Source organism: Gambusia affinis, linkage group LG17 (assembly GCF_019740435.1).
Source record: "Gambusia affinis linkage group LG17, SWU_Gaff_1.0, whole genome shotgun sequence".
NCBI lineage: Eukaryota > Metazoa > Chordata > Actinopteri > Cyprinodontiformes > Poeciliidae > Gambusia > Gambusia affinis.
Window position 1 is genome coordinate 7,088,751 of NC_057884.1, and position 288,358 is coordinate 7,377,108.

At 39.3% G+C, this 288,358-nt stretch overlaps 8 protein-coding genes and 1 long non-coding RNA gene across 23 annotated transcripts in view; 4 read left to right on the top strand and 5 right to left on the bottom strand.

Moving 5' to 3' along the window:
- Positions 1 to 162, top strand: part of LOC122847147 — a 2,449-nt gene extending 2,287 nt beyond the window's left edge. The window contains exon 4 of the long non-coding RNA XR_006373346.1: positions 27 to 162. This is a non-coding gene — a long non-coding RNA (uncharacterized LOC122847147). The remainder of the gene's footprint in view (positions 1 to 26) is intronic.
- Positions 163 to 1,454: 1,292 nt separating this feature from the next.
- dipk1b (divergent protein kinase domain 1B) lies at positions 1,455 to 6,932 on the top strand. The gene is made up of 6 exons (XM_044144558.1): positions 1,455 to 1,501; positions 1,782 to 1,918; positions 2,914 to 3,048; positions 4,237 to 4,344; positions 4,582 to 4,758; positions 4,885 to 6,932. The coding sequence occupies exons 2-6, from the start codon at positions 1,853 to 1,855 to the stop codon at positions 5,695 to 5,697; spliced, it is 1,299 nt and encodes a 432-aa protein (XP_044000493.1). The 5' UTR covers positions 1,455 to 1,501; positions 1,782 to 1,852; the 3' UTR covers positions 5,698 to 6,932.
- Positions 6,933 to 8,246: 1,314 nt separating this feature from the next.
- Positions 8,247 to 26,343, top strand: si:dkeyp-72a4.1 (uncharacterized protein LOC100148058 homolog). Its single transcript, XM_044096179.1, has 5 exons — positions 8,247 to 8,367; positions 14,231 to 14,445; positions 14,596 to 14,656; positions 14,736 to 14,879; positions 26,156 to 26,343. Exons 3-5 carry the CDS (start codon positions 14,614 to 14,616, stop codon positions 26,341 to 26,343), a joined length of 375 nt encoding a protein of 124 aa, XP_043952114.1. The 5' UTR covers positions 8,247 to 8,367; positions 14,231 to 14,445; positions 14,596 to 14,613.
- Positions 26,344 to 33,300: 6,957 nt separating this feature from the next.
- dab2ipb (DAB2 interacting protein b) lies at positions 33,301 to 189,717 on the top strand. Of its 12 annotated transcripts, none has more exons than XM_044144563.1 (16): positions 33,301 to 33,575; positions 89,605 to 89,723; positions 97,443 to 97,561; positions 136,652 to 136,805; positions 139,993 to 140,091; positions 143,845 to 144,399; positions 160,441 to 160,585; positions 164,009 to 164,153; positions 164,365 to 164,601; positions 164,734 to 164,935; positions 166,696 to 166,883; positions 169,879 to 170,776; positions 172,750 to 172,890; positions 179,915 to 180,117; positions 180,209 to 180,296; positions 181,290 to 189,717. In XM_044144563.1, exons 1-16 carry the CDS (start codon positions 33,536 to 33,538, stop codon positions 181,455 to 181,457), a joined length of 3,501 nt encoding a protein of 1,166 aa, XP_044000498.1. In that variant the 5' UTR covers positions 33,301 to 33,535; the 3' UTR covers positions 181,458 to 189,717. The 12 variants fall into 12 exon arrangements, with proteins under 12 accessions (XP_044000498.1, XP_044000499.1, XP_044000501.1 ...); XM_044144564.1 differs by having other exon boundaries at positions 89,605 to 89,714; XM_044144566.1 differs by lacking the exon at positions 33,301 to 33,575 and adding an exon at positions 45,169 to 45,369.
- On the bottom strand, positions 187,573 to 205,324 carry ttll11 (tubulin tyrosine ligase-like family, member 11). Of its 4 annotated transcripts, XM_044144575.1 has the most exons (11): positions 204,217 to 205,324; positions 200,805 to 200,904; positions 200,050 to 200,183; positions 199,060 to 199,350; positions 198,684 to 198,968; positions 197,866 to 197,961; positions 197,666 to 197,778; positions 193,467 to 193,715; positions 191,411 to 191,517; positions 190,714 to 190,772; positions 190,097 to 190,227 (listed from the first exon to the last, which is right to left on the bottom strand). In XM_044144575.1, exons 1-10 carry the CDS (start codon positions 204,724 to 204,726, stop codon positions 190,717 to 190,719), a joined length of 1,941 nt encoding a protein of 646 aa, XP_044000510.1. In that variant the 5' UTR covers positions 204,727 to 205,324; the 3' UTR covers positions 190,097 to 190,227; positions 190,714 to 190,716. The 4 variants fall into 4 exon arrangements, with proteins under 4 accessions (XP_044000508.1, XP_044000509.1, XP_044000510.1 ...); XM_044144573.1 differs by lacking the exon at positions 190,714 to 190,772 and having other exon boundaries at positions 187,573 to 190,227; XM_044144576.1 differs by lacking the exons at positions 190,097 to 190,227; positions 190,714 to 190,772 and adding an exon at positions 193,307 to 193,382.
- A 1,686-nt stretch (positions 205,325 to 207,010) lies between these two features.
- Positions 207,011 to 208,662, bottom strand: LOC122847151 (basal body-orientation factor 1-like). Its single transcript, XM_044144577.1, has 2 exons — positions 208,531 to 208,662; positions 207,011 to 208,449 (listed from the first exon to the last, which is right to left on the bottom strand). The coding sequence occupies exon 2, from the start codon at positions 208,417 to 208,419 to the stop codon at positions 207,076 to 207,078; it is 1,344 nt and encodes a 447-aa protein (XP_044000512.1). The 5' UTR covers positions 208,420 to 208,449; positions 208,531 to 208,662; the 3' UTR covers positions 207,011 to 207,075.
- A 1,599-nt stretch (positions 208,663 to 210,261) lies between these two features.
- Positions 210,262 to 211,961, bottom strand: LOC122847152 (basal body-orientation factor 1-like). The gene has a single exon (XM_044144578.1). The coding sequence runs from the start codon at positions 211,770 to 211,772 to the stop codon at positions 210,324 to 210,326; it is 1,449 nt and encodes a 482-aa protein (XP_044000513.1). The 5' UTR covers positions 211,773 to 211,961; the 3' UTR covers positions 210,262 to 210,323.
- A 1,116-nt stretch (positions 211,962 to 213,077) lies between these two features.
- On the bottom strand, positions 213,078 to 219,174 carry LOC122847153 (zinc finger protein OZF-like). The gene is made up of 5 exons (XM_044144580.1): positions 218,895 to 219,174; positions 217,941 to 218,075; positions 217,576 to 217,695; positions 216,705 to 216,827; positions 213,078 to 216,257 (listed from the first exon to the last, which is right to left on the bottom strand). Exons 2-5 carry the CDS (start codon positions 218,017 to 218,019, stop codon positions 214,957 to 214,959), a joined length of 1,623 nt encoding a protein of 540 aa, XP_044000515.1. The 5' UTR covers positions 218,020 to 218,075; positions 218,895 to 219,174; the 3' UTR covers positions 213,078 to 214,956.
- Positions 219,175 to 221,533: 2,359 nt separating this feature from the next.
- Positions 221,534 to 233,139, bottom strand: zgc:63972 (protein CutA homolog). The gene is made up of 6 exons (XM_044144581.1): positions 232,975 to 233,139; positions 232,246 to 232,394; positions 223,562 to 223,621; positions 222,582 to 222,627; positions 222,451 to 222,497; positions 221,534 to 221,805 (listed from the first exon to the last, which is right to left on the bottom strand). The coding sequence occupies exons 1-6, from the start codon at positions 233,134 to 233,136 to the stop codon at positions 221,697 to 221,699; spliced, it is 573 nt and encodes a 190-aa protein (XP_044000516.1). The 5' UTR covers positions 233,137 to 233,139; the 3' UTR covers positions 221,534 to 221,696.
- Positions 233,140 to 288,358: the final 55,219 nt, after the last annotated feature.

Here is a 288,358-nt window from a genome sequence, read left to right on the forward strand (position 1 = left end):
TTTCTCTTTTCATTCTGTTTCTGCAGGTGCTCTTCCAAATGGATCCCAGTTCTGACGATAGTCATTTGAAGACAGCAGCAAAGCGGTATTAGTGGAAAATTCACGGAGATAAGGAAAACGGTAGATATTAAATGAGAAAACATCTCCTGATGCTGTGCTGAGATATATATATATATATATATATATATATATATATATATATATATATATATATCCTAAATCAATAAAAAGTTCATTTATCTTTACTCTTGTCATGTTTTCCTTTTGCATAATCAATTTATGCAGTGTTTTCAAACTAATTTAAGAGACAAAATATGTTTTACTGCTGAGCTCACTTTTTTGGTGGATTTAAATCTACTAAACAACAAACTGAAATGTTTGTTCATTCCAATAATGGAATTCAAACTCAAACCTCTTTTGAAGGCAGTGTGATATTTTTCATGCACTTTCTTTCTGTTCAATTTGATTCTCATGGCTTAGAGCTAACAAAAAGCCAAACTTTGCAGCTATTTTGCTGACATGGCAGGTAGCCAGAGCGGTCAGTTCCTCGCTCCCCACAACAAGGTCGTTGCTGAAGGAGACTTTCTGTTCACAGTGCCGCGTGACAATGAGAAAGTCCACACCTAACATGAAAAACCTGGAACGGATTGTAAAAGACATCTCATTCAAAAGAGGGGTGGACGTTCACAATGTGGAGCCGCGGCTATACACAAGCTGCTGTACTTCTTCTGTTGAGCCGATCCTTGGCCTCAGGCGATGCTGAAATCTAAGGAGAAGACGGACGGTAAAATATGCATTTATTTGGGAAATCAAGGCACACCCATCCAAAAGCAAATGTTAGAGGGCTTTCTGCCTCTGCTGACCAGCACGGCACCAGCTCACACTGCTAAAAGCACCAACACTTGTTTTAGTTGGTATTGGTTCACAGCCTGATGAATTTCCTCAAAGGAGCTGTTGTGGCAGAGTGTACTGATAAGACTAAGCTGAAGGGTCACCGTAAACCTGGGCCTACCTGCAGCGCTGCATTGATGCCATAAAGAGCTTCAACTGTACAGAGCAAAACTATATTCAATAGGACTACATTTCTGTTTCAAAAATCACTTTTTATTGATCTTTTGCAATGGGGTTTTTTCTATCCTGAAAAGCCGTAATGATCAAAATTATGAACCAAAAACGCTGGCTATATCGCTCAATGTAATGAATTGGATTTTTTTTTTTTTTTAAAGGTCTGAGATTTTTACTTAATTCAATGTAATCGTGCAGCTGGACAATTTTTTAATATGTACTTGTATATAAGGGTAATACTATTTTTTTTATCCTAAAAACAAAAAACAAAGCCGCTTCCAATAAAAATAAATAAACGGATCTTTCTCCATTATATGTCGGCGGAATAAAAGCACCTCTCGCGATTGGCGCCTGTCCCTTTAAAAGAGCGCAGAGCTGAGCTGAGAATGCGTCGCGCGACACACCGCCTGCATCATTGTTGCTATTTTTCGATGGGGTAAGGAAGAGCTTTAGCTTGTAATGATTTTTTGGAATAGGGGGCATCCCTTTCTTCTGTCTTTATGATTTATTTTTTATATATAAACATATAAAAGCCCTTATGGAGGCTGAAGTTCCTCTATTTCAAGGACGCGCTCCGGATATTGCTGCTTTTTCTCTTGGAGCGAGAGATTAATGCTAAAAAAATAAGTAAAAATTACCCTGACTCAGAAGGCATATTACATGCAAGGGCGACATAAAGTGCGTCATAATTATGAGTGCGACCGCATGGCGTGCAGGCTGCTGTGAGGATGTGATCTGACGGGGATCTCCGCTTTCTCGCTCCGCTGCCTCCTCACTACCGCTCAGGATGCCCAGGGCTCTGCGGCGACTGGTCCATTTGATGCTGTTCTGCCCTCTGTCTAAAGGCCTGCAGGTAGGTACCTGCTAAAAATAATTAAAAAAAAAAGACCGGATAAGCATTGTTTAGATAATCTGCCTGAATGTACGTCCATCGCAACATGTCCTCATCCTACTCAACCTCACAAACACTTGGAGAAAAAAAAAGAAGATGCAAATGCAAGCAAGAGTGAAGACAGCTAGCTTTTGGGCCCCAGCTGAGGAAATGAAGGAGAAGAGGAAGCAGACTATTTGGGGCCCTTATAGAAATTGTTGTGCTAAACATGTTATTTTGAACAGCTTATCTATTTGGAAAGAATGGTGAAATTGTGACTCGTCGTTGCTGCTTTAGTTTGAGCATGGTGCGGTATGAAGTCCTTGAGCCTGCACTGATTTGGCTGGAAATGATGAAGTGGCATTTCAACTGTTTGTGATCCAGACAAGATGATTTTTGAGGCCCCACTTGGGGGGTCAAGTATATGCAAGTCTGGGGTCACGAGGTCATAGATACCAGAAATGACAACGAGAAAGCATGAGAAATTAAAAATTAGCAACTTTGGCCATGCACTAAAAAAAAGAGAAAAGAATGGAGCTCGAACTTTAAAAAAAAGTTACTTTGTTAGATATAGTCGCATTAAGTTTATCCGAGTATTAAGTTTATTGTCATGTTAAAAACCCCCAAAAACAAACACAGTAAGTTTGACAAACTCGATTACATGCCACACTTTCCTTTTCTTTTTTAGGTTGGAGCTCCCTTCTCTTTTACTGTGCGACGTTGGCTGCTGATGTTGATTTTGTTACCATTCTACCACTTTGCAATCAACTCTGTAAAATCTATTAATCTAGAGACTCTGGCGAAAATGTCCAATTTAGCCTAAATTCTATGTTGGCTGTTTCGCAAAGTTACAAGCGCGTGAATGCTGCTGTAAAAATCTATTAAGACATGATATAAGTGAAGCCTTTCAATACATTCTACTTCCCATGAGCCTTTGCAATGACTTTCCAATTAAGTGGACACTCTGCGCTCCACAGAGTCGTCTCCCGGCCATCAAGGTGAAGTACCTTCTCCTCGCCTGGCTGGGCATTCTCATCATCAGCTGGATCGTCTACATGCAGTATGCCTCGTACGCTGAGCTGTGTCGCGGGCACGTGTGTCAAATGGTCATCGTAAGTAAACAAGTACTCGTATTTACTCACAGTGACAAAAAAAAAAAAAAGGAATGTATTTTGCTTTTGTATGTGAAATTTCATTCATGACGCCACTTAGCTGCACCGAATACTCTTAGTCACACTCACACGTATTAAGAATGAACCGGTCTTTTGTCGAGCTAACAAAGGGAACGTTTAGCAGTACTCGGACAATGTGCATGTGATTTTTGAGGCTGTTCGGAGCAAATTAGCAAACTGGCTAACTTTGCCAAAATGTCGCAGAATAGTCTGAAAGAGTGCAAACAGGAGAACACCAGTCAATGCAAGATTCTGTTTTCAAATAGAGGAAAAAAAAATCCAAACCAACTTTTGCAGTTAAATAGTGACTAGAACCTGCTTGACAACACAACTTGGGCTAGAAGGGTCTTAAAAAGTAAGATGGAATTAAAATGGGAGGAACCACAATGTACCTGGATACAGTGGAGTAAATAGGACAAAATGAAAGTTAGTGTTCCTTCATTTTGAGCAAGTGTATCTGTGTCAATCACTGTACCAATCCCCCATTCAACATAACACCCAAAAATAAACTCCATAAATCATTAAATGTTCTGCTTTAAAGGCTTGGCTGGTATGATTTCCTTTTAATCTTGCTCAGAACTAAGCTGTTTCCAATTTGTCTTCTAACAAGGTGACAAATTCCCGCTTTACATAAAAAACCCAGAAATACATCACCAGCGTATTTCTAAATGTTTGCCTTTGTCTGAACTCTAAATGTGTGATGCTGCTGCAGTGAGAAATGACATCGACCTCTCAGAAAACGACAGAATCACTTCCTTTCGGTATGACTCATGTTTGGTTCAGGCTCAACAAACTTCGCTTGCCCTTAATTTGAACTCCATCTGGTCGAGTGTGCAGTTTCTGATGTGTGACGTAACCTCCGCCCTCTGCACCAGCTGGCGGAAATTCCAGCACGTCGGCAGTAATATCATAATCGGACAAGGAGAGAGATAAAAAGTCCCTCTAAAGAGTGATACGTGTCTTATTTACTTGCTTTCAATATCTGCACAGGTTCAGCTTTTGTTTAGTAGACCTTATAGACTACGTAAATATAGAGGTCTTAAAATAGCTAATATTTCTTAGCTCACTTCGTATTGCTTCCTGTTTCCTGTGGCCAGACGTTGGGCATTTCTTTGCTTGTTTTCGCAGTGCGATCACTACCGAAGGGGCATCATTTCAGGCTCGTCATGTAAGGCCTTGTGTGATCAGAAAACTCTGACGCTGCACCGCTGCATGTCCACCTCCTCCACCCATCAGGTAAAACACGAACACACTGGTTTTTTCCCTTTTGAATGCTTTTTTTTAATATGTTAAATTTTATCTTTGTGTATGTCTGTAAAATGATAGTTATAAGCAGCTAAGAAATGCATATGGACTTACAGTTTATGCGGTTTTGGTTGAATCCCGTCAGGGTATATTACACAAATGTGGGCTACCATTTCAAAATATTCTCCATATTTCTAACTAACTCTAATTTTGATTTTACTTTTTCAGGTCTACATTGGACTTTGGAAGGACAGGCCGGTGGTAATCAAATGTGGCATCGAGGATCCAGTGAACATAGATGGAGTCCCAGAGACTTTGCCGAGACCAGAAATGAGCTTATTCGACAAGCCGACTCGTGGAACCTCAATGGACGAATTCAAAGAGATGCTGCACAGTTTCCTTAAGGTCCCATTTACATCAAAATACTTTGTTGAAAATAGAAATCATTCTAATGATGCACAGAAGAAAAGGAGCTCTTAATGTGCTTTTTTTCTTACTTAAAATACCAGAGCGTCTAATTTCTTTTTTTAGGCTAATCTCGGTGAACAACCATCTTTGAGCGCCTTGGTGGACAGAGTCATCACTCTCGCTGACGTCAACCAGGATGGCAAAGTGTCTCTCGCCGAGGCCAAGTCCATCTGGGCTTTGCTTCACATCAACGAGTTCCTCCTGATGGTGGCGCTGCAGGAGAAGGAACACTCCCCGAAGCTTCTGGGCTTTTGTGGAGACCTGTACGTGACAGAACGGGTGAGCCACAGCTCCCTCTACAGGCTGAAGGTCCCTCATTACCTTGAGACGGTCGTCCCGGAAGCCCTCAGCTCTGGTCTGAACCACTGGCTGGCGCCATCCTGGCCCCGCAGGGCCCGCATCACCATCGGCCTGCTGGAGTTCGTGGAGGAGGTCTTCCACGGATCCTACGGGAGCTTCCTAATCTGCGACGCCAGCCCCCACCACGTGGGTTACAACTCCAAGTATGACTGCAAGATGGCCAACCTGCGCAGCGTGGCGTCAGAGGCCGTGGTGCGGGCCTTCCTAAAGGGCCGGCGGTGCGAGAACAACGCGGACTGCACTTACGGCAAAGACTGCACCGCCACATGCGATCGACTGGTGAAGCAGTGCAACACGGAGGTCGTGCAGCCCAACCTCGCCAAGGTGTGCATGCTCCTGCAGGATTACCTGCTGTTTGGGGCCCCGTCAGACCTGCGGGGCGATCTGGAGAAGCAGCTACGCACCTGTGTGACACTCAGTGGGTTAGCCAGCCAGATGGAAGTGCACCACTCGCTGGTTCTTAACAACCTGAAGACGTTACTGTGGAAGAAAATTTCCAACACACAGTACTCCTGAAAGCAGACGTAACCAATCAGCTGTTCTGTCTCACGAATTATACAAAACAAGAGAAAATCTTTAGTTTTGCCAAATAGCGTAACTGTTTCAATCATTTGTGTGATTGTCATCCTACACTGAATGGAGATACAGGATCGTGACAAGGAACATGTCCCCTTTATTTTTGCTTGTTTTGTCATACTTAAAAATGTTTCACATCATCAAACAAATGTTGATGTCATATAAAGATAGCCTTATTGAACATAGTAATAGTTCTCAATGAGGAGTTCATTTAAAAGTTATCCAACCCAACCAGACAATTTGACAAAATATATATATTTTTTATTAAATTATGAATTGACTCATCTCACATTTTTACATGCTTTCACACAAAGGTCTGATTAAAATTGCCGAATAAAAAAAGTCACTTAAGTAAAACCTGTCTGACAACATGAAGTGGGCTAAAAAGTCTTAAAAGTGCAAGTTATCATAAAAACAGCAACGCACCAACAATTAATATTGAAGAAGAGGGCATGGCAATAAATTCCACTGCTTCAACCAATGGTGGTTAAAATGACAAAATTTGTAAATCAAAAATGTACAGGTGCCTATAAGACCAAAAAGGTGAACAATAAATGAACCGATAAAGACTTAATACAGAGACAACAATACAGCACTTGGATCATGCATCATAACAATGATCCAAAACACCAGCAAGTCTATCTCTAAGTGGTTAAAACAATAAAACTAAGGTTTTATTTTCTTATTTGCTAAGAAGAGTGGACCAAAATCTTGCATTCCACCAAAAAGGTTCTTTGTGAGTTATGTCAGAGTGTTGATAGCACTGTTTTCTGCCACTAAAGGTGGCCCAACCAGCCATTAGGTATAGGATGTAATTACTTTTTCACAACACTGTAACTGAAAACTGTGAACCGCAATTTATAATGTGAATCGAGAGAACCAACGAACCCAAATACCTTATGTATGACTCCGTCATGTTTGTTTTTCAACTCGTTAGTTGTGACAGATAATCCGCCCATTTGCACACTATTCTCAGGACTCTGCCTGTAACGCCATCTGTTTGGTTCTACATGTAATTTAGTTTTTAAAATAAAGCAACTTGGATTTATTTTTTTGTTCCTTATGTCTGTGACTGCAGCTTTAAATAAAGCTGCGGTTTTATTTTCTGTAAATGAGGTTGATCACAACACAGGAGATGTACGGTTATGAGAAAATAAACTAAAGTTTGGTTCAAGCGACTTATTTCTGGTACGTCATGGTGAAAATACATTTTACAGTAGAGATAAAGTTTTTTTTTTTTTTTTTTCCGCCGTCTTTCATAAGGAAGTAAATAGAACAGCACATTACAGTTTCATTTAATCAGTGTCACTTCCTCTTGGGATTGTGCTGTTGCTGGTAACGCTTGTGAATTATTACATTTATCTACGGTAACAGTTGTCTGTTTTAAGGATTACATATACATCTAAAAAAAATTAGAATACCATACAAAAAATTTAACTATTTCAGCTTAAAAAATTGAAATAGATGTACTATATTTAGACAAATACAAATGTTAACCCTTTATCCTTGAACATTTTGAATAATATGCCTTACAGATAATAAAAATTCAACATTTAGTTTCGTAAACAAAATTCTGATTTTTGATAACTGTTGGCTTACTAAAAAGAAAGTTCACATATGAACTTATATTTTGAAAACACTCCATAAGTCAGGGTTATTCAACTCCAGGCCTCGAGGGCTGGTGCCCTGCAATCTTTAATAGGAGACAAAAATGAAAATACGTCACCAGCAGGACTCTGTAAAACTTGGCTACTTACTGTGGAGGCAATTGAGCCATTCGATTCAGGTCTGTCAGAGCAGGTAGTCACCTAAAAACTGCAGGAGACCGGGCCTTGAGGACTGGAGTTGAATACCCTTGTCACACATTGTCTATGAGGTTACTGTCAGGAGGATCTTCTGTTCGATGAAGCACAGCGATTACATGGTCACTAAAGCAGGTATAGTATTGGCTCTGTGTGGAGTGTGGACAAGTCAATGGGAAATGAATTCAGTATTTCCATGAAGCTTGTCAGCACAAGGAAAAACAAAGTGTCACAATTGAGTGTCTTGAGTTTTGGCTTTCATCCGTTTTGTTTTGATTATTGTTGTATTGCTCATTTATGGCTATTGCTTAATCAGTTTATCCCTTTGTATTTGGTTTCTTGCTTTATCCTTGCATCAGTCTTTGTGGAGGCTTCTTGGCATAGTAAACCTTCTTCCCATATATTCCCATTTGCTCCCCTCCTCTTTATTCTCCTTCCCACAGCCTGCCTTCTTTCTGATTTTTACTGGCGGGTGACATCTAACGTTGAGGTGTATTATCGCCATTTACTATGCTTGAGTGTGGACCAGAGGATCTCGCTTTAATCTAAATTCTTTTATATTCCTGTTTCCTTCAAAAATTTAATAACTGCTTTATTTATTTTATCCCACAGCCTGTTTGACTCTTCTTCTTCTTCTTCGATGTTTATTGGTGGTTGGCAAACAACGAAAATGTTTGCTTGCTCTCCCAGCTGCGCCAGGTTTGTAATCACCCTCCTGTATTTTGTCAGTAATCAGTCCTCAGTATCAAAGTCTCTCATTCACTGGCATTTCCGCTGGGCCCACGCTATGTTCTCCACTCGCGGTCCTGTAAGTTGTTACTTTTTATTTTTTGCCTTCCTTTTTCTTTTAAAGGCTCGTCTTAATTACAAATGATCTCGGCTCCCGAGTCCTCTACAAAATCTGAATCGTGGCATAAAGGTGCTGCGAAAGTTCAATCAAAACTTTTGGATTAAAAAAAAAAAAAAAAAGTACAAAGGCCAAAGGCAAATTACGTGCAACAATAAAACACACCGCCAGAGGCCGCCATAGATGACATGACAATAAGCCAGCACAGACTGAGTTATTGATGACCCTCATTTTATGACGCCAAAAGAATATACCGGAGGAAATGTACATTTTAGAAAGACTTTGTAAGCAGGGAATTCTATGTTCGGTGTTTGTACAAACATAAAAAAGGGCAAATATGAAGTACTTCCATATTAGGAAAGCTAGTTTCAAATATTTAAATGTAAATTAGGTTTTCTAACGAGAAAGTTAGTCAAATCTGACTTTATTTTTATTTTATAAATATATATATATATATATATATATATATATATATATATATATATATATATATATATATATATATATATATATATATATTCGAATGTCCTTGACCTCAATGTTCTTCTTAATTATATTTCACTGTTTTTATGACAGCTCAAAAGAAGTGTTGATTCTCTCAAGGTACTTTATTTCAAAACCATATGAATTGGGTAAATGCTGCTCTTTAAATTAGCTGGAGTAAAGTCAAATGCAGGGATATATTTATAGTTTTCTCCTCGTACCACAGCAATCACTTATTAATAATCGCAAAATGAACATTAAGCCTAAAACCGTACTGCTGCAACAGACTGAATGTTCTGCTCTTTGTGTTTGAAATATTTCAGTGTTTTTTTAGGGGCGTTGTTGTCAGCTGCTATGGCAACGAGTCTGCGCATACCCTGGCCAATGCAGAGAGCGAGACAGACGTGGTTTTGAGTTGTACTTCCACGGGTTTTCCTTTGCTGTGGAGCACAGCACGAAATTAATAATACCTACATTTCCAAGTTTCATACGGCGGCAGCGCGGCTATGGATGACATGTAGTAGAATAATGTTTTTGCCCACCAGTGTTGTCCACATGCGCGAAATAACCTGCATGTTATTGTTCCCTGATGTAAACAATAACATGCAAGTGGCCTACATATGTAAATATGATTATGATAAGTGACGTGCATTAAGTCAATGCACGTCACTTAAATATATATATATATATATATATATATATATATATATATATATATATATATATATATATATATATATATATATATATATATATATATATATATATCCTGGGAACCGAAGAAAAAAAGTGTGTTCCAATTTCTTTTTTTGTGCGATTTCCTATCTATTCGGGCCTAAAAAACACCTTACAATTAAAAATTTTTTATACATATTTTTATTTTTAATTTCACAGCATGTCCACTGTAGTGGACAACAGGATGATTTTAGTGTGAAAATACAACTGAATTTAGAAAATGAGCAGATTATGGCTTTAGAGTGATATTAACAAAAGAATAAATTTAATTTGATCAAAAAACTAAATTCTTTATCACTCTTGGTTGTTTTCTGTTGCTTGTTGCTTGCAAGGACTATAGTTGCCTGTGTATTTAGTTGAACATTGAACATAAGCAGTTCTACAGTTCTTCTTTTGGATATTTTAGCGTGATTAATCCTGGAAGCACGTTTTCCTTTTGGTGATGCAGAGAAACATCTTGCATTTGGTACACCTCATGTATGTCTTGCCATTGCAGCCCTTATTCCTGCATCTTTCTGCATGCTTGATATCCACCATCTCTGGCATGTGCCTGGCCCCTAGTCTGCGTACAGAGGGCTCTGGTTGAGGGATCCTTGTTTTGGTTGGTGGCTGATACTCTTCTTCACTGTCTTCACTGCTGCCATCAAATGAAGGACTATCCAACAGCTCTTCAGTCAGGTGCAATTTGAAGTCCAGATACTGTTGGGTGTTCTTAGATGATCGATTAATCGCTTTACTGTCAGACTCGTATTGGATCCAAGCGTTTGTAATGGCAACATCAAAGAAATGAGCGATAACACGTGATGTCCATTTCTTGGTCCTGGTTGACATGCGATAAAAGTTCAGCATTCGGTCACACAGGTCTACGCCACCCATGTTGTCATTGTATTCTCTGATTACTGCTGGTCGTCGCACCTGGACATTAGCCTTTTCTTTGTTGGACCATCTGCTACAGATATCTTCTGGATCTTTCCCATACACAGTGGAAGCCATCAACACTGGTTTATTGTCAAACCATTTAGTGATTACCAGCTCAGGCCTCCTCCGGACCACCGTCACTGATGCTCCTCTCCCTTCTTTTTGCAACTGCTTATCTCCTGGTAGCTGGCATGGCTTTGGTACTCGGTTTCTCATTATTGTTCCAGTTGCTGAAAGACCCTTTGCAAGCAAAGCATCCATGAGATCGATTGTTGTGAAGTATCGATGAAAGAATACACAGGTTCCTGTGGGAAGAGATTCAACCAATCGCAAGACTGCTGCAGCTCCAACTCCCAACCTTTGGCCCCTGAACGTATTCTTCCCTTGATACACCTCAAAATCCAGCACCAGACCATTTGGAGAGGCAAGGACAAAGACTTTTAGGCCAGTAGGGTTTGGCTTGCCTGGGACATATTGCCTGACTGGACAGCGGCCTGTGAAAGGGATGATTTGCTCATCAATGCAGACCTTGTTATACCTTGGAAGTCTGAGACAACCTTGCCTCACACGGTCAAGCAATGGTCTGACTCTTCAAAGAATGTCTGACTCCTTTGTCTCTTCTGTTACATCCAGATCATCAACAATCTTGAGTGAGCTTCTCAGCTTGTAGAACCTATCCCTTGTCATTTTCCTGCTAATAACTGGCACTTTAGTTTTTTTAGCCCAAAACATTTTAACTCTGGGATAGCCAAGGCAGGCCATGTGTACTGATATGCCAAAGAAAATCAATAGTATTTAGTGACACTCCTGTAGTTTGCAGCTGTCTTTGATTTGTAAAAGCTGCCAAATCTTCAAAGATTTTGTCGTCGATGTACTGCGAAAAGTATTGGATTGGACTCCAGTGTTCTCGGATTTTAGGGTCATCCTGACAGACAGGAAGCCCAGGTAGCACAGGTGTGAATCTATTATGATGGAAGGAAAAAAACACAAATAAGTACTAAAATACTAAATACTAATACAGCAATAATCTAATATGATAATAGAATTGAATACATTAGCCTAGACATCAATCTATCTATTGATATACATCAATAGATAGATTGATGTAGATATACAAATATCTATATATTTATATCTTTATATATTTATATATATATAGTTTATATGGCAGTTTTCATTTCTATCTATCTATCTATCTATCTATCTATCTATCTATCTATCTATCTATCTATCTGTCTGTCTGTCTGTCTGTCTGTCTGTCTGTCTGTTTTGATAAATTTAGATATATTTATATCTTGCCCAGAAAGATAAATAGTTTTTAAAATTTTTCCCAATTTGTATAGGTTTAGACTTCTGAACTGAAGGACAAACTGAGCACATTTCCTCACTCTGCTACCTAAAATCTCAATGCTGTTTAGAAAATTCAAATGCATCATAGTTATTCATTTCACTAGTAAAATAATTATCTTTAAAGGACACAATGCACCAAATGAAATGAAGAGGAGCGGATAACTTTACATTTGCCTGGAGGTGCTCCACCTGTCCACAGCTGACAAGAGGAAGACAATGTGAAGCAAACGAACACAAAGGCGAAGAACCTGATAGCTGTCCGCACTGCATCCCGTGCTGTTGAGATAGCGGCTGGTTTCATAGAAACGTTGAACATCTCTCTCCAGCACACTTAGAATCACACAAATCTTCTCTGCTTCTTGGCCTCTACCTCCAGCGACGACATCCATCAGGAAGAAATGATTTGAGTGTCTATCGAAAGAACCACACAACGGCCAAACTCCCCGCAGTCAATCACACACATGTCCAGCACAGTCGCATGTTGTACCTGGAGAAAAAAAAAACAAACACAAAACGATGCCAGGCTCCTGCTCTTTTATTATCACACTGTAGCTTATGATGAATTTCCATTTACTCATAATGGAGGCCCTTTTTTTGTGTCTTGATATTGAAAATACAGCGGACATCTGTGAACCATTGTGCTCTGTCAAACCAGACTGACTGAATTCACAAAACCTTTGCAAATGAATCCACTGAGTCCGCAAAAAAAAAAGTAAGCGTGACGGGACTCGCAAACTAATCGCATCCCTTTGCTAAAACAGAATTGGAACAGTTTGTATGCGTGTAGTGACAAGACTGTCAACAAAGCTAATAAACGGACTGAAGAAGGTCAAGGAAGTTCAGAAGAGAGTGAAGGGGGAAAAAATCCTTTGATTTTGTCGAGTCAGTCGATTCCTAGAAGAATGAAATTTGGAGGTGAAACTTCAATACTTGAAGAAAAGTACATATTTTTCTATTATTCTAAGGAAATTTGCTTCAGAATAAACTTTTTTCGGGAACAGCATGACAGGAAAGTAAAATATGATTCGCCATTTCAGATATATTCTTCCAGTATGAGGCTTGTCCAGGCTTTTCTGTAAGTGTGAGCAGCACAGCTTGGAAAAATGTGATCTTGTGCTTTCTTCTTTTACTTTCACACTTTTCTAATCAAGTGTAAGTTTACCAACAAAGCCAGGTTTTGTTTCTGGTTTAATTTTGTTTCTTTTCTTTCTTTCTTATACTTTGCAGTATTGTTACCAAAAGTGAAAGACTTGTTAACTGGATTTCAAAACTCTTGGTACTCCTTAGTTGTTGTTTTTTGTTTCTTAAGTGTTTTCTACCACTCTCTAACCTAAGTTGCTTTGTGTGCATTTTGCAATCTTAATATTAAAAACATCTAAAGCAGGGGTCTCAAACTCCAGTCCTGCAATTTTTAGATGTGCCTCTGCTGCACCACCTGAATAGAATAATTAAGGCTCTGGAGAACTGGTCTACACAAGGAGGAGGAAATTAAGCCATTTCATTCCTTTGTTTTGTACCTGTGGCACATCTAAAAACTGCAGGACTGCAGCCCTCGAGGACTGGAGTTTGAGACCCCTGATCTAAAGCTTGTAATTTGACGATGTAGGTAAACCTCGTTATTGTTATTTGATCTCTTGTTTTTCTATTATACAACTAAAACCAGATATTTGCATACACTGCATTATAATGTGTGTGTGTTTTTAAATTAACTTTACTAACTAAACCAGTCTTGCACCTCTGTCATGCATATGTTGTCAATAAACCCAAGCACGACATCTTCCTTTTGATGAAGTTATTAAAATGTCAAAGTCCAGACAAGTGACCTGTCTACATGCAGTGACATGACCTAAAACAGACAGATTATGCTCAAAAATCCTCCAATACGTCTGAATTACAACAAATCTGCGAAGAAAAGTAGGGCAGATTTTCTCCAAAGAGATGTGAGTGACTTGCTGCCAGCAGAGGCGGGTTAGTACCTGCTTATGCAGTGGAGCCTTTACTGTTCCATAAAGGCTAGATTGGATTTAGCCATTTATTTAATGAGCTTCAAAAATGTGACTAAAAACACAGAAGAAACTATTTAAGGGGACAAACATTCTCATCCATAGCTCTGTGCATCCCAAGATAACTAACTGTCCAGTTCCTGATTTTGACCCTCCGTGACCCACTTTTCTCCCTCCATTACGAATGCAGGTCTCCATTTTCTAGTGTCTTAGGAACACTGCACCCCAGTTGGAACTGAAACCCACATGCAGACTCCTCCTGACCTACTAACCCTGCAGCTGACTGCTTTTGATTCATTTATTTAATTTAATTTTTTTTTTTTTTTTTTTTCCAGAATTTCTGACCAGACACGCTGGCCTGGTGCCGTTCAGCTCCGCAAATTCCCAGAAGATTGGATCTGTCATACACGGACTTAAACTTGATGTAGTGCATGTAAGCTCCGAATTGGTTCAGCGTGCAGCGCCCCGCAAGGTTACCGAGATGAGAGAGGGGAGGAGAGAGGGGAGAGGGACGGCTCAACGCCTGAGTGAGTAAGTCTACACTAAAAAGGTAATTGCTCCGTTCCTTCCTTTCAGCACCTCCCCCGGCTCTCTTCGCTCCTCCCATGCCTCCTGACTCTGTGTGCACGTCAAAAGATCTCCAGCCGCAGTTACATGTGCTTTCACATCTCCCCCCCCTCTCCCTCCCCACACACCCCAGGAGGGAACGAGAACAAGAATGAGAGAAACTGAGAGTGTGGCGGCTGCAGTCACTTTCCAAGGTAGCCTGCGAGGATCGCTTCCCTTCGCGTCTTGTCGCCCTGGTGTTTACGCGCATGCTGCTGTCTCTCTCCCTCCGAGCTGCTCCACCACAGACTCCGTCACCACAACACGCAGCGAGCGCGGCTCTCTGGTCGTGTCACTCCCAGGAGCGAGGACTCAAGATGCAGCAGCAGCAGCAGCAGCAACAAGAACAAGAAATCATGTTTTCGTATTCCCCTTCAGGTAAGCAAACCTGTCATCTTTCCATTAAAAAAAAGTCTTTCATATTTAAGCATCCTGTTATCTATTTTTCTGAAGTGTGAATTTTTTAAATCTTCTATCTGAATCTCTGTTATTTTTTTTCTCCCCCTTTCCTCACACGCATACACACACACACACACACACACCTATGAGAGCATGTGGTGTTCTGCAGGAGGTGATAATGCTTGTTGTTGTTATTGCACCTCCTTCCATATGGTAGTGCTGAAAGTGGAGTAGCTGCTGTTACTACAACTGGCTGGTCCCTTAAAGCCCAGCTGTGAAACTCCATATGGATGGGGGGAGAAGTTGGTTCTCGTGACCTAGATTTAGGAACAATTTCTCCGGGTTTTTCTTTTAACTCAAATCTGCTGCAGTTTGCTGGCGTAAGGTAAAGCTTTAATTCTGAGTATGCATGATGAAGGCACTGGGGCCATCATGAAATAAGGTGCAGGTTGCTTCTTTCTGTAAGCATGCATCTAGGCTGAGCATTGAAGCAGGTTGATTAATGGAAGTGCCCAGCCGCAATACGTGAATTTGCTTCGCTTTTGTTCTTGGAGAAGTACACTGTGCAAATCAATGGCTCTCCATCACCAAATAGACAGCGATGAAGATAATTTATACCCTTCCAACTTCTCCATAGAACACTACAATTACACACGTGATTGAATATTTGTTTTCTAGTCAAAGACCAGCACTAATATTTTCATGACTGTAAAATAGAAAAAACAAGTTTTTTTTTTTTTTACTGATTGAAAATTATTGTTTGCCTTTTGACAGCTAAATATTGACTTTTTGTACGCTGCAGCTCAGTCAAATTGGATGGAGGGCATCTGGTCTCATGCCTGTTTTTTTTTTTTTTTTTTAAAGTTTTCCCTCAGATTCTCTATTTCATTTAAAATGTTACTTTAGCTGGGCCATTTTTTTTCTTTACACATTAACATGCTGCTGTTGTGACCATTTCATTGTAGGCAAGACTGTACATTTAGGGTTACTGTCAGTCTGATTCTTTGTCACTGATGAGACAAAACATCCCCAAAGCATGATGCTGTCACCACTCTGTTTCACTGTGTTTTCAGGATCAGATGCACTTTTAGTTTTTCACCACACACACACACACAAACACACACACACACACACAGCATTTCCAATTTGGGCTAAAAGTTTAAGCTTGTTCTCGTCTGACTGGATTTATTTATTTATTTTCTGTTTATTTCCTCCACGATGTTTGTGGTCGACAATGACTTAATCCACTGGTTTAAATTAAACTGTTATCTGGATTGTGGGTTCAACACACCTACAAGAAGTAGTCACGTTTTGCAGAAATGTAATCGATTCAGATGTGCAAAAGCAGACGTCGATCTAAATGCTGTGGGACATAAATCTCTCTGGAGTTTCATCCCTGACCCGCCTGCTGAGCTCCTTGGTCTTTGTGACGTCACTGGTTCACTGATGTTCTCTGGTAAACCTCAGTAGCCTTGACAGATCGTCTTGGGTAAATTTTTTTTTTTTTTTTTTAAAAAAAACAACTAACAGGATGCAACTTTGTGATGGCCAATTGCATAAAAACTTCAATGAAATAATTCTACTTTATAAAGTCTTACTGAAGGCACATTATAATGTATCACATTTGCCTTGATAGTTTAGAGTATTATAGTAAAATTGAGTTACACAATAGTGGGAAAAAAAAAAAGTAAAAAACCTGAACCAGATTCAAACGTATTGTTTCTGTTTCGATTCTCGGCCTCTAAGAGCACAATTTGTGCTCAGACCAAAAGATACCTGGAGTGGATTTTATGATGTAGCAGGCAGTTTTTTTTTCCACGTCTGACTGACTGACATGTCGGCGCCATTCCGACACGCCGCCCGTTACCCATCAGCACTGTGATTTTTTTGGCTCTTGATTGAGGGGGCGGGGAGTTGAAATCATTACCTGCATGTGTGTTTAGGTTGATTTCCATCACTTTTCCACATGAGCCCTAGAGACTGCAAAGAAAAGCACACCTCAAGATGTGACAGCCCATGAAAAGGTGTGGGCTACACACACCGCGCTTCATGTTGGTTTGTTGTTTGTGTGTCGACGTGCCTGATGCGATGACGGTGATAAACGGGTTATGTCCGGTGAGAGTGCATGGAGCTCAGCAGACAAGAGAGAGGTGTAAACGCTCCTCAGGATGATCAACGCTGACTCACAGTTTCCCTGTGTTAGAAATGTTGCATATAATCCTTTTTTTCTGGGAAGCCCCCCTTTGCCCCCTCCACAAAAAAAAATAAAATAAAATTCAAAGAGCAAGTCTGCAAGTACATACTGAAATGTTCTGAAAACACACAGAGTGTTCTGACCAGGAGCTGTAATATGTAATGAGGCTGTATGTCGTGGAACTATTTCTGAAGGGTGTTGAGATATCAGACAGAAATGGCGTCCTTTTTAGGTAACGCTGTCACAATATCGCACTAATAAAATGGATGTAAATTCTCATTAGAAATCTGACTCTAAAGGCAATAAACTGACTTAAACTCATCCTTGGGTTGGATTTTTAAACTCTTTTTTTTTTTTTTTCCACTGAAGATGTTCTCATGACATCTAAAGTGACACTGCTGTCTAAAAACAGTCAAAAAATGTGATTATCCCACTCCTACAGTTAAAATTTTTATGAGGCGTCATAGAAAGTGCTAATTTTATTTTATTTTTTTGTTCCATAGAGATACGCTGCCCCTCCACCACCTGTTGCTGTGAATATTCAGCCAGCTGGCTGAAAAATAAAAAAAAGGCTTCTGAAACAACAATGTGCCAATTAAAGGATTGCCATCTGTTGCTATTATGGTAAAGATGTTTTAAGCTGACTGCAGATAAATTAACTCTAATACCAGCTCACTATAGTAAAAAAAAACCCCAACAGAATAAGGTATAATAACCATGGTTACTCAAAAACTAATAGTATTTTTTTTCTTATCTGTGTTTGATACGTTTTGACTAAGTCTAAATATCTAAATCACAGTAGATAAATATAGAATCATAATGTTACAAATCAATGTTTTTTTGTCAGTAGGAATAATTGTTAGTTTTATACCATTAGGTCATGATGACTTATTTGCTTTAAATGATTGTGTTATTAGCACAATCATATTATTGTTACTTAAGCTTATTATACATTTTAAATTTCATGCAAATCTGTCTAAGCCAAAAAAAAACAAACAAAAAAAAATAGACACATGCAGAAGTGAGAAACAAGGGTTGTTTTTTTTTTTTTTTAAATAAACCTATCTTCTAATTTACTGACAAGTCTTTTTAATCTGGAATTTAAATGGAAAAATTCTCACTGCTGATGCTCAAGAAATGTAAACGTCCTGTCAGAGTACTATGGAGATGGAAGGTAGATTGCAGAAATTTGTGGTAAATATGTAATCTATTGGAAACTGACTGTAAAATATGATGAATTATCCCAAAATACATTTATATTTCGGGGTAATGAGGAATCATCCTAATGTTAGAGATATTAGGAAAATGACACACTGGGTCAAATCAAGGAAGAAAAAAAAAACAAAAAAACCAGCATCACAGTGTTGTTTGAAGTCTTAAATCAAACTGTATGTAATTTGGTTTCTATGCCAGCAGTTACTGTGCTGTTTCTTTTTTGTTTTTTAACATTGTCTTACAAAGCTTTTGTTGTTCAGTAATTACCCTCTCATTATTTTTCCCTCTGTTTAGTCAGCCTTCATCACATTCGGACAGTCTTGCATGCAGAGTGTCTTTTTGTCCATTGGTTTTCACAGTCCAGTTGTTTTTCAGAGAACTTAACAAGTGGACATGTTGGACCAAAGAGTTCTTTGCAAACTCTCAACGTCTGTGAACTGAAATGCGCTGTAAGAAGAGGGCAGATGATTTATAAATACTATAAAGTAAAGGCTTAATCAGTTTTTTTTTCCCCACCATTTTAAATATGATTGCATTTGTAATTTATAGGAGTGAAAATCATATTTTTTTCCAAAACGAAAGGTTGCTGCAAATGAATTCTTGGGCATAGTCTTTACTTTGGCCATGTTTAAATATTCTAATGAAATGACACAAACGAAACGTCTCGGATGATAGATATGTCAACATTTATTAGCGTGCTTAAAAAAAACCCCATTAGGTTTTAAAAATAAATTCAGCAAATGTTTTGTGTGAGAAATGTTCGGGTCAACAGAATTTTTGTGGCTTGTACAAAACCTCAAAGCTTCCTTGAGGTTTCTGCTTCAGGTGAGCAAGGAGGCTAAAATCCATACTCTGTAGGAGTCTCACTGTGGGTGCGCACGCTTTAATGTGATGGGAAGTCAATGTTAACCTCCAGATTTTCAAATGCAGTGAAAGTAACACCAGTAATATAAAAAAAAGTTTATATTTAAGCCATCGGTTTTCTTTCTTAAGAGTGCCAACTAGGGTTGACTCACCACAGTGGGCATTAAACTGAAATATTTCAAATAAAATGTTAGACAAGCATCTCCACCGAACTTGAAGTATTGACTTAAATTTGTTTTGGCTTTTTGCATAAAGTCAATACCAGATATCAGTGCTCTGTTACACCGGAGCTTATAATTGTATTAGTCACCACTATTGACAGAGGGATAAAACGCTAATATTGTCCAGTTATTGATCCGCTCAGTCAAGAAGTTAAAGGTAAAGAGAGGAGCATAATGGCACAGTTGTTGGTACATGCAAATAAAAATCTGAGTTAGGCTGGGGCACCTAGCTGCAATCTGATTGGATGGCTCAAATGGTGGCAATAATGGTTTTATAACCTTTTGAGACACAATCACGAATAACATGGAACAAATCCACATCAAAACATTCATAAAACTGAAAAATGTGTGACCTTATGTTACCGTTTATTTAAGTAAGTAACTTCATGACAGATTAATATGTAATGATGGTATTTGCTGAATAATTGTACACTTCTTAGCCAGAAACACGAAGAAAAGCTAGCAAAGAAAAATAAAATAACTTCTTTCCCATGAGATTTAAATGTGCCACTACGTTTTGTAATTATTTGAGGGTTAAATTTTGTTAAATTTGTGTGGTATCAGAATTATGAAAGAAAAAATGGGCTCAGAAACTGTAAAAACAATTATATTGAAACAATAGACTGACAAATTAATAAAAATGAATAAAAAAAACAACAACCCTTACCTGCATAGTGAAGTCAGTGGGAACGCACAAACAGTTTTACAAGTGGGCAGCATGCAGGAAACCGAGAGAGAAACACAAAGGCGAGTTGAACGTGTGTGGGTGTGAAAAAGCTTAACACGACTTTAAGGGTTAGCTTGGATATTTTTTGAAGTGAGGTTTTATTATTGCTGCGTTCACTTACCAAGAGTGTAAATCTGTCATCTCGCAGACGGTGGAAGCTAGCAACCTGTACACACTGCATCTGCCGAGTCCCAACAGCAGATTCAGTGAACCAGTTAACCATCCAGATAGTTTTTCAAACAACTTTGAGATCCGGAAAACAAAGGAACACGTTCCTCTGCAGAACTAACGTAAAATAAAAATTGAACAAAAGTCTTCATGTCATTGGGATGCAACAGTATCAAAGTCAGATAACATGGAGGGTAGACGGTATATCTGACTAGAAGTTAGCGTCCACCATTCTGAGGACTTTTTTCAAATTTACAAACGTTCACTTTGATATGTCATCTGTCTTCTTCAGAGAGAATTGTTACCAATAATAACTTCACAAAAAAAAAATCTAAAATAACCACTTCCTATTTCAATGTAAGCATGGTTGTGTGTTTGCCCCACTAATGCCTGTTGGTGCATATTCTACACACATCAAGAGATTGTATTGGAATCACTTTACTGCAATCTAGTAGTCATAGTTGAGCCTCATTATTCCTAATTTTGATCATTTGCATTTGAAATTACAAAATTTATGAATTGTATATGAAATACTCGCATTATACTTAACACCAAAAGCACAAGTAACATTGACTGATTTTAATCTGTCATAATGAAGGATGGACTTATTTGGTTCTCATTGATGATTATTTTGGTCCATCAATCCACATTGGAATTTTCCCCTCTAATTGGCAACACTGGAGAGGCAAACAATTATTACAAGACAATATCTCTAATCAGTAGACTCGAGAGCTGCCCTAACTCTTTGTACTCTGCATCGTGTCAACCTCTGATACGCCAGATAGCTGTTGATGCATCATCAGATACATTTGCAGCATTTCTGGAAATCTCTGTGCAGAGTAAAACACTATGGTGGGGATAGCGTTCCCTTCTTTGGGTTTCTGTCCTCACTCAAGTGGAACAAGAGGACGACTCTCTCTAGAACCTTTGTGTGTAACATCAGAGCAGCTCACCTGCAATTCTGATGGGTAAGTTTTCTTAGGGAGGAAGTCTTCCACAGCGCCGGAACCTTCTCCTGGGTTGGGATGTCCTCCAGATTCTCAAATGGCTCGTCCATCCGGGGCTAACGGGATCTGGGTCTGCTTCCTTGTTTCCGTTCAATCAAGATGCCCGCTGCAACTTACCTCCTAGAGATGGACTAGAAAAGGATGTGAAGGGATCACCATCATCTCCTGAGCCGGCGGTGTGTCAAATAAAAGGAGGATGGTCAAGGTCTGTTTGACCTGATTCTGTTCCTGTATTGTTCTAATGGGACTCGCTCCTCCTTTCTATCTCTACTCCTGACTTTAAATTGCTTTTGTTTACCTCAGTAATTCCTTATCTGGTGATTTATGGATTATTGGGGAGGCATCTCACCGTTTTGGTGGGGGGAGGGTGTCAAAAGCTTTAGATGGTCACACACTCGGTCATGGCATTGATCTCCTCTCTGTGGGGCTCACAGAGCGCATCCCCTGCTGCAACCTCGAAACAACGCCACAGAGCTCGTTGTGTCTTCGAAGCCACCCGTGTTTATGAATCCTAGTTCAAAGAACGCCCCTCGTTTCTCCTGATTAACAAACGCAGCCTTTTCCGCTGAGATGGTACTTTCGTTCAATAATCAATCACCTCTTTAGCGCTTGCTTTAATTGGCTCGTTATACCTGCCATGGCAGCCCTATATTTATTTACAGCTTAAATAAATCTGAAGCAATACATGAAAACACAACGGCATAGCATGCCACATAAATTCTGCCGGCATTTCTTCAGCGTAATATAACAGTAATGTATTCCTCAGGCAAATGGGCAGTACGTGTAAGAACGGTGGCCCGTACAGCTGACAGCTACAGCAGGGGCAGGTTTAAATAAATAATTTAAGCGCTGAGAAATCCTAAAGGTTACATCTTTTCTTAAATTAGGTCTTATTCACAGATGTGTAAAACCCATCACCATCACCGTGTCATTCTACGTCAAATTAATGCACGAACGCACAACACGAGTTTCTCGCAGGTCAGCTTGAAGTCGTGTTCTGAAAAAGACGTGCTGCTTTTTTTTTTTTTTTACCAAGCTTTTGTGGAGACAGGTTCATAATCCCCGTGTTGATTAAATTACGCCATACAGTATCAGCTAAACCTGAAGCTCTAGGATTATGAGAACGAGAGAGATAAACAAGAAAGAGATTAAGCGAATGATGGAAGTCCTTGGACTTGATGGAGCTTTGCTTCGCATTTTTAATTTGATTTCCTTCAATAAAACAACAAAGTCTGCAAAGTCAGACTTCATGTACACTTAATGAGCTCTAAATCTCGAATCACATCGGTGTAAATCTCTCAACAAACGCAGTTGTTGGGGTAATTACTTTTAGAACAAATGCGGACAAAAATAAAGATGGACATCCGTAGAAAACGCCACAGAAAAAGCAAATGAAGCCAAACTTCTGATTTTTACTATTTCTTTTTTCTTTTTTTTTAAGACTTCAAACATATCTTCTATGGAAAGTGGATTTAAATTGTATAGATTTCATTTGTTGGATTTATTGACAGCTCATGTAATGTGGCTGTTTGAGATTAACACCATGCATTTTGAGGATCTTGGTTTGACTTTTATGCAAACAAAATCCAACAACAAGCATTGTTATCATGAACACCCAGCAGGGGTGTTATTTGACCCCACGATGCCTCTCTTCCCAAATGTGCTCATCTTCATTTACTGCAGTAAGTGAAATATACTTGTTTTCCGCCTACGCATTGTGTAACGTACTGCACACGAGTTGGTTTCATTTCTCTAATCAGACTTCTGTGCTTTCTTTATATTGTTATCTGTAACTACGCAAAAACTGAAAAGGTACAGGAAGAAGAGGAAGGTAATCTCTCCAATATTCTGTCAACACTGTTAAGAAATAGAGGAGGAGGTGACAGGGGGATTAGACATTAGCAGATGGTTTGGGGATAAAAATGGATTTGTTTAGATGTAAGATCTTAATAACTTAGCAGAAACTGCTATGGTTGATTTGATTTTACTTTTACTGTGGTAAAAGGTTAGAAAGAAAATTTAATTGGTCTTATTTGAAACAAGCAAGCAACAATTACACCTAATGCAGCCAAGATGTGTTATGGACTATTAATTATGTTAAGCATTTTTTTAACAGATTTATTCTGTAGAGACGTGTCCAAAGATTAGAAAGAACAGCAACTAGAAAAGTCCTAAATTTAGTTTGAAGTGCTTCTTGGTAAATGTTTTGTTTTCTTTTGTTATTAACCTTGGACCTGTGTTGCAGGTTCCTTTCAGGCTTTTCCTTCGCCTGCATTCAGATCCAAATGAATGAAGAAAAGTTACATGTCTTTCATAACTGACATCTACTTGACACTGAAGTTGTTGTCAAAAGATTGTAGTCAAAGATGGAAGTATCTTTTACCAAAGAGAGATGTGGGTTTTATGACCAGGAAAATGAAATATTCTCGCTGACTTGTCTGGTGGCATTCATTAAAATGCATTTTAATTCGGTGGTATGATAATTTGGACAGCCAAAAAGAAAATGGCTGATGCATGTCTGCATAAACACTTTGCACATCACACAGACAATGGTTCTCTTATGGTGCTTGTTTTTCGTCCTCAATTTTGGATTATGTGTATTTATACGTTTGCCTGACTGGAACCTGGATTATTTATTTTTTCTTCAGGAAATGTGAGGAAGAGTGAGAGCAACAGAAACAAGAGCGCTGTATAGTAAGTAGCTCTAACAATAACCAGAGGGAAGAAAAAGTGAGAGCTGCTCTGCTGGTTGCATAAGACAAACTGAAGAGTATTCCTATTAGCAGTTTTTACAGACATGGATTGCAAGAAACCACATCCATGCATAACTCTGGTTATGCTCTTAAATAGGTTGCTGTGTGAAACAATGTTGAGAGGTATTTTTTTAAATTTAATACAGAATTGGGAACAAATCATAATTTGTCACAAATCTTGTAACAAACTGAATCCTCTGCCTGTCATAAACCTGACAGATGAGTTGAGAGCTTTCGTTTTTTTTTTTTTTTTACTATACAAACCATAAAAATAAACTTACCTTTAATTTCATGACCGCTGAAAGCCACTCCAAATGTCTAGTTTTATTTCTAGTCTAGTTTTTGTCTGTTTTTCTTATAGGAACGTTGATTATGGGAAATCTTGCATGAGTGCATATTTTTGCATATCTGTTCAGGTTGGATTTAATTTAGTGGTGCTTGAATCCATGGATCAACAGCAATCAGTTGTTAACACGCAGCTCTTCTAATGCGATGGATCAAAGCTGCGCTAACGTTTGCTAGCTTTCCAATATGCTTCGTTTCCCCTCAAAGGTACATTTCTCTCAGCTAGAAACACAAAACGAAACTAAGACTTTCAGTAAGGTTTCATCTCAGCATTAAATATGCAGTACTAGTTTATTTCTGTTTATTTAAAATGAAAAAAGCTTTTAAAATACTTTTACATATGCAAACTTTGCACAATAATTTGCCACACTATGTGAAAATGTGGATTTTTAGAAGAATCTCTGATCTTAAGCTCAAGCACACCTCATCTATGCAGCAGGACAATAATCTTCTGAAGCACACCAACAGCTTGATCTGAGGAAATTGAAAGCTGGAGTGGACTAGTCAAAGTACTTCAAGGTGACGTTTTGGCGAAAAGGCTGTTCATGGTTGGGGGAAAAATAACCAACAAAAAAAAAAAACAACCCACTTACATTGTGGATGAAATAAAGAGTGGATCCAATTTCTTCCACAGTGGCGCAAAAGATTTGTTGCCGTCGGTGCCAGGGGCTGCACATCATTTTTTACCTTGAGAGCTACAAAGAAGCAAAAAGAGACTAAATCTTTACTGGGGAAAATGCTACTTTCTCAGCACTGCAGCCGAGTCTGTTGTTGCTAATAATAAATAGCCCGTTTCTTGTGTTTATCAATTAGTAAATCCAACAGATGTTCAAACTCGGAACTGCTTTACAGTTTGCTTTGTTCCCAGTTTCAGAGGTAAATGGAGCCCAGAGCTACCAGCTATAGTTCTAGGTTACTTTTCGTAGTCAGTTTAGTCGTTTGTTTTGGTTTAAGATTCCTCATTGTGCTTTACTGTTATGTATTTTTATTCAACTCTGTTGCTGTGGCTCTAGTGTTTGATTTTAAAAAGTCATATTTTCTATCCTTCTTGGGTTTTTACTGCTTTGGTGTTCCCTTCAAGCCTTTTTTTTGGTGACAATTTCTCCTGTTGGCTCTTGTCTGATATATTTACTTTTCTGTTTTGGTTTCCCATGTTCCTTACATGTTCTACCAGCCATTTCTCCCATTTCCTCAGTTCAGCTGCAGTTATTTGCCTTCCCTCAAAGCTGCTCTCAGTTTCTAATCTACAACCTGATCCTTTTTCAGTAATCAACTCTCTTTGCATCAATATCTTTAATCCGGTCGGTTCTTCGTCAAAACGCCCCGTTACACCACCAGCCTTTCTTGTCCGTTACTTCTTAGTATTCAAGAGGACTTTTATTTACTTTCCTGCAGCTTCATTATATTTTGGCTTCTGCACATCATTATGGAACCAGAAAAAAAAAAAAAATGTGTTGGTGGAGAAAAAAAAAGCAAAATGTAGAAATGGATATCTATTTGTAAGACGCCGTCCTCATCAAACAGACTAATATTTTTAGTGAAAGTGACACATAATCAATTAAAATATCAACAATAAAGGGGATACTTCCCTTTATTTACAACTAAATATAACTAAACAAAATCTGGACATTTAGAACCTCTTAGGAACATGCAGAAATTTTGGCTGCGTTCTTTTCTCTCTCTCTCTCTCTCTTTGCTTTTCACAGATGCTGTTATTCTTTGTTGTTACATTTCTTTTCCTCCTCTCTCTCCCCCGTTCAGATCTGCGGCGCCCGCCGCAGCAGCGGATGTCACGCGGACATTCGTACGAAGAGAGAACTTCGTGGAACCCAAAGCGCTCTGCGGTAGCCGACCGTCAGATGCTGCTTCTCGACGAACTGGAGGCGGTGAGAGCAGACAGCACAGCTTCTCATCTGTTGTGTCCCTCTGTGTCTTCTTTTTCTGGGTGAATCTGATGTACTCCTGCACAATAGCACTTTCATCCTGCTCCACTTTGAAATTAAGTTCGGACGCAGACCCAGAATCTCGATGGGAGTTACGATTTAAAAAAAATCTCAGTACTTGTGTGTGGGGGTGCAGGGAAGAAAAAATAAGCTGAAGCTCCGCAGTATTAGAAGGTTTTGTGTTGAAGTTCAAGTGCGGTCTGGAAAGGACTTTCCATAGCAAATTAGTTTTTTTAATATATATTCATAATACTTTTTCGCTTTTCATCAAGTTATTATGAGTTTGTCCATCAGAAAGATCCTTCCAAAAATCCGAAAGGTTTCAGAGCAAGCAGTTTTTATTTCCTCAAGGACAGTTGGATTGTGAAAATCTGTGTGCAGTTCCTGCTGCTTTGTTTTTTTTCAAGGGAACCAAACAAAATGGCTGATATTCTAAAAAGAAAACACTTTGAGCACTCGCTAAGTGAAGAGTAAATTATTATGCCAAATCATGTCTTGCATTAGTTTCTTTTTTTTTTTTTATGCAAAAGTGCTAAAATTATCCCCACAGCTGAACGGCTCCATTTATCTTATGGACAATCTGCCTCTAGTTTCCGTTCTGTTGTATTTCTTGGTAGTTGGAAGCAAGTTTGGGCCAGCTACCAGTGTCAAGGCATAGTAAGGTTTTTGTAGTTTTAACACTATTAGCCTTTTAAAGGAGAAAGAAATTATTGAAGAGATCTGAGTATTTTCTGAACCACAGTTTCAAAATCAGCTATTTGAAACTTCATCCGATGGCTAAAAACAAGGATGGCCATCAGTCTTAATTAGTTAAAATTGTTCTAAAACTGTAGTTGGAACAAAAAGGAGTTATCTCCCAACAGCATCAACATTACTGTGTATTTATCTCTAAACAGCAGAACACATAGGGATCATTGTCAAATTGTGATTAAAACTAACATTTTTAATTCAACCAGAGTTTCATTGTTCGTAAATATTAGGGAGAGTGTGCGCGTTATTTTACATGATTTTATTTCAGTCTGGTTTGCCATATCAATCTGCTCTGGTTTTGGTTTTACATCATTACTCTGCGACGTTTCACGACCCTCTGATGTCTCCTTCTCCGTCTCCAGCAATGCTCTGAGGCGTTCACTGTCCTGAAATTCTCATTCGCTTCTGTCCTTTCTTTAATTAATCTGGAGACGTTTTCATCTTCTCCACTCAGGGTCTGGAATCGTTCTACCGTCTCAGTTATGAATCCGAATCAAGTTATCTCTAACGACGAATGCCACCGTACAGTATCTAATATGTTGTCTTCTATTTTTTTTTTTCCCCTCCTTCAATATTTCAAGCCTGGGAACATAGAGTGCTCTAACACTTCAGATAAATTATTACTCTGTCACCAAGTATAAAAAAATGAATAATGGATTAGAGGATGAATAATAAACTATAAAAATCTCATTACAATAAAGAAAAGTCACAAATTCCAATATCTGGGTAGATTTAGTGCTGGTATAGCCGTAAAGATCCCTGAGCTTGTGTAACAACTTTAGAAAATGTGCTTTATTTTTTTATTATTATAATATTTGAAATTTCACCAAATCCTGATTAACAATGAAGAATCTTATTTCTTTGTCATATTTTAAGAATTTTATTATTTTACTTATTTAGATAAGCACTATTACCTGTACTGTCACTTTAAGAGAGCATCTTATGGCATCAGTACTGTACTACCTTCAGTTGGCGCTAGGCTGCCTGAGAAGAGGTAGGAAGTTTTCTTTGCTTTTGGTTATGCTAGAGTTTTATGAAGTATGTAAAATAATTGTAAATACATGCAGCTGTGATTTGTTTTAATACATACAAAGGAGTATTCTTTTTGACAAGTTAAGAAAATTGTTCTTAAATGTTAGAGAAGATATTGTTATTAGTTAGTCACAGGGTTTCTCCATGTGCTTGTCTGCTAGGGGAATTCCGACTCCTGTGAATGGAAGAGCTGCATGTTAAAGGGCATTTTTATTTCTATTTGTGCAGGTATGTGGATTTGGTTCTGTTCTGTTCTACAATGTTTAAGCTGGTTGTATTTAGGGCACAAAACATCTGATTCAGAGGTTTTATTTTTATTTTACAAGAAATCTACCTTTTTATTGTGGATTTATTTACAAGCAAAATAGCACTGTGCTACTTGAGTTGGCGCTAGGCTGCCTGAGAAGAGGGAATTCGACTCCTGTGAATGGAAGAGCTGCATGTTAAAGGGCATTTTTATTTCTATTTGTGCAGGCCTCTGCAATAAAGAACAACCAGCAACTCCTATGGTCTGACTCCCTTCTTCATCTGAACACAACGCAGAACACATCAAGGTTAACCGACTGTATAAGACTAGGTTATCGGTGAAGAACACTAGTAGTATACACCGGTTACAATGGTGCCGTGACCTTTCTTTTGGATCATATTTGAGAACGAACATCAGCTCGTTCGCCGAGGGAAGCTGTTTAAGCTTTGTTGTTATTTCCTTTTCACACCGTTGAAGTATTTGTGTAAAACTCGCTTTATTATTGCACAAGCATTGGTTTTGTTGTTGGAAGCCTGTTTTTTTTCCCGCCACTTTTTCAGAGTTTATTTTAGATATCCGTTACCATTTGGTGGCAATTGCTGTTTTGGTTGGTTACCATTCTCTTTGCTTTTGTTTAACAATTCAATACTGTGTGTACAGTTTGAGTGTCATGGCTGAGTCTAAAACCTATGTTGTTGAGGGTGGGGACTCAGATCTTGTGGCTCGCCCATACAAATTTGGTGTGGGAGGGGTTTCTTAACCAGACATCAGAACCCAAAACACCAGGACGAGGAGATACTACTTTTGATACCCCACAACTTCAACCCGGTTTTGGGCCGGCCTGAATCCCATCAGGTTGAGCAGAATACAGATCTAGGCTCTCTTATTACTCAGTTGGCTGAGAAACTGGGTGATTCTATTAGAGCTCAGCTCCTTTCTGGTGAGAGCCCATGTAGTGCAGGGGCTTCAAATCTGTCAAGTGAGGAGGTTCCTCCCACTGAGAGTTTTGTTATGCACTCTGGCAAAAGAGCCACCGATGTTCAGAGGTGATGGCTCAGACAAATTCACAGTACATGAATGGGAGAGTCTCATGTCTTTGTACTTAAGAAAGAGAGCTGTACCAGTTCATGAACATTCCCAGGAGATATTAGCAAGGCTAATGGGCAAAGCTGGGGATGTGGTGAGGATCAAACTACGTAATGATAAGACTATTGACCATGTCAAAAACCCTCATTTAGTCTTTGACATCTTGAAACGGCACTTCAGTGAGCTAACTTACTCCAGTATGCTGGCGGATTTCTACAACACATTGCCGATGCCTAGTGAGGATGCCATGGAGTACTGGATACGGCTGAACAAGATGATGGATGTGGCGGATGAATGCTTAAAGAGACAGGGTCGTGGGATCGATGACCCACAACATGAAGTGAGCATGATGTTTATTAAGCACTGCCCTGACCTACCTCTTGCCAGTGTCTTCAAATTTAAGTCTGCAGAGAAGTGGTCGGCGAGCGAGATTCAAGAGAGGCTGGACGAACACATGATGGGGAAGAAATGCAGAATGCTCCACACACTCAGCAGCTCAGTGAGACCGCCACAGTGCACAAGGTACATTCCCAATGTCATGTGCATAAGACTGACAGTCCTGTTTCAGACATTGCTGGTCCAACTAGACAGCCTAGAATCCCTCCACCTGCTATGCCGCTAACTGCCGGCACTGATAGTGACTGTCTAAGAAGCCTAGTGAGCCTGTTGGACAGGTTAGTGCTACAACATGACCAGGTGTCTAGACCCCAGAGTGGCAGAGGTGCTGTGTCTCAGCCTTTACAGAGAGCTTGCAGGGCTTGTGGTTCTCAGGATCATTCTACATTGAGTCACTGTAGACGGGAAAACCGCTGCTTAAAGTGTCTGTCCCCAGGCCACTGGAAGAGAGATTGCCCTCAGCAGACTGCACTTCAACCTGAAAGCAGTTCTGCTGAGCCAAACCAACAGTTAAACTAAAATACCCATGCCTAGGGAGGCGGTATGGGTTTTGCACATGAATCCCTCTCCAACTCCTGTGACTTGGCTGACCTTTATGAAACTAGTTGTGCTGCTGCACCGAAGGGATCCAAAGTCATCATTCAAGCAGCACATAAGATTCAGGCGTTCAGCGAGCTGTTTTATACCCCTGTCATTGTCAGTCACTCTGTGCAGCTTAATGGCATGCTGGACACTGGCTCAATGGCATGCAGTATTAGTGAGCATGCAGTGGAGAAGCTGAGAGTTGCTGGAGTTTTGACAAACATCATCCCCAAGAAAGCATAATTCTTGTGGGCTGTGGGGGTATGCGGACTGAGCCTGAAGGATTTTATCACTTGAACATGCAGCTCTATGGGGTTTCCTGTAGTGTACCTACTTTGGTCATACCTGGGCAACAGGATGATCTCATTTTGGGCTCCAATGTTATTAAACACATCATTCATGTTCTGAAAGGGGGTGAGGACTATTGGGACATTGCATGTCGACATGAATTTGCCTCTAACCCAGAGATTGGGCAGTTTTTGTCGGTGTTCACGAATGTTGAAGGGTGGAGGGGTACTGAGGTTCCAGACAAAATTGGGACTGTGAAGTTGACTCAAGCTGTGACCCTCCTTCCCAGACATGAACATCTAGTTTGGGGCAAGCTTCCTGCCAATATCCCCATGTCCGCCGGAAGTACTGTCCTTGTAGAGCCCACCTGTTCGAAAGCTATACCACGGGGTGTTCTAGTGGGCCGACTCATCACACCACTTTGGGGTGATAGATGGGTGCCTATGACAATAGTAAACCCATCTGACAAAGCTTTAACTCTGAAACGGAACTGCAAGTTGGCTGATGTATCACCATGCTTAGCAGTTGAGGACTTCAATGTCTTCCAGGGACTGCACATGGCTGCAGAGAAACAGACAGGAAGCTCAGAGACGTTGCAAGATAATGATCTGGTTGCTACATGCAACAATGATGGCTCTCTTGAAAGCTTATGTGATGTGGGCTTGGAGGCTATTGATCTGGACCCGTGTCAGGTCAGTGACAATTGCAAGTCCCGTCTCGTTAGGCTGTTGATGGAGTATCAAGATATATTTTCCAGAGATTCTCTGGATTGTGGCAGGGTGCATGGATACTCCCATCGTATTCGGCTGATGGATGATCGGCCATTCCGGCTGCCATACCGGAGAGTTCCCCCTGCTCATTATCAGAAGTTGAGGCTTGCTCTGACTGACATGGAGGAAAAAGGGATCATTAGGAAGTCTTCAAGTGAATATGCCTCCCCTCTGGTGATGGTATGGAAGAAAGATGGTGGGCTTCGCCTTTGCAATGACTTCAGGTGGCTGAATGCCCGCACAATAAAGGATGCCCACCCTTTACCTCACCAGTCTGACTGTCTGGCTGCGCTTGGAGGAAACTGCTTATTTAGTACGATGGACCTCACCTCAGGGTTTTTTAACATCCCCATGCATGACGATGACAAGAAGTACACGGCTTTTACGACTCCCCTTGGACTGTATGAATATAATCGCATGCCGCAAGGTCTTTGCAACAGTCCAGCATCATTCATGCGGATGATGATTGGAATATTTGGAGATATGAACTTCACTAAGCTCTTGTGCTATCTTGATGACTTGCTTGTATTCGCACCATCAGAGGATGAGGCTTTGTCAAGACTACAGGTGGTTTTCCAGAGGTTAAGAGAGAACAAAAAAGAGCAGTCAGAGACATTCAGAAAGAAGATTACTGCAGCTCACAAGTCTGGTAACATATTTAAAATGTTCTGAAATCATTTGAAATCACCATATGAAATGGGGTTTATGACTGGAGGAGTAATTAAAACAGCTCCCAACACGTCAAGCTCTTACCGTCAAAACAAGTTCACCATGAAATCAGACCGCAAGATGCAGAATACACCAATAAATCCATCAAGGACAAAGAACGTTTGAAATTAGCAAAACATATTACGAAAGAATATGGTGTTCTCTTTCCCCATGGCCATCTGAGTCCTCAGACTTGAATGAACCTACAACTTCAGCAGAAGTGCTCCTTGAGAAAACCCAATTTTGGCTTCATCCACATGTTTGTTTTGTTTCCCGCAAGGATTGTAGTAAACTGCTAACTGCACTTCCAGTGGTGCTTAAAGGAGCAATATGACGTATTTTACCAAGCACATAGTGCCATTTCATAGCACAATCAAGTAACTGTTACCCTCCGTTGTTAAAAAACATGCTCTATATATCAAGAATAACTTAAAAGATATGTGATTTTGTAATTTTACACATTGAAATTGGGCCACTGTCTCTTTAAAAACTCCTACTCTTTCTGAAACTCCGCCTTCAGAAAGTGATCACATCGCTCCTTGATAAAGTTGTCACCAGCTTCGCACTGAGATGTAACTCCTATAACGAGCTCAGCAGATGTCCAGCTCTACCAGGTGTTTGCTAATTGCTGCTGGCTAGTCTGGGGGAGCTGAGTGTGGGAGCTGCAGGGCAGCGCTGCTCTGTGAGTCGGAGGCCTGGAAAACACAACTCCAAGGAGGAGCTGAGTCTCGAAGGCGGGGCTAGGCCAACCCTGGCGTTTTGCACAGCCGAACGGTTGCCACGGGAGATTAAAAGATTCCTTAAACGTGCATGAAAGAATCAAAGGAATGTTTCTGATGCCATGATGTAAAGCTCAAATTCAATTTTACACGATACTGCCTCTTTAAGAGTTATGGAAACTACACTGAAATCTCCCTATTATTCAAAAAGAAAGTGGAAAAGTCTGATCGGAGAGGCGACGTTTAGCGCAGCCGCAATTCCCTCCACCCAGATTTCTCTTGCTCCATGTGGAAACTGCCCCTCAGTCTCCTCCCTCCTGTTCCAGGCTCTGCTATGCTCTCGCTGCCTTGCTCTCCACAGAGGGGCTCAGTCAGACAGATGTAACACAGCAGCAGAAGCTGGAGCCGAGCTGAGCTGGCAGGCGGCGAGGGCCCAGACCAGTGCCAGTAGCTCTTACTGGAAAACCGCAACAGGACTAAAGTCGGCAGCGGAAGGACGATACATCACCCTACCTGTATCGGTTGAAGATCAGTTGGCGAGAATTTCTTTTTTTTTTTTTGTCTCAGTCAGGATGTCGGAGTGTTGATGTGAGCGCTCACCATCACCCTGAGAGTTCACCATGGAGCCTGACACGAGCACCAATCAACAAGCACCGAATGGTAAGGAAGGAAAAAAAGAGAAGATGAGAACACTTGAAAGGGAGAGCAGAGAAATAAAAAGTTTTTGAGCATGAGAGTTAGTTAGTTAGTTGGATCACGTATTTTTCCAGTTAGCCTATTTTTATTGCCAGGCTGTTGCCTTGGCCCTCTGTGGCCATCATGAATAGGACTTTAGTCTGGTCTGTTGATTTAGAGCTCGGGGGTGAAGAGGTTAAAAGGGGGGTTACATGACAATACGATGAAATCACGGTGGAAGTATTCAACTTCAGCAGTCGTCTGCTCTGTTTTGTTTTGCAGTTAGAAAGTGCAGAAGTGTGAGAAAAGTGCGTGTGGGATCAGGAGCTCTCTGGTTTCTGATTGCGCTCGAGCCGTTCCCGGTATGAGCCTCGTAAAAAAACTGGAAGCGCTCCTCTCCGCGTTCGACCAGAATAATTAGCATATGTGAGGGCCGTGGGTGTGTGGGATTCCTGCTCCAACGCGGCACGATAATTTGGCGGCCGTGCGAATCCGTACGTTCGCGGTCACCGCGGCGTCAGAAGTACGTGGGTGTTTGTGTGCTTCGAGAAAACCCAAGAGCAGCATGAAAGAATGAAAAGTGGGATTTGGATAAAGTGGGGAGGGGAGATAGAAAGACGGAGAACGAGAGAGAGAGAGTTATGTACACAAATAAATCCAGGGGGATCTGGACTCCGCTGTTAGCCGGTCGCTCTTTTTCCCTTCTCGTCTTCCACCGCTCTGAATGTCAGCGCTTAAACTTGATAGTTTTAACTCTGAAAGAAAAAAGGAGAAGACAGAGCAAAAAGACACTTATTAACTGGGCCAGAGAAGATGTTTTGCCTTCATGGCCGACGGGAAGGACTCTGCTGTGCTGCTGATGAAGAATGCGGTTTAGAGAATGAGTCAACAGAGAGCATATTTCCAGGAGGCCATAGTTTCTCTCTGCCAGCATCTAAGCCACATTGTTTTATGTGCTGGGCCGTCTGCCATGGTGGAGAAGAAGTCCCAGAGAAAAGAGGGAGGTGGGATAGCTGCAGAATAACAGGGTTTTTATCCGTCCTTTCAGATAAGAGACTTCTCCAAACAGTCAAAGTCAGATAAGTAAGAACCCACTTTTCCACACCTGGATGCATCAAGGATCCCTGAAAGAATATGACGTGCATCTAACATCTCTCATTTGGACGTGGGATTTTGGACGTAATGCCATAGATCTGCACAAAGAAACTGAAAAGCTGGGCAGGGAGAATGTGGTGGTGGCTGCATCATGCTGCGGGGACGGTACACTTCATCCGGGACTGTCGGAATGTGGACAGAGGTAAACTTGGAGCAAACTTGGAAGGAAACGGGACAATGATTCTAATCATGCAGCCAGTGGCAACGATCGTCAAGAGTCACGTCAGAGTGATCTTGGTAAAAGTCGAGACTAAATCCAGTTAGGTCGCAGAAAGAAACACTTTCCATTCACTGTGAGCTTGAATTTCTCTGAAGAAAGAAAAGATCGAGCGATTGCTTCAGTCTAGAAAGTTTAGGAGCTTTGGGTTGTTTACCTAAAAATATCTGGAAACTTAAACAAAAATTTTCAAAACGATATAATTTTCCTTTCATTTTAAAAGGAAATGTATTTATTTTTTGCATCAAAAAGAGAAAATGTAATAAAAAAAAAAAGAGTCAATGGGGCATGAATACTTTAACAAGGTAATCTAAATGGAGACGGGTTGGACATAATTTGATATCATTCGATCACGTCCTCCGGGTTCACCGTTTCTCAAACAGGTATCAACTTTCGCTCTCTCTCACACACATTCTAGCACCACTGCTGCTGTTCGCAGCGAACAATCCTGGATTTATCTTTCCGTGTGCATTTTGTTGTCTTATATTACGTATTGCCTTGCACATTTCCCCCCACCCTCCATGCAAAGTAGCTGAATTTAGCTGACTGTTTTAGCAACAAACTGACTGCATCCATTTCCTGCTTCTTTCAAAAGATTGTGCTGATGCTGGGCATCTTTTGTCACTTAATAGTACTTTAAAAAAAAGAAAAGGAAAGAAACTGCATTACCAAGCTAATTCAGAAGTTTTTCAGAAGTACTGAAATTAGAAAATGGATTAAAACATGAGTTAGGATTTGATGCCGGTAACTTGTGTTGGTGGACAGCATGTTTACGGCCTCTCCTTTTTGAAAACAGAGAGAATCGATACCGTAAAGTGTTTTTCCATTTTTGCATTGGTCAAATTGGGTGGGTAACATGTCTGGACTTCAGTCCTCCAATCTACCATCAAGGCTCTTCTTCTTGGTGTAAGCTGCAGCATTTGCTGAATGCAGTTTGATTTTAAAAGGAAATGCAGGGGGGGGGGGGGGTTATAAAATTCCCTCTTTAATACGTAAGGCAACATGGAGTATTTCATAAAAATGCGAATATTTAACAAATTACGTGGAACTGATAAAGGAAACGGATTATTATTATTATTTTATTTTCACATATATGGCCGATTTAAAAAGGGGGCAAAGATCTTCTGCACGTCCAGGTTTTATGGAGCTGGTTAAAGCTGAGGAACCCAAAAACTAAATGCTACCTCCCCTTACTTTCGGCTTACTTTGCGGGAACACCGAGTCCTTGATATATTGAAGGGTGTTGATGGTTTATATCCGACAATTAAGACTTATTTAGGAACTGAAAATGCTTCGTATACCACTCAGTCATTGCCAGTGTAGACACTTGGAAACCTTTTTGGAAATGTTGATTCACAAAGCTCTCTAAAATCTGAACTAGTGTGAGCGTCCAGATGGACCACCTGAGAATTAGCCCGGCCCATTGCCATCCAATGCAGATCCAATTGATTCTCATCTCCCTTCATTGTTACGTCTGAGCTTTCTTCCACTGAAGTGGATTTCTCCGGTTGAATCAGCGACCAGAACAGGTTGTGAACGACGACGTCAATTTTCGAATTTTAGAATTACAGTCCGCCTGCAGGTTTTCAGTGGCAGCAGAGGAAGTCGGCGAAGTCTTTCAGTCCATGTCGGCAGCACTTCCAAATGCTGAGCTGACATTAACAGCCATTTTGTTTGGGTCGGCTCTTCTCTCTTCGCGTCGGAGGGCAGTTGTTTACAGCACAGGCTAGTCCCGATAAGTTTCATCATGTCAAACTAGATGTTGATGAATGGGTCAAATCGTTTTTACCAAGATTCTAAAGAGACATGAAATGGCCACATTTCCAGTGGCTGAAACATGAGTTGCTTGTGTTGTCCTTTTGAATTTTAATTGTTAAAGACACGTGAAGTCACTGTAAGACGGGTCCAATTGAATGTCAGAAGGGACATGGGGGGGGAGTGGTTGGCTGTCAGAAAATAATACATCTTCCTAAATTGTGTTTTTAGCATCATTGTAGTTTTTTTTTATTACTCTTTAAAGCCAGATTGTTTTTTTTTTATTATTATTATTTATTTATTTTTTACATCAAGGTAGAAGATACATTTGATTTAAGTGGGTGTGCAAGCCAGAGATTTGAGCAAAGTCATCTACAACTTTGAAAAACTGGAGAACGTCGCGTCGTCATCCTGACAACGCCGAGCTGACACAGTTAACCAAAATGCAACACAACGATGGGAACATCATGCTTTGCGGCAAGGGGAAAAATAGTAAAAATCCAGATCTAAAATTATCTAAAAATCATATTGACTGCAAAAAGTAAAGATTTTTAATCATAATTGAATTTATTTAATTTCCCTTTGGGATCAATGTAGTAGTTTTTTAAAATTGAATATTTATTCCACATCCAATCTCATAATCTTTAGATTTACAACGCTGACAGAGATAGATATATATTGATAGCAAATATTTCATATAGGGGCTTGAATGCTTCTTCAATGTACTTCTGCAAAGACTTTCACTTTTGTGTAATATCTTTACAACAAAAGAAAAAGTTGAATAATCTGTTTCAGTTTTGTTTTGTTTTCTTCCTACATCCGGTAAAAAAAAAACAAAAACAAGTCCCAGACTGATTCTGATGCGTTTGTAACATCAGCTACAGTATCCATGACTATCGGTTTAGTCTACACAGGGAACTCTGGTACCAAACTGTTTTTCTGCAGGATATGCTGAAAACCTCACAACGCATTTCTTTCTTTCCTTTCCTTTTCTTTCCTTTTTTTAACAAGCAGAACTCCTTTTGTTTGGAATCAAAGTGAAAACATCTTACAGAAACCTGCAGAGATGTGAGGATGTTTCAGAAAGAGAAAAGGAACAAGAAGGGGGGGGAGGGGGAAGGTCCACACCGTGGCCCTCATTGACATGTAAATAGGTCTGCCTGTGTGTGTGTGGTTTTTTCTTTTCTTTTTTTTGTCCTAGATGAGAAAGGTGGAAGGCTTGCTGAAGTAGCAAAGCAGAAGACAGGTGGACATATTTGGTGTGACTGTGTATTTTAACTTGTCAAAGACTCTATTCAGCTGGAGAAGTAAGCCAGCTGGGATACTTGAAGCACTTTTATTGGAGACAAAGGGGGCCTTTCTCCTTTTTTTTTTTTTTCAATTTCTTTTTTCAATTTCTTGTTTGAAGTGTTTCTCGCTACACTTTAAAAAAAATCTCCCAGATGTCGTCAATATAGAACTATGGTCTTGTGCTTAAGACTGCTGCGGGGCTTTGTCACAAAGAATACTCAGTTTTCAGGATAAAGGATTTCTTCTTGGTTGCTTTGTCATGTGGTAAAACTTTTGGGTGGCACGCTCGGCATATATTTAGTAACTGGGCTGTCAGTGTAGAAGTTGTAATCTATTTTACACCAGGCTTTACGGGCAGTTCATCCCAGAGCCATTTCTCTCTCTCTCTCTCTCTCTCTCTCTCTCTCTCTCTCTCTCTCTCTGTCTCTCTCTCTCTGTGAGGGTAACAGCCTGCACAGATGTTTTCAAAGTCAAAATGATACACGTTTAGTCTCTTTCCAGTTGCTACCACGTTCGTGTGCCTCAAACTACAGGATGTGCATACATGTTTGTATATAAGCTTCATTTTTCACATAATTTTCTTGGCTTGCCCTAAAAGGTTAGAGAACAATGTTATTGTTTTTTTAAAAGTGAGACACTAAGTTGCACACATTTCACTTTTTGAACAAGTGAAATGTGTGCGAGGCAGAGTTTGTGCACCTGTAGCCAAAGGAAGATTTACTCTTGAAGTAACGCTACTGAGATGATCCAAGTTTGCCCACAATATATTAAACATTGCTTACTGGAAAATCTGCTTATGATTGTGTATTTTTATGTAAATTCTTAGCCAGGGGAAATGGCAAAATATTCTCCATGAGCAGCAGAACTCTGTGTGATATGCAAAATGCTTTAAATGAATAGCACCTGAAAGCTGGTGGCAATGTTCATGACGTAAAAGGAAAAAGGAGGGAAAAGTGATGGCTAGAATTTAGTTTTTCATAGAATTCATGTGATAACTTTGCAGTTGAATCCAAATGTAGCTCTAATTACACTAAAAAATAAAAAATAATAAAATCTTTACTTTGGTTGCCATCTTTTGCGACTATCACTGCATCATCAGTAAACTTTAAATTTGCTTATTTATTATTTATTGACGTCCTCTGACGACACGTGAAAGTGTTTGAGATAGCCGACACGTGAAAAGTTCATTAAACACTTAAAACTAGTCTGGTGACGGGGGGGGATATAAATAACGCTGCAGAGGCAGAGTTAAGCAGTAACCTCAGGGAGCTTGTCTTGTGGCCAGCGGCGGCGGTGGCACAGCTCCATTTGGCCCCATTTGTTAGAAAGCCTCCCTGATGGGAGACCGTCAGTCACTGTGAAGACCTGCTGTGGAGGGAAGCAAAAACAGACGAGATGTAAATAGAAAGAAACGAAGCATCTGTTACAACACAATATCTTGTTCTAAAAACTAGAACCCACATGGGTCTCCTGGTGGAGATGTTGTAAGACACTAAACATGCTTGCATGGTAACCTAATGTGTGCGTGCACTTGGCGGTTTCTGTCCAACAACACGGCTGCGAGCTCGTTCGCCACCATCAGTGATTTTCGTGTCCCTGTAAATCTTCCTTTAATTTGCTCTTCTCACACTGAGCGGCGAAAACTGGGAAGCTGAGGGCGGCTAATCGTATTCCAATAAGTAGGAGGCAAGAACCAGAAGAAAATCAGATTTTAATCAGGGTTTTGTTTACCCTTCCGTCTTGTTTGTGTGGCTTATCCAGTCACAGATCTGCCATAATCCTCTGGTATTTATTTCACTGCCAGAGTTGGTGGGACAATACAGTAATCTGAGCCTGAAATTAGAGCTTTGTGGAAGTAGCAACATAAAACGCAAGATGGAGTGCTGCTTAGAAACGAACTTAGTTAGTTGTATGAGTTGTATTTGGACAGAAGCTTTTAAATTGAATATTAAAACCAGGTTTCCCCGGCAACATGTGAACAGTTTGACGGACAAATGCAACTTCCTGGATCAAACGTAAATAAACCTGAAAAAAAGAGAATTTTTTTTTGGAAAATGTTACACACGTAAAAGCAATGCAGATTAAAATAGTTCTACACATGTGGCATATTTGTGTTCAACCAAGAAGGTTGTTTCTGGTGGTAAATGAGACTGTCATCGCTAAACAATGATAAAACAGTGCAGCCAATTCAAGTCAAGTCACTTTATTTACTAAGAACCATCAGTTTAGGCTACTTTTAATTTATAAAAGCATCAACTTAGGCAGATTTTTAAAGCCAGAGAACACAAACGGGTTTTAGATCCATCAATTACAGTGGAACCTCTGTGTTTGCTCTGTAAGGACCGCCTATTAAAACACTTATAGCTACCTACTCTAACCACCAAATATGCATTAATATCAACAGTGGAAACCATTGTAGCTCTGCCACAGATGTTACATCTCTATATTCCAGACTCACGGTGGTAGAGCCAATCAGCGCCTAGGAAAAATGAATGGTTCTCACTATATTGTTTGCTTTGCAAATGCTAGCCAAAAACATGTCAAGTAACACCGTACATATGAATTTTTGTTTCCCAATATGCATTTTATTTAAAATCTTTAAAAAATCCGTGAATGGGCAACCTTTCTGCTGATAATTTGGAGTAGCATTCCACAGAAAGATGAGTAAATAGGTGAATTTGCAAATATGGAACCACTAATAGGCAGTAAGGTAGGTGAATAAAGCTGATTCAAATTGCGAGCTTGCGGTTGCAATGCGACAAGAGCCATGAACACTCACACAGAGCTGAAAATTTGTCACTTGGCTGATGGTAAAGGATGTCGGAGATCAGATGGAAAATGAGAAAGAAAGGAAATGTGGTAGAAGTCCTTGAGACTTTTATTCCACCCCTCTTGTATTATGAGTGACTGCAGTTCCTGCAGGACGCCTCTGCTATAGATTTTTCCTGACTTGAATTCCAGTTGGGATCCGTCCACAAAAAGTCACTGGAATGGTAGCAACCTTACCCCTAAGCGCGCCGCAGACAATTCTCTTTGTCTCCAAAATGGTAAATGTAAGTATCCCTCACTGTCCTGAGCCCCTCTGTGTGTCTGGCAAAAGTAAGGCAGACACTGCGATTTAAGTTGGATCTGCTTTATGTGATAATTTTTCTCCGATTCAGCATTCCAAGGCCCGGAGGGTCATTTCCTTATGCATTACATTCAGTTCTAGCGGAGACCTTCTGAATGTTGTTTGCTGGGTTCATTGTAGATTCAAATTAGCCTCGATTTACTTTTATTTTCTCGAGTTTTACCGTGATTCTCCTGCCTCTGTCGCTTGTGTCCCCATGCAACCCGCCTTTCACAAGCAGGTAACAAAAAACAAACAAAAAAAAAGAGGAAAAGAATAGACTGAACAAGCACAACTTAAAATATAGTTGTTACCATCCTTTCTCCATACTTTTCACACGTTCTCCGGCACAAACACACACAAATCGACTCGGGAACGTAAACAGAGCGACAGCGGATGAGGGATTAGGGAGGCAGAAAGGAGGACAAACAAAGAAGGAGATAAAAGAAGAGGTGTGTCCGAGTTGTCAGTAGGAGTGAACTGCGGCGCTTCACTTTGTCGTCCCTTTGTAACTCTATAGCCCACATACCAAAGTCATCACTCACTTGAGCTTCTTCTTCTGTCTTCCTCATCTTCTGATCTTACAATCCCTTTCTTTTTATTCTGTTTTCAGTTCTGAATTATGTGTTGAAATTCAGACCAGCCAACATCCGTCTATACCACCTGCGTTAACTTAAATTGATGTTCTATGAAATACAAGCCAGGCTTTCCACTCCTGTGGACGTCTGTGCTCACCACAGAGGATTCTAGATGGCAAGATCTTCTAAGCTTAGTTTGAAGTCATTTTGAAGCCAATTTATTCATTTTCTGTATCCATCCGTTGCATAAAGAAAACATTTTTCTCAGCTGTCATTGGCTGAGTGGCAGGTTACCACAGAGTATGTCCACAGAAAGTAAACAGAGTCTCAGTTGGTAGTCAGAAACCTCATCAGGATTATGTTTCTGATGCTGATCTGGTTCCTTTGAGTGTCAAAACAAATATGATATTGTACTACTGCCTATACATTCCAATGATAATACTACATTTCATCAGTTTTATAGAAAATATCTCTTTTTTTTTTTGTATGCCAGTAAGAGATTTTTCCCTCAACTCGATCAAATGCACACAATATTCTTAACTCTGCTGCTCCAATAGACGGTTACTTGGGTTATTAAAGCCGATGTGGTGTTCTGACGTCATGTCAACGTCTTCATTTGATTATTTAGAATTGAAAAAGTCATGTACTGCAAAATAGAAGATATGTCTTGTTTTTTCTTCTCTTTTTATTGGTGTGATGCAATATGCTAGTTTTAAATGTCAGGTTTTTAAGTGGAAGAATCATAGTAAACATCTAAGTTATGTGCTTCACGTACTTATGAAGTCCCTAAAATAAATGGGTTTTTCAATAATAATAATGTTTGCATTTATCTATCTGTTGTGCATGTAAATAATTTTTAACATACTAGTTTTGGATAAACTACAAAAGCCTTTTTTTCCCGTAAGCCTTGCTGCGGCTGAAAAAGTCATGGAATCTCACACCGACCATTTAGAAATACCTCAGTCTGATTCTTGCGATTGGATTGGAAAATGTCCACCTCAGGTTTGCACACGTTCAATCTCCAATTCTTAACAACTTCAAAGTCCATGCTTTTTTTTTTTTGCATTCTATTCTTTTTTACTCTGTTGGTCAAGTGTTTAAAAATTAACAATGAAAGAAGCAGACAATTGAGCAATTTTGTGCTAGAAACGTTTAAACTTCATCGCAGTACAAATCCGGTACCACAACTCAGCAGCAGGACTCAGTGGATAAATCGTCATATTTATCTCGCCTTAAACAGTGCAGCAGATTTTATCAGTACCAAAACTTACGGCTGTTGTTCCTTGTGTTTTTCAATTATGTTTCAGTTTATGGGAAATGCTCAGTATAAAGCAACCCTGTCCGACTGTGAGGAAGTGCGGGCAAAATTTGTGATAAGCAATATATATGCTAAACTTGTATAGCATTCAGCAGCACCCAGTAGGCCCTATTATCTTCCTAGATTTCATTCTAGGTGAGTGATTTTTAAAAATATTCTAATTTGTTTTTTTTTACATTGAAACTGGAACCAAGTACCTTTATATATATTTCAAAAATGCATGACTTCATGTAAAATAAATGGAAGTGCGAGGAGTATTCCTCTGAAATATTTACAGCAATTACATGAACATACCAAAATGTGTGCTGCAGCTCTGTTTTCTAGTTAGTCTTAGAGATCTTTTAACATCCTTGCCATCTTTCTCTCTGCGTGCAGAGGCAGAGGCAGAAGACACATGGGTCCTCATCCAACCCTAATAATCATAGTTTGAGTTGCTTTTAATTTTTAAAAAGTGGATAATGTTTTGAAGTGGACAGTAGTCAGATTGTATAGAGCATTTTTAGGTTGCTGAAGGGTTGACAGTTAGTTAGATTAATGAGCATTTTGCAATTTTGAAGATGTTCATGTGTTTGCGTCAGGGTGACTGTATGACCAGCTTATTGTGCATTTTATCTGGATATTTTCCCAACAATTAAGAGACCCGGAAAAATTCCAGTGACTATCACTTTAAGGTTATTTACACATCTTCGCCACTAGGGGCACCAACAAGCATCAAACTTGTTTCTTTGAAACTGGTTTGTAAAAACAGATGATTGGCTAAGTCTTATTGGCCATTTCCATGTTATACTGTTTGAATATAAAACCGCTGATAACATTACATTACATTACAATGTTATTACGGCAAAAGAGCCCTATTTCAGGAGTGTGTGGCTGTCAGTAAAACAGTCAGGAAAATATGTGAACAGCAGGAGGAGGTGTGCGTGGATGGTGAGGCGGGAGTCGGGGGGTTTGGGGGAGGTGATCTGTTGACACTTTTGCGGACAAATGCCTTGCTTGACAAATGTCTGAAAAGAGCAGAAACATGAGAGGACGGTTCTTTAACAAGAGGGGGAGAGTGAACCGGGAGACGATAAGGAAGCACATCTCAACACATAATGTTTTTTTTGTTTTTTTTTTTACTATTTCACATGTAACCTGCTCAGTTTGTGCACTGCTTTCTGTTGTGATCTAAAATCCATGTAAATGCAACTTGGTTATGTTCGCGGAGCACAGTGAATTTTACATAGGCCTTAGTATGTTTATTATAAACCTACAGTGCAAAAATGCAAAACGTTACTCAGTGTTTTTGGTCAACCTTCTACTGCAGATATCATAGCAGAAATACTGCAAAACTAACAAGTAACTTTTCAACACAGTATAGAAGCTTATTTTGAGTCAAGATTTCTCTTAATATTAATAAGTTCTAGTTATGAGTGAAAAAAAATCTGCTAGTGGAACTTGTACTTTTTTTTTTGTCTTGTTTCAAGTGTATTTAGTCTAGAAACATGACCAGAAACACTTTGGTAATGTTTTTGTGTTTTTGCAGTGTGAAAATGAGCAATTACAAGAGTAATTCATTCAACAAAGATGATCAAAGACCTATAAAAGAAGAAGAAGAAGAAGAAGCTCCAGGTCATCCCCATCACTTCTGTAGAAAAGTAGCCAACATGACCAGCAAACTCCAGCTAATGCTTTAAAGCTGGAGTTGAGTAGTGAGGCCCTGGCCTGGCCCCGCGGTTTTCGGTCAGCCGCAGCCAAGCTCCTGATTGGTTAGAAGTGAAGTATAGGAATTCAGCCTGAACTCCACCCCTCCGTCCTCCTCCTCTTCCTCCCAGTCGCTGATGTACGACGGCATTCCCTGAGCGTACACACACATGTCTCACTCGCCTGTTCCTTTGAGAGAGAGAGAGAGAAAAAGAGTGTGAGAGAGAGGGGGCATTTGAAGACACAGAGAGACACAGACAGGAGACAAAGAGAGGACTCTCTGGATGTCTTTTGGTGTGTGTCTTTGCATGTGTGTGTGTGTGTGGGAGAGAGAGAAGGAGAGAGAAGAGAATTTCTCTCTCCTTAGTGATTCTGAGAAGGGGGAGGATCTGAACACTGCTAAGAGTCAGTACCCCTGCAGGAGTCCACAAGACCATACACTCCACACACACCCACACATTTGCTGGAGAAGCACACACTTCTCCAGTCCATCTACAGCTTCTGTAGCCTGGCTGAATCACAGCAACAGATCAGGACGCTGGAAGAGGGGAGGAGAATAATTCGGACTTAGTACTTGTTGCTCTCTGCTTTTTTTTTTTTTTTTTTTTTTGGGTGGATTGTATTGAGGATGATTTTCTTTCTGCTCTCTCAACGACTGTGGGACCTTGTCTGAGGTGAGCCCTTCACTCTGCTTTGTATTTTTTTTCTTTTTCTTTTCTGCCTCTCTCTCTGCTTTCGCAGCCCAATGACTCGGTGAGACGAAGGAATGCACGAGTCACAACTTTTTTTACTTTTAGGTTTTTCCCGTCTCGAGGATCGGAAAGAGCGTTACAGACATTATCGCACTGATCTGTCAGAGAAAGCAGCAGGTTGGAAAGGAGACGTGTCTCCCATGAGGAGAAGACACAAAGAGCTGTAACATGCGATCTTTGCAGAAGAAAAAGAGCATATTTTAAATGCACATTCCTGATGTTTTTTTTTTGTTTGTTTTTCCTCCATGTGTGTTTGTGGGAAAGGCAGAGGCAGTGTTTAAGTGCTTCGGCGGTGTGTAGTCTTCATTTATCAGCTTCGGCATGATTATAGTGTCTTTGCAGATAGCAATTCAGTTGAGTGTGCAGCCCCATAGTAACTCCACCACCAACATGTGTTTACATGCTGCAGCTTATTACCTACTCTCTGGAGGGATTGGATTGTGTCAGCAGTTAGGAAAGTTATTTCTTTGGAGGTAAAAGTCGGTGCTCACAGTCTACTTCAACTGCAATGTGTTGGGATTTATTTTGTCTTGCATCCAAACGGGGCCCAGGCATTCAATTTTCTGAGCTGTATGATTTGTAGAAGTTTAAATATTATATATATTTATTTATTTTTTTTCTCTTATTTTAAGTAACGGTGCAGGGCTTTGTGTCCGGAGAACCAGGGTGGACATTGTTGTCCTATTATTAGCGCAAACCGGGGCCGGCCGGCAGCTGTGGGGAAGGAAGTAGACTCAGAGCAGCCGGAGGAGAGGGATTAGTGGGAATGCCGGGAGGGGAGTTCACGGTCCGACTACCGGACTGGCGTTCTCCTCGCCGGAGGAGACAACGAGTGTGTCCAGGCAGCAGGGATGGGACCATGTGGCTCGTGAGCAGGAAGGGATGTTGTTGGAGGTTAGCAGCGGTCCGGACGAAACACTCTGTTGTTATTGCGGCTAGCAGCTGTTGTTTGGCTGCAGGATGACCTGGTTGTTGATTTGTGTGGGCAGCTGGGGCTCAGAAGAAGTTTGCTGCTTTAAGGCCTTTGATTTAGTCTCAAGGTGTCCTTGGCACGGACGCCTGGACGTCTCTTTGCCCCAAATGTATGCATAAACAGAGTGGAAATGCAATGTCCGAGAAGAAGCACTCATACAAAACAATCAGCAAACTTTGATGGTTGAATTTCACAGCTTACCGTGCCTTCTAAATGTACTTCAAACTCTTAAACTTTTCTACGTTTTTTTTGTGTTTCAACCCTGAACTTTAATGCATTTTACTCCGAAATTATATAAAACATAAACAAAAGGTTGCCCATATTGCTAAATACTGCTAAAATGCATGGTTGTCAAACATCTTTGAATAAGAATTCAAAATAACATCTATTTCTATTTCCAAATTAATACTTTGTGAACTTGTGCTCATCTTTTCTTTTAGGATTGCCCTGTATCCAACTATTTTCTCATCATATTTTCCTGCCAAAAAATCCCCACAGTATAATGCTACCACCGCTATGTTTTGCTATAATGATTGTATGTTTAGCGCCATAAAACTGCTAGTTTGTTCATGAGACTTAGCATTTCCTTGTACATCAAACATTTACAACTTTCTCATGTGATTAGAAGTGCAAACAGGATTTCTTACCATATGTGGAACTCTCAACTATTAGTTGCCAATTCAGTTACCTGTTTCTTTTGAATGCAATATATAAATACAGTAATAATTCAAAATAAGGGTTAATAGATGGCCCTGTACAAAACAAGTTCAAAAAGTATACAATCAGTCCGAACATAAACGGATTCAAAGACAGCTACATACATTTAAAAAGGATCGTTGTTCTGAAACAATGCAGAAAAGTACTGATTATTATGCCAGTTAATAAAAAGTTTATTTTTAAGAAAACTCAACCTGTTGTACTAATCCTCAGATATTCCAGAAAACATTTCCACCATCCTGTTAACAGATTCTTCAGCCTTAGCTGTGGCTCTCTGCAGCTCCTCCAGAGTTGCCATAAGCTAATATGGATGCTGTTATCATTTCAAAAGGACATCCATGTTTTTGTAGGTCCTTATATGCCTGGGAAATGCATAATGCTGGCCCTTTAAGTGTTTTGCTGCAGGAAGGACTGGTGCACTTCACAAAATAGATGGCATCAGGAGGAAAAGTTGTGGAAGTATTGAATCAACATTTTAAGACGTCAGCCAGGAAGTTGAAGCTAGAAAAATAAGTGACAAATTTGTTATTCTGTGGGTTTAAGACGACAAATCATTCTGGCTTTTAGCCAGTGGAAATAGGTTTGGCAGCCCTGACACAAAACAGGACGAATTTAGTTTCACTTAATCTTAAACAGATTGTGTCTTTTGATATGGACACAATGGTTTAAATTGTTATCATTGTCTTTCACATACTTATTTCTGAAACACATTTCTTATACTGTTGTGTTCCATCCATCCATTACGTATAGATGGATACATCAAAAAAAAAAACTTGTGTGATCTTGTTTTGGCAATTGACGGCTCAATCGGTGCGTGAAAAAGCGTAAAACAAAGAAACAATCCATCAACTATCCCAAACTGGATTTTCATTTTTTTATTTATTTATTTTTTTGTCAGTTGACTCTTTTGTGCTTTAATTGCAACCCGAGTGGTCGCATTCATCGTGAACGGCAGCTTGTTGATTTGTGCTTGTAAATTTTAGATGGGGAGGGGGAAACCTGATAAAAACACGAGCTGAAATGGATTGTCATTGAGGTCGCCTGCTTCATTTTTGTAACACCTTTATCTTTCGTTCCCCAGCCACTGGAAGCCGACCAAGTGTTCTTAAGCGGAGAAAGTGGAACGACTTCCTTGCAGATTGTGAATGCTTTGTGATTGACTGCTGTGATAAACTCTTGCCTCACTGGCTTAAGTGATAATAAACTCCCGGTATTACTTACAAAACACTGCTATCTCTCCATCTCTGTCCCCACAAACCTCCGTTGTGCACTCTTGTGAAATACGCCTGCAGTGCTGACGGAAAGTTCTGCAAGCAATACACCGGCTTTGTTGCATAGTTAGCTCAGCTCGGCTATGTCGAGTGCAGCAGGAAATTTGTTTATTTAGCTGATCAAAAAAAAAAAAAGCGGGATTGTGAAACTAGCATGTTTCACAATGTTTCACAAACTTTATCTTTCTCGTCTTGAATGTAGTTGTGAAATCAATTGTTTCACTTCACCTCCATGTTATGTCATTGTTTCATCGGTTTGGTTGGAACTTCCATCCAATCCGTTATCTCCATCTTATCCGTTGTCAGGTCACGGGTGCGGTGAGACACAGACGTCCCTCTCCCCAGCCGCTTGGGTCAGCTCCTCTGGGGGAATCCCAAGGCGTCCGCAGGCTAGCCGAGAAACATAGTCACCTCACCTCTCCATGTGGAGAAGCAGTGACTTCTGGGTGACTTGGAACCTGACCTGAAATACAAATAAAACATGTTATTTATAGAGTGAAGGTACTTGTATTTGAGTATATATCCAGGTACTGTCCGCGCAAACACCCTTTTGTTTCTCTGGCTTATCCCAGAACAGCATCTGCTGCCATTTTCCCCATTCACTTATATATAACCCCAGCCCCTTCCCACCCTTGTCGTACCCCAGCTCTCTGTGCAACGGCTATGTAATTACACAGTCATGAATCACAAACACCAGAAGACATTTTTTGACAGCAGTGCACAGAATTGGATCCGGTATCCACGGCACTTTAGGTGTGGGGGTGCAGAGAAGGTGTTAAGAGAATAGAAGACATTAAACAGGTTTGGCAAGATGTACGTCACGACTCTGTGTGACAGATTTTGGGTGCTCACCTGAGTGTACTAATGTTAGTTTTGATTTGCATTTGTAAAGCTATTGTCAGTGTTTCCCATCTTACCATGCAAGCATATTCAAAAGCATGTTACATGAAGAAAGAAAGGGAGATATCAAATACTTTGATGTCTTTAAAGATCTTTTTTTTTACTTGAAAATATAGTATTTTAAGTTCCTTGAGAGAGAGACTATTTAAAGTCCATTGCATGTATTTGTAGCACTTTGAATGGACAACATATTTAGCATCTTGACAGTTCCAGTTCTAATTGGTTGGATTGTGAAGTGCAAGTACAGCACTTTGGCAGTAACATCAAACTCTTGTTTCATTTTATAATTTTATTTATTTTTTTTAAATTTCCAACTAACCATCAAAGTTTGAAATGTCATTGCTGGATGGGAGCCCTGTGTGGTCAGATTTAAGAGGCATTATAAGGTCAAGCCGTCAGTTTCTGTGTCAGTTTCAAACATCCTTCATGTAATGCTGGTGGAAAACAAACCTTTTTTATATGATACTGAGATAAAAAAAAAAAGATTTTTCTTTTTACAGTGGTGGAGGCGCACCACACAGTTGTAGTTAAAATATGAAGTTTACTTTTTCGTAGTTTCACCGTAAGATGAGGCTTGCACAGAAGGCAACATCTGCAGTAGCCTGAGGCGACTTACTTTACTAACATTCGAACTTTTACAGCTTTTGCAATATGCGTTTCAAACATTATTATCTTTGTCTTCAAGGGAGCGTCACAGACATATCATCACTTTCTGTCTGATAACTGCACACATCGCATACTTGACTGTTACTTCAGTCGGACATCTCATTGTTTTCTGGCCTGATAAAAGCTAATGAAATGCCTGACACACAGGGATGAATTTATCTTCAGGATTTGTAATTGTTAAAAAATATTTGCAAACAAAATGACGTTGGTTATTTTGGCTGGTCCTCATAGTAAGTGCAAAACCCCCCCCTGATCCTCCCATCTCAGTTTTATTCGGAAGGTATTCCAAAGTGGAAGCCACACACTAATGATATGTGTGAGTAATACGTTTTAGATCTAAAACACATTGTGGGATGCAGTTCATCTTCCAAACTAAAACTAAGCTGTCGATGTGTATTAATTAGTATTTTAGCTTTTTCCCACCGTAGCTGCAATCAGGTGTTTCTACAGAGGAAATAAAATCACTTCAAAGCTCTCTCTTTATAAAAAAGACCACAGATACGCTGTGAAATATAGCTTCACATTAATAATGCAGGTGCAATCCATATGCGGTTGATGGGGGGCGATTCCCCTTCAAAGCAGATTTTTGCCCTGAATGAGTTGACAAACGCTCCCCTATAACCGCGGTTAGGCGGGCGTGTGGGCTCGCCGTGCATCTGGTCGTATTCATGCAGGCTTAGAAGCGCACTGAGCGCATTGCCGTGTCAGCAAACACGCTGGGCTGAACCCACCGTGCCGCACACAGAAGTTGACACAGCCGATGCCAGTGCATCCCATATTGGCAGCGTTAGCAATGGCTCAAAAGTCATGACATGAGACTTCTGGCATGTTTTGGATGTTGAGGATTCCAGTTCAGTACAAAGAATCACTCTCTCCTATTTGAGGATGTGTGAGAAACACGCATTGGAAACCAATGTTCCTTTAAAAGCCGTTTGCATTTTTTTTTTCTTTTTGTTTACCTTTTTGGTGTGACAAAGTGGTGTTTGTTCATGAGGATGTGGACCACCCACTGAGTTTTCAGTATATCTAATGATAGTAAGAGAAGAAAGCTGGGCTAACCGGTCTTGAAATGATCTTCACCTGCTGCACCAGAGTTTTTTTTTTTTTTTTTTGGAAAAACATAATAAAAAGACAAAAAAAAGGCCATCTGGGGAAATGTGAGGGGAAACTGGAAAGGATCACGCAGTAATAATAGCATGAGCTTAGATGAAGTATTTGTCTGAGTTTCAACCAGTCGGACTGACAAACTCCTACAAGTGCGTTCGTAGAACACGATACGCCTTTCTAAAAACTCTCGGTGTCAAAACACGTCGACTTTGGTTCTACTTTGTTGAAATTCTCCGAAAGAGCAGGCAGCAGCAGGAAAACAGGGCCCCACCTCCTCTCTGATGTACGGTAAATGTCTACCATAATATAGGGATGAGGAAAAAAAGCTCGACTGATTTTGTTTTCTCAAAATCCAGCACTTCCTGTACCTTCAGCGACATCATCAGCTCATCATCAAAAATAAATAAAGTATGGTGACTGTGAGAGGAAAATTAAAACAGTGAAGATGCAATAAACTGTTTTTATTATGTCCACCTTGAAACTTTGTTTCAAAGGTGTTCAGATTATATATTTAAAAGTAGAGTAAAAAAACAACAAACTCTCATGCCACAGTTGAGGCTTTTGTATCCTGTTGGCTTTGCTGCAGGATTGATTGTGTTTGCTGCTTCCTGCATTAAAGTAAACAAACTAAAGCAGCTCGTTGTAGAAAATAACCATTTATAATTAGCTGTATTTTTAAAGTAGCTAAATCTATTTGTTGCTGTCTACATATTTAGATAATCACATTGTTATGGAGATGTCCAACCATAACTACATACTGCCATGATCCCTGCTGCACCATTAACCAGTCAAAGCTCAACTTAGAGCTTCAACAAATGCATGTTAAACTTGCACCCAAAGGTAAACTGGATTATTACCGCAGTAGGCAGATTTATTTTTTTTTTCCATCAGTTACTAACAGATAACCAAAAGAACTGAATCTGCATTTGAAGCAAATACTGTACATTAGCTTGTTTCAATTTAGCCACTTTCGCAAAGCATTTTTGACATTTTAGTGGTTTATTTGAGATATTTCTACATTTCTTGAATGTAAGACCATTTATAGTTTTTGGATGTGTCTCAGAAAGTTTGTATTTGTCGTTCTGACGGCATGCACAGAAAAGAAGTTGTCAAGACAAATTGCTGACTAATTTAACATCCTCATTTTTGTGGGAAGCTGAAGATGATATTTATTTTATATTTGAATGAGAGAATCTATCTTGATCCGGAAATGCTTTACTGAAAAGCATTTTTTTTTTCTTACAGATGGATGACTTTACTTAGTCTCTTACCCTATGTAGAGTTTGCATTACGTAGACCATAGGTTTATCACATACACACACCGAGGGTGTGAGAGGAATCATGTAGGTGATGTCAGAAGGTGACTCGCATGCTGAGGCAAAACAGGAAAGAGGGGAAAATGAACTCCACTCCCAACGGCTCCCTTTTCCCTCCAGCTTACCTCGTTTCCTGCCACATAACTCTCCACATCCCATTTCTAAAACCGACAGACACACACTCCGACACATTCCAACAAACCCGGCCCACAACTATTTTAATCACACTCTTGCTGCCCTTTCTTTAGTTTGCGTAATTCAAATAAAGACTAAAAGTGTAGCTCAAACGGGACGCCGGGTTAAGGATTTCAGCTTTTCGACTGCAACAACTGCGTCTCTACAACCAAAGGAGTCTGCGCTGTCCCAGTTAGTCGAACTCCTCCTGTGTCCTGCCCTCGATCTCTCCTAATAGCAACACACAAACAGTGACTCTGCTTAGATGAAAGTGGAGTTGTAGGATGGTATCAATGATGCTTTTAAGCAGCAACAAGGATCCAGGGTATGTGTTAAGACGGCTGCAGCTTAATTGCTTGGCTCCGTTATGTTTCTTCTTCCTTTTCTTCACATTTGATTATGTATCCGTCTTCCTTTATGTGTCCATGTTGGTGCTTGTTAGCAGATTTCACTGGCCGGCGATGCCAAGGCAGAAAGCGTCAGAAAGCCAAAACCTTCCCGCCGAGAAAATTAAGACTCCTCTTGTCAGTCTACTTGACTTGCTCCTGTTGGTGTCCCCAAACTAATCATTTGTCTCCGATTTAAGAGCACCATGCTGCTCTCTAATCTTGTTCTCTAAAAAACACGAGCACAAATTTAGAGTGAGATCAACTGCAACGGTGCCAGAGAGGAATTGAATCTGGGTTGCCAGGATGGATATGTAAGCCAGCGGTTCCTGAGCCAACGCTTCCTGCTTTTCATTTCACAGCGCATTATATTTGTCCGATACGAAAGTATGAATCCACTCATTTAGAGTTCTTGAAGTCAAAGTTATCGACGGTGTAAATCTTTTGTGATTGTAGTTTTGCACTCCTTTTACAATCCCCCTGGAAAGATAGAATTCAGCAGTATTTTAGGTGAGAGCACAATAAAGTAGTTAAAAATTAGGAAGATTTTAAATTCTTTTTTTGGACACAAATTAATTAAAATAAGAGTTTTACTGACCTACATTTAGGTCAGCTGATGAGCTGACGACTGTTTTATTTCTAACTATGAACACAGCTTGTGGCTTAATTTTGAGACGTTGATTCAAGGCACGATCATCACAAAAGCCTTATTCATTGAAATGCATCTATTTTCTTGTGAAATCTGAGGTACAATACTGTGCAAAAGTTATGATGCAATGTATATTTTTGCTTTCTGTTTGCCAGACTTTTTTTGTATTCAGCAATCCCTAAGGATTGACTTCTTCATTAAGTGATTTTTGCCAAAACTTAGTGAGTAAATCAGAAACTATCTGACACACAACTGACAAATTTGCAGGTATTTTTATGTAAAGGAATACATAATGTGTACAAAGCAATAATAATCTGCACAATTTCTGTGCAAATTCAGTCATTGGGGTCATGATCAGTCCAAAGAAAATTTTATCTAAGCTGCTTATAAATTGACATTAGATGAATTGATCAGACATTCCTTCCTGAGTCTATTCTTTGGTCTTGAAGTGCAAGCGCGCCCTGCAGGTTCTTTAACTATGAAAATTGAGAAAGAAGGAGCAGTAACGCGTGGAAATTCATTGTTCTTTTAATGGCTGTTTGCCACAGGGATTGTAGTTATTTGAAACTGGCACTGGAGCAAAACATCTGTGCACTTGTAACAATAAAAGTAATTGTACCTTTTCTCCCGTAGGGGAACAAACCCAGCAAACGCTCATAATTTTTCACAAAAGCAGTGAACTTTGAACAGAATATTGGCTAATTTGGTGTGCAAGGCCTTTTTCTGCCACTTTTCAAAGGGAAAACGTTCTCAAGCCACCACATCCTGCATTTTATACAACACCAATCTGCTGAAGTGACAGTCAGATTTCTATGATTTCCAAATTAGAAAGTGTGCTTTAGGCTTTGCCCCCAAATTTGTTTGATATTTTTATTCAGAAGACAGGCAGTAGTTCTTTAGTTGCAATGTTGCACAAGGGAGCCAACAGGGTAATCTGTAAGTAATTTGTCAGTACTAAAAATATATTTAAATGTATACTGCTCCAAACAAGATAAAAAAAAAAAAAGCTGTAGGAACATATTTGTGGTTCAGTGATGGCGTATTCTCAAATTCTGTTGAACGTATTGTTGAGAATAAATAATTCTCTGTTTTTCCTTTATCTCTTTTAGCTAGTTGCTAAGTAGTTTAGCTAAAGCTAAAGGAAATGACATGTTAGGAAACACCCTCAAAGCTAAGGTTAGAGGATATGACATACTAGGGAATGCCCTTAGTAGCTTAGATAGAGGCTGACAAAGCAGATTACATGAATTCAACTCACTGTCTCTTCTTCAACCTCAAACATCAAGAACTTAGCATGGAGAACAGATAATTCTCCACCGTATCTCCAATTTTATTTTCACAGAACATATTTGAGTTATTCAAAATAAAACACACCCTGGAAAGATGAAATACTTAGCCACAACGCCACTTCACATGTTCATGACTGGCAAAATAATATAAAACTTAGCAGTGCCATTCATTTTCCTTGGAGCTCATTGGCTGTACCCTCAAGCTCAAAGAAAAGCTACTAACTATGGATGTTAGCTTCTATAGCATCACAATGTTTTCCACTTTTGTGTAGTGATGCATATTAAGGTATACTTTGTGTTGGAAGATTTGAAATAAGCAGTAATGAATGTTTTTGGAGGATGTCTCAAGTATTTGGGAACTTCAGCTGTTCACAGGTAGCTGTGCTCCACAACCCCTAGCTAGCCATTACCTGCTGACAATGCTAAAGTGAGCATTAGCTTTCCAAGTTCCCAATATAGAATTGACTAGTCAATCTATCTTGCCAAATCTTTCTGATACACAACATGAACATGTTTTGTTCATTGTTGATTTTATTGACTGATGCAATAATTTAGGATCCAGTTAGAGCATAAAAGTTAGGCTTAATTTTCTTTATCCAGAACGTTGTATCAAATATCTCATTCACTACTTCATTCTGCTGGGTGTCATATGAACCAGAGAAGCCAAGTTTTCTAAAAAAAAAAAAAAAATCCAGCCACAGCGGTTGATGGATGGATAACGATTAACAGTAGCCTCCCGTTTCAGCCACTGTCGGATCTGTTGCCTCCGAGTTCCTGCTCTCCTCTGTGTGAGCTCACTCTGCGGCCCACTTACGTTTCACATGGTCCTTTAACAGTTCAGACCTATTGTTTACGTGACAATGGCGTCTCTGTGACTGAATGGAGAGAAACGGTCCTTGTGCATGAGCTGTGACTGAATTCCATAAATTCCTATGTAAATAATGGACTGCAGTTTTGCTCGCTCGCAGATATGAGGGATTTCTCCTTGTTGCGGGGGTCGAACATGAACTTGAGTCACTGACCAGAAAGTGACAATGAAACAATGAATGTGAAATTGGTGTTGACTACTAACAGAAAGGAGGTATAAATATACAGAGCATCAGTTAAACAACTAAAGAATGAACCAAGAGGAGGATAATTGAGGCACTACATCCTCACTTCTCTAATGATATGTTCTGTCACCTATAAACCTACAAACCAGCTTCCTGCCTCCCTTTCTCCTCTAATTTTTTCCTATATAGTTCCAGAATGTCCTCGCACAGCGGGGATAATGACGAATGCTTTACGAGAAACAATTTGTGCACAATAATTAAGCAGATTTTATTGAACTCAAAGTTAGTTAGCCGTGTTTGCCTGTTTAGATGAGTAAATCTCAGGGCAGTCTTCAAACTGCTGAGTTTATTTTGGGTTTGCAGCAGTGGCCTCCCTGTCGTCACTAAGTTTCCTTGAGATCGATGTACGGCAAGCTGTTTTGACATATAATTAACCCACTCTGCTACCTTTCCAGTACAGTACTGTTCAGTTCAGGGAACGCTTCTTTTTATTTACGAAACACAAAGTTACAGTAAAGGTTATCCCACAAGGTTTAAAAAGAAGAAGAAGAAGAAAGAAAACCCAACCCAGATTCAACCGCTTTGATCTATATAGGTCCAATGCAATTTGTGGACACTCAGTATAATGCTGTCAAGTTCCGATTTTAATGCAAGTACATACCAGTACAACCTAATTGTTATTCAGTAAAGTCATATTCAGTGCATAATATATTACCAATGCCCCAAAGATGTCCGTTCAAGTAAATGTTATGTAAAAGCATTTCCTTCAGTTTCTTCTCTCCTGAGCTTTTTTTTTTTTTTTTTTTTTTTTTGGAGCGGTGGGGAACAGTAAAGAGGAAAATTTCACATTCAGCCATGGAAATGTTTCTAACAAAACTAAATTGAGGCTGATTGGCATCTGCCTTGACAGCCTCTCTCTACTTTTTGTCTGCCAATAAAAGAAATCTGCCTGACCAAAATGACACTAATTACACAGAAATTAAATGTACTGTGTCAAGAGAATGTACTGTGTCTAACTTTTGGAAATTTTAAGATTGATGCAACTGGCATTCGAAAAAACCTAGCAGTATTGACAGTTGTCTGGGTTGAACGTAAACAGCAAATACCCATCATTTCATAAATATTACTTCAGATTGATGCCGTCTTCTACAAAAAAAATAAAATAAAAATAGATTCACTGTTACCCTTCAGCAGATTCTTCATATATCTACCATAAAATAAATATTGTGCTTTTCGGAAAAACAGTTTTGACAAAGAGATTCTTACATCTTGCAGATGTGATAAATTATGTTCACCTCTTTTTCAAAGTTAATAGTTGATATTCACAATGTTCAGAGATTGTAACTATCTGCAGTGAATATCCTGGGTGTTGTTGCATGATAAATTGGCCTGCCACAGTCATCCCCAGCTGCTCTTATTCCCACAGGGAGGTGTATGCTAATTCCTCCGCCGCATCCTGTGCTGTCCCTCAGGGCAACAGCCCAGCTGTGTATGCACACTGTACCTTTGGGATAGAAGAAGAAAAAGGACATTTCCCACTGCATCATGCTGAAAAGACAGTTCAGATCACATCTTTCCATAGTCTGTCTTGTTTGTGTCCGGTTTACAGCCAAGAATGTCCCATCATAAAAAAAAAAGAACAAAAAAAAAAACTTGTTCAGATTATCAGTGTCTTGAAAAGCATTCATACACTTTGAGCTGTATTAGTTATTTCTATGTTCTAAACACAAAACTATTATTTGAGTGTGTGTAGGATTTCTGACATTTAAACCAGCACAATGTAGTGCAGAATTTGGAATTAGTACTAAGTTTAGTATTTCTAAACTTAGTACTAGTACTATGTGGTGCGCTTTTTCATTCAAACTCCTTTCATGTAATGTTGAAAGAAAGCCAATAAAAAGTCCAGTTTAAAGCTAGTCAGAAACCAGCATAATGAGAATGCTGAAGAAAATGCTTTGATTAGCTCAGCACAAAACTCTGTTTTATTTATTTATGTTTTTTCACTTACATATTTGATGCTTTTCTTTAGCAGGGACAGTCATACTCATTATATTTACTGGGGAGATTGATAGAGCTGAATGCAAGGTAATGCTAAGCTAATAGAGGAAAACTTGTGTGGGACTCCAAAGGGTAAAATATAATACAATTCTTTTCTTTGCATCGTAGGTGAATATCGACGGTTTCCTGTAGTTATTTGTTGTTTTGTTTTGTACATTTTCCTGCCAGTTGAACAACTAACTATTCATTTCGTTTTCTGGGAACTCCTTGGAGGCGATTTCTCGGCGTAAGCGTCGCTTTAATGTGAACGGCAGATGTGGGCCTTTCAAATTGTAATTCTGATTTTGTCCCTTTGATTCACTGAGCACACGGCCTTGCAGCGCATGTTTGCTCTGTCTCTGCGTGTGTGTGGGTGTGTATGGGTGTGTTGGCGCTGAACAGATCCAGCTGCAGATCCAGCTGATCGGACGTGTTGATTGGTAGATCAACAGGTACGAGGAAAACGAGGCGACGTTATTTTAAACTCGGAGCATTTTGACTGAAACTGACTCCTTAATCGTTGCTTTCCTCACAGTACTGAAAACTGTTGAATGTTCTGCTGTCAAGAAAACGTATTGTTTTTAAGAAACAAAAGAAACTCTTCTGAAACTGAGTGGGACACTAGTGATGTGACAGAGTGTGTGATGACCTTTAAAACTTGGAGTCATAAATACGTTAAGTTTTCCACATCACATTAACATTATTCAATTACATTTCATTACGGCCACACTGCTAAATATAGCTGCAAGCGGCGATGAGCATTCCCAGCAGCTAGGCAGAGCACAGTCGTCATGGTAACTTGATCTTACAACACTGAGAGCGGCTGGGCACTAATAGGAGCGTGATTTTACTTAGTGCTGCACCTTTGAGTGTCGGAAAATAACCTGCTGCTTAATAAACCAATCTTGTAATTTTTGTGTGTGGCTCGTTCCACTGAACTGAGCAGCATTTGAAAGAAACAAACAAAAATTTACCTAGTGATAATTTTTTAAATATGAATCTTATTTTCATAGTTGCGGCATTTTTGTGATAGTGCAGTTTCTGTTTATTTATTAATTCATTTATGTAAAATGTACAGATTTTTTTTATTAAAACAAATGATTTAGATCGAAGCATGTTAATGTGCTGGAATGACCCAGTCAAAGTACAGACCTAAATCAAAGTCAGAATTTGATTTAGGGCCGTATATTTGGCAAGGGGTGATGAATACATATTTCTGCCACACTTTTCAGATCTTATTTGGAACCATTTTTAAAACTATGTAATTTTGATACATATTTTTCACTGGTATGTGCTACTTATTACATAAAATCCCAACATAAAGCATCACATTTTATCGTTGCGTCATGAAAAAGCGAACAAAGAAAAATATCAAGATGTATTAATATACACACCTCTTTTAATTGTGAGATTTAGTCTTTCACCTGAAACTTGTTTGGCTTGGATTTTTGACTGAGAGCAGATCACAACAGAATCTATACATCTATACATCTAGACAAGGATTTTGGTGAGAAATGACATTTGACATGCTTTAAAGCATCATCAGTTATCAATTACCATAGTTCTTTTGCTAAAACAGGATTGTGTGCAGCTTTCTAGCACATTTGGATTCATCATCGCGCTTGGATAAAAAAAACCCCGTCAGACATCTCTCTCTTTGCTCTTCTCATGTGTTTGCTTAGTTAGCGCCATCTCTCTCATCTTCCCCGCTCTCTCGCTTCCTCCTTGTTTGTCCTCCTTATTCCTTTAAAGAAGTTTTGCCCCCACTCCTCTTCTGCCTCCTCCAATTGAAGTGTCTGTTTGTCTCCTGCCAACACTGTCACACTGACTCCTCTGTTCTCATTTTGTCTCCAGCCTTGTATAATGAGCTCTGCTTGGGACAGGACATTCTGCAATTTGGCCTTTAGTCAGGGGAGTGGCTGAGTGAGTGTCCGACGCATGAATTAGAGGACGAAGGCGACACATCATGGATAGATGGCAGCAATTTGGCTCAAGTTTCTAGTTAGTTGTTTTGAGCTTTGTTTTTTAAAGAAAAGGCGGATCTGTCGGCCAGATTAAGCAATTCAACCAATCTGATTTTAGAGATGAAAAACTTTTTATTGTCTTATGATTAACTGGGTTCAGTTTGATGTCGAAAACCAGCAAAAAAAACAACAACAAAAAAAACAACCTAGAAACTTTGAACATGTTTGCGCATTTCCACAACATTTTGAGACTGCATTTGTAAAATTCATTCTACACTTAGTGCTAACTTCTCTATTCAGGTGTGACAGTTTAAAACACTATTTAGCTGTTTTTCAAGAGCAAAAACTGGAATATTTAAGATTTTAGTTGGACAAATATTGGGATATTAGAAAGATATTATTTCACTTAATATGTTTTGAGTTAATGTAAACTATGTGAAATTATGTATTTTTTATATAAACCATCTTTATTTCACTTCATGGATTATTTGTTTGCGAGAAAAAATAAAAAGTTGCAGCTGTTTAATTTCAAATGGTTCTCACAATTGTTGTGGAAAACCTAATGTAGGATGCATTGTACAACTCTATGTTTACCACAAGGGGTCAGTGTTGACACGGCTCTGATTTGGCATTTAAGCTAAGCGTAACAGAAAAATTTAAACACATTTTGTCTTCTCCTATAACATTTCATAAAGGGTCCTTTTCTGTTCCTGTCTAGAACAGAGCTTACCCCTCAGATTTTTTTTGAAGGATTTAAGTATTGTGACAAAGGCAGCTATGGAAACATGTTGATTTTGCATAAAGCATTCAGCCTTTTTTTTTTTTTTTTTTTTTTTTTTTCCCACCAGGGGGTCTTTTGTGGGGTCTAGTGTCCCTTACATGACAGTAGGCTGACAGGAAAGGGGGAGGGAGGGAAGACATGCGGCAATTGTCGGCCGGGTCCGGGAATCGAACCCGCGACGGCCGCGTCGAGGACTGAAGGCCTCCAAATGTGGGTCGCGCTATCCCCTACGCCACCACAGCACACCCAGCATTCAGCCTTTTTAATGTTCAATCATTTTCCTTCTCAACAACAAGGAGATGGTCAATTTTCTGTGTCATGGTGGAGTACATCTCATAATTTCCTGCATTTTAAAAGCTCATGATGCCATTCACTTCCAGGGTCTTATAAGATTATTTATTTAATGTGTCAAGCCATAGTATTTCTAGTTAAAGTCCAACCAGCTCCACAAATTTACACATGTGATTGTAGGACATGAAGTGCTTGCTCCAAACAGCCTGTTGCTGTGCAGATTATGTCTAATACTTTGATAGTTATTTTTGGAGATTTTTTTTTGTTTACATTATTCTGCTCAAAGTTTATGGCAACAAAATCCCCTTAGTTTTGTGGCCATCCTTGTTTGTAACAACTTTAGATATTTGGAACTTTTCAATTACTGTCATGACATTAAATCTGGTCAGTTTAGATGAGAAGCTATTGTCTTTAATATTTTACGCCTGTCTTACTTGAATGTTGTGTTTTTTCCAATTCCAAAGAGTAGCTAAGACAAAAGGACCTGTGGCTGTTCCAGTTATTTACTGGAATCACAGATTGTGGTGCCAGTAATTTTGGTGGCAGTGGGAAACGAAAAAATAAAAATAAAAAATCCAAAACTTCGGCAACGATTTTTATGAAGTTCGTCATGTCCATTGTGTACTCAGCGCTTCATTCAGAAAATGATTGGTCCTGCAATAAGGCTGACTCACAGCTCTATTGACATTTTTATTTGCTACATAAATCTAGTGTCCGATGAGGAGGAGCAGAAAGAAAACACAAACAAAAAAAAACATCCGCTGTACACACATTAACTGAACTTGTATATTCATACTCAGGCCCTGCATGAGAATTTTCCAGAAAACTAACCCCTCGTGCCTTGAAAAGGTTTATTATTTAAAAACCTTCTGGATCTAAGTGAATCTGCTGCTCTTTTTTTTTTCCTTTGCTCTGGTCTACACTTCAGATGTAATTCTATGTGACTACTAACCTGTAGAAAAAAAAAAAAAGAAAAAAAGACAATAGCGTCGGCTGTGTTAGAAATCAATGCGACTCTCTTTGTGCTTTTGTTTGCTCTGAAATAGGAGCCAGCTCCACTTTCAATCAGTTGTGCATCTACGATTATAAACAACTTACAAAAGTTCTGAGTTACTGTAGTTCTATGCTGGGATTCAACCATTTGCCTTGGCATCTATTGTACACCCAACATGTGGAAATATTTGCCAGTGAAACAAAGGGAAAACTGAAAAGGTATTATAATACAACTGCCCTCTGTCTTCTCAGTAGAGCTGTGTCTAAACATGCAGAGTGAAAGGAGATTTTTTTTTGTTTTGTTTTGGTTTTGTTTCATTTCACAGTGCAGTCTGTTTGCTTCATAGATTAAATGTGCCCTAAGTACAACAGTCTTTCATGAAAGGCTTACAGGCAAACATTCGTAATGAATGAAGGTAAATAGGGACACTATACCAGCTGGTCTAATATGTGCCTTTTTCTCTTTTTTTTGTTTGCTGCCATGTGGATTTCACCCTTCTCTCCTCTGTTCTGCTCCAAAGGTAAGACATTTTGTTTTTATGTTTTTATTCACGATTGCTCTCAGCTCTCCTTTTGCTCTCTAAAATCTCTTTTATTTTCTTACTCAAAATGATCTATTTCGCAACTTCAGCCGACTCGTTTCTGTCTCACGTGCTGCGATGCGTCCTTCGGCTCCACGACGGCCCCTAATGTTCCGGTTTTAGTGTTTTTTAATGGCCTGTGTTGATTAGGACAGTTATGTCTTTATACCTTCTTGCAGAACAAAAGCGTATCTGATAGAGCAAATCTACTGGGATCTACTAAATGCTGGCAGAACTACAGGATGATTACCATTTATGGTCTGGGGATTCATTTAAGAACTCCACATCTATAATTTTGTCAGGGAAAACCACATCACTAGGACTTCACTGAGCACCACAAGCCCTTGTTTATGCTGCGGTTGGATCAGTTAAACTCCAAATAGAAGAAAAAAGCAAATAAGCGGGTTGCAAATATAAAATGATTGTTTACAATTTGGTCTTTATTGTCTTTAGCAGCAGATTTTCTCAGAGCCACTGCTAAGATTCCTGCTTCGCTCGTGACATTGCTCATGGTTTTCTTTTTCTGCTATTTATTTGAATTTGAGTTTTAATGCTGCATTTAGTTCCACAATTATTGGCAATCGCTGCTGCTGCTGCACTTAAACTGGATTTGTCCCCGTCTACCCGTGCATGAATCACACTGTAATTTTGATATATTTGTTGGACTCTTTTGAAAGTCCGTATTTATTTATTACCCATGTGAAAAACAACAGTCAACTTTTATGGTTTACATAAGTCACAAGTAACTGCATTATTTTCTAGGCCATTTTTTTGTGTGTGCGCATGTTTCAACTGTCTTGAAAGTCCCTCAACTTTTACTTTCTGAAACCAAATAAGAAACTGCAGGGAAGGGGAAATTTTGTGCAGGGGCTGCACTAAACTTCCCCTTCCCTGCAGTCAGTGGAGATCGCAGGTTTCAGATTGTGAAGGTGGAAGGTGGCCGTGTTTTCTCAGGGGGGGAGACTATCTGGGCACTCTGGGCAGCTGACACAATGCTGAACTTCTTAACTCACCTTTTACGTCTCAGTCTCAGCATCAAGCGAGTTGCCTCCTATTTTGCGATCGCAAAAGCAGTGCACTGAATGAAACTCTCAGTTGAAACAATAAATTTAAACTGTACTCTTCTACTATGTGAGGTAGTGAAAATGAGTCTAGAGGAAATGCATCCTTCATCCTCAACTCTAACTCTGTTACGTTTGGGCAATTTTTCATGTTTATGTTACATTTGACTACATGTATTCCTTCGCATTAACGCATGCATATTCTTGAATAAATTGGTGAGTTTTTAATTCTACTATGCTGTTCTTACAATCTGACAATATAGTAAGAACACAGTGAGTTTACTGCACCATGCACACCGGTCTTGCAAAAGTATGGATGTGACCTTTGGGTTGTAACAACCAAACAAGACTCATAATAACATCATTGAAGGTCTGAGCTGCTGTTTAGGTCCTGAACTACCTTCAGACAAAATTTCAAACTTTGGGCTCCTGCCTCTTTGACTTTGATCTCAGATAAACGACCAATCTCCAATTGCTCTGTGTTGAATATGGATTTGCTAAACTAAGCATTAGCCACTCTTTTTGTCTGTGATTTATCATATTTATGTCTGTAAGAAAAGAAAGCCAGTGGCCTATGGATTCAATTTACAGTTCAAGGACAGCATCCTACTTGGGACATTATGATTTAAATTGAGTAGCCAATAATTTTACAAGTTCAAAATGTTCAGTTGCAAGCAAAAAAAAAAAAAACAAAAAAAAACGTTGCTTTAAATCAGTTTTTACTACCTGTATTATTCCCAACATTCAAAGACACAGGAGCATTTTGTTCTTCCAAGTTCTCATCAGGAAAGTGTTTAATTGTCTATATTTTAGGAAATGACTAAAAAACGGTTTTGCATCTTATACTAGCATAAGTTTTAAGTTTTATCTAGCTTGCAATGTGGTCAACTCTAACTTCGCTTTCATCGTTCCTTTTCTCACTAACTAGCACCTTTGTTTTCAAGCCAGCAGCAGTACGGTATCAACTCTTCGTAACCCTGACACTCTGCTCTGGCTGTCTGTAAACTCTCAGCCTAACAGAAACCCATTGTTGGTAGGAATTCCCACAGACGCCGTCATGCAAATAGTTGGGAAAATGCAGACCAGTCATTTCATTCAAAGCAGCTATAAACAGTCTCATTGTACAAACTTCTCGCGAAATTTCAGGTAAAGGAAACGTAAAAAAAATATATTGAGACCATAACCAATCATCTTTAAACTTTTTTCACCTCCACTGATGCACACCTTGTGCAGTGCAACTGAAAAGCAAACACATTTTCCTGATAGAGTTTAAAAGCTGCATCAAGCTGGTTGATGTCCTAATACTTTGTTTTACATATCCTGACTTAGTCCTGAACTTGGACTATGTCTTTCCAAAATAAATAAATAATAATAAAAAAACATATTCAAAGGTTTTTTTCTATAGAAGAGGTATAGCTTTCTAATAGACACCTGTAGGTTTTGTGGTACAACAACTGACTGGAATTTACTGTTCATGTTTCACCCACATTGACAAAGAGTTTAGTGGCAACTTTAGAAAAGTGAACCCAACCAAACCACCAAAATGTCATTTGGGCATGATGTTTGTTTCTGTGCTATGTTTTTTTTTTCTTTTATTCCATAAGCAGGGGTGAATTTATTATTGTCTTTATTCATACTTGAGTCGCGGACAAGCCTCCAGTCAATAGGTGGCAGCAGTGTTCGAATGAATCAGCAGGCTGCCCGTTCAAGGCAGTAGTACTAGCAGGCTACTCGGACATACCGGTGTAAACAAAGGTGATGGCGGAGGATACAAGCGCGGATGTTTTGAAACGGGACTACCTCTGTAGAGCAGAGATGGAGAAGTTTGTGACTGTGAAAAGCAAATCGGCGGTAGAGGTTGGTAAACAACTGATAGACTACAACAGGTCTTAATCTATTAAGATGCTGAGCCATTCAGTGATTTATAAACCAGAGGTATTTTAAAATCTATTCATTGAGGTACTATTTTCTTGGTTTTAGTGAGAACGTCAGCACTCTGGTCAGCTGCAGATGTTTGATAACCTTTTTTTTTAGGCAGAGCTGCACAGACGCTGTTGCAGTAATCAATGCGACTAAATATAAATGCATGGGAGGGTTTCTCTAGCTCTTGTTTAACCCTGGAAATCGTCTTCAGGTGATAGAAGGCCAACTTTGTATTTGTCTTTATGTGTGTGTGTGTCTGAAGGTTCAGATCTGAGTCCATCACTACACCCAGATTTTGGGCCTGATTGATAGTTTATTGTCTGTAGTAGTTGAAGCTGTATGCTGACTCTTGATTGCTCCTATTTAGATCCAGAGATAATAACTTCCATTTTGTTTCTGTTCAGCTGAAAAAAGTTATAGTCCATGCATTGATTTGTACTAAGCAACTCAGCACTTGGATGGATTTGTGGTCAACTGCTGACATTATAATGCAAATCTGTGTATTACTTGCATAGTTATGGTAAATAAGAGGGATCCAAGGACTGAACCTTGGGTATCCTCAAGTGATTCCTAAAGCTGTGATTGGCTTGATCTTTATGCAAGATTTGAACCAGTCAAGTAATGCACAGAAGAGTCCAGTCGCTTTAACAATATGTCATGGTCAACAGTGTCGAATGCGGCACAAAGGTCCAACAGAACCATCACAGGTCATATTTATGTGGATACCATAAAACAATGCAAACTGTGACAACTTGACAGCTGTGTCCTAACGTTTTTCTTCTCAAAGATGTGTTTGTTTTCAGAAAAATGATAAATGGTAAATGCTACTTTAACCATGGGGAGGAAAAAAATCACACCAATTTGTATTTCTCTAATTTCTAGGCATTTAACAGACCTTTGTACAATTTTGAGACACCGTGCATATCTAGTTTGTTGTCAGCTGACAACATTCCAATATGCATTTTCAGATCAATTCTAAACCTCATTATTTGTATTTATCTGACTTTGCTTTTCTGGTCTTTTTTTCCTTCCCACAAAAAGAACAATAGAAGTATAGCTTCTGGGTGTCTCATGACCCAAGCAGAAAGTTGACACACAAAATGATTCATATTTCATTTGCTTCTCTACACGAGGCTCTTGAGGCAAATTTTGCTGATGCATAACTCTTAATGGACATTGTGACTGCTCTTGGTGGACACTGAGGCAAAGAGCCTAGCCTCCGTTAGAGACTCACAGACACACTATTGTGTTATGTCGCTGGAGGTTTATGGGTTGAGGTAATGTCAGAAACTCTGCACAGAAGGCTGTGTTATGGTTCCCTCTGCGCGCAGTAGCAACAAGCGTCGCGATGAACAATTGAGCAGCCACGGAAGGAAGGAAATCTAATGTCGATGGGAGCAGAGGAGAGGGAGACTTTTTGATTAGGCACAATCACCAGATATATGCATGGTAGGAACTGTGCAAATGTTGATTGCAAAGGTTCAATTTCAGCCTGTTTTTACATATGTATAAAGTGCAGCTGTAGTCACAGGAGAGTCAAGTTGCTTGGAGACCGTCTTGCAGCCTCTACCTTTTATGTGCTTGTCTATAATTTTCTTTCTGATCTTGAGGGACAACTCTTTATTTAGCTTCCTGTGGTCCATGTCCATTGTGGTACCATGTCATCAAAACACAGTGACTACTCGCTACCTTTTAAATAGGCAGATTGACTGTGTGCATGCTTGAAGACACCTGCAATGCTAATTGGAGGACACACCTTAGTTCAACATATCCATGAGGTCAAATAATTATCAAAGGTTTTTGTCCACATCTGTTCCACAAGTTGGGCTTTTCGGTCATTAACCGAGGGGTACCAGCAATTTTGTCCGTGTTTGTATGCTTTCATAATGCAATATTATCAGCCAACCCCTTGAGAGGTCCATGTTGGTCAACCTCATCAACACAACATTGTAACTCAGTTCCTTTCTTACTTCAGAATATGAACTTTAAACCCTGGGAACATGACGTGATGACTTGAAATGATTGTCTGATGCTCTTCTCCTCTTTGGGTTTCATTTGCTGGTGTACTGTCAAAGACCTCTCTTTTTCTCTCTAAAATTTGCATCTTCAGCTTGTTTCAAAAGATCATCTGCAGAGTTGTGTCACTTTTGCTTTTCCCTTGAAAATTTAAGGTAGCAAAAGTGAGAAAAGTGGAAATGTGGTCTCAGAAACAACTAGAATTCATATGTATAAGGATTCAGATTCAAAGCCTGATAAGACAAACACCGCTTAGCCTTTGATGCACAGTGCTTTTCCCTTGTTGGACTATGCTCTGCCTTCCTGACGCTCTTCCTCAGACCTCGCTGTGATTGGCTGTGGGACGCTCTTTACAATACATTTACATATGCTGCTAGAAGGCGGTCACTCCCATTCTTCCTTTCTTGCCCAGGGAGGCAAACTAAAGTGGACAGAATCTAAAACCAGGAGTAGAACTTCAGACTGGATTAAGAGTCACTTAAAGTAGGGTGTGGTGATTCCTCTTAAGAATCCGACTTATATGCTGCACCGGATGATTTCTTCCACCTCCGAGTTTGTTATTGGTCATTTCGGCTGTCGGAGGAAACAACGACGTGCCGGCATCTGGAGCCAGTCACGTTAACTCCGTTCCAGACAAGTCCTTATCTTTTGCGTGTTTTGCAGATGTCCCAAAAGTTTTGTCTGTTGTTCTCAGCCACATAGCATGCTCTCTCCTCCCCTCCTTGTTACACACACTCAGAGTCACAAGAGGTGAAGGGAATAGGGTTTTGGAAGTATAGAAGTTTGCAACAAGTGGATCCTTTACTCCTTAATGAAACTGAGGGACTAGTCTTATAAAATTCCTTCGGAGCCCTCTTGCTCTGGGAACAGGAGCAGCCTTCCTGTCTTTCAGGATACCAGCTCACACAGCATTCCCGGACAGCATGCCTTTGGGATCTCACTGTGGGAAACACTGACGGGGAGAGTGCTCAGAGCCCGTGGGACTGGTCTCAGTGGATGCTTGATGGGTTTTAAATTTTCTCTTTCGGCAGTAGGAAACTGTTTCACAGCGGAGTGGATATCAACATACAACACGACCCATGAGGACTCTGAGTAGACGGGGAAATTCTGCAAGAGGATCCTGAAGTAAAAGTTTGCAATAAAGTCAGCTTGAACTTGGACTTATAAGAACTTGGCTTGGCTTTTATCTGCACTGATTTAAAAAAAAACAACAACAAAAAAACGAACAAGAGAACGTGTTTTCAGCCCAAGTGGTTTCGCTTTGAGATCGACAGCATGGCCGGGGTCACCAGGAAGGGATCCGGGAGACCCTCATACTACTACAGATTCCTGGGCAAATCCCGACTGCAGCGTCAGCGAAGCCGGTCCCGCAGCCGCACCAGGCCGTCTGCCAACAGGGGTAATAAAATACTACTGCTGCTTAAAAAGCCACTGAGGAGCAGTTTGAGCCTCGCATGCAGCTGCTGCCCCCGAAATATGACAGAATACAGCTGCTGTTTGGCCAAAAACAAGATGCTTTGACCTTTCCTGTTTGCTCTTGATTCACATTAGTTTGTTTGTCAGAGTATGAAAGGAGAAAATACCCTGTTGAGACATGGCACTAAATAGAGGCAGTTCTCTTTCTCTTTTCTTTTCTTTTTTTTTTTTAAATATACATTTTTGTACACAGGGCAACTTCTTCGTTTGTTTGTTTGTTTTTTTCTTTTTGGTGTCATTACTTTTAGAAGTCCACAGCAATACTACTTTGTTGTAGATGCCTGACTGTGAGCTCTGGTGAGAGGTAACAGTTTGGTGTCACCGTTCACAAAGTGATGATGTTCTCACGTTGCTGTGCCATTGCTTGACAGCTCTCAGTCTAGCACAGTTCCACCCTGTTCGGGCGCCTTGCCTGCAAGTATTTTTGGTGTCAGCATAAAAAAAAAAAAAAAAAGTCAGTTTTCTGCTCTATATAAATACTTCTTCTCTTTTAAGTCTGGGTCCTCCGGCAATCTGTTTCTTCAACGCTCTGTTTTTCTTCCTTTCGGTGCTGCAGGCTGCATTTGAACTGCTAGATTATAGTGATAAGTCTATCTCCAAGGCTTTGTTGAACTTTTTTATAAGAACAAGAAGTATCTCTGAATCTTCAACCTATTGATTTTTTTCCCCCCTTCAGGCTAGCTGCCATAACTTGCCGATCAGGGAATCGTGTAGACGGAACTGCATGTTTTTCTTGTTTTTCTCAACTGTGGATCCATGCAAACTTTCGGAAGACAAACAGTTCAGACTAATTTCCCTTCAAGATCAAACTGAATATTGAGTTTTATGTAATCAAGATCTCCCAACTGAGTTGAAAGACAGTTTAAGTTCAAATTTGATTCAAAAGGAAATCTTAGTATCTAGAATTAAATTTAGTTGCTGAATAGTAATGTTTTCCTAGTACATCCAGGTCTGAAGAAAGATGCATGTGCATAACGGAGTTCAAATGGACAAGATGAGACAAAGAGTCAACCAACCAACTTGATTTATTCACAATGAAATGCTTTATGAAACATAAACTTTGCTTTATAGAATCTGTCTGTAAATAGTATAAAAATGCTTCTTTTTATGTTTTGACAAATAGAATTCGTGTATGTTCCTGCAAGAATGGAGACATGAGCAAGTCAGCCCTTTGTCCCATCAGTCCTATCTACGACTCTGCATTCAACCAAAGTTACTCAATACCGTCACTGCAAAAACACAAAATTGTACCAAGTATTTTTTTTTTGTCTAGTTTCTAGTGCACAAATATGAACTAAAACAAAACTAACTTACAAGTAACTTTTTGGCAAGATACAGAGACTTGTTTTAAGTAAATAATTTCTTAATATTTATGAAGAGTTCTATTTCCATTGGCAGATTTTTTAACTCATAACAAGACATTTTCCTACGTTATAAGTTAATTTGTCTGTCAGTAGAACAAGTAATTTTTCATCAATATTAAGGAATTGTTTACTACCAAGCCTCTATAACTTGCTGAAAAGTTGCTTTTAAGTTAGTTTTGTCTTATTTCAAGTGTAATGAAATATTTACACTAGAAACCAGACCAAAATTACTTGGCAAGATTTTATATTTTTTGCAGTGCTCTACAAAGCTAGTACAGTAGACCCTTGCCAATTTGTGGATAAGCATTGGTAGATTTTTTTTTTCTCAATGGAACATGACTATTTGCTAAAAATCTACCTATTTGCAGATCTTTATGCACATCCAAAATGTTTGAAAGAAAATTTTGCTTGGAAAGATACTACTTTACAAGTTACTGATTTCTTTTCTTGAGTGCTCCTTCCACCTACCAGTCTATGCCGCCCTGGGTGGTGGGCCATATCGAATAAAGACCTAGTTTATATCCAGCTATGTTTTAATGAATCTCTGTTCAGTCCAGAATTACACAAGTCAGTTTCACTAGTCTCAATTCATTATTTTGTAACTTTTTAAAATTCTTCCAACAATGTTTACAACTCTGTCGCATATTATTTCTCACTCTTTCAAAGTGTTGTATTTCAACAGTACCCAAAATGTTCCCTCACAAACTATTTAAAAGTTCTTTCTCATAACCAAATCTTGTTAGCTGAATGTCAGAGAGCCATAATTATGTGATTCTTTCAACATAAAATAGCAGCTTAAGAGCAGATTCTTTTGTTACTGAAAAGCAGCGCTCGAAATATCACGCTTTAAGCACACACCTTTATGCCCAGGCTTATGAATCCATAAATGTATTTTACCAGATGAAGTCACTCATAAAAATAAAACGCTGAGCTGTTTCAACACCGTCCTGAGAAATAGCCTTATTTAACAAGAATCAATATAAACTTCCAGCATGTGGATCAAATCGATTCTTTGCATGAAGGCTTCGTCACGTTCTTCAAAGTGAAACGGTGGCTGCGCTTCTGTAGCCAGAACCGGACAAAGTCAGGCCCCAGTCATGAGGAGGAGAGCAGAACGTGGTGGTGCCTCTGCTGAGCGTCTTCACTCTGATCAAAGTGGTGCTTTGAAGTCTCCCCGCTCTATCATTCACTGGTCTAAAGAGCACACGCACGTGCACGAGCTCGGACACAAAGACACTCGCAGAGACGCTCTTGCCTTGATCTTTGTGGGTAAGCACAGGCTCCCTCCACGAAAACTTTTAACACAGTGATCAGACGTTAACAGCAACACACAGCAGAGCAGCTCGTATCCAGATGGAGAAGTTTCTTTAGAAAAAAAAAAAAATCTATTTGGTTCCTGTGGTACTGGAAAATGTTTGTAGTAATAAAATTTTACTGTCTCCCTAGACCTCCTTGTAATTTAAAGTAATTCTCGGCAGTACTGTAAAAAAGTTCAAATAAAAGTCTGCTATTTCTTTGAGCTTCTCATCAGTGACGTCATCTGTGAGTTGTCGGCTCAACATGTGCTGGTCATTGTTTTATTTTTTTTTTAACAAAAATGGCAGCATTTATGCCTCTTGAAATTTTCCCTATTTTGCCAAGAAGCAAAATTGTTAGGTTTTCTTTAGGCCTGGATACAAATGCACTCATTTGAGATTTTTATTTGTAACAAATAAAAATTAAAATCTGCTACACTGTGCTGGTCTGTCGCATATAAATCTCAGCAAAATGCATTGAAGTTTGTTGTAATATAATACAATTTGGCAAATATTAACATCTACACATACTTTTTTTACAAGTCATACATATAGGCATATTTGTTTGAATTTACTTTAGAGGTAACCGAGAGACATGCAAAAAATGAAATCCTGTAAACGTAAACCGACTTAAACTCATATTGATGTGTAGTTGCTTTTGATAAAATTAAGAAAATGCATGTATGAAAGTTGACAAAAAATAGAGGTGAACACAACCCAATCGAGTGCTACTTCCATCTCATTTAGTTGAAGTGCTATTAGCATGTTCTTGAAAATACACAGGCCAGTGCAGACCTTCTTGGGAAAACCCAATAATGACTGAATATTTTTTACAGATATATCTGAGAATGTGAATTCATTTAAATAAATGAAATTTATATAATATATACAAAGTTTCCCCCAGAAAACTTGTTAAGCCCGGTGGCTGGGAAACTCAGCAGTCATTGTAAAAATGACTTGAGAATTGAGTATCTTCAATTCTATGAACTCAGTACTTGGTCGGTGCTCCTTCTGCATGAATAACTGCATCACTTATGTCTTATGTGTAACTATGTGTGGACTTTTGAATTCTCTCAATGTTGGTCTAATCTAGTTTCCTCCATGGCTGCAGTACATCATAAACAAAACCTATTGCAGCATGACGTTCCATCCAACTTTGATGTGTTATCTAACCGGTTGAAATAAGTGTGTGGGAAAGAAATTAGAGTTTTTTTTTTTTCCTCTCTAAAGATGTTTTCAGTTCGCCTGAAGCAAGTTGTATAATGCTGAAACCAACATTCATCACAGCAGGACAATATAGAAATGCGCTATAGGCCCGGTTCTCTGTTTCTATCTTGAGAAAGCTGCTGCAGTCTCTTATGAAAGCCTGGCAGCCTGTTTCGCAGATCAGATTGCATGAGCTCATGTGTTTTCGTTTTCATACCATGTGCATACACGCTCATTGTTATCTGTGAATGGAAGATCTTGTGTGCTTTTGGCTCACCCCTGAACACCACTCGGGATCTGTTTCCTCCACTTTGCCGTGGATGGTGACATTGACATGCAAAGACCCTACTTATCTCAAAAAAAGAGAATAGCAGACGCACAGGAGGGAAATGTTCAGTGTGATCCCGTATCTTGCACTCAGGCTCTAACACTGTTGTTTGGATCAGAACATTAGGTCTAAACCTTGACTAGAACAGTGTCATGACAGCATAATGTGGATGTTTATTAACTGTTAGGTGAGGAACCTTTTGTATAAATGGTAATGGATCATGACTAAGTACATCGAGCACAAGATATAATAGAAATGTTCATCACTCTAGATGACCTTGATTTGTTTTTCCTTCTTAAGTTGGTTTGTTATTGACAGGACGTTAACATCCTGTAGGTTCCGCTAACTAAACCTGTCAGTCTCTAGAGAAAAACATTTCTCTCCCCCCATCCCTCAACAATCTCAGCTAACCTTTTTTCCCCAAAGTTTACTTTTAGTTAAATGTTGTCAAAATATCTTCAGAAAACCTGGAAACTGTTTCAGGTCTGTCAGTCGACCTGCTGTTGAGTTTTCTGATGTTTTTTTGTTTTTTTATCTGACAGCAATCCTATGTAACAATTTGCTCCCCAGAGTATTTTTATGTCTTGATGGTACATTTTTGAAAATATAACCCAGTCTTGATTTACCTAGCTTGAAAGCCTTTTGTTGTTTTAGTTTCAAATGGGCGCAGGTCCTTTCTCTGCTTCACCATCTGGTGTGTTTACGGTTTTGGTCATTTCATACATGACTTCTTTTAGGTATACAATAGAAAATCGGCTATGGTACATTTAATACTGATTGTGCTTGATTACTAATTCGCCATGTTAAAAGCAGCTAATTTGATTTAGTTAGTGACCCACAATTAACTGTGATTAGAAGTGATTTTAGGTCTTCATGTCTACAGCAGAAGGTCACCTAGGGTTATTTTGGCTCCTAATGTGTCATGGTTCATAAGGCTTAAGTGGCCAAGATGGACCAAACTAATTAATTACAATGCATTTACATTAAATAAAATTATGTCAGATGTGTTTGTTTTTTCTTTTTGCATTTAATTTTTACATTACACTTTAAAAACCATATGAAAAATGGTTTAATTACATAAGTCCGCAAGGGTTTGCTTGCTAGTAAGAAATGGGAGAAGTGCATAACAGAGTACAATTGGATAATAGGATCATAAGATGTCTAGTGGATGGATGAACAGACGGATGAATGGATTTGGAAAAAAAACAATGACTTCAGTCTTGCCTATATCAAGTTGGAGTAAATTCTGACAATTCCACTTGTGAATAGCTTAGATGCGACTGACCCCTGGTCTTCTCTTGGATTAGAAGCCACAGTGCCTTACAAACAGCTAAAATCCATGAATACACAAAACCCCTATAAATACTCTTGTATCTACCTATTTGAATAGCTCACTCTAAATATACCTAAATATTAATTTAGATGCACACACAGTGGAAACTGTCTTAGCACTACTGCTAGGATATGTAGTCTACCTTTTTTTTTCCATTCTCGAAGGTCCAGCCAAGGAAAATAGAAGATGCTCTTGTATTGACTGCTTTACAAACACCAACCGTGTCAAATAGCTTTGCGTCTAAATGGTTTAAATTCCCAAAATGAATTTTCTTTTGAAGACTTTAACTGCTCTATGCAAAAAACCTGCCATTAGGCAGGATTTTCTACGAGTCACGTTTCACAGAGAAATCAGTGCATGGGTGAATCTGTAAATATTGAACCACAAACAGGTGGTGACCACTGTACACTGACTCAATAGCTGCAGTGGACAAAAGTCACATAGTGACAGAAATATAAATTGGGATGTCCACACTGAAATCTTGGAGGATTACTTGAGTTGTGCTGGGATGTGGGATGTAATAATCAGCTGTATTGAACGCAGCACTGAGTTCCAGTTCAATTATTGCAGAATACAATACTGCTAAAACATAAGTTAAAAATGTACAGCCATTTTATTTCCTCCTCCAAAGCTTTTCATTGCCATGTGGACATGTTTTAAACTTATGACATCTCAGAAGTCAAGGGCTGCCAGCCTCCATTAGCAAAACATGCGCACCTCCATATTATGAGGAATCAGTGAGAATTGTGTGTTGGCATAACAGTTTTAACCTGCTCAAATCCCTCTGAGAGCTTCACCAAAGGAAAACAACAGGAGTTGAAAAGGAAAAACTGAGGTAGAGAAAGCTGTAGTCGCAGTAGTAATTAGAAAGACAATGAGGTGAAACAATACAACATTTGCTAACTCTTTCTGGGTATATTGACTGTTTTATGAGAGTTCAAGTTAGAGCACCAACTATGATCACTCAAAGTTAAACTGGCACAAAACAAATACTTTTCTACAAGATGTCTGCAGCTTGGGGAACACTATTTGATTTTCCCAGTAACGGCTCAATAATGCATCACTGCTGACAGTTATTATGCATAATTATATCCTCAATGTGTCGTTACCAAGAAACACTTGTGATCGATGCTACTTGCACCATGCTTTTGTTCTGTCACATGGAGTGTTTAGACTTTCAGTCAAGTGCGTCTGGGGTTCTGCGAGTGTGTTTATGTTTGGGCTGATGGGAAATAAGGACAGAATTAATGCTGATATGGAGAAGATGGTGAAAACATCACCGATAGTCACTGTGACTCATTCACATTTGCACCCAAACACATAAAGGAAGCAAACAAACAGTCTTGGTTGGACTCCCAAAGTCTTAATCTGCTGTAAAAATTAATACGATGGAGATAAAGGAAGTGATTCATTGGAAGTGGTGCTGTATTCGAATCCTCAACGTCTTCACTGATGGAATCTTTTTTCTTTTTTTTTCTTGTTTGCTTGGAAACAGATAAGTGCCTTTATCTGTTTTTGTGGTTTGTTTTAGAGCAATCGCTCTAAGATTAAGGATGGGTTGGGAAAAGAAAGGCCTCGATTGCCAACGGAGGCAGTTTGACTGGTGGTTTGACTTTGAACCAATAAAAGCACTGAGGAAAGGTGTTTTCTGTCTGCTTTCCAGCTGTGCATAAGTACCCAAAAACCAACAGAAGAATTTCTAATACGAAGGGCAAGGAAAGGTTAGTTCAGCTGTGAAGTGGCTGAAGTGAAACCACCAGAATTTTGTCATCATCTCAGTGTTTAACCAGGGATTACTCTGTGATCGCACTCTCATTTCTGAAATCTGTGCCCTTGCATCCACTCTTTCCCCTCAGCATGAGTCATCAAGAAGGGCCAGATGACACAGTCTGTCTGAGCACCCAGAAGAGTCCAATAACAGAAGGACAGGTGCAGGATAATCCCGCTAATCCATAGAAATCTGTGCGGATTACATTTCAGAGCCGAAGAACAATTTCAGAGAAATGACTGCAGGACTATAGGAATGCTTCAATAACTCGTCATTATTGAATTGCCTTTCAACATGCTGCAGTTACAAAACAGGAGGTGACAGAGAAATCCTGCATTATGTTAAAACAAGGATGCTACTGTGGTACTTTTTACCAGCCTAAAATATTTCTGACACCTAATTACATCCTTCGTGTTGTTTACATTGGCTGACCACTCGAGCCGGTGAAGTCTCTCAGCTTTGGGAACGAAGGATAGAAAACACCATCCCGCATTCACAGTGTAGAGCTGTCCACGCACTTCTGAATCCCCCCAGTCTTCTTAGACGTGCATCTGAATAAATTAAAAAGGTTAAGTTCATGTAGTTTCATAACAGAGTGATATTATTTTATGTTTGATTTGTTCACAATAGAAAAGTTTACAACTAAAGAGTAACCAATATAGTTTCTTGGAAAATTAGAATATTACCTAAGGTTGATTATAATCACCATGTTTGATCCAGAAATATTATCTGATTAAAATGTGCGTGTGCTGTGCAGTATCTGCTTGGTGGAGGCTTGTTTTGAATTACTGCGTCAATGCACAGTGCCATGGAGGCAATTAGCCTTCTTGTGCTTGCTGAGGTGAGGAAGCAGATGATGTTTTAATGTTAGTGTTCCGCTTATCTGCAAAGCTGGCTCTATGGTCCATTAACTTCCGCTTGACAATAGTTCGTAGATTCTCCATTTGGCCAAGGTCAGGTTGGTTTTCTGGTTCAATGAAGCACAGTGAGGCCATGATCATTTGTGATTGTGAGGGTAGGTCCAAAGTCCTACCCTCGCAGGCAAATCTGCTTTTCCATAAAGTGTGTCAGCACAGGGAAGCATGACATGCTCTAAAATTTGCCCATCGCCCCAGAGTGCTGATTTGAGAAAACACATTTGACCAGAACCGCCGGATGAAATGGCTGCTACAAAACTTTGCATTGAAGTTAGGAAGTAGCTTAACACAAGGTACGCAACAGATGTAGTCTGTGCCGTGACTCCTGTTGCTTGTGCAGATTTTTTTTTGTCAGCATTCTTTCTTCTACTAAACTTTCCATTAACACGCAGGCATCAGAAAGTTGTAACCGTGTTAATGAATTACCAGTAGTGTCTTTTTGCAAAAAGACAAAATAATACAAAAAAACCCTTTTTCCTTTTCAGTTTTATTGGTCAGATGTTTTGAAACCAACCAATATAATTCAATTCTGTGTCAATTGGTTAATTTTCTTGCTAAAGATTACAAATTTGAAACACTTAAGTGTACTTTCACTAGACATTAATTAATGTTTATTGTATACTGCAACCACTGTTCATATAAAATTGGTTTTAAACTTGTTTATGGTATATCAAAGCAGAAAATAAACTAATTGAAATTTTAAATTTAATTGCTACCAGCTGTCAAATTTAATAGTTTAGTTACAATAACTGAGATTTAGCCTTAATGTATTTTGATAGCGATAGTAGTTATAATTCCAACAGAAAATGCAAGAATTGCATGCTTTACTTTTTTGTCAACAAAAGCATTCCTTTCTTTTAGCTTTTATTTGATTGTTTTCAACTCAGCAAAGCCTATCAAAGCACAAGCTGTGGGCAGTATAAGCCAGATATGGTGAGATTTTTACTTTTAAAAACAATGTTTTGCTTATAAAAAATCATCAGACGTTGCCAATGGAAATGTCATCCACTGACACCAAGTGTGTTTGTGGTGTTTCCTTCACATTTTCACAAGCTGGTGATGAAGTCCGATGGATCTCTGTACAGCGGCAGCAGAAGGAATGCAGCTTGCTGTGTCGCCCTCTATATAAACAGCAACTTCCTTCTTCTGTGCCCCACTTCTTCTCCCTCTGACTTCCCATAACAAACTGCAGACAAAGGCATGCCTGGGCCAAACAAAACACAAAACAGGGTCCTTCTCGCTAGATGCCACTGGGACAGAATGCAGTTATAAGTGTCAGCTATTAACGTCCAATTTCTGCTCTTTCTGCTTTCGAATCAGTGGCTGTTCAGCGTAAATCTCCTTTACTGTGGCATTTTTTTGGTATTTTATTTTTTATTTTATTTTGAGCCTGTGTGCTCTGTGTTTGCAGAAAGTTAAGTGAATGTTGACTGTGCATGCACTGCTGGTTTTTGTTGGCTCTTTTACTCTTCTGCTCCCTCGTGTTCGTAGAACTACTCCAGGGAGACGGAGGAGCACCTCTTTATCACCCCATCACCTCCACGCTGAGTAAATACCACGTCCCAAAGGTCAAAAGTCCAGCGTTGGCCTTGTAGCTTGGTGCTAACACAATTTAGTCTCCACTCATATGGAAGGACAAACATGCTCTCACATTTTTTTTTTTTTTTACAAATTTGAGTTTAGAACTGGCCTACAGTACTTTGTAAAAGTATTCATATGCAATACAATTGAATGTTTTTACATTTTCTTATGTTAGTCACTCACTTCTATGTATTTTATGTGGATTTTATATGAAAGACATACACAGTGTAGTTCACAGAATGTCAGTGATAATATAATAATTGAAATTTTTGGCTTTAAGCAGAAATAGTAAAAATGTTGCACACATTTGTCCCTCAGCCTGCTGAGCCAGTCCTTGTTGAGTCACTTTGTCCTTAGTGTCTATTTTTATGTCTTGGTCTAAGCCACTGCATTGTTGAGTTGTTGTCCTGCTGGAAGGTGAACTTCCACCCCACTGTCACCGTTTGCAAGTTCAGACAAGTTTTCCCCCAATATTACAGCATATTTATTGCCATCCATCTCCCCATAAGCTTCCCTGCCCCTACTGCACCACACAGTATGATGTTTCCATGACTTTGTGTCATGATAATGTCCAGGGTGACGTATAGATCCAGTTTCTGGCCAAAACATATAATTCTGATCTTGTTTGACAAAAAGCAGCTTTATTCACAAATGATGCTGTTTCCACTACATGGCTTGTAAAAAAAAAACTTCAGCTGGCTTTTTATTTATTTTTAACAACGATCTTCCCCTTCTTCTTTTATAAAGGCTACATTTAGATGTGTTTATGACTAATAAATGTCATTTCAACAAATTCTTCCATCCCCCAGACTTACTGTTGGTCTCAAAGTAGCATTTTCTTTTGTGAGTCACGCTCTCCTTTCAGATTAAGTGAGCAGCAAATCTTGTCCGGTTCTCATCTGTGCCAAACTTAGATGGTGATTATATTTTGGACTGTGCCACTTTTCAGATGTGTTATAGGTAAATCTTAATTCACTCTTGTTCAGTTGTGCAATTATGCGTTCATCTGTGTTGATCAATCACAGGAAATATTAATGAAACGAATGTAAGGTCTGTGGTTGTAACACGCCGAAAAGAGAGAAAAAGGTTCAGCGTTTTTGCAAGTCAGCGCATGCAAAACAGTCTGATCGACTTTCAGAGGATTGCGCGACTGAAATTGATTCGCAGCAGATATTCTTCAGACAGTCTGGATTTTATCACTGCTGCCAGCCGGTTGTTACGTAGCTGAAGAGAGGGGGAACAAAACAAAACAAACAAAAATAAAAATGGAGCTTTACTGTGCAAAGGACTCAGATAAGAGTCAGGACAGATACTCACCCAGGCAGAGAGAACGGGGTAAACACAACCTGACAGCCTGTGATTTTTTATTTTATATATATATATATATATTTTTTTTTTTTTTTTTCTGCACATTTCATTGTTCCAAAGAAACTCTGTGTTGGTTTGCGTGTGGGCGTGTGTGTGTGTGTGTGTTTGAAATCTCCTCTGGTTTTACCCTTCTGTCATAACAAGAGAACAGTCAGCATGCTCTGTGGATGTCGTCTCTCTCTGTCCTGAGGGTTCAGACATCTTGAAATGCAGAGTCTCACAGCTGCTGATAACACAATCCTGTGCTCAAACGTTCAATTTAAGTTTTTTTTTTTCCTGCCGTAGTAATAGATATCGTATTTAATCTACAGCCAAAGCTTAGCATTTCTCAGCTGATGTATTGGTCAATTAGGCTCAGAAGGACTTTGTAGCACTTTTAGCTTTTGTTTGATCTCGCCACATGACAGTAAACTATTAAATACTCTGAAAGATTTCCACTGGCAACCACAAAACAGTTGACAGCTGATGAACACGGTGAATTAATTAGGATTTCAAGTGCCTGAAACTTCCTGTTGGAGTTGATGAGGGACTGCCGGGGGGAAAAAAAAGATATGAACCTTCCAGAACCCCTTAAACTGAAGTATGTCCATGAGTTCATCCTCCCCGAGAGTCTGTTTGAAGGTCGTTTTCTAACAGATTAATGCTGAATAATCCATGCTCATGGTTCGCAACTTAAAAGTTCTGAGCTAAAACAGAATAACTCTGAAATTCTGTAGTTTACTTTCATTTCTCATTTACAATACAAGAGAACATGCCATAGAAATAAATCAAATGTGCTGAGCTGTCTGGTACTTTCTCTAAAAAAATAGACCAATTTACTGGAGTTTTTTCCATATCTGCAGTCAGAGCAATGGTTTAAAATGTAAACAACAAAAATATGTTTATTTTAACACTACACAGTGTGAAGGATACAAAGATCTCCAAAGATACCGTAGTCGACCCTCTGTATTCGCAGAGGTTAGGAACCACAACATATACCTCAAACCTGCAAATACTTGAGACCGCCAGTAAAAATGCTTATTTTACTAGACAAAGCACTAAATATACCTTAATATGCATTAATACGCACACTGTAAGCTGTCTTAGATATTGCAGAAGCTAAAATTGTATCTTCGCTCTTGGGGGGACAGCCAATCAGCACCAAGGGAAATAAATGGCCCTTCTTGATTGGCTGCTTTGTGACCTCGAGCCAATATGGTATCAAGCATCAGTACGCGTAGGTGTTTTGAGCTTCCCAAGATGCCTTTTCTTTTGAATATTTTAGATATATTTAATGAAAACAAAAAAAAAAAACATAATAGAATGGTTTTCCCTGCAGAATTTGGAGTTACACTTTACAGAAAATCTTCAAATAAGGGAGTCTGCTAATAATATTGAACCAGAAGTAAAAAAAGTATGTTTATGTTGTCAGTAAATATGGAGGGCACAAAAACCTTAAGGTAGGGGAAAGGAGAACATTAATTATCTGTGATCCCCACAAAGATAGGAGCTTCTAACAGCTCTACTGTGCCGTGTTCCCTTAAATCCTTTTTCACCAGCGGAAAAATCACGATGGTGTGACTTTTTCTACAGAAAATGACCAGAGTTTAAATAAGTTATTAAATAGGAGAAAACGCCATATTACGTTTTGAGAAACGACACACCTGAATCAGTTTTTGGTTGTAGCAGGATGGTTCTCTCTGCCGTTTCATTTAAAAAAGGTGGTTTGCTGTGGAGAAGTCATGGAAACAACACATCACAACTCTCACCGTGAGTCATCATCTCACCATCACCCCCTTTGTTTTATGTTGTCAAGTTCAGGCTTGTTTGACTTTCTGCCCTTCTATTGTTCCACAAATGGCTCTCTGACAGGATGTCAGTATGTGACACAGGCTGAGTCAGCAGGAATAAAGACGTGGTGTCAGGGTGTCCTACCTGGACTGTTTTTGGTATAACTCCAATTCACTTTTTCTTGTGATCCGGTTGGGTTGGTTGGTTGTACAGTCACTGCAGGTAAACAACATGTAGGTCTTCTTAAGGGTTTAGGTGTATGCGCCTTGGGCGATAATTGCACTTTCTCTGTTGGAGTTCATGACCATTGCAGAGTTATTTTGAAATCCCACTTTTGTGTAATAGTGCTCTTTGGCTGCACTCTGATTCTACAATTATGCGTGTATTTGTGTTTTTAGATGTCTTACAAACTGAAGTTTTGCCAAAGACCAAGGAATTTTAATAAAGATACTGACATGATGGGGTGTGGAGGTGAGGCAGAAACGCAGCTGGACTGGATTGAATGCAAAATAATGAATTTAATGAAATAAACCAGATCACAGGGAACAGGACGACGGAGGGACAGACACAAGACACAGAGACACAGGTGACACTAAATACACAGAGGGTAATCAGAGCAGACACACCTGGGAACTACTCAAGGGGAGACAGGACAACACGGAGACTCAGACACACAGGAAACTTCAAAATAAACACAGGAAAACACAGAACATGACAGTACCCCCCCCTTAAAGGGCGGCTCCTAGACGCCCCAAAAACAAAAAAGTCCAAAATACAACAAGGGTGGGGAGGAGGCGCTGGACGGAGGGCCAGAGTCCAAAACAACAAAAAACACACCCAACCGAGTGGGTGGAGGCCAAGAGTCCAAAACACACAAAACAAACCCAACCCAGTGGGCGGAGGCTCAGGCGGAACAGGTCCGGGGCCGACCTCGGCGCAGGGAAGCGGAGCCACGGAGGTCCGGGGCCACCTCGGCGCAGGAAGCGGAGCCACGGAGGTCCGGGGCCGACCTCGGCGCAGGAAGCGGAGCCACGGAGGGGTCCGGGGCCGACCTCGGCGCAGGAAGCGGAGCCACGGAGTCCGGGGCCGACTCGGCGCAGGAAGCGGAGCCACGGAGGGGGTCCGGGGCCGACTCGGCGCAGGGAAGCGGGAGCCACGGAGGGGGTCCGGGGCCACCTCGGCGCAGGGAAGCGGAGCCACGGAGGTCCGGGGCCACTCGGCGCAGGAAGCGGGAGCCACGGAGGTCCGGGGCCACTCGGCGCTGGTTGCGGGAGCCACGGAGGGGCTCCGGGGGCCGACCTCGGCGCATAGGAGTCGCTGGGGGAGCACTAGGACGGAGCTCGGGACTGGCACTGGGACGGAGCTCGGGACTGGCACTGGGACGGAGCTCGGGACTGGCACTGGGACGGAGCTCGGGACTGGCACTGGGGACGGAGCTCGACTGGCACTGGGACGGAGCTCGGGACTGACTGGGAAGGAGCTCGACTGGCACTGGGAAGGAGCTCGACTGGCACTGGGAAGGAGCTCGACTGGCACTGGGAAGGAGCTCGACTGGCACTGGGAAGGAGCTCGACTGGCACTGGGAAGGAGCTCGGGACTGGCACTGGGAAGGAGCTCGGGACTGGCACTGGGAAGGAGCTCGGGACTGGCACTGGGAAGGAGCTCGACTTACTGGGGCCGGCTGCGGGAAGTCCGGCGAGCCGCCTCGGGCCGGCTGCGGGAAGTCCGAGCCGCCTCGGGGCCGGCTGCGGGAAGTCCGCGAGCCGCCTGAAGTCCGGGCCGGCTGCGGGGAACGGGGCGGAGGAGTGAGCGGAGGAGTGCCGCAGCGGAGGAGTGCCGGGCGTGGCAGGCAGAGGATGTGGTGTTCCCGGAAGGCGCATCCGGGCAGACTGTGGAGGTGGTGTCGCCGAGTCCACCCGGCTCAGGTCGCCTGCTTGAGGTAACGGAGGGACCGTATCCGGTGCCAAGACCAGTCTAGTCCCCCGAAAAACCTCCCGGTCCAGCTGGGCCAAAAATTTAGCGACCTCACCTCGTTTGTGGTTGGATCCTTCTGTCATGATGGGGTGTGGAGGTGAGGCAGAAACGCAGCTGGACTGGATTGAATGCAAAATAATGAATTTAATGAAATAAACCAGATCACAGGGAACAGGACGACGGAGGGACGAGACATAGACGTGACGAATGACGAGGATCCAACAAGACACAGAGACACAGGTGACACTAAATACACAGAGGGTAATCAGGGAACGAGACACACCTGGGAACTAATCAAGGGGAGACAGGACAACACGGAGACTCAGACACACAGGAAACTTCAAAATAAACACAGGAAAACACAGAACATGACAGATACACATTGTTAACCTCTACTGAAGCTAGTGTGTAGTTTTCCGCATCCTAGCATCATAACAAATCCCAAAATACTTATTAACCGGCAAAAGAAAATGTGATACGTTTCCAATTCTGGCTGAACTAAATAATTTTTTTTTTTTCCTTCGACATGCATGAAAAGAAAAATCCAAGAAATCAACCAAGCATGTACTGTAGAGAGTAGCTAGTTAATGTTCTTTTCTACATGAAAGTGTTAAGACTGAACACCAACAACATCTTGGTTACAGCCACCTCTCAATCTCATCCTTTATCTCAAAGCCTTTTAGCATAGCCAGTAGCTTAAGCGAAAACATAATTCTAAGAGACACAACAGCATGTTTTCTCAGCACATTTATGAGCAAAGCACGTAACGTTGGCAGAATCAAAAGGGAAGTCATTATGCAAAATTGTAACGTTTTCACCCTTTAATTTGGGATATTGGAGGTGTGTGGTACATTAGTTTAATACATTGCCACGTATGGGACCGAAGTGATGAATACGAGAGGTTTCTGAATAAGGGGGATATATTCTTTTATCTTTTTAGCAGTCAGAACGAGTGCAAGTCCTGCTCAGGCATAAGAGGAAGAGTTTGATGGTTTTAGTCTCTTGGCGGAGAACATCCTTTCCGGAAGTCCTCAGGACATATACTCTCTGATCTGTAGTATATTACTGAATTTAAATTGAAAATTACAACTTTGGATATATATATATATATATATATATAAAGAAAAATGCTTTACCTTCACTCCAGAGTGGATCACCAGCCTAAACTCTCTTTGAGGCTTTTAGAGAAATGAGAAATGTTCCCACTCACCTCTCTTTAAACAGAATATCAAAACAAGTCATCACATTAAATATGAAGCTGGAAACAGCAGGTGGTGAGCTCAGATTAGCATAAAGATTGTAGCCCCTCCAGCAGTCGGGCTGCTTAGCTATTTTAGCCACCTGCTGCTACCATCTTCATACCTAATGAAGAAATATATAACCCAGCAGGGAGGTGAATATTTTCCTCAGAGAAAGAGTGTCAAATGTTCTTCTTTAAAAGTGAATCCGCACTGGTTTAACTCCCTGGCTTCTCTGCCACCATCTATTTTTTTTTACCAAACGTGATACATGCCCATAACGTTCCATCGACCAAAAGCGCACCAGCCTGCAGGAGGGTGAAGGGTTTTGCAATAGCCGTTTATGAAAGGCAGAGTCTCTAATGTGCAGCATTAAAGAGTAAAAGCGACGCTTTTCGAACACCCAAAATGCCCATGTTTAAAAATCTATGCGCAAGAAAAAGCAGACGTCACAACAGCAATGCTGATATGCCAGTTCAAAGCAATAGGGGGCAATAAAGCTGACGTCACTAACAGATTAAAATGAATGTAATATCTGGTTTCTGAAGAAACGAATCAGGAGGAAATCCCAGACATCTCCCATTGTTTGGAATCCCAAAGTACACACTGAAATTAACTGTTTTTACTTTCCAAAAACGCATAGAGATGAGAGGTAGCTGGACTAGTTTTGTGTGCAGTACGCCTGTGTTTGTGTGGACAGGGGCAAAGGATAGAGGTTATCCTTAAAGCAGGAGGATTTTTTTTTTTAGCTAAAGGAGAATAGCAATTGTAAGATTAGGGAAAAGACGGGAAGGATTGACTGGAAACATCCAGTAAACGATCTCAAGGCTATCACGCTTGGAATTTCCACGACAACAACAGCTGCCTGTGGACACGCTGACCCTTTTAAACTGCAGATATACTCTAAACACACACGCACAAACACGCGCACACACACCATCTGAGATCTGAAGGCCGCACACAACTGCTACACACATACACACACACACACACACCCCTCCATAAACAGGAAATGTTCCCTGAGATCAAACCCCTCGTGTTCGACAAAACAAACTCCTTGATGGTTTTCCCCAGGAGTCACATTAGACGTTGCGTTTTAATTTAGGTTTTATTGAGAACGCGTCTGCTCTCTCTTTCTCTCTCTCTGTCTGTCTCTCTCTCTGTCCCGTCTGTCTGGGTGGCTGTCTGGACCGACATCGGGAGCGCCTCATCACACAGCAGCGGCAACTTTCCGTACATTTGTGGAAATTTACTGCAGTCAGATGGCTGGAGCATGTGGAAACCTGTAGCGCAATTGCACTCAGCAGTCCTTTTTTGAAATTTTTTTACAGCTCCATGATGTGTGCTCATGTGTCTGGTGTGCCTTTGAGTGCCAACGGCAGCCAGCTGTGCACAAGCGGGGAGTTTTCTGTCGCCAAATGAAGCCCCCGGAGGGGCGAATTTGCTGAAGGCTGAGTGTGAGAATTTGCATTGCAGACGTTACTCCGTCAGGGCTGATAATTACCTTAATCAGCCTTATTTGCTCATGAATGAGTTTTTGATTTGAAAGGATTAAAAAGTCTTGTTGTCATGGCAGCGGAGATTTCAGACCCACCGTAGTTGCTGGTTGCGAGGAGGGAAAGCGACAGGAATGCAATCACTGCCTGAGTTGTGCGCCGTGACTGAAGATAAAGATGGATTTTATTTTGATCGGGTACACACTCCTCAGCGCCTGACTTTGGTTTCAAAGGAGACTTCAAAAAATGTAACACCCAAATCCATTGTAATAAACTTGGCTAATTATTATCAACTCCTGAGTTTTTGCCATTCTGCATTAAGTCATAAATGTCCTCTTTCCGACCTCTTACATCGTAAATTCAAATCCTCCATACAGACGCAGAACAAATTAAGATTATTCAGACGCCTCAACATGCCAAGTTAAAATAAATAGGTGAAAAAAACAAATGCCCCAGAGTACCATCTCTCATTTTATCTGTATTTGCTTTGAGAGAAATGTAAGGATTGCTAGCTCTTTAGCTTCACCTGGAGTTAACCAGCCTGTGAGACACCAGATAATACAGCTCCACTGATTAACATGTACACATTTTTGGACTAAGAAATGTTCAATAATGTGATCTGCTCGTACGAAGCTTGTTATACATGAAAATACCATATTAGTTAGACTAAAGTTTAAGATTAGGGCTTTCCCCATGGATTACCCATGCTAGTGAAAAGTTTAGATAGTGATTTTACATGCATTGTCCTGCCAAAAAAAAGTACGGTATTTATTTATTAAAAACTCTAAACATTTTAGCATTTTATTTTGTTAAAACTACAAAACTCAATGTAATTTATTTGGACTTCAAAGAACTTTCTGCACACTTGTTTGCAAACTGGCTCAAACTCTGTCAGATTGTCTGTGAACAACGATGTTCTTGTTTTGGCTCAGTTTATCAGGCGTATTTAGTTCCAGACTTTGTCTAGGACACCTTAACACACAAATTCACATGGATCTAAACCAGGGGTGTCCAACTTCATTCCTTCACAGTGACAGTCCTGCAGCTATTAGTTGCATCCCTTTTCCAACACGCCTGAATCAAACGGTTGAATTACCGCTTCAGCAAGCCGTCAAGTCTGGCAGAGGCCTGGTTACGGACCTACAGGGATGGATTCATTTAATAGCTACAAGACGAGCTGTAATTGTCCCAACTCTTTGCCAGCTCTTTCTTTCTAACAGGTTTTCTTCCTGTTATTTGGTTCCTTTTGTCTTTCAATTTACTCTGCCCAGCTTCCCTGTCTTTGCTAAAGAACACCACCCTCGCAGCAAAAGGTCGCCATCACCATATTTCCTCATCGCCACCGTCCTTTCAGGTTGATTTGTGCTGCTAGCTTTGTGCTACGTTTGCTTTGACAACGTGGTTTATTAAAAAACCTGCAAAATAGTAATATGGTTTCTTTTAACTGGCACCAGCCTGTAGGAGGGGCAGTAAAGCCTCCCCCAATATTGCAGTGCTTGTGTGTGTGTGTTTTTTTTTTCTTTCTATTCTGGAGTCAGAAGGCAGCAGAGATAATTGAAATATGTGAAGACTTGCATTCTGTAGCATTCCTCATTGGCATGTCCAGATCTGTAGCTTCCCTACACACACACACGCACACGCACACGCACACACACATACACGCCATCCCATGAGGAGGACACGCTCAGAACACATTCATAATGGTTAAACACCAGATTGTTTTTTTATTTTTTTTTTTAAAGCCTTTCTCCTATTTTTTTATTTTATTTTCTGAGTATTTCCTTTTTCCTACATCTTGTTGACAGAACCGTTTCAGAAAGAGAATGTGTGACTAACAAACTATAATATAGAAACACATGTTCATCCAGATGGTTTGGAAAAATTTTTTTTATTGTCAAAAAACTGGGACGTCTCATGTCAAACTATTAGACACTAAAATTGCATGAACTTTTTTTGTTGTTTATTACTTTTGTTGTACAAAGACAGGTTTAAGTTGGACTGCAGAAATGAAATAAGACAGCCAGACAAACAATACAATAAAAGTTACCTTTTGAAGCGTTGCCAACTCTTTTTCAATATCTAGGTGTGTAACGCTCAGGCTTCTGGCTTCTACATCTGTCTGTTCGGGTCGCAGCTCGACACCCTCTTCAGGTTCTTTTTCAAATTTCTACGTACTTTTTCCTCACTATTTGTTCATTTCTTTTTGTCTGGCAATGGCAATTCTTCAGATAGTCTTGAAAGGAGGATGTCACATCAGTTGGGAGTTTGAAAAGGTAAAATTCACTCAAGCCAACAAAAGGACAAGCTCTTTGCAGAGTTTCCGCTCAAGCTTAAGAACTATTCCTTCTTCCATTTTATTTTGTGGTGCTTTTAGAGCTTAGTATTCAGACAGAAAATGGACAGAGAGGGAGAGCGAAAGGAGGGGGGTAAAACATGCAGCACGGGTTCCAGGATTAGGCATCAAATCGCGGATGACTGCACACTGTAGTTCGGATTAATAAATTCATACGTTGTTAGGCTGTTCTACAACTACATGACCCATGATGCGCAGCAGGAGTGTAAAACTATGGTTCAATCTTTTGAAAAAGTACACAATCTATTATGTAGTTATGTATATTCCTCTCAATAAATTATTTCTTATGCACACCTGTATGCATGTTGTCCTTTTGAGTGGGTGTCAAATAAATATTTGATCATGCTTAAATGAATCCACTGTCTTTAAAAGATTTGCCGTAGTTTGCTAATTGCCATCTTTTCCTTTTCAGGAGTTTTTCACAGAAATCAAAGAAGTCATTTAAATGTACTTTGAAAGAAATTTTGCTCAAGAGCGAGCTTTAAAAATCGCTAAGGATTAAAAATGAAAAAAAAAGATAACAACACTTCTTTATGTCTTCAGAGTCTCCTCCGGAGAGGACGGGACGCCGCCGCAGCATGCCAGGCTCCTCGGACAAGAACGCCACCGTCATGGAAGCCACGCCCACCTCCGCCACCCCTTTCAGAGTCACCGTGAGTGCTGTGAGTGCTGCTTAGTTTTTAAACTACCAACCGTCCTCTCTCCATCTCTCTGTTATCTGATTTTAAAAAATCTCATAGATTCATATTTTAGAAGGCTGCTTTAATGTCCAGATGAACTAATATCAAAATGGAACTGATTTGCTTTAAGAATCGCAACAGAGTCTTTTGAACTTTGACATCACAGCACACATTTGGTTTGCCTCCAACAGTCAGGTCTCTATTGTTTTTTTTTTTTTCCAGCCTACATGATGAGCTTTATTTAAGCTCAGTCACTTAAACTCCCACACAGCTTCCCATTTTCGCTGTCAAACATAAATGGAGAGCACTCTTTTTCTTTTTTTTCCCCCTCTCTTGCTCTTTGTTTTTTTTGTCGCTGTAACGCTCTGTGTCATGTTTAATTCAGTAGATAAACAGCCAGTTAATGAAGCAAAAAATTCTGCCACGAGTCATCAATTTAAAGATAATTAGCAATTAGCATCGCATATTTCAATTAATATTTAACAAGTGGGGAGATGGCAACCAGGAGGTGAAGTGTGAACCGCTCAAAGTCAGGCCAGCGGAGCGACGACATTTGTTTCTCACAAACATATAAACTCCATGTCATCTCTTTAGTCTTCACAGAATAAACAAACACAAGAATGGACTAAATTGGGAGCTAAAAGATATGATGGTATCCATTACAATAGGAAAAAACAAACAAACAAGTGTTTTAAAGGTTTGTGTGAAAGTCGATATGAATTATAATAGATATGGACTTCTAGGCTAATAGAACATGCAGAATTTTTGCCATTTGTGTTACATTTTGTCTCAGACCTTTCCGGATCTTATTGATCCCCTATAGAGAGACATTTGAGCAGAATCTTTGTTTGATCTTGATTTCAACAGGGATTAACGAGTGCTTATGAAAAGAAACAAAGAACTGCAGGCTTGTAAGAGAGGTAAAGGGTCAGATGGAAGGACTGACTTATTGATTAGCTGCCTCTTAAGCAGCTTCTTGTGCTTCTCAGGGACGAGAAAGTTGGAGGCGATCTGCTGCAAAGTCATCCTCAGTCACATGACCTCTTGACCCCTAACCGTGACCCCTAACCTAATACTGATGAGCTTAAACAACTGATTCCTGCTCTAAGTAAACGTAATTCTCCTGAAGATGGTTCAACTTGCCCTGTGGGCTCCTTTCCCATATGCTTCCCCCTAGTGGTATTTACTGGTATTGCATCAACGATCAAACGGCAACACTTTCAGGTGCCTGCCACATACAGTTCTGGAAAGAAATTAAGATACCACTTAAAATGATCAATTTCTCTGATTTTACTTTTTATAGGCATATGTTTGAATGAAATTTTGCATTTACTTGCAGAAAATGACAAATGGTCAAAATAAGAAAAAATGCAGTGGTTTCAGACCTCAAATGATGCAAAGAAAACAAGTTTACATTCATTTAGAAACAATAAAACTAATGTTTCAACTCAGGAAGAGTTCATAAATCAATATTTGGTGGAATAACCAGGAGGTTTCCAATGGGGTTCAGTGCAGTGGGCTTTGTAGACATTTATATATTTTGTCAAATTAAAACCAGAAACATTAATATAATTTCTTGATGTTATACAATATAGGCCAAAACCACGTCACTCTTAATTATGTGACCAGAAAAACTGTGGTTTTTTTTACAGTTAAAAACACTGTAAAGTATTTCTCTTTATCACAAACCGCGTCATGAAAATCAAGAGACACAGAAGTAATATATTTTTTTTTAAATCCTAAGATACTGTACTTCAGCTTGATTGGGTAGTTACATTTGACTCGTATTGTCAACTTTTGATGTAAGGAGGGACAACACATCACATTAGCTGCATTGCATACTGACGATATGTTTAGTAAGGATGTTGTAAGGGTGTTGAGTGAATGGCTACCGTTCCTCATCATTCCTCTTCATTTCAGAAACAAACTTTCACACTCTGACAACAGGAATTATAATGATCTCTAAAGCACTCCTTCCAAGGCCTCGAGCTAAATCCGTCAAAATCTTTTTCACTCTTGCGTCTGGAGAGACTGGGTTTCATATCTGCAAACACACAGATGTGATACCACACACACGCACACACACCCACACACACACGCCTCTATTATTCTCATGCTTCATTTTTGAATGCTGTTATTTCTTTAGAAGCCACAATAACTGATATCTCTTCAAAGTGTGTTATAATTAAGCAGAAAAAGAGTTAAAATAGAAGTCACAGTTTCTTTTGCTTCACTTATCCTAGGTGACTGAACTGATTCTCCTTCTTTACCTACCTCCCTTTTTCTCTCCGATAAATAGCAGAAAGGTCTAATTGGGAAGGCCCGTCCTCTGGTTTTATCCATTTATGCTAAAGGAGAACATGAGATGTGACAGTAGAAGCAAAGAAAGCCCCGCTGATTGTCCCGGCTCTGATTCTATCGGGCCGCATTAAGGGCGGCCGGGAGCCGGCGAGCCGAGGGAATAGAATTAACTGGTTGCAAAGCATTTGCTTTAATTTCATGACAAAAACGAGGCCCAGCAATAAAGCCAAGCTGAGCTCCTTTAAGTGCTGATTTAATGAAGTCGGACAGGCTGAGATTGCAATCAAGCTTTTGTAACATCCGCGCACACACACGCACGCACCCACCCACACGCACGCACGCAGTCGAGAGGTCAAGCTAGTGCAGTAAAATACTGACACAATATTTCTGGAGCCGTCAGATTCCTTGTTTTGGATTGAGCGCGATAAGAAAAGACAGACAGGCTGTTGAGAAGCAGGTGCCCCTCCATGCGGTATGCTCATGTTGAATTGGTTTATGGCATCCCATCCTGCCTCTTCGCTGTCAGCCACAGAAAAAATTGAATAAATAAACAGCTTGTTGAGATTCATATAAGCATGGGAAACCGCAACCTCAAGTCTAGTTTTGTTTATTTGCAAATTGACAGATCCACATTACACTTTTTATTCCTCATTGTCTTCCATTTTTCTGGTTACATTTACCTCTTCCTGGCTGCCAGTGAAACTCGACACACAGTCGAAAAAGACCCACATGTAGCTCAAATAGTTAAACTAAAGGATAATGTTACCTTTTTCGTTTGTACTTCCTATTATTCCTATTATTCCACATCTCTTATAATGTGACCTAGACCCAATGTAGAGTGTAATATAACATAAGACAGAGTCAGAGGAATTCAACAGTCATTGTACAAAGTTAGTTTTGTTCCCCATTTTTTTCTGCATTTTTGTGTGAAGGGTACTGCTGTTTTTATTTTTGTTTTTTTTTTTACAGGTTTGTTGGTTAGATTGAAGTCCTTTTCAAACAATCAAACAACAAAAAAAAGTGAAACAATGATTGAAACACCCTAGATCCTTGAAAAGCACACAAATCCATAAAATCAAAGCCTGGGCCAATTAAGCGACTTCATATGAAACACTGCAGTACTTGTTATCTTGAACAGATTTTTAGGGTTTGTGAAAAACATGTAGAGTACCGAGTCCAGCTGGGCTCTTCTTTTCTTTTATGTTTGCTGTTGTTTTCTGTTATTCATCCTACGGTGCATGGTGTGATAGGTGTCTTATTCAGAATCCCTAGCTAAATAGGAGGAATAACAGGCCGCATCAGAGTGAAGCCCAAAACTCTATTTTGCCCTATTTGACCATCCTTTGTTTCACTTTGCTCTGTTACCAATTCCATGCTCTGCTGAGCTCCTATCCGCCTCTGACCTTGTCACTCGTTTGCTGTACTTTTCTCCCAGCTTTCCTCGTCGCTTAATTTCATTCTGTTGCTTCTTCTGCTGACTTGTGCTCTGCCACCTCCACATTGTGCTCAAATTATTTCATTTATCCTCCTGCTGCTTGTCATCCCTCACTGTCAGTCATTTTTCTCTCTATTGTTTTTTGTTTTTGGGTTGACTTTGGTTCACTTTATGTCCCTGCTTCTCCTTTTTAATTCATTTTGGTTGTTTTATTAGATTTTTTTTTTAAAGTTCCAATTTGAATTATGCTGAATTAGTTTTTTTTTTTCTTTGTTATTTATTTTAAAGTCAACTTGGCCACAGCTGTCTACACTCTGCTTCATAGCTCTGATTTGTCTTTCATTAATGCCCCTCTCCGTGCTTGAATTGGGAGTTTTATTCATCACGTTGCCTTCATGAAGATGCAACAAGAAACAACATTTCAATTTGTGAGCCGCGAACATGCCGACGACAGCAGGCTAATGCGCTCTCCTGGGGCTGCGGCGAAGAAGTGCGGAATCGCTTTGCCTTTCAAGGAGTTTGGAAGCAGCGATATGCGGAAATGAGAAAAAGGTGTTTGGGCGTTATTAAATTTTCATCTGCACTGTCTTCTGTGTCAAAAAGTCAAACTCAGTGGGTCTTAATCTCGTCATGGTGACGGAGGAGCTGATGCGGTACGGGGAGGTTAATAAATACCTTCTGTTTCACTTGGATTCCTCTGTTTCTTTGTTTAGATAGGACTTTCCTACTAATCAAACCACATGCCTGCACTCCTAAAGAAAGAAACATGTATATATATATATATATATATATTGATGTCGTAAGACAGAGTAAATGTTTTCTTTTGTCCAAGTTTTAAGAATGAAAACGTAAAAGCAACCCTGATCCCGGAGGGTTCAGTGGGATCATTTAATTTCACTTATGAAGAAAAAAGCAGAAGTTCAGCTGTAATCGGAGCTCATCATAGTCGTCCTCCTGCTGTCACAATGTTTATCTCCCCTCATACATTAACATATTTTACATTGCTCTAAATCACTGAAGTATGGGTGTTTCCTATAATAGGAAACACCCATACATGTAAATGCATGTGCATTGGGATGAAGAGTGTGGAATTCCTTGTGTGCTATTGCGTCTTCACTGCATTTTTTTTTTTTTTCATTTCCCACTCTTAATGAGCCTACAGACATATATTAATAGCCATGTAATAGTAGATATGTTACTATGTGATTCTCTAGGGGGGCATCTATTATGCTATTATTTGGTGATTCAATAAGTTGTATTAGGTTATGGCTTTCTTTTGAATTATAAAATAATCATGGTATTTGTTGATGATCCTCAGAATAAAAAAACTAAGTAAAATTATTGCTAATTGCACATTTTCTTACCTAATATTATAAAAGAGACACAAAAGAAAAAGAAAAGCAGTGCAATGGTGGCTGAGACTCCTGTGTTCATGAAATTGTTTAGTTATTATTGTCCGTGTTGCTCTGCATTTCATCTACGAAGTTCAGATGTCAACTCAAGGTATTAAAAACAAACATCATAAACATGTCAGCCTAGATCAACCTCAAATCTATGCAGTTAATTCCACTACATACAATCAAAACCCAATTCTATACAAATTCTAAATAAACACTAGTAAAGCAGCAATGGCTCGACTCCTGCTATCCGGCTGCCAAACCTTTTCTGTGTAAAAACCGCGAATGATGCAACACTAGTAACGCTGCTAATAAATATTCTACAGCTTTAGGTGAAGCTGTTTTTTCATAGATGGAAAATGGGGTTCATATTCTGTTGTATGTTACAGTTTTCCTTGGCATAGAGTTGATCTAAACTGAAACCTCTTTCTGATTTAAAACTGCAATCCTTAGAAATACTCGATTCCCAGATTATTAGAAGCTATCTTAAAGTTTTGGAAAAACTCCCACGGAGTTGCCTCTAAAGTTGCTGAGTAAGCGGAGTACTTCTGTAGCGGTAAATTGAACTTAATGCCAAGTTGACGCCGTGCTTCCTTTGCACTATTTGCTCCGGTCTTGTTTCTTCCACGATCCTCCTCATTTAAAACAAGTTATTATTTCAGGTCCCCGTCGTAGCCACTGCTTTATTTGTGCCCTTCAGCTTTGGACAGGAATGTGCATCAACAGCGAAAAATGTAATAGTGTGAATATTGGTTTATTTGTTCGCAGTAATCCTGCCTTACCAAAAAAAAAAAACAACAGAAGAAAAATCTTTTCCTTCAAAATTATTAGTATTTTTGTGTAGCACTTTGTGTTCTTACACAGCGATGATACACACACTCATTATTGCCGTGAAGCTCGGGGTAACGGCATGACGGCGTCCTTTGTTTTCAGGCCAGAGTGCCTCCTGATGACAGGTATTGTTCATCGGGAGGCTGAGGTTTGCTCTGTGATCAGCTGCCAAGCTGTGAGGAAGTCGCTCTCCAATTATCCCCAGTCCATCGAAGCCTGGGGAGACCTATTCATACTGTAGGTGGTAATTGTTACACAAGTGTGTTAATGGCCTGAACGGGGCAGAGGGAGGTCTCTTTCACTGGGCAATTTGCCCATCACAGCCATGTAGAAAGGGCGACGCATATGAGGACAACGGAAGGTTAAAGCACTTTAGGTAATGCATGTCTGTTAGGGTATGTGATGCGTTTTTGTTTTTTTTGTGTTTTTTTTCCAACTTAGTCTGACTGAAATGTCAACCTGGTGTTCTGCTTTGTGGATTAAACCACTGCAAAAGGTCTTTGCAAAAGCTTTCAGCGAAGTACAGAACTCTTTTACACATTTGCAATTTTTGCAGCCTCGTGGTTAATGGTTTCTGCAATGTGGTCTTCATGAGGGAAACTGAAAAAGCCCACCTGTGGTTAAAACATTAGTGAACAGACAGCCTTGTGAAGAGGAAGCACACTGCACAGGTCGGAGGTTAAGTTGTGGAGAAGTTGTAGAAGTGCTTTACTTTAGCAGAGGCACACAGGGAAGCTAAGCACAAAGTAACTCTTAGCTAAAATCTATCATGGGTGCAAAACATGCGTCAGTCAAAGGCCTGACCTTAAATCCAATTCTTTTCAGATTCATATTTCATTTGCTATATAATTTAGATTATTCTATATCATTTTCCTTCCAATTCACACATATGTCAACTTGAAATGCACATGACAAAATGTGATGTTCAACGGGTATGAATACTTTTGCAAAGGTCTTTGTAATACTTGAGAGCATGGGTTTGAAATCATTATCTTTGCGAGTTTGACATGGCAACCTTAAGAAAAAGACCACTCCACATGCCAGGAAATTGGAGCTGAAAGAAAATGCTTTCAGCTCATAAGAACCCAAAGATGAGCGGTTAGGTTGCAGTGAAGAAGGACTTAAGATGTCCAAGAATCTCCAGTGAGCACCAGGTCTCCTACTGAGGAGTGCACTTCAGAATCCTGTTGGCTGCAGCCCAAAGCTTGATAAGTATGGGTAACAGCTGAGCTGAATGCGTCCAAATGCACAGTGGATGAAATGTTTTGTCTCCCCCCCTCCAAGAAAAGGCAAAAGTTGTGGCATTTCTACATCACTCATTTCATTCACTTTACAGTTACCATAAAGATTGCCAGGGTTGAATTGCAAATGTAAGAAGAAATACGCATACTACATTTCCTTCCACTTCTCCCAGACAAGCCTAGAACCGATTAGCTGGTTTTTACCTGAACTTACATAATTTGTGGTAATTCCACTCCGGCTCTATCTCCACTCCACTCTGAGCTCGGCTTTTATTTAACAGAGTTAAATCTGGGGCTCTGAATGTTCGTATTCTCTAATCTCTGATGTGAGCCACATTTATTCACTACCCTTCAACTATCATTGACACCTCGCCTCACAGATTTTAAAATGCTGAGCATACTTGTTTGTATTCATATTTTACTGTCATGCCATCAAGTTCAACCACATCGCTGAGACTTCGGCGACGCTGTAATGTCGACTGTCTTACTCCATCAGGGCTTTCTGAGTCGACGGCTGAAGGGCTCCATAAAACGCACCAAGAGTCAACCAAAGCTTGATCGGAACTCCAGCTTCAGACACATCCTTCCCGGCTTCAGGAGCGTGGACAACGACAGGTGAGGTTTTGTGCCTTCTAGAAGTTTCTGTAAATGATCGCTCGTTGTGGCACATACATGTGGTTCCTACGTTCTTTTGGGGACGCATAAGCTTTGAACAGTACTTCGCGATGGTCGACAAATTTGAAGACAGTAGTGGAGGGGCCTTCGGGAACATTCAAACACATTACAGAAGCAGAACACTTACTCAGCAATTGCAGGTATTTTAGGAGCGACTGTCATCCCAAAATAGCTACGGCGAAGTTTGGATGATTGAGTAAACTTGTGTCGCACTGTCACATTAAAGAGAAGTGCTATTGGTAAAAAAAAAAAAAAAAAAAAAAGAGGTTGTCACAGCAAAGAACATCACAACCCAACTGTTGGAAATACTCTGCATGTTCTAATGAATAAACAATGTAATAGCATAACTTCACAAAGCATAACTCTTGAGCTCAGAAGTGCCTGACAGACTCCAGGGTGCCGGGAATATATGACGCATTAAACAGCTACATAATTTAAGTAGAAATGCAAGAAGAGTCGGGAGTATTAACATGCATAATCTTTGAAGATGTAAAGTACGAGCTCTACTAAAGGCCGGCTAATTACGTCAGGTTAAGGATTCTGAAATTCCTTCCCGTTATTGTCCTATTTCATGGACAATAAGATATGTCCATAAAAGATTCAAACATATAGTTTTTCTGTTGATTTCAGGTAAATTCAGAGAATTTGAAGCTCATCCGTCTTTATTATTTCATCCACCTGGTGCAGTATACACTACCAGTGGCATCAAAACAGCCACACGTCATTTGATGTCTGTCCAGTTTGTATGCATGGATGTTTAATTTTGGCATTTTCTAGGTAAGACAACATCCACAAAAGTGATAAACCAGTTCATTGAATTCCTATTTTAATAGAAAAAGTTGCGTTTTCTTGTTTAACGTTCAGTTAAGAATAAAAAAACAAGACAAAACAAAACAAAAAACCCTCTGCAACCCCCTAAGAGTATGCTGGTTTTTTTCTGAACTGATCCGCTCCGTTGATCCCTCTGCCATTAGAGCTACCATTTCATAGCCTTTTGCCTCTGACTGTTTACTGGCAGTAGATGCTATCCTTTGCTCATTTTTGCAGGTGTTCAGCTGCTTGGCTAACATTTCCCACTCTCCCCCAGTCTGCATAAGGAGGAAAAAAAAAAGCCAAATTCTAGTCCAAGCGATCGCTGCCCTGTAATCACACTTCCTGCTCACTCTTTTTGAGTGTCTCTGTCTCATGCTTGGCTAACAGCTGATTCTGCCTGCACCTTCCTTCCTTCCTTGCTTCCTTCTTTCCTCCCTCCCCCCTTCCATTCATCCATCCATCTCTGGGAAAAAGCCAAGGTGTCTGTATGTGGGGTTTAATTAAAGAAAGCGCCGTGTTTGAAGGACTCGTTCTATGGCGTTCCATTTAAAAACTTAGAGATGAGTTACCGCCTCGCTTCCCACTTTTAATGAGGCATTAACGTCACTGTCAGGCTATCACAAGGGAACACTAGCCACTGTTAAGTGTGGAATACAGTGGGCTTTTTTTTGTCCTTCAGTCGGACCGAATGAGCTCACCTCATTTGCTTTTCCCATCCTCCTCACCAATGCTTGCTTGTGTGTGTGTTTTTTGGGTTGTTTTTTTGCCGTTCTGTTTCTGATCTGATGTTTTGGACTCATCAACCTCTTGTTTCAACCTTCGTTTTTTTTTTTTTATCTTCTCTCTCTAACGGTTAGTAAAGCGTCCAAAACGATCAGCATTTATGCAGCTCTATGAAAAAAAGCACACAGAGAGGAAGGCAAACACTGGAGCGGAAATTGGAATGTTCTGGAGGTGTCTTATCTCTCCCAACACAGAACGGCGCACAATGTGCACACGCACCTCAACTACAAAAAGCAAAAATTCATTACGATTGGTGTCCTTATAAACAAGTGGTTTTGTGATGTAGGAAAAAAAAAAGCCCTGAAAAAAGCAATTCCATGACGATTGGTTAAATTTGAAGAAGAAGATGCAGAGTTACAGAGAGCAGCGTGAGACAAGGCAGGGATACTCGCTGTGAGCCTGGGAGCAGCCTCGCTGCAGGGCATAAAACACCGCAGAAGGTGACAGACTCTGGAAAAACCTGGAAATTCAGAGATAATGAGATACAGGAGAGGAAGGGAACGCGAGTAGAGAAGGAATCTCTCATCGCGACGGTCTACACGAGTGCAAATGCGCAGGCGTGATTGTCGAGGATGCGTCACTTGTCCTTAAGCCATGTAGCTCACATCATTTTACTTTAATTGCTTTGAAGGAAGCGACGCACACGGCCTCGGGTGTCGACACCAGACACAATTTTGACTGCGTGTGGTGTTCGCCGCAATGATATTCTGAGGCCAGGTAGCCTGAAGGAGGCTCGAAAGCTGGACATGCTGCAGAGAAGCAGCTGCACACTCGGAATGAAAAATTAATCCGTATCAATCAGGGCCTGGACTCTCGGCAGGCGTACGTATCTGCAGCAGAACAAAGCAGCAACACAGGGAAAGGGCGAACTAACACTAATTTGCTCACCCCATTCATTTCGAGTGTTTGCAATCAGACAAATATAGGTCTACGAGATATATTCAGGAAGTTTTGAGGGCGTTTTTGTTGATGTTTTTAATCTGCTCTAAAATTGTTTAAGATCAATTTTCTAAGTGTTTTTTGGTGATAATTTGTGCATTTGTTTTTTATTTTGATAATAGTATCCATTAAAGTGGTAAAAAGCGAGTGTTTATGCATGGACAGAACATCTTTGAAAATTATAAAATAAGGAAGTGGATGTTTATATGGTGCGTCTTACCTGGGAGCAATAGCCTGAAAGAGATGCTTCTTTCTTAAGAGTCACATTTTTATCAACTCTTAGTGTAAGATCCTCTCTCTGAAACTATAATGGTTAGACAATATTCTCATAGTCTTCCCCGATAAGGGAGGGGCGTTTTGTTTCATTTTTTACTTAAGATAATAATCAGCCACTTGGTTTCATCACTTCACTGCGTGGGTAACAGCTCTGCCTCCTCTAAGTAAGCCAAGTCATTGCTAAAGATCAGACCAACCGCTGTAGCATGGTTGGAAAACCTTTTTTATGGTGTTGAGCTGGGTGGAGGTGGAGGTCTAGTACACAGCCCTGTGGTACACCAGTGTTGACTCCCTCATTGTCTGGGATGTATCGGACGGGAGATTCAGACTGCAGTGGCATCCGAATGGTGAGTGGGGTCTATTAGCCTGGAAACCAGACTGTTTGGACGGACGAAAGGCTGAGGCAGAATCCCTACAAGACAGTCTTGTGTATCATACCCTCTGCTTCAGGTGGATAAGTTGGTGGCTATGCTAGCACGCTGATGTTTGTCTAATGACCTTATGCACATGTGTTGACATGATTGCCTTTGACAGAAGAACAACTAATCTAACTAGACAATCTATTGTGTCATGTCGCAGCTAAACACTGTATTTAAAGGTCATACGGTCAGCTTGAGGGAATCCGATAACAGCAGACAGGACATGGGCAGAAACTAAAATGACACTGTTCAACTTTTGCCCTCAACTTGTTCAGACTGATTAAGATTCCCCTTATGAATGCAAAGACATTTGTCTAGACCTTTGCAGTTATAAAATATTATTTTTGGATGGTGCACTAGTGGAGGTTAATGTGTCTGTGTTCGAATCCAATTTATGTGACCCTCATGTGCTGTCGATCTTGCTCCCGCCGTCTGAGTAATCCTTCTTACTGAATCTGAAGCAGCAAGAAGGATTACTGGTTTGCAGCAGCATTGTGCCTGGCCTGGACACTGCAGTGTTACTATCAGTAGGAAAAAGGTGGAATAAATCCTTAGGTTTTCCACACAGTACAAGCAGCATTGTTGCAAGTTATAAATATTAAGTGGGAATTCTCGTTCTGATTTCTCTGATGCTTCCCTCTCATCATGCACCGTATCACTTATTGTTATGCGTGGTAATTAGGCATTGTTCGATTTCATAATTGGAGACTGGGAGATCTTACTCTGTGTGTTTTTCGTGTGTTCTGGTAACAGCGGTTCTCAGAAATGACTTGGGCGTCCTCGTGGAAAGAATGCTGCGGTAAGAAGGAAGACTCTTTTTTTATTTTTTTTTTTTGTCACAGGAAGACATCAGGTCTGGATGTTCAAAGACAGCAACAGGATCTGATTTATGGCCTCATTTAATCAGCTGTGTAAAAGCAGTATCTCTTTAGTGAGCAGCTATAATTTACTGTGGTTGGAAAAACATTGCATTTGTTTGAAAAAAACAAAACAAAACAAAAACGGGGTGGTATGGATGATGGAGGATGATGGTAGAGATCTGTACAATAACATTAAACCAACCCTAACAGTGACACTTAGAAATAGGAGGGTATTATTATTCTGCTGGTATTCATTAAACATGTCACTATATCAGGGAAGACAATTCAAAAACTAAAATGTTTAGCATTTGTTGTTTTTATTTGAAAAATAACAGATATTTTCACTCCTGATAATATCTAATACATAATAGTACATAATAGGAAAGGTTTTAGTGGTTTTAAAGTGTTGGTAACTTGTATTCTAACTTGTTAGTCGGCTGAACCTTACTATATCCATGAAAATGCACTGTTTCTGTATTCCATTGTGCAGTATATTATGTGATGGTGACCACTTGTGGATTCAGTAATTTTAGCAAGCAGTGCGTTTGAGAACTATCATTCAAACAATAGAGCAATTTACAGTATAAATTTTTAACGCTTTGCTGTCTGAGGAAAGAAAGATCACTTCTAATTAATATTTGTCTGTTTTTTTTTGTTTTTTTTTAAGGCGTTAGAGTTGTTTAAATAAAACTCGAGTTTGTGAAATATAATGATTTTTTTTATTGTTTTATATCGAAATTCACCAAATTATTTCCACACATTCGTTCAAAGACTGGGGAAGGAATATGGGCAAATGGCATCCTTGTTGACGTAGGTTTTCTTTTGAAGGGATATCATTAAAACCTCTTGAACTTTTTCACATCTTTCCAGATTACAGTTCCACACCTCAACATGTTTTATAGGGTTTTCATACGACAAAACCACGTGATGCAGTTTACTACTGCTAAGTGAACGAAAAAGCAAAAAGAGGGTTTTCAAATAAAAACATTTTTACTATTCATGAGCCCATATAACGACTTGCAGAGTAAATCTTTACTGTTTCTTGTGACAAAATTTTTTTATATTTTTATTACTTGCATTTTGTAAAGATTGAGTCCTTTAATAAAACCTTCAACAGCAGACACTTTCGTTCAACCTTCAAGATGTGAATCATACAAGAACATAATCAGATAAGTTAGCTTTCCGTGATGAATTCAGTTTATGATCTTGTCGTGCATGAAGAGCCATGCATCAAAACAACATGGTTTGGAATAATAGACTTCAGCCCGAAAAGCGTTAATATGAATTTTGAGGGTTGGGTGATTGTTTCTTCCCCCCATTTCAGCTTTCTGTGGATTGGATGTCGTGCGGTAGTGCGTCTGTGGAAGTAATAAAAAGAGAGAGAGAATGATGGAAAGAGTGCAGCAGTGAGGAAAAGACACATCCATCCATAAATCCAATAAAGTGATGACATTTAGAGTTATTAGATTCTGTAAACATTCCCCAGGTGGTCTCATAACAATATCCCATCTCTTTTGCTCCTTTTTCCCGTCCTTTCCTCTGTTCTCTTAGGCTCCCCCTACGCATCCCGATCAGTCATATCATTATGACCAATCAATCAGTGTGTGGGATCAAGTGTAAAACAGAGATGCAACTTGCAGTTTTTTTTTTCTTTTCAGAAAACCATGCGTCTCTTTTTACTTCCAATTTAAAATGATGCTGCCTTGTGTCTCTTTTTTGCAGTACATCTCAATTAAATAATTCTTGGTTGTGCTATTGGAAAATGTGAAGGCATGATGATAATTTTGCAACACATTGTATTAGTTTTAGTTTTTGCTATCATCCCCCCCGTCATCAATTTGTAGATTGTTATTTAGTGTTTGCTTGTGATCATTTGCTTCATAATCCTCACCAGTGAATAAAGATCAAATCCGGAAATGCTCCAGAAAAGCAAAAAACACCTAAAGCCAGCAATCAGATGCTCAGTTTTCACTATGTCAGTAGGAAACAAAAGCCAAAAAAAAAAAAACACAAAGAAAAATACATCAGCATTTTCATTAGGTTTATTTCAGTGGCATAATTGGAGATGGCGACAGTACTTCTTCCTCCTTCCTCTTTTGGGTGTCGTGTCCCTCTTGCTGTCTCATTTGCCATGCATCGGCATGATTTCGTGTCGATGAAACGTGGCTCTTGGGGTAATAATGGGTTTCACAGAGCAGGTTTTTACCTAACACTGTGCGTTATTAGCCTCTATCCCACACAGACCCAAATGATGAACTCATCAGCAGCCTCTCAGACTCTAATGCCTCTAATTTGGGGATGATTATAATATCATTATTTCTCTCTGTTGGAGATTGTTTGGAGATGAGATTAATTTTTAGCGCAACGTTTTACGGAAGTTCCTCTGGAGACCTCGGTGCTCTTTGAAGCGATGGATATGTCATGTTTTTTTCTTTTTCCTTTCTTGCAGAGCTCTGCATTTTTAATTGTGCTAACTTTCTTAAACGTTCAGTGCAATTTTTTTTCTTTCTTAAAGTTAGATTTATTGATATTATAGGTGAATGTTTATGTTTCAGAGCATTCCTCACAGTCTCTGATCAGTGAATTATAGAGTCAACAAATGGACCGAGTCAGGAAAAGAACAACAGCAGAGGTGGAAAAGCCTTTATTTATTTAATAATAAATTAATTTATATTGCAGCAGCAGAGCCTTACAACGTAACAGTTGGATTAACCCCAGCTTTAATTAGAGTACATTTATTCAAGTAGAGTGAAAAAAAACTCACCTTAATATCTAATTTCTTTTTTTAACAGTATCCCCAGTTTCACATTTGGTCAATTTATTTTGTATGTTTTAAGTTGCTTTGTACCTAACAAGCGTTTACTAGTGAGTCTACAGTAAGAGCAAAAACAAAATAATTAAAGTTTTTTTTTTTTTTTGAGACATCCAGGGATACATTAACCATTTACTTTGCTTCAGCAATATCAGGATTTATGAAGATCCTGCTCTAAATTTGCAATATTTTTGTATCTTGTCCTGCTTTGGAGATGACTCTAGAAACAAAGGGTGACTCTTGTTCTCTGAAAACATTCATCCTTTGTGAACATTAGCATTTTCATGGTGTCAGCACAGTGCACTATATGTCTTAGTACCGCTAAACTGTGTCACAGAACCAAAACAAAGAGTCAGCTTGAAATAAAGGAACTAAACTCCTATAGGGTATAAAAATCCCTTTAGGAATGTTTGCAGATGTAAGAATCCCCTCAAAATATACAAGCATTTTATTTTTCCTCCTTTTAGGACCTTTGCAAAAATCCTGAAAGGGGGACTTTTCACTGACTGATGTGACATTGAGCCGTTAGCCTGTTCTTTCTTTCTTTGGAGCAGCTGGAGAGGAAGATAGCAGCATAACCTTGATAAAATAATATGCGCTGTTCTTTGCTTTCCTCTTGGTGCCGTTGAGATGGAAGACCACCGCCCCAGCCACCATATTCAGTGGCCATCAATCAGGTGTTTCCCCACCGATCTGCGTTGTATTCACTCTTTGTTAACAGCGAAGGAATGAAGTTATTTTAAATGTGATTCCTATCAATGGCTAGAGCAAATGGGCTTTACACTAAAAAGTCTAAACTGCTTGTTGAAGTCAAATAGATCTCATTTAACCCTAAGTGTACTTGTGATACTTTCATCAAACCAAACTTGATATTGGCGTGTTCCTGTAGAGTGTCGCAGTTTATCACCACTGTGATCTTTTTACAAACCACATAATTTGCAACACAATGACCCCCCCGAGGCTATGCTTGTAGTGCTGGCACCTGCACAGCTGGTGAGGTCTTGTGGGTTTGTTGATGTTTAACCCTCATAGGGCTTCTGTGAGCCGGGGCCAAGCGTGCCAAGGGGGTCGTCGCTCTTTCAGTCCCTCCCTGGGTAATGAGCTATAATGGATAGGACCAGGAGCGTGATGAGAATACAGAGGGCCCCATCAAAGCAGCGCTCTGCACATCCTTTTAAAAAAAATAAAAGACTGCTCAGTAGGCATGCAGCTCACTCATTTAGTTGTTAATCCAACCCTAAACTGGTCAAAGGCTCTTTAGATGGCTATTATAAGAAGCTATTACTAATAGTAGAAGCTGTAGCAGCTCATTATCCACAGCTGACTATAACACCCTCTGAGAAAAGCGTGCACACAGAGGTAGAATTGTAATGTATTTTGGAAGTGTTGTTTTCCTCAGGATTCTATAGTACAGCATATGTGTAACAGGAGTTAATTGCACTCCTGTTACAACAGGAGAGTCTGGGGACTGTTCTACATCTGTTTTGTGAAACGGTTTGCAGATGTATGCAGAGAAAAAAGTTGACAACTTTTATCCGTTGACAATACTGCAAATGGAGTTGGAGTAATACCAATTTTGTGATGTTGGTATTACTCTGTGGTGATGAAAAATACAGTACAGATTGGTTGATTTTTTTTTTTTTCTAGAAATCAATAAAATGGAGGAAGGCTAATAGCCTGGCAAAGGGATTCCTCGTTTCAGTCGTTGCAAATAACTCAAGCTGAAAATGTTCATATCTACCCTCTCCAACGGCATGTTAAATATTTACATCTTCACCAGAGATCATTGAACTTCCTGCTTAGTTTTTTTTTTTTCATCAACCAAATGACATCTGAGTCAGAATGCAAACTTATCTTGGTAGAAGATGTCTCTTGTATCAATTCACCTGATCAGCTGGTCATGTGTCTGGCAAAAAAATAAATTAAAATAAAATAAATAAAATGGAACATTAACTTCATACCTGTGAATCAGTCACTGAAGTCAGATTCTAACTACATGTCAGAGCAAGCAGTAACCCTGATATTAGTATCTAATAGGGCCACTCGATATATAAAAAAATGGGTAGACCTATGTTAATCATTTATTAGCACTACTGATAGTTTTAATCTTTTTAAATGGCTGGTATATTTCTGTTTCCATTTGTGTTTTGGCAGATAAACTTTAAATATCTGCTTATAACTCTGACAAAAGTCAGTACCTGCAGAATACATACTAGAGCAGAACACCCAACTGGGCTTTCACTTCCGAGACAAATCAGACCAAGCCCATCAGGTAACCTACTGTCCCTGATGCCATTGCAAAAATAACATCCAGCCTCAATCTTCAACATTCCTAGCCTACTGAGAAGTGTAAAAATGTTGGTAGGCTTTGCCACATTAATCCCACATAGAAACACTTTTTTCCCCAGTTTGAATTGTTTGAAAATAGCTTAAAGCAGCTAAAAACAATGGTCCAGCTCTCCAGCCATTAACCTTTCAAGTCTTTCTTCCCTTTTCTACAAACTCAGTGTGATGTGACATCTATCTTCAACAGGTAAAGGAACTATTACTGACATTAACCTCACATAACCTCTCTAAAAATTGCAAGCCCTTTAATGGCCCACTGGATTGCCATGGTGATGAGCTTAATGCATTATCCCTACAGTCATCTTTGTAAAAGGCCCTTACCGACCATTTTACTCATTTTGGTTCTGCTGAACCTTCTTTTCAGTAACCCACACAGACTTTTATTTAAATTTAAAAAGCTCATGCAGTCTTTAAGCCGTTCTTAGTCGGCCTTAAAGGAGGCGTAGAGACAGCTTCACATTCACAATGTAAGTGGTAATAGAGTCATTAAATATTATTGATTATGACTGACATAGATAAATAGGATGTTTAGCTGAAGTTTTCTTTTGCCTACACGAGTTAGAATTGTGCATGTAAATGTGGTAACCTTACTTAAGTATTTTATTGTTAAATCTGGCTGAGAGAATGAAGCAGAGGTTCGACTCTGCCAGCCACCATCTTCCAATCCATTAAGTTCAGAGGAAAAACTCAGGCCTGAAAATCACTTTTCGAGCTCCAGCAGTGTGGTCAGTAACATTCCTACTTCTATTTGAGGGTGGGTGATAGCCCAGCTCCGGCTTTGGTTGCTAAATTGAGCTTCACGGCCAAACTGGCTCTCAATCAGCGAGCACTTTTAGGTTTTACAGAGACCGATCCAAGTTGCTTCCAGCTTGAAGCCTTTAAAACAACCCTCCCTGTGACTCTACATGCTGTTTAAATATTAGCATGACAGGCCTAAGCCATGAAATGAATGTAAAAGAGTTATATCTTCTTATAAACTTACACCCAATGCTGGTATACATGTTTCCTTTATTTCTCACCTCCAGCTGTGTGTCTTCCAAACATTACTTCATTACGGTCAAACTGTAAGAATGATGTCAGACGTCCTGCATGTTTTAAATATGCCCCTGCTCCAACATAGCTAATTCAAATGTCTAAATCAGCTTCTCTGCGTACTGTTAAGTCCTTATATGGCGTGGTATTCAATGCCAAAATTAAGGCTATTGTACACCCAGCAGTTCTCATATCATTTCTGCAGCCAGCGACTGATCTTATAAATGACAGGCCACTGGTGGATGAATAACGACCACAGGTAACTGAGTGGCTGGTCCTATCAAATGAGAAAGACTCTACTCACTGGAATTAGCTATAGAAAGCCTAACTAGCATGGTTAGATTATTCACCCACTTGATTACCTACTTTCTCTGCTTACCATTAGCATGGATAGGCTAGCAACTAGCATGCTAGGCTGCGACATACATACATTCTTAGACACCTGCGACATACATTTTCTTTTTCTCTAAAGGAAACTTTATCTAGAAAAATGGTTAGTGTACAGTTTGGCCTGTCAGGATAACACATTTTGCTGGATGATTAATTGTTTTATTTTAGTGTTTGTCTTTAAGTCCAGGTTGATAACTCATCTTTATTCACCAGCTTTTAACTGTATGAGTAACTGGCACTGTTATCTGTTGTTCTTATTGTGTTTTTATGTTTTTGCCATGCCCTGTTTTTAAACTACTTCATAAATAAAGTATGGTATGGTATGTTATGGCATATATGTCAGGTATATTTCTCTGTGATAAAAAATTATTTGCGCAAAGCATGCAATTTTTCAGTACTGAGGACTACAACAAGTAAGACACAAATCTTGTTCTCTCCCAGTTTTACAGTGACAGTAATGTGCTGCATCTCTGGAGTGTTTTTTTTTTTTTTTTTTTGTAATAACCTGCAATAAAGTATGAAGTGAAGGAATATCACTATTTTATTATCGGAAATGATTGATCTTCCTTCTAAAATGTTTTAGGAGAATTTTACAGATACTTCTAAATCAGCTGTGTCAAACTCATTTTTATTTTGGGCCAAATCAAGATCATGAATGCTCTTTAAGGGCCAGCAGTGCCAGAGTCCTATTGATAAAATCTGTTCACAAACTGTTAAAATATCAATTAATTCTTAAAATTTAATAATAATACTGAACATCTTTTCAGTTCCTTCGGGATTTTGTGATAGGTTTTGGAATTTCTTGCTATAAAAATCAAAGTGTTTGTGGTACTAATTTGGAAATATTTGTGATATTTATTTATGACCGTAAATGTGACTTTTTAATCTTCGCTGTATAGATCATGAACTATAATCTGACATCAATTAAGACTGAATCAGCTGTTTAGTACAAGTAAAATTTTTGAGAAAAATCTGATTAAAAGCCACCCAATTATTAGTTGGTCCCAATTATTAGTGCAAAAAAGTGCAAGAATTTGTTTCTTTTGCGTGAATTTCCACAGTAATTTTCAAGAAACTGGAGGGACTGGTTGATATAATTTAGCAGTGAACGGATGACAACTGAACAGATTTGATTGAAAACATTAAATTTAATCACACTTAGTGTTTAGACGAGAATCTAGAGGGCCACATAAAAAGCTACAGTGGGCCGAATTTGGCCCACGGGCCTCGAGTTTGACACATTTTAAATAATTCCATATTTAAAAATCATGGCAGGTTTATTGTAGTTAGTTTGTTTTTGGCCCATGTGTAATTAAACTCCAGGCAGCTGGAGTTTAATTACCGTACTTCCATTATTTCTGCTCAGAGGCAAAGTTGATTTGACTTGAAATTAGCAGAATTTCTTGAAAAAGACGGAAAAATGGCAAATGTTCTTAACTCAGAAATGTAGGAGTCAAAGTTTCTTATTTTCGCGTCTCGCTCCACATAGCTTCCCCTCTGGGTTGGTTGAGACGGATTCTGAAGTCGCAGCTACATCTCACCTCACAGACTCCTCTCCTGTCTCCTTCATTTACATAATACAAGATTTACATAAGGAGAGATAAGACTTGCAAAACTTTTATTCCCCCTCCATGACTGACACGGTCTATTAAACTAACTGACATTCTTGTCCCCTATCGGACCAAGAGAGCGCTGAAGTGCCTGTTCGCTGCACTCAGAATTAGAAATGAAAAGATGGATGCTGCCATAAAAGATAGGGAACAAGAGAGACGAGACACTTAAAAAAAAAAAAAAAAAAAGGGATAAAAAAAGACTGTTCTGCCATCGGTGTCATTGAAAGATAGACTGTGTCCTGGTCAGATGCTCACATGTTTAAGTTAAAGAAATCCCAAAGTTAATAAATTATAATTTTGATGGCAATTAGAAAAAAGCACAATGAGAGAATTTATATTTTTAAACAAAATGATGCTCATCAACAGTGGAGCACAGCTGCTGAAGGTTGATATTAAATATGGTAAGATTTTTCTTTTTTTGAAATCAGCTTTTGCTTCAACTTGCTTTAAAAACATAAGTGTTACATCATATATATCCTTTTCCTCTGAATTGAATGCAAGTTGAGCTTGGTGGGTTTAAATCTTGAGATTATTTCACTTATTGCTTCTTTAGATCCTTTCAATGTCAAATCTCAAGAGATGATGATTGAGTTTAGCAGCTGCAGCAGCTTGAATTGGCCTATTCCAGGTGCAGCTAATTTGGCTGATAAAAGTGGGGCGGTGGTATTTAATTGGTTTCAGTGTGGGGAGGGCGTAGCTGTAGGCTTCTGTAATTGGATTAAGGAAACCTGAAAGAATTTTCCGTTCTTGATTCTACACTAATAAGATGACAGAATAGAAGAGAGGGAAACAGCTCAAAATGGTGTGTGTGTGTGTGTCCAGCTGGCTGAAGGATTAAAGACATAGCCACACATTTTTCTTTTTCAGTACTTTCTGTATGTCATTCTTATGGCGCGTTCAAAGCAAACGCGCTTTGTGCGTCTGGTTTATATTCAAAGTCTATGTGGAGGTGCATCGAGGGTTCGTTGCAGCACATCTAGAGCAGCACAATTTGAAACGTTTTGAGAATGACAGGTAGGTCAGCAACGGAAAACAACTAGAGAGATTTTGACGCATCTGATGAGCCCTCGGCGTGCCTACATGTAGGCTTTGGATGTAAAAAAAATTTCATTTTTTTAAAGAAAACATTTTTTTTTGTAAAACATTTTCAAATCCATGTATTCTTTTCCTTTCTATTCACAATTAGACTTCAGTCTCCTATTAGCAGAGTGAAGCTGCTGGTTGTAATGTGATAAAAATGACTTGTGGCTTGAAATGTTGAGGTGTTTTTTTGTTGTTTGAAAAGGAAGCAGGTGTCCATTGCACTTTTGTGGCTTGAAATGTTGAGGTGTTTTTTTGTTGTTTGAAAAGGAAGCAGGTGTCCATTGCACTTTGCACAATTTGTTAATTTCACACCAGAAATGCGTCAGCGACAGCTGCTACTGTTTTAAGAACAAGAACGGTAAAGTCGGTGTTTAGGTCCGAGCATATCCTGTTGTGTGGTCATCCAACTCGCACAGGGTCTGGTGTGTATGTGTCATGTGTTTGTGGGAGGGGAAGAAGAAGAAGAAGTAAGGGTGATGTCATATTTGATGACTTCATTTCAGATGTGCCAGGGAGTATGAGAGCATTGCACTGCCCTTTTCTTATCAGGGTGCCCTGCCCTGTCGTTCATCCTCCCAATGCCAGCCCTGCCAGTCCTGTACTTCCAGAAATAGACTCAAGCTTCCCTCTAACTCCCCTGCCAGCCCACCAATCTGATCTCAAAACCCTCCCACTTACATTCCAGTCTCGCCGATATCAAGCCTGTGGCTGACTTCATTGGCTAAGTTACTTTGCCAGAGCTTGAGACCAAACAGTCTCTCAGCTGACCTGTTCATATTTCGGCATGGTTGGCAACACATGTGCCTCCCTCATCCTCCCACCGACAGCGGTGACAACAGCAAAGAGGAAACACCTCACAGCACAGCCAACAGGACGTGGAACACACACCCTCGCTCCCACTGGAGCCACGCTGGAGGGGGTAAGCTAGGCTGCACTACACACACATGCAATTTCCCCGTCCACAACACACACACACACACACACACACAGACACTGGCTCCTCCCTTTGCGAACAGAAAGAGATGGGAGGTGCAGTCAATCACTGAGAGTAAGTGGAAGGGGCTTTAGCAGAACTTGCTCAGAGGGGGGGCGGGACAAATCCTGTTCATTTTCTCCAAATGAATATTGGAGGCACACATCAGGATTCCTTTATCTGGAGCGAGGGGAAATAAGCAGAGGACAATAAAGGGCGTCCGTCTGATTTCAGAGGCAACACAGGAAGTAGGGCATGCTCGGCGCAGGGGTGAGGAAGGGAGGGTGGGAGAAAGAAAAGGAAGAGTGGGAGAGCTTTGTGGTGCTTTTTCTCCACCCCTCGTCTTAAAGGAGCAGCAAAGAGGAAAGACAGACACAGTCGGTCAGAGGGAGAGGAGAGGACCACAACTAAAGACGCTTGGAAGGAGGTCTGCTTCAACAGCAAAAAAAAAAAACAAAAAAACAAAAAAAAAAGTGGGGGGATGGAGCTCTGAAATTACGTTTTTCCCTCATTTTTCTCTGGCTTTTTCCTCCTCCTCCCTTCCTCCCCCCACCACCACCACCAATTCTGGCTCAGTCTGCTTATTTTCTCAACTCTGCGAGTGTTATAAGACTGACTATGCCTGGTGAGTGTTATCCGGCTCTTCACATGTCATCGTGCCTTGTCATCCTTTGCGAGACGGTCGTTTCATGCGAACGCGCGTGGCCGCAAACCGAGATGCGGATGCTGACGGCTCACTGTAAACTGTTCCCGTGAATTTGTGTGCGGGTGATGCTCCAGCTGCGCTGTGCTCCTCTGTCACCAGCAACGTCCTGACCACACACAGACTCGCAACGCATCTTTTGTACGTCCCGGAGGGCTTTGTTGTTTATGAAACTGCTTTAGTTTGCGTTCATGGTCAGACGGAGCAAGCTATCGTGACAGATTTTTATAGAAGCCATTAAAAAGAAGCCACTGCGTGCTTTTGTTCTGTTTTATTTGCTCATTTGGGAGCGTGGAACTCGAATGTGGGAACGTCACACCGAGCTGGCCTGTGTGACGGAGGGGCAGCCAGCTAACACAAATCAGATGACCGGGCCACATTGTGAGGTCAGCTGCTGGTTCTGGCCAACAGTTTCGGTCCAATTAGATTAGCTATGAAGAAAAAACAAAAAACAAAAAAAAAAACAAGCAATGAGGGAAGTCTATTGTTAGTGGCTTTTAATCATGTTGCAGTGTTTCTTCTTTGATGATGTGAAATCAAAATTGATGCCTTTTCTTCAAACTTTAGAAGGTTAACTCTGAGTTAAATAGAATTAAACATTGCATCAAGGATAATTTTTTGCAATGTATGGCGGAATCGTTATCAGCCTCTCCTGATATTGATTGGAAGTTTCCATGAACCTAAATAGACCAATGAATGCAGGCTACTCAGACGTTCACAACAACGTAAATAGTAAAAGGAGACCCTTTCATGCAGAAAATTTGTAAGCAGCTGTACATCGTATTTGACTAAGTCAATGCAGTTTCACTGGATTTATTTGATCATCAAAAAACTAGAGTAATATTTTTTTTTTGAGGGAAATTTGTATTTTTGTGCTCTAAGAAAAGGATTTCAAGATTTTTTTCAAGATTTTTAATTGCTTTTCTTCAATTTGTATTTTTTTTTTTTCCAGAACTGATGGATTTTATGTTCTATTCAAGTCAGCTTGACAAGTTAATTATTGAATTTCATACATTTTTGCAAATCTATCCTGATTTGCTAAGAGCTAATCTCCTTAAAGTCACCAAAAGTGATTTCATTTGTGTCTATAAATAACCACATTAATTGAATAAAACCACTTACCAAAGTAAGAAAATAAAACCTAAAAGTTACCAACAAAGATCATCTGTCATCTCAAGGTACTTTACAGAACAAGTCCAGCTACGCTGAATCCAGTTTGGTCCAAATGAATTTCAAATCAAAAATTTCAATGCAATACAAGAAATCTAATTCAAAACAAATAACATACAGTTCTGTTTATTCCAAACTTTAACACAATACAATGAAATTTAGCTGATCATTCAAAGCTAGTTATTAAAAACAAACCTTTTTGTTTTGATTGCAGCCTCATTCGGAGCAAGCATGTGGCGACAGGGGAAAGGAACCACCCTGTCCTGGATTAAAATATGCAGTCATCTGTTAGGCCTTTATTTGAGAATACATGTTAAGCTAAGCATACTTTCTAAAAAAAACAAAAAAACAGAAAGTTATTTGTAGTAATACATCATTGGTTTTTCTCCAGGACAGAAACATGGTTAAATACAGACGAATTGAGCTAGTGGTTCCCTCTGTGGAAATGGAGAGGAATCTCGCTTTTTTTTCCTTACTTCTTTAGAACATAGAAAGAAATGTTGCACCAATCGCATAAGTGGGTAAATTTGGTTTCAGTTTTATACAAAAGACTTAAATGAATTAAATTTGGATTTGAAAAACATTCTGACTCCACTGAGAAAGCTGTTTTCTGTTTTGAACAACCAGTAATGGTTGTCTGATGGTTGATAGTTTGTGCGCTTGTTTTCCGCAGCATGCTGTTGATGTGGGTTTCAGAGCTCGTCTGCTGTCTTGTGTTCTTGAGGCTAATAGAAATAATAATAATAATAATAACAGTAAAAAAGAAACAGCTTGAATTGAGCATATTGTGCTACACGCATTTGGAGCACTCAGTGTATGGACTGTATAGCTGTTTGTGCTGTCTACATTATGAGCTTTCATTGTTTTCCTCTCCACTTAGCCAGGGGCGCTATATCAGTTCGTACGCATGAGCTGATGTTACTGTACATACTGAAGCCTGTTCACGTGTTGTATTCTGAAGCCTGGGTTTGTTTGTTTTTTGTGTGTGTGTGCGTGTGTGTGTGTTTACTCATGGCTTGTTAACAAGTAGACAAGAGATGTTGGTCATTTCTGCAGCTTCATGGACATGCAGATGGGGTAAAGGGGTGAGACAGCAAGGCCAAATGTGACTTGAGGATAGAAGAAACTAGTCGCTGTAGGAAGAAGACTGAGACAAAACAACAGTCGCCGATTGTTTATGCTCTAGTATTTTCCGCACTTGTTAATTCTGGTTGGCTAAACCTTTTATGCACCTTCCAGACAGTTTCTTCTCACTTCAAAAAATGACCACAGGGACGTTCGGCTGATGATGTGATTAAGTACTGGCCCATATATTTGGCGCGTTACGTGTTATGCAAGAATGAATACAGCGCTGCTTTGTAATCTGTCCTCCAAATGCTGCTTCCTGTCTGTTCCCCTGTTTTTTTTTTTTTTTTTTTGAGTGTTTTGTCTCTCTGTAAGTACTCTGTCACGCTGTGGATCATCTCTGTGATGTACATTGATTTACTGGGAGCTGATGAAGTGGAGCGGAGCATTTGATCAGACACAGGGACATGGAAAGGAGGGAGGAAGAGAGGGAATGAGTGGCTGGATGGAGGAGTTGGAGGTTGACGGACGTACAGGTCCACTCCTGGTTTCGGAAGGGCACAGTCCCACACTTGGTCTGAACAAAAAAAAAAAAAAATCATATGGTCAACTGGAAACGCAAAGAATATTTTCAGATTGGTGCAATGCAAGTATGAAAAGATCACACAAACCACAACAGTCTTCGTTGTGGAAGTTGGTACTGAGTAAAGAAGCGATAATTGCTTTCTGAGATGTTTGAAAAATGAAAACAAAGTGGTGGAAGCTTAAAGTTAGTTAATTATCAAATGTGAACAGTTTTTATAGAACAAACAGGCTCAATTGAGATATGTCCATTTATAAGCAAAATAGCTGTACAGGTAAAAGTGGATCATTATGAAATAATACGAGTGTTGTTATACATTAATAACAATAATAACAATATAATAATAATTGTATAAAAAGCTAAAAGAGATGGTGTACATTTAGCTGGGTGATCTAGTGTTTTCCTTAACATAGCTAACCATACATGAACATACTTGCATAAAAATAAAAAAATACAATACCATGAATAAAATGGAGGGCTGGTGTATACATGACATGTAAATGACTCAAATTTCAAAACAATTAGTAGAGAGTCACAAACATTCTGGGCAATTTACCACAAAACATTTCCCCATTTAACCCAGGGAGCTGCAATCTACCTGAAAAAGTAATTCTTTCCACCCTAAATAAATCATATTTGATCTGGTTCCAGTCATTCAGAGATTGAGCTGTTATGCTTTGCCATTTGTTCGGCAAAGATTTTACATCTGGAAGTCAGCGCTTTAAGAAAAACACAGAATAAAAATTGTACCTGAATTTCTGATTGGTGCATTTTTATTTTGTCAATTCAGACAAATTTTCTTTCGATTTTTAATATTTTGAACCACACTTACAAGACGAAATACGTTTGCTTTAATCAGTAGATGGGAAGATGGGATTTAGGTTTGTTTGAGGCAAATAATTTGATGAAATATCCACGTCATCAAAAAAAGAAAACAAAAAATCATCAGGCTGTATCTTAAATAACTTTAAGCAAATATAAGCAAGTTGTCAAAAAAAACAACAACTGTTCAGCATGGTTTTCTCCATGAAAGATATTCCACCTAGACCACTTATATACATACAGTACTCAATTAGAAGGTGTGTCCAAACTTTAGGTCTGTACTGTATTTATGTATTATTTCTTTGTGGAAGAGGATGAAATGGGAACAATAGCTGCCTTGGAGGCCGCGTTGTGGATTCAGTTGGATCGGCTGCAGAGAACAGCTCTCTGCACTTCATCCCTGTTCTGGTCACACGTTTCTACCCAAATCAACTCTGTGAAGTTGTTGTCACTGCTTCATCTCTCTATTTATTTGGCTGCCTCGACCAATGACATGAAGGCCGAGCTGTGGCAGAACGAATGACAGGGAGCTCTAATGGCTCCTAAGGTTCCACTTCCACTTGTTTCTCTTCATGTGTGAACTTCTGGAAGAGGAGACCGAACAACAGTTTCTTGCTTATCTTTTCAAAACGCTAAGAAATGATCTGAAAGTCTAGGTTTCTAATTGTTTTGAACTGGATTCGGAAGAATTTTGGTGAATTAAGCACTGTGTCCTGGAATGTGGGGAGTAGAGACTGCTGCGTCATTATCTGTTGTTTACGCAGAATCGGGAGCTGCTGATGCAGATTAAGTCTTACGATGATGACAGTTTGTCTTATTACAGACCATAAAACAATGACGATATTTTCTTCATTGTATTTCCTATCAAAAGATTCTATATAGATATCAACCCTTACAAAAAAATCCGATGAAAATTACATGTGATCACATAATCCACCAAAAAATCACATGTTTTCACATGGAAATGTGTGATTTTACCACGAAACGTTCCAAAATCGCACGTATTCATGTGCTTTCACATGTGATTCACATCATTCACATGTAAAAATTTGTGTGAACCACATGTGATCACATGTGAAAGTCACGTGATTTTCATGGGATTTTTTTGTAAGGGAAATCTAACAATTACTTAAGCCATCCTATTTGTTATAAGTGGTGCTTATGTAGTTAAATCATACATCCCATAGTCTGACCAACAGTTTTTTTTTTAATGTGAAGTATTAGTCATCTAAATTGCACTGTCCTTTCTCTGAGCAGGAATCAATTAACTATAATTAATATTTTATTGTCAAACAGAATAAATTAAAAGTTGGGGTTTACGATTTATGCTGCATTTAGCATTTTGTTGTAGTGATTAGCAAACGTTAGTCTTACTGATTATGAACATTACTCTCTGTAAGTAGAACATGCAGATCCACACATCGTCTTTGAGATTTCCAAAATTCTCAAGATTTCCAAATTTAACTGGTTCCATGGCGGGGAAAGATGAAAGACAGCAAATTTAAAATAATACGTCCGGCATGATGAGAGAGGTTTAGAAGGCGGAACGTCAGAAACAGTAAGAGATTCTTAAAGAGACAAAGGCCCAATTTCAAGGCATCAAGTTACAAAGTCTATTTTCTTGTAAGTTATGTTTGATATATATATAGCATTTTTTTAACAACTAAAGGTAACATAGTTACTTGATTGTGCTGTAAAATGGCACTTAATGCCTAATAAATACATACTGCCTACAGTTGTTCCTCTGTTTTATAAAAACCACATCAGTGTTGAGAATGCTAACTTTGAATATCGTCCCTTCAGTAGCCACTTCCTTCCTAAAGAGAGTGCTAATTTTGCATGCTTTTGTTTGTATATTCACTGATTTTTATGAAAAGGTTTGGACATTTAAAAGCAACTTGTCACCAGTCATTCTGGTGGAGCTGACAAAGGTGAAAGTCACGGTTTTCTGAAGCTGAGATTGGTGGATTTCTAGCCACTTCTCAGCTTTGTCACATAAAAAAGCTGAGGTGGGCTGATTGACTTGCAGGTTGAAAAGTCTCTGTGCTGGTTTCCTTTTAAAAACTTTTGTCTCTTTGTCCTTTTGAACCTTTGTTTCATTTCCTGTTTCATGTGAAAGCCAATAAATGTGAGGTGAAGACTCCAGCAACACTTGAAATTCAAGAAAACAACTTTATAATCAGACAAACTTTTTTGGGGGGCTTGTGTCTTGATGTATTTCAAGCGTTCTCAGAGTCTTCACCTCACCAGATCTTTGACACTTTTCGCACACCTTGGGAGTCGGTGAAGTTGTGCAAGAAACTTTTGGATTTCTGCAAATAGAGGAAGAAAAAGGTCTGATTTATACTTGTGGGGGAATAGATTGTTGAGGTGGTTTATACAGATTGTTGAGGACAACATGATTGATTGTAACATATGCTGTAGCAATGTTATACAAATTTTATATTTTATGAATTTAGTTTGGTCCTATTTCAAACAAATTTGTAGATACAAGTTTGGAAAAAAAAAAGATTAGATCTAAATTGGATATATATACCCAGTGTGCTCTTGCTTCCCAGTGGTGGTGAGCTCTCCGCTTCCTGCCTGATCATTTAGCAATGCCTTTTTAGGGCTGTCATAATTACTTCTGAATCTTAGAATATTGTTTCTCAGGCTACTTTTTAAATTCTTGGTTACCAGATAAGTGCTGGGATACACATTTCTTTTCAGCTTCATGTCTCTTTCTGTCTGTTTCCCTCCTGCTCCCTCCGTCAACATCTCCCGGTCCAAGACGTGTCACGTTTGCTCCGTCCATCTCCCACCCCTGTGCCACGCAGACCTGTGGGAGCTCGTCTGGAATGTTATGAATCCACCCGTCGTGTTTCTTTTGGTCTCTTCCTGTTTTCCTGTGCCTCCGCTTTACGCAGGTGTTGCCATGCTGAGCAGGTTGGTGGTTAGCAAGGGAATAAGATCTTAGCGATGAGGCGGCTCAGATGATGACAGGAGACAAACAAGCCAGCTGAGCTGAATGAGTCTTATCTCACCTCACGGTGCTGCGCTCTTGTTGTTAGCAACTATAGACGGGGGCATTCTCGTATACAAAATGTTATCCATTGACTAATGCACATACATGCCTTGATACTGCAGTGCTTTTGAAGCCACACAACTTGTGTAGCACAGCACAACGTTGCTCAGAAGGGTGTTTTTCCATCCTTTCCTCTCCTTGCATTTTGTGATTACAAACTAGATTGAATAGATACAATAGGTTGACTTACTCCCCAAAACTCCAAACAATCTCATGATGTGGGATATTATCGCAGCCCAGAACAGAGGAATGAGGAAATCACCAACCCGCCCCGTCCCTCCCTCCCTCAGTGTTTAGTCTCTGAGCTTCGCCTTGGCTTTGCAGTTAACCTTTACCCGGCCATTCACTACAGCAGAGTGGCATGTAGGCCTGTTGACTCTAGATAAGAACAAGCAGGACCGCAAATCCAATGCAGTAGGATTTTTTTTTTTTTTTACCTGAAACAGATTTATCTTTTTAATAAGGTTTTTTTTTTTTTTTAATGTATGTGAAATCATAGGATTCTTCTGTAATTTCCAAAGTACGTCAGTCATATAAACTATAAATAGAGCTTCGATCTTTCATCCCCAGACGGTCATGTGATCATGAAGTATGAAAACATGATCACAGCAAGACTTCTGTATACTTTAAACTGCAGCAGACTGCATATTTTCCATCTTTTGCCCCTACATTCATACACTATGCAAGAGAGGATTGCAGATGTGAGAGGATGCGATGTCTCACAAAATATACTTAATTTCTTCATGTGTGGACAGGCCAGTGTCCATTGTCCATCAGGTTTTTATTTTTTATACTCTCATTTCAAAACAAGAGAAAAGTCAGACAGTAGCTTGAGTTGTAAAATTTGATTTTTTGGGGGATTTAAATAATTGTGAAGTGAAAATGAATGATTTTTGCATTCACTTCACTGTTCTTTATGACATATGGTGGTTATCTAAAGCAGCACCATGTTTCACAATGATGGATGTTTCTTATCACAACATGCTAAGGGATTTTGTTCTCAAAATGTAGAACTGGGTAAAAAATTAAAAATAAACATTTCAAGCTACTGATCAAAATAAGTCGAAGTGGTTGAACCAAGGATGATAACATAATTATACCACGATTACTATGAAACAAGCTAAATAAAAAGCTGTCAAAAGATAGATGAGTCCATGCAAAAGGACCACTTTCCATGGGATTATTTCCACTGTATCTTTTTCTGGGTTGGGTTCATTCTGCAGCTCTAATTACATTATTATGACATCACCCCTTCCTGACTGGGAGAGAGCAACCCTCACAATTTTGTCCTTCTCAAACTTGGCTGGCCTTATTTTTCTCTTCTCCTTTCCTCACATCCGAGTTCCTCCCCTGACGCTCTTGTTTTCTTCCATGTTTCTACCCTTATTCCTTCATTTCTTTCTCTTCGGTTAAAGAAGCAACATTTTCCCACAGAGCATGGCACTGAAAAGGGCTGAGCCATTGTTGCCTTGTGAAGTGAGGGGGGGAGGATGGACTGACTTCCTGGCTGCCCATATTGAACCTCTGTCAGCGAAGGAAAGGGAAAGAAAGACGAGTGGATGATGAGGGGGAAAAAAGCGACTCGATTCGACGGATCCAGTGTAGCTAGAAATATTTAGAGGCTAAACAACCTCATCTCCTTTACCTCTTTCACCTTTTGATGTAGTTTCTTGTTTTCTCTTCTGTCACTGCCACGTTTTTGCTTATTATGCAGCAGATCAGCAAAACTATAAGCTAAACATAGAACCGTGGGGAGGTAACACTGCCATGTCTGCAGGCATTTGAATGAAACCACAAAAGACGCAGGTGCCGCGTTGATATGTCGGTGAGCGGGCAAGCTTGCAATTTTTTTAGCTCCTCCACAGGTGACCTAATCTCAGCATATTACCACAGTCTTACAACACCGGGTTGTCCCGAATAACAGCGCTGTCTTTTTAACTGGGATGTGGAGAGAGGGGTGTGTCCGGGGCAGCAGACATCCTTAGGGAGTGCTGTGGTGTAAGTCAGAGGGCAGAGACTCCAGCTCTGTTCCCAGAGATCCAGTAGTTGCTCGGGAAGCCGTGAGACATGCAAATCCAAATTTCGGTCGCGCTTTTTGGAGCTCAGAGAGGATCCGCGGGACCATGTTTCACATTTTCAGTAAATCGTAAGTGTTTTCCCCCGTTTTTTTTTTTTTTTAAATGCCTCTTTCATGCTCGTGTGATAGTCGCTGGCGATTGCTGCAGCTCCAGCTGTTGTGGTTTACGGAAAGGGGAGAGAAAAAAAACTGTGCTTCTGCATCCACCCACGATCGACTCGGGCTGCATCCAGCCTGGTTCTAGCTGCCTAAATGTCACAAAGTAGTTCCTGCATGAATTATACATGCACAGAAATGCCATGATGGTTAATTAAAAAGAGGAAAAGTACAGAAGTCCTCAGGAGCTGGGGACGGATGCAAGAAGAAGCAAAAACAGAGACATGTTTAGACTCGAAGATGAAAAAAGGAAATTCATCGCCAGAGGCGAATCTCAGCTGTTGACTACAAACAAGAGCTCGGTATTGACAATTTAAAGCGGTTTGTCTGCTAAAATCACACCATCTGTTTAGCTCCTGTAATTATATATGCACCGACGAAAACACAAAGAAAGTCGAAGTTTGTTTTCTGATGTTGTTGTATGACTCCTGCCTCGCTGTGTAGGCAGTAGTTCTCTGCACTCCCTTTTCTCCCCGTGAACTCGAGTGCTCGTCTGCTTCTTTGTCCGGTGCCAAAGGGGTGTTTGAATATTCAGGTCAAGAAGTCAAAAACTGCACTTCCTCATCTCCTCCACTCCTGCACATGTTGCCCGTTCACGTCCAAGACTGTTTATGCATAAGCTCAAGAGAAAAGATGTGTAGCTAATTGATGTATTTTCTCAACTTGTTCTAAATGATGTAGCAGCAGTTGTTTTTCTTTTTGTTTTTTTGCCAGGCATAGGTTCCTAAAAATACAATGGTGTCCTCTTAACAGGCAAGCCGGCTCATTAGGACATGGGCACAGATGGACATGCTTTCTTCCTGACGCCGGTGTACTTGGAGCATTCTCAGCCAGAGCTGACTCATACATTCTAATGGGGCGCTGTTTTGCTCCTAATAGTCCTATTATTGTTGCAGTTGCTGGTTTTACTTCTTACTTCTACAGCTAAAGGGGCTACATGGCGAATCGATAATGGCTAATGAGGAAAGACAAAGAGGACCTGCCTAGCTCAGAGGAAAAAATATCTAAATATTCTTCTCTGTGTGTGTGTGTGCGCATCTGTGTGTGATATGAGTTGGCCTGGTGCAGTGTGGGATTTTTATTTATGTATTTACCAAATATTAACCTTAATTAAATATATCCGAGCTGAATGGTAATATTGTATTGACCCCAATTTAAAAACAGATTGTGTATAATAGGATTTTGCTGTTTTTATTGAAAACAGGCACAGAAATTCCTTAATAGGTCCTACTGCTGCTAAATTAATAGGACACGCTGATTAACACTGTTGCAGCAACGAACCTTTTATATATCTGTTTTTATTTTTCAATTAAATTGCGCTACCCCGATTGAATATATAAACTTTTTAGCAAGTAGTTTTAATGTTCTTATTTTAAAAATAGCTTAGCTTCTGGGATTAGCTTTGGCATTTTTTAATGGTGTCTGGTTAGTTAGGGTTCTCTGGTAGCACACCTGCAATTGACTGCCACTCATAATTTCCTGCTTACGCAGGTATTAACATTGTTGCCTTAATGAAAGTGATGGGCGATGGAAAAGTTTTCCAGACAGCAGAAGTTTTCCTTGCTGTGAGTTTGCCTTCCTTCCACCGGCAGAATGGCAGCACCCTTCCACCAAGTGACACGGCCCAAATGTCCAGAGAAGCTCTGCTAAATCTGGCACTTTGTCTGGCATTTAAATAAAGGGACTTGAGACTGTTGGAGCTGTTTTCATATAAAACGTTTGCAGCGTTGAAGCCAGACCTTTATGAATCTGACAGTTTGCTGTGACAGAGATGGATGCTGAGATTTAGGAGATGATCGGCTGTAGAGGACCGTGAAGACAGCAGCTGGCAGAAAATATTTGGATTTATGTCCCAGTAAAATTATACAAAATACCTCCCGAATATTCATGATGTCTCATGCTAACACAGTTATTTATTTTCTGCTGCATTTTATATATATTAAGGTGCTCCTTTAGTTAAGAAAACAGCTTGATGCAAATATATGCTTATATTCTTTGCAAAAACCACAAACAAAACTTTCTTCTGCCTATAAAAAAGTAACTAACTTTTACTTAAAGTAAGATTTTAGTGAGGTACTGCTTCCTTTTCATTTCAGTAAAATATTACAGCGGTAAATTGACTTGTATTTAGGAAAGACTTCGTCAAAGTTACAATATTTTTATACGCGTTTCTACATTACAAGAGAGGGGTAAGTAATGCTAATAGGCTAGTGATGCTAATGCACCACTTCAGCAGTTTATGAGCCATGTAGATGTTTTACTTTTCTCCAACTCCTCAGGTTCTAATGTTACAGGACAGTGTCTCAAACTGCTGACACACACAGACCCTCAGGCTTTTACTGTAAGGATTGCTGAACGGCCCAAAGTCAGTGATAAGTTAGTTAAGTGGACAGTTTTGGCCCTAATTAGGCCAACCTTTCCACCATCCTGTCTCACTTTGTTATAACCATTTCATCTCTGGCCTCATTTTCGACCATTTGTCCTCGTCTTTCGTTCCGGCATGTTTTTTTTCTTTTTTTTCTTTCTGAGCAGAATTTAGGTGCTTCGCAGACAAATTGGTGTCAGAAGCACTTTTGGAGAGATTTTTTTTTTCTTTTTATGATGCAAACAGCATTTTGCTGAAGGAGAGGATAATAAGCTCACCCAATCTATAAAGTTATGAAATGGCTTAATCATTATTTTATTGGCTGTTCAGTATCTCAGTTCTGCTATTTTTGGTCATGAAATAAAAAAGGGCTTCTTAAAATTAGAAATCTGATTTTCTCATTCTGGCTGAATAAAAAGGTTGAAGAGTCTTCTGATATTTTAATCATTTTTGCCATTTTTAGGCCTCAAAAACTAATTTTTTTGGGGGGTTGGGAGTTGCAAATTATTTCACCTTCAAGGATAACAGTTTCTGAAGATTCTTTTGCTGTAATTTTTCTCATCGTTTTCTAAAAACTAGAGAATTTTAATATGAAAAGACAGTGTCCTGTCTGATTCGCACCAGGCCAAACATTTTGCAAAGTAGATGGTTTCATGCTGTATTTGCACCAGACGTCCTCATGCAGACACTGCATTATTTTAAAAAAACAAAAAACGGTAAATGGTTTTTTTTAAGGACTAACACCATAGCAGCCTGTGAAAACTGTTGCTTTTACCAATTTTCCACATGGTAGCACCAAATTTAGGTAGAAACAGACTTATAAAGATGGTTTCCAAAGAAAAAAAATGTTTCTGTAATGACGTATAATTGGATAATGGAAAAATAACAATGTGAAAGCCTCCTTTGCAGAAGCTAACTGTTGCTTTCCATGGTGATAATGTGAAAATTTACATTTAAAAGTCTTTAAGACATAGCAAGGCAAAGTTAAGTTTTCTTTCTCTTTTTTGTTTCTTTCTCGTTTTGGTCTTGTCCTACATACAACCGAATGTGCTGAATATAAACACACCAAAAGCAAAAATATGTCATTTAGTCTATGTCGATGCTGATGTTTATACTCGACTCAGTGTTCAGTTTACTTCACTTCTCTGTTGTAACTTATTAAAGAATAATAAAATGCATTCAGTATTGATTTTTTTTCCTCTGTGCCTAAGCTGAAAAGAAAAAAAAGAAAGGAAAAAAAAAACAAATGTTGAGTTTTAGTAATGAAGCCAAGCGGGACACAGAGAAAAGGAAATATCAATATGTCTTTGTGGTGGTGGAAGCCGTAATGGGTCTTAGTACCTTTATTTGCTTGCCTGGAACGTCTACCAGTGTAATAAATTATTTAATCCCTTACATAAGACAGTATAAGAAGCAATTTTAAAAGTTGATGCTCTAAAGGAGAGTCTGGTTCATTGCTTAATCAGCTTAGTACTCTCTCTAGATATTTTGTATGGCCTTGGATGCTTTAAGTCAACATCTGTGCCTGGAAGAAGTATAATCCCACCAGACCGGAGTGACTATCAACGTGCATTGATCATAATCCATCATTTTTGTTGTCTTCAGGTGGATCAATAATGCTTTGGTGACCCCTAGTGTGACATTTGACCTTAGCTCCCGCTTAAAGAGTCATTCATTAGCGTGACCTGTGACCTCATTATAAACTGTCTGCTGCTGTACTCCTTCCAAATCCCCGAGTTGGATTACGTCTGCCATGAGTGAAACGTCTGGATAAATTCATTAAAGAAAAAAAAAAAAAACAACAACCCTGAAGCAGAACGAGCTGTCGGACAACAACTCAAGGAGAGAAAAATAATGTGGGAGATGATCGCACATGTTTAAGAACTCAACAGCCCTTGCAGATCGTCACTGGGTATTGATGTCCTTTGCAGTTGGCTGGTTTGATCACATTTGCGGCCAGCTGTTCTGTTCTCTCTCAATCAACTCTCAACTTGGGAGCTAAGCCCCAGTCCACCCACACTGGTGCAGCTTCGCGCCACTCTGTATTTCTCTCCAGCAGTGAGCATCCTAGCAGATGTTACACCGAATTAGCTCCCTGCTTAGAAGGGAGTCGGCGCTCTCGCTGTAATCAAGCTGTGTAGGTGTGTGTGTATGCATATATATGTGTTTCTTTTCTCTTTTTTTTTTACACCAGACAGCCTGGCTCGGTGGCTGCGTTGTTCTTCCACCACCTGAGCTCGGCTACTAGCCAGCCTTTCATCCCAGAGCACAGCATGTCGGCCAGTAGTGTGAGTCAGGCGACTCAACGGGCTCCTATCCCGGGGTCTGCAGGGTTGATCATTTAGCATCCTTTTCCCGTGAATGCTTTTTCTCTCTGTGTAGAGGTTTGTCCTTGTTTTTACACGCGTCTCATTCGCTCATTCAAATGCCTCCCTGCTCCCTGCAAATGAAAGGCTGGCTTTGTGCAGAGCCCTGATCTATCTTTAGTTAATGTTTGCCTCTCTCTATAGATCTAACTCCTTTTCATTTATTTATTTATTTTTGTTTGTGAAAGCCGTCAAACCATAGCTTCAGCCTTGCTTGGCACAGCTATTCTTAAAGTAGCACCCATCTTTTCTTTTGTCTCCCTGTAAGCTCTCTTTTGTATAGTGTGCATCAGACTGGTGACAAGTAAACCTAAAAAGAGGACAGATTTCTTGTCTGACTAATGCATTGGACATGCATCAACTTGTGTGTCAGACATTGGTTCCAACATACATTTCTATGCTCCTTTTCCCTCGCAGCCGATCAAAACTCACCGTTTCCAAGGACTGATGAACAGGAAAAAAAAAAAAAAAGCTTTTGATTATGAGCTTTAATCTGCGTGTGGTATATGAGTAAATCCAAAGGGTACCAGATCAGCATCTGGACATTTGGACTCTTGTTTGCTTCTGCATTGGTCTTCATCTCTAGACATCCCCCCTCCACATTCAGTATCAAATGAACTTTGTTCTGCTGGATCCCCCCAGTCTGACCTGATTGGCTACCGAAGCCTGTAGCTACATGTCAGCACAGCTCACACGTCCGCCGTTCTGCACCAGTACCATCTGACAGCAACCCCTTTTGTCCCTCTCCCCTGCCTCCCCTCAAACTTCCATTTTTTTCCTGACTTTTTGCTGCTAGCCAGACGTTTGTGTTTATTGTCTGTATTCTCCTGCCGGCCGTCAGCCAACTGTTTGGATGTCAGTCGACAGATGGGAGGTTGATGCACAAAAAGTGTGCTCCTCCACGGCTTTACCCTGACCGGTCTGCCGTTGGACTGAATGGTTGACGAAGATTGCAATGGGTAAAAAAAATTAACTAAGCAGGATTATTCACCCTACGGACTTAAACAGGCAAACCAAATCTGTTCAGGTCAAGTGAGAAATCAAGTCCCATGACAAGCTAATCTGTAGACACTTAGCTTTTTTAAAGTATTTGCTCATTTCCTCTATGTAGTCATCAAAGCTTTGGAAATAATAGTCATATAATCTTACAAGGCCTGCATGCATGAGTTACTCCTCATTTTATTTACCATACAGTGCTGTTTTTTTAATGGTGAGTCTTATTTTCATCTTTGTTTTTGGAGTTGGGTCCTCTCTTCTTTTTCATTCCTGTAGGATGAATGATTTTTGCTAGGCAGTAAAAGCTGATTGGTTGAGCCACAATCTAACCTTTTATTGCATTTCACAATAAAACAATTTTCAGCATTGTAATATTTTATGAAGACAAAAAAAGAAGATGCAAGACACCAACAAAAAGAATTCAATCATTTGTGAAAGTAGAATCTGAACTTATATACTGAGACTAAGGATGGATTTTATCCCTGGTGCCAGTCCAGGTCTCTCAAGAAGAGGAATTTGCCTAAACAAAGTTTCAGTCAGATGCTTCCTTAAAATCAGTGTTGCGTATATGCTTGAGAACCCATCAGCTTTTCACTTCAGCAAAATTACACAATGTTTTAGGAGCATCACATGGTCCTCATGGGTAATGTGACTACCGCCCTTCAAATTCACTCCCCATTAATGGTCCAGACGCCACAACATGAGTTTTTCTTCACCGACTTTGTTACTAAAGACGCATCTGACTTTGCATATTTAGCAATTGTCTCTAATACCATGTTGCTAAAATGGTACTTATGTGCTGCATTTTGCTAAGCTAAAGCTATCAAGTTTACTCTTGGTTTTTTTAGGACTTGTTGATAGTTTAGCTTGTAGCACATAGGGAAAGCCTGGAATGTGTTTTAATGACAATTCCTGTTTAGTTTTAAACTATTAAAACATTACCACGTCTGAACCACAGTAGACAAATTTAACATTTCTTTTTCTCCTGACATCGCATCTTCTTTAGCTGAACTGCTAAATATGTCCAAGGAAACGTATCAAAGTTTCCTAAATACCACTTGTTTTGACTGGTGTAACATAATTCAGACGCCGCCGCAAAATGTGTGCTTGTTTGTACTCTAATCCGCATCGGGCCTGTTCAGATGAGTGTGTTTGTTTAGTAGAGGGCAATATTAACAAGAAATCGGTCTGCTGCTCTGCAAGCAGAAAGCACATTGATTGTTGCATCAAACCAAAATGATGTGCAAACACCGGCCAAAGGGGTATTCGCAGCAACAGGAAAAAGAAAAAATCAACTCAACACCCGGCCTCCTCCTGCTTTAAACCACCGTTTTCTTGGGGATAAAAAGCATTTGCTACTGAAAGTTTTGTCAGCACATTAAACTTCGGTCATTTGGTTCAAGTTCCTTGTTGTGAGCAGCGCAAAGAGGCCGTTATTTACTGTACGAAGATTAACACAACTGCACACGCACTGCGACGCACCGATGCCTCGCCTGATAAACAGCAGGAGCAGCCCGGTTTGACAGACTTTAGAGCCGCTGTTATTTGGAGCTGCACTACATTAATTCATGTTATCTTGAGCGTTGGGCGACAACACGGTCTGGTGTGGCGCATTCAGTTATCCAGCAAGTCGGGGTATTGAAAGACCCCGGGGGGAATGAAGCCTATATGGGACCTAATGTCTCAGACTGTATTATGTCCCAGACTGGCTATCAGATCGACTCTTTTAACGGCATGCAGAGAGCAGCGCAGACACGCTCACAGTCCATTACTCCTCCACACGTTCCCAAGCTCTCGTTCATAACCGGGTTTCTATCGAACGTCGGCAGGACGCCGTCTGTCCCCGTCTCACTCTGCACTGATAGGACTGGACCTGATGCAGACATAAATTTCTAAGTAGTTACTGTGCATCTATACGGGTAGATCAGCAGTCAACCAGGTACTGAGAGGAAATAAAGTAACTCTGCAAGAAGAGTATAAAAAAATGGAAAGAAGAGACGCTCAGCTTTTCCTTGTTTTTTTGTTTTGTTTTTTTTTTTCCCCCAGCCTGTTATAACTCAGCCGAGACTATGTGATATTGATCTTCATATTTCAGTGAAATTCTGAACAGATACTGAAAAAATGTGCAACTACTGGAGAAGCAAAAAAAAAAAAAAAAAAAAAAAAGAATTTGGATTATGATCTATTTGATAGCCTCCGCATGCAGAGATTTGGTGGTGCATTTAAAATGCTTTTTGACTAAAGAAATGATTATGATACCTATTCAGTAGAGAATAGACCTTTGGCAAGAAGGTGTGTGAAACTTATATAATTGGATACCGTTTTAGGTAATGCTACTTTTGTTGTTTTATGCTTAATGGGAGCATTTTGTTTATATAGATAAGATTTATAAGATAAAGGTAAGAAAAAAACAGTTCTAACTTGAGATAAGTTATGATTATGTAATCATAGTAGTTGGAACGTCTACAAGAGATGACAAATACTGAATTTCATATATTTATGCATCTTATAATATTTAATCCATGTTTGTCTTCAAAGAGAAGTTATGAGACATGTTTTCTGTTGTATGTTTCTTACTTGCCTCACAATGTTTTGATGTAAATCTATAAATGAGGTCTTATTCCCAACTACCAATGTTATTTAAAGACAAATGCTGCCGATAAAATAATTTCATGTCAAAATGCTGAATATATTTACCAAATAGGCTTTACGTAACATTCTCAGCAGAATGTCAGGCTTGCTGGTTGTTTTATCATCATAGCTCTGATTAACGTTGTGCTGTTTATTGTCTTTCTTTGCTGCTGCTTTTGTTTGTGAAATATTTCCCCATCTTGCTTTTTTGCGTGTGCCTTGTTCACACGTGGTGGGTGGGCTACACCACCCTTTTTTTTTTTCCTTTTTTCTTTTCCATGTCTGGTCTCATCTCTATGAAAGCAGGATAGTTGTGGTAAGCAAACAGGGGGAAAAGGGATGTCAGCAGGGAGTTAAAACAGAGCAGTAAGCATACAGTGGCCCTCTGGGGCATCCAGGTGTGCCATATTGGATCCAGCTTCCATGAAAAAAAAAAAAAAAAACAGCAAAACATGAAACGGGCTTGTATAACAGCAGGGTGTCTATATACCACCTCTATGCTGTGCAACTGATCTATGCACTGTTCAAAGTTAAAGAGTAAGAAAAAGAAAGCACACTCCTTGATGTGTTTGTTTATGCTTCTTTGTATTCAGACCGAAATTATTTTAAAATGATTTTCAGCTTAGCTTAAGTGACAGATGATCCCTTCTACAGTTAGTTCCACGCAGGTAGCTCATGGTTTCATTATAGCCTATGAATGTCAACTAAAATAGACTAAAACTTGCAAGATGTTTTGTTAAGTTGAGAGTTGAATTTGATGGATTCTTTGATTTATCCAAATTTATTTATCCTGTAGGCTCTTTTGCACGAAGCAAGAAGGATTGTCAGTGATTTATGAGGAACAACGAGCATTGGCATTATCTGAATGTTCTCTTTTTTTTCCCCATGTTAAAGAGTGGCCAAGAAAAAATGTAAAGATGTTGCCTTTCCATATTTGTACTCACATAAATAGGATATTATGGATTACCAAGTTAAATGCTTTGAACAATTTGATCTGCGTAAATACGTGAAGAGTTATGTTGCAAAATTATCACCACATTTTCTTCAAAAAAAGATGGTAGACCCTCTATCAGATCAATTGATCTTCTAAAACCATTTAAATGTCACCTCATGTGTGGAACCAAACTTTTCCACTTTGTTATTGTTTACTAAACCAAGATAAAGCACATTTTGTTAAATGCGGTGACGCTTACCGAGATCTAGATAAAGACAACTTTTCCAGACAGTGCTGAAGACAAACATAGGACAGAAGCTACGTGGATGTTGTATTTGTAGGAGACTGTCGGCAGTCAAATTTGAACAATTTTTATATAAAGGTTTCTTTTCCTAGAGTGAAATGTAACGAAGATTGCTTTTCTGACGTAAAAAAAAAAAAAGCAGAGGAACGAGAACACATGCAATAATTAAATATCTAAATTAACTGATCAAAACAACAAATGCTTGTGTAGAGCAAGAAGAAAATAAATCTAGTATTGTTGTTAGAATTTTGTCTTTTGTTATGTTTTTGTTTCCTTTACTTAGATTTTGCCTTTATTTTTTCCTCTGTGTCTGCTTATTAGTTTATTATTTATAGTGCATTTAGATTTTAGGTTCCTCTAATTAATTTTGCTTTTTGTGTTAGTTTCAGGGTTTTTCCTCGGTTTACTTCTATTTTCTGCCGTTCTCCAGCTCTTTTTCTGTTACCTTCAGTCAGAACTCTCCCTCAGCTGTTTGCCATTCTTCCCCTGATTAATCCTATTAGTTGCTTGGTCAGTTTTTCCTCTCCCTCAGTGGACGAGCCTGTTTACGCTCATTGCGACTCACCGTTTCCTCCCATACCTACTTCCTTTTTTTTGCCATTGTTTTCCTGTGATAGCAGTTGTATCTCCACCATTTTCTCCTGAATCTTGTGTTAGGTTTTGTTTTTCTCATTCTTTTGTGAAAAAAAAAAGTCTCTGAAACTTCACCTGAATTTGTTGTATCCTGCCTTGATAAATGTTTAAAATCTCCCCCGCCAACTGAGGAAATTCAGTATGTTAAAAACATAAAAATTCTCAAATATTTGACATAAACATACTCGGCCATTGGACTTTCAAAAGTGGTTCTTTTCTAACTTCCTGTAATAGTTGTGCTGCAGTGCCGATACCAGACAAGGAAACTCGAACATTCAGTAAACAAGTTGCATTTTAGTTAATGCAAAATATATTTTACTGTCCCAGTTGTCAGCAACTTCCTGTTCTAAGGCTCTCATGTGATATATTTACAAATCAGAACATGGTGGTTCACGGACACAAGATAAACAGTTTTCATTCGTACATTACATTCCAAAAGAACTGCCTTTCTTTTTCGCAGGAGACACTTGTAGTTACTGAAATTCCACGGTCTGCTATATCGCTAGTAGAACCATCTGAAATATTTAGACGTTTAGCAGAAAATAAAAAAAAAAAACCTAGTAAAAGGGGAAGCAACTTCTTACCGGTGGCTAAGAAAGGAGAAGGTAGAGACAGATAAAATAAAGGACGACAGCTGCCCAATTCCCTCTGACCTCGGGTGAACAGAGTGAGAGAAAACACATTCGGCAGCACAGCATTTGGCGTGTCGAAGGATTTTCAAGGGCATTGCAAGCCGTGTGACGAGGATGGATGATGTTGGGGAGCGGGAGGGAAGGGAAAACAGCAGAGGAATGAGGGGAGGAAGTCAGCAAGCCCTTGCTCTCGCCGCCGCCTGTCACTTTCAGGGGGTCGGCTCGGACGGCGCGTCAGGCGAATTGATGTCGCTTGAAAGGAGCAGGATTCACACGTCTCTCGTTGCCATTTCCGAGAACTCGCATTTGAATAATAAGCGGCAAATTACACTTTGCGGCGCCCATTTAATGTAACGGCGTACAGATGATGGGCAGCGTTATTATTCATCCGTTCACACGCTCACAGCCTCCCACCACTTTCGATGACACTAATGTTCTTAGAATGCGATCCGCAGCGAGACGAAACGTATCCTAGTGTAAGAAGGAATAATGTCCCTTTTTGAGGATGTGTCCCTTTATTTGCTGTGATTTCTATTAATATCAGGCCACATGTTCAAAAAAATACATATATTCCTGAATGTTTGAAATGTGAGTGCTTGCTAATTAAACTGTTCTGTCATATTTACAGCTGCTTCTTGTCAGTCACATAGTTCAAACTGCAGTCTCAACCTTAAGCTGTGATTTTATAAATATGCAGTCTTGACTGTTCAATTCAATGTTCTCGTCAATGCAGTCTGGTCACTGCTGTATTTGACACTGTGGATCAAAAACTAGCGGTTGACAGCCTGATAGAGTTGGTGAAATTATCTGGTTTCTAGCAAAATCGTTTCAGATTCTGTTGGCTGACCTGCTAGAGCAGCTATACAGAAATCTGGTTCAGCAAATATTAAGATTTCATTCTTGGGTCATGTTACTCAACATCTAATTTCATCTACCATCCCAGACAGTGAAATCTCTTACTATAAGTGTTCTGATGACTGATAGCTTTCAGTCACTATGTGACCACGGTCTCTTACAGACGCTGAGTCAGAGTATCCACGATGTCCATGACTGGGATGAGAATTTTCTCTGACATCCTGCTGCAAAGTAAAGAAGTTATTGATTTTAAATCCTAAAATTATGAGCTTAGATACAAGCACTTAGCATGCATGAACAGAAATGTAGTAATATACTTAGACCTAAATTTTGCCAACTAAAAAAAGTGTATTTCTTGATGAGCCTAGTATTAGCCCTAACCCTAGTATTAAGTATACTGCGAAGAAAGGATCTTTGCTCTTATTTAAAGTAGATTGCTGTAGCTGAGTCTGTGAACATGAGAAAAACTGCCTCATAAAGATTGTCCACATCATTTGTATAATATAAACAACTTGCTTAAAATTAGCATTTTACTGGGATACTGCATATCCCTTCATTTTCGGAGTCACCTTCTAAATGAACCGTGCCACACAACTAAACGCCTTTCCTTTCCAGCTCTTCAATACAGTTGCACATACCCTTCCCTTCCTTTTCCTACGTGGTTGACAGGCTCTATGTGCACTTCTGCCCAGCACCCAAGCAGCCAATCATAAAGCAGAGGAAGGTGCAAACACACTTTCCCTGCAGGGGAATTGTCAGGATGTGACTGCGATTTTTTTGTTTGGTTTTGTTTTGGTGTTTTTTTTTTGCTTTTTTCCCCAAATGCTCGATGGCATTGTCCTGTTTGAGACTGCGTGTAGACGTCTGTGTGTGTCCAAGAGATTAGAAGTTAGAGTCATTGTCCACTTTCACATGCGACCTAGGATTTTACAGCAGAGCTGCTGAAATATAGAAAAGAGCTAATCTGCCAGAACATCCACCATGCTTTTCCCGGAATGCGCCTTTCGAAAATCCTCAGAAGAGATGTACATCACACACGGAGGCTCACGCAGACACACTGGCTTACCATGTAATCTGTTCTTAGAGGAACCTGTTAAATGATTGTTCTCACTCATTACTCTTGGAGCTGACCCCTCTGTCTTTATTTCAGTGTCCCCCTAGAGTCATGTAGCAGGCCTGTTGCTGCTTACTTCCCCCTCTAGAATAATAGACATGTGATCCTTGTATCGGCATGAGACTCACCGGGACATGAGTGTTGTCAGCGGCTAATAGGAGGACATGAGTAAACAGTTTGTTGCAAAAGTAATTATTGCACTTCAGCTTTTCCACATTTTGTCAATTTAACTTTTTATTAGGGTGTGATAGGCAAAAACTGTGGATTTGTATCTTTGTCGCACAGCGTTTGTAAATGATGTATTTTGAAAAAGAACACTACACATTAGGCTGAAAACATCATCCCTATGGTAAAACAAAATCAAACATAGTAGTGGCAGTATCATAGTAAGGTGAATGCTTTACTTTAAGCTGCTCAGAGTAATAGGTGGACGAAGGGACGTAAATAAAATCCTGTAGATGCTGCAAAAGACATGAAACTGGGGCGACGGCTCCTTCCAGGAAGACGTCGACACTAAACACGCCACCAGATCCGCAGTATACCGCCACGGATCAAAGAAAACCCACGCGTCGGAGAGGTTCCCTCCAAACTGAATGACCTTGAGCTATCCTATAATGAATAATTAGTTAAATTATAAGGTGTTAGAGACATATCCCCAAAAGATATGCAGCTATAATTACAGCAAAAGGCAGTGCTAGAAAGTATGACTCACGGGGGTTGAGTACGTGCATCCACATATCATTCATGTATCATCTTCCTTTCACTTCCTCAATGCTTTGTGTTGGTCTAGCTCATAAAATGCATAGAAGTTTATGTTTGTAAGGCCACAAAAATGTAGAACAGTCTGTTTGATATAAATAGTGAGTACTGGCATAAAACACATAATCAGTATTGGATGCAAAGCATGAGGACACAATATTCCCCTGCTTCAGCTCCGGAAACTAGGACAGCATCAAACGCCGCAAACAGTCAAGAGCTCTTTACTTTGTTTAGTAATCTTCTTTGGCAAAAATAAACAGGGAAAGAATTGAGCCCTGTGGCTGCATTTGTCAGGGGATTGAAGCACTCGAAGATGCATGTCGGGGTCCTTATCACAGTTCGATGGAGAAAACATTCGCAGAAACTCGCGGAGATGTTGGCACCTCAGCTCGTAATTTCTGCGACTGTGATAAATAAAAATCAGAAACCTGACTAGGAGCAAATGTAATTAACTTTTTTTTTCTTACACTTGGAATAAGATTGATCTGGTGTTTATATATATATATATATATTTACAATCCTAAGTGGAGAGTAGCAGAAGACTTACACTGCCAGAAAGAAATTTCAGCTCTAAAATTGGTTTTTCCAAGGTCATTGAACTCAATTAGCCCTATACAGATAGGGCTTGTTTGCTGTAATCAGTCGGGGAGGCCAGGTGATACCAATTGCAAGCTTTGTAAAAAAGAAAACCTTTACAAAGTTTACATAACCGATCCTCAGAAGGTAACAGAAGTGCATTTTCTCAGTTTTGTGGAGTAATTAAGAAAGGTCAGTAAAGGTAAAGACCCTACAAATCCTTAGCCGATGTGAAATACCCTCAGGAAGACCTAGCAAACTTGGCCTAGCAGTGTACTATTACTGAGAAGGGAACCCTTTAAGTATTCTAATAAAGACTTAGTATGAAACAAACCCTTTAGGCCAACGGTCTTCAACTCCAGACCTCAAGAGCCAATTTCCTACAACTGTTGGATGTATCTCGGCTTCAACACACATTTTGGAGAACATGATTACATGATTATCTGCCGTTTGATTCATGTGTGTTGGACCAGGGATACATCTAAAGGTCGCAGGACAGCTAATAGTTTATTGTTTTTGGACATTGATTCTGTTATTTGCTTCATATTTGTGGATCCATAGCATCGGTTGGCTCTCCAGCTTTTGAACTTACACACTGATACCTAAGATTGAAAATTAGATGTTTCAAAGCCTCCATCAGCATCCACTCTTATGAGTGAGTATGTCAACATGTTCTTCTATACAATAAGTCGCGAGCCCCGTCACGCTGTGAGCTCGTCAGCCTCAAGGCAAGTGGCCTGCCGCTGTCGTCCTCACACTCCGTCTTCACACTCACCATGAATGCTAGCTGCATATGTTCCCTCTCCTGTACTTCCTCTGCTCACAGTCTGCACAGTGACTCAGTTCTCACCATCCCTCTCCTCTCCTCTCCTCCCTCCTCCTGTAGATCGCATTTGATGCCAAGACTGAAGGAGTCTCGCTCCCATGAATCACTGCTCAGCCCCAGTAGCGCCGTGGAAGCCCTGGACTTAAGCATGGAGGACGAGGTCATCATCAAACCTGTGCACAGCAGCATCCTCGGCCAGGACTACTGCTTCGAGGTGAGGCGGCGCTTTTTTTTTCTCCACGCACATCCCTACAGGCGAGATATGCAAAGTAGGTGTGAGAATTAAACCTGCAATGGTTGGAAGCAAAGGTTTAAACCGCCTGTTCTTATTTTAGCCAAATTCCCATTCTCTTTTTGATCAAGTGCAGTTTGTAGAGGCTTTTCCTGTCACTGAGACTCCTGTGTAAGAGATCAGCTAGTCAATATGAAGCTACTGTGAGTGCCAGGGGTCTCCAACTCCTGCTGTCAAGGGCTAATGTTCTGAGACTTTTAGTGTCTCTGCTTCATCACCACCTGAGTTAAATAATAAGGTGATTAGCAGGAGTCTGGAAAAGTTGACTCCAAACAGAGGAGGAGATTCAGCTTAATAAAATTAACAGTTGAAACAGCAGCAAATAATGCACATTTGTTCTGCTTCCTCATACTTTATTTCTGAAATCCTCAAAAGTATAACAAAATTATAAAATGAGCTTTTCCAGCATGATTTAGATACTTTAATGATGAAAATGTGTAGATGGCTAAATGTGTCTTTCATCAAGCTGAACATTCAAGCTAATATTTGCTCATTTTTGGACCAATAGAAAGCATCTTACCCTACAAAGTCACCAATTGATTTCAGTGTGCGTTTTCAATTTTATGTTAAGAGTGTGACTTATTAACAAGTAAATAAATCCACATTTAGACACTGAAATAATGACAGTAGAACTTTTTTTTTAACATATATATCTTTTCAAAATGTGGTTTGAAAACCAGCTTGAAAATGTACTGTACTAAGGTTTTAGTTCATACTAAACCTTAATCTATCAATAAAGGTACATTTAACTAGAAAGTGTGTGGAAAAACTTTGAGATTATCGTGTACAGAGTCCTCTGGTGTGTTTGGAGTTTATTTCTAAGCAGAGGTCTTACATTGGGACTGATTGATTATGGAAATGTATTGATACCAGCACGATTTGGAAACGGTATCAGCAGGAATTGTTGAATCAGTCATGATTCGTTTGTTGTGATACTAGAAATATTTTGAGTTTGAAATAAAATCCTTTGCTGTTTAACTGCAGCCGTTTTTTTTAAGAGTCTTTTTGCCATTCTCCCTGAAACTCCAGCACTTTGAAAACGACCGACAGAGACACACCACAAGGTCATAAAACGTTTTCAAGACTCATGTCTTTTGCCAGTGAAACAAGAGATTTGTATTTTGATAAATTACAGATTTGGGGTTGATTGATTGTAAGCCAAAGCCCAACATAGGAGAGTTCTGTTTTATCCCTGTGACCTAACACAGAAATGATTGGCACTTACAATTTTTTTTCCTCTCCACTGCTACAACCTCTAGCCTCCTGAAATAGTCCTTTTGGTATACTTCCACTAAACGCTCTACCACTACCACTATTTTTTAGTTCATACACCCATGAAGGTTTTAGAAGAAGTCAGTATGTTCTGTTTTCCTCTTTCCAGAATCATTAATTGTGCATTTTGGTTTTAAAAAAGGTCTTAATAAATTGTCCCTGCATCGAGAAAAGGGTTGCCACAATGACTAGCATTCAGAAAATTGTTACCAAGCTGATTTAGGGTCTCTCCACGCTTTGTTTTGGTTTCATTGCCTGGAACTTTACTCATGATGACTCAACGGTCTCATCAGTGTTGTTTACAGGCTCAGCAGGCAGCAGTGGAGCTCCATACCCCTCTGTATGTGCTAGCTGCTAATGATCCAGATTTGATACCCAGCAGAGAGAAGGGGGTTGTGGAGGAGGGAGCGTAAACTCTGTGTTTGTTAATCACTAACACATTCATCTAAACGTTGTTACAGGCTCATAATATGTACTTTAAGTGGTATGTTCACAGCTTACCCTGCTGCTATAACTGCTGCTGTTTCAAATTGTTGTGTTGATTTCCTCTGATGCCTGGGTCAATTGAAATCCTGAATCTGATTGTTTTATGTTGTTTTTTTTTTTTTATTATTTTATTGAATTTTTTTCCATCTCATTTACTGTTCTGACTTCTTTACATCAATCAGAGATTAGAATTAGTTTTCTTGGTCAATGTTTCAGCTGACCAGTTCTTAGAGTCAAAAACCTTTTTTTTTTTTTTTTTGATAGTTTTAAGACCAAATATTTACAAAAATTAAAAGATAAAAAGTAAAACAATAAACAGCTGGAAGTAATGTTTGATATTTCTGGTTGAAAAGTGGTTGATCAAGTACTACATAGCATATGTCAAGAGAAAAAATGAAAGGTTTTAGACTGGTATAACAAAACAACAAAAGACAATCAATAACTAGAAATAAAAAGGCAATAAAATACAGCTGTATTCTTCAGCAAGATCTTTTATTGAACATTTATTAAGAATCTATTTATGATGATGATGACGATGATGATGATTCCATATGCTTTGGATAATTTTCCAGTTGAAAAGTGACAACCTGAGAAACAGAAAACGTCTTAAACTCCTTTGTCCTGTTTTAGATACTAAGTCTGAACTACAAAGCGCATTGCTTATGGTTGCATGAGATCACAGAATATATTATCCCCCCCAAAAAAAATTTAAATTAAATTTTCCTAACAAAGACATCTTAGAAAAGAGACACTGCTGAATATTTCAGATGACTTGAGTAAAAACGCTAAGTACCATTAAATCAGGCTGCTGTCGAGCAAAAAGAGCTTCTCCAATTTGCATAACAGTGAGCTACTCTTTTCTATATGTCTGAATGTTTCCTGGACGTTAAAAGGAAGAAAAGGTCAATGAAGCTGTGACCTTTGGACAGCTTGTTCTTGTCTGATTGGTCATTCTTTGTGGTCTGATTGGAAACTGCCCACAGTACTGTACATACAGTCAGACTGTAGAGTCAGATTTTTAACAATTTCTTTGAAAAAATAATTATGTATATATAGATTTGTGTATATAGCAGAAGATACATCATGTAAACACACAAGCAGTGAAGCTGACTTCACTGAGGCTGTTTCTATCCATCGTGAAACTAGCCAAAATGACAAGTCATTTCCCAACGGTCATTTTCTGTCTCCTGTCATCCGCTTCTGTTTATTTTTCACAAGGTTATTTTTCTCTGGCTGCTAATGTGATGCATTTTAACTGGGTTCACCGTGAAAGCTTCGCCGTTTCCTTTCTTGCGTGAGGCTCGATCATTGAAGCATTTGTTTTCCTCCTGTCTTTCTGCCTCTGCTGTAGGTCACCACCTCCACAGGAAGCAAATGTTTTTCCTGCCGTTCGGCGGCCGAGAGAGACAAATGGATGGAGAATCTGAGGAGAGCCGTGCAGCCGAACAAGGTATGTAAATGCACGCGATGTGCAAGGGGACAGGGGAGCCGTTGGGCAATCAGCCCATATGAGCTCGGGTGTCCCAAATCCGAGACCTCGCTCTGCAACACAGATAAAGACGCATTAAAGTGTCAACAAGGTCAGCTCTTTGTACAGACTTCAACTTAAGGGTTTAGGATTCTCTGGTGAGATGAAAAAACACTTAAATTGCTTTCATCTGTTGTGCAGCAAAGATTTAGGTGGTAAGCATGTCAAGGCAAGAAGATTTCCCGATTCAAAATATGCGATATGTTCATTTCTACATGTGCCATTACTTAGATATTTGGATATTTGCTCTGCCGAGATAGGTGCTCGCTAAACTCCACATGTTTCTTGTGATGATAGGATAGAACTTCAACATGCCTTCAGGTAAAAAAAATAAATAAAAATAAAAATTGAGCTTTGGAGATTCTTTTCTTTTTTTTTTTTTTTTACTTCCTTTACCATGATGATTACTGTGTGGCGTGGAAAGCCATAAATATAAATTTTAATCCAGCAAGGTCAGTGTGTTTAAGGTCTTCATGTCTGGTCATATAAACTCTAATGAACTATAAAGTAAGGAAAGTTATAAAAATAATTCAATGAAATTATTCAGTTCAATTAATTTTTACAGAGATGACTCAGGGTACCAATAAGTGCAAAAAAAAATATAAAAATCAAAAACATGGATATACATTTCCCCTCCTGAATAAATGTATTCAAACTAAAAGTTGATCTTGCAATGTGTTGAACTTATTTTGAGGTCTTTTGCACACTGTTGATAAGAACTGTTGCATTACCGTATTCAATAAATGGACAAACAGATTTTAAACTGTGATACACAAAGTAATATCACATCCCGCAACTGCAGCAGTATTTGAGCACCGCCAGAGCTAGACTGAAACAAGACTGATGTAGAGGTTTACCAATGACACCGGTGGAAAATTAATGTTCAAATGTTCTCTTTTAAAAATGCTTATTTTAATGTTCCTACTCGTAAAAGCCTCTTTCATTTCACTGGAACAGAACAACAAAATAAAAATAAATAAATAAATAAAAGTCAAGTAACTGTAGCAAGACCTAAAAACTGATGTGTACAGATCCAATTAGAGAGAGTTTGGAATAATAGACACACATTGGTGTCTTGAAATGTGCTACAACTGATGGATACATCCCTAAAAAAGCTGCAGATGTAATCCAGTAAAATCATAAAATCATTTTCTTCCCACTTCAACCTACTTCTGTTGCCTTCTGTTGATCTTTCACATAAAATCAAAATAAAGCACCTGGGGCCTTGAGTCTGTAACATGACAAAAAAGCGAAAAGGTTCAAGGGGAACAAATATTTTTCACTTCATAGTGAGATTCATGCAAAGAGTCTAATTCAATTCAGATTCTGACACAGCACATCCAAATACTGTAGATCTTCGGCTGGCAGATGGGAAAGCAACCAGATAGTAGGACCTTTGTACAGGCTGAATGACTCACCACATGAAGCACTTAAGTTCGCTTTGGCAGGGTGAATGTGGTTGGGAAGTGATTGCTTTTTCAATCCCAGTGTGTAGGAGTGATTGTCTCCGGGATTGAGGGTGGATTGACCTGCAAAGCAACAAGAACGCATTCGGTAAAAAAAAAAAAAAAAATTGCTCAATGTCTTCAGACGAAAAATAACTGAATCGAGACACAAAGAGGAACCTGTGAATGTTTGGGTTTTTTTTGTTTTTCTTGGGAAGAAACATTTGGGTCTCTTTTTTTAGTGGAGATGAAAAGTCATGTCTTTAAAGTGGTGACATGGAGGATGTAGTTCGGCTTTTAGAGAGAAAGCTAAATATGATTAGTTTTATCTAGAAAATGTGTAGAAAAGAGTACTTTTCCTGAAAGAGGTCAACAACCAGACATCTCACACCTTGTAACCTATATATCCCCTCTGTGTCAGTCAGTGACAAAAGGAAGTGCAGAATGAGTCAGAAATTGCAAAACCATGACATCAGGAAAAAATAAAAAATAAATAAAATGTTACTGTTTCCCATCTTCTCCGCCTAGCATTCATCAATAACAGTCCTAATAAATATGCCTGCATGAAAATAATAACTATCTTTGCAACACAGGCAAAAAAAAAAAGCCTTCACCTGTTGAAGTGTGTTTTGCTGTGAATGTTAATGCTGCAAGGCATCATGGGACAGCAGCTCTCCTTTCATTCTCTTAAGGACGATCCTTGTATTAAGCGCTGAAGTGGGTAAGAAAGGAATTGCTGCAGCTCAGATTATCGCTGATTTAATAAGCTCTTATCACAGCTGCTGTTGCTTCAAGGTCATTTATCTCAGTTAGGAGCAAATCTTACATTAAAAAACAAACAAACAAAAGAAAACAAACCTGAGTGCACTGATAAGCATTTTAGCGCTCTGACTTTTAGCTCCCTCTTTATGCAGAAGCCGCTTCTCTATCATACAGTCTTTAGAAAAAAGGTGCGCTAGCCACAGCGCTAAGGAATTTTGTGTAGCGGCCCATCATTGTAGAGTAAATGAAAGTGATGCAAAGTTGTCCTTTTATTTTTACTAATAAAAATCAAAACTGTCAAAAATCAAATCCCCCTGATGCCCGTAACCCTAAATAAGACTCAGTGTGATCAACTGCCTTAAGAAATCACTATAACTACTTCAGATCAAAAAAATCATTTATGCTACTCATTCACCGTAGCATAAATGAGTCTGTTCTACGAAGACCTCAGAGGTTCGTCAAATAACATTAGTGAGCAGACAAGATCATGAAGACGAATCAGCAGAGCACCGAGGTGCAAGAGAATGTGGTGGAAAAGATTGAAGCAGGAATAAGTAATACAATAATATCCAGAGCTCGAGAAAAACTCTTGAACCATCTTAAGCGGCTTATTTTTCCTGCATCACACTGAATTATGTATTTATCCATTAATAAATCCTGTTTATTTGTATAGCACATTTCATCAATGTAGCAGTTCAAAGTGGTTTCCGTCATGAAAACATAAAAAAAAAAAAAAAAACAATACAGTCAACAATTTTGAAATCAATAAGAGACAATACATTCTGTCAAGTGCTGTCATTAAAATCATTAATACACATCAAATCTATCGTTCGGTTTTCCATTTATTATGATTCAAAGGCAACTCTAAAACATGTGGGGTTTTAGTCTTGGTTTGTAGGACCTCAGTGTTTCAGCTTCTTTGCAGTTTTCTGGAAGTTTGTTCCAGATTTGTGGTGGATAGAAGCTGAAAGCTGCTTCTCCATGTTTACTTAGACTTAGTTTGATTCAGTATTTGAGGAATCCGAGGGCGTCTTTGTGACTTTTTAGAGGTCTGGTATTTCATTTTCAAAATGTCAATATCAGCTGCTCTCTCTTTCTTTCTCTCTCTCTCTCTTTTTTTTCTTTTTTGCTAGTTTTTCAGTGAAATATGAATGACGTGGCAGACCACCTCAGTCAATGACCTGAAATGCTTCTTGCATTTACAGAAAAACAAGGGAAATTTCTTTGCTTTTACATGAATTGAAATCAAAGGGCATGTTTGAAACCCCCCACCCCCCCCACCCCCCGGTGAAGAGTTGTTTTTAGTCATTTAAAATAGAAACGCAGCTTAATCCGAGATGTTTTAATGTACTGAACATGTTCGCCGCCTGGGAACATCAGTGAATTTGAGGTATTTCTGCAGCTATTTTCTTGTTCCCTCCCACACGCTCTCAAGGTTAACTCAGTTCCTGTTCTCCTCCCTCTTCAGGACAACAGTCGGCGGGTGGAAAACATGCTGAGGCTGTGGATCATCGAGGCCAAGGACCTGCCGGCCAAAAAGAAATACTTCTGCGAGCTGTTCCTCGATGACTCACTGTACGCTCGCACCACCTGCAAGCTCAAGACCGACAACCTGTTCTGGGGGGAGCACTTCGAGTTCAGCAACCTGCCCGGCGTCCGGAGCATCGCGGCGCACCTCTACAAGGACACGGACAAGAAGAAGAAGAAGGACAAAAACAACTACATCGGCCTCGTCAGCATCCCCGTCCTGGCCGTCACCGGGCGGCAGTTTGTGGAGAAGTGGTACCCGGTCAGCACGCCCACCCCGCCCAAGGGTAAGACGTCGGGCCCCATGATCCGGATCAAGGCCCGCTATCAGAGCATGAACATCCTCCCGATGGAGATGTACAAGGAGTTTGCGGAGTACACCACCAACAACTACATGATGCTGTGCTCGGTGCTGGAGCCGGCCATCAGCGTCAAGAACAAGGAGGAGGTGGCGTGCGCGCTGGTGCACATCCTTCAGAGCACTGGCAAGGCGAAGGTTAGTGATCCCCACCTCATTCTCTGTTTTATTGGTTTCCATTCAGCCCTCGCTCCTGTTCTCCGCAGGAACGCCGCAGATAAAAAAAAAAAAAAAGAAAAAGAAAAAAAGGGACGATGTTGGCCCATTATTTCGCCGTGAGCCTCTGACTTCACATTACAAAAGCTCAGAGAGGTTAACAATTCCTCTGCCGCCTGCTCATCCGGTGAACTCCTGACCCCAACCCACCACTTTAAACACAGCCGCAGCGCCAACGGCAGACACACAAGTGATTTCTTCTCGACATAACCACCTGAATTACAGTCAGGACTCGAGCTAATCCCTTACATGCATCTCCTGCAGTGCTTCGCGGCATACCGAAGCACAAAAATATTCACCGCCGGCTGCAGATTAGTTCACTACAGCTGCGGCTAAGTCTCCCATGACAGCAGACCGTTGGACTCAAATAACCCTTTATCCGTCTACCCAAATAAAAGAATCATTGTACTTTGCTGAGCAACACTGTTGAAAGGGTTGAGAGAGAAAAAAAAGTATGTCCTCTTATCTGTCTCTGAAGGAAAAAAAAAAAAAGCTCAATTGCTTCCTTTTTACAAAGCCAACCAGAAACAGCTTGAATCCCAGAAGTTTTAAATTGGCTTGGAAAAAAAAACAAAAAAACACATGCAGTTACATGCATAAAAATCTGCATACAATGCAGACAGAGCTTGTTAATCATCTATATCCAGTGTCATTCCTGCTGAGGCACTTAGTGTGAACATATTTTTAAATGTGGCATATGAACTTTATGAAAAGCACAATTTCAGAAGCTACGCATATTTTATTGACTTTTGCACTCTGTCACTTAGCAGCTAGTTGCTGGTAACAAGCAACACCAAGGTTTTTAAAAGTTAAGAGCTCCCTTTATTCCCCAAAGGTCAGGCAGAGTGCACAGCAGACATGTGGAACAATTCTCTCTGGTCTGATGAAACCAAAACTAAAGTGTCTGACCTAGTTATGAAGCACTACTTTTGGCAGGAAACTAACACCAGACACTACCCTGAACAAAAACACCCTAAAGTGAAACATGATATCAGTGGCATTTAGCTGTAGGGGTAGATGATGGTAATATGGATATACCTGAACGCAGAGGGATTGTGAGTAGATGGTTACGCTAAACATGACGCCAGATCTACAATGGAATAGCATGTTTATGTCTTAGGATGACCTGGTTGAAATCCTTTTTTGTTTGTTTGTTTTTTTATTTAAGCATGTATTGTCCAGTTGTTTGGTACTCAGACAGAATTGTTTTCTGTCAAGTTTGAGGCCCCAAGCAGATTTACCTTCCCAAGTGAAGCATTATGGCTTTCGCCTTGATATACTTACACATATACAGCTCTGGAAAAACTAAAGAGACCTTCTGTATCTCATGGTTCTTCCACCAAATATTGATTTCTGAACTCTTCCCGAGTTAAACCATTAGTATTCTTGTTTCTAAAAGAATATGGACTTGTTTTCTTTGCATTATCTGAGGTCTGAAAGCACTGCATCTTCTTCGTTATTCAGATAAACCCTCACACTCACTTGTATTATTATTTGTACCATGTATTTTCCAATGATGACTGTTGTTATATATATATTATGATGTTTGTTGTTGTGGTTTTGTTTTTTCTCTTTCTGTGGGTTTAGAAGCAGACCTTTTTTCTCTTCTCTCTGCATATATATATATATATATATATATATATATATATATATATATATATATATATATATATATATGTACAAATGTAATGGACATCGAGTTAAAGCAAGGGAGAAAGGCAGTCGAAGAAGAAAGGAGTAGGGGGGAGAAGAAAACCTGCAGATAGAGAAAAAACTAAACTGAGAAATCACAACAACAAACAACATAAGCATATTAACAACAGTCATCATTGGAAAGTACATGCTACATGGTCATCCCAGATGTATTTATTGGCACACTTCTGAAACTCCTGAATTACCCTTAAATAGGCGTACAGCTTTGATTTATTAATAAAGAGAAAGTAACAGTGCTACTTTGGGCAACTTTTGTCTCTTTAGCTTGAACTTTGCTCCTTGTCCTCCATGGTTTACGACTGCAGTTTGTGCGTCGGCTTAGTTTTCACGACAGCTTCTCGGAGTTTTATCGCAGCCTTGCAGATTGATGAATGATTGGCATTTAAGAAAGAACGTCTGTCCACACAGCAGGACCAGCCCGTTGGTTTAGGCTGGTCTCTAATATCCGCTGATTGATTGGAGGACCAGGCCTCTGCTGATCCCCTGAGGGGCGAGGGCTACATCTTTAATTACCAATCAGTTAATCCTGTCCCTCTCACTAAAGCTCTTTTTAGGTCTTTCAGGCCTACTTGTTCACCTTGCGGTCATCTGTCATTTCTGGATTTCAGTTAAACTCTTCCTCTGGCACTGAGAAGTTTGCAAAAATCCCATCAGGAGCGAGTTGAACCGGCTGTGTTTTCCTGCTCGCGTTTGCAGTCTCGTTAGAGAAACTAGCAGGCAGCGGAAAGCTTTTGGACCGTCTTGCAAAGGCAAAATGTGGACTGGTAATTATTACAGCTTTCTTTATACTTGAAAGTATGTGGTGCTTTTTCATGCGGTGCCAAGCAGCACAAAGCAGAACCAACAAACCCCATTTCCGAAAATATTTCAAGCCTAAAATGGATATCTTCCCGCAGCAGCTCGGATGCTGCTCAGTTTTCTAGATCTTGCAGCCAACGTTGGACGGTTTGCTTTTAATACTTTAATGTTGAAGCCTCGTTTCATGTTGCAACAACTTAGTCATGGTGCAAAAATTGCAGAGTTATATTTAGGAATCAAGCTGTTGAAGGTGAGCCATGACAAAATCTTGTAGTGGAGGTACTACTGGTCTGTTTCTGCAAATGTTCAGCAGACATTTTGAATAATTCTGTCCTATACTATGTATGGGTAAGTCTGAAACTGTCAGTCTGATGTTTGTTTTTTTTAAGAATGATGCTTTTTGTTGACTGAACTCTATTTGTGTTTATATTATTTACACATAATCAGACCCTATTCGCTAAACAGGAGAACAGTTTTTATTTGTAAAAACGTTAACCATGTAGAATCGTAAAAAAACAAACAAACAAAAAAACAGATTCTGCTTAAAAAGTAGGCACTATTTTGTGTTTTTTGTGCTTTTTTGGCACAATTTGCCCCATAAATGCTCCTGCAAGGCGCTGTATCTCATCTGTTGCGGCCTGCTGTTTAGCGATGCAAAATTCTGCTTGGAGCAGTCAACGGTTAGCAACCGGGTTGGATTCCTGTTCTCTGTTTTGTCATTTTTTATCACTCATCAGCGTGTAATTACAGCCCTGCTCGGTTGAACACTCGCTCGTCGTCTGTCCACTTTCACCGTCCTTTTCTTCGATCATCTTTCCTTTCATGCTTCGCCGCGTCCCGAGCCCGTCTCTCTCTCTGTTCCCTCTCTGTCTCTGGGGAGATGTCAGTACTGGTGCCCGTATTGATGTCTGGGCACAGCGGTAAGCAGAGACACACCCTGCATCTGTGGCAGCCCGTGCCAGCTCTGCTCACACACAAGAATAAACCCCAACATGTCGCAAAGTCTGACGTTGTTCAAGATGTTTACGACGGAATGTGTTCCAACCTGTTTTATTAAAGTTTTTGAGACAGAGAGACCTAGAACTCTGCGCTCCGAGCCTCCGATCCCGGTGAAATACCGCTACATCCTCAAACCTCAGACAGCGCTATTAGAAGCCCAACATCTGTGCTGGAATTGCCTGCAGAAGTTTGCTCTCCTTTTTATCTGAAAACATCCACTCCCGGCTCAAATTCTTCGGGTTATTGATCTAGTCGTCTCGACGCCTCTGCCCTCAGATAGATTACGTTCTAATTTTGCTGCCGCTTCTCTCGGCTGCACAGACTCTGGGAAGCGACAATGGGAAGGATTTATTCTGGTGATAAATGTCCATGGGAGGGTGATACTCAGGATATTACGCCACTTCACTGCTCCTCGAGGTAAACTGTCAGCCCTGCTTAACAGAGGGGAACTACATGAATCTGTACGCTTTTCATCCCTTACTGTAAACTGCAGCACAGCCATAACTCTTATAAAAAAAATAAAAATAATAGACTGCCGTTAGTATTATGTTTTATGCTACAGTTGTCTGCAAGTATTCTTAATCCCATATTTTAGATGTGTTTCTCATGTTTAGATGCTTTTTTTTATAAACTGTTAATCTCATCGTTTTGATATCAAGGAGGAGAGGGTCTACTCGCGTCTCGGTGAGCTACGTTCACGAACAAAAAGAGAGAGAGAAAGCATATCATATTCCTAAACTGTTCAATAACTACCGCATGATTTATTTTATTTATTTTTTTATTGACCGCTACCTGACAGCGCAGAGTGATGGAGGAGGCGTGGGAATGCATATGAAGCAATTTACGGTGACCTTGCAGGAGGAACGCGTTTTCTCTGGTCGTGAACAATTAGATCCGCAGTTACCAACAGGAGATGACCTTCTGCGAAAATAGGAACGTTTCACAAAACATGAAACCAAGCAAAAAAATATGTATCTCACAAAATCTATTTGTTTCTATAGAAACCAGAAAATCTTAAATTGTTCCTGCTGCTGCTTAAGTTAAAACAATTTCATAAAATTGCAATTTATTTTTGCCAAGTGGGATAAAACTACAGTATAGACTGATCACCTGAAAATGTGTCGGTAAGTTTCAAGTGCTTATTGCACACACAATATACATAGAGCTTGCATTTTGGCCCCAACAGAAGCACGTCTTGTCCATAGGCACATCTTCAGTTGAAAAACTAAGCTGCCTTATTACATAATGTCTGTGGTGAAGACCCTTTGGGACAGTAGTGTCAAACCCATTTTCATTTTGGGCCACATAGAGAAGTCCCCAAACGACGGCTGTGGCAGAATGCATTAATACAGGCCATTAACAAACTGTTAAAATATGAATAAATTGCTGTTTCTTCCTCCAGTGAGTACTTCAGGAAATAGATAATACTGGACATCTTTTCACATTGAAGTAATTTGGCAGTGCACAGATTAAAATCTCTCTGATTTGTTTGGCAAAATAATATTCAAGCTCAAAAATTATTTTAGAAGCTTCTTTTTATGCGCCCCCCTGGAGTTTAAAGGGCCACATGAATTAGCTAAGGTGGTCTGGATTTGGGGCCTTGAGTTTGACACATGAGGTTTAAAACTGTCTCTGAAAAAACACTAGAAATCTTTCACCCAGCTAAAGCAGTTATCAATCGTGATGAAGAAGAAATGTCCTAAAGATGTCTCTAAAGGACCTTGACACACTTTAGGATGAAATCCATGCCAAACCAGCCGGTGACACTGATATTTCTGAGGTGTATGACACTCACTGTAAGGCCCCCTGCAGCCAGACTTGCTTTTCCTAATGATCATCTGTTTCCTGTTTCTGTGGCCAAAGGCGAAGCTCGGCGCCTTCGGCAGGAGGTGCCTTCATTTCCATCAGGCCCTCGGTCCTTGTCGTCAAGCCAATGTGACCCTCACAGGAAATGCTGCAGGCTATCATGCTGTAATACTAGGCACAGATCCCCCAGGTGGAGAGACCCAGGTGGTTGAGGGTGAGGGGGGAAAGTTCTAGCAAGATGAGGAGAGTGAAGGACGGAGCGACTGTCATGGCTCCATTTTTTTTTTCTTTTTACCTTTAAATCTTTACTCAGTTTTTGCCTTTGGAAATATAACCTAGCCCAATTGGTCTCCAGGGCTTGATGTTGATTTTTCGTGGTTTTCTTATTACTAAACACCTACATTCAGTTTTACATTTGTCGTCCAGTTCCTGTTAAGTTACCCATACCGATTTTTGGTCTGTTCTGTTTGTTCTTTAAGAATGATCATATAAGGGCACATAAGGATGTTTCTAGTCTTTCTTACAAGAGCAACCATGAGTTACTTATATTAATGGTGGTTATATGAGAGAGCAGTCCCTATAAAATAAGATTTTACAAATGTTTGTTCCTATTTTATTTCCTATTTTCTTTAGCATCGCTAGCAGCGTTAGCATGGTTCATGTATGTTACTCACATGTACAGTTTTTACATCTGTCTGTTTTCTACATATTGTAGTCGGAGTGTTTTCATCCATCAGACCAGAAACTATAATAAAATATTTTATACATCTTTGTCTAAGCTCATCAAAAATTTTGATACCTGGTCCTTTTTTTCTGTTCAGATTTTGTCGAGTCACTCAGCAGGAGCATCGACACAGAGGAGTGCTGTTGTCAACACCCTTACGTGTGATACATAAGGGTGACTTTTTTTCAAAGTCAATACTTTGAAAAAAAGTTGGATTTTTAAGTATCCACCTGTCCAGTCAATAGTGAGAGCTGATATGGCTGAAAATCTCAGTATCTTGGCGCTTTTCTCTTGTCTCAACAGCTTTTGTGAGTTTTTTTTTCTTCTGATAAATTTTAGCCTTTATACAGCCTAAATTAGCCATTAATAAAATTAATTAATGTAATCCCATGGAAAAGTCTCAATTAGTGCGCTGATGGATGTTGTGCCAATAGCAGCATTTCCAGAAAGAATATTCTGAGCTGGTTTGAACAGCCCAGATTACACAAGATCATAATCATGCAGTGTTACATCATGTTGATCGTTTCACATCTGCCTGATCAGAGTGTTTGGGTTTCACACCCCGAAGTGGGTTGAATTGATCTGTCAGGCAGCATCCCCCCGCTTTCAAACTAATCTTTGTTTTTTTATTCACGTTCAGTTTTTAGCACTATTGCTTTTTATCTCCATAGAAACGCACAGGGCTTTTAAACAGAAGCTGTCAAACTGGGGCCGAAACGGTACTTTTGTTTTCGTTTCTCTCTTTGTCCCAGCGCCACGACGGCCGCGTTCACTTCCAGAACTTGACGGCGCGTCATTTGCTTCAGAATACAGCAGAACAGAGATTTCAACAGACTCCGTTCCATACTCTTTATTAGCCCAGACGAGCCTCACTGCTCTGCTGACCCGTCTCTCGCCCTTATATTCATGGCGCTCCTTCTATCCCTGAACTCTTTGTTGGGATTTTTGAGGCATGGTTTGGTTGATGGGATGTGGCAGCATTTTAGAGAGTGTTCTACTTCTCCTTATTAGCACTGAAGCAGAGGGAAGGAGGCAGGGAGGAAGGGAGGAGGGGGGCTCAGTCTGCAAGACTGAGTGAGTGCTTTAGAAGAAACACTAAAGGATGACACGAGGGAACAGGGCGCCGCTCCAGTCTCTGCTTAAAATGTAATTGCTTTGGCTTTCAGGATGCTTGTGCTTCTGTATGGTAAAGCTAATTAAACCAAATCTTATGCGGCTAGTTTGCGGCCTTTTTATCCATCCTAATGTGGAGGAGGTGATCGCAAACTTTACTTTCATTTAAATCCATAACAAGACGTCTTAAGGATTAAAAAACAAAAATAAGGAGCATGAAGAGCTGCGATTTATCACAGAAGCATCTCCGTCGTCACAAAAAGCCGTCGTATCAAATCCAGCTTTTCGAATGCAGATGCTCGCAAAAGTTTATTTTGTCAGATTATAGCCTCAACTTTTTATGTATCCTTTTTTTTTTTTGTAGGGCACATATGTGAAAAAATATTCAATTAAAATTGTAAAAAAGTGGATTGTGCATTTGCACACAGCGACCTTGAAATCGAGTTGAACCCACTGCCTGCAGGACTCACTGTATTAGTAAATAATGTCCACTCATGTTTAATTTAATCACAGCATAAATACGGTGGAGTACATCATCCACACACAGCTTCACGAAGACCATCAGAAAGGTCAGGTATGATGTTGCACTGGTTCATCCGTCATCTGAAAATGGAAAGAGAAGGGCTCAACTGGAGATCTGGAGATCTGGAGAGCATTAAGTACAGAAACGGGCCCCATGGTGGCGCTACAATAGCAAAAACGTTCCGCATCTCAGGTTGGAGAATCTGTTGACAGACGTTGCTTTATAAAATCCTCTCATCACCAGACTCCTGTTGCCGATCGTCTCCATGGAATTATTTAACAAGCGCCATTTTATACTTGTTAAAATACAGTTCTTCAGTTGGAATAGATGCATCCAATTAGAATCGTTTCACATTAAAACTTTATACATATGTCATTCTTAAAATTTGCACACGGTCAAGTCCAGTTTCTTCAGGAATTTCAGTTTAGTGTGAACAAATCCAACTTTTTTAAATTTTGCCGACAAAACATCCCGTCTGCAGACGCATCATCGTGCCAACTGTAGAGACGTTTGAAATACACTTTTAAAACGACTAGTTGATTTAGAGTGGGAACCTTCGTTGTTGTAATGTGATTTCACACACCTGACAGCCATCCGCTGACTCCAGCAGGCGCTTGCAGTTGGCATGAAGGCTCAAGTGGCAAAATTTACACCAGAGCTCACGCTCACCGCTTACATTTTCAACAGCACTAAGTTAGCATCCAGTTCATCTCTCCCCATTTGTGTTTTTGTTGGTTTCCAATGGATTTTTTCTATTGCTCAAAATCCAAATTGACTAGATACAAACTGAGTTTGTCTTCTACTTCCCTACGCAAGCAAAGGTAACTGCACTGTAAAATGTAATAAGTTCACTTTACTTAAAAAAAGTTAGGAAACCGATTGCCTCAAAATCTTCAAGTAAAGTAGCTAATTCATTTTAAGGTGTTATTGCTAAAAATAACTATGTTTAGACCACTCAGATAAAGGCAGTAAACCTGAGTGCCGTTAACTCAAAATCATTAATTGGGTTAACTGTAAAATATTCATTCAGACAACTCATGCAATGGCAGTAAACTTGAGTGCCGTTAACTCAAAATCATTAGTAAAGTTGACTATAAAATGTCAATTATGACTACTTCAAATTGTGAGTTATGCCAATTAAGCAGTACTCATAAAAATAAGTTATGTTTACACGTTTAAGAGTTCACATTACTTGCAAAATATCAGGAAACCAATTGCCTTGATATGTTCAAGTAAGATGAACCAAAAGTGTTAAGTTATTGGAACGAAGAGCCAACAGACAACAGTTTGAATGGAAAAAAATGTTTAATAATTAAACAAGTTTACCTTAAATACAAGGTTCTCAAGTGTGGTTACATACACACTAACCTGGAAACAAAGTTTTCCATAGACTTTTTTTAGGGAAAAAAAATGACACGACTTTTTTTCTAGGGTAGCCTTCAAACTAATATTGAATCCTTCAAATGGCCCTCAGTCTTTAAAACTTTGAGAATCCCTGCTTAAATGTCTTTGTTGACTGGTGTGAAACAAAAACTCAATTCTCAATACTAGAGCCCAACATTTATCATAACATTGATAAAGTAAATAGTGAAGTAGTGAAGTGAAGTAATGTTTCTCCTCATTAACATAAAACCATTTAGTAGTCTGCAAGTGCAATGATGCTCTCTCCAACAAAAAAAGAATCAAACAAGAAATAAAAATCACTTTTCCAATAAGGGTAAAGGTATCAACGGTATCAATGTCACATCACATTCACTCATTGCATCAGAAGATTTTTGAGTGATTGTATTTTTGGTTTTAGGGATTTATGTCCAAGTGAGAGAAGCACCCTTTGGATGAAGTCAAAGGTGTACTTCAGTTGTTGAGGGTACTCCAAATTCAGAGAATAAATAAGTCCAAAGAGCAAGCACATGGCATGTGGAAGATTCCCAAGATCATTCATGACAAGACTTCCTTCCAAAATGATGGCAGTACTTGAAGACTGGAGGTGCAGTGAGTCAGTGGAGGCCTGCCTGTCCTCAGGAATGATGGTCAGGATCCCAATGGGGGTGTGAGACACATCTGGGTCTTCGCAGTCCTAACAACAATAGAAGCAACACCACAATTACATATCAACATAACACTTCTTTAGGGTGACCAGACGTCCTCTTTTTCCCGGACATGTCCTACTTTTCAGACCTAAAAAAATGTCCGGGGGGAATTTAAAAATCGTTAGGGATTTTGGTCAACTGCCTCAAAACACATTACTGTACATAGCTTACAGTGCATTGTGATTACATTGCCACTCCGTTCCACTACTCCATTCCAGGTTTCTTTGTATGGCAAAGAAATCGGTAGCACATGTACACACATGTGCTACCGATTTCTTGTGCTACCGCTGGTTCTACACCCCCCGTCTCCCCCATCTCCACCCCGTTGGGCGCATGTGTGTCCGATTCTACCCCCCCGCCAACAAAAAAAGAAGTGTCCTCCTTTTCAGAAACCCAAATCTGGTCACCCTACACTTCTTCATCACGGCTGCTTCTCCTACAGTTTACAGCTGTCCCACCTATGGCAGTCTACTCATCATAAGCCTTCTATAACAGTACAGCGGCTTTTTTAACCCGCCAACATCTTTATCCTTATCCCTTTTCCTTTTTTTGTTTTGCGCCCCGGACAGCTTTTTTGCTCTGCCGCTCCATCTTGTTGCCACTAAATAAACATGATATTTTCGACTAACGTTAGTCCCAGGCATCGCTAAATCATTACATATAAAGTTAACCTCAAAACCTGGACTTACGGATGAATTATACGGCCGAGATAATGAATATAAGTTTGCTAAAAAACAGTGGGACTTACCGTGACAAAACTTAGCTGCAGCAACCGCCGTATTGTTGACAGTTTGGCGCTTCTTTCAAACACGTCGTCACTCGTCAGTGTCCAATGCGCATGTGCGTTCAACGAGAGCTGCCGAATGATGCCGAGTTTTTTGCTGGTTATGCAAATGCGTTTTGCTCACTCATAACTCCAAGTTCGGTTTACTTGCTGCTGATGAGTTTGATTACTTGCCTCAGTAGAAAGTTGTCTTTGCTAAGTTTAAGTTAGTATAGTCAACAGACTAGGCTGGAATGAGTTCAGGTCACTTTTCTTTTTGAGTACACTTTACTTTTACATTTTACAGTGTGTGTTGCTGTCTGTGTGAGCTGTGCTAAGAGTTTGCATGTCATTAATATCAACGCATACCCTATCTGTACATCTGTGCTCTGAGACTGTGAAATTTGCAAACGTTAGGAAGAAGGAAAAGCCATGTTTGCATATAGCAGATGTTTTGATTATAATGCACAGTGAAAACCGTCTCTTACAAAGAGATGTGATCTTGCAGACTTGCTGTGAAAAATAGTCATACGTTACTCAGCTGTGCTGGATTTCAGGCCAGTTTATAAAGTGTTTCACTCAATTAGTCCAACATGAGCTATTTTTATACGATTCTCCTGCAGATTTTGAGGGAACTATTAAAATATAGCAAAGAACAGTGTGCTTGCACCAACTGATGGTGAAAGACTCAACGAGGCAACACAAAGTGCAATGCACAGCTTTAATCAACAGTCAAATGTTTGCAATATTAGAACTCATTTGGCAAATGTGTTTCCATCTCCCCTTTAGCGCATTAACTTTGCTTTAGAATAGCTACAAATCACCTCAAGTGAGCGTAATTTATGTATTATTTTTTTTATCAAGCTTGAGGAAGTTTATAGGAATTTCATAATTTCCATCAACCTCTTTTAACATATAGCAAATAAATAAATAAAAGATGTTAATGGAAACTCGGTCATTGCTACATGTGCAGCACACATAACCTGTCACTAATCGTTGCATTTATTGCTTCCCATTCAGATTCCATTATATAAAACTGTTAAAATTAACCTCTTGATTATGATGTTTGAAAGTGGAGAAATAAGTGGACTCACTTAGGTAATTATTGCCTCATTGTGCATTTTAATGCTGCTGGGTTTTTTTTTTTTTTTTTTTTTTTTTTTTTTTTTGCCACTACAGATTTCTCTATCCGCTTTAAATAATTCATTGCTTCGCTCGAATCTTGTAGATGACCTCATCCACTTGACCGAAGTAGGCGGCACGGAGTCGGTCCGTTACCAGTGGAAGAAGAAATAAATGGTGTAATTTAAAGTAGCAGGCACGGAGGCTGAAGAAGAAAATAGTTTGGTTTTTTTGTGTGTTTGTTTTTTTATGCAAAGAACATTTAGTTATCTCTAAATAACTAAATGTTGTCTTTAATTTATCTTGAAAAATTTTGCATATTTCAAGCTAAATTATGCAGTTTTAATTTTATCAACCTGGTAAAATAATTTTCCCAGACTAAAAGCGTTTTGTCAAGGTGTGCTGCATGTCTCGATGTTTTGTTCGAATTTATTGTGATAAACCAATATAAAGTAGTATGTGATTTTATTAATTTTATTTTATCTCAAACATGACAGCAGCATAAAATAACACACATGAACAAGGAATGCAAAAGACACATGTTTTTTGTACTACAGTAATCTTAACACTCTCGAAAAATAGAAGAAAGAATATGCAGAGCAGTTAGAGCTTTGACAAACAGAAATGTATTGTTTTAGCCTCTTTTACTCTAATTCCCTTTAAGAAAATAGACTGCAAACATTTGCTGTAATCACTATAATGAAACTTGGTGTTGGCAGCATCGTGTTGTGGAACTGAGAAGATGGATCCAGCTGTTCCCTTACAAAAAAATCCCATGGAAATCACATGTGACTTTCACATGTGGTTCACACAAATTTTACATGTGAATGGTGTGAATCACATGTGAAAGCACATGAATACATGTGATTTTGGAACGTTTCGTGGTAAAATCACATGTGATTCACACATTTCCACGTGATCACATGTGATTTTCATGGGATTTTTTTTGTAAGGGTTACTGGAGCTACATCCAATAACAGCTGGATCGGGAGGAATCGGGACAAGTACACAACTTATTTTTCCCTAACTTTATAACTTTTTTCCAAAGGCAACATGTAGGACTGGATGTTATTTAGTGGCATCGGAATAAATGGGGTAAATACAACCACATAGTGTTGTTGATTATTACAAACAATAAAAATGATAATTTCCATTGCAGTGTAAACATTTGATTCTTATTCATCATGTCACATCTGCTTTAACTTATTGATATTCGTTTTATTTTATTTTTTTCCTCAGTTTAGTTCTGTGCATGTACACAGATTCTTACACGCTTGTGTTTTTTTTGTGAGGCCAACGGATGCATAACCAAAAAGACTCTCGCCTCAGCACATCAGCAGATGATCGGCTCCCCACGGTGCATCTTTGATTATTCAGCTAACAGGCCTCCGCAGCAAGTGTATGCAAACCTCTCTGCGAGGCGCTCGCCGCCTCCCCGCCTCCCTCTGCGTGCTTTAAAAACCCGTCACTCCGTCTCTTCTTCCTCTCCTTCGCTAATTCTCTGCCTACATCTATCTCTTGTCTCCCTCCCTGCTACACCGACTCCCAAGTTTAACAAGCTGCCAGGGGACTTACATGAGAGTACACCCAGAAATTTGTTAAAGGGACCTAAACAAAGGATGACTCATTCCCAGATGGCTCCATTTCCATCTCTTCAGATCTGACTTCTTGGGTTTTTTTTTTCTTTCCCCACTGGTTTTGAGATCTTTATCAAGTTAGGCAACTTTTTTTTTCTTTCGGGATAGATAAATAAAAGTGGCTTGATCACTGCAGGTGTCTGAGTGATGCAACAGAATGTAACCAAATCTTGTAATAAAGAATAATAACTTTTTTCAGTATGTATTCAGGTTCTGTATAAATCTGTCTCACTAAATATTTCCACATTTTGTTCTTAGCACCACAAACTTTATTGTATTTTATAGATTTTTCATCAGTGGCGCCAAGTTGAGATTAAAGTCCATGTTTATTTTAACTTCTTTTAGAATAAAATTTGCAAAGTTTTAATAGATCCCCCTTTATTCGCTACTTTGCTACTTTAATTGCAATTACAGCCAAAAGTCTTTGAATTGTCTTCATTATTCTATGAAAAATGGCTCAATTGACAGATTTTCAATTGGATTTCCATCTGAACTTTTATTATCCTGTTCTAATGGATGAAAGGTGAACCTCTGGACAGTCTCATAGCTTTGCATTTGGCTTCATCCATCTTCCCATTCACTCTGATCAGTTTCCCTATGCATAGTAAAGAAGAGCCTCCCCTTGTGGCAAAAGGCAAAATAGACATCTTATGGCTTTTCTGAACAAAAGCTGTCCTTTTGCTTCAGTCTTAATTTTGTTGAAATTGCACACTGAATTCAATGTGGGTCTCTTTTGGTTGTTGCTTGCTTTGGATTTTCTCGTTGGCTATCAACGTCAATTAAATCCCTCTTTTGAGGGTTTTGTTTGTAAAAAAAACAATCAAAACCTCTACTGTCTCACTTCCACTGCGTCATTAATGTAAAAATTGAAGGAATCTAAGTAGTACTGTCCATCAGTTGGTGTCCACCATCTTCCTAGATCTTTTTTTTTTCTTTGTGCCTGTGTGCCTTCAGAGTCACGTGACGTAAACTGATGTTCCATGAAAACTGCACAGACGTCCACCTGCAAAACTGCAAGCGCGGACATGTCGACATCGCCGCTAACAAGAAACATCCAAACAGGTTCTTATCCACCTGCAACATGGATGTACCCTGCATTAAGAAGAAGGATTACCAGCTTGTGAGCGTCAGTGGAAACTACACAACCTTAATAAGCAACAACATCGATATCAAAGCCGTTTTCTTGTATGGCAGACAAAAAAAGGTCCTGCAGAGTATAAGTGAGAGGAGGTGAAGGGGTAATTAAAGCAACATTGCCAGAAGCTCCTCGAGTCCTCCCCATGAACTTTCAACCCATTCAAGCTGGAGGTCTGTGAGAACAAAGATGGCAAGGAAGTTGAGGCAAGGTTTTAAGCGGGAAGACTTCATGGTCACTGTGATGACGGCTTTTGGTTGAGGAATGTGCTGTTTGCTAACAAGGCCTCTACTCCCAAGGCAACAGACACACACCCCAAACACTCTGTGTCGTCAGCGTTTCAGCCTTCAACAGTCTGATGTCATTTCTCTCATCAGTCATCTCCTCCCCCCCCACCAGGTCGCTTGTTCCTCGTCTTTTCAACTGCTGCGAAAAATAAAGCTCGCCATCTCTCTGTTGTGCTCGCTGCCTGATTGCTGAGTTTTTGCTCAGGAACAGTTTGCTTCACAGAAAAATTGTCTTTCAACTGTCTGATGAAATGTTTTTTATATTTTTTGTGACGTAGGTTTATTGTGAAAACAAGGTCAAAGCACTTTGCACAATAACTTTATCCTTTGCACTGAGTCTTGCCTTCGGAAACATGTTGTTGCATAAAGACACCACAAGTGGATGTGTGGCAAAGAATCGAGCTTCTGTTCACATTCTTGTCTGGTTACTGGTGCAGATAAAAATCTGTTGGGGTTCAATTCTCCGTTAGCTCACCTGAAATCAAGAGAAGCTTCTGTGCAGCACCGAGTCTGTCGATGTTTGTGTCTATTACATCACATAGACTATTAAAATTCTTCCTTGTGAAGATGTTAATGACTCTCAGGCATGTTCTAAATCCTTAAATAGCTGTAATCTTGTGCGTCTGCAACATTTTTGCTGTTGCAGACCCCATCTGGTAATCAAAAAACAAATGTAAAGTGGTATCCCCATTTTATCACAGTAGCAACACGGTTCGGAATCGTTCAGTCCTCAAATATTTTTAACGGGAAACCCTTCTGTGACTCGCAGATCAGATAAATTAAGATTGCGACTGCTATGTTTCTGAAAGCACGACCTTACAAAGAAGTGGTGTGTTTCCATAACAATGGATCACATAAGACCACTTTTGAGAATCCTACAGAGGATTACCGTCAGACAGCGGCTTCCCAGAGCGCCACAGAGCGTACAACACCACTCAGCTCATTTCCTCTTGTTTCTGCTCTTAAGCTTAACTGTGTCACTCTTGAACTCTCTGCAGGCTCATTATCGCACACTCATCGACTTTGTTTCTATACTCATTTAAGTTTGCAGCAAGTCTTAATTTTTTTTTTTTAAATAACAATAAAACCCCCCACTAATTATAGACTTTTAAAAAATCCTGCTTTGTTTCTGTGAGTGCGTTGGAAGTTCTTGGAAGTGGCCATCGAGTCAGGTTTCTACCTTCATTCCTGTACCCAGCTATTATGTCTCATCTCCTGACCGTGTTAGTTGACTGCTTTCGTTCCCTCTGCAGGATTTCCTCACAGATCTGATGATGTCTGAGGTGGACCGCTGTGGGGAGAACGAGCACCTCATCTTCAGGGAAAACACTCTAGCCACGAAGGCCATCGAGGAGTACCTGAAGCTGGTTGGTCAGAAGTACCTGCAGGACGCCCTCGGTGAGTAATCAGGGGTCATGATGACACACAACGGGGGGCTTAAACTCAAGATTAATCTTGATGTTTGAGCTTAATAGCTATTTGTTCATGTCTTCTTCTGCAGCAAGTACATTGCCAGTTATTGGTGCCTCAAGTAAAGATGTGTGACAAATATTTAAAATACCTTTAATTTATTGGAAAATGCAGAAAAAATAGCAACATCTAAGCTAGTGATTAGGATTTTTTTCACTATTTTTTCTTGCATGCCTCTCAAACAACCAACTGACATAATGATAATACATAGGGGTTGTTATGGTAACGCATTGTCTAAAATAAGGTTTTGATGTGGTTTTCCTGTCAGATTTCCTTCACTTCTTTCCTTAAATTTGGCCAATTTGCAAGAAGATCGCATTCTCACGGTGTAAAATTTTCCTTTTATTTATTTTTTTGCTCTTAGTTGACAGTTGCAGCAAACGTATCTCCGTAATCGTCTCTCCCTGTTTTTATCCGTCTCTGTTCTGTGAAAAGATTTGCCACAACAGCTATTCTCACATTACAAAACCATGATGACGGAAAAATAACCACCTCAACTTTTTTGTCATTTGAAGCCAAAGAAAATGAGGATTTGCCCTCGATTTGTGGTTCGCTTTGTGTTTGTCCTCGTTGCTGATGCAGTCTAGTCCGCCCTCATTAGCTCTCCCCACGGTGCGTCTTAGGGCAAACGATTGTGTTTTGTGAGAGAGTCTTTTCTTTTCAGTCCATGCTCTCGAACATTGAGCCAACAGTTATGTAAATGAAGAGTGAAATTAAGGACGCCAACGTTGAGATTAATTATGCCGTTCAGATGCTGCGGGGTTGGTATTCTGTACTGGAGTGCCATTGCGTATACTGGTTAAGATGAGATCAGCCAAATATAGAGGAACTTTTCTAGAAGACCTGCTGCGGAGTGCTCTGGATCGTAGGCTAATGTGACAATTTACCATCATACGATCTGAAGCACAAAGCCAAGAGCAAGCTTTAAGAGCATTCTGTGGACCTACATCTAATTAAAAATTTCTGAAATACATAAAAATGCCTGTTTACCAAGTGAGATTGACACCTGACACTTTTGATCAGCTTTACTTTAAGTGAACCAGAGCTTTTTTTTTTTCCTCTGTTGGCTCAGATCTTTTGTGCAGGTATGAATGCAAAAGTGAATTCTGACCAAGCAAACTGGACCGAAACCCAGTTTTTTTAAGGTGGTCTCGGCCCGCTTCTGAGCGAACTCTGGTGTGGTTTTCCTCTGCTGTGAATACAGATCGACCTCGATACAAACCGACTACAGCAAATATACGTTGATAGTATTTTTCTTAAACTTCACAAGTCACATTTGCTGACGATTGTGGTAAATATTAGCCCTTCAGCGGTGCTAAAGGTACTCCTGCATGTACCGATTGTGCTGACCTGTCGTTTTCTGCTTAGCATTGCTGCTGGTGGCATGTTAAGAGTCAGGGCACGTGGAGAATCTCGTCTCATTCAGCTTCCAGCAACATTTTGCCAACGCTGGAAGCAAAGTTTGAAATATCACATCGCGAAACCTGCATTGTATGAGTCGTCGTGATGCTCCAAATTGTATCGCAGTTTTAATAACAACGGAAATGCAGCAAGCATTCTGTTGCTCCCAGGTCTGTTCTTTGCTCCGCCCTCGTCATTTCAGATTGTCTCAGGGTTGATCTGCTGGAAAATACCCCACAATGGAGAGCCATACTCAAAAGGCTTGAGGCTACAATTGTTGAAAAATGTCTTGCAATTATGGTCAAACGTAGGGGCCGATTATGCTTAAATTTTTTGTAAACCTGTTTTTATTGCATCATTCTTGAGTATTTTAATGGGTTTTAGAGTGTCTGAAACAACACAAAGAGGTGTAGAGGTGTTAATTGCTTCACGGTGGCCCTGTTTTCTCCCCTCTGCAACATTAGCGACTGCGAGAGCTTTTCATGTCACCGTTTCTTCTGAGCAGATTAATTAACTAACTGCAATGTTCCACGCGATGTTCGCCAAAGGTTGAAACAAGTGTGTTTGTCCATCTGCAGCTCTAAAAATAAGCACTTTACATGCACTGCGTGCTCTTCTGTCTGCTGAATTTAGAAACGTACACAGCAGAGAGTTTAATCTACAAACAGTACACACATCTTCTCAGCGCCCATCACGGTTATCTTCGTACGCTGGCAGCGTCGACGCTTGTTGTGTGCGCTTACGTGCTTCACTGTGTGGCTTGTTTTACTGCTGGAATGTTGTTCTGTTTAACCTTGAGTTTGTCTCAAGGTTGACTTGGAGAAAAGTGGCCAGTTAGAGTCGCTGGAATGTTTTTTTGTCGGAATAAACTGTTGTGAATTGGTGGGGATGAGGAAAAGGGAGACAGAGACAGTTCTATTTCCTGTTCAGCGATTTTGATCTCAGTATCTTAATCTACTGCCAAACTGAAGCTGGTTTCAATTTATGGACTGACTCAGGCACATTTTATGTTGGAATTGGAACACAACATTCTCTTAAAAAAATTAAAATAAAATCAAATGCTCTTTTTGGAGAGCTAACCTTCATCATGGAATAGAACGAAAGTTTCCCCAACTGTTTTGAGCATGGATCGAACTTCCAAGACAAGATTGCAGTGGTTTATGATTATTGTTGCAGCATATTGGGTTTTGGGTGCTACATGAAGAAGACTCGTTGCAGGACTAGTTGTTTGTGAATGAGGTGTGGATTTATCATTAAGGAGAGAGCGCACTGACTTCATGCCGTGGCTGCAACGTCCTCATACCCACACCCTGCTGAAAAAACACTCGGAGGAATTTATTAAATGCTCAACTGCAATGGAAATTGAACAATCTATCACTCTTAGCTGGGGAGAAGCGCACACACTTCCAAAATGTGCATAAACTATCTGACTAAAGAAGCACAAGTCTTTACGGTACTCTGCACTATAAATCCAAACTGTTCCTATCACAATAATAAAAAAACTTAAAAGTCACATTATATAAGAGGAGAAAAATTTAATATAATTTACAATATAATTTACAATATAATTTACAATAAGCTTGTAGCGGTACAGAAATCTCTTTCTTCTCTGCAGGGAGCTTAGAACTTATAGTGGAGGTACAGAAACCACCCACAAACTTCATGGAGAAATTATGTACATTGTAATGAAAAATCTTTGGTGTTTAGCTAGTAGGAGTGCAGTAATAGATTGATTGCTTTCATTGTAGTTCGGTTTCCCAGATTTGTTGCAATACAGCCAAACTTGTTTTAGAAACGTTTGAAACTGTGGAGCGGGCTTAATCCGGCGTGAAACGTTGAAACGTTTTACCATATTTGTTCTTCTTTGCTGTCTTTCGAAAACACGTTAACTTGATATGTTGCCTAAAACTTTTTTTTTGTTTGATTTTTTTATTTTTTATTTTTCTTCAGGTGAATTTATTAAGGCTCTGTACGAGTCGGATGAAAACTGCGAGGTGGATCCATCCAAGTGTTCCTCTGGTGACCTGCCAGAGCACCAGAGCAACCTGAAGATGTGCTGTGAGCTGGCCTTCTGCAAAATCATCAACTCATACTGGTGAGCGCTGCAGTTCCTTCATCGGCCTTCTACATACGTTAGTCCAAGAGTGATTGCACACATTGTTTCACTAATGACGGCCATGCTCCACCACACATTTCGATTCTCAAGTGTTTTATTACAAAATCAAACCCATTTGTGTTTTAAATGAGCCTTAATTATTTAAAACATAAAGGTGCTACTTTTATGTTTCGCTTTGGATTTGCCGCAGTGTTTTTCCACGAGAACTGAAAGAAGTCTTTGCGTCGTGGCGGCAAGAGTGCAGTAGCCGGGGTCGGCCGGACATCAGCGAGCGGCTGATCAGCGCCTCGCTGTTCCTGCGCTTCCTCTGCCCGGCCATCATGTCGCCGTCACTTTTCCACCTCATGCAGGAGTACCCCGACGACCGCACGGCGCGCACGCTCACTCTGATCGCCAAAGTCACGCAAAACCTGGCCAACTTCACCAAGTGAGTTTTGTTGTCGATGCTTTTTCCCTAAACGAAGGCGACACCTTTTGTCCCGTGAAAGCAGCGCAAATCGAGGGCTACTTTTAGAAACTTTCTTCAAGATCCTTCTATGCATTTTCTGTCTGCCTTCAGATTTGGAAACAAGGAGGAGTACATGTCTTTCATGAACCAGTTCCTGGAGCACGAGTGGACCAACATGCAGCGTTTCTTGTTGGAAATCTCCAACCCCGAGACAATCTCAAACACGGCCGGCTTTGAAGGTTACATCGACCTCGGCCGGGAGCTCTCGACCCTGCACTCGCTTCTGTCGGAGGTGGTCTCCCAGATGGACCAGGTACGAAGTTAACTGTGAACTAAGGCTCCACCGTCGACTTGTGGGCAAAATATGTAACCACACAGATAAATGTGAGCATTCAAGTGTGCGTTTGTCAGGATTCATGGCAACACCTGGTTAAATATGTCTTATGAAGTTGCATCTTGATTCTGTCCTGTAATCAGTTGTTGGGAAGCACTGCTAACCAACATCATTTGCTTTTGCCGTTCCTTTTTAAATCAGGGAGATTGTGTGGTTAGAATCAGCATACCTCAATTATCATTTTGAGATTCAACTGTTTTGTTTGGTAAAGAAAGAATTGGTATTTTATCTAAATTGTTTAGTTTGTTTTTATACAGTGACTGCAAATCTTCAATAGAGGGCTGTTCCAAAACAGCCCTCTATTTTGGAATACAGTCCAAAACAGTCCAGTTTTGGACTGTTTTCCAGTCCAAAACTAGTTTTGATTCATTTAGGATCAGAGTTGACTTAAAATGCCCAGCAATGTCCTGATTTCAACCACCTGACCCAAACTTTCACCTCCAGATGAAATGTCAAGCACGGTGGTGGCAGAATCATGGTGTCATTACGGATCGTGGATTATATTGGTTGACTTTGCTGCACATTGTTGTGGTAAAGAGGGAAAGAAGAATCCTTAGGAAGGATCTGCCCAATCTTTAGCTTCAACACATCTCAACAGCTGGACAATAGGAATGTTTGCACAACTAGTGACACAACAACAACACAACAACAAAACATGTTTACGAGTGGATAAAACCGGACGAGATGATGCTTTCGCTCTGACCTCAACTCTTCTGAAAATTGACAATATAAATAAGCAGATCCCAGTTTAACTTTCTTTTGAAGATCATGATATGAGAAATGTTTAAGATGTTGTGAGATACGTGTTGTTTTTATGGGAGGCATCTGACAGAATATGGACCTCAAATTTCATGTTGGATAGTAAAGTTTTCTCTTATCGCAGCTAATTCTGCCAAGAAAAGTGATCAAATAACCACAAACAAATTATGTTGATGGTGACAGGAAGCCTGCGGATCCTCTCAGTTTACTAATGGACATTCATCCAGAGTGTATGCGTAGTTGTTAGTTGTGTAATCATGCTGCAATGGAAAAAAAAAAAAAGCACTGGTCAAAAGAATCAATAGGACACCAAAACTATTACATAAACACTTCCGACCAGAAATCTATGTACTTTTTAATCTACACTTTATCTTCTCAAAACAAGCTTTGATCTATACATTTTAAATAACGGACTCATTTGTGTGTAAATAATTCAGCTCTTTTTTTCTTCTTTTTTTTTTGCAAAGTGCCGGACAAGCTGATCAAAGATTTCCTGTGCGCTTGGCTTTGACTCCTACTTAGGCTTTATCTGCATGTTCATCCCAAATCAGTCAATATTTAATGATTTCATTACATAAGGGGGGCACAAAAGAGGGCCAGTGTAAAGTATTTACAAAGTAATGCACATTAGATCTGGTAGCTGCGGATTGCAGATGGTTATGCTGTTTCTAACACTGTCTTTTAATAATTCAGAGATCACCGTCTGGACGATCCTGCAGTCCACCAGGCTGCCCGTCCTGTTACATTATTAATCATGTTGTCTGAATAAGACGGTTGATTCCAAGGTGTGGGGGATGAGGGGGTGGGAAATAACGCGGTTTAAAAACTATGCAAGTCAAAAATCTAATTAATACCTAATCCCCCCGCGGATCCTGAAGAATCTTCCATCTGGTTCTGATTTTCATTGTGTGTCTTCACAGAGCATGGCCTCAAAGCTGAGTCCTCTGCCCAGGATCCTCCGAGAGGTGAACACGGCTCTTTCTAACCCGTCCTGCGTCCAGATGGCCCCCGGGCCGCCGTCGGAGCCCTCGGGTTCCCCTCCCGCCGAGGCCGGCTGCAGCATTTCCACCGGGCTGCAGAAGATGGTCATAGACAATGAGCTATCGGGGTGAGAGTCATCGGCGTCACGTCGTAGGCGCAAACCGAATTTATTTGTGTATCTATTAGTCCAAGACCCATATGAGGGCGAAACGCTAAAATATCAGCAAATCTGCTGACAGAAAATATTTCTGCGGGTTTTAACTGAAGAGCTCTCTGATTGAACTTCCTACACTATAAATAAACACGACACAGTTCTCAGTTTCTCTTCCAAATCCTTCTGTCAAAGACATTAATATACCCCAGTTCAGGTATTTTTAGAAATTTGACAATGACTGAACCAAACCTCGCCGAGACAGATCAATCTGCCCGCACTCATGGCGGAGAGAGCTCATTACGAGCTGATTGATCTGTGAGTCAGTCTGCAGTTACTGAACGCGTGAATAAAGACCGTGTGGCACACAAGCTCATTTAAGCTTTGCACTGACGTGTTAACTGTTATTTTCACGTCCTGATTTGGGGTCTCGTCACTGTCCTTTTTTCAAAGTCTTGCAGTTTTCACGTTCATTTTTGAAAAAATACGAGGACTAGTTTGAATGTATTCCGTTGGGGTTGTATTTGTTAGACGAACACAAAGTAGCAGATGATCGTAAAATTGAAAGAATACGACGCAACGTCCCGAAGCACACACGGAATGGTCTAGTCAAAGTTCAGGTCAAAATCAAGCAGCGAATCAGACAAGTAGCTCAAGCAGTCTAAACACAGTCACACAAGCTTTCTTCAATGATTTAAGGTTCTGTTACCCTATTTGTATGTTGTTTTTTTTAAACACGACAATCTGTTTCATTTTCACTCTGTAGTTGGACGATTTAGAAAAGGGTTTTAAGTTTGTGAAATTTGAAAGCACTCAATGTGCATATATATATATTGCATAACAGCCCTTCTTGAAAACATCATCATGATGCTGAATTTCCAAGACCTTCCGGATGCTTGAAAGTGGCAAAAGTGACATTTCTGCAAGACATGCAACTATCTACAAAAGAAAAGAAAAAAAAAGTATTTCAATTCCCACTGATCGGATCTATCTTGAAGCGCCTGCATGTCGTTGTTTGTGCATCCTTGGCTAGGCCAACAACAAATTCAGGTTGTTTTCTCTCCCTGTCTGTTTCAGGTCAATGTCTGCCAGTTCTGGCTGTGACAAGCAGCGAGAGTATCGCCTTTACTTGTTTACATCACCTTTGCAAAGCCTCTTTCTTTTTTTTTTCTTTTTTAATCTTTGATGAATACACGCTCACGTCCGCTCATGCTGCTCGTGTCCTCGCAGCACAATGACAAGGAGATGCTTAAAAAGATTAACACGACAGTGTGAGGACTAATAGCGGTGTTCTGCGATCTGCAGCCGCCGTCATTACAGAGCAGATGACAACATGTTGAGGGGAAACAGGAAGTGAGTCAGACAGCTTCTATCATTACGCTCATCAGGCTTGGGGATCAATGGAGCTAATTAACTGCTGCCCCCATTTATAACCTGATGTCACAGCTTCTCATCGTTACTTTATCGTAATAAATGTTTGCGCGCACTGATGCGTGCGCGCGTGCAGCCGCGACCGGAGTTCAAATGAGCTTCAAGATTCTGCGTTAATTGCTTCCCATCCGCTAACCTGTGACATGAAAAGGAGGAGGGGAGATGAGACGGCAGGAAGAAATCAGGCAAGAATGGAGAAGAGAACCAGGTGAAAAGAGAGGAAGGGTAAAGAGACTCGGGGAGAAGGACGAGTCGAGGGAGAAAAGCTGAGCGTGACGTGGTTGATAGGTTCTTGCAGGATGAGTCACAACTGTCAAAGTGGGACGTCTTTTTGGCAATCAGGACTCCATCTGTGAGTGGAGGGGAGGCAGGAAAGGAAAACAGGGCATGAATGAGAAAATGTTTGAGAAAAGGGATCAATGTATTTCTTTTTCCGCATTTAAAAGAGGCTCTGTAATGTTGCTGTGGTTTTTTTGTCCATTTTTTCCTTTTCTTTCAGTCTTTTCAGAGAAACCAGAGTTTCTATATTCACACAGCGGGGAATTATTTAATCCCACAAAGAACGTGGCTCCTTGAATACCTATAACATGAGACTTTTCTCCCTGGACTCTAAGCCTCACATTAGCTGGTTTAAGACAAAAATATTTGACACGATCCAGAATGATCAGCTGCATCCTATTTTTTAATTTTTTTTACTTTGAGTAAATCGGTTTTGTTGGCAAGCAGCTATAATTTACATGGTTTTCCTTAAAATTCTGTTTATTTCTTTCCAAATTAGACCAAAACTTTATTGCAGTAGAATACACACAAGTCAGCACAATGCTTATTAAAAATCTTTACTTTTATAATCTGGGATACAATTGAAGTGGTTGAAGTAAATTTATTAAGTGACATTGTCTACAAAGGTTCAGTCTCATGGAGTTTTATTTATTTCTACACAGGAAAACAAAGATGTTGGTTTAATGAGGTTAATTGAAACAACATTTCTTTTAAGCACCGCTCATGCACTTTGTTTGCTTTTGCTGCCCCTCACTAAATCTTTGTCAGGGCGTAAGGTTAGAAAGTCGGGCAGAAAAACATTGCAGTCGGGGATTTGATCTTTCACTGTTATGATTGATGGAAGAAGTTCAGGAGCAAAGAACAGGTCTCTGTTTTTGCTCCTGTTTTGCATCCATGAAGCCTCCTTTTTAACATTCTGGGATTTGGACTCGTTGTTCAAATCCCAAGGTGTCATTTGAGCTGTAAAGATGTCATTCATCTGCTCCCGGTTGTAAAAACAACACTCTCTTGTCATGGTTTCACATCATAACAACTGTCCAAAAGTGAAAAGTTGCGCAGCATCCACAAACAAGGAGAGTAATTGTCTAAACATGCAACCGGTCGACCAAAGCAAAAATACGAACAAAACTCTTCAAAAACAACAAGTCAGAACTAACAAAACAGAGCCACTCCAGTGTCTGACATGCCATCAGGAATGGTGCATTTCTACAATTACCCAGCTGAACTCTTAAACACGGCTGTTTTCCCCTGTCTATTTCAGATTGGTCGACTTCACCCGGTTACCTTCTCCCACTCCGGAAAATAAGGACATCTTCTTTGTGACGAGGAGCTCGGGTATCCAGCCTTCGCCTGCTCGCAGTTCGAGCTACTCTGAGACTAATGAGCCCGAGCTGGGCATGTCCAACGGCAACAAAAGTTTATCCATGGTGGACCTGCAGGACCCCCGCAATCTGGACGCTGGGACACCTCAAAGCCCTTCGGATGCTCTGGGTGAGAGCCAAGCTTCTGGCGGGGGCTGGCCCGCCAGAGTCTCTCAGGGAAACATCCCAGGCGGTCCTACCATGAGGAGGCCGGGTCAGGCCCCCGTCACCCCAAACACGGACAGCACTCCCGGCCGACCCGCCCAGTTACTTGCCCCGCTGTCCTTCCAGAACCCAGTTTACCAGATGGCGGCTTGCTTGCCAGTGTCTCCTCGAGGAATGACTGATTCGGGGTCAGAGTGCCACAGTTCAGTTAGTTCCCATAGCAACAATGAGGACGGACCAGCAGGAGGGAAGCAAGCCTTTATGAACCATAGTGGTGGCGGCGGCGGCGGAGGAGGAGGAGGCGGGGGAAGCAGCGGCGACGAGTACACCCGGCGTTCTGGGGAGTTCAACCGTCGGCAACTGTCGCTAACGGAGACCCCGCATCAGCCCACCGTCCCGAGACAGAACAGCTCCGGACCCCAGAGGAGGATAGACCAGCCTCCCCCCCAGAGCGTCACGCGGGGCCGTACCCCGCCGAATCTGCTCAGCAGCGGCCCGTACCCTCGCCCCACCTCTGGCGGCATGATGACGTCGTCGCCCGACTGGCCGGCCAGCGGCGCTCGTTTGCGGCAGCAGTCGTCCTCCTCTAAAAGCGACAGTCCCGAGACCAAACAGAGAGCTCAGCACAAACAGGTCAGTGTCAACAAACACAACTGTAACGACGTCAAAATAAATAACATTAAAAACAATAATAGGAAAAATACAACTGAAGAGGTTATTTCATAAATCAACCTTGAACTGTCTCTGGAGGTAAATGCAGGAGATTACGGATATTAAAGAAGAGCTATTTATGAAGGGAAGCCTTGGTGGGTGTAATCGCAGAGACAGCACATTTCACCCTAATGAACTCCAGTCACAGCCTGCGTAATAATAGTTATTTCCATGCAGGCGGCCCCGTTCCCCACAGCACTGCTTTACTGGGTATTAGGGTGCTGCAGAGGCACAGCTGGAATCTTATTAGATAAATGTGTACTGTAGCCTCCACGCAGCTCAGGTCAGAAGTTTACATACACTAATCAGGGCCACGAAAACCATTGATTTTCAGCTTGTGAACTGTTTTGTTTATAGGAAGAAAAAAAAGAAAAGAAAACACTGAATTGGATGTCTCTAATTGACACTGGGTCAAAATTATACATACATGTTTAAATACAAATGCAGATCTTAATAAGCTGGATCTTTACTGCACACCTTGTTTAGCTGTGAACAAGTCTTTAACACAAATCTGTCTGAGTATTTAACGCTTCTTGGCAAAATTCAGTTATATCTGTTGGATTATCAGCTCTTTGAGCATAATCAACAAACATATGTATAGTATAGTTGAGTGTAGTGTAGTCTAGTTCAGTAGCAGGTGTGTAGTCAGTCTAGTGTAGCATAGGATAATATTAGCCACAGTGTTCCTAAATTTAAAAGCTTTACCTTGCTGCTCCAAATGTTTTTCTTGTCATTGTGCCTAAGTAGCTTCAGCTTTTCATTTGTGACCATTAAGCTTGTCCTCAGGAACAGAGTGCGACATATTGGTAACTGTGAAAGTTAATACTTGAAGGTGTTGATTCTTTTCTGGTGGGCACTCTCTCTGTCCATGCTGATGGTAAACCTGCTTTACTCACGTCACCTCTTACAAAAAAGAAAATGAATCATAGAAATTAAACAAGAAATAAAAAAAAAGAAGGCAACTCTTGCTTATGATGAGTGTATGTAAACGTCTGACTAGTGCTATATATGCTCGGTGTGGTTTTAGTATCAGGTAAGTTCTGTTTGATGCTTCCAGAATAAAAATCCTGGACACTAAATACTGTACCATATCATCTGATGTCAAAATATCTGAATGTTGGCTATAATCTTCTCAATCTCTTTTCCTGAAAATGACAATTGGTCACCTTTTTAATGAAAAACAAAAAAGACTCCAGGATTGATGAGAGTATGTACAGTAAATCAACATTTGCAATAATTTATCCCCACATATGAGGTGAAACACGCTGATCAAGAAGTACCTGGATTCACTTTACTGTATTCTATTACTGTAGGCTTTAGCTATCCATTAACTTGCAATTATGTAACTCTATATTAATGTTAAAACGTATACAGAATGAGACTTGAGATGTTTTTGCTGATGTAAACACAGGAAACGTAGCTCCGAACATCATAACAAACATAACTCAGTGCAAAGAGTTCCTCTTTCCTGTAACTCTGAACCTTCCTGGATGAAACGCCTAGCAACGAATCAACCAATCAAAGGTGAGCAGAGAGGGAATCCATCAAATCCAATGAAGCTGGATCACTTTTAAACTAATCAACTCTCTGACAGATTTTTGCTCCCTCTCTTTATCTCAAGTATCCACTTCCCGTGCTGCCATGACGCGAGGTGTTCTCGTATAGATTTGAAAAGTGTGTGTGCTCACGCGCGCTCGCCACAGTGGGAGCTTACAGACCAGTGTGTGCATCCATTCCACCTGCTGCTTTTCAGCCCAGATCAGTTGGTGCATTTCAAGCTTATTTCTGTTGTTCCTGTTGTGTTTTTTTGCAACCTCCCTCCTGCCCCCTTTCCCTGACACTTTTCATTCAGCTCATGTGTGTGTGTGTGTGTGTGTGTGTGTTGGTTTTATTAGGCCCCCTCCCCAGTGAACCCCAGTGCGCTGGACCGCACAGCAGCCTGGCTTTTGAATATGAATGTGCAGTATTTAGACCATGAGGGGATGGAGCCCAATTCATCACTAAGAAACAGAGAGGATCTGACTCAGGTGGAGAAGGTAACCCCCGTCATCCAACCTTTGACCTTTAGCAACCCCACACCCTTAGCTTTGACCCACCCCCCACTCCCTCCACTGAGCTCTTTCTCTCTTCTTTTCCTCACCGTTTGGCACATTCAGTGCTTTGAAAAAGTCTGCTTACCCCTTGCAGTTTTGGGGGGTTTTTTTCCTGCATTTTTCTCAAGTTACGACCACAAACCTTAATATAGTTAACAAGGAATTCATGGGATGATCGAACACAAACAGTGGAGTGGTTTTCAGAACTTTTTTTACGAAAAACATTCCAAGTGTGTCGTTTTGGTTTTGTATTCAGCGTCCTTTTACATAAACATAAACGAAGTTCAATGAAAACAACTTGTCTTAAAAGTCACCTAATAAGGGGAAAAATGTACCTGTGTGTGAAAGTTATTCAAAGATCTGTTGTGTTTTGCCAGAAGTCCTCTAGACAACAGAGGAGAATGTAAAACACTGTTAACTCACCATTTCTATTACAGAACACGGTGGTGGCAGAGTTATGCTATGGAGAACTGATTCTTCTGGCAGCTTAAGGTTCAAAATGATATATTTTGCTTTTACCAACATTTGTAAGTAATATTATCATTTTGGAGAGGCCCAGTCAGAGTTCTAATTTTAATCTCTCAGGAAGTCGGGGGATGATTAGGGTGATGACAAGTAGGCCTTCCAGTTTCAAAGCTCTTATCACTAAAGATAAATCAACAAAATAAAAATGGAAACGTGCAAAAAAATTGGTTGGTAATTGTAGAAAAAATGTAAATAAAAACACAAAAGCAATAATGTTGTAAAGGTGATATTTATGCTCTGGTTAACCTTCAGCTATCATAAACAGACAGCCAGAGCCACAGTCAAAATGTTTTAGGTGAGCATATTCATTGTTAAAACGACGCAGTCTTCGTCCAGCTCTAAATCCTACTGAGAATATTGCAACAGAGAACAGACAAAAATGTCGCCAAATTGGTAAATGTTCCAAAAAAAGACGGCTGAATACAAATATACGACGCATTAATACTTGTATCCTTTTTCAGTCACTCCACAAATATGCACAACTTTGTGTTGCTACATAAAATCCCAATAAAATCATGAAAAATTTGCAATGACATGACAATATATCAATATGTGGAAGCGGTATGGATACTTTTTACAAGGCACTGTATTCAGCTACTGAAAACATCTTTTTTTCCTCCTGTTGTTCTGCTGTACCATTCCCACTTTGCTCTTCACTTTGATTTAGACTTGTGAGAGACTCCTAAATCAGAACTAGATATAATTACGGCCTCCATCAAATCGAACTGCCCCATGTGACCACAATATGTATTTTTGTCGGTATTTCAGACTCCAAATGTTGCAAAAATGTTGTTCATTTCGCTAATTACACAAGAACATAAAGCAACACGTTTTAATCTCCAGGCACCAGGCACTCAATATAAGAACTACTGCTGCAACAACTTCATTAATCTGTTGATTATTTTCTTGCTAAAATAGGTCAATTGTTTGACCTGCAGGCTAGTGGAAAGGCCATTTAAATAGATTAAGATGTCTTTCTCGTTCAGCCAACCGGAACTAATTTAAACACATTCAATGTATATCATTTGTAAGGGAGAACATCTTAATTGTTCTCCTGTAAGCTGAGTGAAGCACTTTCCCACCTGGGTAAAAAAAAAGAAAAAAAAAAAGAAACTGAAATAAAGTTGGATGGATGGATGGAAAATCTGATATTATATAAACACAACCCCCCCCTCCTCCTCACATCACAAAAATCAGATTTCAAACCAAACTTAGCGCCGCATACGTGCGTGTGAGGATTAACACACCGAATATCCACACAGACTGCTTGGAGCCTGTGCGTGCATGTGTGTGATCGAGACAAAAAGTAGTTTTTTGTGCCTCTTTCTCTGCTTCCCAGTGTCTACAGCTGTTCATCGCTGCTCTGCTTCTTATGCTTTGTTTAGTTCCCACATGCTCCCTCTCTTCATTTTTTTTTACCCCCACCCTCCTATCTATAATAAGAAGAAACCTGTCATCCTAACATAGCTCAGACGTTATAGAAGCCAGCAGCCCTGGGAGGGAGAACTGCCAAAGAAGGCAATAACTCGAGTCTTAACAAAGAAACCACAGCCACCCTGGAACAGCAGAACGGACTGGAAGGCAGTACGGCCTGCACAGAGGCGAGCCGCCCTTAACCATCGTATGCAGTGTTACATTCATTTACAATGCACACTGCATGTCATAGGAGCTGTAAAAATGTAGGGCGTGCTTTATCCAATATGGAAAATCTGGCATTTCTTAATTCACACGAGTACAAGAAAAAAAAAAATATATATATATATATATATATATATATATTCAGTTTATATGAATATTTTCTTTTTCCAGCAGCATTTGCATATTCCATCGCAAAAACAAAATTTAGGGTCATGCATAATATTACTTAATCACAGAAACAACATATCAAATATTAAAATTAAGAAGTTTTTTTCTCTCTCTCTCTCTTTTAAAGATAGCTAAATTAAATAAGGCCATCTGAGAAATGCAAAAAAATTATTCATGAACCACTGAGCTAGAGAGTTTAATAAGTACATCTCCGTCATTGAGCAGTAAATATAAGGAGGTGGGATGGACTCTGAGCGTACCACTCAACAAGTTCAGTGAGATGTCTCATGTCGTGAATTTGCAAAAAATGTAGTTTCTTTTTTAACCCCAGTGACTCAAACTTCAGACTAATCTTTTTTTCTTGTTTCCACCTCCTGACTCACTCTGCTCTACCGAAAGAAATGTTGAAACTTCAGACCAGGAGATGGAGAATACGAAATAGGAAAAAATTAAGAAAAATCCATCGTGAGCATGTTCAGCACCCTCTTTGTTTTTTGACAGCCCTGTTGAAGATGTGCAAAATGCTTAAAATGCAAACCTATTTTAAAGTAGTGGCATAATTTTCCTCTGAATAAATCTAACAATGAGATTTACACTTTTTTTTTTTTTTTTAACCGTTCTGACTCTTACCATCCTCCCCATTGTGTACAAGATAAAATTAGGCTTCATGCAGCCTTGTTTGTCACAGTTCCAGTTTTTTCACTTAAGATTTACCTCGGAAATTAAAGTGTTTACTTAATTAAAGACCACCGGGAGGAAAAACATTTATGTTGTCATAACCTACAATCGAGCCCAGCACACAACCTGAATGTTGCCTACTTCTGGATCTACTGTACCTTGCAATATATATATATATATATTTGCACATCTTAAAGTTTTTGACATTAGTCACATTACAACTACAAACCATTATGTACTGTAGCAGTTAAAAGCGGTTTTAGGTTTACAAAAAAATTATACTGACACTGTTCCAACTATAATCCGAACATTGGCATAAATTTGGCACAACTGCAATCCTACCAAGACGTCCACTTCATCAGAGACACACAGCCAAGAGTCGCAGAGACCCACAGGAAAAATGTCACGACACAAAATCCATTCGTTGTGAATTGCATTCATCTGTTCTTTTTTGAAAATTTGTAAGAAGAAAACCATAACTTAAACGCAACTTCATGATCTACATTCAAAACATCATTTGTAGCAACAAAGCTAACACAGCACATCTTCTTGAGAAATACTAGTGGCAGCATGTTTGTGGGTTAGGGTTGGAGGGACAAGGGGAATCCAATGAGAAAACCCCTGAGGTCATACGGGATCGTTATCAGCCATCTTTAAACGTGACAGAAAATCTCTGGTCGTGAGCCGGAAGCAGCGGCCTGCGGTCGTCCAGTGTGACAGGCGCGCCGACAGCCGGTTTTGCACCGACCCAACCACAGACAACAGACAGCCGGCAACAAATATCAAGCGGTGTCAAAATGTTTCTGTGACCGAAACATCCGATTTCTGTCCTCCTCGTCCCGGTCACAAACACGTCTCCTGCTGCTTCCTCTCCCCTTCCTCTTCTCGCCGTCTTGCTCTAATAATAAGTGCATCAACGCCCGTAACTCGCTGTCCGTTCCCCGACTGACTGACGTGTCTGTCGGATCCCTCTGACAAGACTTTGCCGCAGTAACAAGCCGCTCAGTCTGCCATCTTCTATCGCTCGGTGTGACACGACTTGCCGTCATGTCAAGTTCGCAGAGGGTGACAGGTTTAAATTCTCTACCCCTTTGTTAGACCGCACAGTGAGTGCTGCCAAACAGCAGGGCGATGCTACCACACACACAACCTGAGCTACAGGGGCCTGGTTTAGTTACTACATTGGACTAAGCAGAATAGCCTAGTCAAAGTCCATGCCTTAATGAAATCAAACGTCTTTGGCAAGTCCAGCACTTTTGTGCATGAATTATAATCCTTTTTTTTCTAAAGTGTTTTTTGGATTTTCTTAAAACACAAAAAATAGGTAGGATTTTTTTTTATATATATATAAATAAATTCTAGGATTTTTTTCTACATGATCAGTTGTAATTTTCATCAATACATTAGTAGTATTAGTCTTAAGGGTTTAGTTGATAGTTGTCACATAGTTGTCACACTATTTTTTTTTTTTACCTGCAAGACTTCTCCACAGTAGAAGTAGGGACTGGATATTCCTGAGTTGGTCGGCCTGCTTTAACGTCTGACTGCCATATTGGATTTAACAAAAATCTTCTTGGACTTGGCCAGTGGTTGATAGTGTATTGCATGACGCACTAGTGTCCACTGTGCACTGCAGTGACCACTCCGCATGAAAAGGCTTGTGTATTGTTCTACCACATGAAATGCTTGTAGTGAAAATTGAAATGTATGGTGATAAAATGTTAAAAAACAAAGTTCCAGGATTGCCCTGGATCACCAACTGAACTGCAAGAGAAAATAGAGGATTTCCAACATCATTCTGACAAAACTACTAGGCTTGATTTAATTATTTTTGCAAGAAACGCTCTGACACAACAAACTAAAAAGTTGTGTCTGAGTTCTTGAGCATTTCTGGACCTCACTTTATAACCAACAGAGATTTGAAGGCATCTGTAATATGGCTACGATCCAGTTCTGAGGAAGCACAATCCTTTCCAGAGAAAGCTTTTTTTTCTTTCTAATTTTACAGCACAGCTCCTCACTAAAGCAATGTGTGTTCAGTTCCATTTGGCCTCATTTCTAAATTTGATGTCGAGGGCAACCATTTTTGCACAACTGCTCCTTTTGAAAGGTGTTCGCGGTTGGCCCGAACGGAAAAACAACTTTATCTGGAATGTTGTCAGCTGGAGCTTCAGGACAGCAGGCGGGCGGAGGGGACATCTGTTCAAAGCTCCTTTGTTTCCCCATCTATCTTTTGTTCTTCCTCTTATCGATATTCACCCGACGTGTGTTCACTTCACTCTCCATTCTGCGGAGCTTTGTACGCAGGCCACCGTATCAGCCATATCTTCTAATTTTGCACGTAAGCAAATGCAGGCAGGATGGTCGGGTGCTCGAGTATAGCCGAGCGGGTCGGAGATGCGGCTCGATTTGAGGGAGACGGAGAAGCAGGACAGATGTCGCTCGCTCTCGAGGGAATCGGACACAAGAGCGGAGGGATCAGAGACGGAGAAAGGCGAGGACAGCAGACGACAAGACATATCAGTTTGAGGTCACCGTTCTCCCTTGTAGAGATCGCTTGAACAGGAAAACGTCTCGGCGATTTGGCATGCGAGGAAGGTGACGGAGAGAGATAAGGGATCCCAATAGCATTCTCTCTTCGTGCGACAGAATCAGATCATTCGGGGTGCTGGGAAAAGATTACCCGAAACTAAACTCCCTATCAGTTATTGCTGAAGGTTGCAGCCTTTCGTTTTGTTTAAAAAACACAACAAAACAAAAAATCAATCTAGATAGGCAAACAGGTTGTATCAAAAATGAGCTAAGCCGACGAGGTGTACTTTCACCAGCTCTGTGGCAACGAACTGCAAGACGGGAGCTGCAGACACCTCTTCTTATTCTGACACATGCCAGGTGTGAGGTGAGGGAATGCACACAGAGCTGTGTGTGTGTTTTAAAATTCAAGGAACACGGCATGCGGCTCAGGGATGAAGTTGATAAAAGTTTCAAGTAGATTCAGGTTATAGAGAGAGAAAAACAAACAACAACCAGAAGATTTTAATTCCCTTACAGGCAAGTTTTAAATCCTTTATTTGGAAAGGACGAGCGAGCGAAGATCAGGAATGTAGAAATACGGAATTACCTGCGTTTCTATCGGAAACGTGCGCGACATTTTGTTCCGCTAATGTCGTGTTCCTGTTAAATCAGAAATGGAGTTAAAATCACATGTTAATAAGTCTGTTCAATAAAAAACATGCAGCGCCATCTTCCTCCTTCCACTTCCTGTTGTCGTCTTCCTCTTTGCCGCCGGCAGTAACATCTTGTCGGTCATCACGAAAAAAAGTGTTTCCATTGCAAGACAGACTAATTTCGACAAAGCTGAGGAACAACCTCATCCTGGAGGAAAAACGTCCCATCGACAGGCGTGAGTTTTTATTTTAATTCTCAGACTCCGCAGCTACATCGTCGATGGGAACGCAGCGACAGATAGACATTACATCCAAGCTGCTTTATCGTGTCTTATAATGTGAAAGAATAAATAAATAATTTCCGAGTACTTTTGTAAGGCAGCTGAAAACTTTACAATCTTCCAAACTCACCACACAGTTTTTATTTTTATTTTTCTCACCAAAATCACTTTCTACCCTTTACTTTCTCCCTCTGGCATGAAGAGAACTTTCTGAAACCCTCCAATGAGGTTCTGTGATCGGCAGATGGACATTTTCGGGGTTTAGTTTGCAACTCATCTCTTCCTCCTCTTGCTGTCTAACAAAAGCCTCTCAACTTTTCTGTCTCTACTTCTGAAAAGCCACACTGCTCGACAGACCCTTGGATATATTCTCGGAATCCCCGGTGTATTTGCACCTATTTTTTTTTGTGTGTGTGTGTGTCGTCGTGCGGTTAAAGCGGGTACGGCTCCTGATGTGTCCGATGACGACTAGCATCTCCCTGTCTCTCTCCCCGGTGCTTTTGCTCGCAGTACCAGCAGGAGATTGCAGTGCTGCAGGAGAAACTGCGCGCCTCTGTGCAGAAGCTGGAGGAGTACGAAGCCCGTCTGAAGGGTCAGGACGACCAGGCCCAGAAGGTCCTGCTGGAGTACCAGGCCAGGCTGGAGGAGTCAGAGGAGCGTCTGCGCAGGCAGCAGGACGACAAGGACCTCCAGATGAAGAGCATCATCAGCCGGTATGGGAGGAAGAGTCCGGAGTGTGTGCTGCTGCGCGTTTGCTCTGTAACTGTTAACAGTTGTGTCCCCGTTTGTTGTTGTGACACCCAGGTTAATGTCGGTGGAAGAGGAGCTGAAGAAGGACCACTCTGACATGCAAGCAGTCGTGGACTCTAAACAGAAGATCATTGATGCGCAGGTCTGTCGAAATATTCATGCAGGAAGATGTTTAATTCATTTTTACCTCTAATCTGGCTGAGGAAAGCTCCAGTTGTTGAACAGAATATACCTGTTCTGTCTCTCTCTCTCTCTTTTTTTTTTCCCTGAGAAACAACATTTACTTTTATGTCCCCTTTTACGGCGCGAAAATGCATTCCAGATGTTTACGTCTCTCAGGTCAAACCGGAAAACATCCACCCCCGCAGGACGGGGGTTAATGCAAATTCACGCACAGACAAACAAAGGTCATTAATCTCCTTCACGCCCACAGTAATGAGAGTGTGTCTCTGCGAACAGCCGCAGCTCGGCAAGGCAGCCTGTGCTCTCCGTCAACAGGCAGCGGAAAATAAAATATAAAGCGCCCCGCTCTTATGTTTGAGTGAAATGCTTAAATGTATGGTTATGACACCCCTGTATCATATTCTCAACCACTTTTTTATTGTTAGCTTTGCTTAGGCTGCCATCTTGGCTATGTTTTTGGTGGGTTACATTTTGCAGGTCTTCAAGTAAAGTAAGAGTGCTCACTCCAAACTTTAATGCATTATCAAGCGATGACAACCGCATGAGAAACTCCCATCTTATAGGGTTTTATTGTCAAGAAGACAATGAGCTTTCTGTTTTTAACTGGAGGTCGCAGACTGCAGTTCTAGAACATTTTGGAAACTTTAATATTGCGTGGAGGCTGTTCTCCTACGGCTCATTAGTCATAAAAGTGTACTTTAAAAGACAACAGATTTGTCACTTTTCAATTTAAAATAGATTTCCTGTTAATGTAAAGAAGTAGTATGTAATATTTAGAGCTTTTAAATCACCAGTTAATCATGACAAACAGATAAAATCCTCTCGGGAATCTGTTGGAACAAGTTTGGCAAACTCAGATCTCAGCTGCAGAACGGATCGCAGTAGCCTGTCTGAAACGGGGGGTTTTGTTTTCTGAACCGTTCTCCTTCCCGCCATGTTTTTTTTTGTGCAGGAGAAGCGCATAGCGTCGCTGGATGCCGCTAACGCTCGTCTCATGAGCGCGCTCAGCCAGCTGAAGGAGCGCTACAGCATGCAGACCCGCAACGGCATCTCCCCCACCAACCCCACCAAGCTGCAGATCACCGAGAACGGAGAGTTTCGGAACAGCAGCAACTGCTGAGGCGGCTCGGCGCGCGTCTGAGGCTCCCCGGGCGTTGTACGGCGTATTCCTCCCCGCCTCGCCCCGCCGGGGTCGACGAGTGCCTGTTTATAGATGGACTGTGAGAATCGTGTGTGTGTGTGTGTGCGTGGGTGTGCGCGTGCGTGTGTGGGTGCGTTTTAGAAAAGCAGTCGGCGTACTTCCGGAAGACATTTCCACTTTTTCTCAGTTTGGAGACAAATGTTTGGCACGAGGACGTTTTACGCGAGGGGCCACCCAGAAGGAGTGCAGCTCGGAGCGGATCGCCAGATGGCCTTCACCGGGAGGATGGTGGAAGGAGAGAGGAGGCAGGGCAGAGCCTGTACATAAAAAACTCTGAGCCGCGGACGAGTCGAGTCGCTGCGAACACCCGAGCGCCCGTCCACGCCTGGGACAAACCACTATGAAAACCGCACGCATCGACGATCCGCTCCTCCTTTCCCTCCCCCGACAGCGAAGTGGGCCCACTTAAAACCGCACGTTGAGGATTTTCACTTAAGTTTGTCTCCAGAGGTTTACTTTCCAACGCTTTATCTCAAAGTTTATGTTTTTAAAGAACCAAATATGAGCTATAAATAGATATTTTTAAATCCCAAACAATCTTCTCCACGTCCTTTTTAACTCAGAGGTGTGTTCCTGAGCGTCCCGTCTACCCTGTCGCCCCTCCACCCCTCTCCAACCCCCTCTCCATGCCCCTCCCACCCAAAGCAGTGCACTTTGTGAAAAGCTATTGGTACACGAAACGCCTTAATTAGGGAATGCACCTCGACTTTAACCCCGCAGCTCCTCCCGATTCTGCAAAAAATAAAAAAATAAATAAAAAAGCAACCCCATAAAGGCACAACTTGTACTGTGGATTTGTAGAGAATCCGACGTAAAACGAGATGAGATGTATTATAAACACTAAAGTAAATGAATTCTATGTGATTGCTATATTAATGAAATTTAACATAGATGTATGCATTTTTCTTTCTTCTAGAGTATACATACACACATATACCTATATTTGATAATGTCAAATATAAAAGCAGCCCTTTATTTAAGAGGTTTAGTGTTATTTTTCCTTCTCTGATGGTGAGAGACTGTAGTGTGTCAGCTTGCTTTTGGAGCCCTGGAAAGGAAGACCACCCTGAGCAGTGATCAGCACCTCAAAGAGCCTTTGTTGTTCTTTATGTAATTCATGCAAGTGTTAGAAACCCCTCTATTATTGTTTTTGTTGTTTCTAGGGTGTTAGAACGATAATACTGAGTTTTAATATGGAGATTTCACAGTCTCATGGTACAAAAACAAAAGTCCATAATGCAATCTGAGTGTGTTTAAAGCCCAAACTCTTCAAAGATTACTTCAAATATACTACTGCTAAAATATACCATACTGATTATTATTGTAAAGTATTTTTACTCATTTGACAGAACAAATATGCTGCTTGTGACTTGTTGATAATGGACGGAGCTCCATTAGTTTTCACACCATATCTGTTCATGTTGTCACAGTTGAATATATGTCCAAACAGTATGGTTTTTAATTATTAGTTTAGAAACACCAGATATTTTGCGATTTGCGAAACACTAAGAAAATTCCACTATTCGGGCTCCATTCTGGTGTTTTTTTTACCAGAACTTAAAACCCTTGGATGAGTTTTTGCTGTTTTGAAACCTTAATATATATTTTTTTTTAAATCTGGTGTCCAAATCTCACAATATAATAAGGTTGAGGGAAAAAACAAAATACACACTGGGAAATTTTAAAATGCTAACATTTAAAAATGTTTTCTTGCCTTGTCAAAAGTAGAGGTAGCATAGGTGAATTTTTATTTATTTTTTTGTATTTGAACCCAAACGCTGGCTTATGTATAGAACGAGCACAATCAATACGTAGTAGTTGGTTTTTTTTTGTGTTTTTTTTTTTTTTTTTTTTTTTCTGGTGCTCCTCACTGCTCCATCAACAACACATCATTAATTGTTATGGGGATGTTGGTCGATTCTCTCTAGTTGCGCAGGAGCTATAGAGCGAAGCGTCTCGATGCTCTCGCTCATAATATACACTGGACTGGCAGAGCCGTTTGTTTGTCATTGACCTCCATTCAGTCAATTTTCTCTCTCACCGCTTTATTGGTCCGCTGAAATGAAGTATGCTGCATCCAAACTGTGACTCCATCGATCCTCCTTGGCATTAGCGTTCTCTCTCGCCTGCCCCTTTTTCTTGCTTCCTGCCTGACCTCATCTTTTTTTTTTTGTTGTTGTTGTTTTTTGCCTCTGAATGTATAGACAGCGTTGTAAAGTCTCGTGTTGTAACTCACTGTCAGCTCACTCTCATCTGCTTTTTAGCTTTTTTTGTAATCATTTCACATGCAAAAGTCTCAATACATCGACAGCCAGTCGTAGCATCTACACCCATCAGTTTCATTTAGACGCCGGTTGGTCAGTGAGGATGGCTGCTCTTATACATATATATAAATAAATATATATATAATACAATACAATATAATTATTGACTGCATCGTGAGATGGGAGATCATGGGATTGTGTAAATAAAAAATGCCCACACTATTTTTACCTGATGTTAACAGAGCTTTTTGTAAATGTTTTTGGGTTTTTTTGTGCTCCGACTCTGCTGTACCATTATTGATATTGTAAATATAGAAGATAGCCCAGTCAGTCATCTGTCCTCATCGGGCAGAGCTATACAAATCAGTTAATCTGCCAGTGTTCTCTCTGTTGAAAAGCTTTTGTGTTTGTATTTTACCGTGTACTATCTCTAGCCAAAAACAGGAAAAAAAAAGAAAAAAAGAAGAACTGATCACGTAGGGGTTTGACTCTTGAGATGTATGCCTTGCTGGTTTCAAGCCAACTTGAGTCCGATGAGCTGCGCAAGCACAATCCTGTAAATCTCATCAGTCTCACTCAATGCACTTTTACATTTAGTGGTTGGTTTCTATTTAACTTTTTTTTTCTTTTTTTTTTACGCAAAACCCAGTTTCAGGCATTTCAAGGTTCCTAAGTAACTAAAGGTTAAATACCAGACATTTCACACCTGCATACTACACGGCTCTCTGAAGCTGTTTGTCTGCACAGATTAAAGCAAGACTATGATTCATTTGTCAAATTCTTTATTTTTAAATGATAGTACATGATAGCTACATGTACTGACCAAATTGGCTCAACAAACCTCTGTTTACATGCAGTCTAAGTTTACAAGTAACTTTTGTGTCCTAGCAATTTCATTACACCTTTGTGCAGCTAAATGTCTAACTTAATATTTTTTGTTTTTTTTTACAAGTAATGCACATTTAGGTCATATGAATGTGTACTAGATGTGTTTCTTAACTCTCATTTTAAAAAATAAGTTTTTTTGGCATGTGGTTAAGCAGTAAAGCATTTTATAGTTGGCTAATTCTAGCAAAACAGAGTTACTGAATAAGTTCAATTTCAACTCTATGATAACAATGATAAAGCCAGAAAAGCACTAAATAGGATTAGACTTTTTTTCTTTCTTTTACAAATTAAAACTTGTAATCATTGTAACTTATTGAAATAACCCTGAAATGTACTTATCATGCACTTTATAGCCACTGTTTGACTAATTGCTAAATCACCCCGATATTTAGCGATTTGTGAAACTGGGCGAATTTGCAAAGATGGTTGACTGTTGACATTAGCAATTTGATGCTATTTTAGCTGCTGCTTAACTAAATGTTGAAATAGTACGTGCTCCAAATAAGCTCAAGAGTTTCGGTCAACACTGTAGCCCAATGCTAACTCTTACTTAGATACATTTTAGCCAATAATATGTTCCTAAGAAGTTTGTGCATCATACATTTTTCAGATTTTATTTCAGTAAAGCTGCTTTTCACAAATTCTGCCATATTTGACTTTTGCTTTGTTCCATAAACATTTTAGTATTTGTGCTTGGTTAACTTTTTATTATTGGCATAGAGCCAGTTGAGTGTCTTGTAGCTACAATTATGAAATTATAATAGTAGCTTTACTGTCTTACTTACAATCTAAATGCTAAATAAGTCAAATCTATTATGCCCAGAAGCAGATTATCATAACTCCAGTCATAGTCTTGCTTTAAGATCTCAAAGATTAAAATGCATCCTAATAATTATGTTATGTTTTTTCAATCAGTACTTTCACTAACATCAAACAGGCACCAGTCATCAACTTTTGGTTTCCCATTTCATGAATCGGATAAAACAAAAGCTCATTCTTGACATAGTTCGACCAATCAAACAAAGGATTAAATGAAATATAAAGCTATAAGTAAAAGATGTATGTTTTCTATTCTATTGTAGAAAAAAAAATACTTTTGTAATTCTGTTGAAAGTATAAAGTATTTGCTGGATTCTGCTTCCTTTGATGATGGTGACAAAACAATAATGTACAGAAGAACTCGTGTTGACAAAACGTGGCTGTGCAATTTATGTACATTTGCAACTAGACCTATTAAAGTTTTATTTAGCTATTTTAAACTCTCCTCTGTGTGCATCTCTGCTGCACAGCCTCGGCGGTGCAGTTCTCTGTGACGTTTTAAACCGTGGAGGCTAAATGACTGCCTGTGCGATAGATCACGTGTTCATCAAATGCTCAAGGAGACCCAGATTGATTATAGGCATCTAGAGAGAACATATGCTCAGAGTGGGGATCCAAAGGCAGAGCGAAGGATATGATGGAGACATGAATGAGTGGGTTTGAGCACTGCCTATTTTTCACAGCTAGCATGACCTACATACTGCCTGATTGTTATTCCCCACACTTGGTAGGAAAAATCCAGACATGTGAAAGTGAAAAAAGGGGGGGGGGACTTTGGAAACCTTTAAATTGACATGAAATCCTCAAAAAGACAGATGGATTATGATCGTGTGTCGTGGCAGAAAAGCCGTGTAATGTTTTATTGCTGTAACTGGCGCATGTGTATCTTTAACCATATGTATTTTAAAGTGAAGATCTGATGTTGGTAATTACTCCCTGTGAGGCGAACTTGCTTCTTTACCCAAAACTAAACAAGTTTCCTGCATCCAAGACAAATTTAGGCTGCCAGACATATTAACATAAGCACTACTCTTAAATGTTTCAATAATTAAAAGCATGAAACATTGAGGTGTAGAGGCTCGTACTTCTTTTTCCTCCAGGATCCTAAAAAATGTTTTTGTTTTTTTAAATTAAGAAGAAGAAATTAAAACAATGGTCTAGACTGGGCACGTTTTCTAAGGGATGAAAGGTAGAACATAACTCTGCCCGATGACTGTCACACATTTGTTGGACCACTGAACGACAACAACAACAAACGCGCTGTGATGAATACAGACACCGGAGCTCCGGCGTCAGCTGGGACTGCCAGCCTCCACAACAGAAGGTCGAGGAAACACGGGCAGATGGTTGTGCTGTGAAACATATCGAAGATCTTTAAAACACATAAAAATGAGCCGCTGCCGATTCATCCGTCAGCCTCCTTGAGGACGGAGACGTAAATAGCACTGTGGTGTCAACAATAGAGGTTGCCGGTATAAAAGCAATAGAAAATTAAAGCTGCATGCGGCCTCAAACGGCCCTCAAAGCTCAGCGCCGCCTCGGCCTAATGGCGACTGCGGGAGTTCCAGCACCGCCGCCCGCTCACCATCGCTGTACATCTCTGCAGCTCCTCCAGAGTAACCACAGGTCACTTGTAATTTCTATCTCATGAGTTTTTTTTTTTTTAATTAAGTAATTTAGTTAGTTTTAGTGTTCTTCTAACTTCAACATTAATTAACCTATGCAATATTGTGTAAAGCAGTTTGACTAAAATATGGATGCGAGATTGATTTATCAATAAACATTTTATTAGTCCTTCCTGGCTTCTTCTCTAATGCTATTCTTAGGATTTAGGCTTTGGTTGAATAAATAGAAATATGTGAGTATATTTTTTAATAACAGAAAATGTTAATCCTTGCTGTCATTTTTAGGGAATTACTGAGTTAATGACAAACATTGAAGTTTGATGGATGCAATAAAACAAAATGTGGGACAGTTAGAGCTCTGTGGAAGCACTGTGTTTGCCAACCTTCAGTTGCTTGGAAATTTCTGGAACAAAACAAAACAGAGACCACACCTTTAGCTCCATCAGAATGTTTTATTCGTGTTTTCCAGTGTTGTAAGTACATCTCGTTCACAGTTGACACTGCAGGCAACCTTATTCCTCTACTTCAAATGGTGGTAACCACCACACTGCTGTAAGTAAGTATGCAAGACCTAGATTAGTATTCATAGCAAAAAGAAAACAAAAACTTTTAGGTTAATCCACTTTGTGTTTTCACAGCTGCCCACACTGCAGATAGTTAATTCTTCGCTTGCATGTGACAAATCCATTCTTAATAATGGTGCAAAAGGTGAGAAAAAAAACACGTTGCAATGTTTTGATATAAAAGTGACATTTAAACTTGTCATCCATCATGCTATCCTGTGTAACTTTTGGTGCGCAAACGTTCTCCACGTCTCCTTCAGGAGACTATATGGTGTGTTTTTTATTTATTTATTTATTTATTTTTTAAAGTCATGCAGTCATGTTTTATTTTTGAAATATTAACGCCCTGTGGCAGCTACGTCACTAAAAAGTAATCAACCTAAAAAGTCACCGACGGGGAGGTCTGAGGCTGCCGACAGGAATAGCTTGCTGAACCGAAAGAGGATAAGTGAATGCTTATTCACTTAACTCGTCACTAATGGGCTCATGGAGGACTAACAGCTGAGCCACTTGCTGTCAGGAGATTTTTTTTTTTTCACTACTGAGCTGAACTCAAATAAATACATTACAGAGCATAAACACGCACTCGTCCGCAACGTGCGCGGCGCGCAGAAGCCCTGGCGGCGTTTCGTCAACCTCTGTGCAAACACACGTGCACATAGCTGCTGCGCAAATTCATTAAATACAGGTGCGTCTCAATAACTCAGAGTATGACTGAAGATACTTTGAGTATTTCGAACTTGATTAGTTCGATCATCCTGGCTCATAGCTAATGAGAACTCAAATTCAGTTTGTCAGAAAATTAAGAGTATTACAAATGACCAATTAAAAAAACAAACAAACAAAAAAAAACTAAGGATAGATAGATAGATAGATGGAGAGACAGAGAGAATGAAAAAAAAATCCTACATTAATCCCATGTGCCATTTGAAGCATTTGGAAGGATTGTGGCAAATCCTTTCACTGAGAAATTAAGATCTTATAGTAAAAAATGTATAACCATATAGTATTCATCTTATAGTAGTCTAATTTTTTCACTTTTTTTTTTTTTTTAAACAGAATCAGAAACATCCAGTGACTCAAAAGCAGACTCGGGTGACCCGTGTTTCTCTTTTTTTTTTTCTTTGAAGAAAAAGTGAGCCATGACACACTCCTGTTGCTGAAAATAGATTAAAACTCAAAATATCTCAAAATATGCCTCTTGTGTAAAATAGGCAAAATTCCTAGACTAATTTTGTTTTTCGAATGATTCATAAATCCCAATCAATGTTTGAAGTTAGAAATAGCACATTTTGACTTTGGTTTTTCTGTTTTTGTGGCCCACAACACTTTGAACTTGGTGATTTTTCGACACTTCTGACAAAAAGGGTCTGGCTCTATCTAAGTATATTAACACGGAAAGTTCAGTGGGAGGAAAAAGTGCTAAAGCAACAGGGAGGTTGTTAAGCAAAGCCCAGAGGGGTTGAGGTTACTGATGCAAACGGAATCATGAAATAATTGAATACATGTACTGTACAGTAAATGTTTAGCTGAAGTAGCTAGTTCAATACAATTTATTTCCTGACAAACTTCATTTTGGGTTATTGTTAGGTACATGATATTTCAGAGTTAAGTTACTGGAAAACAAAAAGAAATATCAATTTTAAATATCATGATGCAAGTGGATAATACACAGAATGCTCCCTTACACTCACTTGTTTATGTGTGATCTGTGTGAATTAACGTACATAAAAATATCTACTATGATCGCTGGGGAAAAAAAAAAAAAACATACAAAAATCCCCCCAAAAAAACCCTATGAAGGTTTTATTGGAGACGTAGTCAGACAGAAGAGAAGGGAAGCCAGTAGCTGCCCTTTAGAATCAAACGGTACATAAAAAGCAGCCACATCCTCCTCCTGACAGGACCACACTGCTAACGTGTGATCCCACAAGAAGGGGAGGAAGGAATCCACCAGCCTCCATTACCATTTCAGTGCCTTCCCCCCTCGGCTCCGAGGCCATCTTCATCCTCAAAGGGGGAGAAAAAAAAAAAAAAAAAAAAAAAAAGCAATCAGGCAGAGAGCAGTGCGCCGACAAGCCAGCCAGCAGGGGTCGACTAGCCCTTCTCAGACTCTGAGGAGGAGAAATGGACCCTTAATCTCCCCACTCCTTGCTCGCTCCTGTGGAGAGGGTTCAAGGCGATGCATTGGGTTTTGAACAGCCCGTTCCCTCTCATCAGTTCTCCACGTTTGCCCTGAGCGTGCGAGGCTTTGGTCTTTGATGCGGCCGGCAGTCCTGGCTCGTGGCCCTCCGGTGCACGGCCGGAGAGATGGGCCGAGGGTGGGGGAGGTAGAGCGCCCGGGTCCTGCCGCCTCGCGGCAGCACCCTGCTGCAGCTCAGCGAGCGTCTGTCCTCGGCGCCGGACGGCGGCCCCAGGTGAGACTCGCACAGGTCCAGCAGGGACACTACCTGCTCCCTCAGCGCGAGGGATTTGAACCGCCGCCCCGCCAGGTTGAAAAAGGCTTCCACGAATGCCTGCAGTCCCATCCCTGTATGGGAAAAGGAAATGCTGATTTACTAGTGCGGCGACTTTTTAAGTACCCAGTGTAAAGATGAAAAACGAGTAAAATTGTTTAAAGGGGACAAAACCCCCTAGGTAAGATTTATTTTTTTTTTCCATGGGAGGCACAATATATTGGCAGCAACATTTGTGTGCGTTTGATTATTTGTATATAAGGATTCATCTGCAGCTAAAAAGTTAATAATTCAAACATCAAGATGTGAAAAGCTCAGCCTTTTCCGTTTGACGTAACATCAATACAGTGTAAAGCTGCTCTGCTGATTAATTTTTAAATAACTGGATAGCAAAATAATTAAATAAAATGCATCCAGGTTAAGATGATCCCTAATTGTTCTTTGTAATTTGACCTTTTCCGTTTTCTTATTTTGGACCGAATGAAATGTTCATAACTTGGTGTGATCTGAATGGAACGAGCTTTAGATCCTAAAAAAAAAAGAGCCCAAGCAATTTTCACCTTTCAGCTTAGAAAAGCTGAAGGTAACCTTTCAGCTGGCAGTTTCTTTAGAGCTGTGGCTGAAAGGAGAAGGAAAGATTCATTAGTAGTGTACAAGTCCAGCTTTAGAACAAATTACATCATAGATTTCTGCTGAAAGCGGGTTTTTCACCTTAAGAAATAAGTATCCTTCCTACTAGACTTCCTGTGGACCTTATTACTCAGATTAAGAGGTCAGGCTGACTCAAACTCAAGCACAACAGATAAGAAAACAACAAAACTGAGCAGGATTCATACCTCACTAGGTCTGTTGCACCATTTTCTACTTATAACGTCTTTTAAAAGTCATCTTCACTTCTTATCCCCATAAATACACCTGACTAAGCGCGCCCAGACATGACAGCCGACCGATTCCAGTCCTACTGAAAGCTCATCTGAAATTCAGCCTACACTCTTCATGCTGGTCCATGCGATTTCCAACAATCTACTCTATGTCGCAGACATTGCGAAGTGGGACGCTGAATAATTCATATCAGGACGGTCTCTGCGCTGTCATGCTGTGATCTCGCCTCATTTCAATTATGGAAGGAGGGAGTCTGATGGAGAATCACAAGCAATTATGGCGGAGCACATTATTTGCAGAGTCTCCAGGACGTTCAGTTCTCTGGTCTCCATGAACACCATGTGAGGACTTGTTTTTTTTTTTGTTTGCTTTTACCTGCTTCTCGAGAGTCGGGCAGGGCGAAGGACCATCGACGTGTGATGTCAATATACAAGATGTCCACTGAGGCCATGGTGAAGTTGCTGTTGCTCAGTTTACAAGTCCTAGAAACATGAAGGAATACTAATGTCAAAATCAAATACAACCTAATAAGAAAACCAAAAAACTTTTTATGTTCTCTTAAGATGCAATTAAATGTTTTGGTTACGCAAGTGTTCAAGAGTTCTGAATCTCTCTGTTCAGCCTTCCTATTATCTGCTCAAAGTCTTGCTCTCTCTTGCAACCTAAATGAACAACATGTCTTGACAAGCCATGTGAAGTACAGTTTGCTTTTCAATTAGTTTCTTACTGCATTTTGCTTCCTCTGAATTCATTTCATTTGATCAGAAGATCGTATGATTATGTTTTCAACAGGCTGGTCACCACGTCAGAGCCAATCAAGCCAAACAGACGATTCTGGCTGATTTGTCGGTATATTTCTATTCTAAATCAAATGCTGAAAACCGCACATCTTGCAGGGATCCGTATGAATATTTCACTAACCCAGAGCTGTCAAGGTCAGAAATTCTGTGTTGTATTCCAGAGATAGAGACAAAGTAAGCAATGTTTACCTAAAGGGTGAGGACCACTGCACAATCAGGTTATGGCGCTGCTTCTAAAGTGTAAAATATCAGCCTAACACAATGCAGCTACTTGTTAACCCAAATGGTGACAGGAACAGTGAAGGTGGCTGCCGCATCTTTTTATGAGCTTTGCTACAGAACAAGATGAAATATTCACCTTTTTATATAAGATAATAATGAGACTGTGTGCGTGTGTGTGTGTGTGTGTGTGTGTGTGTGTGTGTGGTGTTTTGTGACAGAATCCCAACAATACAGAAAGAACTGATTCTGTGTTTATGCAGAGGTAGACAGAAAAAAAGAATAGGAATTTCGTGTAAAGCAATAAGAAAGCATAGAAAAGGACGATGCTCGTTTTTGAGAAAGTTATTACTTTTAATGAGAAATCCGACATTCTGCAGACCTGTAATTGTTCAGAGGAAAAGTGATGCATTTATTTCTTTCTTTTTGTTGCAGGGCCTTCATTACTTAAACTTTATATGCTTAGTTTCTTTCTTCTTTTTTTTATTACATGCAATAATGATAATATTATGTAAATTGGGTTCCAACAAGCTACAAATACTTTTTTCCCCCCCAGATTCAAATTCCCAGAGCTCTAAGCTTATTTTAGTTCAAATTTTAAGTTCATAGATGAAAATATACCATAATCCTTTTGACAGATGTCGATGGAGGGGTCAGACTTTAGATATGGAACCGTGGAAGGACGGATGGATAAACAGACAGATGGATGACGGGCAAAGACATGGATGGCCGGATAAAGTCTGCAGATGGAATTATTTTCTCAAACTCCATTCCGTACTTGAAGTCTATTCCAGACGGCATAGTAATCCTGTAAATTGAATTTAAGAACTGCATTTGCTCTAATACAGTAACATATGAGGCATTATTTCGTCAAGAGGATTCTGCACGAAAGACAAGCTTTACCGTCAACAGAGATTAAATTATTACATCTTGCATATGGTACCCATTTTTCACACTCTCATTTTAACATAAACATATGGAGTCTTTGAAAGTATTTATAGTGTAATTAAAGTTAGACTATTTCCTGAACTCCCAGCAAGAATATTCTGTCCTAAAAAAAAGGGCCAAAATAAGGTGAGACAGTGTTTTGCTGCAGAATCTAAATTAATAAAAGCCTCTCTGCTCTCAGCACTTTGAAAGGGAATCTCTAAACCACGGCTCAGATGAGACTCTCACTACTTCAGATGGAATCTGTGAATGCACCTGTTTCTTTTACTTTATTAAGTCAGCATGCCGACTCTGTGGTGCTTACATATATGCTAAATCTGGGTAAGCAGAGAGGAGTTTTATCCAGGGAATCAGCGTCCGTCTTAATCCTTTTCGTCTTACTGCAATAAAACGAAGGCTTGCTTTACTGTCGATTTGCAGCTTACATGGCAGAGTGATATCAGGATCAAACAAAACATGTGCACCTGATGAAGGTTCGGAAGGCAGTGGGGCCGAGGCGCATGTTGCCCTTCACCCCGAGGAAGCGTATGAAGAGAGCGGCGATTCGCTCCACCAGCCGCAGGTGGTTGAACTGTTTGGTGTACTTCGGGTAGACCTGCTTCAAGCACAGCGGAGGCAGATTATCTGCGTTATCTGGACTTCTGCCTTGAGAGTCGCCGTCCGCCGGGATCACCTCCACAGGATCAGACCCGCCTCCTTTTGGCTGAGGAGTCCTGATGTAGATACCACAACAAAAAAAAACAGGGTTGGGGGGGGGACGTTTATTAGCAGAGATGGATTTGAATTGCTTTCTTTTAAGCACTCCACACCAAAGTAATGCAAGAATGGCAGGACACACCAGACTTGTAAAGGCTCAAAAATGGTTTCCTGATATGTGAGCGTTTGATTATTCCATAAGGGCAAACAAAGCAGTGTGGTTGAGGTGTTGTCATTAAATAAATCCACCCGTTTGCCTCCAATCAAGTCAAATGACATTTTGTAGACTTTACCAAACTCTTCGAAGACTCTGAAATATTGCTTTACTTTCTCGTAAATTTCAAGAATGAATCAAAAAATCCCATTGTGATGGCCTTTAACATATATATGTAAAAAACTTCAGATAAAATGTTACAGAGTGTGTTGGCTACATTTTCCATGATTTTTTTCTGCTGTTTTGGGGTAGAGAGCTGATTTGGTTTTCTAAGGTTTGTACTGAAGTGCTAGGCTAATCTTAGCACGTTTAGATTACCGTAGATTATAATTTGGACTTCAATGCAATTCTAGTTAATGTAGTTTAGACAAGTCATACATTCTCTCTGCCTTGCACACACATATGCACTGTCTGAGCACTGCACACAGAGCAGATCATGACAGAAAGCCATTAAACTGCAGCTGTCAACAGTTGTTCCCCCCACACTTTAAATGCCAATGTTAAGATTATCAGGTGGGGAAAAAAACATAAATTAATGTGCACGGTCTCTAATTCAGATTTGCAAGCCCTGCACATGAAAACAGGCGGTCATTTTTACACACCGGGCCATTAAAGTTGTGGCCGCGCTGCTCGCAGAGGTCACGGCTGATATATAATCACCGACTCTACCACAACAGCGGGTATCAGGAGTCAAGTATAATCAGGGACTTTATGTCTTGAATGGAAACCTGAGCTGAACAGGATCGAACAAGGACATCTGCACCTGTAACCTTTATGCTGGTTATTTGACCTCTGCTGTCAAGCAAAACAAAACACAGGATTTACATAGCAACAACATCAAAAGATAGGCAGTTGTCTTGCTACTCTTGTCTTGCCTCTTTTTTCTCATTAAATTGAACTTCACTGTGTTAAGTCTATCCTCCAATGTCTCTTTCCTTTTCTCAAGTTCCTACAGTAAGCACAAAATGTTTTGCTCGACTCAACTTCTTATGAGACGCGTGGGCTGAAACCCAGTCTAACTGGCATCCCATCAGTCCCGTCCCAGCCTGCTTGTGGCTTCGCAAAGTCTAGGTTTACCGTTCTTCTAGATACCGGCATGGGTGACACCAATACAGCATTTCTTAATGTTAGACAGAATCAATCGTCCCGGGGGGGATACAGAGGGACGCCACCCACACACAGATTTAGCAGGACAGGCTCCGCTAAAAAAACACAAACCTTGCACAGACACAGACAAACTGGGAGAATTTCCACCCACTGCAGCGAAGAGAGAGAAAAAGAAATGAAGGAAGGAAAGCTAGAAACAAGCTAAGACATTTATTAAGTTTTGGATGTTAAACTAGTTCTAACATGACAACAAGCTGCAATAGAACGTTTTGTAACGAAATATAACCAAGTGTCAGGATGGCCCAGTCAAATCAAGGCTTAAATTCAAATAAACGTCTGTAGCAAGGCACATAAGGACCCCAAAACATTAAATTTGATGTATTTGGTTTTAACCTGTGCCTAAGTACAAAGTGTATGAATACCTACGCAAAGGCACTAAAAGAACAAAAAAAAAAAGAAAAGAATTTCATAACTATGCTCTGTATTTAGTTTGCCTCATTTCCCCTTATGCAGATAATACCTTTATAATGGGATATTTTAGCGCCTCATGCCTGTGAATATAAGCTTTTCACCTCACATGATGGCTCATAAATCACTTCCAAAGACAGAATACTCAGGATTAATGAGCTGGGTGCATACACTACATAACTGAGAGTCACTGATACTGTCACAAACTCGCATATATAATTCCTCGTTTATCTCTTCTCCCTTCAAAGTGGCACTTTTTCCACCTGCTCCCTTTTTTCCGTCATTTGGTTTAGATTTTTTTTATAAAACAGCTGGTGTGCTATCATCCCACCGACTTTTGTGCATGCTGCGTCAGGCTTTCCCTTCTTCTTGAGAAGTAAACGTGAACTTTGAATAAACCTCTTCTAAATGACTGACTTTCATCCATTCCACTGACATTACCTGGGTGTTATTCCTCAATGTAAGTGTGTGTGTTTTTTTTTTTTTTTTTTTGACATCGCGTCTATAGGCCGCTTGTGAAAAACCCAATGAGTCTGAAGTGGGTTTTAAAATATTTCTAGTCTACATCTTTTCTCTCTTTTTACGTGAATTGAAATTCTTAATAAAGCCATTCAGTTATTTCTTTTCTAATCATAAAGAGGTTTGCTCCTCTCAATCAGAGAAGTCTAATTTCACATTACACTGTCACTTTTTATCAGACTGCTCAACAGGTTTCTAATCTAAAAGTTAATTTCTCCTCTTACTTCTAAATGGTTGATTTATATCATTGCTCTAATATTGAAATCATATCACCCTCTCAACTCCTCCGCTCCATTAGATTCAACTTTTTACCCAATATCATTTAAAGCTGCTTGACTAAAAATTCTGATCTGAATAATTAAGTGTGAATCTTGGGTCGCTGATGTTTTTTTTTGACATAATAGAGAATTAAAAAAGATGAGGATTAACTTGATCGATATAACATTCATGAACTGAATTTGCAGAAATATTTTTTTTAAAATCAAAAGTAGTTTAACGCATATAGGAGGGAAAAGGTTCTGTGAAAAGAACTTTTTTTATCCATTTTTATCATTGCATTATGGAAAATAATGAACTTTATCACAATATGCTAATATTTTGAGAAGGACCTGTATATAAATTTCCATCTTTAAATTCAAGATGGAGTTTTCTCAAGCCACATAAAAGAAAGAGTGAAGCAGCACAACTGCTTCCCGACCTGCTTTCGTGTACGTGGCTGAAAGAAGGCTTTAGCCATTTTCCACTGTTTATACATTTAAAGACAAATATATCTGTTTGAAAATACTTCTGCTTACAAAAAGTCATGCTTACAGTCATGGTGATAAGCAGTTATTTGCCAAGATATATTTTAGTTTTCCATGAACACGTTTGACATTTTTCCTACCGTCCCATTCTCCTTTGAACACAAGATTCCTTTGTGTTTTTAGTGTTCATTTTATTTGACAACTAGAATCATTACAAATAAGAAAGTATCAACTTAAACCTTGTAAGATCGCTATGACTTCCCTGTTCTTTAAAAAACTAGATGTTCAGTCTAAAGATTGAAAAAGTAAAGTTTTAAACATATAATGGACGTTAGATCAAGCGATTAAAGAATGCTTAACAGAGTGGAGATGGAAATTAGCTCAGCAGGAAGTTAAGGGAGCGTTATCCACAAGTAGACACTCCTCTTGGATGCAAAGAAAATATCAAACATTGAGGCTAATTTAAAGATGAGGTAGTTAAAATTTAAAGACGATGAAACAGAATGAGAATAACAGAAAAGGATGAGGAAATAAGTTGAAAGCAGACAGAAAGAATAAATCCGCTTTTCATATTGAAATATGGAACGATGGTGGGAGGACACTCCCTAATTGAGAAGGAGATCTATTTCCAAGCACCACACGGCCAGTTGAGTAGAGAGATTGAGCCACTACATTGGCACAGTGATGTGTGAGTTTCCTCCATGCCTCAGTTGATTTCATTTTTTCCATTTAACAAGCTTAGAGAGAGCCGCTGAGCGGTGCGGGACCCCGCTCGGAGGAGCGGGTGGGCAGAGTGAGATATTGTGTTCTTAAAGCGGACACGGTGGCAGAGAGGGGTAGTGGGGAGGCGAGGGAGGCGGCTGAGACAACATCCAACTTCAAACAGGGTGTTTACGCTGAGGTGTGCGGCGCTTACGCTGTCAATTTCTTGTTTAAGGGATCCATGAGGCGCAGCGTGTCCCTGATCACCCCCACTTTCACCTGCTCGTCTACTGGACTGGGAACGTACTCGAAAACTCCTGGAGCCACCTGAGACAGACATGCACTTAATGTAAGAGGTGGTGGTGGGGGATGGCGGTGGTAGAGTGATGATGCTGATGGGAACCAGTGTCTTACTTCCTGCTCATGTTCTATTCTCATACTGGGGTTGGAGTTGACCTCTAATAACACCGGCTTCAGGTTCTTCATCAGCAGGATGTCGAAGCCTAATATCTGACACACAACAATATTACACAACAATTAGAAACACACATTCAAGAAGACACTAAGAACTTTATCCGTCCCAGAAGGGCTGTTTTTCTGAAAACACATTTGTAAATGTGTTCTGTAAATTTTTATTTATTTTTTTATGTTGCCATTTTTAACAACCTGATCCACCAGCAGTGAAAACAGGTTATGTGAATGACTTTAATGAAATTGAAAGACAACACTGAACCAGCAAATAAAGAGTATTAATAGGCTTTGAAAAAAACTGTTAAAAAAATGATAAAAATCAATATTTTACATTCTCTGCAACCATTCAACTGCAAAAATAATTTTACAAATACATATTTATAAGATAATTTCACTTCATCCCATAATAAAGGTAGACTTTATAACTGATTCTTAACAAACCATATAAGGAAGGAAATGCTTATGGAGGTGAAATATATATAAATATATTATATACATATATATATATATAAGGACACAAGGGAAGAAGGAAGGAGGAAAGCATGTGAGAAAGGCAGGAAGGACTCAACAAAAGAATATAAAATTAAGTGAAGAAACAAAAATAGTTTCCGATCTCTTTCTTCTTATTCCATACTTATCCAGAGCTGGAAAACCAGGTAATCCAATACTACTAGCTCCGTTAGAGAACCTGAGCACTTTGATTGGCTGACAAACAAACATGTTAATAACACACTGGCCTGCAGCTCCACTGTCACACCCACCTGAAAACAAGTAGGCCCTGGCTTAGCAGGCGGTATATCGGCTTGGTAGTGGACTTTAAGGTCCGGCAGCACGGCGATGATAGACTTGATGACGAGGGCGATGATGTCCGACCAGACCCGCTTGATGTCAACGCCCTTGGCTGCCAGCCTGTAGAGCACACTGGAGAGTGTCCGCTTGCTGCCCGTGTTCTGGCTGTCCGAGTGGACGTAGTTGCCGCTTTGAACGTTGAGCGAGTAGTTGGTCAGGTGCATGAAGACGCGGCTCAGGTTCTTCTGGCTTGGCTCCTGGAATGAAAAAAGAAAAAACAAAAACGGCAATTCCACATAATCAACCTCAAAGCAAGCCTGTGGGGATTATCAGCGGGGTAAGCGCTACCTGGTAGGGTTCGGTGCAGAAGCGCGTCAGACCTTCTTTGGCGATGTAGATCTCCAGCGGCTGCATGGACTTTATCAGCACGTAGAGGCGGATGTCGAATTTGAGCTTGTCGATGAGCAGCGGCTTGTGGATGTATTGTTGCACCACCGCTTGTTTGGCCTGTGCGCCCACCACCAGCTTCAGATCGCCGGGGTCTTGGATGAGGTAGATACCATCCCCCTGGGAACCACCGTCGGGCTTCACGATAAAAGTCGGGCTTTCCGTGGCGTCGCTCTCCTTCACCATACGAATCTGCAGCAGAGGAGCAAGGGGGGCAGAAACGACTGTATCCGTTCACAACGGATACGATCCAAGGAAAAGACACCCTACTTCATCCAGTAGACCAAGCTAAACCAGGATGTTGTAATCAAATCTTAGTGTAATCTCATTCCTCACTGGACTAAGAATAGACAAGAGTCAGAGAGGCTTGATCTGCACCAAAATCGTCCAGAGGTTTCTCTGAATTAACATACAAGCCCAGAAAAGTCAACAGCATTTTTCACAGTGTTAATTATCCCAGGATATGTTATGTAATTCTACGCTGCTGCTGCTGCACAGATCAGATGCATGGTAATAGATGTAAATAGGTTTCGGGATCGCTGAAGGGAGGCAGATTTAAAGGATGAGAAGTGAATCTGAATGTATACGTTGATGTTGTGGCGCCCCCTGCTGTACAAAACATGCTACTTCCTTCCTCTCTACCAAACGTTTACTTACAAATGGCTTACAATTACAATTCATTTTCTGTTTTTAACTTCTGCAGATAACTTTTTATACCACAACTGACTTGGAACTGAGTAAGTACCAGCTGAAAATTTTAACATTTATACTATTGGATTGTTTTTTGTTCTTCTTTTTCAGTTAATCACATACGCATAACTACATATTGCCAGCATGCACACCTTTGGGAGACCCTGCATGTTTTTCTTATATGAGGTGCTGCAACAGTACCTCTGTGGAAAACTGCTGGTACTCTTCAGGGAGGATCCAGGAGCGTGGATAGAAGTCGTACTCTTCTGGGAAAAGCTCTTGCATAGTCCGAACCGCTCTACTCAGGTTGATCTTCCTCAGCATCTCCACCATCCCTGCAAAGACACCCTTTTTCAGACAATCCTGCATGTCCTCAAGAGAAACAGGAAGCAATCAATCACCAATAAAAAAAAACAAAAAAAACAAACTTTACATTCTACATAAAAGTTTTAAGCAAAGGTCAGGTGTAAGGACTAAACTAAGCACAAGTTTACAGTAGCTCAGATGCGTCACTGAAATGCAGAAAAAGCCACTGTAGAAAATATAATAAAAACTTCCTGCCATAATTTCCATTGTGGCTTTGGTTATTGTAGTCATTGTTGCCTTTGTGGCTTTTTGTTGTTGCTGCTTTTGCATTTCATTGCCTTTTGTGGTTCAATAAACTAGAGGCATATTGATATGATTGACCTAAATATTCAGATTTACATGCTATTTAGGGTTTGATTTCTGGTTTGATTTATTTTTATATCCATGTTTTTAAATTTTTGTGATAAGGCAATACTTGGTTGTGCTTAAATTACAAAGTGTTAAAATTTTGGTCTTATTGATTTGCTTACCAAGACTAATGATCCAACTAGATGGAACAAAGTAGATTACACAAAGCCAGCTGAAACTACAAACACACATAACTAGTTATAGGTTGATTGTAGATTAGAAAAGTACACATATTTAAATACCTGGGAACTTGTTGACTTGTCCTGACACAATATTTTCATTGTCGTGGAAGGAAACACCATGCCAGTAGATATCACACGCTGCACGTCTTCCCGTGTGAAACTGAGGAGAGGAAAAGCAAAGCGGTGAGAAGGACTTATTACATTTATATGCTGAATAGAAAGCCAATTAAAAAAAGTCATCATTTGGAAAATGTGAACTGTCTGAAAATATGAGCAGGACCACAGAATCAAGATGATCGTCTGAAAAATGTACCACACACACTCTTCAAATGCAACGCAATGCTACTTAAGACAAGTAGCACGGTTTGTTTTGGGTTTTTTTCCCAGAGTCCACTTTGGTTTCCAATCTCCACTGGAGCAATGGGTCAAAACTCTGCTGAGTTTACTAACAGAAACATGAGGGATTCTCTCTTTAATTCTGCCGTGCCTCTCCAAGTCTACAACTCAAAGGTGTCGGAAGGCTGACAGTCCAATATCGGTATCTTAAATAGTTTAACCTCCTCCCCTCCTGTAGTTGGCTATAAGATAAATCTGTCCCAGAGTTGCATCTTGTTAATGTGTTAGCGTGACACCGTGTAAAAGGGAAACCCTGGCTGACTGCAAAGACCTGCTATAAATACAGCTACACGCAAGTGTGTGAAGGGGACGAGGGGAGATTATTTTGAGTAGTTTCTGGGGATTACATCCAGACACAGCTGTGTTTTTGAAAAGTTGCTTCTTTGCTAAAGTCTTTCGGTGTCCTTCGGTGAACAATTCAGTTTTCTCTCGCCGTACCAGAAATAGCCCTTTTTGATATTCAGGTTATTTTCCAACCATGCTTCAAGAAGTTCTGACAGTTTTAAAGCAAATGTGCTCAAAATGCCTGATTAGTAACTAACACTCCCTCAAAATATGACAATAGATGAAAATATGAAGCATTTCCGTGATCTTTCGCTCGGACCCTCAGGTGGCTGTTATCTCTGCCTGGGAGAGGACTCGCTTTATTGGATTAAGGGAGCTTAAGGCTAGTGATTTCTTCCTGTGGCGGAGAAAGCCATAAGTGGAAAGTCAGCTAGCAGATGTAGAGTCAGTTGTCCAACTTACACTTTTGCATTCAGTTGTGTTGCCATCAATTCTGAAGGGAACTCGTCCACTTCATGCCAACTTCATAAGTGTGCTAACAGAGCCGAGCTGCTAAAGTTTCGGCCCCTTCAATGTATGATGACAAAGGCTTTCACAGTGACGGCAGCTCCATGGAGCCGTTGACTCTGCTGGGGGTGTTTTGTGCTAACCAAGTGTTGCCATATGTCCATCGTTATGGATACCAGCAGCAGGGTTCAAGTGTCACAGTTTGGTTACTGGTGATAAGTGCGCCGTGTGCTTCCCCGTCTCACTGAGGTGACATTCTTTCCATGCATAATGGAGGCGGTGTTCATAACAGCTTTGAGTTGGCACTTTAAGAAAAATAAACTCTCAAAACAACTCAGGACAAACAGAAATGAATAAACAAAAAAAAAGTGACCTCAGAAAGTTTTTTTTTGTCCCATTTGTTCTTTACGTTCACACACTGTAACACAGATGAAAGAAAATCTCCATCGTTTCATCGGAGTCGATGATCTAATATTAATGACTTAAAGCATGGAGATTACAGTCACTGCTAGAGCTGCAACTTGATATTTAATTGATAAATTGTTATGTTTATACCCATGTTTTTAGAATTTTGTGACATGACAATACTTGGTAGTCCTTAAATTCTGAAGTGTTGAAATATTGCTATAATATTTCATGCAGTATTGTGTCTTTTAGATAGTGATTTTAAAAAACAGCGACAAAAGAAAAGTTGCTGGGTTAGCAGTGCTGTTCTTTGGAAAAAAAAAAAAAAGAAAAGAAAGAATTACTGCAGTAAAGCAAATAGTTTTATGCCAAATTATTTATCTACAACACTTCATCTTGAGTCGATGACTTCAAGTAAGGACATTATAGTGGAGGCTGAAGATAAAACTACAAGGTATTTAACTCCTAAATTGTTTGTATTTTATATCCATATATTCAGATTCACATGATAGAACAGTAAGTTGTGTATAAATGGGACTGGTTTTCATCTGAAAATCACATTGTTCATGTGTAGCCAGCCAGATGATCTCGAATACCCCTAAATAAAATAAAATGGAGTGCGACTGATTGCTGTCAGAAGTTCCCAATATGTCACTTTTATAAATTTTTGAGTAATTCCAGCTATTCTGTGAAGAACTCAGAGGTTTGATGCAGATTACTAGAGAACAAATAGCATCACAAAACCCAAGGAGCACAGTGGAAAAGTCAAAAGCACAACTTTAAAAATAGCATTAAAATAAAACCATCTAGTTGCCTCCTCAGGTGTTACAGGAAAATGTCTAGTTGAAAATTACAAAAGAAGCCCGGGATTATAAGCCATGCAGAGGAAACAGTAAACATGTAGAGAATGTGATCTGGTTCAGGCAGACAAGCTAAAAACCAACACTGCCCAACAACATGAGCACAACTCCTATGTTAAAACACGGTGGTAGCAACATTATGCTGTGGAGTTTATTTTTTCAGCAGGAACAATGGAGCTTGTCGTCAGAGATGACGGAGAGGAGGATGGCTGTAATTGCGGCGCAATACCGGAAGAAAACTTGCTAGAACTTTAAAAAATAACAACAAATTAAAGACGTAACCAGTGCTACAATATAATAAATCATGGCATTGTCAATATGTATTAGAATGGCCCAGTCAAAGTCCCAGACCTATATCTAACAGAGCATATGAGGGGCCACTTAATATTCACAGACACTCCACCATTTGTTTGAGTTTTAGCCAATAACATGCCCCATTTATACTAAATGAAAAAGTGCATGCCACACTTTTCAGATTTTTCTTGTAAAATACAAAAAAAATAAATAAATAAATAAACAAAAACCATGCATTAGTTGCATGCCAATTCACAGGTACAAATACTTTGTGCAGGTCTGTCTCATAAAATAACATGAAATTGAAAAAGTTTAAGTAAAGTAAAGACACTTCAAATATGATGAGCTGCAAAAAAAGAAAGAAAAGAAACCCCACATCCCCTCCCAAAAAAACCCAAAACAATTAGCCATTATTTCTGTTCTTTAATTCAATAAGCCGATGCAGACAAATAGGGTGACATGACTCCATTTGAAGTCATGTCACAGGACTTCAAATGGAGTCATCTGAGGGGGAAAAAACATGAATAAAAGTGGCTTATGAAGACAAACACTTAAGCTTGTTGTAATCCAATTGAGTCGAGAAGCTGATGACACAGTTCTCCCCAGGATCAAATCATCCTCAGCTTCTTCCCTAAACTATTTATTTACAAGTTTCTGCTGGGACAAAACACAACAAAAAGAAAAAGAGAGAAAGAAATTAAATTAAATAGTTTCAAATAGCGCACCTCTTTCCACTGTAGCTCCTTGATGCTCAGCTTCAGGGCTTCCAGGGAGGTTTTGGCTTTAGATGTGTCCACCGTCACAGGCCTCCTCTTCCTGGGAAGCTTGAATTCATCCTCGCAGCGTGTTTCCTGTGTGTTGCTGGACTCGTGGACGCCGACGTAGTTCCCGTTACTCTCTGCTGACTTGCCTTGCAGGATCTTCCCCGTCCCCTTGATGTGGAGTGTTTGATCACATATAGCACTGTTGAAGTTTTTCACAGCGTGAGCTGGAAATCCCTGCAAGGGTCTCCCACAAGGATTCTTGGTGCTTCTTTTCCCCTTCTGCTTGCAAATATTGGTGGATAGTGCATCCGCCCCCGGGGCGGTGGTGATGCAGCCGGTGGGATCTGGTGAGGCGGAGGGAGAAGACACGGGCATCTCTTCCTCGGGATCCACTTCCTCCTTCTCTGCATCCTCGCCCAGTGATTTCATCTGCCCGAGCTGAACCTTGACATCTCCATAATGATCACCCATTATGCGAAACGCAATAACTCACGCCGCAGCAGTTCCGTGGAGCGCAGTAATCCGAAGCCGGGGAGCCGATCAGAAACAATGTGGTCCGCATTGCTATCTTGACTGACCACAAAAAAAATAAAATAAAATAAACACTATCAATTTTCGTTACCTACATCCGTGGGAAAAGCAGTAACTCGAGCTAGCTGGGATCATCTGCGAGTCACTATATATTTACGAGCGAAGAAGAAAGGCATGTCTCTCTGCAGAGCTAATTCTGACCATGTAAAAGCAGCGAGGGACAGGCAGCGGTGTCGGTCGGCACTTGTAGCCAGCACTGCTAACTGCTGGATGAGAGCTGACTATAACGTTAGCTTATTAAACTTCATTTAGCTTACAGCGTTTCTAAGCCACAGGCGAAGCTATCCGACTCCACCAAAAGACAAACTTCACCGGTCCGGTACCGTTATGAAGCTCCCTAAACCAGCAGGCAAGTGTCACAATAATGTAACAGCGCTCTGCAGCGTCCCTATTACCGTCACGGTGTTGTCAGGCAGCAGATAGCGGAGCCGCCTGCCTGCCATCCTGTGGCCCAGGCTCCATCTGGTTCTCATGACCACAGCTGATGCTGCGTTTTGGGTAACTCGGAAAATTTGCTTCTCCTACTATGCCGGGTTTTTTTTTAATCAACTTTATTTCACACAAGAAAATTACAACATACAATATGAAATAAATGTTGCTCCTGTGTGTGTTTTAAAGTTTCTATTTCTACTATTCCTGTCAATATATTAAAACATTCCTACATCTTTTCAAACCTTTATTTTTTTCTCTTAAGATTGTGTTGTAAACATATAGGTGTTTTTTTTTACATTGTTTTACTTGCATCCAACCCATAAGAGAATTAAAGATTGAACCAAAAAAGAAGCAGTTATGAATAAATAAATTAATTTATTTATTCATAAATAAATTGTTCATAAGAAAATTAGAAAAGATTATTCATAAATAAATAAATTAATTTATTCATAAATAAATTGTTCATAAGAAAATTAGAAAAGATTATTCATAAATTTATGAATATTCTTTTCTAATTTTCTTCCTCCGAATATTTTAAGTGATTTATCCATACTGTATTTAAAGTAATAATTCTAATTACATATGCCAATGAAAAAATTTACCTTCCTTCTATAAGAAAACTTTTCTGATGTTTCACAAAATATTCACTAGAGGGTGCTGTTTCGACGTGCAAGGCTATTTCACTCCCTGCTATTAAAACTGATCTTAAAACCAATTTCTATTGGCTGTTAACCTAAGAGACTTAATTTGAACTGCCTTTTTTTTCTTTTTAATTATTGTTAGAGTTTTAAATGCTTTGTGATATGGTTTAACTACCCTGTAACAATAACCTTCCCTTCAGAAGATCAGACACTTTATTAAACTAAGAAAACTACTATTGTGAACTTGATTTGAAGATTAGATTTTTGATACCTGGCACCTGCTGCACCCTTTAAACAATTTTCACATTATTGTAAAAACACTAGCATTCAGGCATGTTTTCAGAAGTATCTCTACTTGTTGATATTCTCATAGAATAACCAGAGCATTGTCTGACTAAAACAGAGACATTATTAACTTTTTCTTTTGCACACCCTCACAATATAATTGCTGACAGTCCTTATTTAACCACTCTGGTTAAAACATTTTCATGTGAAACGGGTCATGTGATGTGAGCACAAAATTTACTGAAATAGGGAACACAAAACCGATGGCAACGGACCAGAAACATTATTGCGAGATCACAACATTTATTGCAAAAGAGCACAAAGGCCTTTGAGAGAGAGCAAGAAAATTATTGAGAGAAAAAATGCAAAACCTATTGCAAGAGAACCAAAAATTTATTGCGAGACATTGCAACATTTATTGCAAGAGAATGAAAAACCTATTGCATTAAAAAAAAAAAAAGAACATTAAGAGGATACCAACATTTACTAATGGAACGCAAAACTATTGCAATGGAATAAAAAAAATATATTGCAAGGAAACGCAAAATTTATTGCGAGGGAATGCAAATTTACTGTTTTTACTGTCAGCGAATGCAGTAACAGGGTCTATAAGTCTCAACCGTAAATGTTTTGTTTGCTTCTTAAGGGTTTGCAAACTTTAATTTCTCACTATTGTGATAAATTGCATTTCCTAATAGAATTGTTTAGTTTTTACCATTTCCCAATAATGAAAAATGATATAACGATTGCCCATCCCTGACAACACAAATCATTAAACAAGGTTATTTTGATGCACATATTTATTATTGAAATTTTCAACTGCATTTGGCAGGTTTGGTGTCAGCACGCTGCTCTTCTTCCTACGGGACTCTCACAGATCCAACTTCTGGTAGATCACATGTTCTTCATCTCCATTCATTTTAGCAAAGAGAAGAGTGAGCACTTTTTCTTTTTGCTCCCAAGTGAGATCAGACATGTGAACCTCGTTGCTGGGGAGATGGGGCCCTTTTTCAGCTGCCTTCATGTCTGAATACAAGGATTTGGTGCTTTTGGGACATTGATGGAAGGTGTGGATGGGGGGGAGCCTTATCCTCCCCGGCATGGCGTCTCTAAATTTCTGACGGTAGTCTTGATAGGCCTCCTTTGTGTTCCGCTTTCTTTCGTCAGATATCTCCTGTCGGACGTTATCCAGGGCTTCGTGGAAAAACACCTCCATATCTCTGCGTTTCTCCACAATGGTCCTCGCCAGCTTCTTCACTTGACAGATCTCCTTCTCTCGCAAGGCGATAATTTTCTGTAGTTTGTCCAACTCGACCTGACTGGCCTGGATGGTGACTTGGTTTTTTTTCTCATTCTCTGTTTTTTCTTTCTCCAATTTCAGGAAGGCTTGCTCCAGATAAGCAGCTTCGGCCGTGACTTCAGTAAGCATATTTTGTAGACTCGCAATCTCAAAACCACTCTCCTTTAATGTTGACTTCAATATTTTTCTCTCCACTGCCAGTGAGAGTTTGTCCTTAGACAGTGACTGAGCCACTTCATTAAGCTCATCTAAATTAACCAAGGCAGCTGTGAGGTTTTTACTTAGCCAGTTATTTTTCTTGCGACTATCGTGCGCTTCGTTTTCCATCTGAATAATGGAGTTTTGCTGCTCAACAATTAGAGCACTCATCTCCTTCATGTTACTTATGTGGCTCCTTTCCCTTTCTGATATATCCCTTTCAAAGCATATATATTCCTCCTTTTTTCTTCTTAGGTTTTCTTTGTATTCTTCTTTAGATACTTTCATTTGCTTTCTCATGTTAGCTATCTTATTCTTTATCCGAGTCTCGATGGCCTTTCTTTTTAAAATTTCTTCCTCAAACTTCTCGAACTGTTGCTTCTTTTCCTTTTCCCACTCACGACGTTCTTCAATTGCAAGCGCTTCCAGACTTTTGATCTGTTCCTCCAGGCTTGTGATCCTTTCCTCTTTTTCTTTTAAATATTTCTGCCAATATTCAGTGGCCCCATATTCAGTCAACTCCGCCTGGTATAGGAGATTTCTTAAATTCTCAGTCTCGGAAGCGAGTTTGTAATGTTCTTTCCGGTGGTATTCTAAATCTTTCTCTGTTTTTTTCAGCTTCATCTCCCTACGAGAGCTGACTTCATCTATTTGGGTGTTAGGAGTATTTGTTTTCGGATTTTCGTCCTTTCCCTGGCTTGCATTTTTGGTCTCCATGACAGATCTGAAAGAATTCACCTTTACCTGCTGTTATAAAAAAAAAAAAAAAAGTTAAATATATTACTGAGATAGCACACAGTAGCACTGTAACTGGTAACCAATGCCTACCTGTAAAATAAACGCATACTTAAGTCTAGATATCGATGTGCAATTATCAGGGAAGTCATTAGGAACATCACCGTGACGTCACATGCTTCACCTCTCCTGTGAGGTCACACTGCAAACGCACTCAGATCGTGTTACACAGCAACTAAAGTTCTGCAACCTCTGAAGTAAGTTTTTGTAAAACGTACTGGCAAACTTATCAGATCAATGCTTGCAAACATTAAAGGAAAAAAAATAAAACAGAGAGAACTAATTTGAAATTTTTTTTTTCCTGCAAATAATTAAAGTAATCACTGCCACTGTCGTTAATACATTTTTAATTATAGTTCTTGTGCTTTCATTTTTCAAATAAACAAATAAAATAAAAAATAGGCAGGCATTAAGTGGCTTGGGGGGGTCGGGAGTCGAATCGGGGACAACTGCATTTATGAGTGCACCCTTTGCATAAGGTGTGCCTGGCCTACCACTGAGCCATGTGGCGCCCAATTGTTTGTTTATTTTAAATCTGTTTGCTTTTTTCAAGACTTTTGTTTATAACATCCTAATACTCTCTTATTCCAGCAAAAGCCATTTTTATTCTTTGGCTTTTAACCTCAGCGAGACTTAGTTTGAGCTGACTCACTTTGAACCTTTTTTTTTTAATTATTAGTGTTGAAATTTTGCTAGTCTTATATAAAACACATATATTTTTTAACATATGTTTTTGGCACGCAGCTATGTGGTTCACTTTTTTTCATCTATGGTTGGTGCTACATAAGTGAAGGTGATCTGACGCATATCAATAGCCTGCAACAACGACCTTCCCTTTTGAAAGCCACATATTTTACCAAAATAAAAATACATTCCTGCATATACCCACACACACACACACACACACACGCACATACGCATGCAAACACAGATATATATAGAAGCATATGTGTATAATGACTGGTATTCTGCAACTTTTAAAGGTCTTTCTGCTTCATCACTCTTGACTTCAGTACTAAGTCATTAATTGCAAGAGAACATAAAACCTATTTCAAGGGGGCAAAAAAATTTATTGCGAGAGAAAATAATTTATTGTGAGGGAGCGCAACATTTATTGCAAAAGTATGCAAAACCTATTGCAAGGAAACATTTATTGCAAGAAAACACAAAGCCTATTGCGAGGGAACGAAACATTAATTGCGAGGGAACACAAAATTTATTGCGAAAGAATGCAAAGCCTGTTGCGATAGAACAACGTTTTATTGTGAGGACACAACGTCTATTGCGGGAGAACAAAAATTTAATTGCGAGGCAATGCAACATTGATTGCGAGAGAACGCAAAGCCTGTTGTGAGGGAACACAACATTTTATTGCGAGGACGCACAACGTTTATTACGAGATAACAAACACTTTAATGTGAGGCAATGCAACATTTACTGAGGGAACGCAAGATTTATTGCGAGAGAATGCAAAGGCTAATGTGAGGGAACAAAACATTTATTGAAACAAAAAATGTATTTTGAGGGAAAGCAATTTTATTGTAAGGGAACATAATAATTATTGTTTATTGGCAGTGAAAGCAGTAGGAGGCTCCATAAAACCCTGAAGCAAAGTTTATTGTTTTTTTTTATTGGTTTGCAAACATTAGTTTATCACTATTATGATAAACACAATTCTTATAATTTCTCTATTTCTCATTTTCCGATATTAACAAATGATATAATTATTGTCCATTCTAAGAGCATGAATAATTACACAAGTATTTTTTTTTTCAATGTATATATTTATTGATTAAACTTTTGACAGCGTTCGGCGGCTCTGCGTCCTACAGAACTTTCACAAATCCACCTTCTTGTAGACCACGGGGGTGGAGCCAGCCTGCACTTCGGAAATGACAGTCAACCCTCATCGTACTGGATTTTGATGCACATTCTGCATTTCCGTTCATTTTAGCAAAGAGAAGAGTGAGCACTTTTTCCTTTTGCTCCCAAGTGAGATCAGACATGTGAACCTCTTTGTCAGGGTAATGGGGCCAATTTCCAGTTGCCTTCATGTCTGAGTACACAGATTTGGTGCTGTTGGGACTTTGGTCAAAGGTGCGGATGAGGGGGAACTTTCCCTTTCCTTCTGCTCTGTCTCTACATTTCTGATAGTAGTCTTGATAGGCCTCCCTTGCGTGCCGCTTTCTTTCGTCAAATATCTCCTGTCGGACGTTATCCAGGGCTTCGTGGAAAAACACCTCCATTTCTCTGCGTTTCTCCACAATGGTCTTCGCCAGCTGCTTCACTTGACAGATCTCCTTCTCTCGCATGGCGATAATTTTCTGTAGTTTGTCCAACTCGACCTGACAGGCCTGGATGGTGACTTGGTTTCTTTTTTCATTCTCTGTTGTTTCTTCTTTCAGTTGCTTGAGGGCCTGCTCCAGGGAAGCAGCTTCGGCCGTGACTTCATCAAGCATCTGTTTTTGACTCTCCATCTCACAAATGTTATTCCTTAATGTTGATGTCAGAGTTTTTTTGTCCACTGCCAGTGAGAGTTTGTCCTTAGACAGTGAATTAACCAGTTGATTCAGCTCATCTAAATCAATCAAGGCAGATTTTAGGTTTCTAATTAGCCATGTTTTTTCCTTATTAATTTTGATCAGTTCACTTTCCAATCCGACAATGTTTTTGTCTTGCTCAGCCTTCAACTGATTCATCTCACTTTCTCTGCATATGAAGTTCCATTCTTTCTCCTTTGATTCATTCAATAAGACTGAATATTTCTTTTCTGTTTTTCTTATGTTTTCTCTGTATTCTGCTTTAGACACTTGCATTTGCTTTCTAAGGTTAATAACTTTTTTCTGTATCCGAGCCTCGGTGGCTTTCTTCATCAAAATTTGTTCCTCAAACTTTTTGAGATCTCGCTTCCTTGCGTTTTCCAACTCAAGTTTCCGTTTCGCTGCAGTCTCTTCTTGCTTTTTGAGCTTTTCCCCCATCGCTTTGATTTTCTCATCTTTATCTTTTAATTCTTTTAGCCAAAAACCGGTGACGCCAATACCGCACTTCTCCTCCAGGAATAGGGCGCTTTTTACTTGTTCAACCTCGGTTGTCTTCTTCAAGATTTCCTTCCGGTGGTAGGCTAAATCCTGCTGAGCTCTCTTCAGCCTTATCTCCCAAAGTTTAGTGCTGGTTTCATACATTTTGGCCTTCCTCTTCATTTCTTGTTCGAAGATAAGCAAGTAGTCTTTCACAGTTTGCGCACCTTTTTTCGCCTTTCCTTTTCTGGGCGCCATGGCAACTTTGAAAGAATTCCTCTTTTCCTGGTGCTCTTAAGAAAAAGTTAAATTTACTCTCAATCTAGCATACAGTAGTAGCACTGCGCGACTGTTAACAAATGTCTACGTTGCAATAGTCTGTGTTGTCGTTAGGGCCGTCTCCGTGATCACATGCTTCGCCTCACCTCTGAGGTCATTCTGCAAACAAGTCAGAGTATGTTACATAGCAACTAAAGTTCTGCAATCTGTGTTTGTTGTTCTCTTTGTAAAATGCCTGTTAGTCTTGATTAGTTCAATTCTTGCAAACGCAAAATGGAAAGTAAGAAATTCAAAGTAAAACATTTAGAGTAAAAGCCTTCACTGACACAGTCTCATAAAATATATTTTTTTTAGTTTTAGTTACTCCACTTTTGTTTTTCAGACTGAATCTTTTCAATCTTACTGAGACACAAGCATGTATGTTAGGATCTGTTTTTTAAAAAAAGTAAAATGTAGCACAGATTCTGATGACTGTGTGTTGATTACTAAATATGAAACTGAAAAAGTGGGGAAAAGTACTGCTAGTGTGATAATAGAGCTATACTATTCATACTGATGCAACATAAAAATCTATGCAACATAAACTTTTATAGCTTACTTGACTTTCTTTGCTAAAGCCAAATATGGTTCTTAAATGAATGCATATTTAGCTTTACTTATATTTTTTGTATTTATGTATACTTTTCTGTTGATGGAGCAGAGGAGTTGTTCTTTAAAATGATTTTCAAATAAATACTGTACTGTGTTTCTGTTTTATTAATAAATAAAATTATTTTATGACTTTGATTTTTAATACTGAAGTACTAATCTACCTAAATTTTTGACACCTTTGTGGAGGGTGTTTATTTTGTTCACTGTGTCAAGTCAGCAACCTTCCACATTATTAACTTTTGAAATGGGATTCATGTAGCTTTTAAATTTCTGCGAAACTGACCTTTTTGGGTTTTCAGTCAATGTAAGACATGATATGAAACAGAAATCCAAGCAGAAAATTACAGTCTGTGTAACAAATGTGCACTTTTAATTTAATTACTGAAATAAATAACATTTTTGGCTGTTTGTCTTTGTGTTTTTAGGAGCTGGAACAGAGAATATTAAAGGAATAACATATTTACACACATAAAACACTACATCAGTGGCTCTCAAACCATTAAAGAACCAGCTAAAAGATTAAAACATATAACAATATGATGAGATGCTATATTTTGATTCCCACGTCTAACAGAAATAATCTTCAGGCTTTCAGATTTATCTCACTGTTTCCATCTTAAATCTCAACACAACTCTCGTGACCAAATTCCTTTTATTGTTTTCCTTTACAATTGCGCAAGCGATGGTGAAACAGAACGGTACAATTGAAGTTAATATGGAATCAAAGCACACAGCTAGTTCACAAATTAAAATTTGAAGATATTTATTGCTAAGACTCATAAGCAACGCATGGAATTTCTTCTTTTGTTTTCTACTTTTGTTCTAAAAAAAAAAGAAAAAGGAATCACATTGTAAATACAGTTATATCAGAGGTAATATCAAGAAACACATGGGGTGTGAAGGCAACAACGAAGGCAAAAAAAACAAAAAACAAAACATAAATAGAACAGCATGACATGATATGCTGCTTTACATTTCCTCATGTCCATAAGGATATCATTATTATTACGAATTTGTCTCTTGTAAACTGCCTTTTCGCCAGCAGTGATCAAGAAAGTCATTATAGTGCTGCAGAAGGATTTCATATGTGTGGGGGCACAGTCATTAATGAAAAGTGTTTGTAGAAGAGACCTAAGGTAGAAACCCAGAGCATTCCAGTCTCCAGTGTGGGATGGGAAAATAAATACACAATCAATAACTTAACTATTTTGGTGTCCAGTTAATCATACAGGACTGACTGTGCAGTGGTGGAAGGATCTTTGTTCTTTCTTTTTTTTTTTTTTGTGACAGCACACCTATACAACTCTGGCATGTACTTCCTAAAATCTTCCCGTACTTCTACGGGTGTTAACTGTAAAAAGCTTCACTGTAGTACTTTATGTTCCTTTTTAACAAATAAAAGTAAAACAATGCATTGATAAATATTGTGCAAATTGATTAAAATAAAAAATAAGGCAAATATAGATACACAACAGTAGCCTAAATAAAAGACACTATAAGAATCTAGGTAATATTTAAATACAATTAAACATTTCCAGAACAGAAATGTGAACTTGTAATGAAACCATTCAGTTACTAGAGTAAACATTTCTGTACATTTTGAAAAATCATAAACGGGACTAATAATATGTGTAATTTATAGTCCTCATAACTATAAATGTCTTACTGACATACACTAACTACTAACACTGAGAATTTAGAAAAATGTAACCATTAAATTTGTCATACTTAGTGTTATCCTACGATAAGCATTATTAATAATTTCATTTGTACAATGAGAGTATGGTAAGTTTGTCGTTGAGCAGTGGTTAATCTGGACCATCATATTGGAGGTTTCACAAGGCTAAAACTCTTGCTGAGAATTATAATCAGTTTTTATGCTGATGGCATAAAACTGTATAAGTATGTGCGTTCCTCTGAGGTGTGAACACAACTCAACAGAGAGGCTCATCTGTCTTTCCGTATCAGAAGCTTTGTTTACACAGAGCCAGTTTTCAGTGAAACTGTAACAGTTTCATGGCAATCCAGCTGCAAGTTTACACAACTCTAGTGATCAGAGTCCCTGACATCAGCAGTTTTTTAAAACCAGGAGTCAGAGGGGAACTTGTGCTGCTTAGCCTTTTCAGCTTAAGGCAACTTCTGATATGAATTAAATATGTGTTACATGAGCACTCGGTTTATCGGAGCTGGTTCACTGTTTTCTAAATGAGGTAGAAGGTAATTAGGTGTCAAAAGCGTGTGTGTGTGTGTTTTGACAACGTACTAAAATCACAGCACCACATTGTGGCCTGGCATGACAACTACAGCTGATTCAAGATTTCTTTGCGGTCTCGTCTAAGCATGGAACGTTTCCTCAACATTACTCTCATGTAAATACAGTGTTACAAAAGGAAAAAATATTTTGTTTGCACTTTAAATCCCACATTTTTAATCCCAAATAGTTGAATTGTACAATGGTGACAAGTTTTGATGTTTATGAGCAAAGCAAATCCTTTCCTACAACATTGATTTTCTATTCCGTGTGGGTGTTCATGTGCTTTTTGACATTAGATCTGAATCGAAACCTTTTACCACAAACATCACAGCCAAAGGGCTTCTCTCCAGTGTGAATCCTCATGTGTTTCCGAAGGGTTGAGCTGTCATTGAACATGGTGCCGCAAAAATCACAACCAAATGGTTTTTCTCCCGTGTGGATTCTGTTGTGCGAGCAAAGCCTCTCCTTTCGGTTGAATGCTTTCCCGCACACTTCGCAGATAAATGGTTTCTCTCCCGTGTGGATTCGTTTGTGTGTAGCAAGGTGCGCCTTTTGTTTGAACATTTTACCACAGACGTCGCACTCGAGGGATTTTTCCAGCGTGTGGATTCCCATGTGCCTATTGAGAACTACCTTTTGGTGGAATGTTTTACCACAGACCAAACAGCTGAATGGTTTGTCCACAGCGTGAATCCCCACGTGTCTGTTCAAGGTCGACTTACTGATGAACGTTTTCCTACAAATATCACAGTTGAATGACTTCTCTACAGCGTGGATTCTCTTGTGTTTATGGAGATTGGACTTTTCCGTGAATGTTTTACCACACACATCGCAGCTGAATGTTTTCTCTCTTGTGTGGACCAACATATGGCCATTGAGGATAGACTTGTATATAAATGCTTTACCACAAACATCACAGCTGAATGGTTTCTCTCCTGTATGAATTCTCTTGTGTTTATAAAGATTGGACTTTTGGATGAATGTTTTACCACAAACATCACAACCAAATGCTTTCTCTCCACTATGGATGCTCATATGTTTGCTAAGGGTTGACTTATCAATGTATGCTTTACCGCAGATGTCGCAGTTAAAAGCTTTCTCTCCTGTGTGGGTCCGCTTGTGTCTATAGAGATATGATCTTTGGTGGAACGTTTTGCCACAAACATCGCAACCAAACGCTTTCTCCGAATCGATCGTCTCCGAATCTAAATTTGGCTTTACAGTAAAACCTTTCTCAGCAACATTGAAGCTGAAATCACTTTTTTCTAAATGGCCTTTCATGTGTTTCTGAAAAGACTCCTGATAGAGGAACTGTTTACGACAGATAGAACAGCTAAAAAATTTCCGGGGTGTGTTAAATTCTACCTCGTTATTTTCCTCCAATTCTCGCACAGTTTCTATCTGCCAGTCATTGTAACTGACATCAAAATCACGACCGCCGCTACATGGGTGATGCTCTTCCTCATTTACGTCGTTGAGAGGTTCTGGGTTCCTTTGGGTTGTAGAGAAGCTCCATTCATCCGGAACTTCTTCTTTAACCACTAGCACCTTCTGGACATCTGTAGGAAAGTGTGAAACACACATTTATATCAAGAAGTAGCCTTTCTTACAGATTTTTTTGGAACATTCTTTGAATTCAGAAGTTTATATACATTTCGTCAGTATCAGTGATAATTAACAAGGGTTAAACCTTGTGGTTCTTTCCACAAAGCTCTGATAGTTTAACTGACACATTTTGGTTAATTGGTGGCCCAACTATTGATGAGGAAATATCGGTTTATGAAAAAAAAATAAAAATACTGTAGCAAAATAAAAGTTACGCCCATTACTATGGTATATGTTCTTACACAGAAAGTGTAGAAACATGAACCAAAAAAGAAAAAACAACAATAATACCATCAGTCCAGTACCAAAGCAGTGCTACAAAGTTACTATCAAAGTTATTGACATGTAGACACACACACAGCTAAATGGCCACAGTTGAAACAGTACAAAAATCCACACACCGGCTGTCAATGGACTGGCTGAAACTTCCTCCTTTTCCTCCTTTAGGTGAAGTTCTGGTCCTTGATGTTTTACTCTGTAGTCCGATTCATTAGACACTTCTTCTTTGATTACTTGCAGGTCATCTGCAAAAAACATTAAAACACACACAACTATAAGATTTTCCATGTGACTTCATATTGCTCTTGTTTTAAGTTGCAAAACATGCTTAGTTTCCATTTGGGATCAATAAAGTATTTTTACATTTGAATGTGACTGTTTACTCATAAATTGCACACAACAACATGGTATAAATGAAGCATAAGCATTTTGTGTCATTATTTTTGTGTACTATTTTATTAAGTTACTAGAGTTACGACAGAGTAATGGACGCACAGATAAGAAAGAGTGTAAAGTAGAAAATAGACATGGGTTACAATATTATTGCCATCGAAATATTTACCAACATTATTCCAATCCCAAAATTTTCTATCGAGCTGACCTACACGGGCCCTGCAGAGGATAGTGAGAGGAGCTCAATCTTAACTTACCAATTTGTTTAAGATAAAAAAGATTACATCAAACATGCTACCATGCTATTCTCTAAAAATGGTTTCAAATAATGTGCTTTTTTTTTAACGTCTGTGTTTATGAAAGGTGAGTTTGAGTTTTAGCATGAGCCATGCAGATGATATCTATGTGTAACACACCTAGGAGGTCTGATTGGTCAGGACAGTAGATAACAGATAACAACTGGATAATGCTAAATTCCTCATATTTATCAGAGCCATTTTGTTCTGATCACAGTTGAAACAACCTTCCAACAGTGTAGCAGTTAAAAAAACAATGAAAATTTTCTCCAAATTAAAAATCCATAATTGTTAAACGGATTACCAGTGGGCAGTGGACTGCTTGAGAGCTCCCCCTTTGTGTCATCCTCTGGACTGTGATAGGTCAGGCCACAGGACCACTCGTCTGGATCTTCTGTTTTAACCACAAGCAGCTGGTCGACATCTGCAGGGAAGATTCCAATAACTTCTTGCACAACTCTGACTCTATGATTCCACAAGTCACATGAGCAACATTACTTTAGTCAGACAATCCTTGATACTGGTGAATTCAATGAAAAACTGGTTACCAAGCCTCAATAACAAACATTAGTACCCAAAATCAACACGTTTGTAATACTGCATTCACATAAAGAAATGTGCAGAATAAAAAAGTGTTATGCTTAAATGACAAACGTATTAGTAGATTACTAGTGGCGAGTGGACTGCTCTGCAATTCCTCTTCTTCCTCCTCGTCCTTCATGGTAAGTTCTGGGTCTCGATGGTCCATAATAGAGCTTCTTTCATCAAGGCCTTATTTTTTAGTTAAAACCAACCAATGGATGTCTACAGGGAAATAAACAGATTTACTTGCACAGTAGTATGGATAGTAGTGGTGATATTTTCATCCCAGTAAATGGCTGCATTATATTAGGAAAACATGCAATTGTGTTGCTTCTGTTACGTATTGAAATTATGATAGTGGTTGCAATTGAGCCACATCTTCCTCATTGATCTCTCTGAGCTATGGCATCTCAACCACTAACTTATTTTGTGTCAAGAGCAGTCAACATATGAGTGTAAATTTGCTCACATGCAAAGCCTTACATTTTCAGAAATCTTGATGAAGCTGTAAAAGTTGCTAAGTGCATATTTCCCAAGGTAGGCTAAGAGCAAAATAGAAAAAAATAAACCTTTTTCTATGTTGCTCTTTGTAGAACAAACAAACTTGGAACATACAGTTCAAATTGACATTTGCTTCCATGTGTTGTAATGCGTGTTAGAGCAGATACAATGCACTAGTTTATGCGCAATTTGCATTTATTTACATTTAATGATTTTTCATTTTCTAATAGACCTAGCCTAGCAGATATGACACGTTATGCTTTGCGCGTATTAATGATGTCAAAAATACTTTAGTGAATCTTCCTTTTCTATGAGGCATCAGCACCGTGACCTGCGCTCATGACAGTCTTGAATTATAACCATCTGTTTACATGTCATTAGCTGATCTTGCGACCAGTAGATCTAGCACACTGCTGCTCTAGAACAGAGTGCAAATTTTGTGCTGCTCCTACATTTTTCTCGTGCATCGTGTCGTTTATTTGGTCGTGTGGTGCTACCAGTAAGTTCTAATCATTGTAGAAAAAAAGCAACTGCACTTACCTTTAACATCTGTGTTGATGTCTTTGTTGTTGCTGTTGTTATTTAGGAGTCTTCTGTAGTCAGGGTCTCACCGAAGCCACAGTCGTATTTGTGAAAACAAGCGTCCGTCTCTGAGAATTTCTATGTAATGGAGGTGGTCAAATGAGTCTTCAAAAAAATAGAAATAGAAATAGCTCTACACTATTTACTTAGCCCAGTATTCTTTTTCTTCTCTCTCAGCTTTATTACGCTTAATGAGAGGGCGCCGCCATGAAAGAAATTCCATCGTGTGCGTTGTCTCGCGATATGTTGGGGATCATATGTCAACGGGTCCGCCATTTTACGAGTGGCATTCATCTTACACCAAGATATGCAGTACTGTTCAATATTTTGAGTACTTTTGACCGAATAAGTTTTTGACACTTGGTAACCAATTACTGCACTTTTTCAAAGAAGAATCTGTAATAGGTAATCAAATGTAGCTTAAAAACGCACCTAAGGTCACCAACAAACTGTTCTGGGAGCGTCCTGGAGAGCCCTGTTTAACCAGTTAAAGTGTTATAATTGTACGATTATGAATTACTAATTTGTTACATTACCAAATACTACTAAAAACACAAACCTTTCTTATTTAGGGCCAAATCAAGCATGATTTAAAAAATATATGTATAGTATACCCTTTTTGCACAAATATTTACCAAGTTAACTAGTTCTGTATAGATGCCTTTCCCATTATAACACATTACAGAAATATGCTTAACATTGAAATTTTCTCCTAACTGAGCCCTTTTATCTCATTATGAGCTTCCTGTTGGAAAGCAGTTTAAAAGGCTCAGCCATTTAAGACATCTACTGGGTCCTTGTGAGCATAACAGACCTTGGTAAATACATTCCTATCAATTTAGTTTAGCTTAATGGATGCTTCGGTAGTATAAAAGGGCTGAAAATGTGCTCTACCAAATTGCTGACCAGAAAATTGCATGGGTAAAGAATTGAGATGCAGGAAGCCACGGAGTCAAACATTACTTCTCCAAAGCTGTGACAGTCCTACTTCACATTAACACACACACACACACACACACACACACACACACACACACACACACACACACACACACACACACACACACACACTTGTATGCCTGTGTGGGAGTGCACATTCCACTTCCAGCACCATTTTTTTTAGTCAGATGCCCTTGCAGCAATGCAATACATGTGCTGATAGCTAATTTCCTTATATGTTTGTAACATAAAATAATATTTGTAAAATAAAATGACGTGGCACTGTCACATCCCATCTTCTGGTCTTTCACCATGAGAATTAGGAGCCAATCATCTGGTGCTACAGGTCAACTCCTCCTTCAAAGTGGTTGTGGTCATTTACAGATGATGGTACTTCAGCTGTCCTTTATCTCCTGCCAGCCAGGCACTTTTTTTTTTTTTTTTTTTTTACAGTTTTCCTGTGAAGGCAAAGTGAAGAGTGGGGCACACATTCATTTGTCACATCCATTTATTTCATGAAAATAAGAGGTCATTCTCTCTTGTTGCCCTTTGTGTTATTTTTTGTTTGTTTTCTCAGGGTTTTAGTTTGCACATCAGTGTGTCTCTGTGTCGCTTTCATCTAGTTCATGGTACCTATTGGATTTCTCCTACAGCCCTAAAGTATTTATATCTAAATAAAACCTTAGCTGCAATGCTAATGTGCTCATTAGCATCACATTTATGTTTCATTTGATATTTTGGTTCCATTTTCAAGACTATTTGTATTTTAGACACATGTCATGGTCTGGTCACTCATCCAACAAAGGATGAATTTAATTCAATTGCTACTAAGGTAAACACCAGGTTTTAAACCTAACCTGCTTACTTGTACTGTTCATACAGTAAATACTAAATCTATTTAATCTATTATGACTATAAGAGGTATGGAAATAATACACAAATTTTGTTTGAATTAAAAACTAATGGTCCACACACTTATCAGCTACTGGACCTGCTCTGAATGTGTGCTGAATGGCTGGGCCTAAGACAAAATAAATAATCTTTTATTTTCTTCTTCCTGTTCTTGGTTTAGGCATCTTTAAATGCATCACATTGGCAGTTTTGTTAGTAAATCTAAAGTAAGAGCGATACAAATTAAAGCTTTTGGTGCACACCTAACCCTAAACATCACTAATCTAGCTCAAACTTTTGATACTATTTCTGCTAAGAATCTAAGAATTTGGTGTTCCAACGGGGTAAAGATCTAACACATGCATCAAATAAATGGAAATAGGAATGGACAAAACCAACAGCTAACATCAAGCTGCTGGAATAGCGTTTCGATTAAGAAATTGTAAACTATGCTTAAGTGCTAGGACTGTAAATGAACACATTTAAATTAACTCTTGAATTTCTGGTAATATTGGTAAAAACATGGGTTGTCAGAAGTTTAATAAGTACTAAAAATAGGTCTGTAAAAGTACCGGTAGTTTAACTGTTATGTGAACCTGATTTAGAGACCCCACACAACATAACTAATCTGAAATTTGCCTATAAAATATTAATTTTCCTCCTTATGACTAAATTTTAAAATATATGGATACCCAATTGGATATCCCTTTGCCTTCAAAACTGTTTCAATTTCCATGTCAACAAAGTGTCAGAAACATGTCTTCCAATAAAAAACTTTATTTCTCTTCTATAAACAACAAAACAGATTAAATATCAGTAACAAACATGAACTACGCAGAACGTTTTCTGAGAACTTTGAACCATAGCGTGCACACACGCAGCTCAGTCCTTCTTGTCTGACTGCTGTACACGATGTGACAGGCTTTGATTTCAAGCTTTTATCAGTCTTAAAGGAAATATGTCGTTATCCGCTTCGTGTAAAGCCGAATACCGTCCTACGAAAAACTTGGCTTCTAATTTCGCACAGGGATTGATGGACCTTGAAGGGAGCCAGAAAATAGCAAAGAGTTTAAAATCATACTAAGTGATCAAGAGTTGTCAAATGCAAGTTTTAAGCCTGATGCGTAAAAGAATCCAGGCTGAATCTTACTTAAGCCACAACATTACGCAATTTGCACATGCTTTTAAGACGCCAGTGAATGAGCTAGCATTAGCGTATGACATTTTTGCAACAAACAAGGAATTTTTAACTACTTATAACAAGTGATACAAAGTGAAACATTGTCAAGCACAAATTGGTGAATTGTTGCCTCAGGAATAGTGCAGAACAGTCCTACAGGAACAGTTGCATCCAGGAGCTATTGGATTACTCATTTACTCTTCAGCTGCAAAATGTATAAACTTGCTATTTAGTTTATAGCAGGGATTGCCAGTCAAACAAGCAAGCTACATGTTAATTGTCCTGCTAAAACAAGTATAGTCTAATTGTTAGTAGAATTTGCTCAGGCCTGTGCCTATAATGACATGCTTGATGTTCACTAACATTATATTTTAAATTATATGAATTGTCTTTATTTAGATCTTCCTTTTTGACATACTTTTTGACATTTTACCAAAAGGTCTAAAAGCAAATGAATTGACATATGATAACAAGTAAAAAAAAACAACTTTTTAATCTCCTCACCTTACATGAGTTTCAACTGCCCTGATCGTGGACAGTGTTTTCACCAGCTGCAACGACACAACACAATTAAAAACGTGTGTTCTGCTCCAGAATTGAAAACAGTGAGTTGGAATGAATTGAAAACAGCTTACAATCAGGATACCACTTCCAACTTGGGTTTTACTTTTCCATTTGTACCTGATGAACCACAAAACATAACAGAATAGAAAGCTGCAAGCAGTGGCAAGACGCTGTTAGGACATTTAAAAGAAACCAAAGAAAATACAGGGATAAACCATTTTGAGCTAAAATATTTGAAAAGTGTGGTGTGCATTTGTTCTGATCCCCCTGCTTCAATGCTATACATACTGACCTATTTGTTCCCCCCAATTTCTCTTTGCGAAATATTTGAAGTTCCTTCAGATTAGATACATTTTGAAGTCAAACCACATATTCACATCTGGATTTAGGGGTGGACTTTGACTGGGCCTTCTAGCAAAGAAGGCTTCAATAAAAAATCTGAAGTTATTTTTATTTTAATTTCATATAATTTAGGGTTACAAACATCCAGTGACTTTGTTTAAAAAATCAGACTTACTTGCATCCAAAGGGTGTGATCAAAGTCTTCCTGCTTAAAAGACAAATATTCCCAATTTCTGACCAATTGTATGGAAACTTCTGAATTCAAAGAAAGTTACAAAAGAAAACTCTAAAAAACTTTCTCAATATGTTTTCTGACATTTGTCAAATGGGAATATATTTGTTATTCCAACTAATCTAAAACAAGAGAAGTTTGGCCTGATTTAACTTCAGACAGTGAAGAAAAGATGTATGCATGTAAATATCGGATTTCAACTGCACATTGTGTTTATTTCAGTCGAAGCCTGTTTGTCTGAAAGCATGGTACATGTGTTCTCTGGTTCTATGGAAAACCTATGTTGAGTTAATATCTAAAACACAGTCTTTTAGACTTCCTTTCTTTTTGTGGTTACTCATAAACAAGGACGTTAACTCATCCATATAAAAAACATGACCACATTGGGAAGCTAACAGCTTACTCATGGGGAAAACCAATTAGAACTTCAGTGATTGTGAAGGAAACATCTTTTTCTCCGACTCGTGTGGGATTTACATTGCTGTGTTCCCGGGGAGAATGTTCACTCTGGCTGCCAGGTTTCTTTCCATTACAGATCTGATAAAGAAAAAAAGCAGAGAAAAACAGTTGGCGGATATAAAGAGAGGTAAAAATAAATTATTAAAATCAAATGAACCTCAATTTAAAAAAACTGAGAAAATGAATCGATAAAGTCTAATAGTCTTCAGTTTTTGTGACTTTATTACATTGAGAGAAAGAACGCTGTGCTTACAATTTCACTAAAAACAACAAGGGAATAAATACAACTCTTGAGTTAGTGGTTCAACATTGTTTTGGCCAAAGTTGAACTAAGATGATTAACTTTGAACTGGTTACATCACTTTGACTAAATTACAGATTTAATCAGAAAAAAAATCTTCTAAAAACCCAGACATGAAACAAATATTTTCACAATTTTTCAGAAAGACTTAAATCCAAAAACTGTTGCAATAAAGACTGATGCAATGTTATTCTAATGTAAATCTCTCCAACATTAATATATATATATATATATATACATATATATATATACATACATATATATATATATATATATATACATATATATATATACATACATATATATATATATACATATATATATATATACATACATACATATATATATACATATATATATATACATACATATATATATATATATATACATATATATATATATATATATATATATATATATACATACATATATATATATATATATACATATATATATATATATATATATACATATATACATATATATATATATACATATATATATATATACATATATATATATATATACATACATACATACATACATATATATATATATACATACATATATATACATACATACATACATATATATATATATATATACATACATATACATACATACATACATACATACATACATACATATATATATATATATATATATATATATATATATATATATATATGTAGTGGCGATTGTTTGTCAAACCAAACATCCAATACAAGTTCCTTCAGCCACTAAGAGGCACTGGGGTCCAGTTTTTGTACGCAGGCAAAAGAAATTTGATGTCCAAACTTGTTGACTGTCTTGGTTGCTTTTATTTTCCTTTTCAGCAAACAGTTACAATGTTCAAACTTTCCTTTGTTCTCCTATCTACTTCTCTTGCATTGTTCTCTTGCACTGGTAAAAACCATAGGCCCCAAACCCAAATGCCTGCTGGTCCTTTACCAGGCCCCTATACTTATAGAAAAGTGGACTGACCCACATGACTTCCTGTCTAACTCAAAATGAATAAGAAAAAATAATAAAACAAAAAATTAAATAGAATCAACAATTATTAACCTGCAAATAAATACTGTAAATAATACAAAAAACATACACTTAAGAATTAACTAACAAAATTCAAATGAATAAAGAAATCAAGAATAAATAGCTCCAACACTCCGGCCCCTAATTGTGAATATTGTCACAATTACTTTAAAAGGAAAATGAGCTATTCCTTCAAACATGTCCTCAATTCCTCAGGGTGATGCTTCCAGTAGCAACAGAAGTTTGGTCACAGGTCTTTCCAACACACTGGTCTTGGTTTGCAGTTGCACTGAACGCACCAAGCCCTGTCCGTCCTGGTTTACACTCAAAACTTTGGCCATCATCCATGATCCTCTTGGAGCTGTAGAGTCTGCAATTAAGACAACATCTCCAGGAATGAGACATCTTTTAGTTCTTGTCCATTTTTGTCTTTCCTGCATCAAAGGTAAGTATTCAGAAAGCCATCTTTTCCAGAACAGCTCTGCCATATATTGTACTTGTTTCCACCTTTTCCTGACATAAATATCTTTTTGATTGAACAATCCTGGTGGCAAAACTGGTTTGTTTTTCATCAACAACAAGTGATTTGGTGTGAGTGCCTCAAGATCATTTGAGTCATCTGAAACTTTAGTAATGGGTCTGTCGTTTAATATGGATTCAACTTCACAAAAGACTGTTTGAAGCCCTTCATCATCCAAGACTTGTTCTTTAAGAACTGAGACTAAAATACTTCTTATGGAACGAATCAGACGCTCCCAAACTCCACCTTGGTGAGAGGCTGCTGGGATGTTAAAGTTCCATTTGATTCCGTCCTGCACAAAAGCATTTTGAATTTTAGCATGGTTCAGTTCAGCCAAACTCTCTTTCAACTCTCGATTTGCACCAACAAAATTTGTGGCATTATCAGACCTGATGGTTGAAACTTGGCCTCTTCTACAGATAAACCTGCGGATTGCATTTATACAGGAATCTGTATTGAGGGTGTAAGCAATTTCCAGATGTACTGCACGGCTGGTGAAACAAGTGAACAGAACTCCATACCTTTTCAGGAGACTTCGTCCTCTTTTAACACTTACAGGACCAAAGTAATCCACTCCAACATTTGTGAAAGGAGCGGTGGCTGGCAGAACTCTTTCTTCTGGCAGATCTGCCATCTTTTGTTCAACAAACTTTCCTCTGTTACGTCTGCAAACAACACAATGAGAGATGACTTTTCTGGCAGCTGAATTAGCATTTATTATCCAGTATTTTTGTCTTAATCTTGACAGCATATGAGCTCTTCCTGCATGTCCCAACTGTTGATGAATATGGCGTAAAATCAGGTTAGATACATACATATCCTTTGTCAAAATTACAGGATGCTTTGCTTCAACAGGCATGGCTGTTTTGTTCAACCTGCCACCCACTCTGAGGACCCCAGCATCCAATACTGGGTCAAGTTTGTATAGAGAACTTTTCATGGATACTGCTTTAAGCCCACTGTTGATTAAAGCAATTTCAGTTGTAAATTTCTGCTGTTGTGCAAACCGAACAATAGATAGTTCTGCCTTGGCCAAGTCTTCAGGAGTCAGATTTTCTTTCTTCAGAGTGGTCTTGAACCTTTCCATCTGCTTTTCCAATTCTTTCTTTTGATTTTCTGGATTATTGTTATTCAGGTCTGCAGCAGCAAACTCTTTCCTTTTCTGTTGCAACAACATCAAGATGTTCTTCAGCTTTAAAAACCAGGCAACAGAGGTTTTAAGCTTTGTCCAAGATGAAAAATAATGAATCAGATAGTTTGTAGCATTTTGTGATTCATTCACAATAACACTCACTGTTAGGTCCCTTTTGACCTCTGGATCATCTGCAGGAATTGCACGGTGATCCACATCCAGTTTAGGCCATTCCTCTTCTGATCTGTGGAGAAATTCAGGCCCATTTATCCACCTCCTGCATTTGAGGAACTCCTCAGCTCTCATACCTCTGGATGCATCATCTGGAGGATTCTCCTTGGAGGAAACATATCTCCACTGATTCACATCTGTTGCTTCTCGGATGACAGAGATTCTGTTTGCAACAAAGGTGTGAAATCTTCTGGTTTCACTGGAGATGTATTTTAGTACCGTTGTACTATCAGTCCAGAAAACAAGTTTTTCCAACTGTATTTGCAGCTCCTTTTGCAGCAGTTTATTCACTCGGACAGCAAGAACAGCAGCTGTCAGTTCTAACCTGGGGATTGTTGTTTGCTTCATAGGAGCAACTCTTGCTTTTCCTAGAATGAAAGCAACATGTGAGATGTTATTCTTTTCCAGTTTTAAATATGACACTGTTCCATAGCCATCTTGACTTGCGTCAGAGAAATGATGAAGTTGTGCTTTATCTGTTTTTCTAATGCAGCTTGGTTTGATGCAACGGTCTACTTTAAAACTGGATATCAGCTGGAGATCCTCCAGCCAATCAAGCCACTTCCTAGAAAGAGAACGGGGAATAACTTCATCCCACTTCAAATTCTGTCGACAAAGATCTTGCAGTAATAGTTTAGCTGGCATACTGAAGGGAGCCAGGATTCCCAAAGGATCATACAGTGAGCTAACTACAGACAAAATGCCCCTTCTGGTGTGTGGGTGGTCCTGCACAGATGTTCTGAACTTGAACTCATCAGTTTCAATGCTCCACTGTAAACCCAATACTCTCTCGACTGGAAGTTTATCTTTGTCCAAATCCAGACTTTTAATTTCTTTTGCTCTCCTTTCCTCTGGGATTGACATGAGCACTGTGCGACAGTTGCTTACCCACTTTGAAAGCATGAATCCTCCTTTAGAGCAGAGCTCTGTCAGCCTCTTCACCATGTGCACTGCATCTTCTTCTGTGGGAACAGATTTTAAACAGTCATCCACATAAAAGTTATTTTTGATTGTATGAACCACTTCAGCTGGAAACTGTTGTACGTTATCATCAGCAGTTCTTTGCAGAGCATAATTTGCACAGCTTGGTGAAGACACTGCTCCAAATAAATGAACCAACATCCTGAACTCCTGTGCAGGTTTTGAAGTGTCACCATCTTTCCACCACAGGAAACGGAGAAAGTTGACATGTTTCTCAGAGACATACACTTGGTGAAACATGGCATCGATGTCAGCCATCAGTGCAACAGGCTCTTTTCTAAATCTGATGAGAACTCCAACCAGAGAGTTTGTGAGGTCAGGTCCCTGCAGAAGCTGACTATTCAGTGATGCTCCTTTATAAGTTGATCCACAATCAAATACAACTCTTAACTTGCCTTTTGTGGGATGATGCACTCCATGATGAGGAATGTACCACAGTTGTCCATTACCTTTCTGTAGCTCATCTGCTGGTACAGCCTCAGCATATCCTTGTTGCAGCATGTTGTTCACACATGCAGTATATTCCTCCTTGTATTGAGAATCCTTTTCAAATCTCCTCCTGAGGTTCTGAAGGCGCTGCTCTGCAACACAGATATTATTTGGCAAGCTGGGACTTTCACTCCTGAAAGGTAAGTCAATATGATAATGACTTCCAACAAGTTTTGTTGAGTTATTAACAATCTTCATAAAATGCAAATCCTCTCTGGACATTTCAGTTTTCTCCTCTGATGATCTTTCATTAAAGTCATGATTGTACTGATTGACCAGCATTTCTTTAAGATGCTCAACAGAGATCCTGTTGGCTGTTACAGCAGTGCAGATATTTTTATTTCTGCTGTTTCCAGTGCGCAGAGGACCATTTATGACCCAGCCAACTTTAGTTTTTACAGCATAAGGCCCACCATCCACACTGTTTATCACCTCCCAGGGCTCTAAAACATTTGAAGCATCAGTTCCTATCAATAGTTGCACATCTGCATTGATGTTATGAAGCTTAACAGGTTTAAGATGAGGCCACTGATCAATGTCCTTTTGCTGGGGAATATTCAGTGTAGAAACTGGCATAGTCCTTTGAGTCAAAACATCTGGCAATGCTATGAAATCATTTGTTTTCAATTCAGAGATTTCCAAACCAGACAAAACTTGTACATTAACAATCTTATTTTGATTCATTGTTCTCAGCAGAATATTTGTCCTTTTGCCCTTTAAGTTCAGACTTTTTGCCAGAGTTTCTGTACAAAACGTACCTGAACTTCCTGGATCAAGAAATGCATATGTTTGTACAACTTTGTTGCTCTTTTGACTTTTAACTTTAACTGCAACAATAGAAAAAACAGCATCATCATTATGACCGGCCCCAATATGCCCACATGTCTGAGTGGTTGCAGTTGAAAAGTTGACATGAGACCTTGTTGTCTGTTGGGTTTGTTCTGAAGAGGCTCCTGGTTCCTTTTGCTCTATGTGAAGAACCCCTGGATGCTTTTGGTGACACACGTTGCAATCCAAACGACTCCTGCAGTCTTTGCTTGTGTGACCAACTTTCAAACAACCAAAACAAATCCCCTTTTGTTTAATGAAGGTCAACTTGTCCCGATGCATTTTAGCTTTAAACTGCATACAGTTTTCCAATAGATGATTTCTTTGTAAACAAAACAAGCAGCTGTAAAGAACAGTAGACTTGGTCTTGTTTTCAGTCAACTGAGTTCTGGCTTCTGGAATTGTGCTGACATTAGTGGCAAAACTGCTTCCTCTTTTCCTTTGCTTGTTGGAACTTGAAACTTTAGAGTTGCTCACAGTTGGTGGGTCTTGGATGTTGCCAAACACTGGATCTGATGCTACTTTTACTTCTTTTACTATGAAAGCAACCAGATCAGTGAACAACGCTCGGTGGCCATTTTGTTCCTGCAGCTCATATGCAGTAACTCTCCATTTTTCCCTCAGTTTGTATGGGAGTTTCATGACGATCGTTCTCATATTTAAAGGTAAATCCAACTCTTTCATGTAAACAATTTGTTGTGTTAAATTTGAACAACCTTGAAGGAAAAGAGAGAATGATTGAAGACTTTTCACATCATCACCTTTTATTGGTGTCCAACTCATAATCTTCTCCATATATGCAGAAGCAATTTTATTTTCATTTCCAAAATGTTCTTCAAGAAGATATTTGGCTTTAGAATAACCTTGATCAGGAGGTAAGTGCTGACAGCTATGCACCAGATCTTTAGGCTGCCCCCTAGTGAACTGCTCTAAGAAGTGCAAACAGTCACTCGAATTGTCAGTTTTAGCTTCCACTCCGTTCTCAAAAGCATTGATAAATGATCTGTACTGCAGGGGGTCCCCATCAAACACAGGGATGTTTCTGGATGGGAGAACAGACGATATGTTTTGTTTTACAAGTAAGGCAGTGATGTCATTTTGTCTTTGCATGATGTTCACCATATCATTCTGACAGTCCTCGGTCAAAAAAGGAAATTGAAATTGCGTTTGCTGTGTTGCTCGAGTTGAAGAATCAACATTTACTCTCATCTGGTCATTTTGAAATTGTTTCTGCCTCTGTTTAGGTCTAACAACAGGAGAGTCAGATGAAGAATTTGCCCTTTCATTCGGAACAAACTCATTAGCACGAGGATTTAACAAGAGCGTGTCCTTTACTTTGGCTCTTTCAAAATAAGAGTTCATGCCATCGGATTGTTTAGAACCAGCAACTGAATTCATGTTTAAAACATTAAGTTTTGCATTAGTTGCTGCCAACTCTGTTTCCAAATCTAATTTTTCTTTTTCTCTTCTCAATTTTTCTTTTTCTTTTCTCAGTTCTTCCTCTTGAGCTTCGATCAGATGTCTTTTGTCCAATGCGGCAAATCTCTCCATGAGCGCTGCCTTTTCAGCCGCAGCTTTAATGCGTGCAGAGGAGGTAGATGAAGTCCGAGACTGCTGTGAAGATGTTTTTGAACGTGGCTTTACACTTGAAACATTAGAGACACTGTCTTCAGGGTTTATTTCATCCTGATCAGCAACAACCTGATCATCATCAACATTATTTTTCTGTCCAGTATATGGATATCCTGCTTCATGCAACCAAACCTTTACATTGTCCATAAAATCAGAGAATGCAGTCACCTTGGACTGAAAATACACAGTTTGTCTTTTCACTTCTTCTTCTGGTAATGGCAAGTTTAAAAATGATTCATGTAAATTAGTTGCATCTTGATAGCATTTAATAAATTTGACAAAATCAGAAGACACCTTTTTAACAATTTCTTGTGACGTCATTGATGCGGAGATTTTCTCCATAAATTTTGAAGCTTGCTTACACTTTAAACTTCGGCTTTCTTGACATGTTTTTATATAAAACTCCAAACCCTTTTGTGTGAATTTGATGTTTCTTTTCTCTTGCGACATCTGAGTGTCATCCACTTTGCTCTTTACATCGGACATTTTTAGCGATCCTTTTAATTATTTCAAACATTCAACAGCAGCATAATCCACAAGGAATCCACAGGATAAAGCACAAACGTGTCTCTTTGTTTAAAGAGGTTGATTCGTGTGAACAAACATTTCCATGATGGGCGTCGGCACACGTCTTGATCCAATTAAGCGTCAACTTGTCACATGAAACTCATCTCATCAGTCTTGGCAGTGAAATAATGTCTTTAAACTCCAGTAGTTTCACCGTTTTCCTTTACGGCTTAAACAATATTTCCACGTACCAGTTTGATGAATGAGTGACGTGTCAATCCAGGCCTGACGCAGCAAGTCACTTGATTTCATCAAAGATGATCCAGAACCTTTTGTTTGATGGTAATCCTTGAGATCCATAAATCCAACATGTCCATTGATGAGGGATTATTCCTTTTGGTCCATGAAAAGGTTTTTTACTTGATCCATGGGAAGGTTTTTTACTTGATCCATGGGGAGGTTTTTACTTGTTGTAGTGGCGATTGTTTGTCAAACCAAACATCCAATACAAGTTCCTTCAGCCACTAAGAGGCACTGGGGTCCAGTTTTTGTACGCAGGCAAAAGAAATTTGATGTCCAAACTTGTTGACTGTCTTGGTTGCTTTTATTTTCCTTTTCAGCAAACAGTTACAATGTTCAAACTTTCCTTTGTTCTCCTATCTACTTCTCTTGCATTGTTCTCTTGCACTGGTAAAAACCATAGGCCCCAAACCCAAATGCCTGCTGGTCCTTTACCAGGCCCCTATACTTATAGAAAAGTGGACTGACCCACATGACTTCCTGTCTAACTCAAAATGAATAAGAAAAAATAATAAAACAAAAAATTAAATAGAATCAACAATTATTAACCTGCAAATAAATACTGTAAATAATACAAAAAACATACACTTAAGAATTAACTAACAAAATTCAAAATGAATAAAGAAATCAAGAATAAATAGCTCCAACAATATATATATATATATATATATATATATATATATATATATATATATATATATATATATATATATATATATATATATATAATACCGTAAAATTATCTGTACCTGCCAATATCCTGCGCTGCCTGCTCATTGGGACAGCTGATGAGAAGGACAGAATCATATGTCGAACCATGGTTTCCTGTGAAAGTTGCGTGAAGAACATTCACGAAGGCCCTCACATCAGGATACACGGAAATGGACAGGATCATCCACTAGAGAGAGAGAGATGTGCATAAGAAGAGCGTTTCATGTGGAGCCCCTTATGGGTCAGTCAGCCGTTTTTGTTTCACCATTTTCCTTGTTTTACTCAAACATACAAAAGCATTTATGAGAACTAGTAACTTCAAATAAAGGTTTCATGGATGGTTTCATGGATGGCAGATGATTTGAATGATTCTACTACCAGTCAGATTGGGATCGCTGAGCATTGTATTTTTTGAGGAATACACCAATTCTACTGTGCAGATGCAAAAATAAAAAATAAAAAAAAGTGATGAAATCGTCCTTCGTTGAACTTTTACAAATCAAATAAAGGTTTCATAAATCACAGACTGGGATTTAAATAGTTTGCTATCAATGTAGAATACTCTAGTCAAGTTTTGAAGAGCTTGGGTGTATTTCTAAGCCAGAGCAGAATAAAGTAGTGAAAATTTAGGTGGAGTAGCCCTTTCAAATCGGGAGCTGTAATCGTCAACCAATTTCAGGTTCCTACATAACTGTAGAAGTTACAGGCATATTGCAGTCTGAGAATAACTTCTCTCTCTTCCTCTGCACACCTATCAGACCTCTTACCAAAGTTGCCTCCATCACCATCAAGCGGGCTGTTCGGTTCAGAAAAGCCCGTCTGTGCCAACGCTGTAGCCGAGGCACTCTGTGCCACCACCACAGCACCAACTCCATCGTAACTGCAGTAAAAGTCTTCCGACACAGCGCTGAATGACAGTTAGTTACCATAGTGAAGGTGTTCCGTCGGTTTCTTTGCTCGTTTCCCGTGGTACGCATTCCGTGGTGACCCCGGTAGTGTGCCGAACAGTCAGAACAGAACAACGAGTAAAGCGTTGATAAATATCCCACATATTTGTTGCGGCACACGTCCTGTAACAGTAGTGCAGGCCAACGATATTGCAGATTGCCTATAAAACGAGTGACAGCCTTGATTATAATGGCTTTGGTGTGTTTATGACTAGTACTTCGCTGCCTGCAGACTTGCTTGTGATGGCTACAAAATGTCGTTCATTCTACAATTTTTGCGTGAAGTACAAAGGTTTTTACAAGAGCTGCATATCATGAATTAAATAATAATAATAAAATAACAACAACAATAATAATAATAGCATGTATTGTATCCAGAACTGAATATTATGTTCTATAATCACACAAATAATTATATTAAACAATAGTATAATATAGCAACTACATACTACTAGTAATTATGTACTACTAGAAAAACTCAGCTAGCTTGTAGGCACCTACAGTTGATCATACTGCAAAATGAATCACAGGAAACCCATTATTTTGCTACAAAAGTATAAGAAACATAAGTAGATGCTCTATTATTGCTTTAATACAGAAAAAAGGGCTTATATGTAATATTTTTATAGTATATACATTACATTCTGTAGCTCCAGTGCAAAATTGAAAACCTACCAAAGCATTAAAGAAACCCCAAACTGTACTGTATTATATCATAGTGTTGTAGTATCAGCCTTCTTTCTTTCAATATTTATTTTACAGTGTTTTATGCTGCTGTACTAGTTGACTATAACTGAATGCAGAGCAAAATCGGTCAGCTGTTAGACCAACACAATGCTACAATGTAGAATAAACTTGTCTGTACCCGAGAGTTTAGAGACTGCCAGACAATGACTCACCACTCTGGTTACTTGCCTGATGAAGAATACGGGAGAAGCACAAGCAATTTCTCAGAACTAGAACCGGTAAATATCACAGATATTTGAGATAGAGAGTCTGGAGCAGGCTCTGCTGAAAAAAAAAGAAGAAAAGCTGTCTGCTCTCAACACAGCAGACAGGGGGGGAAAAAGTACCTTGCTACTAATAGATGGCACCCACTTACAGTGGTTGACCCAGGGCCACAGAGAGCAGATTATGAAGGCCCCCAAGAAAGGGACAATTTCACCCGATAACTAAACAGTTACTTACATCTACACTACAGAAACATTCCTGCCAATTGTCCTAGAGGCCAAAATTAATAGATACATGCCGATGTTGGCAGAGCTGAGACTGTAAAACCGGACATATGTAGAAAGTTGTGCAAGCTTAGAAGTACTTGAGCCAAGTAATTTTCTTTTCACACATTCTGCAGTGCTCAAAACTTACAAATCCAACAGGATACTGAGAACCTTCATCCAAACTCCACGCAAAGTCGGAAGGCAACTGCAAATGCCTTCAACGTGTATTAGCAACTCAAGCTATCATCAGTCACTCTCTTTGTTCATGCATTCATCCATCTATCCAAGATTAGGTTACTGGGTTAACAGGTACAAGAGGAGAACTAGACATCCTGTAACCCAGTGACACTCCATCTCATTTTGGGGAGTTCTAAGACCTTTCCAGGACAGAATGGGTGTGTATATATTTGTTTAGGTAAATTCTGGGTCTGAAAGACAAAAGTTTTAACTTTGCTCTTATCATACCAGATCACCTTCATTCGCATGTAGTACTTACCAAATACTCAAACTTCTGCATGCAAAATCTAAAGTAAACAATCAGAGGTTGAACAAACAAAGCGTTTGTATTTTATTCTTTTAAGTACTGACTTTATTGTTAGAATATGACAAAACAGACTGATAATGGTGGAAGACAATTTCAGATCTACAAAGGTTTGCATGATCAAAACGTTGTCGTGCACAAGTTGTCCACATGGGGGAGCTGTGGCTTCAAGGATCAATCTTTAACCCCATCTGTTCAATCCACTGAGCGTTCATAAGACATGTGTAAAACTCCTATAAACTGACATGATGCAACTGCTCTAACACCGTCTGTAAGCTGACAGTGGGGGGCGCCACTGAAATCCCAGCCTGAGAATGAACCAATTTATTTCCCCGACTCTCGCAGGCTTTATTTGAGAGCCCATCAGTGAGCTCCCCCCACCCCTTCCAAAAAAAAAAAAAAAGAGCCACTTAAGCCACTGCTCCCCAACATGAAAGAAGGCAACCAAAATAGAGTGATAGGAAGAAAGCCGAGAGGAGAGGCGTTTGATCTGCTTGTTCTGGGACATCACACTGAGGAGTTGGCTCTCCCTGAGGAGTACTGAGGCCTGTTTGTCCCTCAGAAGTCTAAAGTGAAAAATAAGATTATTTTTATTTATGTCCACGCTTCTTGTCAGCTTCTGTATAATGAGGCCACAAGGTCTATTAGCGCAGGAGGAGAAAATGAGAACTGAGACGAGACACGGAGGACTCTCATAAGTTTTACCTCGTCTAATTGCCATTAAACCGTGATCGCCTCTTGGCGGGATCAATAAACTTGTTCTTATTTTCCACGAAGCAAAACAAATTCCAGCAGGGGAGAATTTAGAGGAATAGAGGGGACAAGGCAAAAGCCTTCAGTGAGGTGAGCAAACTCCTGAAAGAAAAAGAAAGAGAAAATGGGAGTTCAGAAGGAGTACTTTCTGTGTTTTCTTCTGCATTGTGTGGTAGTGTTGTTGAATGTAAGGCAAAGTAATAAACTGGACAGAAGAAAAGGTCAGCCAATTCCTTATACTAGGACTTTCAAGGCTGTGATTACCAAGACGGATCCTCCCAAAGAGGTTAATTAAAAGCGTCAAGGGGGCCGAGGAGGGAAGTGCCTACATCACTGCAGAGACCCACGGTGACCCCTCCATCCTCTCGGACAGACACATCCATCCGTCATGGCCGATTCCTTCGGCTGTCGAGCATCTGCTACGAGCCACCACAGAGATCCCAGAGTGGCTAAAAGACACAGAAGTGTATGTAGCTCGGCCACAATTCCGACAGGCAGCTGGGAAAAGAAGGAGAAGAAGAAGATAAAAACAGCACTGAGACGTCTTTGGCGAAATTTGCTCAGGTAACAAAACCTCTCCACTCTTAATGGTACGACGACCACCGTAATGTCATCATCTTTCTTTTCTTTTTTGCTTAATAGTTGTGCTTTTTTTTGCTTCCTTAGCAAACAAGAATGTTGTTTTTTTTTCCCCAGACACAAAACTGTCAGATTGCTTTCTCCTCAGATGATTGCAAAAGCAGATGGTTTCTTTGTTTGGAGCCATAAGTGCAAGATCCAATCTGGCAATTAAATAAGTACGCTACAGAGCCATCCAAACGCACTGATGACCTCTGAACTTTCATCGTATTTCATCACGTCACACTTTTATGTCATCTTTTGGGCTTTTATGTGACAGACCAACGGCGCGTAATTATGAAACAGAAGGAAGGTAGCACAGGTTTTCAAAGTATTCACAAACACAAATCAGGAAATGATCAAAGACAAAAACATAATAAACAGTGTCTAGGGTGTAATCCTCCGTTTCAGCTGGTTACGCAAGTCCCCATTTTGGTAACAGTGGTAGCACGGATAACACTCACTAACAGGATGCAAAACGACAGAGTCAGAAAGCATCTTTTAAAAGCACATGCACGGCTCAACATAGACACGAGGGAATAATCACCACCAGCTGTTTAGTAGCCTTGTAAAAACAACTAAAAAGTAACAATTTTGAGGCCAAACTTTGTGGTTAGAGCTGCATTAAGAATGTATTTCCTCTACAGACTCCTCTGGTGCTATCAGTTGTTGAAAACAGGAAGATTAATCCGGCAGACTATCTACTGTCTAAAATTAGAATCGCTTCAAGCAGGAATAGAAGTCGAAGGAACATTCTTTACGTCTACAAGTTCTCGAAGCAGCTGGTGCAAAACGGTTTAACCGTGGCTTAAAAATGCACATGACCCTGAACGCACCATCCACTCTGAAGCATGGTGGTGGGAGCATCATGATGTGGGGACAGCCTGGTCGCTGGGACTGTGTTTGCATAGTTCCTGTCAGCATTTAAATATTCTTCTCATGTATTTTTCTGCCTTTTTTACAACACAAGTTGTTTTTAGATGTGTTCCATAACAAAATAAGAAATGACTTAAAAAGTTAAGTGGAGCTTTTTAGTCACACTGAAATCTGGGGAATCCTGGAAGACAGCAGCCAACGATTTGAGATCGAAGAGGTTCATCTTCTAGCAGGGCGGTGTTGCTAAACATACAGCAAGGTCAAAGGATTCAAGCTTGTTTAGGTTTTACAATGTCCCAGTCAAAGTCCAAACCCAAATCCAATGAGAATATGTTGCAAGATTTGAAAACAGGTGGATACAGATGCTCTACGTCCAATCTGATTGAGCTGGAGTTTGGAAAGAAGAATTGAGAAAAAAAAAACAAATTAAACTGAATCTCAACACGTGCAAAACTGGGATTAACAATCTCCAAAAGACTTTATTCTGTAACTTCTAGAAGTAGTACTGCAAAGGACTGACTTAGATACGACTAGATTTACATTTCAGTTTTTTCCACTTTACAATTGTGCTCCAGTTTTTCTCACAAGAAATTAAAGGCACACATTGAAGTCTGCTGTTGTGATCTTTCGAAGGGATATCAATCACTATTCTGTGAGGCTACATGCTTTGCACGAGGAAAATAAGGAACGAGATAAAAGCAGAGAAGTTGAGGATTTTGATTGAGTTTGAGAGAGGACAAAGAGCCTTGAGCGCTCTTCCAGAAAAGGAGCTGAAACATTTCCATAAATATGTTCACCCGCAGCAGTGCGAGTCTGAAATCATCTCAGCCTTGATTGGGTGAGAGGAAGAAACCTATCCTCAGAGCAGGGTCCACCTCCGGTGCTTCCTCATTACGCTTTCCTCGCCGAGGCGTCTGCAGTATAACCATTCCTGGTGCTGACACAGGTAGAATGAGCTCATTCCCTCTCAATTCACAAGCTGAGTGCACCAAAATTCAGCGAGGGAGAGGCATAATAAGTCCAGACTCCAAGTTAGAGTGCCTGGAGGCAATAACGTGGAGGGCGAACAGTGCAGACTTAATGGAAGCTGTGTGTGCATGTCTGAATGGGAGGTTAGATTTAAAAAAAAAAAAGAAAAAAAGAAGGCATCCAAATCTTTTCCCTGAAAATGCACAAAGATTACTTCTATTGATTAAAAACAACAGCTGGAGTGACGGATGAGGTTTGCATTTAAAGCAAACAACGTGTGAACCATTTTGTCTGGAGAGGAATCCAAATGACTGAAACAAACGAAACAAAAAAACAAAAGCAAAACTAAAAGAAAACTCCAGCTGAGTTCATGGCCAGAGTTACAGTTATTAATGACATACTGTGGAGAGAAAAATAATAATAATAAAAAAAAAAAACATTCAACAACAAAAAATTTCTAGTTGTGCAATAAGAATTGTTTAACACGAGAAAAAAAAAACTCAAGTAGTACAAACGCAAGGTTACTGAGAGATAAAAACAGGGTGAAAATCAATATGGTCACTGACGTGCTGGCCATCGCATATCACAGGTAGAATGGCTGTGTGTGGATGTGTGCGTTTATATAGCTTGAAAGCTGCAGTATGGAAATGCAAAAACACCATTAAAAAGGGCAGCTATAAGCATGCTGAGGGCAATCTTTTATGTAGAGCCCAGCCAACCAGCCAACCAACCAACTGCCTCTCCTCCTATTTATCCTATTTCTGAGTCACCCTCTAAAACCTGCAAACGCCTCATTTAATTTCTTTCCCAACCTCCTCAACCTCTGTGGTTTGAAAGCTCTGGGTTTATTCCAATGTTTACTATCACTTCTTATTGCAGCATTCTCTCTCTCTTTCTCTCTCTCTCCAGCTTGGTTTATTAGTCAGACTCCCACTCAGCTTATAGTCTCTAATTGTTGTGAGCAATTAGTGGCGACTATTTCCACTGTCTGGCATCCAGAGGAGGGCGAGGTCCTTTTTTTTATTATTATTTATTCTTTGATCTGCAATAGAAGCAGAACAGGTAGGCTCAGGAACGAAACAAAACAGAAGGACGGAATGTGAATACGGCACACTGAAGAGGGATGGACGGAGGGAAGAGCACTTTTGTGTGGAATGAATAGGTTGGCTGGTGGAACATGGTGATAAGGAATTGTCCAGCGTGAGGGTGTGCTGCCGTAGATTGCTCATGTCTGTTATCGATGCCGAGCGACCCGCTGCTCAACACTGCAAGCACAGTTGGGCTGACTCATTAGGAGGCGGTCTGGAAGAGAATCTCGGGTAACAACCGGAGCATTGTATCGATTCAGCAGCTGCCGCTGTCTTTTCTTTTTTTAGTCATTCGATGAGCAAAAACCATTAAAAAAAAAGTGATGTCAGTTTCTAATCAAAACCTGTTTGGCCTCGGCAGGAGTGCGACCAAGAGGACTTGATCGAATTGTTGGGGAAAAAGTTTAGATTATGGGTTGTCACATGCAGCTCTTACACACACAGACAGCACTGCACTCACACACCAATCATCCTAACAACAAACTAGGTACCACTAGTGGAAGTGTTGGTGTTAATTATGTGCAATGTATAGCTAACTGCTAAGGAGTCTTTGATTATTTTAGGGGTGGTTTACAATTTTGCTCATTAGTACAGACATCGATGTTTGTTGGTAGATTTTTCAGTTTATATATTGAAATTTCATGAATGAGACAGAAAATGTCCCATTTCAGCTTCTCTTTCACTGTTGAAGATGATGCTACCAGCATTTTCCATAGTAGGAGTGTTGCGTTCAAGGTCCCAGTTTTCTACTGGAAGTTCAGTTTCACTCTCATCTGTCCAGACCGTCTTGTTTGACATGCATGCCGGGTCTTCCACAAGGTTTGGAGAGAACTGCAGAGTTTTAGCCCCTTTTTTACAATTCAATCCAGCATTTGTGGAGCGTATGACTAATAGTTATCTTGTCAATGGATACTTCTGGGTGAGTCCCTGTTTAAATCATTACCGCCTGAATTCATTTACAATTTTATTAAAGGATATGACCTTCAGCATGCACAGAGACGTTCAGTTGACTGTGAAGCGGCCAGGCTGAAAGTCAGCTCCTAAGAACTTGATAAAGATGAACTACTCCATCGCAGTGGTGTAACCAAAGGGGGGCATCCACTGGAAATATTCTGACCTCCCTCCCCCAAAGAGAATTATGTTCAGTTCCCATAGAGTCATCTTCTGCAATCAAGACATCCTCTGAATTTTTCATTTTAGTTATTATTTTTTCAATATATAATTTGTTTATCCATTATTAGGCCCTAAAAGATATGACACTGTGCAAAACAATGGCTAGCGTCTATTAATTTGGTTTTGTGCATGACTATCTGCAAACCAGAATCGTTAGCAAGAAAACCTAAAATGTTTGTGCAAAAAGAAAAGTGATTTTAAGTTCAGCACAACTTCATCTGTCAGAACAAGATACAAGAGGGAAGATGCTGATGTAGATAACTGCAATAAAAACATTTAGGTGTGCAGCTAGGCGGAGGATGATATGAGGAGAAACTGGCTCCCCGAAAGTGCTCATTAACAATGGGAAGGTGTGTGAAAATGCTACAAATTAGCCGCAAGTCCCTGGTGGCATTAAGTGCGTTGCAGGTTGCATGAGTAAATGTTTTGATTCTGCCTATTTATCTGCTCATGTTTATTAGCCTCAACAGTAGCGCCGTGGTTACAGTGAATATCTCTGGGCGGGTAGAGCTTTACAGCGTATAACAATGGAAGCAAGAGCAACAGAGATCAAACAGTTTTATTTCTGTTGTAACGGGGAGAACGGGGCTCCTTGAGCGTGTCTTTTGGGACCGCTGCTCCAGATTCTGATTTCCACTTTCCCCCCCATTCTTTGCCTTCTCAGCACTTTGAAATATTTAGCGAAAATCCGCGTCAAACGCATACACATATTAAGATTTACAGCGGGAAAAACTCCCTTCAGGCATCCCAGTCATCAACTGCTCTCCCAACATCTGGATGTGGGCAGTTGGTTTTTTTTTTCCCCCCACAGGACCTGAACACGTCTCCATTTTAGCGTAGAGCTCCTCCTCAGGGAACGGCTTCTCCACCGGCCCATCCCATCCCCGGCCCGCTCGTTCTGTTTTGTTGCCGGTCAGACCACTGAGGAATCGCCGTCAACCACATCATCTCTTTGTTTCTTTGTCTTTCCATCTGTCTGACACCCTGCTGGAGCAAAACAACCGTAACCTTCTCCCTTCGGGGTGCAGAGCCTCACCGGCAGTTTACTACACAGACAGCATTGAAGAATGTGAACTGAAACTGAAACGCCTGTTTATTAGCTTTACAAAAAATAAAATAAACAGGTTAAACATGATCTATTTGCAGTTAAAAATGTGCATCTTCAGTCTAGATGTTGCACAGTGTGCGTTAAGAAACACTGGGGAAGGGAGGGGGTTGTAACTTCCTGTTTAAGGGGCCACACCACAGGGGGGCACCACTAGGTAAAAACAATAAATAAAAAAAAATAAGAATTTGTATTGAAATGGCACCCCTTGTTGCACGCACAGTGAAAACACAGCAAGCATTTTTTTGCTCTACATTGCAGCTGTGTAATAACAGTCAGGTTTGTGTCTACTTTGAGGCTTCAGTTCTAAAGTCCTCATTCAGTTTGAACATCTTAAATTCACCATTTTAAATTTTCAGACCAGTAACTCAACATTAGAGCCAAATTAAGTGGAGAGTGTGAAAAGCACAGGGTTGTTTAGAGATTGGTCAAATCTGGATCATATGGACTCGCACTTCTACTATTACAGTGATTGCACATGCTTCTTAACTGTTTTGAAATATATTTATATATTTATTTCAAATATATTTTTGAGATCAATACCTACAATATTTAATTAGGCTATCTGTCTATTTATGTTTATCTGTATGGATCAATTAATATAAGATAAACTGGTTACAGTTAGTAATGTTTTTGATAAATTGGAATATACCAATTTTTGGTTTTGTCCAGTGGGTTTCTTCACCAGGGAAGCAGACAGAAGCTGGGTTAAGATATGGATACTTTTCAGTTCTGGAAAACGATAGACATGTTGTCCTGCAGGAAAAACAACTAGAACACAATCAGGCACTTGACTACTATTATGAAAATAGTACTCAAGTCCCAACATTTAAACATATTTGAGTGTATGTTTTATACTTATGTATAAAGCAGTAACTTCCCATCTTCAGATGGTAAAGGACTAACTGACTGTGAAAAAAGTCCCAAATACTTTACATAGTAATAAATTTAGCATTTTTGTACATACGGTATATCGTTGTAGGCAGGCATCAATCGCACAGTTCTTTGAAAAACTATTAACTTGCAGATTTCACGTGTTTTTACACCACACTTAATTAAAACAGTTTTCAGAATTGAAGACAGTCTGAATCAATACAAAATGCTAACAAAAAATTTCAAATGAAAATTTTCTTTATTAAAGGGAAAAAGTGTGTCCTCACTCTGTCTGAAAAAGTAATTAGATTTAGATTACACTCAGGCCAACTCCTCATCATAGATTTTGGTGCAACAAATATATTGTAGACTGTTTGTGTTTTCCACTTTTGCCAAATGTCTTTCCTGTTGTTAGGTCATGAACTTTGACCTTTCATGGGGCAGGTGAGGAATTTCACTGCCAACTTTCGCAAATGGTGCTCAAACAAACACAGGACTAACTTTATTTGCAACAGTGTGGAATCACTTCATTATTCACAAACTAACTAACTAGCCTTATTAAGTTTTGGTTGCAAAACTTGAAAACGTATGTCCACAGATCCTGTGAAATTTGAGGTATTTTGCAGACAACAGCAGAAATTTTGTCTCTTAATTTTTCTGTGCAAAGATGGTTGGACTTGAAGCTGTAGCACATAGATTGTTCTGCATTGTTCCAGACGAATTTATATCAATGCACACCACGGTTTTTCGAAATTTTCCTTGTAAACATTGATTTTCTCACACTTTATATTTATGCACTATACATTTTGTTGGCTTGGCAAAAAAAAAAAAAATTACGGACAAAATATTGACATTTGAGATCAACATAACATACCTAGAAAGGTCCTTCCTGAGGCCTTCCTGAGAGAGAGCAGTGACAACCGCTTCCAGCAGAGTTTATTGCCCTGCAGAAAACTCTGCCTCCTTGATCTGTTAGATAGCAATAACGCAGTCGCCGTGAAGACATACAACGTGCTCTGCTCAACCCTGTGCCTGGAACAGAATAATCTAGTGTTTAGGTACCATGTGTGTTAGTTAGTGATTGTCATTAGCGCTGCAACTATGTGATGTTTTGTTTTCCCCGCCCTTTGAAAGTTTCAGCATCCTATGTGATAGGGATCCTGAATGCAATAAAAAGAGAGGAGCAGGCATATGTGTTTTCAGAGCGAGGAGATTTGTAACTGAAAGCACATCTCTGTCTGTTCTCCTCGCGAGTACAAAAGAATCTGACTCTATTGTCTTTCCTGTGTTTGTTTTAATCTGTGTTTAATAGGTGTCAAACCTGACATGTTATGATTGCTTTTGTGAATGACTTTCACTTATGTATCGTGCATAAAAAAGTTTATTAAACCAAATTTCATGCTGTTGCTGCAGCTACACCGTCCTCATCATGGCCTCTACCCCCAGCAGAGTACCAGTTCCAATAATTTTCCCGCAATCTGACCCACCTTGTTAGTCCACATGCACCATATGAGGGCTGTTATATTATCTATTCCAATGCACGCCTTGTTATCCATATAGATGAGAGAGGGAATAGACCACCAGATGGCCAGGGAAACAGAGAGTCACAAACAAAAAAAATAAATAAAAAATCCTCCTCCAGGAACACATTTTTTCATCAGACACAGTCACAGACAACACACCCAAAACTCCAAATGTTTCAGCACACTCCCATTTCTGCTCAATTCCTCGTGACGCACTGGCGACGTGCCAATCACCCAATTGTGTGCTAAAGTTGCACAGCGGCTGCCATCTGAGATTTAATCTCTGCTCTCTTTCCAGCAGCTTCTTGCTGGATGTGCTATCTGCAGGACCAGGAGATATTAAATAGTATCAATAAAATGGTTATTTCACAGATATAGATCTTCCCAAAAACAATGAGAAGTGCCAGACCATGCCTTGTAGGCTATTTATAGCACACAGTGCCTCATTAATTTTTGCAAACACAGATTGTTAAACTTAAGTGATTTATCATTTAGAAGGAGATATTTGCAATATTTATTGGTTAGAAATACAAGACTGTGAAAAAAGTGTTTGCCCCCTTCCCGATTTATTCTTATTTTTTGCATATTTGTCATGATTAACTGTTTAGATTATTAATCAGAAGATTAAGTAATCCTTCCTCTTGCTAAATGATAAATCAACAATAACAAATGGGTCTGTACAAGCAGCGTACAGGACATTCCTACAATTGGAGCATTCAAAACCTTGCCAGAGTCCTTTTTTATCTAACCCAGATCTACACTCTGATGAGGAACCGAAATGCGAATTCTGGTCCACCTAAAAACCAGAGATTGCCTGTACATTCACACCTTTGCAAACAAACAAGACTTTCTAGACAAATGAAGTCAAGTTTAATTAAAGCGGACTAAGCATAAGTTATGCAGCCGGACGATCCAAATGAATCCAACGAATCCCCCTCTGCTCCCTTGGTAAAAACTTAGACTCACATTTGACTGTGGCATGACCTCAAGTAGTTTTATTCTTCGAAATTTGCAGTTCCGCATTTGTTCAGTTTCATGTGAAACAGGGCACAACGACACAGACATCAACAATTCAAAACGAGAACACGGACATGTTGTACGAATACTCGTCCGTCAGTCACTCTGTGGACTGATAGCCATAAATTGTTTATTAATCCGGTACAGGACGTCTGGTTGGATACGCTGTAGGCCGGAAAATAGATCCATTAGTGCATAACTGCTGGGGAGGAAGAGAGAGAGAGAGAGAAAAAAAAACAAGCCTTAAAAGGTTTTTCTATTGCATCAGTTAGCTTCTACTGTATTTTGCAGAGCTGTCTGCGAAGGGAGCCACTGCTGGAGAAAGAACAAACCAGACAGCAGTGACCCATACCTTTGGGTAGAGCTGGACTTCATATACATTATTCTTCTGTTTCTCTTCCTCCATTGTCCACCTGACCCCCTGCTCTGTGTTTGTGCTGTAGCCCGATGCCCCTTTTCTCCCGTCTGACACAATGAAGACAGACGTGCTGATCTGAGATATGCTCTCTGTGATCTGTTTTGTTCTCCTCTTTCTCTCTAAGGTGCCCTCTGTCACACACCTGCATGGACTACATAAAAATCAGCCAGTTTCTGGATAAAATCATGCATTACTGCACATGCTGGGATATGTAAAAAAAAAATACATATATATATATATATATATATATGTATATATATATATATATATATATATATATATATATATATTCCTCAGTGAAGGGAATGTAAATCACAGTATAATTTTTACTGTTACTATTTTCTCAACGTTTAAATTGAGCTAAATGCCAACTTAATTTTATTTCATGAATGGATAGTGCCCCTTTAGCCTATTCACATTTTTTCACTTAATAGCCAAAAATGTAAATTTCATGTGACACATGACTTATGCAAAACAATACATCAGAAGGAAAATGATGTATGGTTTTCACATTTTATAAGAAGTAAAACTCCAAAAAGTTGAGTGTGTACAGTGGACCCTTGCGGATTTGCAGAATAAAAAGTTGTGGGGGAGCTCAGGGGAAGGTTGGGTTATAAAGCAATATCCTGACTTTTCAACGTCTCACAGAGCATTGTTCAATCAATTACAGGAAATTGGAGAGAACAGAGAACAGATGTAAATATCTCAGTTGAATTTACTTACCAAAAAAGGAGCAAGTGTCTCAAGGTTGCTGTGGAGAAAATACAGAGATTCATCGTAAAGGTGGGAGAATCTGATAACACGATTGTCTCAGGAAGCATTCACACCAGTCCTATTTAGTCCGCTTTCATCAAACTCTAGTTTGTTTGTCTTGAAAGTCTAATTTGTTTGGAGAGGTGTGAATGTATAATCAAACTGATGTGGAGCAAAAAGGTGAACTTTGGTCAGCCTAAAACCTAAGTCTGTTCAGTTGAAGTGAACTGTGGCACTGTTCAAATGCATATGCAAGCAAACTGGAGACCTCTCTAAAAGTAGGAAGTGAACTACAGGAGGGCATTCTGGATAACACAGTCAATCCAAATGTAAGAGTCTAGTGCTAGTGGCAGAAATGGCCACTGTGTTTTTTAATTTTTTTTTTTACCAAAGACAAAAGAGAAATCCTGCACTCGCTAAAATCTGATGCTTTTCCATTTTTGTTTACTTCTCACGAAGAAGAAAATTGTGCTCATGTCTTGTTCTGAGGTTTTTGTGTTGTTTTGTTCAGTCGTTCTTGGTGCACTGCCACCACTGGTCAGTAGGTGAACAGGGTGTTCAAATGGTTTGGGTCATTTAAGCCAGTACAATGTGAAAGTGAACTGCATCATTTGAAAATGAACTGAGCCTACTGAACTGTCAAGTGTGAAAACACCCTTACACCAGAAACATGTGGAGAAAGAATTCATGGCAAACGTGACCATTTTGTTGAGTGTTTGTGTGTGTGGCTGAAAACTAACACTGCACAACCCTGAACGCATCTCTAATTTGAGAGATGGTGGTTCCTTGTGTGGGAACTGACTGGTGGATATAAGGAAGAGCTAACTACTGAAAGGAAACCAAAGCTAACCATGCAGCCTGTCATGAGTCCAAGAGAATTTGTGGCCAACCTTAAACATTGATGTTGAAGACAGTCTTTGTTTAATCTGGCTGAGCGTGAGATATTTTTCCAAAAAGGATGGACACACCTTTTTTTTTTAGATGTGCATGTGATGTGCTGTAGTTGCAGTGTGTGGTGGTTGGATGATGCATTGGCCCAGGAGGGTTGAATACAAAAGAAAATGTCATTTGCAGCTGGAAAAAAAAAAAAAAAAAAAAAAAAAAAAAAATCTCCCTCCAAAACCTAGTTTGTTGAAATTCCCTTCAGAATTATGCAAATATTTGTTTTGAACAACCACATAAAGTTCCAGTAATATACGTCAAAGGCTGTTGCTGTCTGTGGTCATAATTTTTCAGTTTGCTCAATCTTCATAAGTTAATGAAATCCCACATAATCAAGTCATAATGCTGGCACATAAACAAATGTCTCTGCTTGGATTTTAATAATACAACGAGGACGTGGCTCACTCTCACAGGAAGTGGCTTTGCACCAAGTATAGTCTTTAATTCATGTATTTTGTCCACACCAATCCCTCTGGGTCCATTAGTTCAGTTGTCGTTACTAACTGCATCACCCAGCAGACTTTGCTGCATTGTAAGAATATTGCTTTTCCTATCTTGCCCACCTATTTTTCTTTATCTTTTTTTTTTTTTTTAGATATACGGGTTTCAGATACAACGAGCTCATCGATTTCCACTCGCACCCTAAAATCATCTGAAAATATACACAGACGAGGACAAACTGCAAACCGAGTCTCTGGAACTCTTCATTTTCTCCCTCAGCTACTTAGCGTCAGTTTGTCAGTGGGTCATTTCCACACACTTAGGCTCATCACTTGTCAAAACATTTTGCCGAGTGAAGTGGCCCAGGTAATAGCTGCCATGGAGTGATTCGGTTAGCATTCGAGTGGACTTGAGAAATTCCTTCCATCCTCGCTTCTCGCCAGTACCAAATGAACGGAACATTGATGATTTTAATAAAGGAAGCGTAGCACCACTTCCAGTTCGTTGTTAATGGAGCAGAAAGTCCAAAACTCCATGTAAAACCTAATTTCAGTTGTTTAAAAAAAATCAGGAGTACAGTTAGTAAATTTCCAACTGTGCCAGAAGAGTGCTTTTATTTGCAAATTTTGCAAAAATTAGAAAAAAAAGAGAAGTTTTTGAGTGATGCCTCAAGTGTTAAAAAGAAAAGGTGGCTGAAAAGTGAACTCCCCAAACAAATAAACACGAGCTGGGGGGGCTTCGAATTTCTCGTCGTGTAAAAACTGTCTAACAATCTCCTGAACAGAAAAATCTTTGTAGCAAATATGACATAAAACCAAAAGGAAAAAAAAAAATCATTATCCAACAGACAATTAGGGATGGCAGCATTCCCTGACTGCCCTGTAATAGGGATTTTATGTGCAGCAGAACAAAAAAGAAATGTAGTGATCCATGAAAAAGGGAGGGGGGGAAAAAAGGAAAGAAAAATTACAAGGCGCCTCCAAGGGCCTGTCTCGTTATTATTAGTTTTAGATGAAAAACACAAGCACAACCCAAGAGGCAGTGGCGTGCAGCAGGCGGCCGCTCTGTGACATTTGAAGGGGTGGCAGATTAGGAGTGGAAGAACCGGAGAGGGAGCCTCCGCCATGAATGAACAGAAACAGAAAAATCACAACTTTGGCAACATTTTCCTCCCACAGCACTGAGTCACTCAAGAAACTGATCTAACTGGAGTGTGTGATGAAGTCAGCACTACGGCAGAGGTATCGGTGCTGCTACAGTAAGGAGATGCACATTTAGCATCCCTTTCTGCTTCAAATGAAACATGCCTCACTCTCATTTCATGCACTCTGAAATGAGCTGCAATAATAAAAAATAAAAAAAGGTTTTTTTTTCTTTCTCTTCAAAAATGATGTGAAGCAGTCAAGCAAAAAGTTGATTTAACACAACAAGGTTGGATTATAGTTTTATCCTCATAATAAAACTCCAACTTTAATCCCCAAAATAGTGATTAGAGTGAAAAAAGTTTAAAGTTTAATATTAATGCTGCCAAAGAATTGGTAAAAAAAATATTCAGAACCTTGATTGCAGGACAAATAATGCATGCTTTAAACCAATGTTATATATACATATATATAATTTAGGTTGAAGAGTTAAACCTAAATTCTCCATAAAAAAAAAAAAAAAAAAACATAATATTGTCTAATAAGACCTTCATTCACAAACAACTCAACAAGGTGTTTGATCCATGACGCAGAGATTTTGGTTCATATTAGTGGAATACCATTCCACGATTGCTCCGGATTTGTGGGCTGTACATCTGTGATGTAACTGTGTCATTCCATTGTCATGTTCTAGAAACTTGTCTGAGATAATTGTAGCTTTGTGACTTTTTGTGTATTACAAGTGAACTATCAGAACATTGTGAGACTGGTCAAAAAGGGATGAACACGATCAGCAACATTATGCAGAAAGCCCATGATATTTACACAATACTTAATGTATTTCGGGGTCCAATATACGCCCCAGAAAATATCCCACAACACCACTTGTGGCACCTGGTGTGGTGCTCAGTTGCTAAAGTCTCATTGCTTCAAAGCTCGATGCATCGTGCATTCATGAAATGGGATGCGTCTTACCTTTGATGAAATGCGGTTGAGATTTTGCCATCTCAAGCTTTTCCATTCACTCTTCTCTAACCTCTGACATCAACAGGGCACTTTTTTCCACTTAGCCACTAGAATAAATGGATGACGATGTTTACGTAAAGCCGTCCAAACGTCACATCTAAAAAAGTCCTCAACCCCAGCAACCCGCATGGCAGAGAAAGAATGATAAAGAGTTGTGATATAGTAATACACTTTGCGAAAGTTTCCTGCAAAGGCAGCTCCCTTATACCTGGCAGAGAAAATTAGAAGAAGAGCTCAGGTGTGAGAGAACATCCAGAGATGAAAAAGGAGGAAGAGTTCGAAGTACTGTCAGAAACGGTTGTCAGCTGCCAAGGTTTCAAAGAAAAGACAAAAAACAAAGGCAGAGCTGCTGAGCAAATGGCAAAATATTATACACTGTGTTACCTAGCAGATATCCAGTGTGCTTGGGAAAACCATCACAGATGCGGAGGTCCCTGCTCAGTTATTATGCTGAGCCCCGTGCTCCCCCGTCAGCTCCAGCTGCATGCTAAGTGGTCATCGGGTGTACTACTTATTCAGAATGTTGAATAAACATAAGCCCTATTTACTCCACCTCAAAAGACTGACAGCTAAGCACTCAGAAATCCTCTGCTTCATAAGATACATGTCAGTCATACTGTGATTATAGATGGTAGAGCTATGCATTAGCTGTCACTCATTTGGACCCAAGCAAAACATAGCAATGACAAGTAAACATTTATTTTGGTGCCTGGCATATGAATTAACCTCTTCAAGAAACAATACAAGAATGAATCATATTTTATCTTGGGGATCGATTTACATTTAAAAATCTAATTAATTCAAATGTTTATGCTCCTGCTGGTTACAGCAATCTGGAAGGATGTTAATATTGAACAAGTAATGTTTTTTTTTTTTCCCACCCAAGTGAATCGAATGCTATATAATGTTTGATATTTTCTAGATGGTAAATGATAGTGTTCCACGTGAAAAAATGGTAGCGCATGTACTACTTTGCAGAGGAAAATTGCCCTCTCTATGCAATGTACGGCTATATTTCTCCACAAAGAATCAAATGTAAAAACAGCTGCTTTTTCTGGATGTAGTTTGAGAATGGCTCCTTGCATTACTTTTTATTTTTAGCTCTCTGTGCTGCAATATTCGGGCGTAATAGGTTTTTAATAGAGTTGAGAATAAGGTCAAATGAAGTATGGAAAATAACAGAGTACATGGTTAATTACAGAGGAGATGTAAGATGACTGAACTGATTGTGGACACGCAGCATAAGGTGTGCTTGGAGAGAGAGCATCGCTGAGCCAGTAGGTGAAAACGGCTCAGAGCTGCATTGCAGATAACAACTGTTGGGTCCATAATATTTTCTCGCACGCCGAGGTGAACTAGTAGGCTGCCACCTCGTATCTTTTCATCCCGAAAACGGTTGGAAAATGTGAGATCTGCATCTGAATCACGATGATTTAAAACTATGTGTGATAACGGAAGTCGTGGTAACAACCTCCATGCACTGGGTGGTTACCATAGCCGTTTGATGCACATACAAGGACAAAAAATAAATAAAAATTATCATCAACCTAAAGAAATAGCATCATGGCATTGCAGATGTTTGATACACAGATCTGAAAAAAATTAAGAGGCCACTGCAAAATTATCAGTTTATCTGATTTTACTCCTTATAGGTATAATTTTATGTGACTACATACTCATATTAACTCTCCTGGCTTTCCATAGTGCCTTAAAACAAAACGTTGAGACATCAGCTATAAAAAGAAAAAGTCATTACCTTGGTTCTCCCAGGTAGTCGTTTCAAATATTCAGACCTCTTTTGAAAGGAGACCCCAGGAATGAAGAGGAAATTTTACCCACTCTGATCTCAGAACTCTAAAATTCGTTGAAAAAAAAAAAAAGATGAAATTAACTGAGCTAAACATCTAGCATTACGTTCAACCAGGGACCGTCGAGTGAAACCCATCGGACGGTTCTGTAAATGAATTCTAAAGGTGACACTACGGTGTGCACTTAACCTCTACTGTCTCTTGCTTCATGCTCCTGCAATGGAGTCTTGATTCATTAATGATTTTGACAGCCATTCTCATGTTCCTCCATGCAGGGTGAAGAACTCATGGGGAGTGTTTTACTTGTAGTACAAGGTGTGGTGAAGTTGTCAGGATCTGTGGAGCGTTGCAGTGAGCATTTCCACTCAGGCAGAAATGCAATGTACACATTGCGAGTGGAGCAGAGAGGGAGCAATAGATCAGAATCCCGCTTGTGATAAAAGATCTTTGATTCTAACAGAATAACAAGGCATAATGACTACATAGGGTATCACACTGCAGACTAAACACAGTTGATGGTGATGGATGGTTAATCCTGGCTCCCTAGCTCTGCCTCACCAGCCTGAACATCATGGCTGCTTGAACTATTTTTATATAAGTGAGCCGATGCACTTTATTACTTAAGGAAAAGTTGTTACAGCACTCTGATTAGAATTTCACATAAATCTAACCCGGTGGTAGCTCTACTCTGGTAATGTAACACGGCCACTTTTCTAAGAATAGAGTGTTTGTTGGTGCTGCCATCCAAAGAGCAAACAGGAAAACCAAAGGAGAAAGACAGACAAGAGAGGCAGGAATCCAAGCCAGGTGAAAAGTACTGGCCACAAAAGATATGGCTGTTTCTGTTTTCCTGCTTTAACTTCTAGTCAGTGCCACAATGATTTACAAGAAATGAACAGCTTAAAAAAAAAAATCATAATAGTAAGAGATGCATACAAGAAGGCCAACATCCATTTTGATGTTTGGGTTAGAAGAAAAGTAGATGGTGGAGGACAGTGAGGGTGAAGCTTCGAAATGCCTGCCAATCACAATAATAACCTCTCATTTTTTTCATCCCTTTTACAGCTGGGCTTTTATTTTTGTGGCAGGTTTTACCTAGAATAATTTCCAAGAGAGATAATAAATCCAGACAGAGTGAATTTTTGTTGTTGTCGTAGGAAAGTATTGTGGTGAAATGCCATTCATTTGATGGACAACATCATTGATTTAAATTGTTATGAACAAATGTGCTGATACTCTATACATGCCAAACATCTTTTATTTTAATTTACCTCTAAGGTTAGTCAGAGGTCATTACCTATTTACTGTCTGATTATGTGTACTTATAAGTACCTAGTCACTTGGGGAGCATGAATGGAAAAGTTAATATTCATCTACAGACAGTACATTAAGACTCTCTCTCTCTCTCCCGCTCTCTCTCTCTCTTTCTCTCTCTCTATATATATATATAAAACCTTTAAGAAATGAGACAGTGACACCACTGGAAAGAAGTAACATCTCAAGTTATAATGCTGCACAACAACACAATGAATTTCACATCATTAATCCCCATATACATGCATTATTTGGAATGGAAACGATGCATTTCAAGCATTGTACGAGCAAAAGTAGGGACTTGAACCAACAACCCACGATGTACTGGATAAACATCTACCTCCCACTGCCATCAAAAAATTATCCTATTGGGCATTTTTTAATTGTTTTTTTTTTTCTTTTTTTTTTTTTTAATATGACCACTTCAATGAAAATGATCCAGTCATCCTGGAAAGGTTCTATTTCAAATATATTTTTCCAAAGGTTTTTAGGTGAAAAAGAAGATCACTTGTTGGGCATCTCAGCAACGTGAAACTGTACTTTCTGCCTCATCCTGCACATTTTCATAGCACATTTATGGCCAACTAAGAAGATTAAATACTTCACACCCATTTAATAAAAACATTGGACAGACTATGGAACGTTAACAAGTGTAACACTTTATGTTACATCAATGTGGACATTGATGTAACATAAAGTGACAACAATGGGGATACACTTAATTCATTCGCTGTGTGTGACACACGCTGGCGCATCCTGCACTTCTTCCATGTGTTTGAACAGGCAATACATAAATTTTGGTCGTAAAAATGTTGACTTAATGCAGAAAACAAATGTATACAACGATCAAGTGGACATTTTGATTTTCTCTCAGAATTTTTAGTATTAATTTGACATTTTATGATGATAGACAGGCCCTCTCCTGCCCTCCCCTGACTGCACATTACCTATTGGTGATATTGGGCTTTTGAGAATCATGCAGTTAAGTCTCTATAGATTGAACTTGCTTCATTTAGATCCCACCCAATGTCATCAAACTGTTAATTGGGAAGTTTGACTGGTCAAACACCTCAGACAACTTTGTGACCGGTCCGCGAAAAATGTTTGAAACCTTGCAATTTGATCAGATCCGTCCTGCCAGTAGTGATAATTGCATTGTGCTACACACTCCACGCACTGAGCCGATGTAATTTGAGTAATGAGAGCTCATGCCCCCCATTCACACTTTCTGTTCTGAATTACCTCAGCAGCCAGTTGTAATTATCGTGACGTTAGCTTGCAACAACAGTTTAAATGCTACGGGAAAAAAAATAAAATGAAAAAATACGAATCAACAGCAGATCATGTTTTTTGTTCAGTAATTAAAAGAAAATAACAGATCTTTCAGATACTGAAAAGTTGTGATTTGTACACTTCTACTCCAATTTGGCAATAAATGCACTCAAATTAAGGCAAGCGCTCATTACGTAACTAAAACTTCTACATGTTTTTGTAGGAGCTTAATAAACAAAACATTTAATAATGCCTGTGAGCTCGTACAGAAAATCACATGAAATTGTGTTTCTCCTTCTTCCCACATAAAATGCCTTCACATTTCAACCACAATTTATAAATCTGAGGAGTCTATTTGTGCTGAAAAAAATAAACATAATAAAAAAAAATAACTCTGCTGTTTTTCTTTGTTTTTTTTGCCTCTCCCTCCTGCCTGGTATCCACCTGCAGCCCCCCAAAGGCTGAAATACATTCATTATACTGTGCCATGTCGAGAAATATGTGCAAGAAGTGATAGAAAGAGCTTTGACACCATAACCAACCTATATTCTGCACAACAATGTACTCAAAAAGCCGAGCATGAGATTTCTCCAACTCAAAACAGACATGGGTCTGTCAAAGGAAAAGGATATTCCAGCTTTTTCTTCTGAAATCATTGCTTGAGAAACAATGTGTGCAAGATCAAAAGGCTTTAGCAAACTATATATATATATATATATATATATATATATATATATATATATATTAGTATTATCGACAGGGAGTCCTTTTACTGTTTTTAAGTGAGTCTAGAAAAGCAAAAGCAATACATAAAGCAAATATTTTGTGCTTCCATGATGTGGAAAGAAATTCCATCATCAAAATAGTGACAAAGCAGACGCAGTTTATATGCAAAATTACAAAATATACTGTTAAATAATTACCAGATTTAAAAAAAACAACCCAAAAAAACAATGTAATTGGGATTTTTTTATTATAGCAAATTAAATATTGCTTCACAAACATATAATGGACAATGCTTTTTTTCCCCCATAGACAACCACTATGCATTCCAAGATTTATGTTTATGCTTTGGCTTATTTTTTTTTTGTTATTCAGCAATTAAAATAAAAATAGTGATCCCCATTTTTTTCAGAATCTGAATAGAAACTGGATCTCTTGAGAGTATCTAATTTTTTAAATATTTGTGAAATGTTAATCATATAGAGCTTACAGGACGTTATCTAAGCTTGTGTCTTACTTTGGTAACATCTGTATCTCATGACTGTCAGCGTTCATTTTATTCAGTTCAATTCGGCACATTTACGTCCCATTTAAATCAATCTAGTTTATATCCATTCAGTAAAATTATGTAGCCATGTTCAAATAAAATTATATTCTCCCGAGTGTTATAGCGACTCTAATAGATCACAAGCATAGTCAGTTGCTCATGGACAATGCTGAAAGGTTCCACAAGAAAAACTAGCAGGAGTGACACAGCTCCTGTGAGTAGATCACAAAATTCATTCTCGTATCAAAAAATTAGTATCCATGCAAATTCTCAATGTTGACAAATCAAGAAAATAAACAGTTGTGATTACTTCTAAAAATACCATCTGACCGGCCTCCATCAGAGGGCCGAACAGTACAGTTACCTACGACCCTCATAGCATATCATCATCTCTCAGCTCGCTGTTAGTGTTTTGGTTCCATGGCAAGCAATTTCACCGTTTTTGGACCACACTCCTCACCAATCTGATGAACCTCTCTTCCACAGACAGCGCAGCAGATGTGTGTATTGACACAGCTTTGATAACATGCTGGCTGCGAGCTTAAGGACATAATGGAGCAGCTTAGACAGAACCCAAACCAGAAATAGGAAAAGGTTGCCAGGAGTTGTATCCTCTCCAAATGACGAATGATCATACAGCACATCTTCCTGACATGTTTACCAACACCATGTGGCGAAAGTAAAGCATAGCGACGCTTTTCTCTCTCAAAAGACGAGTTTGTGCAGCTTGAACGTGACTTCAAGTCAAACATGTTTCAAGACCTAGTGACGCTCTTAAATCTTTCTGTCTGAATTATCATGATTGTCAAATATTTCTATCTGAGCTATACATATTGTTTAATTCTATATTTAAATGAAAACACGTATATAGCTACATTTCCATTATATCGTCTTTGTACCTCAAATAGAAACTACCTTAATTTCTCACTTGTTCTGCCTTGACTACATGAGAAATCAGCCATTGGAACATTGGTATTGAAAATGTACAGACCTCTGATCAAACAACACATCTTAGTGATGTGGAAAAAAATGAAGTGTGATGAATATTTTCTGAACCTTTTCCTTACACTTTTTCATATTTTTAATATACGTTCCAAGGAGTCTCATTTGTCATATCAAAAGAAACTTTTGATAACAGGAATTAAGAGAGTCTTTCATTACGCTCACATTTCTGTATTAAATTGGTTTTCTTTTTATTGGTTCGATTAAATATTCTGTTAAATGTCTTGTTTCATTAGGTGTAAAAAGAAAATCTTCACAATAGACGGAAGGGAAGCCTTGAAAACATGAATATGTGTGTAGCTAATATTTATTATGCGTTTCACTTGGTGAAATAAGTCACAAAAATAAAACTTTTCAACAATATTCTATGCTATTTCTAATACCGACTGCTACAGAATAGCTTTCCTTTCCTACAATAACTCTTTGACGAGTTTTGAATTAATGAGTTCCAACAATGTTTAATTTCTCCTTTTTTTAATCGAATTGAATTAACCTATTGAGTATGACTTGATCTTTTGACATACTCGGTTTACACGGAGCATTTTTAAGCTTCTCACCTGCATGGCTAACATCCTGATCTCATCCACAAAGACGTCTGATAGATCCAATTCTATTCAGTCCAATTGGGTTTAACTATGCAAGTTGCAAAATGTCCACAAAGCCAAATTACAACAACCGTAATCGAAAAGCACCCGACAAGACAATCAGGTTGAATGTATATCTTCATTCTCAACCGCTAACTGTGGAAAGCTTCGTATTGTTACAGAAACGCCAACTGACTGCCCCTGAACAAGGCTGAGTGGTCGTGGTGGGTTCATCACGAACTGAAGGCCCCGTCTCAGAGAGAGTTCTGCAATAGTGTTAAGTATTTTATAACAGTCAACATACTATAAAGGTAAAAGATAAAATGACTCAAGGATTTTTTGCCGTTTTAATGGTTTGGCTAATGGAATTAATGTTTACGGCATTAAGCATGGCAATCCATTCTGGTGTTCTTGGCATTTCGTACTTCTTAGAGATTTTGGATCTTTTCCTGTGTTGCTCATTTTCTAATGATGCACTGAAGTGTTTGACACATTTCACCATAACATAGCTGCTTCCCCTAATGTGCTCTGCCAAGGTTGCACTGTTATAGCATGAAACACTTAACGAGTTGTAATCCTTCACAAGTAGAAATAAACACATGCAAGAGATTGAGATCCTCTGAAGGTATGTTTCTCCACCGTTGCTTATTTTATCACAATCCTTGTTGGCTTTTTAAGTTTCTCCAGAGTTTGCATTTCCGATGACTTTCTTTTTTGTGCTCAGCCTTTGTTATTCTTTGTTTTTTGCTTTTATTTTGACCAGGTTTTTTTTCTAGCTGTTTATTTACTTATGTTAGATTTTTCAGAAGACTTGAGTATGTTCTGTCTGTTGACCGCTGGAGATAGGCCCTCGCGACCAGGCAAGGATAAGCATCTTGGATAACATATTTTTGTGAGTTAGTTCAGACTTGTATGCAGTTTATTCTCTTCTTCTACATTTATGTTCTGCCAGTTGGTGTTTTGTGTCCTCTGCTCATCTTATGCCATTAGTTTCTCTCCCTCAGTCTGCCTGCCTGGTCTCTTCTCACAGCTGCACCCTGTTTCCAGTCAGCTGTCTGTTCTTTGTCCAGTAATCAGGCTCTCCAGAATTTAAGCCAGTCTCCTTTAGGCATAATCCTATTGTTTACTTGCTCAGAGCTTCCTTGTGAAGGTTTTGTGTATTTTTGTAAGCCTCTATTTACTTTTTCTTTAAACATTAGTACAGTTTAAAAGATCTTTGAACTTGGGTTCTTTGATAACCAAAACTGAACAATCTGAAATCAGGGAGTTGTGATGGCCACTCTAAACCATAAACCATGTTGTCCACTTGGTAACTTAGCCGGCATTATGCCATTGTCCATTTCTAAGAGTCATTTGTACCCAACATTTAACTTCCTGGCTGATGTCTTGATAATATTCTTTTTCTTGTGATGCCAACTATTTTGTAAAGTAAACCAGTTAGTGCTGCAGTAAAACACTCACACACTACTTCATAGTTAGGAAGATGTTCTCAGGCTTGCAAGCTTCCCCCCCTTTTTATTGCCAAATCTAGCAATAGTCATTATGACCAAATGCTTAAATTTTGGTTTCCTCAGATAAGAAAATATACTAACAAAATCCTTATCTAAAATGTTTTGAATACAGTATATTATATTTGATAGCTTTGCTCTTCTATATTGCTGAAGGAAGAAATGTGCTTGAGAAATTGCCTTAAAATACATAGAGGTGAAACTCAGACTGTTTGAATTAACCTATCAGAAACTTGCAATACGATAGCATTATCATTTGGGGGGGGAAAAAAGCTAATAAAAAAAATTGCATTTAGCAAACAAATAATTACAATTATAACTGACAGAAATTTTCAAAAGTTTAGTTTGATTTATTCACAGTGAGAACAAAATGTACATCTTTTCATACATTGAATGTAAATATCTGGTGGAAAATGTAAAACGGATCAGCTTTTTGCGCGTATTATTTATCTCATATTTCTCCTCCTGACATCTGACACATAGTGCATCCAAATAGAACCTCTATTCACAGGAAAACATTTTCTTTATCAACATAAAATAGACACCGTTCTGTTCTAAAAACATGATACACCCTGCAGCGTTGGAACTATCACTGTTGGACCAAAAATCATGCAGCGCCTGATAAATAATTCCGGAGGGGGGTCTGAACGGGTTCTTCTGGAGCTGCTGACTTTCTCAGATGAAGCGCTGGCTTTGTGTTTGCGAGGACAGAAGCAAGCTGCCAAACACCAGCTGCCAACGTCCCAACTCTGTTGTGACACTGTGGGGAATTGGAGAGTGCCAAAACGGGCTCTGCTAAAAATTAACTCTGTGTCTAATTTCACGGGGTAGCATCATTTAAGACATGCGAAAAAGGCGCTGCTCGCCTATTTGTTGTTAGACCGACTGGAGCTCCTCAGAAGACATGAACTGTGGCAGAAACAAGAGAGAGGAAATGAGACTGTAGAGCCTCCAATGGCTTTCAGAAGAGTTTGGCCTCGGGGGTTGAGGCAATGCACAATATAATGAAGACGCGTTCCAAGGTTGCCTACGTAGTCACAATCCATTTTAGCTCTATTCTCTCCAGGTCACTAAAAAAAGTATTTTGTAGGGCGGCCAATGTAGTAAAAAGCAAAACACTTTTACACACAAGTGGATAGTTTGTTTTCCTCAAGATGTTTGCGTGTGTGTGTGTGTGTTTGTGTGGATACAAGATGGAGTTCCTCTTTAATGGATAACTCTTTCTCTTTTTTGATTTTAGATTCATTTAGAAATCTGGAAATTTCTGAAATAATTCAGATTATTTTTAATTGTAAATATGGATTCTTCATTATGCCAAACCTTAAATGTGAATGTTGTGTGTTATTTAGTGAAGAGATCAAAACATGTGCTTTACATTACAAGCCAGTTGCTGCATTTATAAGATATTGTTCATGGTGCTGCATTGTTTTTGTTCCAAACATACTTTCAGAAATGATGTGCCAACAGTTTAAACTCGGTTTCATCAGACCACAAGGTTTCAGAAGACGTTTTCATCGTGCCATCTTCCAACGTTAGTCTTTTTTCAAGAATTATGGAGAATTATTGTCACAAATATAACACTAATTGTTTTGCTTCTGTGTAATCTATTATGCAAAGTATGGCTTAAGCTTAAGGATGCAAATGAATGAAAATGTCTAGGAAATCTTAATGTTGAATTTCATCTTTGATTAATCCCTGTACTGTAACAGCTGGCAGGTTTACACCGAAGCACTCTGAAGGCTGAAACTCAATTAAAAGACCATTAGTTTGAAGAGTGTTAAGTTTACGTAGCTTTTTATTTTTCTTCAAAAAAGTTTTGATTGAATTTTACAGGAACTGTTACATTATATTTACAAACAAATACACAATAATTTAGCACTAGCTCATCTTTTGTATAAAAACTAACATTTGGACACCTTTCTTTTTCTTGGCCACTGTATAACCAGACTATGCCGAAATTTGATCGATTAAAAAAATGAAACCTGATTGTAGTACTCTTAGCAACGCCAAGAGTCATAGCGCCTCTCACACTGAACGGGCTTAAGTATGAGAACCCATTCTGTCGTGTGTGTATAAAAAGAAAAAAAAATAATATCCCATGACAGTTCCTTTAGTGACTTTGATGGCATGACATCTCTTCACAGGAATGACTTACTGGCATCAAAGGATCATCACAGGATCATGTCTCTTCATTTGGGTTGCTGTCTATCAAGGGCAGAGTGCACATACTCAGAGGAATGGAAGAAAAAAGAGACGAGAGACAAAGTCCTTAACGTCTTTGCGGCTGTTAGAGGAGATTTATATTGCAGCTGGAGAAGGTGGATGTTACACAGGACTCAAAGACATGTTGTACATGAGAGAACAGCAGACTGACTTCAAAGGCACAAAGGATGTGCACCAATTCGGCAATCTACAACTTATGTCTGTGTTCGTCTTTACGGTATCTCTCAGGATATATTCAGATATATAAAACTATTCTAGCTATATGCATAATGAGAATAAGTTGAATTTTGCCCTTTAAAAATCTCAAACCGATAGGTCTGGTTTACAGACTTTTTTCTATCAGTTCTAAGTTTCCTCAAAGGCAATTTGTTTTTACAGCAGCTTCCAAAATAAAAACTGAAGTGGCATTGGTTAAAAGAAAAAAAAATTGCTAAAGTATAATTATTCTTTTTATTTACATGTCTAAAGTTTCGAAACACCCAAATATAAAGTCTAAAGAAAGCGAGTGCAAAGCAGTTAAGCTCACAACCAAAAGTTGCACTAAAGTTGACAACAAGTGGCAGGAAAGTCTGAGCCATCCATTGACATCATAAACATATTTGGAGGCCTAACAGACTGGCATAAGCTAACAAAGTTCAGAATGTGGTAGGAGTGATGTACTTTTAATAAGATATAAATTTTATTTTCAGATTCCCTACACTAACACCCTGTCAAACCCCAAATTAGTCATTCTCCTTACAGATTGCTGTAGGTGAATGTAAATAATTTTCCTGCCACCAAGAAATGTGTTTTTGACAGAATATGAGGATTAAATTGTCAAAATGATTTACACCCTTCTCGACAATCAGTGGGAAAAAAAGTTTTTTTTTTAACTTTACAATAATTTAACCAGTAATTCTAACATTTTTTTGTAACAGTTGACCATCAATTTGCAGGTTTCTGCTGGCATGAGCTCCAAATCTTTGAAGTTGGCAGGACTGCTGCCAACACCCTAATATTTAATTCTCTAAACAGGTTTGAATAACTGACTAGGCCAACCTAAAATGTTAATACCTTCTAGTCAAACCCCGCCACCCCCATCATGTTGTTAAAATTAAAACGTCATTTTAACCTTTAATCTGCCAGGATAATTTTGGCCTTTACCGCAGCTGCCAACATTTCATTTTGAGCACACCATCTGTCACATCATTCAAAATATGAGTCAGTTTCCAGGTTTTATATCTTTTTGCAAAGTAACATGTTTGGGCCTAATAAATCAGTTGGAGCAGAAAAGTAAAATCATGCAGGAGGAATGTTTGAAGACAGGAAATAATTTATCTAAGCAACGTGCGAATGTCAGCAGAGACTGGCGCCACACACACACACACACACACACACACACATCCCCCCCCACACACACACACAAAATAAAGCTCAAGTAAAATATTATTTCTTACCTACGAAACACTTTGCTCACAAACACATGCAACTGCCCCAAATGTCTGCGGCATAATCTATTGTCTTTTGTCAACCTTGTGTTGTTACTTCCTGCGTTTGTAAGTAAATTTGTTAGTGGTTATAATTAGATAAGTTAAATCAAATGGAGAAGTTACTAAATCAAGGCTGACCTTGTTGCCTTGCTGACTTTGTGCTGACGATTCAAAAGGGAGTGGCTAACTTGTGCAGACCTTACTGTCTGATAGATGTGTCCCCCGATTCCATTCTCCACAAAAAAGCCTGATTAAAGACTTCAGAAACATCACAATTAAATATTAAAACATTCAATGATTAATCTTATCCAGTTCAGTACAACATGTGATTCACAAGATTAATGCAATTTCTTGAAACCTTTGTAATATTTTATTTTGCCTCGACGGACTGAAAACATAGACATGCCATCACATTTTTGCTTGGGTAAGGAAAGGCATGTTTCCTTCTCCAGGCTTGTAAAACCTTCACAAGTTAGAAGCAAATAGAAGGTTATTTATGGGGGCCATTAGTGAAAAGTGACATTTTTACCTTGCCAATCCATTACAAATATGATTTAGCCAGGCAAGATGTGTTTGAACTGTGTGTAAATTGCTAAAGGAACATGAAACGCCGTTTTATTGGCACATAGTACGAAAACTTGGACGCACATTTTAGACAACGCTTGACATGCTGTCAATCTCACGCGAGTGGGAAATGATATGCTGGTTTTCTCCATCGCCTTCATGTGCAGGGGAGAGTGAAGGTATGAAGAATAACTCAAATTAGCTTGAGCGCTCTCACTTCAAAACTGATAAAACCAGCATGGTGTCATGAAGGATCTTGGAGCAGCGCAACAGTAAAAAAAACAAAAAAACAAAACAAAAAACACCCTTTTCATGTGACAGACTGCAGTGTTGTAGTACTCAAGACTTTTTGATGGTCTCGGGCGCTGAGGACTCAGGATTTTATTTCAAGACCGCAAATATGGAAATCTAATCTTACAGCATACTGACCAGTTTATTTGTTAACATGTTTGTTTTCACTGGATGCAAAACGCACCAATTAAAATCCAAGCAATAACGTGACTTACCAATTACACGTTTCTGTAGCATGCGCATTGCTCTTTGATTATTTTCATTCAAAGTGACAGATGTAATGTCTGCCTGCAATGCCAGGCAGCCGACATGTGCCGTCTGGCTTCATGCAGTGGGAGAGAGGGTGAGGACAGTCATGGTGAGCGCCTTGTGCTTGGTTACTTCTTGCTTGTTGCTCTTTGGTCAGTGTTCATAGTTGAGCGTTGTTTACCGTCAGGGCATTGCCTCAACTGCTATGTTTAATAGTGCAGATTGAGGTGATTTCTGACATGAACTTTATCGACTTCTAAATTATTTGTAAGTTGAGAGCCGCAAAATTAAGACATAGCATTAAAATGTTAAACAGTCAACATTTACAATTATGGGTAACAAGGGATTATATCAAAACTTTCTGGTTATCCAAAACAAGAGTCATCATCCTAGTAAGTGTTAAAGACCTATAACACTCACTTATAGGTGACCTATAGGTCATTTTGATCTTTAAGGTCTTTAACCTTACAGGTTAGGTACTGTTTTTTGAAGTACCTAAGTCTGCAAAAACACCAATTTGACAAAAGGAATTCTTTGACAAATAATAAAAAAAACATTTATTTTTATTTACTTACAAACCTGCCTTGGGTGTGGACATCTTTAGAGGGAACTGTACTAAGAGTATTTGAATAGCTTTGCTACTTGGCTTTCTCATACCTTTAACATCATCCAAAACCTAAATTTGTTAACTCGTCTTTCAGTTCCCGAAGGGCATAATCAAAATTCCTTTCTTAGACTTGACACTCTCCCTGTAGCAGCAAAGCATGTTTTTAAGAACTCCTTAAAGTAATCTCACCTTTTCACTCCTTCGGCCAAAGTGTTGCTGAGGAATTAAACATCTTTGCAGTTACACACATAACTTGACATAAATCCAGACTTTTTGAGTTTTATACATACCACTACTCCCTGAATCCCAAGAGTTTTATCTGTCAATCAAGTCTGATATTTGGATTAATACCAGGGAGCAATTTAGCTGTGAGGGCTGGACAGATTAGATCGTGTTCGCAATCTTTTTTCAGAGTCCATGAGCAAAACACTATTGATTTCTCCCCTGCAGGTGGATTAAGAAACACATTTGCCTTTCTCTGGAGAGCAGTCTCGGGATCGCTTCGGTGTAAATATGAAATACCCATGTGTGTGTGTGTGCGGCATGTGTGTTTATATATATAAATATATAGCCATACATCCATGAGTGTGTGCATGAGGACAGACAGATTGAGTGAAAGATTGCTGGATAGACGTCTGACATTTGGCAGTGATTTTTTGTTTTGTGACATTTCAGACGTCAAACAAACAAGGTCCAATCTTTCCAGAGCAACACTACAGCCTACTGAAGTGTCCGACTAGATGAAACCAACAAAAACAAATATACAGTTTAACAGTGTGTTTACTCTGCTTAAGTAATGGATGATATTTGCTATGTTTCTGCTTCTATTATTAGTTATTAAATACCTAAAAGAAAAAAAACGACACTAAGAGTGGCTAAACAAGTGCTGATGGTAGAAATTATTATGATTGTTATTTAAAGTTATTAGTCTGGCAACTTTAACATGACCAATATTCTTATACACATTTGAAATTACTGAAAGTTTCTGAATACAAAGATAGCATTGCACATTTATTTCCCGCATGACCTAATGCTGGTATTAAATAAAATTAACGTTTTTTTTTTTTCTATTTATTTATTACGATTTATGTTATGTTATGATTTGATTTTTTCTCTCATCAAAATATACCTGGAGTGTGTTTTATTCTTACTTGCATGTTTGAGGAATGCTTTACTAAAACAACTGAAGGTGATATAATTAACTTATTGTGCTAGAATGTGGCTATATATGTCTGAAAAATGCATAATATTGCCACTTTTAAATGAAGTAAAATAAAAACTAAGTGACTGTTCAACCGTAGCATGTAAATTTATTATCAATATTTATAAAGAAGCCATGTGTCTTAAATAACAAGTAAGAAACCATTAATCAATAGGATTTTGACATAAATGTCAAAAACAGATTAATGTTCTAATGTAGCACGTAAAAGGGTTAATTTTTACAAACTGTCATCTTAGAAAATATTTTTATCCAGAACTTTTTCTGAAAAGTCTTGGAAATATTGTATTAATTTTTAAAAACATGGTTTAAGTCCACATAACAGTGAAGGTGAAAGCTATTTTGGCAATTTCAAAATGACAATAAATTGAATGCAGTCTAATGCATTTTAGATCAGCAGTGGCTATGATGACACTGATGTTGTTGAAGGCATTGCCTGTTTGTTTGGTGCACATTTAAATTTACTCTCAGTGAGACATTGTAGCAGCTCTAAAAAACTGGTAAATTCTCAATGTTATGCGATAAACTGCCTCAAGTTTATTGTTTGATTGGAATGAAAATGATTCTCTTGCATTCTTAATTCAACTAATATATTTAAGGAAATAAGGCTTACACAAGTCGGCTTTTCAAATAGAATGGTTCAATGAAGTCAGAGAAATTGGTTTTGCCTTTGTTGCAAACAAAGTAAAGTCAAGTGACTCTTATAGCATTGCTAAGAGAGCTTTCACATGGCTTTTAAGGTTTTGTTTCTGTTTTTTCATCATTAGTAGCACCAATTTAGAACATTTTTGGAAGGCAATTTCAACTGTTAATGATGTATGCAAAGCATGTGCTTCATCAGATGCCTGAATACTGAATAAACAGATAATGAATGAACAAATCTTTTTTTCAGTAATCATTGAAGTTCAGCTATATGGAGCTCAGTTCTTTTTTTAATTACTTTAAAGACAAGATGAAAGATGTTTATTCAGTGTATTGTAAACAACAAACTTTAATGTGGCAAGTCCTTTTGTTTTCCGTTGTGAGTAGCATGCTGACATAGTGTAAATAGTCATGAGGTGACCAAATGAGGATGCACAGAATGTGGTGTATTTGGACATGAAGGCGTAGCAGCAGAGCCATTAGCCAAGTAGGGCTTGGAGTTCTGCAGAAAAGAGCTGCAATTTATCATTCTTCTCCTAATTCTTAACTCTTCATTATACTACTTAATTCTAAAACAATAAGTAGCATAAGTAGTAAAGCAAAGATTTTAATTTTATCTTTGTGGGAATCTTTTTTATTATTTTCTAATGTTCATCCACTGGATAAGTAGGATGGTCTATTTACAGCTACAAGAGCCTGCTACGTTATTTTAAAATTTTGACTGTCCTCATAGCAGTGCACAATCTGCACTGACAGCAACATCCTTATGTCAAGAGGAAGTCACTTGACATTCTTATGTCAAGTGACGGTTTTGCTATGAAATACATATCTTGATGTTGTGCTGACTATCGGAGTCAGAATATTAAGCAGCAACGAACAGCAAGGAGAGGCAACCTGTTGGTGAACGTAGGGATTGGTTACCGTGGAGAACAAATGTTGCTACTGAACACACCGTGCTGACAGAGGCATCCCTACTTCCTTTAAGAGACTCCTAATGCTGCCTGGAGTCAGGGGATGTGGGATGTTCTGCTCTCCTTCATGGGGCCGTTTGGACTCCCAACATCCAGCAGAAGACTCTGCTACACTGATATAGGAGGACTAGTTGATGTAAATAAAACTTCCAGGCATAGCTTAGGACATTTTCGCAGAGCTTCAGCGACGTCTTCATACATTGTTTCAGACTTTGAGTTAAAATTAGGCTACAATGACACAAGACCATTCTGCTGGAGCAAAGGCCATTATTCATACAACTAACTGAACCTAAATTATTTTGCTATTAGATTATACAAAATTATAACTCACCAGCCACTCTATTGGGTACACTTAGTTACTGTTGGGTTGGAGCTAATTTTGCCTTCAGAAATGCTTTAATTCTTTGTGGCAAAAATTCAACACTGTGCCAGAAATATTCCTCATGGACCTTTGCTTGTATTGTTATGATATAATCATTCAGTAGCTGCAAGTCTAATCACGATATGAATCTTCCACGATATGAATCTGGATTCAGATCTGGTGAATGGGGAGGCTAATGAAAACCACTGAATGCATCGTGATGTTCAATAAACATGTTTAAGATGGTCTGAGCTTTGAGATGTAGAGCATTATACTGTGGATAATAGCAAACAGATGAGTGCACTGTGGTCGTTAGGGAATGTGCATCATGGTCATTGACACTTTACAACATTAAGGGGCACAAAGTGCATCAAGAAATAGACAACACTATTATATCTCCACCACCTGACCGAGTCAATGGTGCAAAATCTGACCTCACCGTTCGTACGTTAAACTGGGACTCAATGAATTAGGCACCATTTTCATCCTTAGCTCAGGCAACTAACTGCAGGGAGATGGTCGCGCCTGAAAATCCTAGCTGATTAATAATTTCTCAGAACAATCCGCCTGGCACCAAAAATCTTTTTTCTCATTTGTTATTATCTGTGCTTGGTTAGCACCTCAGCAAGTCATGTTCCCCACATCCAGCCTGCCTAAATACACAGAGCCGCTGCCAATTATTTTTTCAAGCCGTCCTTCGCCATCTGATCTGGTACGTTTTACTTCTCCTCTTTTCCTTTTCTTTCCACTTAAACTGCCTACGGGCGGTATTTGTGAGCACAGAAATTACATTCATACTTTTTAAATCTATTGTAATGGTGGCACGAGATCTATGCTCACAGGAAAGTTTTTTGACAGTATAAGAACAATGGGTTATGAGTGCAAGTTATGTAAAATGACACAGTTAGGGTGGATAAGTAGGTTAGATTTTTTTATTTTTTTTATTTTTCCTACTTACAACTGGCAATAGAAATGTACTTTTGCTATAAAACATCCCTCTTTTATAGGAGCTACTGACAGCAAAGATACGTTGGAGTCTGCCAGGATCTTCCTGCCTCTCTGACTGTCTTATTACCTGTTCCCACCCCAGAGGAAAAGACCCTTTCTACCTGTGATCCTCCAAGCCCTGACACTATCTGCGCACCGTTTCTGCTGATACCATGCAAAATGACAGCCCAGGGTCCTCTGTTCTGCCTCAAGATAACAGAGCAAAAGGCCCGGTAAAGCAGAAAATACCAAATCAAATTCAGCTTCCACCACCGCCAGTGACAGCGTCTCCATCTTGGTTCGCTTGAAATTCGCTCCAGCAGAATTACCGAGAGCTGTTTCTCTCCGGTCGTGCTGAAAGTTCGTTAACGTTGAGCCGATAAAAAAAGTGCCAAAACATGCATACGTGTAGATGAAAAGGATGGTGTAAAAGTTGACAGTGTTTTTTTTAAAGACCCTGCATGTGACATTTGATCCAGTTCAGAATTCAAATGAATAAAGGAACATATTCTGGAAGACAATGAGAGATCAAGCCTCTCAGCAGATTCCAAACATTAGAAATAGGTTTTATGTATTCATTTGTCAAAGTGTGTTGCTGAAAGCAGTGGAAGTTCTTGCTGTGGCTCACCAGTGGTTGCAACCACACAAATGACTAATTATTATTACCCATATTACTCATTTGGGTAATAATGATCTGGTCTTAATCTACACATCATGCTGATGTCCTTCCACCTTTCATTGTCATAGGGCCATAAAAGTCTACCTATGGCTTTATTGATTCATATTGTTGACAATATATTTACATATATATGTTTTGCATGCAAGATGGTTGGAGCAATGCGAAGATTACCATCAGTCTCATGTGATTGGTTGAAACGACAGGATGTGGTAGGGGAGCCAAAACCAGAAGCTGAGCCATTATCAAAGTTGCATCAGCTACATACTGCAGAGTGGCCTGGTCAATTTCTCATCCATGTACAAACCGCTTGATTGCTATTATGCATAGGATGGATGCAAAAGCAAGTTAATTTATCAACACTAACAGCCTGTGATATTTTTTTTTTTTTTGCCAGCAAAATTTTCAAATCACAGTAAAATTGTAAAAAAGGAAAAAAGAAAGTGTTCCTGCTGTCTTTGCAATAGCATGTCAAATACGTGTTTTGGCTGGGAGGCATCAGCAAGATGATCAGCAGAACATTGTGAGGGGGATTGTGAGTAAAACTGATTATAATTTCCAATCTTGGGCTATGGTCAGTCTCTCCATTGTCTGCTGTTGGTGGCAGAGAAAAATGTATTCCTCACCAACTTCAGCTATGTCCACTTGTTCATTCCGGGTTCAAGCTTTCAAGGCACTTAAGAGACCACTCAGCATGACTTATTTGATGCATATGTGTGTGCTTTACAAGTTTCATGGCTCTTATTTGATGTCTCTCCTTTTAAAATTAGAAATAATTTGATTGAAATAATATTGTTTTGCCCTCATTACATCTTGTGTGATGACCAAAGACGATGCAACGCAGCATTATCTGTTTCCTCAAATAACATGACAGGTTGGATAAGCAGAAGGCAGTGCATTAAGAGATCTCAATGAAAAATTCACATGCTTCCACTTTTGTAAATTATTTGTTGGTTCTTATAATCACCACTGCCTCCATGTACTTGCAGTAAATATGGATTGTTGCTGTTGAAGTCTTGCTTTCTGAATTCAACTACAAGCTACAGAGACTGCTGAAGTGGCATGTTAGCCTTGGTTGTGAAAAACAAATCAATGAATGATTGACTAACCTTCATGATGTCAATACATGTGACTAATTGAGATTCCCTACACCAAGGGTCTTAGTGCTCAAGAACTGGTGTCCAGGAACTTTTAGATGTGTCCCTGGTTCAACACACCTGAATCAAATGGTTGAATTACCTCCTCAGTACATAGTCAAGTTTTCCAGGGACCCACTAATGACCTCATTATTTGACTCTGGTGTGTTGAAGCAGAAAAAAAAAGGCTGCAGGACACCGGCCATCCAGAACTGGAGTTGAAGACTCCTGGCTTAAACCTTCTGAATATACAATAATTGGTCTTTACTTTGTATTTGAATGTTACCGTTCCCAACCAACTAGCTAAGATTTCAGTATAGCCCTTTTTGTTTTGCTGTAAATTCCACATATGCTTAAATAAGAAGCAGATTAGCTCTAGCCTGACATCGATCCAAGATAAAAAAAAAAAGAAAAACAAATTGTGATTTTTAAATTACCCACTTGTACCTTCATGTATCTCTGTATTGACTTTGTCCAGGTGAGGATCTCTTGTCTAGTGAAATAAAATAAATAAAAAATATTCTTGCTTCTGGGTCCATGCAGGGCTGAATACAATACCAAGAATATGGAAAAAAATGATTGACAGAAAAAGATGGTTTAGTTTGTAAATGCAATACTTCAAACTCAACTATCCCACCTCTCTGCTACAAAACACTCCCTGAACATTGCTGCATCAGCAGAAAAAAAGCAAAAATCATATACCTCACACTCTCAGGCATTGCCTTGTTTCTACCCAGACTTAAGTGGAAAACAGAATCCTGAATGCAATAACATTTACACAAGAAACAGGGTAAAAGAATCAGATTTTCAACTCAAGAAGTGGGCCAAGCTAATAAACGTTAAGGCAAATATGGAGAGATTTGCAAAGAACATTTCATAAACTGGATAACTAAGCAGGTAATTGCTGAGTTTCTTAGTTTATATTTGTAATAAAATATAACAAAAAATACAACTTTCATAATGTCTAAAAATGTTTTTACTTACTATTCAATTCAGAGTAACATTAATATTTCAATCTAAAGTACTTCATGTCTGTATTTACTTTATGACCAGATATTTGGTCAAACTGCGGATGTAGAACAAAGCTAGCTCATGCTAACTACTTCAACCCTTTCGTAGTCAATGAAGGTCACCAACACAGATCACTGACATTATCTATTTTATAAAGAATGAATTTTTGATTTCTTATTTGATCTTGTGGGAAAGGTTTAGTAAATCTGAGCAGGTTATTAATCGGGTCAAAATTGAGTCCTTTGAAAAATGATGAAAGATTTGTTTAGTAAGCTGCTGCTCAACTTTAGAGCAGTGCAGACATGTTCTCTGGAGTGATGAATCATCTTTCTCTCTCTCTGAAAATCTAATGGACATGTCTAGTTTTAGCTACCAGGAAAGTAGCTCTTTCTTGACTGCACTGTGACAAGCATAAGGTTTGGTGCTGAGAGGATTAGTTCCTTGGTTCCAGTGAGAGGAATCCTTTATAATTCAGCGCACCAAGACATTTTGGCCAAATGTAGGCTTCTATTTTTGTGTATGAATGAGTTTGGTGTGGAAATATTTGTCTAGCTTGGACATAGTCTTGACAAGAACCCGAAAAAACACTTTTGGGATAAATTAAAGCAGAGTCTGTGACCTTAGCTCAGCATGTTTGTCCAACATCAGCGTCTGACTTCACAAATGAGCCTTTAGAAGAGCAGCTAAGGTCGAGCTTTGAAGATATAGTTCAAGTTATTCAAGAAATCAATAGTTTTCTTTTCTTTGAAAATAAGGCCATTATAAACAAAAGCATATATTTTCAATTTTCCCATGCTGTAGAAAGCAAGTGCTGCAGAAAATCCATACAAAAAATGAATTTTGTTAATTCTGGGTCACCATGACCACTCTACCAATCTTATCTATTTTACTTCACTTCATTCCATTTAATTCTCAGACTCTGCAGTAAGTGTTTGGATTTAATAAGTGACTTTCAAGCTTTTCATGTGTTTCTCCCCCACCCCCCACTTTTGTTTGTATGTCTGGTTTTACCGATGACGAATAATTGAAATCGTATGAAAAGCTGCTTGGAACAGAATGACTCACTCGAATGTGATTTGTAGGCATGCTCTTAATTGAACATGTGCAATCTGGATGTCAAAACACACAAAGGCACCAACAAAACAATAATCGCATGACAAAGCCAAAAGTATATACACAGGTAGAAACAAACAGTAATTTATTTCATCTTGTACAGTAGCAGATTCCTCAGGCTGCTCTGTATTTCTGGGGCATACCTTTCAAAACGTAAATTAGTAAAATGTTAACTCGTGTTGGAAAGCTCCGCAGTAGGAATACTATGCCAGTTAAAGTTTCACACATCAAAGAAACACACACACGCATATGCGCGCAGAAATAGCAGATTGAGCAAACACTTGACCTGTGGAAAGTAACATTCTTGCAGGGAAGCTGCTCTGTATTCAGTGACTGGCTATAGTTTGGATATAACTCATTCCTGAGAGCAAAGGCCTGACACCCCACTGTGTCCCCCATTGGTTTACTTTTGTTTTTGTTTTCCTTGTGCTGTAAAATTGAATTCCCCGGCTTGCTCACTTGGGAGCAATCTGCCTGAATTTACTGCAGCTATAACACCATTTTCCTCGGAAAGGTGACCTCCACTCCAGGTGTGGAAGATCCATCATAGATTCTCTGTCACCTCCATTTCTGCTGATAATTATGACATTCCATTGCAGTGTACTGTCATGCTTGTTGGTGGCTTTGTGCCGAAAACTATCTGAGGGTTTGGCACTTAAGTAAGTGTATCGGGGTGAATTGGAGCATGTTTAAAATGTCAAAAATGATACCTGTGTTAGAAAATGCACACTTTAAAAAACAAAGAGAGAAGTCATAGAAAGAGTTGTATAAACATCCATCTACTGCATTCTGCATCAGAGAGCATCCATTTCCCCAGGGACATTCTGGGATGTTCTGAGGCCAAACGAGATTTAAATGTCTTTTAAGTGTGCTTTGGCTGGATCTTTCCTCTCAATCACAGAGGCTCCTCCCTCTGTGAAAGGGCTCCTAAATTTACCTAAAGTAGGTCTGTGAAAATGCATTGCAACAATCTATATTAACTCATGCTTTTAATAGCAATAGTCTAAAAAGTTGCAGTTTTGTTTTTAAATTAAAGCAATCAGATCCTGTTCGGCATTTTTATATTTTCTGTTTTTGTAATGCATTTTTTGGAATAATAATCAAAAAACAAAACAAGTTCAGCAAAAAGGGTTCTGAACAGATGAAACAAAAGTTAAACCTGAATCAGAGAATGTCCGAGAAGAACCTTCACATCTGATCCGAAACACACGATGTGATCTAAAGCAAATCAAAACAATGAGATTGCATGGACAGACATGGCTTCCAGTGGCACTGGATTTCTGCCTCATACTGATCATAAGATTATATGGATGTATTCCATACATAGAGATTTACAGTCATCTCCAGTTCAGGCAGATATAGCTGAAGTCTTTGGATGGCAATATGATGCCAAGACAGAGCAAAGTTGCTGAACAGAAAGTGGCAATGGCTAAATCAAAACATTTAATAAGCTAAATTGTACTTGATTAAAACAAATCTGGATGTAGACATAGCGAAGTGCACAAATGATTGAAAACAGGTGCAGAAAAAGTCTGGAAAATCTTGGGGGCGGGAGTGACTTTAGTAAAATTGCTGACAAAAAAACTCTTTACTTCTTCAGCAAGCTTCTGAAACATGAAAGCGTTTCAAACGTAAAACCTCCAGGTTTTGGCTTTGCATATGTTTTTACAAACTTCACACTTTTTTCACATTTTGTCACAACCACAAAATTATTATTCTATTAAATTTTGTGAGAGGCCAACACATAGAGGCACATGATTGTGAACTGGAAGGAAAATGATGCACGATGTGAAGTGTGGCATGCATATGCATACCCCTCCTCTAAGTTATTATTAAAACTTTTAGGGCACATTTTTACAAACCCAAAAAGACAAAGAATCCAAAAATGCAGGCATGTTTAACAAGGTTTATTTTCAATATGCACGTGGTGGGAGTCGGAAAATCTCTGTAGAGAAAGAGTACAATTTAGGAGCTGTAGAGAAGCCAGAATTTGCAAACATTAAACAGAAAAGCCACTAACCTTTTTCTGAACCAGTGTACTTCTAATATGGATGTCCCTATATGCTTTTCATCCTTTGTGAGCATCCAAAAGAAGGTGACCGTCTCTGTATCCAAACACTTCCTTTCCTGCCTGGAAGCTGTATTGTTGCTTACACCTCTCTTGAGAGGAACTAGGAAGCAGAGGGCGTATAGGATGATGTCACAACAGGTAATGGAAAAAAAAAAAAGAAGAACAAAGTATAGAGCAGGCTTGGTTGGGCACACAGAAGTCAGAAGACACAGCAGTAACAAATTCAGGATCCAGAGGGATAGCAGTGAGTTGGGCAAGTGTCACGGACAAATACGGAGGGATAAGACTGTTTATCCTAGGGCTTGGTAAGGCTTGGTGGTCACAGAAACAGAGTCGATGCCCAGAGTTCAGACGCTTGGCAGAGGTCAGATGAAGGCGAGGCAGAAGAATCCAGGGTACACAGTTCTAATGAGGAGGTCAGACGAGGGCGTGGAAGAAATGCTGGACATCTACTGGGGGTGGGGGTTAGTTTTCAACAATCAGACACCGACAAGGAGGCAGGAGAGCACTTAAATAGAACTGATCATATGTAGGTGAAATCCTGCTGATTGCAGCAGTGAAGGTGTGTGTGATGAGGAAGGAGAAAAGGGTGACATGTACGCATCGATGGCGATTTTTAAACTTTACCACAAATTTGTAGCATATAAGTTAAACATATGCAGTGATGGTAGATTTTATAGCTAAAATTTGTGGGCCATCAGAAGCTAAAGTTTTGGCTTGAAAAGGGAAAGGTAAATAACAGACAGATAATTCAGATTTAATGTTGGTAACATATGTTAAAGTGCCTTGAAAAACTAAATAAATAAATAAAAACGACACTCCCCATATTTACAATCTGCAGACAAGTTTGGTAAATTTATGTTTAAGTGCACTTAGGATGTTCAGCTGGTTCAGTCGGTCGCAATACAGAGGAAGGAATAGAACCCAAAAAATGGAAAACATTTGTAGAGGCACTAGATTAAAGGGCGGTTCACATCATACACACAAGTGGCATTTTTGATCCACAACTCCAAAAAAACCGGAGGCATCTGCATCATGGTTACAGTCCAAACAATTTATGTCCATATAACAACAATAATCCAGGAAAATAGTCCTAGTTCATAAACTGAATGTCCATAGAAGAGCAATCCAGGTAAATAGCAATATTCCACAAACTGAATAATAAATCAAAGATGAGGAGAATACAAGTCAATATTTGAATAAAATTATACACTTAAAGATATCTAAAGAAATATGCATGCATTTCAAATTATTTACAATCACTTAATACATTTTGCATTCAATATCTAAATAAACTAAATGCTTAACCCAAACCAAATATTATAAATGCTAAGTTTGCTCTCTTATTAAACAGGCTTATTAATAAGGCTATTTTAAAACATCCTCCACAGCAAACGAACACAGAAAACAATAAATCAACAAAAACACAAAAGTAGTAAATACAAAACATGCCAATACCATTAGGTTAGCATGTAGTGTATTTCAGTGCTTCTCCCATTGAAATACACTATAATGGTTGACAACAGCAAAATGCTAGCAGCATAAACAACCCGACTCACCAATTCCATGTAACACTCCAGCACTCCAAAACACAAAAAACACAAAAAAAACAGCGGTAGTCAACACTTCTACATTCAGCCTCATGTACTCAAGTTGAAAGTGAGTCCACTATTCAACATGTCAGTTTAGTAAGCATTTGTGTATATATTTAATATATTTTTTGGTATTTAAAATTTAAATGCAGTTGTAAATCTAAGTCTTATAAAGGGCTTGTGGACAGAAAAAAATATATGAATGTGTATACTAAAATGTGTATACAATAATGCAAGCCTTGTTAGAAAAAAAAAATGTTCAAATACTTTGATAAATATCTCAGATTGACCATGTCAGAGAGTATTGGCTGCACTCAAAGTCTGATGATTTGAAGTCATCAGTACTACACCCTTAGGTCTGACCTCCATTAGAGCCTACACTCAACATCCAACTGAGTTTAAATTGGCACTGTAGGAATAAGAGTAGACTTTCATGAGTGTACAGTTTCCACAGCTTTGATGAAGCAGGGCCCGACGTTTTCAGGCTTGAATAGGTCTGGTAATCCATTCCTAATGGAGCCATTTTTTCTCAAGATCACATTTAGTTGCACTAATCCTGACTGGAGCGGAATAGTGGCAGTGTCTTCTTGAGACTACGGTACTGACATTTCAAAGTTATGATGTGAATTGTGTGACAATGGTACAAATACAAAACGGTTAATTCGATTTCAATTTCAAACCTAATAGATTTTTATTTCCTGGAGCTAGTGGTGAAACACATTTCCATGTTTTTTTTACAAAGCCTTGGGTTTCCTCTGGACTCGGACACATTCGCTGATGTTTTGAGGAGTAACAGGTAGAAGAGTATGTGGATTTTAGGAGGATGGAAAATAACTTAGGTTTTGACTTTCGACTGGCCTTGGTCAGATACTATAAGCAATTTAGTCGTGAAATGTGCAACTGCATCAATGTCTTCAAATCTGAATAAGCAAACAGTGTCAAAGGCTTTGAGACTCCAGGAAATCCTAATGACAGTTCCCATCCACAAATGGAGAAAACATACGATAGTGATGAATCTTTCCAGAAGCAGCTGGCATACCAAAATGTATTTATTTTTTATTTTAAACTTCTTCATTTCTCATTTCTGCAAGGTATGTTTTCGAAATAATAGTAAAAAGACACAAAAATGACACAAACAGTCAAACATGGTAGTGTGAAGGTCTTGGACTGCTTTACTTCCCTAGGACAGAAAATATTTGCCACAATTGATGAAATTGCTCTCTACCAGAACCTCTAGCTGGAGAATGTCCAGCCTTCACTTTGTGACCTTAATCTCGAAATCATTTGGACAAAGCAGCAGCTCAATGATCCGGCGCACACCACCAATTTATCTATAAATGTCTGAGTGGCATTAAGTCTGAACCTAAATCTTACTGAGAATCTGTGGTATAATCTCAAACAGATTATGATTACAATTCTTGCTTGAAAAGCCACCATTGTGGCTGATTTAAAACTATTCTGCTAACAGAAGTGGTCTGAAATCCCTCGATTGCAACGTTAACAACAGCCAGTTATTGCAAACACTTAAAATACCTTCTCACCTCCGGTGAGGTTGGTTTGGATTTCTTTTTTGCTTAATGAACAAAATAATTATTTGAAACCTGCTTATTATTGTTATTAATCAACATATTTGTAATCCAAGGTAATGATCGGAAACATCTAAGTGCGATAAAACGGAAAAACAGAATAAATTTGGGTGACATGCGTTGCTCTTAGAAGAAAGTAAACACCACTGTTAGACCTATTCGGTTCTTGTTACAGAGCAACATTGTTGGAATGAGCTTTGATGAATATTTAAATAATCACCAAAGCATATGAATTCGACTACAGCAGGATTATCATTTGTAGAAGAAGCCACTTTATCACCAATAAATGCTGGTGATGCAAACACTGCATACAAATGCTGATCTTCACATTCACTGACTTTATTCATTTATATTCATTTTTAGTGATTTTGTTTTAGTAAATTTCATTTTGAAAAGCAGGAGAGGGGTTCTGCTTTGTTTTTTATATTACCATCTGCAAGTTGACTTTTAGATTGTCTGTTTTGTAATCTGAGAATTTCACACAACACGCAGAGCTCTGCCTCTACAGGGCCACACAAAATCCTTCATACCCCTGGTGGATTTACATAGAAATTAAAGACATGTTTATCTCAAAAGGTTCTAAGACAATAAAAACATATTTTAGATTTTGAAGAAAAAAAGCACCCCTTTTCAATGTAAAACTTCTTCCATCAATCAGTCAATAAAACAATCAAAACTTTCCTAGAATTACTGGCCAGATTTTTGAATGTTTCCTCTGACACTTTAATGATTTAAACTTCGAATCACTGACGCAGAGAAAGGTCCACATTTATGATGTTCACTGCTGAAACTTAGCTATAATTTGCAAGTGGATGCACCAGGTCAGCATTATCATAGTGATTTTAGAGCAGAAATTCTGAAGTGCAGCTCCTGGACCTTTCTGACCCTCACTAATGTGGTGCCTAAGGTAACATACAGCAATGGAAATATGCAAAACCTGCCACCTGGAGGTGTGTAACGACCACCGGTTGTCATATATCTCATGTAAAAAGGGGCTACAGGCCACTCAGTATAAAATGGTCCAGTTCATTAATATCAGAATAGCTGTCAAGCTGCCAGTGCCACTCTGTCCTTATCCCACATAAAACTGATTTGTGGTAGCTTCAATCTGCCAGCCCTTGGTCTTCTTAATGATCACGAGATCCATCACACTCATTTAATCAAAGCTGTAAGGAAAGCAAAGAAGATCTATGAGGCTATTGTTTGCTTCAATGGGTTCTTTTGTGAAGGTACTCTCACCGTTTTTCTCCTCTCCTTAAATCTAGATTATACAGTCTAATTTGTAATTTAGAGCATGCAAAGTGTCAATTGTTCCGGGAATGTTGATGGTAGTGGTGAACGGAGATCCTTTTATTTTTCCGTAAAGATTAGGGAAAGAGTAAATGCAATAGTCTGTGTTCTTAAAGTCAGTGCTGATGTAAAAAAAGAAAAACGTTTTCAGATCTATAATACTTAATAAAGCCGTTCATACCCAATTAACTTTTCCGTTTGGTCACATTAGCACCACAAACGTCAATTATTTTTACTGGATTTTTATGTGACGGGCCAATACATGGAATAGGTGATTGCAAGATTGATGAACCTTGCAAACGTAAAAAAAATAAATAAAAAATGTAAAAAGTCATCTGAAAACCCAAATTAAGACACACATTCTTTCTCACTGTTTCTTTGTGAAAAAACTCAAGCCTATATGGAAAGCATCAATTTTCAAAATTTGCAACAGGTGTTTAACATAATGGACTTTGACTGGTTCGTTGTGAAGCTCTCTGGCAATATTGTTAATGACTGTTGTACCATTGGAAGTTAAATCTATGCTCCACTGAAGTCTTTCCAGTCCTAACATGTATTCCTCCAGATTTGTCCTGCAGCTCCAATCTGCTCTCCAGAACCATCTCCACTAGTGCCGCCACAAAATGTCAGAGCGGAGGGAGATTGTGCGTTTAGGTAGGGGTACACCTTTGCATGTTGGCCAAAAAGTATTTTCATCTCATCTGACCACAGAACCCTCCGCCACATGTAGGTAGCCGAAACATGGCGTTTTGGCAAAATGTAACTGAGACTCACAGTGAATGTTCTTGAATGTTGTAAAATGAGTGGCAAACTGTCCACAGCGCAGCAGTGTATTGTTGTTGTGTTTAATTCGTTGTTGGACAAACGTTGCTGAAAAGAAAAGCAACGGGCAAGAATAGGACTTGCCAGTCTGTTCAGGACTTGCCAATCGTTTGATTGGTTGACGATGTATGGAAATTCAAGTAATGAAAGATGGTGCAAAATGACTTAGAAATTGTGTATGTGACATGTTTGCTTTATATTTTATTACTGATCATTGATGTAGTTGTGATTATGTGAAACCTAACTCTAGTTTTTGTTTTTCTTTGCTTTTTTGCTCTCTAGTGATTTGACTATTTGAGAAGGCAGTATCTAAAACAGGTAGAGTGCTGAATATGGCAGAGACAGATGGATGGGTTGGCATTTTGGAAGCTGCTGCTTTGTGTAATGACTTGAAGAAAATAAACAGACTTTATGTGCTGTGCTGTTCAGTCAAGTCGGAGAGATGTCTCCAATTTTCCACACTACACCTCTCTGTGTAACAACCTAAAAAAAATAAAATAAAAATAGTGCCTCATTTGTATTCCTGTGCCTCACACATGTTGTATTATTTTGATACTTTTGCAAGAAAATTGGCGGGAACGACTGAATTCATTGTCACTGTTGTCATAAGTATGTCCAGCCAGTGTGCTGTGCACCTGGGTGTAGAGGGGACATCGCAGCATTGGTGGACTCAAGTCCCAAGGGAAACGTGGAGTTCACCGCGCAGTCAGCTGTGCATAATGAAGAAGCTAGTGGAGAGAGTGGGAGTGGCATGGAGAAAAATGGAGATGTCCGTAATTTCTCCATTTGAATGGCACGGATGTCTGTCTCATGAGAACATGTGAATATTCTGTAGGAAGATTTCTTCTGTTCAGAGAAGCTGCAGTGGAATAAAAAAATAGGAATATCACGAGATATTTTGGCAGATATGAAAAAAAATACAGATCTAAAACCAGAGGCAGATGACATCAAAATAGAAACTATTTTCAAACCAAAGACAGGTGGGCATGTGGTTTGTTTGCTGCTTTTATTTCTCAGTAGAATATAGGAAGATGTCACTTTATCTCCTCCATTTTTTTTTATAATAGAAAACTGCAATTAATTTCCAAATATCAGGTTTGATTCAGTTCAGCAGAGTGTTGCCCACAGCAGACGATATGTTTCATTAATGATAAATGACTATCAAGTTGTTCATCCCCAGCTTTACTTGAGGATCGTTGGATTTCACTGTCACTGTTACTGTCAAACCCCTTGAAAAACTGCAGCATTTCTGCTGCACTTTGGGATGTTTACTTAGCCTAAGCCACACAGTTTGTAGTTAGGACAATAACTTAAATTAAACATTAATTCAATAAGCCTGCATTTCTGTATTTGAAATGTGGATTTAATGTTTTACAAAATAAACATTTTGATGTCTTAAATGTTATATTTTCGTCAGCTGTAAGTGGAAAGTCTGCCATGATGCCCAAACACAGAGTCAGGTAATGGAGAACAGTGAAAGGGATCATTTCAATAAACTGAGTGGACGGGAAAGCAGCATGAGAACAACAGCAGGATCTGACACTGAAACTGGGGCAGTGTTAACACTGGGGACTGTACTGCGGGATGCAACACAGTTGTGTGTAATAATGGATGGAAAACACAAGTGTACAAGACAAGAAAACAGAGACTGAGTTGAAATAACGATTGATGTTGATATAATTCGAGCTTTTGACACATTTTAATTTCCACTGCCTTATGTGACCACCGAGCAAGTTGTAAGAAAACAAATTGAATGAGAAATTTGTTAAAAACAAAACAATTGACAATCCTGGAAAACCAGGAATATCACAAGACAAAGGGTTGATGTTGTTTACCTGAAGGCAAAATGAGATTACTTTTCCAGCAACACTGCCCAGGAAAAGTCTGCAACAAGGTTATGGTTACCATCCATACTCAGCTAATCACCTTACGTAGGTGTTATGATGTCTCTGTGCAGGCATGTGCTTGATAAAATGGAGAAGTAAAAGACCGAAGCAAAAGGTGAGAGTGGCGAGAATATGGAAGGTGAAATGAAAAAAAAGAGAAGAAAAGACTTCCCACTCCAAGTCAAATGCCTACCTTTGCTGTTTGAAACGCGTGGTCCATTGGGACAGCCCCTGCCACCATATTAGATTTTCAGGCTTATTGCCTGAGCCAAACTCTCTCGCCTCAGGTCACTTTTCCTGTCTGAGGAGACGTGGATTTCTCCCGCCTCCCAGATATGTTGATCTAAGGCCAAATCTTTAATATCACCCAGCTCACCTCTTAAGCTATCATCTGAGTTAATTCAATTCAGACAACTTGAACAGCCAACGTGTCAATATCGGAGGTATTAACTTTGAGAATACATTTGGGAGCGTCTCATTTGAACAGTCTCAAACAGTCCCACCCTGTTTGAGCCGCCCGTCTCACACCACGACTTATGGTAATCAAGGATGGCTTGCTCGTCCACATCAGGACTAATTTAGTACACACCAAACGGAGCACGACGCGGCCAGACGAGTCTCTGTCACTTTTTTCCTGGGTCAGGAAATGGGCAGAGGTTGTGCAAAGGATGGAGAGAGGAAGTGGGAATACAGATTAGCTGGGACTAGTTTGCAAAGCAGTATGAAAGAAGAAAGCGTTACATCACAGACAGATATATTAATTTACATTGCTCTATTTCTGTTCTGTCATTTTGCAGTTTTGTATGTTATTCATCAGCACACATGCATTCACAAATGTAAACTTGGTGAAGTTTGCAGAAAAAAAAAAGTTCTTCTGGTGGTCTACTGTTTTGTAGATGATAGAAAAATTGTTTCTAGAATGGTAAACATAAACAAGCGTGCAATTAGGATCAAACAGTTGAGTTGTCGATAATCAGCCATTGGATTCAGTAAATGTGTGCCAGAGTGTGCAAGAAGGTCCATATGTTGTGCTATATGAATCCAAAACAAACAAACCAAAAAAGGCATTGGTTCTATTGATTTGATTGTGAAATAACAATCATTTTAAAACACACTCAAAAAGTCATTTGGAACCACATCTCTCTAAAAAATCAAAGGCACTACCATGTAAGGATAACAGAACAGCCTATGATTGTGAAAAATATTTTGCTAGCACAAAAGACAAATCAATTGGGAATATAACAGAGAAGTTTTGCTGGTTACTGGCAACACAGAATTGAGTGTTGCCACTCTTATTTTCCCAAAAAATGCTCTCTGCAAAAAGTTTGACATTTGTAAAAGTAAAAAAAAATAAAATAAAATGAAGGTCATGAGGGCAGATTTCTACCAAACCACCAAAAATCTTATTTTTCTGTTTGAAACACTTTTTGCTTCGGGGTAATAAGACAACGGCCTAAGACTGAAGAACAGCGAAAATACACGGTTTTCGAATCGATGGCTGGAGCAGAGTCATCAACCAGATGGTTCAGGAAACCATGAGTGTCTTTTTAAAGATGCACAATTTTCCCTCAGCTTGTACGCTATGTGTCAGGAGAAAGCTGTTGCTTTTTCAGGGAGCCTGGCTTTAAGATGATTAAGGAGGGACAGACATTCACATCCACTGAGGTGAATTAAAACTGGAATTTAAAATTAAAATTTGTGAAACTTGTGATGGACGTTTTGACCTTAAAAAAAATGAAAGAGATATTTTGGCTGGTCACAGCAAACTGTAAATAAAAAACAGCGTGGACTGTATTAAACCCATCTATGATTTGAGATACACAATGAACCTGAAAGGTGCAATTGGGTGAAATCCATAGGAAGAGATTTCAAAAAAGAAAGTCTTAGGTATTTTAAGCTTAAGAATACACTCAAGGATTTGTTACCTTGATTTTCCTTTTGTACTTCCAGACCACTTAGTTGTTGACTTGCTTGTTTTGAGCAGTAAAGAAGTGTAAAACTGAAATTAGTCAGTATAAAACATATACTTAACGCTTCTGATTTTTAGTTACATGGTATTTTTCTTTGTTTAAATTCCTTTCTCCACACACAAAAAAAGAAGAAAAAAAAGAAGAAGGATATAAAACTAAAATCAACTCTTGTGTCCCTTAGCTAATCTAAGGGTAAAAGTGAGGCATTTTTATTCTGGTTGGAATAAATAATCTACACCAGGTCTTCTGGGCTTGTTCCCAGCCAGACATGCCCAGAATACCCCTAGAGGGAGGCTTCAGGGAGGCATAATAATCAGATACCCTCACTTCCACTGCTGTTGCAAGAAGATATTAGGAGCTTAGAGATGGTAGCCGAAAATCTTATTTCCCAAGCCTATCCTCGCAAAGAAAAAAACCCAAACTTATTTCAATGTCTCGTATCTGTAGTTTCATCATTTCGGTCACGAATCAGAGCTGCGTGAGTAAAAAAAAGCGGGGTATGGGCGTAGATCGGCTGGCAAATCCTGAGCTTCAACTTCAGGTCTGAATGTGGAAACAGGCAAGAAGTGGCTCCCAAAGTGTGGGGGCACGCCCCCTAGAGGGGATACAGTGCCATTTCGGGGGGGTGGGGGGGGGGGGGGTGAGAAGAGGTATGGATGAATGAAAAAAATAAACAAAACAAAAAAAGTTGCATAAAAGTGTTTCACTGTAAAAATGGTTTGGAGTTTGTTGTGTTGCAACCTGAAGTGTGAAATAAACTTCAGTGGAGTTAGAAAACAAAATATGAGTGTAGGTTTATATATGTTTGAACGATGTGTGTGCCCAGTTGATTTTATTTTTTTATTTTTTGGGGGGGGATTTTATTGCAATCCATCCGGGGGCCCATAAGAAAATCTTTGAGAACCACTGGAAAAAGGAAGGAAGACGGTAAAAATAGCCAAAGTAATTTAAAGCATGTGGCACAATGAGAAAACAAAATGTAAAAAAAAAAAATCTCAAATTCTTTATATTTTGAAGAAGTGAATGTTTTACAACTGTGAGCAAAAATAACAATAAAAAGTTACAAATTAGAAAAAAAACCATGACTTTATAATTACAATATGAATCTGTGGAGGAACAACATTAAACTTCTAAATCTGTCTCCAGCTTTGGTAAATGCTAAGAAAAAGGAGGATTTATTCACAACGGGGGGAAAAAAATAATTGAGTCACTCAGATATCAACGTTCAGATTTTACAGCTTAGGCATAATAAAGAAACCATCTGTCGTCATGTACCTAAAGCAATGAAAATATACTTTAATTTTATTTTGGTAGTTTAGTTGCAAAAAATAAAAAAATAAAAAAAGCTTGACTGCTATTCTCTTAGTCATATGACAGAAAATAATTTCCTTTTTTCAATGCATTGAGTCTGGAGCAAGACATGTGCATCTCCATAACTCTCTTCCTCATATTTTGAAAGGCTTCTTTTCACACATTCGATATGATTTAAACTTGCGACAGCGAGAAAAGTGAATGTTTTCTTTTTGTTTGGCGTACGTATTTATTTTTACATTTTCATTTTAAGCTTTTTCAGAAACTGAAAAAAAAAATTATTCAGCTATGATTCAAGAATTCATAAAAGAGCAAATAATAAATACAGAAATATGCTGTATTTTGATAAATCTAATTTTTTTTTAGGAACTCCTGTTGAGTTCTCAGAAGCCTAAAAAAAAGATTTATCAAAATACAGCATATTTCTATCCATTTAATAACAGAATTAGAGGTAAGAAATGTGATGAAATAGCTGGAAAGTACAATGAAAACAAAAACCAGCTTTGGCGGAGAGCCTTGAGAGAACCGAACAAGTGCAGTTGATCCCAAAACTGTTCTTAAATGTGTGGTTTGTTTTTTTGATTGTCACTAGATTATTATTTTAGACCACATCCAACTGGCTGGGCTTAAATGTTTCCCTTCAGATGAGAGGTTTTTTCCCCCTATTTTTCACAGAATGGTAGTGTTGGGCTTATGTCAGTGTAGTCTGACTTTATCTCACTATAGTCATCCTCACCAATGAATATGAGTACATTTTGTTTTTAGTATTGTTCTTCATTTTTTAAATCACAGCTGTACCTTCATTCTTTCTTTGTTTTTTGTTTTGTCTGCATATCTTGACCAAGGCATAAACATCTGTTGCACATCTGCTGGAATGAAGTCAGGGAAGAATAACACAGTAAATCAATGTTTTGCATAAAACTGCGATCACCCAACAAATCAAAAACACACACCAGTTACACATTTTTAACAAAACTGAACCTTAAAATCAGAACGACTGAGACACATTTTTGATGTTGCGTTTCTATGTGCTGGAGCCAAAAGTGTGCACATTTGTGACAGTCTAGAGATGCAAATCAAGGGCGATAGTAGTACCAGGAAGAAGTACTAAATACCAATATCATTCCAATAAGAAGCATCATGGTCCTTTCTGATGTACCTCAGAGATTAAATCACGTGACCCATATGGATCAGCGGTACTTCAAAACTCAGTTGTCATTTTTCTAAGCCAAACTGATTTGCAGCTGAAGTAGAAAAGAAAACTGAGACTTGTATCTTTTCCACTCATTTCCATACTCTAATGGCTTACATTTACTGCACACACAGTACCAGTGACACTCACTCATCTAAAAAAACCCATCTGTTTAAGAGCTAGAGCTGTGCTGTGAGCCAATTAGCTCATCAGCTCTGTGATGTTTTTTCTTTTTCCTGTTTAATGTTAAATATAGTAACTGCCATTTGTTTTTTTTATCACAGCAGGAAACATCAAATGCAGGCAAAATCCCTCTGTATTAGTTTGGAAAATAAACTGATTGTTCTTCTTTCAAATGTAACTCTCTCCAGGTTTTGGACACAGTTTAATATTTTTATAGCTATTGCCAAAGCAGGTAGTCATGGTCATGGTCAGGAACAATAGGCAGATGTTGAAGTGCTGTTTATTTATTTCTAAGTTGTTGTCTTCAAAAAAACATGGAGACAGTTAACGATGAAATTCCCAGTTGGATCAATAACTTCTGGTAGCACATTATTCATAGTCATTTCATCATGTACAATGTGTGCATGCGGACAGTCGGATTTTTTTCCTTAACATTTTTCTTCAACAAACTGCTGCACATTTTAGGTTTTGGCCACAGATTTAGGGCAGTTCTCTGTTTTTCGAGTTTTTGTCAACAAACCTGACTATTCTCATCTCAGGTCAATTTGTGCCCATGTTTGCATGTGTTGGCACTGCAGGTCTTTGATTGTCTTGCCGCACAGGATGAGGTCGTGTCTTAAATTAAAAAAAAAATTGTGAGAGCCCTTTGTGAAATTTGAATAAAAGCCTGTTGACTGAAACCTCACATTCTTCCCACCAGCATCCTTCGATCAGAGGCTCTCATGAGGTCTGTTCGGCTATTAGCCAGTGCTCCATATTTGTGAGATGTCACCAGTAATAAGCAAGTCCATAGCTTTTCCTTCCTGTGTCTGTCAGACAGAAAATTGGATCCTCAGCTCCCGCTAGTCCCCAACGGGACCTTCCACCTGCCAGCACCATCAGTTAGTCTGATGCACAATAACGTCACATGCCACAGAGTGGAAGGGGGCTTGGAGGAAACCTAGAGACACTATCATGTTTCCTATGATGCTTTTACATGTACTGCATTACCGTAACTCAAGACACAGAGGCGCATCTCTTCATGAACATGCAGTGTATGGATGGAGCATGATTACTTCTTAGAGAATGGACAGAAATATGTAGCCTACTCAACTTCTGTGGACCGAATTACTCTCTGCAAATGATTCAGGAACATAAGTCATGTAATGGAATACAAAACCTTTGTTGGAGCTGTGCAAATTGTGAAAGAATTAGCAGTGCTACATCTCAAGTAATGATTTTAATTAGCTCTAAAATCTGATTAGCCTCTGCTGCAGTCCTTAAGCAGTGGAAGGAGTTTACCATCAGCATTAGAGGCTTACGATGTTTATCATAAACTCTTAACAGTATTTAAATTCTGTTGAAACATCAGGCGAAGAACGAAGAACCAACAAAAGCCAATGTGAGAAACCATGGGAACTTGTTCTAATTTGATTAAAGGTGGTAGAATATATTCCTAAAATATTTAAATGTACCTTTTTGCTGTAATTTAGTGATGCAGTGTCGTGTCATGCTGCTTATTAATAATGTTTCCAAGCCTGGTCAGACATGTTCATGTGAGGTTGTGGCATTTTCCGTGTCAGCTACAGCGGTTTACATACAACACCCTTATTGGGAAGTATTTTTACATCAGTATAGTGATCAGTGTGTAGCTGTTTTTATTTGGTTACATGTGTAGCAGCGAAATTAAATTCCAGGACAGCAAGTGACATGAAGGGGATTTCATAAAATAATTGGGAGGGGTATGAGAACTCAACCCTGAGGAACCCCTGAGTTCGGATTTGAGTTGTTTTATCAGCACATGCGTATGATGTAGGCGGTTCAAAATATTGTCAACGTGGAATTAGGCACACAAACCAACCAAGGTAAGAAGAAAAGCAAAATCTGCACCCAGAGGTTATTTGTTAAACTTCACCAGCAGAGTTTCTGTGCTGTGATCTAATTGGATTTGTTACCATGACAGAGTTTGAAGCAAGCTAATTTCACAAAAAATAAGTAGGAGTCCTTACTTTAGTTGCAGCAATTTAACTAAAGATCAGGGATTGTTTAGCTTGGTCACCATCTTTAAGTTTACAATTATGGCATTGGTCTCAAGAAGTGATTGTATTGTAACTGTTTTCCTTTTCTTTTTTTTTCTTTTTTTTTTTGCTACAGATTTCTCTTGGAAATCCCAGTATCAATTTTCACTGAAACGCTGACATCAGTTTTGCTTTCTTTTTTAGTTTTTTTTTTAACCTGCAGTAAACTGAGCTCTGCTCAAGATCGCGCCCTCCTTTAAAAATGCTCAGCTCTTTCTTCCTGCATCCGTCTGCTCTCCTCAGTCACTTTTCAAGTCTGAACTCTCCTCTTAAATGAATGACTATGATTCCCCCCTCTGTCTCGCAGTGTTACCCTTGGTGCGAGCGCGAGGGATTGTCACGGCGGCTGCCAAAGCTGGGCCGTCACAAAAGGTTTCCAGCTCCAGCTGCATGCCTGATTGTCAGGGACACGCTGTCTCAACCTCTTCTATTGAAAAGGTTCAGTTGGATGTTCAGCAACTGGGTCAGGGATGGTTTGCTCCTTTCAGCTGC

Excerpts from the sequence above, each read along its gene's own strand:
- dipk1b (XM_044144558.1), top strand. The coding sequence starts at position 1,853 with ATGCCCAGGGCTCTGCGGCGACTGGTCCATTTGATGCTGTTCTGCCCT. Across the intron at positions 1,919-2,913 it reads CTCTGTCTAAAGGCCTGCAG|AGTCGTCTCCCGGCCATCAA; the intron begins GTAGGTACCTGC and ends TGCGCTCCACAG. Across the intron at positions 4,345-4,581 it reads CCACCTCCTCCACCCATCAG|GTCTACATTGGACTTTGGAA; the intron begins GTAAAACACGAA and ends TTACTTTTTCAG.
- si:dkeyp-72a4.1 (XM_044096179.1), top strand. The coding sequence starts at position 14,614 with ATGAGAGAAACTGAGAGTGTGGCGGCTGCAGTCACTTTCCAAG. Across the intron at positions 14,657-14,735 it reads GGCTGCAGTCACTTTCCAAG|CTGCTCCACCACAGACTCCG; the intron begins GTAGCCTGCGAG and ends TCTCCCTCCGAG. Across the intron at positions 14,880-26,155 it reads GTTTTCGTATTCCCCTTCAG|ATCTGCGGCGCCCGCCGCAG; the intron begins GTAAGCAAACCT and ends TCCCCCGTTCAG.
- dab2ipb (XM_044144560.1), top strand. The coding sequence starts at position 68,870 with ATGGCCGGGGTCACCAGGAAGGGATCCGGGAGACCCTCATACTACTAC. Across the intron at positions 164,602-164,733 it reads AACCTGGCCAACTTCACCAA|ATTTGGAAACAAGGAGGAGT; the intron begins GTGAGTTTTGTT and ends GTCTGCCTTCAG. Across the intron at positions 166,884-169,878 it reads ATAGACAATGAGCTATCGGG|ATTGGTCGACTTCACCCGGT; the intron begins GTGAGAGTCATC and ends TGTCTATTTCAG.
- ttll11 (XM_044144573.1), bottom strand. The coding sequence starts at position 204,726 with ATGGGTGATCATTATGGAGATGTCAAGGTTCAGCTCGGGCAGATGAAA. Across the intron at positions 200,184-200,804 it reads ACAAGTCAACAAGTTCCCAG|GGATGGTGGAGATGCTGAGG; the intron begins GTATTTAAATAT and ends GTGTCTTTGCAG. Across the intron at positions 191,518-193,466 it reads GCCTTCCGAACCTTCATCAG|GACTTGTAAACTGAGCAACA; the intron begins GTGCACATGTTT and ends TCATGTTTCTAG.
- LOC122847151 (XM_044144577.1), bottom strand. The coding sequence starts at position 208,419 with ATGGAGACCAAAAATGCAAGCCAGGGAAAGGACGAAAATCCGAAAACA.
- LOC122847152 (XM_044144578.1), bottom strand. The coding sequence starts at position 211,772 with ATGGCGCCCAGAAAAGGAAAGGCGAAAAAAGGTGCGCAAACTGTGAAA.
- LOC122847153 (XM_044144580.1), bottom strand. The coding sequence starts at position 218,019 with ATGGACCATCGAGACCCAGAACTTACCATGAAGGACGAGGAGGAAGAA. Across the intron at positions 217,696-217,940 it reads GAGCAGTCCACTCGCCACTA|ATGTCGACCAGCTGCTTGTG; the intron begins GTAATCTACTAA and ends TCTTCCCTGCAG. Across the intron at positions 216,258-216,704 it reads AGCCAGTCCATTGACAGCCG|ATGTCCAGAAGGTGCTAGTG; the intron begins GTGTGTGGATTT and ends ACTTTCCTACAG.
- zgc:63972 (XM_044144581.1), bottom strand. The coding sequence starts at position 233,136 with ATGGTAACTAACTGTCATTCAGCGCTGTGTCGGAAGACTTTTACTGCA. Across the intron at positions 222,628-223,561 it reads CTCCCCGGGAACACAGCAAT|GTACAAATGGAAAAGTAAAA; the intron begins GTAAATCCCACA and ends GTGGTTCATCAG. Across the intron at positions 222,498-222,581 it reads TTGGAAGTGGTATCCTGATT|CTGGTGAAAACACTGTCCAC; the intron begins GTAAGCTGTTTT and ends GTGTCGTTGCAG.